Source organism: Anabrus simplex, chromosome 2 (assembly GCF_040414725.1).
Source record: "Anabrus simplex isolate iqAnaSimp1 chromosome 2, ASM4041472v1, whole genome shotgun sequence".
Lineage (NCBI taxonomy): Eukaryota > Metazoa > Arthropoda > Insecta > Orthoptera > Tettigoniidae > Anabrus > Anabrus simplex.
In genome coordinates, this window is record NC_090266.1 from 716,095,924 (window position 1) to 716,384,281 (window position 288,358).

Consider the following 288,358-nt stretch of genomic DNA (forward strand, 5'->3'; position numbering starts at 1 on the left):
ATGCGCTTTGTGTTAGTTTACTGTTAATCGTTAAGCTGTTTACATCGTGGTAAGTCCTCTCGTCCTAAAGCTACTGTGGGCTACTTTTCTAATCTACACAGCTTTGTATTATATTATATAAGTAGAGACTAGCAGGTGTCTAGTAGATTCAGTTTATTTCTTTTAAAGAAGAATCTGTTAGCAGAAGATAGAGTCCATCATGGAACAATCAATTTCTAGCTATATTTGCAAAGAGTGTGTAAAAAACATTTCCCCAGAGGCTATCACAAGAGACGTCATGAGATATCTTGTAGGACAATTTTTCAATGCAAACATTGTCAAAGGGAGTTCAAGAACACTTACAACGCTCATGACACCTCTAGGTGAGGATATGACGTCATAAGAGGGCAATGCTAGCCTCAAGGAGGCAAGGGGAATGCAATAAGTAGAACATTTTAAATTTAATGAAATATTTATTGTGTAATTATTTACAAAATTAAACAAACTACAGGGCAATGAGGAGTGAAGCAGCTTCCTGTTGTGAATGACGAGGAGGAGGGTGCAGTAAGGCGCAGTGAGGAGGGGGAAGAGGAGAGCCCTTTTTCCCCTTAGCCCTTTAGCCCATTAGCCCTTTAGCCCTTTAGCCATTTAGCCCTTTAGCCCATTAGTCCATTAGTCCTCCAGCCTTTTAGCCCATTAGCCCTTTAGCCTTAGGAGGAGGAGAAGGAGGGCGCGATGAGGAGGAGGAGTCCTTTTGCCCTTTTGCCCTTTTGCCCTTTTGCCCTTTTGCCCTTCTGCCCTGGGTTCCATTCCCTATATTGTGTGTAGTACGATCTTTTCGGTTTAGCATTTTGCAATCCTACATTGAATGAACTTTATCATTTCTAACAGGATAACAAAGTTAACAAAGCTTTTAGCTTTGAGCGAACCCCCAGCAGCTCTCTCCCAGGGTTATTCCCGTAAGAGCCTATGTATACGCAAGAGCCTACTGCGTTAGACTGAAGTTAGGAAGGGCATCCGGTTAGAAGTATGAAACCCATGCATTACCCCCGACAAAAGAGTAATTTACGAAAATGTTGAATACTTCCGAGATAGGAAGACTTAGGAGAAAGGAGACGATCTGCTCTACTATGTAGGATTTTCCGAGCTGTCAGTGAAAAAATGTTATGGAACAAGCTTGTAGGAAGCTTTTAAAAGTAAGAAAGGTCATAATATGAAGCTGGAATTCAAGAGGACAAATCAGAGTCAATAAGCCTATTCATTTATAGGAAGAGGAATTAGGGAATGCCCCTATAAGGGTGTGTATGTGCTTATTTACCTTTGTGCCCTAGCTCAGCTCTCCCTGAGTTAGCCTTATAAGTGTCTGTATATGTCTATTGACCCCTGTGTCCTAGCACAGCTCTCCCTGAGTTAGGCTCATAAGGGTCTGTGTATGCCTATGAACCCCTGTGCCCTAGCACAATTCTCTCCCCGAGATAGCACTCCCATTTAGTCACCCTTACGACTAGCAGTATACCGTTGATGCAATTCAACCCGTCCACCCCACCTCATGAAATAAGAATCTAAGCAGAGTGACGTCATCATAGTAGCGAGAGCTGTAGTAACGTCACCGCTAACAAGCTTTGACCTGTAGAACCAGAGTTCTCTCAAGTCAGGCTTCTTGCATCATAATATTTTGTCAGCATTCCTTTACTACACCAGAGCTTAGCTCACAGTCATTCTTTCTTTCTGAGATATACATGTCTCCACATTTACTGTAGTCAGTACACATTCATCGTACACACATTTCAATCAGGGTGAGGATATTTCAATTACAATTAAGCTCTTTAATTTTGAGTTTATGTCAGATCCACGTTCGAATCCTCGGGAGTGGCATTTACTCTTCTCGACCACACCTCGGGCAAAAGTGCCTCCCACGAGAGTTGGCCAAGGAGGTAAGATAGACGACAACTTAGCACACATCATGCCTAGACTCAACTAAAGACCTCGAGTTCGCTAACCCATGGTCTTTCAAGTCAGGTGTCCCTTTTACTAGCCTCTTTCGATAGTATTCCATAAGACGACGACATCCTATTTTCTAGGGTTGTCGGAGGTCGTAGCGCTCAGCCCTATAGGTCATAAGTTGCAAATTGTGAGCGAATGAGGTGGCTCTGTAGTTAAGTCTAAACGAATAGAGTATAGCAGCCATCTCGCATAGCAGGCCTTGCCCCAGTTCTCGAAAGTCAGGCTGATAAAACGAATAGCTCATAAGTTACAAGATGTGAGCCCCTGAGGCAGCTTTGTAGAGTTAAGCCTATAAGAACAATGTATCACCATTAGTTCCTGGTCCATCTCCTTAAAGTTAGTTTCGTGTAACCAATGTATAGCAACCATCTTGCCTCGGGGACCCTAGCACTAGGAAGTTGCAAGCGGCCACCATCTTGCGGATCAGTCCCTAGGCCATCTCCACAAGTCCTATGACTCCCCTGGGCCAGATTTTTCCATAAGAGTCTATATATAGCCGTCATCTAGCGCATTTGCCCGTTTCCCAGGTCCCAGGAATTAGTCCCATAAGAGCCCGTGTATAGCCGCCATCTTGCGCATTAAGCCCTGTGCCAGCTCTCTCCTTTTCCTCCTGCTATTATTATTGTTATTACTGTTGCCGAGCACGGGCCTTCTGAGCTCAAGTTGGCGAGTTCATCCTCGGCTCAGTCCGATGGTATTTGTAGGTGGTCAACTACGTCAGCCTCCCCCCGTCTCTACTTCACGGGACTGACACACGAGAAAAGAAAATCAAGCAAGCTTGTAGTTTTATATGAATATTAATATCGTCTTCATAGGAACGGTACTTGAAGTGTATGTGGAATCCAAACCACATGTGCGTGAGTTTTGTTTCAAAAATCCCACATGTAGGGCTATTGGCCGGGAATCGAACCGTGACCGCCTTGGTGAAAAAATGATTAACAATGCAAGTCAGCTATTAAGCAATGAGGATCAGGTTAATTCTTGGGGCAAAGGCAGCCGGAAATTGATCTAACCACTTTATACGGCTTTGTGCCGAGATTGCGGGTTGTGGGAGCCTTTACCTCCTGCACTTCCCAGTACTTGCTGTTCAGCTTCCTATAGCTGGGCCCACAAGATGTGGAGTCGGACATCTGAGCACGAAAGCAGTAACTACGAAGTACCCTACGTTGTCATAGTTACCTCCATTTGCGGCATATCACCCTTTCATACAGGCTGAATTTTTAATAAAACATGTAAGCCTAATTGAATTCAATGAACTTTGACCCATTCCTAAGCCCGTGCTAATACTTATAGCATTTAAAACAGAACATGTCATTGCCGATAACTATGAGATTTCATAATCACTAACAAAATCATCGGTGTATGGCAATAACGTCAACGAATGCGCATGTTAAATACGGGATAGAACTGTACAACTAGCTACTGAATAACTTACAGAAAATAAACTAACAACGAACGTAAGATCTCCGTAAGATATTATACACGTCTGTGAAACTGTATGGAGCGATAACTGGTGATTCAGAAGTGGTACACGATATATTAGTGCCAAGACAAATTTTCAGCATTTCTCCTTCTGTTCAGATAGTGATGGCATCACTGTTATCGTTGCTATAGCAATAGGCCATTTTCGAGCAGCTTTAGTCAAGTTTTTCTCGCCGGTGGTGCTAAACGTCAGACTCCAACTCCCGCGGGCCTTGGTATAATCCCTCCAAATCCCTTCCTCTTCCCTGGGTGAAAGTCGACCTCGTTTCCATTTGTTTTTGACGTGCTGTTGCTTCACTTCCCCTTCGCGATTCCTGCTACCCTAGATAGGTGTTATGCACGTTGCATACCTAGGTACACAGCGACTCAGCGCACGATCACATTTTTGGCAGGGCTACTGTACGAAGACAGCTTTTGCATTTTTTGAAGTAAACTAGATTGCACTAACTTCAAACTAATTGTATCACTACGTTCTTGTGAAATTGAAACATTCATCCTCCCTCAAGTTTCTGTAAATACACGGTGGGAAACACGGCTAAATCCGCAAAACGACGCATTTTTAAAATGATCGTCAAGGTATTAATTTGTTATACACTGGAACAACTGTTAGTTGTATTTATTTATTACTTCAAAACAGTATTTCCATTTACCTTTTGAATTAATTCACTTAATTGTAATTGTAATAATTGTAATACTTCGGCTATAGCTTCCGCGGCATGGCATGGCTAATTCCTCAGCAGTCCGCGAATTCATTGAAAATAGCGCTGCAAATAATACAACTTGAAAATAGTAAAAGATATTGTAGTATACTCACCTTAAAAAAGCCTGTCTTCCAAACACAATAAACAGCATAAGTACTGAAGTATCTCGATGCTGCCACCCAACGAATGTTAAGTGTTAACGCCGCTGTTAAGTAGATTTAACACACAATTTAACAAAATGACCATCTCATCATGAATTGTTAACACTAACAAATTGTTAATACTTGTGTTAATTTACCTAGGTAACATGACACCAGACCTGTGCTAACCCCCGCCCTTAACAACTGTTAACATTTCAAAATGGCAAGACCGTCTCATCAAGAATTGTTAACACTAACAAATTGTTGCACTTGTGTTAAATTAACATGACACCAGCCATGTGTTAAACCCCTTAATAGATGTTAAAATTTCAAAAAGGCGTAACTTTGAAGCTATACTGCTGTATAAAAGCTATCTATACACCGGAGAAGGATGGCCCATACTAAGAAAAATTGCCTTTGTCACAAGAAAGTTTTCTACATAGATAGGTACCTAATTACCAAAGCCACAATGAACAAGATACTGGAAGAAATTTAAAATAGTTTAAAGTTTCCCACAGACTGCTACTTATTAGTGCCTCCAGTACAGGAATTAATTATAATTCTTAGATATTATGCTTCAGACTCTTTTCATATAATAGTACTCCGTTACGCTTAGGAGTGAAAGACAAGAGTGTTTATAATTCTGCAAAGAGTTTCCGCTGCATTAGCAATGTATTACATTAAAATCCCGCAGTAAAAGAATGCCCCAATTTCATTCAAGATGTATATCAACTATCACATTTTCTCGGTGTTGTAGGAGCCTTAGATTGCACTCATATATTGTATGTTGTGATTTAACCGTCCGTTCTTTTATTTTCCAAGCACACCCGGATACTTTCGAATTAAATCTATAATAACCTTTGTCTCGTATTCATTATAATAACGCTTCTGTTGCCTCTTACTGACTCTTCGAAGTGTCCACTAACCATAACCGATAATAGTGTCAACCATGTTTGATAAAATACAATTCCAATATACCGCTCTGGGCGCCTTATGTAAAGAAACAACGCTCAGGTCACTGACAAACGCGTTCAGAAATCTCACAGAAACGTATTCATTTTTGTCTTTAACAATTGTTTCGTTACAAATGTTGGAAATGTGTTCGTGAAACAGGGGACTTTTAACCGAAGTGTTAAATTAATAACAATTTTTAGTTAACAGTTGTTAAGTAAAAGGTAGCACAGAAATGAAGAAACCGGGCCTTAGTATCAGAGTACACGATGTACAGAGGACGATCAGACCCTCTCTTCACGCTGCGGTAGAACGGCAGAAACGCAATATTTCACTTACTGCGGAAACATTTGGGCCTCCCTTTCTCTACTGCGTGTTAAGCCTCCAAAACTGATATCATGGTACGCACACGTTACAAGGTAATTTTCGCATATAAGACAAAAGGAGATGGGTGACCATCTGATGATAGATCAATTAATCACAAACAGAAGTATTCATTTATCATACAGGTATGTTACTGGTAGTTTTAATAATTGATAAGAAACTATTAACAGTGTTCTTAATATGACTTCGTACCCATGTCGGAAACTATCTTTTCCACTGTTCATTTATATTTCGTACATTTGTTTCAGTTCTACTTTGAAGATTGTCGAAATGTTGCTTTATGATGCCATTGAGAAGAACACGAAGCACGATTCCATGAGATTTTGGATAAAAGCAGCATTTGTTTTTGCTACTTCATGGGGTATTGGAGGAATTTTAGACTGCAAGAGCCGGATACTATTCGATGAATTCTGTAAAAATATGTGGGATGGTAAGCATCTAGTACCCCTCTCCTACACATTACTGTAATTGAAAGTCGCTACATATAAATATATTAATGTGGACGAGATATAGGCTTTTGGGCTTATGCCATGTCAAGAAAATAAGGTGAAATTATTTACGTCTTCAGAAGAAAATCTCGACTGTTCACGAGAAAGGCTTCTCAAACAATGAGGTTTGAATTTTGACGTTATGATGGAAGTAGAAGTGGTACGTTCATTCGGCACCAGATGGCTCCCCGGGCGCGGTACAGCGCTAGCGTTCGAAGCGGAAGCTGACGGAATCACCAGAATCAGTCTGAGAGGTTCACATACATAACAGGTGTACACACATACGAAAGTATGACATTGACACAAGCCTTGAATGAATCATCTGGCTATGTGGAACGTACGAATTTGGAAATCACTGAAACGAAGTAACAATAGTGAAGGGACAGGAAAGGGAACTACCTACGTAAATCCTTAATGGCTGGCAACCAGGTATTGATAATTGATAGCCAGTGTCCCTGTTGAAATTTTTAGGATTTCTACGTGTTTCCACAGCTTCCCGTATAATCCTGCACTTGTACTGTCTAGTGCGGGTAAGAGCTCTAGCATCTTGGAACACGACATCATGACCCGACGATAGAGCATGCTCAGCTATTGCTGATTTGTCTGGCTGATTGAGACGAATATTTCGTTCATGTTCCTTGATACAGTACCTATGGACCGGCATGTTTGGCCAATGTATACCTTACTACAAGTACAGGGAATTTCGTATACACCAGGATGTAAAAGTGGGGAGAATTTGTCCTCGGTTTTACCCAGACTGTGAGAAATTTTAGTGACGGTGCCAAACACGGTTTTCATATTGTGTTTGCGGAGGACCTTGGCAATTCGATCTGTGGTGTTGTGAATGTAAGGCAGATAGGCAGTTCCCTTCATTTCTTCCTTCTGTGAACTTTGCTTGGTCGTTTCTCTGGGATGCAGGGCTCTATAAATCTGCAAATCGCTGTAACTATTACCCTTGAAAGTGACTTTGAGTGTGTCCATCTCCACCTGCATATTTGATGGCTCAAAAATTCGTCCCGCCTCTTGGTGAGTGTCATGACAATGCCTTGCTTTTGTGCTGGATGCTGGTGATAATCTGCATGATGATAGCGATTTTTATGGGTAGGCTTACGATAGACGGTATGTATTAAGAAGCCTTCCGACTTTTCTTACTAGAACATCCATGAAAGAAAGGCATGCGTCCGACTCCATCTCAATAGTGAATTTAATTGAAGGATGTGGGTGATTTAGGTGGTTTAGAAATAGATGAAGTTTCTCAGGACCTTCTTTCCAGGCCACAAATGTATCATCAACGTATCTTCACTAAAAATAGTTTAACGGGCGCCGAAGCAATAATCGCAGTGCCACCTAGATTACATGGACTTTCTATGATGTTCCCCTCAGATCTATTGTAAGTGCGATATGTTCTCCTACGTATGCTCTGGCAAAATACCTAAGCAAATTGCTTCAGCCACACATAGGACGTACTCAATCATACGTTAGGGACTATCGGTATTTTGTCAACAAGTTGTCAACAATAACCCTTCAACCTAGTGCATTTTTGGTGAGTTTCTATGTGGAGTCCTTATTCACTAAAGTGACGATTGACTCGGTATTGTCCCTCATTGAACATCTGTTCCCTGAGGACATTACTGAGCTATTGTACCACTGCTTGACTTCCAGCTACTCCTTGTGGGGAGGGAATTTTTACGAAAAGACGGACGGAGTGGCTATGGAAAGTCCACTTTCGCCGGTATTGGCTAATTCCATTCAGGAGGAGACTATTGCTTCGGCGCCTTTTAAACTATTTTTGGTGAAGGTATGTTGATGATATATTTGTGGCCTGGAAAGAAGGCCCCCAGAAACTTCATCTACTTCTAAACCACCTAAATCACCCACATCCTTCAATTAAATTCATTATAGTGATGAGTCGGACGCATGCCTTTCTTTCTCGGATGATCTAGTAAGAAAGAAACCGGACGGTTCCTTAACACATACCATCTATCGTAAGCCTACCCATAGAAATCACTATCATCATGCAGATTATCACCACCGTCCAGCACAAAAACAAGGCATTCTCATGACACTCACCAAGAGGGCGGGACGAATTTGTGAGCCATCAAATATGCAGGTGGAGATGGACACACTCAAAGTCACGTTCAAGGGTTATAGTTACAGCGATTTACAGATTCATAGAGCCCTGCATACCAGAGAAACGACCAAGCAAAGTTCACAGAAGGAAGAAATGAAGGGAACTGCCTATCTGCCTTACATTCACAACACCGCAGATCGAATTGCCAAGGTCCTCCGCAATCACAATATGAAAACCGTGTTGGCACCGTCACTAAAATTTCTCACAGTCTGGGTATAACCAAGGACAAATTGTCCCCACTTTTACATCCTGGGGTATACGAAATTCCCTGTACTTGCGGTAAGGTATACATTGGCCAAACATGCCGGTCCATTGGTACTGTATCAAGGAACATGAACGAAATATTCGTCTCAACCAGCCAGACAAATCAGCAATAGCTGAGCATGTTCTATCTTCGGGTCATGATGTCGTGTTCCAAGATGCTCGAACTCTTACCCACACTGGACACTACAAGTGCAGGATTATACTGGAAGCTGTGGAAACACGTAGAAATCCTAACAATTTCAACAGGGACACTGGCTATGAATCAACTAATACCTGGTTGCCAGCCATTAAGGATTTACGTAGGTTGTTCCCTTCCCTGTCCCTTCACTATTGTTATTTCGTTTCGGTGTTTTCCGAATTCGTACGTTCCTCATCGCCAGATGTTTCATTCCAGGCTTGTGTCAATGTCATACCTTCCTTCATACGTGCGTACACCCGTTATGTTATGTGACCATCTCAGACGGATTCTGATGGTTCCATCAGCTTCCGCTTCGAACGCTAACGCTGTACCGCGTCCGGGTAGCCATCTGGTGACGAATGAACGCACCATTACCACTTCTATTATAACGTCTAAATTCTAACCTCATAGTTTGAGAAGTTTTTCTTCTGATGACGCAGAGCAAAGTTCTCTGCGAAACGTAAAGAATTTCACCTTATTTACTTGACACGGCATAAACCCAAAAGCCTATATCATGTCTATATGTATGGGCCATGAAAGCATCAATGGCAATGTATTAATGTGCATACATTCTTTTCAGATAATAACCCTGAAAGTGGCATGCCTGGGATTGTATCTTCAGTAGACGTTTCCATACCACAGAATGGATTATTGTATAATTATATCTACACATTCAAGGGGAAAGGCAGTTGGGAATATTGGCCTGAATTGGTACTCGAGGTCAAGCCTGCAGAAAGTGTCAACATATTCCAGAGTTTAATTCCGACGGTGGAATCAGAGAGGTATACAAATATAGACATAAAACGGAGGAAGTTGCATAAATGTTTTGCATGATTTTTTGTTGTATGTGTGAGGTTTAGTAGACATTAGCAATGATTATTGCTAATATAATCAAGTTATCACATTTCGGTATATTAATACGACATGCTGTTATTTCACAGACTTCTGTTGTCGGCGTTTTCTATTTCCTTGCTTGGCACTGCAGTTAAGAACGTAGCTATAACTTTTCTTGAGTCGTTAGTTCGAATAACACTCATTTTTCTCACAATAGGCCTGATGTTTTTAGTTCCTCGAATTCATTTCTCTTCTAACTTAGGTAATATTTTCGGTGTCTCCACGATCCGTATGTCACTTACATGTTCCTGCTTTCTTACCAGTTCAAATCCCACATCTCTCATATTCCCACAGAGTTCATATATTTACCTGAGTGCATGCCATTTGCGCAAAACTGACCGTGGGATACCGTGACATAACCGCAAAAAAGCAGGTTACAGTACCACAAATAAATGTGACAAATTAATCACACAGTGAAAATGACTACATGGCTCTAAGCTCTAACGATGGCATATAAATCTTTCGTAAAAAGGAAGATCGAGTCTATCATAAATTTATCAAGCCGTCTATTAATTCATGAATGTACGAACTCGCCCATATGGTACTGGTGTGGCAGTCCTGCTGAACAGAAGATATTGCCGGTTTAACAGTATACGTAGACGTCCTTCAGCGTGTCATTAATTTAGCAATACTATTACTTAATAACTTTTGTTTCAGGGGTTAATTCTACATTTAAGATAACGTTTTTTAATGCCAATCACTAGCGTAAAGATAGTGCCGTTGCCTGTTGGTCGTAAACTCGGGTTTATGTTCTGGGATTTGCATCCTGGCCTGAGGGTTGTAATGTGGTTCCCTTAGTTCAGTGAGATCCAAACAATACGCCTAGGATTCGCTACTCCGATCTCGTAACACTCCTACATCTGCAACCATCTAGCTAGGCAGCAGTCATCTCAGCAGATCCTAGGCCATGAGTGGAGTGTACGAACCACTCCTGCTTCCCTTTACCTTTACATGAAATACTGTACCATCCTATTCAGCACCTTAATATGAATATCGGATGACTCCAACGATAATTCACCGAAGATCGATGATGTTACAGCGGTTTTAATGCTTACTCTAAGACCTTTGCATGTCTTATTAATGACTTCACTTATCCTTTTCTGAAGAATACTGTTGTTTCGATAATTGACCGGTTCGTCATGACCAACAATTGACTTCACCAATAATATTACTCAAGAAATAAAATGTAATGTCTTCCAAATGTTGTACAAGCAACTGTCACGAATAATGAATGAACTCAGTACTCAGTAAATTATTAGTGAAAAATCATAGTGCTGAATTCCGATTGTCCTTTTCCTGACGTATGCGCAATCCGTACTATTCCGTTTCTATGTTTATAGGTGCCAGTATCTAATGCAACTTCACATAAAACACAACATCCCCATGCTCCTGATTGGTCCATCTGGTACTGGCAAAAGCTTCTACTTTCAGAACACATTGACGAAGAAATTATGCCAGGACACGTTTGCAACATTCTCCTTAATATTCACTTCGCGGACAACAGCAGCAGAAATGCAGGTGAGATGATCTTTACAGATCTATTTCAGTATCCAAGGAGAGGTATTCATTTTGTTATCTACCTTATTACGACTCATCTAGAGATTATGTTCTTCGCTTCCTCGAGATATAACTGCAGTAAAGAGCTGAAACCATCTCTCATTCATAGCGTTAATTTCAGGTTTACCGAGCTCGATAGCTGCAGTCGCTTAAGTGTGGCCAGTGTCCAGTATTCGGAAGATAGTAGGTTCGAACCCCACTGTCGGCAGCCCTGAAAATGGTTTTCCGTGGTTTCCCATTTTCACACCAGGCAAATGCTGGGGCTGTACCTTAATTAAGGCCACGGCCGCTTCCTTCCCACTCCTAGCCCTCTCCTGTCCCATCGTCGCCATAAGACCTAACTGTGTCGGTGCGACGTAAAGCAACTAGCAAAAAAAAAAAAGTTAATTTCAGGAGCTTCGTATGTCGCGGTAATTAGCCACGATTTGAATTGTGTTCGTTAGTCGTGGTATTTGTAACAGTGTTCACTTGGTACTGTATTAGATAAGATTGTAGTAATTAACTTTAAGATTGAAACAAGGTACCGGAATTTGTCTTGAGTTAATTAAAGTTAAAGTACCCGGAAGAATAATATCATTTTGTGGCTTCCCCAGTTACCTCTTGTAACGAGAGATCACATGCTCGGCTATAGAGGTTAGTATGCTAGTACATGTCTTATTTAAACTGACATTTTCTGAAATTATACCAGAGTGAGAGTGTCACAGTCTTCTCACCAAGGCAGCCACGTTTAAATCATGGCCGATGAATGGGGAATTTTTGAAGTCTCTTTCCTGTGGTAAGGATTTCACGTAGCACTGATTTCCTGAGGCTATGATAACAAGTGTTATAGCGCGTAATTGAAGGGTCCGCTTTTTTGCGCTTCGCTTTCCATCGCTTCCGATCTTTGGTGTCAACGGGACTAGTGCTCACCCGCAGTGCGTTACGTCTTCTCTTCTTGGGCCCTCAGGGTTCAAATCTAGTGTCATCTTCGCAGCCGAGGTTCTACTTCTGCACAGCACATGACCATACCATCTCAGGCGAGCCCCCCGCATTTTATTAGCAATTAGATCCACTTCAAATGACGCTCTGATATCCTGGTTGCGCGGCCGACTTAAGTGAGTCCCAGAGGTCATCGAAGCATCCTCATTTCTTAACATGAAGATGGTGTCCGTGTCTTTTTGTGAATGGGTAGCACTCCGCCCCAAATAGTGCTATTGGACGAAAGACCGTTCTATAAATTTTTGATTTTAAGTTCAACGGAATCTTGCGGTTCAAAAGGACACCACTAACTTGCCGTCACTTCATCCATGCTGCTTTTACTTTGTTTCTTGCATCCGACAGTGTATCACAATCTGAAGCAATGAATAATCCCACATATTTAAACTGATTTGTTTTAGGAAAATTAATGCCGTCGGACCCACTTCTTTGCTCTCCACACTCCAAGCACTCCGTATACTTGACGTTAAGTGTCAGTCTATATTTACTCAAGTGACTTTTCCAGTACCGGACTGGCTGTTGTAGTTCTTGTCGAGATTCTCGGGAGAACATTATATCGTCAGCATCAACCAGAGTCCAAGGATGTGGTGTCTGCAACTCTGCAGTGATAGTGTCAAGATGTAACAGGGTATGTGACAGGTTTATGGCTTTGTACAGTTACTCTGATTTATGGTAGCATGTGACGCCCCCTCACAAACCAGAGTAGCTGCGGAAGAAGGTAAGCCAAAAACTCCTACATCTTAAGAATTTTACCAGGAGAAACAAAACACAAGTTGATGCCATCTATAACAACTCAGGGAGATCTACGAATAAATTCATAATATTAACCATGACTCAACCCTGCTATACATATGTATACATGGTAAAAGCAAAGCAAAGTCACCTCCGTATAGGCCATGAAGGCCCTTGGAGGAGTGGAAGGTGAAGGCTTCCACCATTGTTAACCTCGGCACGTGATGAGGTAGTGGTTAGCTCTACGCCCGGCCGCCTTTGCCCCCAGGAATTAACCTGGTACTCATTTTTGGTGTAGGCTGAGTGAACCTCAGGACCATATGCACCTCCGGAAGTGAAAATCTCGTTTCTTAAATGTTACAACTTCCTGACGGGGATTCGCACCCACGTTCTTCCGGGCGAACCGAGCACGCCTTTACCGCCTCGGCCAGGCAGCCCCCTAATATACATAGTGGTAGGAAAACACGTGAACCGAGTATACGGGCGTTAGAGCGTTGGTCCTACTGATGAGTAATTTGAAAAAATTTACGTCGATATCTCTCACCGCTGTCATTTTATCAGCCCCTGAAGTAGCCAATCAGATCGCTTCGCGGGCAATTTCAAATGGTCTTTAAAATGCGGTGTTGCTAAATCTAAACGTGGCTTATGACCGGGTTGAGACGCCGAGGAGCCGAAATTTTGTCCCGCAGGAGACCTTCCCTGACGCAACATGATTTTTGAGATGAAAGTCTCTACCCAGGTTTGATCGCGATTTGAACCTCGGTCTTCCGGGTGGAAAGCCAGCAGCTAAGCCACAATCTCGCTCCTCCGCCCCACAAGAATTTTCATCTTATTGCTATTTATAATTCATTAAAATTTTAATATTTGAACACTAAACCATTACATTTCTTCAATGAGTTAATTATGGTCCACCTCTGTGGTGTAGTGGTTAGTGTGATTAGCTGCCAACCCCGGAGGTCCGGGTTCGATTCCCGGCTCTGCCACGAAAGTTGAATCGGAACGGGGTCCACTCAGCCTCGGGAGGTCAACTGAGTAGAAGTGGGTTCGATTCCCACCTCAGCCATTCTCGAAGTGGTTTTCCGTGGTTTCCCACTTCTCCTCCAGGCAAATGCCGGGATGGTACCTAACTTAAGGCCACGACCGGTTCCTTCCCTCTTCCTTGTCTATCCCTTCCAATCTTCCCATCCCCCGCAAGGCACCTGTTCAGCATAGCAAGTGAGGCCAACTGGGCGACGTACTGGTCATCCTTCCCAGTTTTATCCCCCGACCCACAGTCTGAAGCTCCAGGACACTGCCCTTGGGGCGGTATAGGTGGCATCCCTTGCTGAGTCCGAGGGAAAAACCGACCCTGGAGGGTAAACAGATTACGAAGAAGAAAAGGGGAAACCGCGGGAAACCATCTTCATCGCTGTCGATAGTGGGGTTCGAGCCCTCTGTCTCCCGAATGAAAGTTGATAGCTACGTGGCTCAGACCACGCGGCCAGTTGCTTGGTCCTGAGCAAGACAATCCCTTCGAAAGACACACTATAATTTCTCGCTAAAAGCGAAAAAAGCCCGTGGTGCAAAAGATCGTATGGACCTTGGCCTGCCAAGACTACTGCAGCCGAGCTCGATGGCCTGTAGATACCAGAGTACATGTGGTCAGCGTGACATAACCGACTCCGCTGGCTCTCATGTCAACAGTTCCGCAGTTGGCCCCATGAGGCTGGGTGAACCTCGTTCTAGCACTCAGGTGAGAATCAGGAATCAAACCATGACCGCCTGGTTACAGACAGGCACGCTACCCCTACATCACGGGGCTGATAGGAGAATGCATTGCGTGGTAAATAAGATACTAGATAAATCAAAATTGTGTTGCTAACTAGTTACTTCACTCTTCGTTGACACAAACCAGTTGAATACAATTGTTATGATTGTTCCTGTGAAGAACAATATCAAGAGAGGAAAGACAATAAATGTGGTACTCAGGATCTCAATTAGAAGAGGAGGATATTTTGTTCTTTGGCACACAAATAGAACAAATTAAGAGTAATTATTTTAACCACGTGCGACGCCACAATATCAGTATTCTATTATTTACTTTCTTTCAGGTGTAGACTAAGTTTAGTTTAGACGATATTTTGTTGTGATTTCTCATATAAATTTTCTACTTGCTAGGAACTGATAATTTCAAGATTGAAGAAGCATAAAAGTGGTACGTATGCTCCTTATGAAGGGAAGAAATGTGTCGTATTCATTGACAATTTGAGCATGCCTGTTAGAGACGAATATGGTTCTCAGCCTACACTGGAACATCTTCGGCAATACTTCGATCATAATTACTGGTACGCTTAGCACCTCATAACTTCTTCGTCCAATAAAGCCATGAGGTGACATTTCTAATGAGAAATTTCCTCTTTTGTCAACAGGTTCGATATCAAGGATAACACTAAAGTGTACCTTGATAGGATACAATTTGTGGCAGCTGCCGGGATTACTGCTACAAACGATCACGGAATAAGTCCGCGCCTCCTTCGCCACTTTTCTATTTACTCAATGAATAAGTTTCCTGAAGAATCTATGAGCACTATTTTCTCTACGCTTCTTCGTACGGCCTATAAGGTAAGTCGGAGTATTCCGTACAATACAAACACTTTCCATCTTCAGAGCTGAGCTCGTTTACTCATGCTCCTCGACAGATGCACCTTTGATAAGATCTGAATTTCCAGTCTGGGTCCTGGTTTGCACTCCTGGCAAATGCTGGGGCAGTGTGTCTTACTGTCGTTGATGGGTACCTTTCTTAATATACAATCTGATAATTCCAGTTCCACACTCTACAAAAACACAATTTCACAGGTAATGTCTAACAAAAGAAGTACAATAGGAAGCCACAAAATATAAATCAGCAGCAGCAACTGCACTTACCTATGCATAATCAATTAAATATTTCAATATTTAAATATGTAAACTCCCAACTATTGAATATCCTGAAACATTCTCCTTCGTTTTGAATGGAGACTGCTGGTATAACAAAGTTTGATTGACCGGGTGAGTTGGCCGTGCCGTTAAGAGGCGCGCGGCTGTGAACTTGCATCCGGGAGATAGTGGATTCGAATCCCATTATCAGCAACCCTGAAGATGGTTTTCCGTGGTTTCCCATTTTCACACCAGTCAAATGCTGCGGCCGTACGTTAATCAAGGCCACGACCGCTTCCCTCCAACTCGTAGGCCTTTCCTATCCCATCGTCGCCATAAGACCTATCTGTGTCGGTGCGACGTAAAGTCACTAGAAACAAAAGAAAAAGTTTGATTGAACCAAAGCCATTTTTTTTATATTGGCCTCTGGGAAGACAGATATATTATTAATTGATTGATTTATTGATTTATCCTGGAAGACTAAGGCCTGATGGCGTTCTCTTACGTCGAATCAATTTAATACACTACTGTCCGCCTACTTTGCGTACTTGGATGCCTTCCTCGGTGGCCCGGGTTTGATTCTCGGGTAGACATTAAGAATGGCAGGAGGACTGTTATGTGGCTAAAATAATGAATGCAGCTGACCTCCTGTAGCGGTGTGCCTGGAAAGAACAGCGCCACATCGGGACGAAGGTACGAATTAACTTAATTCACTATTTACAGCAAGTTGTTTACGGGTATATATAGGGTGTATCTAAATTATTCCGAAAAAACAATCAGGGATGCTCTTCGTATTAACTCACATGGAGAACGATGGAGCAATCGGATTGGAGGAGAACATTTTTCTTTTCGAGAAAATGAGGTTACTTTCTTTCTTCCGGGTGCGCGATTCAAATTAACGAACTCCCCGCATTTGCTGTGCCAGAGCGCAAATCGTCGACCGCTGCTGTGCTTCATGGAAGGGTGAGGAAGAAGCGTCTATGATAGACAGAAACAGAACTAATGCTCCGCGCGAATGCACAACTTTCCTTGTTCAACTCACGCAGAATATTGTCCTTGACTCTTACAGGCAAATTCCAAAGTTTGTTCATAAAGCAGCCGTAATAGCTCACATAGTACAAGGACACACGGTAATTAAGGTACATTTGTCAGTTAAGGAATGCACCTGGTCATTTCTCCCCCTCGTCTGTTGGTCTCAGTAACGTTCTTTATTTGTTAACCTGCCTGAAGGTGCATCGCTGCCGCTACACTGCATTCCCTTGCACATAACATTGTAAAGGGGATGAAATATTGAACGAAATAAACATTTTGCTCACTGGTTTCATTACAGTAAATCTTCGATATCCTCCTCCCCCTTCTACTTCGATTTTCACGTAACAAGAAAAGTCCATGGGAGTTAAATTGGCCGATCACGGAAACCATTTGACTGGCTCACCACGGCCTACCGGTCTCTCTGTATAATAATCCCTTAAGTGGTGCATGACAGGGCGAGTGAAATGCGGTGGAGTACCACTACCACATAGCCACATTCGCTGCTGAATACCCAGAGGAACATCTTCCAATAATCCAGGCAGTGGTGCTACCGAGAAACGGTAGCATTCCTAGCCGTTAAAGAAGGATATACGGCCCAATTAAACAGTCACCAACAATGCCGACACAAATATTGACACTAAAAAGGTGCTGAAATGTGCACACTACTGTCACATGAGTCCTCCGTCCTTCACGCATTCGCCTGACAATGGCCATGAAGGTTGAATGATGAGGTTGGCGGTGATTACGTGCCGTACACCACAAATCAGTGCGGCTTCTCTCCCGTTGCCATTTACTGCGCCATAGGCTAGGCACATATCAGCCATTTCTTCGTTGGTGCACCCAAACGGAGCCATTCTCACCAATTTATACCGCAAACGTTGTAGCTAATATGGACAAAATAACTGCATAGGCCTACTGCCTGCTGAGCCTGGGAAGTGACCGCGCTAAACGAACGAGAAACGTGTGCATTCGCACCGATCATTATCTCTGCCTCCGTCTACGATGCACCCCACTTCCCCTCCTTTCTCTTCACTCCCCTTTCTTCCAGTGAAGCATAGCAGCGAGCAGCGATTTGCGCCCTGGTAGAGCAAATACGGTGAGTTCGACAATATGAATCGCGCGCTCGGATGTAAAAATGTAACTTCATTTTCTCCGCCAATCCGATTGCACCATCGTTCTTTGCATAACAGGAAGAACACCCTGATTTCTTGTCGGCATAATTAAGATACACGCTGTATGCATATCTGAATATTTGGTAATTAAGATATGTTAACTGGAGCATTGGTGTATTGTTAAGAGTATATATCATTATTATATTATATAAAGAGACAAGATTCTAATATTGTGTTCTTTCTGCTAAACATTTTAAAATTAATATGTGCACAGTATAAAATACCAGCCCGCCTGGTGTCCATGATCGTTATGTCGTCAAGTCTATACGGTCCGACTCCGTGGTTAGCCACTCCGAGTCCTCTTGGTCGAAAAATGTTCACCATCAAAATGTTGGTCGACAGGCAGGAGAGATGGTGGTATAGGTCCACTATTTCTAATCGCTAGATTGCGTGCAAAAAGCCTGGATTCAATTCCAAACCTTCCGCAGTGTCCATATGTAGTGATAGGGATGTAAAGCTTTGAACAGATGCCTTGATGTTTTTGACAGGAGTAAGCTATGTACCGACACCGGCTTCCACATTCTCCCTACCTCATTATCCTAATCATCCCACATCCAGACGCGCTGGTCGCCCATGGGTGTCACATACTCCAGGCGAGCCAATGATGTCCTCAGGAACTCCCGGCACTAACAGCCATACGATAAGTAAGTAAGTAAGTAAGTAAGTCAAGTGTAAAATACAAAGGTATAAGTAATGTATAACTAATTTATAACAACTCAAAGTACGGCATAATAAAACTAAACAAAACCATTTGATACATCATGATATAGCCTATGATTTAGTTAGATAATACTAATAGGCAGTGCCTATTTTCTGGGAGGAAAGTTGCCAGTATGAAGCCTCCGTGGCTCAGGCGGTAGCGCACCGGCCTCTCACCGCTGGATACCGTGGTTCAAATCCCGCTCACTCCATGTGAGATTTGTGTTGGACAAAGCGCAGACGGGAAAGGTTTTTCTCCGGCTACTCCGGTTTTCCCTGTCATCTTTCATTCCAGCAACACTCTCCACTATCATTTCATTTCATCTGTCAGTCATTAATCATTGCCCCAGTGGAATGCGACAGGCCTCGGCAGCCGGCATAATTCATATCCTCGCCGCAAGTTGAGAGCTTCATTCATCCCATCCCTGACCCGGTCATTGACTGGAAAACAGGTTGTAGGTTTTCATTTTCAAAGTTGCCAGTACTCGCAAAATGTAGGTGCTTTTAAAGCAACTTCCAACTTCTAACATATAGTCCGATATACCCTCGTCGTCACCATCCACTCCCGTAAGAGCCCTTTTTGTGAAAATATCTAACGTTCTGACCACTCATTATTAGGATCTGCTTCCTATTGAGCCTGTGGATCTTTGGTCTTTGTAGTCTTCTTCACCAGCTGTATTTCCGGTGCTAGTTTTGTGTTTTACAGGGTCACAATTACAGTAGACATGACAATTTCTACTTATTTAACCTTCCTTATTTTACTGATCGACCTAAAGTAACTATATAAAGCCACTGGAACTGGTTATCTGACACCGGGAACAATCGGAAGTGAACACAACTTCCTGTTTCTGTCTGGGTTACCAACCTATGAAGACTATGAAACATGAGGGCATGGTACCAACTTGCGAGAATCAAATCTGAAAATTGAATTCGTGAGCACAGTACCATCTGCTGGAATAGTTATGATAAATTTATCTGTAAATAAATGTCAGTTATTTTGTTTTAAATTTGAGAAAAAAGCTGCCGGTACCGTTGCGTACTGGCAGAGAAAAGCACTCTTTATAGGAAGGTACATCTTCTTGTGTCCGCCTCTGTGGTGTAGTGGTTAGCGTGATTAGCTGCCACCCCCGGAGGTCCGGGTTCAATTCCCGGCTCTGCCACGAAATTTAAAAAGTGGTACGAGGGCTGGAACGGGGTCCACTCAGCCTCGGGAGGTCAACTGAGTAGAGGTGGGTTCGATTCCCACCTCAGCCATCCTGGAAGTGGTTTTCCGTGGTTTCCCACTTCTCCTACAGGCGAATGCCGGGATGGTACCTAACTTAAGGCCACGGCCGCTTCCTTCCCTCTTCCTTGCCTATCCCATCCGATCTTCCCATCCCTCCACAAGGCCCCTGTTCAGCATAGCAGGTGAGGCCGCCTGGGCGAGGTACTGGTCATTCTCCCCAGTTGTATCCCCCGACCAAGAGTCTGAAGCTCCAGGGCACTGCCCTTGAGGCGGTAGAGGTAGGATCCCTCGCTGAGTCCGATGAAAAAACCGAACCTGGAGGGTAAACAGATGATGATGATGATGATGACATCTTCTTGTACTATTCAGAGTAATGACTCATTACTGGTTTCAAAATAAGAGGCAATGCTCATACGGTTTCAAGTCAATGCGAATTCATGAATATTTATTTATTTACATCACGGAAAGACGATAGAATTTCCAAGCATTACAGTACATCATACTTATCCATCTATGACTCCTGACTTCCTGAAATATGCTATACGATCTCCAAATGGAAGATTTCGAATATTACATAAATAGAACTTAAGAAAATTATATTCAAAAGCAAACTGTTTCACGTATAGGCTATGATAATTCATTAATCAGTTTGATGTTTAGCTTGACAAATTTGCCGAAGGTCGTAGACACATTTTTGGAAATATTCTGACAATAAATGTATAATTACACCTTCTTGTAGGCCTACTACTCAGAGTAATGACTCATTGCTAGTTTCAAAATAAAAGGCAATGCTCATACCATTTAGGGGCTGCCTGGCCGAAGCGGTAGAGGCGTGCTCGGTTCGCCCGGAAGGACGTGGGATCGAATCCCCGTCAGGAAGTCGTAGAATTAAAGAAACAAGATTTCCACTTCCGGAGGTGCATATGGCTCTGAGGTTCACTCAGCCTACACTAAAAATGAGTACCAGGTTAATTCCTGGGGGCAAAGGTGGCCGGGCGTAGAGCTAACCACTCTACCCCATCAAGTGCCGAGGTTAACAATGGTGGAAGCCTTTACCTTCCACTCCTCCAAGGGCCTTCATGGCCTGTACGGAAGTGACTTTGCTTTGCTTTGCTTTGCTTTGCTCATACCATTTCAAGTCAATAGGAATAGTCAATATCAGTATTTCAAATCAATAGCTGTCACTGTTAGTGACGCAATTTAGGGGCTGTAGATATCCTTTCTACATGCGCACACATATGAATGTTCAAGTAAATAAATGGCAATGATCATGGATGAGAAAGAAAAAGGCAATGAAGCATTCATGTAGCTGTAAGGTTCAAAGTTTCAAAAGCTCATGGGTCACTGAAAGGAAATTTATACGTACACCTGTCTGATAGTTTGCAGTAAATATCCGTACCTTATAATTTGTATAAAAGTAATTTGATTATCAACAGACCATACTGCTGAAGAACTGTTGCAGTCAACTGCAAAGGATGAGATTAAAATGGAGATCGTAAAGCAGAAATTATTGTAACCGTGACTTGTACTTTGAAAATAATAATTTCGTTTGACTATTGCTAGCCTGGTGCATCCATTGTAAGGCAGACACTCCAACGAGAGTGAACGGCATCTGCCGTGTATCAGAAACTAAGTGTTATTGTAGTGGATAATAATGATAATAATAATAATAATAATAATAATAAGAAGAATAATAATAATAGTAATAATGTTGTGGTTTACATCAAACTAACTACTATTCGGAGACACCGAGGTGACGGAATTTCGTCCTGCAGGAGTTCTTTTACCAAAAATCTACCGACACGAAGCTGACGTATTTTAGCACCATCAAATACCACCGGACTGAGCCAGGATCGAACCTGCCAAGTTGGGGTCAGAAGGCCAGCGCTCTACCGTCTGATATTGTAGAGGAAGATAGTCTTGTGTGCGGTGCGTGAGTTGCAGAGATGTTGCGAATAGAACCCGGGGCCCTCTGAACAGAAGGCGACTACGCTGACCTTTCAGCCAACGACCCGGACATTTTGAAAATGATCATGCAACAACACAAAATGTCAATTTTACATATTTTTGACATGGAAAGTCATATTTTCAGCTGTCTAAAACACTCCACAATGTCCCTATTTAATGTATCTGAATTTTTTTTTTACATATTAAAACATTTATACTCAGTAAGACAAAATAGGAATTTCAGTTTGCTTTTGAGGTACTTATTTCTTGATCTTAATTTCAAAGTTCCTGATTTCTTTTATTGTTTCTGTCGGCATAATTTTATCTTTCTGAATTTTATTGAACAGTGCAAGATGAAACGAACGAACGTAAATCAGTTTTAAGTAATGTTAGTCCATTTAGTATCTGCAATATGTCCTATAGCATTAGAACTAAAGATGCATATTCTCTGCAGAGCATTTTTTCTCCCTAACATCAAGCTGTTCAAAGTTTGTCGCGAATTACAGTATGTAACAACATTTATCCAATCTTTCGATTCTGTTATGCGGTGGAAGTAGCTTGCACTCTACTTTTAAACATCGGTAGTCCAATTCTTCTGGGTGCTTTCATAAAATATTTTTCCACTGGTATTTAAATTAGGCCTGCATTCATTTGGATAAAGTGCACACAGATCCTCTGCCATGTTTGCCCTAAATTCTCTACCTGAATCTCTTTGAGGTAGCTCACTAGAAGCTCCCCTTCTGCTTTCGTATTATAATGAGGCTAAAACAAGATATCGCCATATTTCACATCTATGAGCAGCGAATATGCATAGCTTAATTGAGTGCACAAGCTAAGGTACTATAATTGACTACGTATGTTTATTCCTAAGGTAGAAGAAGTGATTTATCCAAAAGGTCATTATCGTTTTATTCATAACCCCGATTACAATTCTCAAATTTAACTTCCACAACAATAAGATATTTCGACTGAGAACACGTATATGTTTTCATTCTCAAGCAACAAAACAATCAGTCACCACTGCTCTGTATTTAGGGCAGTCGCCCAGGTAGCTGTTTACCTAGTATTGTGTTCAATAATTTCAAAGAAATTGATTTTTTTCTAATTTATTCCAGTCTCCAACTCCTGTTCCTATATACGAATATTTGTCCCAACTTGTCCTTTTGAATTCATATTGTTATCTCTCCTATTTTTTAAAACACCACTCAACCTTATTCGTCTATTAATGTCATTCCACGTCATCTCTCCACTGACTGCTCGGAACATATTCACATCCAGCATTCTGCTTTTATTCGGTACTTCTCGGGAAGATTGCACTTTCCCAACGTTGAGTCGTCTGGAGGATCTATCGGCTTGCACTTCAGGAGGAAAATTTCAATTTCATTCATTAAATTCTGTTTATGGAGTATTTATATCTGTAATATATTGATATTTCTGAAGAAGGTAAAGCCGAATATTTACTGAAAGTTTAAACAGTTATTGCTGAAACATGTTTATGTTATGTTCAGTGTTGAGTCGACTAAGAGCCTGGTTGTTAACTATATACTTTTCACATATTATTTAGGGAAGTATTTCACTATATGTGATGAAAACATCTCGGAATTCATTAGCATATTGACGCAATCCATAACCGGCACACGACATTCCACTTTTCCTGTTATTCTTTCCCGGATCGTGACTATTATTTCACTGATCACCCGTAACTGGAGCTGAAGGGCATGATGTTACACTGCATAGGTCAATCCAAGGAAATCTTTACAGTTATCACGTGATGATTTACGTCAGCCTAATTAGCCACTCGGTGATTTGCCCTTATTACCTGTGTCTCTTCTAACATCTCATCTACGTCACCTTTCAAGGAAGTCGACGGAGAGATTCAACTTCCCGAAAGGTCAAAATACACTCAACTGCAAACAGAAAGGCACACTGCGAAGGAGCCATCCTGGGGGCACGCAAGTGGGTACAGGCAGAGGACTTGGTGGTATAAAGAAAACTTAAAATGATTGAACTACTTTTTTTAGTTGCTTTACGTCGCACCGACACAGATAGGTCTTACGGCGACGATGGGATAAGAAAGGCCTAGGAGTGGGAAGAAAGTGGGTTCAAACTCTCGAATACTGGATACTAGCCGCACTTAAGCGACTGCAGTTATCCAGCTCGGTGAACCACATTTGTTATAGGCTAACAAACACTCGCAGGATGCATTTAGCACGCTGATGGACTATGCGTAGCACCGAGACATGTGGCGATACGATCGGGCATGGAGGCGTACAGACATCAGATGTTCTGCTGAGGAAGATTCTGCCTCAGCTGGCGCAAATGACGCTCCAAATCTACCGTAGTTATCACGAGCCGAATTTGCCATCCAGTGTGTTCCCAAACGTTCTGAATGGGCTGGAGATCTTGCTGTCCAAGGGAGCATTTTAACATTATGAAGGCAGGCCAGAGATAACCGTGCTGTGTGAGGCCGCGCATTATCCTGCTGAAAAATGGGTTCGTCGAGCTGCACAAGGAAGTAAACACACACAGTCGCAGAATTACCTGGATGTATCACCCCACCATCGGGGTTTCTTCAATCACCCCACACCATGACACCTCTCGTTGGGTTTCTCTGTCGCTCTACAATGAAGTGTAAATCACTGTGCTGGCCAGGACGTCCCCCAGACTCGAATCCTACCATCGTTTGTATCTAGACAGAACCGCGATTCGTCACTGAACACCCCTTATCACCAACCCGCAAGCTGCCATGCTGCCCGTTCCTGGCAGAAGTTCAAACGTGCTTGACGATGCTCATGTAATAATATCAGGAATCGTAAGGGACGCCGCGCCGCGACGATAGATTCTGCTCTTCTAACCGCCTGAATATGGTACTGGTGGACACAGATATATCCCCAGCTACCGTGACATATTTCTGGATGGTGCGCAATGACACCCGTGGAGTGCTATTAGCCTTTCGCACTAAGAAATAATCCTCCCGACTGGTGGTCTGCCAGAGTCGACCCGAGCCTTCTCGACGCGTATCTATCGACATCCACGTTCCCATTGCGTCTATTACGTTAGTTATTAACTACTGACCTGTCCCCGGATTTGTGAAGTGGTGTCATTGCGCACCACCCAGAAACATGTCGCGGTAGCTGGGGATAAACCTGTGTCCACCAGTGCCATACTCAGAAATAAATTGAAAATTTTTACATCGTCTGCGAATAGCAATGTGTTTGAATACTGTATGCATTTAGGAAGATCATTAATAAGTATTAAAAATGTAATGGTCCAAGATTTGAACCCTGTGGGATACCAGATCCAGTACTGTAACACGCAGAGTCAAATCTTTTATAAGACACAAATTGTTGTCTATCAGAGAGATATGATGCAAATATTTTTAATAAGTTATGAGAGAGTACATAAGAAGCTAATTCATTTAAAAGTACTTCGTGAAAAAATGTATCGAATGCTTTTTCTAAAATCTGTGAAAACCACATCAACTTGGCCTCCTGCATCCATAGTTGCCGATACCTCATGAGCGAACTCCAATAGATTTGTCGTTTTCGATTTGCCTGGTCTGAAGCCATGTTGGGAGTCACTGATGATAACTTCTACGCTTTCGAACACATGCCGATAGAGGGTTTGTTCGTAAACTTTTGCTAACGCGGAAGAAATTGCAACTGGTCTCTATTTATTTATTAACTGACCTATCCCCGGATTTGTGAAGTGGTCTAACTCGCGATATCTTACACTTTGTAGGGAAGGTTCTAGTTTTTAGCGAAATGTTAAAAATAAATGAGGGAGGGTATAATAAAATATCCCCATAGCCTTTAATTATATACGGAGGGATTAGATCTGCGCCAGCGGCTTTTTTATGTTTCATCTTGCGTATTACCTTTTGAATTTCGATAGTACTAATTTCATTAACATTTAGTACATGTATAAACGGGTCTATTTCATTATTCTCATATTTCGGTAAATCATACCGCGCCCGTTTCTCTGAGTATACAGATGAGGAATAGCCTGTAAAACTGTCAGCAACAGATTTGTCGCTCAATAGTTCTCTTCCACTGTATTTCATTACACTGACATAGGGGTTCCATTGTTTTCTTTTAACGAACGCCCAAAAGTTCTTCGTATCTACAGCTGTTTCATGCTCTATCTGCCGATATAGGCTTTATACGCGATGCTTATATCTTTCCTAACACTTCTTCTCAGTTCTTTGTATTTGAAGAAAAACCTGATTTCTCTGCCCTTCGCGCATCTTCCAGTGATGGTATGCTTTCCGCCTAATATTTCTTATTATCTCTTGCGTAAGCCAACAGGGGCATCGTTTCCTTTTCCTGACGGTTGCCGGAACACAGGAATTCATAACAGAACAAAATTTAGAATAAAGTACATCTAATGCCTGGTTAACATCAGTATAATTTTCCAAAGAGCTCCAATCTATGTGTGAGATTCCTCTGTATAACAATTCAAAATCTGCCTTGTTATAATTGTACACAATTTTATTTCCCGCATCATTACATTTTTCTCCCTTTTGTTGGTAACAGAAAATAATGTTTAAGGCGGGGTGATGATTGTCCCCTGGAACGAGAGGATGGAAGTTTTTGTCGACAATAATAGAAGTGATATTTAACAATACTAGGTTTAACATTCTGCCATTGTTATTAACAACGCCGTTAACATGTCTTAACCCCATGAATTGTAAGAAATTATTTAAGTGTGCGGATGTACACGTTATATCGTTTTCTGCAGTAATTTGTGGGAAATTAAAGTCTCCTAATACTAACTGTTGTCTATTTAAAAGAGAACTGGCTTCGATGCCTTTATAAAATGAATTATTTGCAGTCAGTCTAATACTAGGCGGAAGGTATACCACATAAATAAAGATACCGGTACTATCAAGATTTTCCCTCAGAAATTTAACATATACACGCTCAGCTGAAACACCTATATCAACCTGTGTGGCCTTATACTTGTTTCTCACAGCCAGTAAAACTCCTCCACCAAGTTCTTTACCTGTTGATATTTCATTACGATTGTATCGAAATACGTTATATCTCTGATCAAACAACTCATAATTCCTAATAGAAAAATTTAGCCAGATCTTCGTCAAAGCCAACAGATCGAAGTTCTCACCTAATAAGTTTGTATAAAATATATCAATCTTGTTTCTTAGACCTCTACAGTTCTGGTAATACACGTTTAATGACTTACTTGGAGAGAATTATTTAAATAATGCAGGGAGGAATGCCGGTAACTATGAATAGAAGTCCTTGCAAAGTGAAGGTAAAGAAGATCACGCCCGTTGCTCTCTGAACATACCTGACTCGGGAGTGCACTCACTTTATTAATACTACAGACAATACAAAGGACATGAAACATAACAGAAGTCAAAGTTGGCATTTCTAATTCAACTTATTGAAGTCTTCAGTTTCATTAATTACATAGAACTTTGAACCTTCACTCTTTCTTACCCATAGATACATGTAGTTGTGCTTGAATCTACGAGTGAGTGCTAACAGCTTCCTCCTCTCCAGCGCCAAGCTTTCGTTCACATAAATGATGCTTGTCGTGTTGATAAGTTGTGTTCAACTCACATTCAGTGCATTACGTTTTCCTTGTCGGAACGTCGAACAATGCTCATGATGATCGCATAGTGAGGCTGGTCGGGTAGTCGAGGTAACCGGTGACAGGCATCTACCATTTTTCTATCTACGTGGAGGTCCAGAGCTCTCCCTATACCCTTTAAAGTGTCCAGCATTGGCTCTCTCTGGAACACCAAATATTTCAAGTGTGTTCCTGCAAGAATATCGCAGAGACTCTGTTAATCGAGTGCCGAGAACTGAGCCCTGAGATTATTAGAGTTCTCGACCCGGGTTGCTTCCACCTGTTCTCTAATGTTCCTTACAAGGTCGCCTTGCTCAGCAATGGCCTTGGTGTTGCTGTCTGTCTTTTCATGGCAGAGATATATAGACTTTCCTAGTTCAGATTGCTCAGATTTGAGTTCTCATATTTCACTTTGTACTTATAGTAACAACTTCACCACGTCCTCAGTAGAATAACACTGCTTTTGACTCGTACTTGCCCCACAACACTTGCCATTGTTCATTTCACTACATTTACTGTGAGTCCACATTTCACACAGTCCACACTGTACTTTCTTCTTCTTGAAGCTCCTTGTCACACACAGCGCAGGTTGCCATGATCCTGTGTTTCATTCGCTGCGCAAAGAAATTATTTGAAACTGTAACAGTTCTAGTTACACTTATACGTTCACGCTTGCAGTATTTCACATTTACACTGACTGCACAGGTTATGTATCCTTATATCACACTCGATATAACACAATGTTCAGGAGCCGATCATCACTCCAGTTACTCAGCCGCCATCTTAATGTACTATATATCCATACTCTATATCAGGGCCTCTCAGGGTGCATGCGCGTGGTGCATGCACTGTGCCCGGTGCAAAAGACGACTTGGCTTGGTTGATCAGAGTGCAGACCCCCCACTCCTCGATTTGGAGCAATAGCGCTAACTCTCTCTTTCCTCACGCCTGTCTCGCTCGCTCCCCCTGTCTCCCTCTCCCCCACTTGCGCCGTAGCGCTCCAAATCCGGGCTCAGTTGAGCCGAGTATAGCCGAGTAGAGCCGAGCATAGCCGAGTAGCCCAGAGACGAAGCGTTGATCCGAGCCATACCGAGCGGCACCGAGCGGCACCGATGCACAGTGCACGGAGCTCTTGCGCCTCGCTCTGCACGCTTGAGATTTTGGGCGTTTGAGAGGCCCTTCTCTATATATTTGAAGTATTCTTATCTTGCAAACATTCTCAGTAACAGTCCATGTATGTGTGCATGTAGTTGTTGGAGGTTATTAAAGTGGTGGTACTGATGACTCAGAGTCTACTAAATTGAAATAAAATATTTTCTTTACAGCGAAGAGATTTTCCGAGTGAAATTTTTAGCAGCGATATAATCAGCTGCATTGTACAAGCTACAAACAAATTATATACTGCAGTAAATGACTACCTTCTTCCTGTCCCGGGCAAGGAGCATTACTTATTTAACCTGAGAGATTACTCTAACGTAATTCAGGGCTGCTCTTTCCTTAAGAAGGAATCAGCAGAAGATCCAAAAATGCCAATTCGGTAAGTTTACAGGTAACAGTTCATTATACGACAGTTTTCAACGTTCGATGGTCAATAAAACCCAGCAATGTTATGTTGTTTCCTAGGTTGTGGGTTCATGAGATCCTGCGCGAGTTCTACGACCGTCTTGTTGACAAAGACGACAGAGCTTGGCTCTACGAAGAGTTACGCACTGTTGTGAAATCGAACTTTTCTCAGGATTTTGATCAAGTCTTGGATACCTATGCAGATGGATCAGGAAAGGTAACGGTCTCCATTTTTTACTAGACACTGAATATTACTGTAGCCGGATGTTAGTTCAATATGAAAAATCCTCCGATAGAGTTGGTGTTTGGACACTTGTTTGTAAACACACATTTTTCTTTTCATCATTCGACGTAACTGTAACAGTGAGGTACAGACAAACTTTCAGGACGCATTCTTCATATGTAAGGGAAGAAAATATGTTATATGGATATTTGTCCGGAAACGCCTTATTTCCATTTTCTACAGCCTTACATAGTATATTAATCATGGGAAACGTACAGGAACCGGGCGAGTTGGCCGCCCGGTTAGGGCTGCGTAGCCGTGGGCTTGAATTCGGGAGATGGTGGGTTCGAATCACACCGTTGGCAGCCCCGAATATAGTTATCCATAGTTTTCCATTTTCACACCAAGCAAATGCTGGGGCAGTATCTTAATTAAAGCCACGGCCAATACCTTCCCACTTCTAGTCCTTTCCTATCCTTCAGTCGCCGAAAACCTTTGATGTGTTACTGTGACATTAAACCACTATACAAACAAACAAAAAACAAACAAACAAACAAACAAACAAACAAACAAACAAAAAACAAACAAACAACAAAGAAACAACAAAGAAAACAGGAACAAACCGTACCAATACACCACATGGAACCCTTTCTTACATAAAATATTCTAAATGCCCTTCGATTGTACTGGTCACCGTCGCGTTGAATCAGCGCATCTGGGATCACTGTTATCACAGCTACCGGATAATTTATTATTATTATTATTATTATTATTATTATTATTATTATTATTATTAATATTATTATTATTATTATTATTATTATTATTATTATTATTATTATTATTATTATTATTATTACATTGTTTGGTGGATCAGAAGATAAAGAAACGCGAGGGTTAAATAGCTGGACAAGGCAAACACATGACATTAAATTCTGAAAGAACATTTATTGAAAAAATTTCAACATGAAATACAGTTTTGAAAAGGATAACAATGAATAACAGTCAAGCTTCGAAACTTAGCTTAGTATACAACCAGGGAGAAGAGGTTCCCATTTTCCAAACATTTTTGTTTAAAATTTTATTTACGTTGCACCAATACAGTTAGGTCTTATGGCGAGGATGGGACAAGGAAGGGCTAGGAGTGGGAAGGAAACAGCCGTGGCCTTATTTAAGGACAATCCCCAGGATTTGGCTGGTGTGAAAATGAGAAACCGCGGAAAACCATCTTCAGGGCTGCCGACAGTTGGGTTCGAACCCACGTCGTTGAGGTATTTAAGTATCTAGTATATTTGGTATGAAAGAGATCAATGAGGCACTAGCCTTTACCAATGAAGTTCCCCCGCAGAGGAAATATCGAATTTCACTTTGTTCAAGAAGATAAAGGAGCAGGAGCTTCCAGAATAAAGTTACCAAGAGGGAAATAGAACCCTCAGCTACAAAAGTAACATGTCAGAAGGGTTTCGAGCCCTGAACTTTACATACGATATTGCTTAATGGTCGATCAGGTCCATAACACATTTCAGGAAAATCACTTCAAGAGCTTAACGGCTTTCATATTACACATACTGTCCTTATTCATGAGAGGAGCCACACACAAATAACGGGTCGAAAGATCCAGACAACAATGACCGTAGCTCATACTAAACGACCAAGGAAAGGAAAAACAAAAGGTTAATAGAAAGGCCGAGAACAAAAGGAATGGTATGATGAACACCTCAAGCAATCCCGTGAGATGAACTGTCATAAGCCCCAATGGGGCAGAAGGCCCAGTGACACAGATGATAAGCCATACTACGTGTTGACTGAGACAGAAAGAAGTTAAAATTATATCCAAAATACAGGATAGATATTTATAAAACTTAGTCACTAGAAAGCAAAGTGAATAAAGGAAACACGAGTACACACTCGTATGTCCTTAATTTACATAGTACCCATAAGGGAGATTACCCCTTGTCCGTAGACAGCCTAGAAACCTATATAATACAAACTAAGAATCCCACATTAAAATTAAAGGAAGCGTAGCACGTCCTAACAGTTATATGCTAGAGGGGAAAGCTGAAATCTTCCTTTCGCCACACGCAGATAATGTCACATATTGGGAGAAATTCTGCCCACCTTGCTGAAGCTACTCCAGCCTCGTCCGTCGTCTTCCAGGAGGAACAGATCAAGATCAGGATCAAAGTCACAGTATATAAACGGACGAGCTGGGTGGTGACTGGTTGAAAAAGACGTAAACAGGCAGAAGGCTGATTGCTTGATAATGACATCACAAGGCAGTAAGCTGATTGGTTGATAATGACACCACAAGACAGTAGTGACAACTTAGAAACAAAGACACTCGTCCAGTATGGGTCACCTAATACAGAAACAAGTCTCAACTAATTAAACACAACAGTAGTGATATCTTGTAAAGAACCAGGCATTTAAGTGGTGGTAGTTGATTTCAGCTTGTCTTCGTGAGACTTTACCACTCTCAGGCGTTAGAGGGATTGCCTACAACTAGGGAGAGGCTGTACTACCCTTATTATTATTATTATTATTATTATTATTATTATTATTATTATTATTATTATTATTGTTTCCAGCCTAGGTCTTCTCCGATTTTAGTTTCACTTTTATAAGGTGTTTACGTACTGTATTCTTGAATTCCATAAATTATTATTCTTGTTTATTGTTTCGAGCAGGTAACAGAAGCCAATTTAGCTGATCTGATGTTCGGAAACTTCCTGCGTACGAATGTGCTGGAGAAGAAATATGAACCACATCCCAATATAGAAGCACTCTATGAACGTGCATTCACAACATTAACAGAGTACAACAAAGACCGTCAATTTAGATCGAAACTGAACATTGTTCTATTCAGGTAAATCAATTAAACGTTACTCAAATACTTGAAATACTTGAACATGAGTGTATATGACAGTTTCCTCAAGTTCTTATATTTTTGAATATTCAAATTTTCAGCGTCAGAAACAGTTAGAAGGGTGTAGTCCAAGTACTTTCCTTACCCTGTAGCGTCTTTTTTGAATGGCGTAGTTATGCATAAATTATTTACTCACTGAAAAACAAAGAATATGATTATACACTCATGTTCATAAAAACACAACACCTTGAAAGACTAGAGATAGGAAGTTCATGCTCCCAGGACATGTTCATTAGTGTGTTCTGCAGAAACGACTAGCATTTCCCTCACCTAGATTCAGCATGTGTCCTGGGTCCTCCATGGGCACTGATAACTTGTTCCATGCGTAATGACATCTACGCGTATAAGGCGCAAATGGCGTCCTGGGGTGTAGCCACCCATGCTGCATTCACCTCGTTCCACACTTCATCTTTGGTGGTTGGCATTGGTTCACAGTGACGCACCCGTCGTTTCACCATATCCAACACATTTTCGATTGGCGACAAGTCCGGTGATCGGGCAGGCCAGGGCAACAGTCCGACATCCTGTGACAACAAGAAGGCACGTGTTCGTGCAGCAGCATGTGGTCGCGCATTGTCCTGCTGAAATATGGAGTCTGGGGTGTCGTGCAGAAAAGGTATGGCTACGGGTCGCAGGATGTCATCCATGTAGGCCAAACTGGTCACAGTGCCCTGGACACGCACCAGCTGTGATTTGTAGTTGCACCCAATAGCACCCCACACCATAAGGCGTCGAGTTGGCGCTGTATGTCTTGTGCGAATGCAGTCAATGTGATGTCCCTCTCCCTGTCTGCAGCGAACCAAAATGCAGCCATCATTTTCAAACAAACAGAACCTGGATTCGTCCGAAAACACTATCTGCTGCCATTCCTGTACCCAGTGACGTCGTTCCATACACCATTGCAGTCTAGCGTGTTTATGCACATTAGTCAAAGATAGGCAGAGAAGTGGACGACTCGCCGGTAACCCAGACCGTAATAAACGGCGACGGACTGTCACTCCTGATAGTGTACGATGTGTTACACTGTTCTGCTGTTGCGCCAGAGCCTAGGAGGACGCAGATCTGTCCTGCAATGCCATTCGGATGAGGTGTCGATCTTCTCGCGGGGTGGTCTGGATGGTGCGACTAGACCCATCTCGTCGTGTTCTACGGCCTTCTGTGAACCATTCTGTACACACCCGTTGCACTGCCGACACACTTCGTCCCACACGAGCAACAATTTCCCGGATTGATACATCACGTTCTCTCACGCCAATAATGCGCCCTCTTTGAAACTCACTCATTTGACGGTACAGTTGTCGCTACGTCTGAGAGGCATCCTGCACGTCTGTTCTAGTCACACTGATCCATTACCTTCGGTTTATAGCGACAACGATAGACGCAGGCACATTTTACCAGTCGGTGGTGGTGCGCCGAGATATCGATGTGGACCTTGAACCTGAGCTCCGACGTGGTTCAAATGCTACTCATTTCTTCAACAGAAGCTAATGGACATGTCCTGTGAATATGAACTTCCTATCTCTATTGTTTCAAAGTGTTCTGGTTTTTATGAATATGAGTATATATGACAGTTTCCTCAAGTTCTTATATTTTTGAATATTCAAATTTTCAGCGTCAGAAACAGTTAGAAGGGTGTAGTCCAAGTACTTTCAGACTATTTAGAAGTTAGAATGTAACATGTTAAAATTGAACTCCAAGCTTGAATACAGTCAGGAGTGAGACTATGTACCTTACTATTAATATCTAGAAAGTGCGGGTAATATCTGAAGAGTATCATTGCAAGGCGTATTATGTCCACTCAACAAAATTATACAAAAAGGAGCAAAAACTAATATTATAGCCAAATCAGGCAAGTTATCGCGAAGCGGTAAAAGTTTAGTTGTTCTCCATTCTGCATGTGCCCAGAAATCTTGGAAAAATATAATTTCAGAATTGATCTTCACGTCAAACGGTAAAACACTTTGGGCATAATACGATTGGATCCGCACAGCATGGTAATAGAATGTGTTTTCGATTTCATTGAATTAGTCAAATTATGCTACTTTATTGTAACTGATGGAAAGAACTATTTTCCTTACAAGAAATATTTGATATTATAGATAAACATGCGTGTAAAATTATAGTTTTTTGTGATTAGTGCTCTCCTATATTGAGATCATGTTCCATCATCAAACTGAAACTGAGCTCAGTCTGTCCAGTGTCGCCGTAAGCGAATGGCACTTCATTTGCAGGATTTCCAACATAACAATGCAACAGAGTTCCACTGAATCCATCGTAACAAAATATGTTCATGGACATAACACGGTTTACTCCAATATTTTCGGTGGACAAAGTAGGATTTGAAATGACAGTCACTTCTCAAGCCTCATTTACACCAGGAAATTGCACGTTTTGGCACAGTTTCATCTCGCAGCATGATAGAACTCATGAAAATTTACATGTGTTAGGGATTCTATTGGTAGCTGGCACAAATACAGACGGGTTCTCTCATTTTTCCGCAGTAATACCGGTCTATAATATTCCAACAAAAGTGCCAAATTAGAAAACAAATTATTACTAATATGGCTTGATACCGACCTTAAACCCACAACAATAGAGAGACTAGAAACAGAAAGACCAACCAGAACATTCCTCCCGCCTATTTATTGAAGTTGTTTAATTACTTACAGTTCTAAAGAAGGAAATAAACCACTAATACTTCAAACATAGTAAAGAACAAGATAAATAATCTTAAATAAATAACCAAGGTCAAGATTATATAGATCAGTACTCATTGTTTGGTAACAAACACAATTTATGTACTGGCCCTTCGAAAAGCCTTTTGCAGTTTCAAGGGTTGCCACTCGAAAAAACTTGTCACTGCCAGGGTGCACATCAGTAACTAATCCCTTCCGTCAAAGTAGTAGTGGAAGGTTTGATTAGAACTAGTGACCCAGTCGCCAAGAGCACTGAAGAATACATTGACGGTTTGACTTAGTCTGAAACTACCTGTTTGTAACATATCTACCATACCCTTCGAACCATGAGTGGATCTTCTATAATATCTGCTCTACGATTCAAGTCATTTAAGTAAGAATCTGCAAAGGCAATGTCTGTTGTTTTAGGAAATAGCATGACTTCATCTTCTATCAGTTATTTTAAACAACTTCTTGATGTGCATTGCCTTATTAAATAAGTGTTCCCAAGGCAGTTGTGACGAAGTCCATTGTCCCTTACTAACTGGTAACTATAATCAACTGACCAAACCAAACCAAACCAAACCCCATGGCCTTCCAAGCGACCGCCGCTCATCCCGAAGGCCTGCAGATTACGAGCTGTCGTGTGGTTAGCACGACGAATCCTCTCGGCCGTTATTCTTCGCTTTCGAGACCGATAATCAACTGACACTTGCTTAAATTGATTGCGGGTGAATAGCATGCTCACCATTGCACACAACTTCTATGCTTTTGGTTCGGATTTCACGTAAATTTGGAGAGGACAAGTTACCAGCCTGGATGGTTACCAGGATACTTTCGTAGACTTCATAATATCACCTGGTGCCAAGCAAGAAACATATCAATTCGATTCATATTTTTCTATTTACGCAGAATGTACACACTAGATTTAGGAAAAAATCTACTTCTTTCTAGTTATGTTGAGTGACTCTGATGGGTAAATGATAACTACACTATAAACCCCGAATCGGATCAGGATTATAATGATGGTTACAATATGAATATTGTAGAATGTATTTATACCCAATTTAATAGTGAAAAGTTTTGCAATATAATATTAATTCTAATATTGATATTCCTTTTGTCCCATACTATGTTTATAGTGTTAGAAATGTTTCATCTCACAGATATGCGCTGGATCACTTAAATCGCATTTGCCGAGTGATTTCATTTCCTGCTGGTAGTGTCCTATTAATTGGAGTATACGGATCGGGACGACGGTCCCTCGTCAAGCTGGCTAGTTGTTTAACGAACACCAACTTATTTGAACCAGATGTCAACGATTCCTACGGTAAGTCAGAATTTCTTAGATTCCCTTTATCATGATTATAAATATGAGTATTAATGACTGAAACATTATCACATTAGAGGACAGAATATTATATTGTAGTGAAGCATCGGGAATGAAAATCTAATAGTCATATATGTTAATGGTAATTTTCTGAGTCATTCTTGCTGAAACTAAACTGGTCCATCATATCATTAGGATGAACATATACACCCAGATATCTCTATTATATAAAGCCAGAAGTCTAACTGATTGACTCGCTGGCATTAATGTTTATCCACTTCCAGGTGAGCTAGAAACCTGAAATTCGGCAAACTGGTGGCTATTGAACTCTAACCTAGTTATTAGCCTGTAACAAACGAAATATTTATAAAAAGTTCAAATTTTAAATTCTTAGTGGGGGTGGTGGTGATTACTTTTTTAAAGAAGAAGTACAACCATACCGCTTTTCACGAGAGTTTAATCCTGATGTAAACGAACAGGCGGAGCACCTTGCCTTTACACGTGGACATAGACGTAGTTGATTGGAGAAGCAATTGTCGCACTCACTCGACTGTATGCGAGCTTGAGGAAATGTAGTACGTAGCATTCATTTTCTTTTCTTTTAGCTTATTACATTTAGAGAGTTTAGAAGAGTACGTAATCAAATTAAAATGGGGTTGTCATGTATACCGGTTATGTATGCTTTTTTAATATAAAATAATGATTAAATAACGAGAAATAAAGGCACAAGGCGTGGTGTAATGCAGCAAGGCTTCTCGTAGTGGGGGAAAGTCCCAAGCTGTAAGCGTGGAGATAAGGTGCTGCATCTTTCAGCAGCAGTCAGCGAGTATTCATAGTGAGAGAAATGGAGCAAGAGGTAGGACTATCGCGTGTAGCGAAGCATAAAAGAGGAAAATCGCTCAGAAGTGACCATAGGCAGTGCATTATGAATGTGTTCAATAAAGTACGTGAGCAGAATCCAGGTTTAGTCGTTAATTCAGAAGTTCAGATCTTCGCACTGTTGTCGTATGCGATGCGCATCCCTGTACGTCCGAACACGAGACGTTGATGGGGTGGAGGTCGGTACTACACGCTCAACGAATCACAACTCTTTCTTTGGCGGAGGCTTACATAAGGATTAAACTCTCGTGAAAAGACTTATAGACAAGAAGCATCCTCTCTATGCCGGTAACACTAACTAGAACGGAAATATTGAAGGGATCCGGCACTTGGAAAATGAAGGTATCGGCCGAAGAAAGACAAGGGCCTCGAAGAGGGTGAAAATAAAAGACTCCCTAGGCCTTGAAGAATTTAACGACGGCGCAGGCCTCGTTTCGAGCTATTTTGTGGCTAAATGGTCATTCGTATCAAAAAACGGATAACACACTCGGCACCTAGCATGAAGAGATCTACAACTTTGGTCGTATGACTTTTAGTCGTATCTGGATTCCTTATACCTTAGGTAGAGCTGCATTTTCCGATTTTGTATCAATTTTGTAGATTTTCCATAGTTAATATTACTGTTTGGCACACTGAAATGACTGATAGAATCATGAAAATCGACAGGCTCGTTGGAATGTCAGTGGGCATATGCAAGCCAAATTGCATGATTCTAGCTGCCGTGTAAGTATGAAACAACGAAAGGGATGTGTGCAAATTGTACTAAAATTTGGGCCTAATCTAAGTTTCTAAACCAATATAAGGTGTACCTGATGGAGAAACGACAAAAATCTAAGAACCAAAATTGTAGATAGTTTCATCCTCAACACGCCGTCTAAGTTTCAAGACTGCAGCTATCCATTAGGCGAGGAAAGTAATTTCTCAACTTGTTGAAAACGTACGAAATTTGCCCAAGATTGAAATGTTTAACTCTATTTATGCTATAAGTGTCCGACTCGTTGGCTAAACGGTCAGCGTACTGGCCTTCGGTTCAGAGGGTCCCGGGTTCGATTCCCGGCCGGGTCGGGGATTTTCACCTTAATTGGTTAATTCCAATGGCACGGGGGCTGGGTGTACGTGTTGTCTTCATCATCATTTCATCCTCATCACGACGCGCAGGTCACCTACGGGTGTCAAATAGAAAGACCTGCTCTTGGCGAGCCGAACCCGTCCTGGGATATCCCGGCACTAAAAGCCATACGACATTTCATTTTTTATGCTATAAGTCGCCAGTATACGAGAAAAAGTCATAGGGCCAAACGTATACGCCGCGATAAGGGCCGTCTGTTGGCGAAATCTGCTTGTCGATACGATGTACCGTTTGGCCAAAGTAATTTTCCAAATGACCACTTCTAACGAAAAGCAACTGGGGGTTTGGGGACAGAGACCCCAACGAGCAAATGAGAGTTATATATTGTATAAAGTGATTCATAAAAAAATTCCTAGTCCCCTTCGTTAGTGCTCGGTTTGAAGCTGCCAAGTATTACCATGATGATAAATGGGGTTAAAAGTCAGGTTGTAAGTTTCACAAATGGTATAAGTCCGAAGACAAACACAGTATCACATGATCAGTATGGTATACCGGTATTGAATAAATTCCGTAGACTCATATGTCATATTTGTAATGTCTGACCAGAAAAGAAAATATGTCTATAGATAACTTAACATTATAGGAAAGGGCATATTATTGTGCAAGTTGATGTGTGTCTTTTAGCTTCTCAGTATACTGGCAATCAGGACAACATCTCCTCGCTTGTTCATAAAACTACTACATTGTGCAATCTGCACGATTGATTAATAATTTCCTTTCTCGACGCACTCTTGGATCAACATGGTCACGTAATAATTTTAATGATGAAAGTGTTCCTAGACTTCAGTAATTGCTCTTCCTGAAAACGACTGTGGGTTCAACATACAGTTCATGAGCCACTTCTGTGTACTGGATAAAGTAACAAAGGTAACATGGATTTCATCAATGACTGGGAGTAGATTTCGTTCATAGCCAAATACTCCCATTGACAGAGTGCACCATCCCTGAAGGAATCTGCTGTCTGTGGGGAACATGAAGGCGAACAGTGCCTTATGAAACACTCACTTCAGCCACACCTTCTCACGGTTGTTCCCGTCGTGTACCTCTGTTGGCTAACCAAGAAACTCGATGTAATCTGTTCCAATCGGGCTGTAGTTTTCTTCCTGATGTGGATCGGCGAGCGATACTATTGGAACTGAATGATACCACACTGATGTGTTGCTGCACATCTACAATATGCCACCACTTCTGGAATAATTGGATGAGGAAGTGCTTCCACCCAGCAGAATGTAGACTTATCACCGAAGATGACTTGTCTCCTGTTAAAATCTTCAATGGACACAGTAGAAGCATAGCGATTATTCACTTGGTTCTCAATTGAGGCTCGTTCAGAGCAGGCTAGTGCAAAGACAATCCTTCTTTTTTCAGTCTCCAGAGAAAACATCAGATGATCCGAGGAAACAGGTGAAATTGCGAAGCTGCCACTTGAACAAATGTTGGACATTCCGTTTGCTCCAAATAACGGATTGTCCTTCTTCCAGGTTGAGACCCATTTCAGGCTAGTGCCTGCTATCTGTCAATTAATCGTGTTTTCCGAAGTTATTTATTATATCGCTGTGCTTGTCCTGTACAGCTAGAGAACGTTTGACACAATATCTCTCCAGAACAATATGCACGATTCTTTCTTTGAATCTAAATACTCCTTGCAGAAGAGGATCTGAATGTCACTGGCATTTATATGAAAAGAACGAAGTCAGATCCATAGATAATATTTCCTATCAGTAAACTGAACTGCTCGAGCAATAGACTGTGCCGTTTGTGCTGAACTGCAACGTTTACACTATACTGTTAGGAATCTTACTAGGGCCATCCAGAAATTAAGTTCCCTATTTTTTTTAAAGACAGCATAGTTACATGAAAATTTTTTTGGCAACCGATACAGCAATTTTGGATCTATTTTTCGACATAATCGCTACCAGAATTGAGACACTTGCCATATTTTTTTTTTACTATTTGTTTTACGTCGAACCGTCACAGATAGGTCTTATGGCGATGATGGGATAGGAAAGGCGTTGGAGTAGGAAGAAAACGGCCGTGGCCTTAATTAAGGTACAGCCCCAGCATTTGCCTGGTGTGAAAATGGGAAACCATGGAAAACTATCTATAGGGATGCCGACAGTGGAGCTCGAACCCACTACCTCCCGGATTGAAGCTCACAGCTGCGCGCCCCTAACCGTACGGCCAACTAGCCCGGTACTTGTCATATCGTGGGATCAAATTTTGTATGCCTTTGTTGTAGAAGTCTGCTGCCTGGTAATGGAACCAGAGTGTGGTACTCGTCTTCAGCTCTTCATTCTTACGAAAATGCAGACAGGAGGAGAGAAATTTCTTGAGGTGCAAGAAAAGATGAAAATCACTGGGAGCAAGATCAGGACTGTACGGTGGATATTCAAACACCTCCCAGCCGAACTCCTGCAGAACAGTTGCTGAGCACCGAGCCGCATATGGGCGAGGATTGCCATGGATCAGCGTAACACCTGCACTGAGCATTCTACGCCTTTTGTTTTCAATGTTCCATCGTAATTTCCGTAAAAACATTATCACAGTCCGAATCTCGCAGGCAGTGGGAGAAAGAATACGAGCCCCCATTCCGTGTCATTGCTGTTGCGCTACTGACACGAGGCGGGACTTGTCCGGTCGGTATATGATTGCTACGTCATACATATGTCTTGCATGCTCATATTTCCATATTAAATAGGTTTACTTTAAAATAAAATAAATACGGAACTTAATTTATGGATGGCCTACGTATACTTTTCGGTGGCCAGATGTCGCCTGACTTCCTATTGTATACCTTACATGCATTTAATACTTGTATCTGTTCATTATAGCATATGGAAATTTGCTCATGTCTCTATGTTAATATAACGTCCTCGTTGTATGCGGACGTCAACATAGATGTATTTATGACTGTATCCCATGGAATTGGCCTAAGTGGCCTTAGTTAAAATGTCTGAAATGCACATCGAACACCAGTGTTGTTTTTTCAGGTTAGATTTAAGTGTTCCTTATGGTATAGCGATTCAGATTTACATGCACTGTGTACAACTTATTAGAACAGCAAATGTTACGATGCACCTTCGAAATGAATTCCTCAACCAATGCTGCCGTTTCTATTCTATTCTAGACGTGTCAAACTGGAAGCAGGATATAAGATCAGTTCTGAAAGAGAGTGGAGGTCATGGGAAGAATACGATCTTCTTCTTTACTGAAAGGAAGATCAAGGATGAAGTTTTCCTCGAAGACATTGACTTTTTGTTAAACTGTGGAGAAGTTCCAAATATTTTTCAGCCAAGTGATATGCAGGAGATATTGGATGTAAGTCATTCCATGAGTACGGATATCTTCTGTTTTTGTGTGTTCGTGTGTTTGTATGTATGCATGTATGCATGTATGTACGTATGTAATTATCTGTAATGTTTAATAGCTTTGTTTACATCAGATGCATATCAGAAGTCGTCCAAAAAGAAAAAAGGGAAAGTCATCACCGTACAAGGCATGAAGGCCCTTGGAGAGATGGAAGGAAATGACTTCCAGTATCCGCAATGTCGGCACCTGTTGGGGTAGAGTGGTTACGCCCGGCCACCTTTGCCCCAGGAATTAAACTGACACTCCTTGGTATAGGCTGAGTGAAACTCTGGGCCATGTGCACCTCTGGAAGCGGAAATCTCATTTTTAACTGTTTGACTTCCAGACGGAGAATCGAACCCACGTCCTTTCAGGCGAACCGAGCGCCACGATCAGGCAGATCCTATCAGAAGTTGTCCAGTGTTAATATATCTGTAAAATATTAGAGCACTATGCAATAATGGGATAGAGATATGAGTATTCAGTAGATACTGAATGCATATAATGACGAATATTACCATTTCGTGTTGTATACTGGCACAGTTCTCTGTATTATGTTTGAAATGCTATTCTCCAAATCCAGTTTTAGCTCTGGGTATATCGAATATTCTTGGAAATATTCTCTGCGTAATATTTAAAATGCTACACTCCAAATCCGTTTTTAAAAGTTGTGCTTATTTCCGCGCATGTTCAGCATTAATATCCTGACTTCTTCAAGGTGGGTATGTATTCAGATATTCACTTCCATTGATGTTTCCACAAAGACGCACATAAAATGCTGTCAGTTGTGTACACTATTTTATTAAAAAGTTATTTCACATTATACACACACAAACTAATGAACTGCCATCATGAAACAAAACACTACGACGACGAATAAGGATAAGGAGAGACTGCAACAGTTGTATGTCAACTGCCAACTCTACAAAACCAATTCACATACTTGACTTCAAACACTCAGCTACCACGACTTCCACAAATGTCTAAACAACTCAACTCTACCGTCAAGACTGCCTCTTTATATACGTTGCCTGGCCAGGCTTCTGGAAGAATATGACATAACATATTTTCCCGTAAATTCGAGGGTCTCTAATAACCTAGTTACAACGTAAAGAACTCTCTATAACTATCTAGTGCCAAAGATACGTTATTCTGGATATTACAGTGTGTTGCACAATGTTACATTGGATTATACATCATGTATACAGGTAATAATAAATTATATACTATTAATTACGTGTTCTTACATTAAATAAACTCATATTAACATATATACAGCAGATGTTTCATGACATAACCTCACAAATAATACGATCATGATTATACCAAATATTGTTCGTACACAACTACGTTAATAATAATAATAATACTAATACTAAATGGATGTAAACACTTCCTAGCCATACCTCACAAGTAATAATAATAATAATAATAGTAATAATCAATATTTGAATTATTTACCAATGGTTAAAGAATATTGTTTCCAAGTTATATCAGTCTATTGCACTTGCGTCATCTTTTGTGATGTTTACTCAAATTGAAATAAATATAAGGTAATCGATATCCCCGAGCATCCCCGGGCTAAACACCTATGTGAGCGCTGCAAACTCTCCACAGTGTCTGTATCAAGATGTGATAGCTACAATTTGTCTCCGCCGGCTGAGGTATTACATTAAAATATTCCTCCCCCTGATAGCCATCGCTGATGCTTGTGACACCATGCATACTTAGCATACATGAAGTCCGTCCGATAATATGTCGAATGTGGCGTCGGTGTTATATTGTGTATTTGTAATTACTGTAATTTGGGTAGGCTTGGGAAGGAAGAGTCGGCATATCATGCCAGTATTCACTTGAAGTTGAAGTGGTATCATGAAGATGGAAACACTCCACTTCAAAACCACGTACCAATTTCGAACTCGAGCTAGTGTAACTGATGTGTACGTGTGTCATAAAATATTTAGCTGTTACGGACTATAATAACAGGAGGTACTGACCTTAAAATTTTAAATGAGAATGAATAAATCTGAACTGATAGTATGGCTCTTTTATGAAGCCAATGGATGTTTTCGGAAGGATACTCCATAATGTGACATAGTTCAATCGTTAGCTATAATCTTTCGCTTACCACACTGGCGGATTAATGGTAGGAATCGTGCAAGTTGACTTTCAAAGAGTGGTCCCATCATAAACAGTGCATACTTTACGGTGTACATTTAAGGGAGAGAAGAGGGTCGTATTTTTCTTGGAAATACTTTTGGCTTAAATGCCTTCGATGCAATACTCCAGTTGACATGTGGTTAAAAACACTGAAAGATGGCAAAACGAATCAGGTTTGTATTAATGTCCTTCCCTTCCCTCTGGAACTGTTCGCCACAGGGGCTAAAACATTACTGCGAGCAGTTTTTAGGTACTTTAACATGTAATGAGGCTTGTTTAGAAGCCGTAATTTTCAGTGTTTCTTAACTCGAGTTGTGTTAATGTGTTAATTTTTATTTGTTTACAGTTAACAAGGCTTGATGCGCAAGGAGGCCGTAAAATATTGGATATAAGTACTGCGGCTGTATACGCATATTTCATAAACCGCTGCAAAGAAAAGCTGCATATAGCCCTTTCCTTCAATTGTGTTGGATCTTCATTACGTAAATATACACAACTGTACCCCTCATTTATAAACTGCTGTACCATAGATTGGTTCCAGGTAAGTGGAATTCTTTACCTTAAATTACTACTTGATGAATAACGTAAGTGAATTTGTATTTTTTTGTTACGGGGCTACCCGTGCTAGGAGATGGGAATAAATGGCACGACCAGTACACTGGACAAAGCATACACAAAATGTTAAATTTAGCAAAATATACACAGGCGGAAAAATATCCAAACACCAAGAAGGCGATTACACCGGTTATTAATGGACCAGCATGCCACATTTGCGATGGCTTTTCTCGCGCGGATATTAACCTGTAGTCTTGTACCTTTAACCATTTATATATGTTACCTTGATAAATATATTACCAAAATTAACGTATGCTACATTCCTTATTTCATGGTGCTTGGATATGTTTTCCGCTGGTGTACTTGCTGGAAATCTTTGCTTTTCATTTCCTTACCTTACTGAATGAAAAACTTTTCGACTGATAACAAGAACAACAATAAGTTTAACCACAAAGTTTTAACAAGGAACAATGAAAGACAAGCTCTGGAGCTTAAGTTTTTCATTTGTAGAGGGAAGCTCACATTTACATTTCATAAGACTTCAAGACTTCATCCGACCAACAGGTGAACTTTCCCAAAAAAGTTGGTATGAAATTACAATTTTGAAAGAGACTCGATCCACGGATCATACTACCAAGAAGCCAGAGCTTTCAAAATTCATTTCAGAAGAAGGGAATCAAACCCTCAACTTGAGGACAGTTATATATCAGATGGGCCTCAAATTCTAAACAACAATTTACAATTTACAACGGCCTAATGTGCCACGAATTCACATTAGATTCAGGAATTCACGTTAATTAATTCACGTTATAACACCTCTTGTTAGATTTAGCAGAACACCACTTTCTGCATTTACAAGCTTAAATAGATTTCATACACGCTACCCTGATTTCATAGGGGAGCCACGCCGAATAAGTGATCGAAAGATTCAGAACACAGGAGTCGGAGCTCATACTATACAACTTAGTAAAGGAAACAAACAAACGGATAATGGAAAGGCGGGGAACAAAATGAAAGGGAGGCTGAACCCACTCAAGCACTCCCAGTACATGACTTTTCATAAAACGTAATAGTGCTTAAGGGCCCGGCGTAGCTATGCTACATAGTGACTAATATAGGAAACGTTTAAATCAGAAACACAAGATAGAAAACTTTTAGAGTTAACAAATAATTCTTGACGATCACCACCTAGTTAGTATCCTCTTTCCACTAGGAAAAGTTCTGGAGAAACTAGTACACAAACAAATGACAGACTATCTTTTATATCATAATTTACTTGGCAGATATTAATCAGTGTGTAGATCAAATTACAGTACCACCACAGCATTAGTAAATGTAACAAATAAAATTCAGCTAGCAATGGGTAACAGAGAAATGGCTATTATAATTCTTCTCAACCTTACAATGTCATTTAACTGCGTAGACAAAGACATTCTATTAGCGAAATTAGGAATGGTGAAATTTTCTATTAAGGTATTATGCTGCGTACGCTCCTACCTCTGTGGAGGTAAACAATGTGTGTCAGTGAGAGATAATATGTCTAGATAGCGAAATACTGAGATGGGGGTAGCACAGGGTAGGATTTTATCACTCCCTTTGTTCTCCCTATATATAAATGACCTATCAGAACAACTAACGCACTGTGAATATCACTTATACGCAGACGACATCCAATTGTATTTTCATACCAAGCCGAGTGACACTGAACAAGTGATCATGAAATTAAATAAATACCTATTTAACATTAACGAATGGACCCCTGGGCACTGCCTGAAGGTCAACACATTAAAATCGGAAGCCATCATAATAGGATCTAACAAAGCGCATGTCAAATTAGAAAGCATCAATATACCGGTTATCCAGATCAATTAAACACCAATAACACTGAAAGCCTCCGTTAAGAACCTTGGAATAATGTTTGATAAGTATTTAGGTTGGTCAGAGCACGTAACAAAAAATTGTTAACGTGTATTCGGTTCATTACACTCACTATACAAAATGAGGGACTTCTTACCTGTCAATACCATGAAATTGCTCGTTCAAGAACTAATACTTTCAATATTAGTTGTACACTTGGTTCTAAACTTCAACGGGCGCATAATGCCTGCATTCAATTCATTCTAAACGTTCCACTCCATTCCTCCATCACCTGTCCTGGTAAAGATTATGTGGTAGGCGTAAGTACCACGCTGTTTCTCCTCTGTACAAAATACTGCAAACAGATAAACCAGATTACCTCAGATTACATTTCAACTACCTTTTCCCCTCTGGTAGAGCACACGCAAGGTCATCAATGCTATCCTAGCTGTCCATCCCCACTCATCACAGCAGTACGTATAACAAGTCATTTGTACCAGCGACCATACATTGTTGGAATTTCATTCCGACTGAAATTAGAGACATAAGTAACCTAAAGCTATTCAGAAGCAAGGGCTGAAATTTGTACCTACATTGAGGTTAATGACATTGAGAAGCATCATCATAAGTTAGATTATTAAATAAATATTATGTAAATGTAAGGTTAGTAACATCATTGCTTAAATTTTACAAGATTTAGTTTCAATCATAGTAAATACTGTACCGTACATTCATTTTAGATTTTATGATAATTTAAATTTCAGTTAAATTACATGTTAAGGTAACTTTAAATTATATTAAATTCACTTTAAATTTTAAGTAGATCAGGTGTACAATTATGCAGGTATGTAATTACTAATTATATGGTTTGGCATAATAGCAGGCTTCATAGCTTGAGCCCGCCATGTACAGAAAGTCGTAAATAAATAAATAAATAAATAAATAAATAAATAAATAAATAGATAAATAAATAAATAAATAAATAAATAAATAAATAAATAAATACATAAATAAATAAATAAATAAATAAATAAATATTAACTTAGTCACCAGAAAACAAAGTGAATAAAGGGAACGATGATACACACTCGTGCGTACTTCCATTACATAGTCCCATTGAGGGATTTACATATGTCCGTAGACTGCCCAGAAAACTTACATTCTATGTCCTAACAGAAAGAAGAAAAATCTACATTAAAATTTAAGGAAAAGGCAGTGTGACCTAACAGTAACTTGCTAAGGGGAACGCTGGAATCTTCCCTTTGTCACACGTAGGTAAAGATCACATCGCTAGGTGATAGTTCTGCCTTAACTTACACTGCCACTGCTACGCCGTAGATAGCCCCTCGACCGCGCCCCCTGACACTTACGTTTCAAACTCACAGCTATATATAAGGACGAGTTGGGTGAAGAATTAGAAAATGGCATCATAAGCAAGAGAGCTGTTTGGTTGATAATGGCATCAAAAGCAAAGAGCTTATCGGTTTATCATTACGTATTAGGCAGTAGTGACAAATTCCAAAAAGAAGACAATCGCCCAATACAGAAAGAATACTCAACTTAGAAAACACAACAGTAGTGACATCTCGTGAAGATACATAAAACTTAGTTGATTTGGTTGAGTTCAAGCAGTCTTCGTTACACTACTCTGCTGACACTCGAAGAAGCGGGAATTCATACTTAGGGAGAGGCGTACTTTTGTCACATTTTTGCTAGTAATAAAACATCGCACAAACACATCTAAGCTTTCCGGCGATACATATTGTAATTATGGTAATGATTATTATTATTATTATTATTATTATTATTATTATTATTATTATTATTATTATTATTATTATTATTATTATTTCTTCGAATGGGCCAACTAAGGACCACGATGTTCAACTTTCCTGCGTGGGAGGTACTCGATATTTGCCCAATACTCGCGCATACTCTGGCTATGCTTCGCACTTCTTTCCTTTGTCCAAAGGGCGCCTCTTCTTTTTCACACGATGGTCTGTCCTGAAACCTCTTTTGTTTGATTATTCTTCTGCGAGGTGCTCAGTTTCTGATGTCGTTTTCAGTTACTCATTCCTGCATGTCTTTCTTCACTTCTGTTAGCCATGGTGTCCCTAACTTTCTGTTTGTCCAGTAGTTGAGGAGCCGGTAGGTCATCCTGGTTGGGTTCATCCTCATGACATTTCCGTAGAAGGTCAGACGCCTCTTCCTGGCTACGTCTGTGATTTTTTCAGTATAACTTTATAGTTCCTGGTTTGGTTGCCTTCTGTACTCTCCATCTACTTTGATCGGTCCTAGTATCTCTCTCCATATCTTCCTCTCCTGGACCTCCAGATTGTCCAACAATCCTTTCCTGTTCAGCATCAAGAATTCTGTGGCGTACAGGGCTTCTGGGTGGATATCTGTCGGGTAGTGCCTCAAGCTGGTGTTACCAGAGAAACATTTCTTGTCATAAATGTTCTTGTTCAGTCGATATGCTAAACTCTAGTTTGTTAATCCGGGTTGTTAGTGTACCCCTTCTGACATATTTGGTTCCAGCCATTCTCCCATGTACTTAAATCTGTTGACTTTCTCAATCTGGCCCTGTTCCAACTGTAGTTTGCTAGGAGTATCACTGATATTGGTGAAGTATTTTGCCTTTTCTAGAGATACCTGTAATCCCACTTTGGCAGCCTGGTGTTTAAGTGCATTGAGTTGTTTCACTGCTACTTCTACAGACTTCGCCAGAAGTGCCAGGTCATCTGCGAATGCCAAACTCTCAACTAGTAGCCCCTTCCGTTTGTGTCCCAGACAAATACCACTTAGTATCTTTTGTTCTTCCAGTTCTTTCCGCCACTCTCTGATTGTCTTGTCCAATGAACAGTTGAAGAGAAGGGGGGAAGTCCGTCTCCCTGTCTAATTCCTGTTTTTATTTCAAAACTTTCCGAAAGTGTTCCTCTGAACTTTACTCGTGATCACGTATTACTCAGGGTCTTTTGGATAAGGCTGTGGGTCTTCTGGTCCAGGCCCATTTCCTGCAGAATTCTCATGAGGTAGTTCTGTCTACTGAGTCGTTTGCTTTCGTAAAGTCAACAAAGGCGACTACATATTCTTGCCTGCTAGTTTAACTTGCATTAGTACCGACTTTAAGTTGAGGATCTGTTCAGCAAAAGAACGACTTTTTCTGAAACCACCTTAGTATTACCCCAATTGTGGATCCAATTGAGGTTCGGCTCTGTTCAATAAGGCTTTAGATAATATCTTGTAGGTAACTGGTATCAATGATATCCCTCTATAGTTGGTCATGTCAGTCAAGTCACCCTTCTTCTTTAAGGGGTGGAGCAGAGAAGATCTCCAGTCATCTGGTAGCCTCTCAGTTTCCCAGATGTTCCGTAGGATCTATGTCAACTTGCTAATTGCTTTGTCCCATGCCTGCTTCCATAGTTCGACAACTATTGCGTCTTCTCCCGGTGCTTTGTTAGTTTTCAAAGATTGGATGATGTTTGTTACTTCTTCTTCTGCTGGAGGAAGAGAGTTTGGTTGTCTCGGTCTGTCTTGATATACAAAGGAAGTCCTAGGGGACTCGCAGTTGAGGAGATTCTCAAAGTATTTGGCCAATAGATGACAGTGTCTTTGTCGTTATAGGCTAAGTTCCCACCTAGTCCCCTAAAGTGTAGGCTGGGTGGGGTATAGTGCCTGAGGTTTCGTTTGAAGGTCTTGTAGAAGTTTTCTGGACGTGTTTTACTTAAAGCCTTCATCCAATTGCGTTAATTGGTCCTAGGTGCATTGACGCTTAACCTCCTGATGATTCTGGCAGTTAGTCGACGCTGCTCTATGAAATTATCCCTATTTGCTTGGGACTTTTGTGAGTTCCATCGTAGCCTAGCTACCTGTCTCTGTGCGATCGCTTGGTTGCAGATACTGGTCCACCAGGTGTGTTTCTTCTGTTTTATTAACGGGGCGACCTGTGCGGCAACTTTGAGTAAGTTGTCCCGTGGTTGGTCCCAGTTGTAACTCTCGCATTCTAGCACTTGAATATTATCTGTAATAATGTTGCTTGATTTCAGTTTCTCCAGGTCAAACTTAGTGAGTTTGGGTGTTCGTGCTCTTCTTGTGTTTCTGTGTAAGAACCGAAATTTTATTTTGGAGAGGTAGTGGTCTGAGTCCAGATTAGACCCTCTTAGTACCCTGACGTTTTGTATTTCTCTGCAGGACTTCCTTGAAATGGCCATATGGTCTATCTGAAATTCTCCAAGGAGTTTGTTTGGTGAAATCCATGTCTTCTGCTTTCTTGGTAGGCGTTTGAAAGCCATTGATTTCATTATTAGATTAAAGGCTTTACAGAGTCCAACAAGTCGTTCTCCATTTCTGTTGGTCCGCGTGTGAGCTCGGTATTCCCCCACTATGTGTTTCTACTCCCGCTCCTTTCCTAGCTGAGCGTTAACATCACCCAAGAAGATGATTGCATGGCGTTCTGGAATATTGTTAGACGTATCTTCGAGTTCTCCCCAAAACTTGTCCGTGCCTTCAGGATTTCACTTGTTGTCCTGGTTAATGAGTGCATGTACATTCACAACTGTGTAGACCTTATTGGTGCACCGAAATGTTAGTAGAGCGAATGGAAGTCGATAACTGAATCCATTATTTTGTGGCTGACAAAGGATCCAGTCCCCAAATGAGGGATGTTCTTTACCTTTTGACGCCCCACTTTTCCCTTGAAGATCTGGTATCCCTGAGATTCGAATGCATATTCATCGGAATACCTGGTTTCTTGTACTGCCATGATCAGAATCTGGTGTTGTGTTAAAGTGCCTGTTAGATGTTTCAGTTTACCTATCTTGATTAGGGAGTTGACATTCAACGTGGCAAAGTAGTTGGATTGTCTATGCCGTATCTTGTTGCAAGAGGTTTCAGGATGCTCAGACTCATCCTTGTAGCATGTCGGTGTGGGCTCCCCAGAATCCGAAAGCCCACGAACGTCACTAAAAGTGACGGTGGATTGAGTACCACCTGGGGTAATCATTTCCGTATGTTTGTCCTCCATGCTTTAGTTGAAAACTGTGCTGGGTGGATTAGGGTTAATACATCCTAATCATGTTACTACCGAGGTTGTGAGCTCGAGTAGATTTAATTTCAGGGTATACTGCGTTAGATTAGTTGCCTGCTCAGCTGTGGAGAACAATCTTCCCCGTGGTGGTTCTTCCGCCTTCATTGCCTTTGAGATGGCAATAAACCTCTTCCTCCACCTTGGATGCCATTGGCCAGTTGTACTCTTATTAATCCCCAAGTACAGGGTTGCCTCTTCCACCATCACCATCGTACAGAAGTCTATCTTCTCTGCTGTTCATGTCGTTTGGTTCTTCACACGTCACCCTGTGTTAAGGCCACCCATATTTTTGACCCCTGGAGGGAGGGTGTCCCAGTATTGTAAAGTTCTCAGGATTTGGGCTGCCTGGGGACGCCCCCTATTATTATTATTATTATTATTGATGTTTTTGTTGTTTGAACTCTTGATCCATAGTTCTCCATCTCACCCAGCCCTGTTCTAATATGTTATTTACTCTTCGCATAACAATTGCAACCTAGGTTTGCCATTATATATATGTCATATATTAGATCTTACCCTTCTCCCGCACACTGTCCTACCGAACTAAACGAACAAATTCTAGATCTCTCGAGGTGGTTTTCCATCATCGTGTTATTCCTCCTGGCGCGCGCGCGCGTGTGTGTGTAGTGTTTCGCCCTCAGCGGGCCATTGGGTTCATCCGTTGGATTGGCACGCCTTTCCGAGACGCTGCCTAGCAGTGGCAGACCGTCTCTACACAGTCCCATCTAGTTAGCAAGTAAGGGCTGCTAACCTGCTAGAGGAAAAATTCTTCTATATTATCTTCTAGTGCCTCGTTTCCCAGTGAGCTTTCAAGCCGGATATCAGACCTACCCGTAAATATGACAACAGGAATAACTATATCACGTGTAATGACGTATAGTGAGCCATCAAGTGACGAATGAGTGTACCATTTCTTCAATTGAGCAATAGTCACTTTAATTCAAATATTGGACTTTATTAGAATAGTTTAAATTTATTTCTGATGGAATGAAGCGAGGTCTCCGTATTATCTCGATTACAAGGTGTAAACTCAACCATCTACCGTTTCTTGTGCTCGGTTGTTTTAAATAGGCCATACTTTGTTTTCACATCAAATTTGGTGCTTAATTTAATGCATGTATATAATTCGAAATGTGCCTATTTTTTATTCACTCCACCTCTGACATTCTTTGCGCATTTCAAGCTCTTTGAAGACCAATTCGTGGAAAGATGTTATCGGCTGTCAGTTCGTATACTTATAACTAGAAATCTACTGAAGGTATTTCAATAAAACTTTATGTTTAGAATATATCAAGTCACTGATACTTTTATAGATATATGTGATTTCAAAATCTCTCAGTGTACTAGAAGTTCGCTGGGAGTATGAAATAAGTATCTAAGTACTTCCAGTGATATTGGTTTTTAAAATAAATTTTATACAACAAAATTGTTTAAATTTAATTCTAAGTGACTTTTGTTCAGTACTAGTATTATTATTTAGTATTAGGTACACTTATTGCCACTACATCTACTTCATGATTAGGGGTGTGAATAGGATTGGAGATCAATCTCCTATCCTTTATTCCCTTAATAGCTGATACAAAAATCTAATATAAACAGAAGGCTCCCTAAAATACATCATAGTACAAGCCCTAGCTTCCGCTGCACTACTTTTCTCTATTATTTTAATATTCACATTTTCTCACAACCCTTTTATTATAAGTTCTGAAATCTTTTCAACCCGAATATTCTCAGCATTGTTACTCAAAATGGGGGCCACCCCTTCCATTTTTGGTTTCCAGCAACAATAGAGGTTTAAGATGAAGGAACTGTTTTATCTTAAATCACCTGACCAAAAATTGCCCCTTAATACTTTTGGCCTACATTATTGAAATAAACATTTTCATTAGAACAATTGTCCTCACTTCGGTATTAATTGGGTCTTTAGGGGGCCTTAACCAAAGCTCTTTACGAAAATTAATAGCTTATTCCTCTATTAATCATATTGGTTGAATAATTGCAACTATAGTGGTAGGAGAAAATTTATGGGAATTATATTTCACTGTTTATTCATTCCTCAGTTTACCCATCATCTTAGTATTCAGTATACATCATGTCTATCACATTAACCAAAACTTTCACTGGCAACCCCGGCAAAAGCACTTCGCCGCATCCCGCCGCACGCATGGATGATCAAAATTGATCTGAAATCTGGATTCTATCAACTCCCCCTTCAGCCTCGACATCGTCACCTATATGGAGTCTACTATCGCGGAAAGAAATATGGATTTACACGGCTCCCAATGGGCCGTACTTTGGCCCCAGCCATTATGCAAAGGTGGGCTCTCGCAGTGACGGACATCCTCTGTGAACAGTTCAACATCCAAGCTATATGTTATCTGGATGACTGGCTGCTATACGGTACCGAACTACCCGTAGAAATATCCTGTTGTACCTCGACCTGGTCATGGGAATTACAATCAACACTTCCAAGTCCCAACTTACCCCAGTGCACCAACTAGTGTATCTCGGCGTAGTGATTAATACGGAACACCAGACTCTTCAACTTACTACCGAAGTGCAGCAACGAATAGTGCGATATGTACAGTTGTTACCGCACCTACAAACAAGTGATTTAGTGCGAGTGACAGGCTATATCGCCTGGGCAGCTTATGTGATGAATTTACCCCTTTTTCCTTTAAGGCATACCCTAACCAGGGAGTGGTACTGGCCACGACGTGTGTATACTCCAATAGTGCTCCAACAGAAACGTAATATAGGAACTATGTCCTACGTTTTAACAGTTTTTGTAGACGCTACACCGAATAGCGTCGCATACGTGTGCCCCGATTTGAACATAGGGTGGGCGCAAGCCTTCCAAACTTGACCGCTATTCATGCGGCCGAAACGGCAGCAGCGTTGAAAGCAGCAACCACGGTGCTTAGAGAAGTGGAAGACAGGAACTTGCTTTGTGACGAAATTCAGGTGTTCACTGACTCGAATGTAACTTTGTATTCTCTTCGGACTGGCCGAGGGCCAGTCCTGTATGTATATACTGCCATTTTGCCTATGTATACTCTGTTAATAAATAAAGCAGCACGGAGAGGCATTCGCCTCTCGTGGCTGCGGGTTGACACCCGGCAGAATCCGGCTGACACGCCCTCCAGACTTGTGCTTAACTCATTATACGCGCCGGCCTGATTGACTATAAAAGGCCAGCCCACTCTGGAGGGCCGTCAGTTGGATTTGAACGGTGTCAACCTGTTGCCTCTACCTTCCCTGGCTCGTGACTGTCCCAGTGCCCCCCATCCAGCCGCCTTTTATAGCCATTTGGTGGCGCGCGTGTAGACGGAGGAAGCACTGGGCGAAGCCCGCAAGCCAGCGAAGGTATAAAGGCGACGAGGCAAGTGAAGCTTAACCTCGCCAGTGCTTTATTAGGAATAATATCATTACATTGGGTACATGAGTTAAGAACGAGGCCGAAAGGCGTAGATTAACATTATAAAAGAAATAACAGTAGAAAATATAAAGAACAATATAAAACAAGCAAAGGTTACAGACGATAATGTGTCTTGTTGTGCACCTGTGGAGTGATGTCGGGGTGCTGACTGAAGAACCTGGGTGGTGCTGGCTTGTTCTTCTCGGGAAGGCGGTCGATCGTTATTGGCGGGAGACCAGTTAACGATGTCCGACTCGTTGGCTGAACGGTCAGCGTACTGGCCTTCGGTTCAGAGGGTCCCGGGTTCGATTCCCGGCCGGGTCGGGGATTTTAACCTTAATTGGTTAATTCCAATGGCACGGGGCTGGGTGTATGTGTTGTCTTCATCATCATTTCATCCTCATCACGACGCGCAGGTCGTCTATGGGAGTCAAATAGAAAGACCTGCTCCTGGCGAGCTGAACCCGTCCTGGGATATCCCGGCACTGAAAGCCATACGACATTTCAGTTAACGATCGGCGGAGAGGTCCTGCCGGCGACGGGGACGGGCTCCTGTTGTCGCTGCGGATGCTTCTCTTCCTCCTTCGCCGAGTTATGTAGTTGCTGTGGTGGCCTTCGCCCCCCAAGCGCCGCGGCCCCGTCCTGTTGCGCGTCCGCGGCTGACCGGTGTTGAGCGAGGCACTTGCTGAAAGGTGAATCCCTCGGGAACCCAAGCTAGGGTTCCTGAGGTGGCCTGGACGAGTTGGATGGCCTGTGACCACCCTTTACTCACAGCGACATACAATAGATTTGCACGTGTCGCAAAGTACGATCGCTGGGCGTTGTCCAGAGTCTCCCAGGCTGATAGGCCCCAAAGAACGGAGTCTATGTCGTGGCGATCTCGTCCTGTTGGCAGTAGAAGAAGTTGTTGCTGCAGGAAACGGGCGAGTTGGAGGACTCGTGCCGGATCGGGGTCTGTCCACCCGGCAGTTAGTTCGGCTGGACGTAGCTGACGCCATACAGATGCTTGACCAGGTTGCTGAGGATTCTGTGGTTGTTGCTGCTGGTCCAAGTGTTGCGGTTCCATCACCGTGATCTCGTGAGTAGGGTCCTGGTCCTCGTAGGTCTCCAATTGTTGTAGCCTATCGTTGAACGCAGCTTGCTGGGTCGATAAGTCTTTAACAAGTGTGTGGATCTCTTGTAGTGATGGTGTAATATGGTGTCCATCGGCTTAGATCGTGTATGATGCGGGCCGATTCGTCTGGTTTACTGACCAGGAAGAGCGGATGTGCGTTGGTGATGTCTGCCGGTACTAGAATATTGTGTGCACATAAATCACTTATCACGGTATCCATCAGCGTTGAGGCCTTAGTCGGGATGAAAACGTTGGGCACGTCTGGTTCTGCCATCGATCAGCAAAGTGAAACCTCGCTGGACGGTCTTTAAGGCTGAGTTAATTTTGTCGAGTGAACACAGGTGATCCGTCAGGGATCTTTAACTGCCAAGAGTTCGGACATGAAATCCTTCAGAAATCGACTACCTAGGATCGGCTTATGCCCGTGGAATTGGAATCATGAATCGTACACTCTGTCTCTGATCCACCGAAGCGATACCTACTTATTTAATTTGAACAATCATTATCAATGAGGTTTAGCGCATATTTGTTAATCTTTAGTTCACACACTGATGAGCAATTAAATTACAATAAAATTAGCCTGCTAGTAGCATGTAGCACCCTCTTTCGCACAGATGGCGGCGGCGATGCGGTGAGACATGGACTCCACAAGATACCAGAAGCTCTGGGAAGCCAAATTGATCCGTGACATTTGTACAACCTCCCATATTTCAAGGAGATTGTACGGAAAAAGGACCAAGGCGCACACATCCCTCTCGACAGCATCAATAGGATAGAGGTCAGGTGAACTTGAGGGTGAGGCTCGGTCCGTGGACTCTTCATCAAACCATTTGGCCACAATTCGGGAGCGATGCGTAGACGCATTGTCTTACTGTAGTACAGGTCTCCCACAGGGTGCAGAAGTTGAACAAATGGGTGGACATTAATCTGATGGCAGGTTCCTATTTCGTTCGCCTATGATGCACGTTGTTGGATGTACCAGGCGTTCCATTTCATCCCATATGAACGAACCCCATACTATTACATTCACCTAGCCTACTACAACACCATTTTGTCAAGACGCAGCTAATTCAATTGCTCACCAATGTATATTTCTCTGTAGGCCTTCTCCATTTCATCAATATCTGAGCCCTATTAATGAGTAATATGATTTGTTACAAAATGAATGACCTTCTGGACTGTACGCCGACGGTCTTTAGGGAAGAACCGGATGTCATGTTGTTAACGCGATGGATAATACCGTCGTGTCAGCTGTTATGTGTGGGATCTGATTGTTAGTTAGGTATCGTCATAAAAGTTAGTATATCCTCTTTCAGATTCTAACGTTGGTCCTAATTTTTTACGAGGGGTCTCTCGGACAACTTTCTTTACAAAATGCTAAATCAGAGAAGTACTGAAGGGTTACATACTCAAAAATGCAACTTACTAATATCTTTAATTTCTTTCAGCCATTCGAAGCAATGGAAGCCAATGAAAAAGTTTTCAAGATGGAGGTAAGTAGCGTGATAAATTAAGTTTTTGAAGTATGAGTCTTATGTGTTTAAATGAGTTCATATTATTGCTCTCACAATAACGTAATACGGAATTAAAGCTAAGAATATGAATTAGAGTTTGCCAAGTGGCAGATGGCATGAAGGTTATAATCTAGCCTGTAGGGTCATTACTGGCTAGACATTCAGTTGCAGTGTTGGATGTTTGGGACGGTCTCAGATAAATGCGTACCGTTTTGGACGATTTACATAACACTTTTGGGATTGAGAATCTTGAACGTATCCCCACTGTCGGCAGCCCTGAGGATGGTTTTCCGTGCTTTTCCATTTTACACCAAACAAATCCTGGGGCTGTGCTTTAATTAAGTCCGTGGCCACTTCCATCCCACTCCTAGGCCTTTCCTATCCCATCGTCACCATAAGATCTATCAGTGTCGGTGCGACGTAAAGCAAATTTTAAAAATAAATGCTGGACATATGGGATGATCTTACCTACCTGCGCCCCATTTCCACACTACGCTGGGGATGGTTACAGAAGAAAAAATTTCCTCATTTCATTCAGACTTGGGACTGCCCTGATATGATTAAAATGCAATTTCTTAAATTCAAAATATAATCAAGAGAGCTACCGTCACCTTGTTATGTATTTTTCAGAGTTAAGACGAATTTGGACCATAATGGAACGAAACAAATTTTATATATTTCATTAGGGCTACATCCCCAGTCTTATATGATTCAAATTCATTTGACAACCTTCCCTCTCTTTCTTCCGTGCCTTTACGAGGGGCGTTAAATAATTTTCTTTTAACTGAATTTACTTTTGGTTTTATTCATTCATGAACTGAAAGACATTCAGATGAATGCACATTTGGGCGTGGGACGTAGAACTGCTCATAAAGATGACTGTGGAATGACTATAATCTATTATTTGTTCTACAATGAGCGGTAGATTCAGCAGCCCAAATGCTAGGAAGAAATATTAAATGCGGATCAATGTAATCTGCGTGTATGTAGTCAGTACATTACGGATCATTAGATAGATGGTGCTATTGCTATCAATGCTGAGGAAGCCTCACCAATTTCATCGAGAAGTAAGACCAGCAGACCGAAAAAGTAATGAAGCCACTTTCGCACTTGCATCTCGGAGTCTAAATATTCCTTACTTGTGGAAACTTTTGCATTTTTCTATCCCAGTTTTGAGAGAGATGATATCTACAGCAATGGAATGAAATGAAATGTCGTATGGCTTTTAGTGCCGGGATACCCCAGGACGGGTTCGGCTCGCCAGGTGCAGGTCTTTCTATTTGACTCCCGTAGGCGACCTGCGCGTCGTGATGGTGAAATGATGATGAAGACAACACATACACCCAGACCCCGTGCCATTGGAATTAATCAATTAAGGTTAAAATCCCCGACCCGGCCGGGAATCGAACCCGGGACCCTCTGAACCGAAGGCCAGTACGCTGACCGTTCAGCCAACGAGTCGGACTACAGCAATGATTGGTGCATTCGAGAGAGAGATATACAACCACCGCGTGCGTTTACCTTTTCAAACAATGCGTAAGATCTTGTCAAACTAAAAAAAGATCCCAGCAACACAAAACACGGTCTTAAGTTAATTGAAAGACATGGGGGCGTAAGAAAACGTTCCATTTCCAAAAACTGACTCATGTGATCACAGAACATCTGAATTCGGGGAACACGTACACAGAATTAGGGATTTGACTTCGTTAAGGAATATATCACTCATTTTCAAATACTATTTAATTTTGCCATTCAAATAACTAATACACCGCTTCATTTCTAATTTTGAGAATTGTAGATAGAGATTTCCTGCGTATTCAGTACGCAGATTTTCTTACTAATGACATGTAGTAATTCGTTGGTTACCTCATTTGATGTGTCTTACCTGCTGCTTGCTATTTTGTTCGGTCGAGAATGCACATTTCCTTCAGCTTTCCTTATTAGCAACAGTTTTTACAGCCTCTGAAGAAATTTCCTCTGTTGTCATGAAATCATGATTATGCTTTCCTCACACACTTTTAATTTTCGAAAATTTTGATTCACTATACAGCACTAAACTGTATTTTCTCTCTGTGCATAGAAACTTCTCCTTTACATTTTTTATTTAACATCGCATACTCAGTTTCAAATTGTCAGCCGGAATACAAACACTTCTTTTTACAATTGGCTTTACGTCGCACCGACCCAGATAAGTCTTATAGCGACGAAGGGATAGGAAAGGCATAGGAGTGGGAAGGAAGCGGCCGTGGCCTTAATTAAGGTACAGCCCCAGCATTTGCCTGGTGTGAAAATGGGAAACCACGGAAAACCATCTTCAGGGCTGCCGATAGTGGGGTTCGAACCCACTACCTCCCGAATGTGAATGCAAACACTATTCGTTACCAAATGGACGGTGTGGCCGAACAACGGGACAGGTGCCACTAAGCACTTTCTACAAGAGAGGTGAAAGGAAGCTGAAAACACTTCAGCTCATGCTGCTTCCACCGAGGACTGACTGTGCACGTGTCCCGTTGTTCCATTCTACTTCGTGCGGTAAAACAAGTTTTGAGAAGCACGATCTAACATGCCAGATTGTGAAACCTTTCATTTATTTCAATGAGTTGAATTAAGTTTGAGAAAGCACAAATAAACGTGTTAGACCCGGGAGGAAGGAAAACCCACACTGGTTAGCGCGGACTGAACGAAACGACAGTGTTATTGGCACGTGCCCCGTTGTTCCACTAGACACGAAATACGGCTCGTTCAACTAAATCGAGCCTGCCTCGCTTTCTAGTGGATTTCTCCTTAAACAGAATACGAATCACGATAGAAGAGTCCTCAATCTCAACGTTCAACTGAAATTTCTACTTTGCTCAAATTGGAGCTTGTCCCGTTATTCGGCCGCGCCGTTCAAATATTTCTATGAAGTTAGAAATCTATCGAACATCTCCTTCAGTAAATTATATCGGTCCCTATTTACTCTTCTTACAAGAAAGTATTTGCCCCACCGAGCTCGATAGCTGCAGTCGCTTAAGTGCGGCCAGTATCCAGTAATCGGGAGATAGTGGGTTCGAACCCCAATGTCGGCAGCCCTGAAGATGGTTTTCCGTGGTTTCCCATTTTCACACCAGGCAAATGCTGGGGCTGTACCCTAATTAAGGCCATGGCCGCTTCCTTCCCATTCCTAGGCCTTTCCTATTCCATCGTCGCCATAAGACATGTCTGTGTCGGTGCGACGTAAAGCAAATAGCAAAAAAAAAGTATTTGCCCCAATTTGTCCTTTTGATTTCCAATTTTACCTTCATATTATGATCCTTCCTACTTAAAGAAACTCCACTCAAGCTAATTCGTCTACTAATGACGTCCATGGCATTTCTACACTTAAGGCTAGATACATACCTCTTAGTCATGCAGGTCTTCTTCTGATGATGATGATGCTTGTTGTTTAAAGGGGCCTGACATCGAAGGTCATCGGCCCTCCGCTCTTCTTCTTACTCCCAAGTCTTCACAGCCCAAAGTTCGCAACATTTCGCAACACTACTCTTTTGTCCGAAATCAACCAGAACAAATCACGCTGCTTTCCTTTGTATTTTTCCAGTTCCAGAATCAAGTGTCCTGATAAGAGTCCCATATATTGGATCATACACCAATTAGGGTCTTACGAGCGATTTATACGCCATCTCTTTTACATACTTTCTACAACTGATAAATATCCTCATAACCATATGATGAGTTCTGTAACCTTTATTTTCATCCTCGCTAATGTGATTACGCCAATGAAGATTTTTTCTTATGTTAACACCTAGGTACATACACTGAGTGCCCAAAAGTCACGGGAAGACACTGAATGGGATGCCAATAACGAGTTGCTCCTCCGCGAGCCCTCAGAACGACAGCAATACCGCGAGGCATCTACTCTACAAGGTGTTGGAATCGTTCTGGAGGGATCTGGGCCCACGCATCTTGCACTGCTACGCACAATTGGTCTTGTGTATTTGGTTGGGGGTTCATGGGGCGTACACCAACATCGACAGCATCCCACAAACGCTCGATTGGATTAAGAGCGGGGGATCTGGAGGGCCAATCCATGGTCCTAACATCACTGGAGTGCTCCTCCAACCACCTCCGTACAGGCCATGAAGACGCCTGGAAGGGTGGAAGGTAAATGCTTCCACCATCCTTAACCTCGGCACTTGGTGGGGTAGAGTGGTTAGCTCTACGCCCGGCCGCCTTTTCCCCAGGAATTAACCTGGTACTCATTTTTGGTGTAGGCTGAGTGAACCTCAAGGCCATGTGCACCTACGGAAGTGGAAATCTCATTTCTTAAATTTTACGACTGCCTGGCGGGGAATTGAACCCACGTCCTTCCGAGTGAACCGAGCACGCCTTTACCACCTCGGCCAGGCAGTCCCAAAGGGGAATAGCGCCAACGGCACGTGGTGTTCACAAGCGGTCGTCCATCAAGGTACTGACCACGCCCAATGTTGCTTAACTGCGGTGATCGGACGAGAACATGTGTATTCAACATGGTATGGCCGTTGGCCTTCAACCAGATGTTTGAAATATTATATTGTTGGCTCGCGTTTTCGTGACTGTTTAAGGCTCTAATTACGATAGTTTCATCTGTGGCTTGTATGCTACGTACCATCCCGACATTGGCAGTGAATTATGAAGAATGAATTTTAGAATGGTTAAGCGGAGGAACTGTACCCACATCTCCTTTCAGCTGAGTTATCTGAGGATGAATGCACCCTGCTTCATTCCCAGGCGTTAGCCCTTAATACTTTAATTCGCACCGATTGGCCAAATAAATGGAAAGCTCCATGAAAGTAGTAGGAGTAGCGAACTTAGTCGTCAAAGGAAAAGAAGCCTGATGGACTAACCTCAGGAAATCAACGCTTATAAAGTAATATGAATATTCTAATGCAAGTACATGGAGGTTGGTATTGTCAATGTCACCAATTCAAAAGCAACCTGAAATAAAATATACTGTTTGTTAGATCTCTAGCTTTAAATTTGAACATTTAGAATTTGAAAGCAAGAAAGAGAGTAGAATATTGCTAATAATGCCCACACTCCGTGAACAAGGAGAACATGATATATTGATGTGCAATAAAAGAATTGTCACTTAAAACTGAAGTCCAAAAAAGCAGTGTAGTGTCCTTGGTCTGACGCTCACCATGTATTTTCAACGGTGCAGGCACAGACGTTTGGCATTCAAGAATGCTTAAATGCAAGAGTCTTCATTATATGTTCGAGAAGCTCTTCATGCGGAAAAATACCGATACTCTAGTGTCTCCTTAAAATCTATTACATCTGGAAGTAGGACATTGAACAATTTTTTTTTCGCTAGTTGCTTTACGTCGCACCTACACAGATAGGTCTTATGGCGACGATGGGACAGGAAATGGCTAGGTGTGGGAAGGAATCGGCCATGGCCTTAATTAAGGTACAGCCCCAGCATTTGCCTGGTGTGAAAATGGGAAACGACGGAAAACCATTTTCGAGGCTGCCGATAGTGGGGTTCGAACCTACTATCTCCCGAATACTGGATACTGGCCACACTTATTATTATTATTATTATTATTATTATTATTATTATTATTAGACCTATTATTATTATTGTTGTTATTATTATTATTATTATTATTATTATTATTATTATTATTATTATTATTATTATTATTATTATTATTATTATGAATGTTATATGCAAACAGAAATGTGCTCAAAATGTGCTTGTCTTTTAAGAAAGGCATTGTACAATGAAGCCCAAGTCTTATAAATATTCCGAGTGAGTGGCCGCATGGTTTGGGGCACGTAGCTGACAGCTTGCGTTCGAGAGATAGTGGGTTCGAAAGCAAATTAAAAAATCACTCAAGATTCAGTGCATGATTTTTCAGATCCTGGTTCTGCTTTGTCTCCAACAAAGTGAAACCTAACATAACATATTAGTTGAAGTATTTAACGTGTCTCGAATGACATATTTAGAAATGTGTGTTTATTACAGGCATAATATTAGTGTTAACATATTTTGTACATTGTAAAAATATCAAATCATTTTGCAGGTGTGGCCAGAAGAGGCTTTCCGCAAGGTAGCTGGAAGGTACATGGAAGCTATCAAGCTAACTTCTGAAACAAAGAAAGCGATTGTAGAAGCTTTCAAATATGTCCATTTATCAGCAAGGTTTGTGAATATTACATATATATTTCTTGTATAATGGTCAAAAAATGATTTGAATATTGTGATTTCACATGGTATATGTCACAGTACTACAAACATGTTACCGAGCTCGGTAGCTGCAGTCGCTTAATTGCGGCCAGTATCCAGTATTCGGGAGATAGTGGGTTCGAGCCCCACTGTCGGCAGCCCTGAAGATGGTTTTCCGTGGTTTCCCATTTTCACACCAGGCAAATGCTGGGGCTGCACCTAATTAAGGCCACGTCCGCTTCCTTCCCACTCCTAGCTCCTTCCTGTCCCATCGTCGCCATAAGACGTGTCTGTGCCGGTGCGACGTAAAGCAACTTAGAAAAAAACATGTTTACAGTATGCGTTGTAGGCCAATTTATGAGGCACACTGTGATGCTAAACCCAGATCAGGTTCGATATTTGTCCTATAGGAGGCTTTTAACGTGTCGATCAGTATAATATCATTTGTGAGGTCGGTGGTGTGCTGACAGCACGTGTCGGACTGAGGTAAACGCGGCAAGAGTACCCTTTCCAGTTCCTGATCGCATTCGAATTGTGACATTGCTGCAAAAAGTATGGCGACAAGTGGATGTTGCCACTCGTGCTGGAGCGAGTCGGAGAAACGTCTCTAAAGTTTGGAAATTGTTCGAGCTGCTATCCACGAATGGGATAATCTGCCCAAAAATTAGTTGGATTCTCTGGTACTGAGTATGTTTCATCGTGTTCAAGCATGCCTCAGAGCGCGAAGTGGCTACACACTACTGATCTGCCTCACAATGAACGACAATTCTGTGTTCAAAATCCCAAACTTTGTGTTCTGTTTCTGTTATGCTGACTGAACGTTGTTTTCTTTTTATATACTCTTTGTAATGTATAATGTACGTACATACTGTCCCCGTCAACATAAGAGCAAAATTGTGCGAAGAAGAGTCCAGTGTACGAAACTCAGATTTAATAGTTCAGGTGTAGTGCTTCAGCAGGTAAGAAAGTGATGAGTGTAGCCTTGAGAGACTGGTAAGCAGGCGGGTGTGCATTGATCCACGCGTGGCGACGATTGTGCCTATCATATTTGGCTTACAGTGACAGGAGAGCGTAATACGTGACCGAAAGAGAGGGGCGACTCAAGGTTAACCAAGATTCCACAAGTGTTATCTCGAAAATTCTATTGAACGAGTGACGAACTAACAATCGCCAAGATAGGAATTGTGACATACAATAATTGATTTTCAGTGTACCACACCTCCCGGGACACGAAGTAATACAGGCGGAGTGAAATCAGTTCTATATTCTCTCCTTATTTGTAAACCAGCAGAGACGAGTTAAGTATTTCCTACGCTGCTCGATAAAACATTTAATAATCCAGTTGGTGCACATTTTAATGTGTTATGTCAGTTACAGCTTGTGAAGAGGATATTTACTAGAGCACGAGGACAACATTGAACGGAACTACAGGACACCATTATGCCAGCTTCTCGTGGAAGTAATTCGACGATGCAGAGGCCTCTAACGTGGGAATTATCCTCTGCAATGAACTACTAAATAAAAACGCTGCCATGACTCTAAAAACACATCATTCTGAGAAGGAGATGACGAGAGCTGGGGATCGACGTTCATTTACTATATTTAAGTTCACATTTGTAAATTTTACCTTTTTTCATGGAATATAGTACAATCTCTCTTCTAGTGGCAATATTTTCTATTATTTAAAGGTATATATAGTATTCTTTCAACTTCAGACTTTACTTAGGTGATGGTAGATTTGTGTATCACTGTGGTAGTATTGAATTTAATAGTGTGATAGTTGGGTTAAAAATTGCTACTAAAAATAAATAATTTCTTCGATAATAATTAATTAATTTAATCACATTATGTCGGGAGTGATAAGGGAATTTTCATAGACGAATGTATGGAGCAGAGCTTAGTCTTCTCACTGGATTCATACGAGGTAATGTTACAATTTTCATCAACCTATAGATTCATGATGTTACTGGGCTAATTTTAGGAGCATACGAACCAATTTTGTTAACCTTAATTTCAGCAAATGGGTTAAATAATGCCGATAAAGAATGCTGGGTGTTTAAATAAGATGATACATGTGATGATTTTGTTATAGGTGCGAGTTAGTGCTCATATTATGATGATGTAGACGGTATGGGATGATAGCCCATTATTCAAGTATTTAGAGTAGTGAATGTGAATATATACATTTATAGAATGATATTAATTGAGCACGTGTTGCGATGTGAATGTAACTAGTTATGTGATATATAATAATAATTCTAGAGTACACTCAACATGAATCTGGATAACCTTAAACGATGTGTAAGCCTAGAATTAACTCTTTCGTGAGATTCTGTGTGAAAGTTATCAGTTGATGTTCTTCAATATCATTTTGCATTAAAGATAGAGGATGTTGTCATTACTTGTTAGCGCTATGAAATGATTCTCACATTAATCGATCACAAGCCTAATAATGAGGGGATGTGAATTTCTAAGAGGTAAGAGGACTAAATAAAAACCTGCATGAAAATAAACGAAGCTAATGAGCACATAAAACAAATTATGATGATCGTGTGTCTTATGTGTGTGCTTGTGCGGGAAATGTGTGCTTATTGCTGCTGTATATTTCAATGCCGTTTTGCACCATGTGTAATGGTGTTGCTGTTTATTCTTATCTTCTCGCGTTCTGTCACCTTCAACTATCATTCTTGAATTAAAGGTTTTGATAATGTGGAAAGGAATCCAACGCAGACCACATGCCACAATAATGATAAGAAAGAAGCCACAAGATGCAAGCAAGCAGACTGTCACGGGAGATCACATATTTACTGGGATAAGTGTAATGTAGACCTCTGTCTGACCAGTAAGAGGAACTGCCTGTTTATTTATTCCACAGAAAGTTGTGTAAAAAAGCTGAACAATCGCTGATTTCATTCATTTTCTGAACATTTCATGCGGAACTGTGTACTAACTAATTATTTTTCTGTAAATAATATTGATTGTTCAATATCACATATTTCTGAAGGATCACAATTTTGCTATACCTTGGTATGAATGTACATTGTAATGTACATACTGAATTTTGTGCAAATAACTTTTGAAAGTTGCTTATATTCACACTGAAGTGTTATTTATGATCCATGGAATTAGTTTCATGGAGAAAAATATTTTAATTCTAACGAAACAAAATTCAGGTCTGAAGGGGCTAGGGAGATTACTTCTAGTTAATTTATTGCACTGGACAAGAAATTAATTATTTAATTTACCTTTAATTTCAGTTTATCCCTAACGCCGTGTATAAATCGAGTGTACCAGTGAAAGAGGACGTAGACAACGAGTGAACTTTTCATTGACAATGAAATGTAATTTTGTGAGTGGTTGAGTTTCAAAAGGGACTTTGATTGCCACGATCTGTGATCAGCAAGGAGTTTGTTGTATCTGTGATGTTTTCTTTATTATTTTATCCTTGTTAATAAATGTAAAGCCCATTTTTATTGTGTCATTTACCAAATGCCATCCATCCCCTTTAATCTCCCTAATAATAATATAATAGCCACACACACGAGCGGTCCACACAAAGATCCTCGTGTCTACCGGCTGAGCTCGGGTAAAAAATGGGGCAATACACATAGCAAAATGAAAAGGGCACTAATGTAGAATATGCAAAATTCTTTTTTGAACAATATATTCTGAATCGTATGCTGAAAGTCGGAATTGATTGATTGAAACTATATATTCAAACCTCCGAAGTGGCACCGTAAGGGAAATGGAAAGCCATCTCCGTACAAGCCATGGTGACAAAGGCTTCCACTGTTCGTAAAAATATCCTCAGTGCTAATATCTCTTTATTTTATGCCTGGCTACTATTGCCTTCAGGAAATAACCTGGTAGACATTTCTGTCGTAAGCGCCGTGGACTTAAGAGCCACGTGCCAGGAACTGTAGGATAAGTTTCGCGTAACTATAAAATAATTTTTAGTACATTCAAGTGTTATTTATGATCCATGGAATTAGTTTTATGGAGAAAAATATTTTCTTCTAACGAAACAAAATTCAGGTCTGAAGGGGCTAGGGAGATTACTTCTAGTTAATTTATTGCACTGGACAAGACATTAATTATTTAATTTACCTTTAATTTCATTTTATCCCTAACGCCGTGTATAAATCGAGTGTACCAGAGAAAGAGGACGTAGACAACGATTGAATTTTTCATTGACAATGAAATGTAATTTTGTGAGTGTTTGATAGTTACTTTGAGAGTAGCAATGTTTACAACACAAATTGCTCGCATTTATTCAGCAGTTAGATTTACTTACAAAATCCCATTGACGAGATGTTGACGATGATTAGAATTGCCTGGAAGTCACTATTGCTCATATGCCACTCGAAATATTAATAAGCTATGTATACAGGATGAACCAAAATTCGCGCACTCGGTCGTCGCAGTGCGACTCCTCACATGCCAGCAATAAAAAAAAGGCTCCCACAAAAGTTCGTCCTGCGAGTATATCCGGCAGAAAAGGGACGTTGAAGAGTAGCAATCTGGCAACACTGTAACCACATGTAGGGTAACTACCTGTGTCAGCACATATTAGTCGTGCTGTACAGTTGGTGCAGTGGATAGAGTTTTAGGTTAGCATACAGGAGCTCGAGAGGTCGACCCTGGGTTGAGGCGTATAACAGCGAATAAATTCACGCCCACGACGTGGAAAGGGCGTCTTTCAAAGCTGACCAATGAAAACGATTGTTCGTCCATTTCTAGGATCGTCGTATGTAAGTGCAAATGGTTTCTGGAGGACCCGCTGCAATCGCTGTTGACGATTGCGCGAATTTCGGTTCACCCTGTATATTATTAGGACCTTAATTAAATATTATGATTTCATTATCGTTGGCTTAAATACAAGGAAACTTCTAAATTACAAAATTACAAAAATTAGACGTGTGATAGAAAAATTCTACCTTCACTTTTGGAATCATCAGATGAAATGTTTTAAGATGCAGCAGAAATGTAACATTTAACAGAATCACAGAAGTCCAATGTTGTTAAGTAAGCTAAATTTATTTGACCTTAATTAAATGTGATGATTTAATTATCGTTTATCTTCATTAAAGGAAACTTATATAATGGGGATCTTGAATTGAGGCGCTTTTGTATTTCACTTCAAAAGAAGCCATGTCGTTTCCAGTTCAAGTGTATGAATAGGTTTTACGACCACGTGTAGTTCAATACCATTATCTTAGAGCGGCTGTTGAATCTACGTATCACCGGGCGAGTTGGCCGTGCGCGTAGAGGCGCGCGGCTGTGAGCTTGCATCCGGGAGATAGTAGGTTCGAATCCCACTATCGGCAGCCCTGAAAATGGTTTTCCGTGGTTTCCCATTTTCACACCAGGCAAATGCTGGGGCTGTACCTTAATTAAGGCCACGGCCGCTTCCTTCCAACTCCTAGGCCTTTCCTATCCCATCGTCGCCATAAGACCTATCTGTGTCGGTGCGACGTAAAGCCCCTAGCAAAAAAAAAATCTGCGTATCTCATCACAATTGAAAATATGTATAATCTAAGAAGACTATCATACAACAATTTAACGCATTGGATGTTTGATACTTACTGTAATCTGGGTGTATCGTATAATTAACTCTATGGTTTTTGTGTTTGCAGTGTCATATCTGGAGAATTTCTTGCTAAAACAGGAAGGCATACTCACGTAACACCAGTCATATTCATCGAGTTCCTGAAGCTTTTCATCAAACTTTTTACAGAAATGCAGGCCGAGCTGAATGAAGGTGTAGCCAGATACCACGGAGGACTGGACAAACTGGAGTTTGCAGGGAGAGAGGTAAAATAAGTCTGTTTTTTCTAATTATTCAATTAACTACTGGGAAAGTAGGCATACTTTCATACATCTCACAATAATGTTGCAGATTTGTGTTTTTTTCAATCTGCTTTACGTCGCACTGACACAGACAGGTCTTATAGCGACGATGGGATAGGAAAGGGCTAGGAGTGAGAAGGAAGGACCGTGGCCTTGATTAAGGTACAGCCCCAGCATTTGCCTGGCGTGAAAATGGGAAACCACGGAAGACCATCTTCAGGCCTGCCGACAGTAGGCCTCGAACCCACCATCTCCTGAATGCATGCTGTTAGCTACGCGATCCAAATCGCACAGTCACTTGCTCGGTACAATTTATATCTAGACCTCACATGTTATTATATATTTTATATAAGTACTTTAAAATTCTTTGAAATTTGCTTTTTTTAAAGGAAAACAACTATCTCATGAACTACCATTCACAGAGACTCGTAATTGGATTCTTGAAGCAAAATACATATCTTGAATATATATCCATGTTTGTTTGAATTCCGCAAGTTTCAATTCATTTAATTACCTCTGCATTCATGGAATCGAACGAATATTTCCGATTTGAATTTTCTTCTAAATGGGCGAATGAATAGTAATTTCTACGGGATTCGTTTGAATTATTATTATTTCCGGTTTGTGAAGTTGTGTAATGGGTTTCCGTTGATTTATAGTTTCAAATTTCTTAATGATCAGATGATTGGGAATGAAGACCGAGCGAGTTGTACCCTAATTAAGGCCACGGTCGCTTCCTTTGTGTCCAAGCTCCGTTCTATTGTCCGGCTCCATGGCTAAATGGATAGCGTGCTGGCCTTTGGTCGCAGGGGTCCCGGGTTCGATTCCCGGCAGGGTTGGGAATTTTAACCATCATTGGTTAATTTGGCTGGCATGGGGGCAGGGTGTATCTGTTGTCTTCATCATCATTTCATCCTCATCACGACGCGCACGTCGCCTACGTATGTCAAATCGAAAGACCTGCACCTGACGAGCCGAACTTGTCCTCGGACACTCCCGGCACTAAAAGCTATACGCCATTTCTTTCTTTTCCGTCCTATTCCACCGTCACCATAAGACCAGTCCGTGTCGATGCGACGTACGGAAAACCAATAGCAAAAGAGACAGAATGGAATGAAGAAACAACTGAAGTTATCTTTAGGAAGGTAAATGTTATCTATGTGAACTCAGTGTGGGAAAGTGTGTCACGTATACTGATAGAGAAATATTAAGCTTCGTTTGGAAGGTGGACGAATGTGTGTCACATATACTGATACAGAAATATCAACCTTCGTTTGGAAGGTGGACGAATGTGTGTCACATATACTGATAGAGAAATATCAACCTTCGTTTGGAAGGTGGACGAATGTGTGTCACATATACTGATACAGAAATATCAACCTTCGTTTGGAAGGTGGACGAATGTGTGTCACATATACTGATACAGAAATATCAACCTTCGTTTGGAAGGTGGACGAATGTGTGTCACATATACTGATAGAGAAATATCAACCTTCGTTTGGAAGGTGGACGAATGTGTGTCACATATACTGATAGATAAATATTAAGCTTCGTTTGGAAGGTAGAGGAATGTTCTTGTTCTTTTATTGTAACTGAACGTACTTTAAGAATTATTTGTACAGGATGCACGCCGTGGTCTATCTATGCACGTTATACATTTCTTTTGGGTTTCTACCGCGCGAAAGAAGACAAAGTGCTGGAAATCTAGATGTTTTGCGAAGACTTTGCTCTGCTTTCTCAGAATTGGACCTTGACTGACTCCTCTAATAATTGTTACAATCGGTAGCTTATTTCCAATAAAGGTTTTGATATATTTTAATAATTGATGTAATGGCTGTCCTCATAAATGCTATGATAACTGTTCAAATAACTGTTAAAATATAGTTTTAATAACTGTTCTAAACATTGATGTAATAACTGTCATATAACAGAACAACTGTTATTGTGCGACCAAAAGCTCCCACAGCTCACCGCAGTATGTATTTTCTCTCAATCGCGTCTTAAGATATCCGTTTCGGAATTAATTGAAAACTTATTTTTAAAATGTTATGACCGAGTGAGTTGGCTGCGTGGTACTCGCCGCGTAGCTGTTCGCTAGTATTCGGGGGATAGTAAGTTGGAAGCCCATCATTGGCAGACCTGTAGACGGTTAACCGTGGTTTCCCATTTTCACACCAGGCAAATGCTGGGGCTGTACCTTAATTAAGGCCACAGCCGCTTCCTTCCCACTCCTAGCCCTTCCCTGTCCCATCGTCGCCATAAGACCTACCTGTGTCGGTGCGACGTAAAGCAACTAGCAAAAAAAGAATTATTTGCTTTACGTCCCACTAACTACTTTTACGGTTTTCGGAGTGACTGGTTGTTCCTGTTCGTCCCAACACCCTCCTCTTCATACTCAGGCAACACATCACCAACCACCACAGAAACACGCAGCAGTGATTACATCCCTCCACATACGGTTGGCGCCAGGAAGGGCATCCGCTCATAAAACAGGGCCAAATCCACATGTGTGACAGTTCTCACCCACAACCCCACAAGGTGTGGGAAAAGTGATAGAAGAAGAAGATACCACGCAAATGCTCGACTATATGCTCATGAAGGCCACGGCTGCGCCCTTCCCAGTCCTAGACCTTTCCCATCCCGTCCCATCAAGCAACATGAGACAAGATGACGTTGCCAAATTTCTTCATATGAATGAAAGTGTTATCTCCAGGTTTTTGAGAAAATTCCAAGACACCCATTCTGTAGCAGATCAACATCGTGCGGAGGGTCCACGCAAAACAACAACTACTCAAGACCGGTATACGCATATTTGCACTTAGACACGCACAGACACTACTTTGTGCCACGAGCTTCGAGAAGCCGCAGAAGTTACTGTAGGTACCCAAACTGTGCACAGTGGACTCCATTATAGGAGACTGTAATCCCGAAGACCTCTCAGAACTCCTCCACTTTGACAACATCACAGGGTAACTTGCGTTCGATGGTCTAGAACACATCAGACTTACAGACGAGATCAGTGGCTTAGATCGTTGCTCTCTGATGAAATGCGAATTAGTTTACACCTTGATGACAATTCTCTACGGGTATGGAAGGCAAGAGAGGAACGTTACAGTGAATCATTCTCAGTAGATCGTCACCAACAGCTTAAAAATTCAGCACCATTCTGGGGAGGTATAATGTTCGGCCGCCCGACACCACTGGTTCACATTCAAGGAACATGTCGGTCGTAGTGTATGAAAACAACATTCTCCGGCTTGTTGTAAGTGGCTTTGCAGATAGTGTAGGAGATGGGTTTACTATACATGACGATAACGCTTGTCCACATCGTGCAGCAGCTGTGAATGGATACTTGGATGGGTGTGGGATCGGCTGAATGGAATGGCCAGAGTCTTCCCCGGAGATGATCTGCTTAGGGGATACGTGGACTTCCTTCAAAGAGCAATTTCCAAACGTCAACGTCCACCATTAACGATTCAGGTCCTAAAAGATGCTGGCTGCCATCGATGAGTGGGACCGTTTGCCTCAAGAATTACTCAATGATTTGGTACTGAGCATACCCCATCGCATTCAAGAGTGTATCCAGGTTCGTGGAGAACCAGAACGCAACCGACTCATGCGACTGCATTGGAAACTCTCTTTGGTTTGTGATGTCCTACCTGAGAAGGTTCCTTAATCTGTTTGGTTTAGTCACATACTGAGTGTTTCTTTTCTCGTACTGGGTCCAGAGCTATTGAGAAGTGTACGTTTTCATTGTATTTACATTAACTAATCTGATATCGGTTCCACCTAAACACAAACAGAACCTGGTATATGCTTAACTTTTTATAATGAGTATACATGCTGCACGCTGGACTCCAAACCGTGCTAGCAGATTCTAATTTGGATCTAACAAGTGTGTTGTAAAGAGCGAGCATCGACAAAGTCTTGGTAAAGGGTTTTATATTCCGCACGACGGAATCAAGAACTTTGTACGAGTCAGCTGTATTCTTTAACACGTGGGGTTGGTGGTAAAAGTGAGTACGCTGTCGAATAAAACCCCTCGAGGTCGTTCACTTGTTCAACGCGCTGCAGTTCGAATCATAATTTGTAAGTGAAATATACAGTATTTTTGTTTTTTGGTGAACAACACTGTGTTACACTTTGGTACAATAGTAATAATAATGGTTTTACATACCACCAACAACTTTTTAGGTTTCCGGAGACGCCTAGGCGCCAAATATTTTGTCCCGGAGGAATTTTTTGAGTGCCATTGATCCTAGCGACGCGAGGCAGTAGAATTTGAGCACCTTAGTACAGCACTGGACTGACGGTGAGTCGCGAACTTGTGCTCATAAGGTCAGTGCCCTATCATCGGAGTCACTCAGCCTGTAGGTAACTATGTACGATACAAAGAAATAGACTATGCAAGCATAGAGTCAGAATTGTCAGGTGTATTGGCCTTCGTTTCAGAGGAGCGTTAGATTGTCAGCCGGGTCGCTTATTTTAACTTTGTCTGGTTTAATTCCTTTAGCTCGGGGGCTGGGTGTTTGTGTTCGCTTTACACACCTTCATTTACATACAACGCAACACACAACAAACAACCATAAGAACACGCAATAGCGAATGTGGGCTTAGCGTCAGGGAAGGCAATTGAAAAAGGTTTTGAGTAAGATGCTTCCATACTCCTCCAGGTGGAGGCAGTAAACGACGGCGAGGTCGTTTCAACTACTAGCGCTGACAGTTGACGTTACTCCAACTGCTCTGACTTACAGAGACAAGTGGGGCACTCCAAGGATTGATTTGGCTTACACACCTCCAGAATCTTGCGTCTTATGGTTTGATTAGATATCGTGACTTTTTGCTACTGCAGTATAAAATAATAATAATAATAATAATAATAATAATAATAATAATAATAATAATAATAATAATCATAATTGATTTTACGTCCCACTAACTACTTTTACGGTTTTCGGAGACGCCGAGGTGCCGGAATGTTGTCCCGCAAGAGTTCTTTAACGTGCCAGTAAATCTGTCGACAAGAGGCTGACGTATTTAAGCACCTTCAGATACCACCGGAGTGAGCCAGAATCGAACCTGCCAAGGTGGGCTGAGAAGGGCAGCGCTCCACCACCCGAGCTGCACAGCCCGGCAGTAGTATGGTAACTAAACTAATCCCATGACACTACAGCCCTGAAGGGCCGTGTCCTACCAAGCGACCGCTGCTCAGCCCGAAGGCTTGCAGAATGCAAGGTGTCGTGTGGTCACCACGACGAATCATCTCGGCCGTTATTCTTGGTTTTCTAGACCGGGAATGTGATGACAAAATGCGTAATTATATAAATGGCACCATTTGTAAACCGACGTGTAGACTCGTTCGAACTCGTTTATCCTATAAGGGATGGGTTTCTTTCAACATCTGGAAGTCAAGACTCGTTCAAAGTTCCCTGCTGGAGAATTCTGATTAATGTGTATTTTAATAAGCCAAACTCGAAAAGATGCTCCGTTTCGCCGAACAAAAGAGTCTACCGAACTCTGATTACAATGAGCAGAGCATGTTCGGGCAGAATAGAGCAGCTTGGAAACTCGAAAGTTCAAGTGACTCACTTAATAAGACATGTTGCCACATGCACTGGCTCTTGGCGCAACGTTTCTTGCACAGCCTTCTCCTCTTGGACCATTATTGCACGTAACTAGAGCCCGTATGTCTACCCTATTACAATTGGTAAAATAGGCAGGCACAACATGCTAAATAGGCACTCTAAATTTTGTGAAAAAGCAATTTAAAAACATCGCTTTTTTTTTTATACTATGACATAAACTAGATGCTGCATGACCGAGGCGGTAAAGGTGTGCTCGGTTCGTCCGGAAGGACGTGGATTCGAATCCCCATCAGGAAATCGAAAAATTTAAGAAACGAGATTTCCAGTTTCGGAAGTGCATATGGCTCTGAGGTTCACCCAGCCTACACCAAAAATGAGTACCACGTTAATTCCTCGGGGCAAACACGGTTGGGCGTAGAACTAACCACTCTACCCTATTAAGTGTCGAGGTTACGGATAGCGGAAGCCTTCACCTTCCACCCCTCTAAGGGCCTTCATGGCCTGTACGAAGATTAATCACGACCCCATATTGCAACAACAGTTATTGATTGCCCCATTTTTATTTTGGCAAATTTACATACAATTCTATCCAATGTTTTAGCTCTTAAAATTGTTATGTATAATAAGAGACGCCGAGGTGTAGGAATTTTGACTCACAGGAGTTATCTAACGTACTGGAACACACAGAGACACATATTCATTGTAACTGAACACCCTGAAATGCCAAAAACTAATGACTGTGCTCTTGAGATCGGCTCGCTATATTTTCCCGAGTTATAGAAAAGAATAACACCATAAGCCGAAAATGCAAAGTTTACACACCCATAATTAAAACTGAATAAGTCAGCATAAAGGCTTTCGGTTCAAAGGGCCTCGAGTTCGATTCCAGACCGGAACGGGGATTTTAGTAAAGTTGGTTAATTCCTCTAACTTGGAGACTGGATACTTGTGTTAGTCTTTATGTACATTTTCATTTACTTACAGCGCATCACACTATCAACCACCACAGAAATACGCAATAATGAATACATCCCTTACAATAAGGGCATCCGGCCGTTAAAACTGGGCTTAATCCACACATCGTGCTGACTCCAAGAAGTAGAAAAAAGGGTCAGGAAGAAAAGACAATGAAACCAGAATAAGAAATAATTTCTACTGATCATGACGGAACTGTTGGAGAGACGTAGTCAACTTACAATGTGTCTTCGAATACAACTAAGCATACGGTACGCTCAAACTACTACTAAGCATACGGTACGTCCAAACTACTACTAAGCACACGGTACGTCCAAACTACTACTAAGCACACGGTACGCTCAAACTACTGCTACAAAACATACGGTACGCTCAAACTACTACTACTAAGCATACGGTACTACTAAGCATACGGTACGTCCAAACTACTACTAAGCACACGGTACGCTCAAACTACTACTTAGCACACGATACGCTCAAACTCACACTTGCTAAGAACACACAGAATTTTTCGGGCATCCAAATTCTTGCGAAGACCATTCTAACATTGCTAAGCTGTCCAAATGCAGTTACATTTGCGTAACAGCAAATACTTGTTGGAATTTTGAAAATAAAACACATGTTTCTGTAGTTCGAATTACGTAATTATAGAACTAATTTCCCATGGCTGTAATCATGATATCAAGAGACTCAAAAATCACTTGCTTACCTCCTCGCTGCATTTACTTTTTAGAATGTATACTTTACTCTAACCCCAAAACCTGTACGATCTTAAATTAAATACTGATTAGTCTGCACGTGTTAGAGTTAACATTTCCTGATTATTCTCTAAGCTAATCACCCAATGTTTATGCAACACGCACTTATATTTAATTCTCTTCTTGCTTCAGATCACGGAGTTACAGAACAAGCTGTTAGAGTTGAAACCACAGATAGAAAGTGCTGCGCGTGATTCTTCAGAGGTGATGAAACTCATTGAAAAAGAAACCATGGAAGTTGCGAAAGCATCAGAACTTGTAAAGGCTGATGAAGTAGTTGCTAATAAGCAATTTGCTGCATCCCAACAGCTCAAGAAGGAATGTGAAGCTGAACTAGCTCAAGCCATACCTATCCTTGAAGGTAAGTTTATGGCAAGTGGAAAACTATACTCCAGCGTGTGCCCATGATGTAAAGATAGAGTGACTTAACGGGTACGATGTAAGAATAACAGCAGAATATCAAAGATCTATCCCCAGTAATGAAAGAGATCTAAGAATTTTCTATCAATAATGATTTCTTCCATTGGAGAAGGGAACAGAGACCAGTCAGTGTACAGTGTTAAATGTATAGCCCACTTTCACTGGAACAGAAATCAAGATTGCGTAGATATTATCTTCCCCAATCACCATAGGCCAGTAGGTGAAAAGTTCCTCTAATCTCGAGCCTAACCATAAATGTATAGCCCTTCATCATGGTCTGAAAGCAGTGGCGGATCCAGGATGTTTTTAGGTGGTGGGAGGGAAGAATAGAATGATTTCATACAGTTGGTTAATGGGGTAGGTACAACTTAGTACTAAAATTCTGGTAATATTTAACATTTTTCACTCTGTTAGCATAATTTTCACATTCATGAAAATTAGTATGTGACTTTCTTCTACCCTGCTCAAAAAGTAACTTTGGTCACGTCTTCGGAAGTTCCTCACTATATCGTACGAAAGCATAGTGGGATGGAAAATGGACTGTTACGGCAATAATATTTTCTGTTTACATAACAGGGGGTTCAACCGTCATCAGGATGTTTGGAAAGTGTCAATGTCAGTTGAAAGGTATGAGTGTCTCAGTTCAAAGTTTGTGCGAAGGTTCAACTGTATTGAGTCTAGTGTTTACAAATCGTGGCTGATTGTGCGGATCGAGGTAGGCAACGAAGGGATCAGTTCTCGTCGAATGAAGCCACTCGACCACTTACAACGCTTCAAAAAGTCTACTCGCAGAGGTACGTTGCTAGAATGCTAGAGGTTGCTCAGAATGGGATTTGGTATCTGCAGAAAGGGTTCTAGGAGACTGAAAGTGCTACCAGATGCCACGGCACGGCCACCAGAAAGGAAAGCAACCCAAGTGAAGGATAATTATGTGCATCTACAATCTCTCCAAAACCTACAAGTTACAGCACGAGTACTACAGGTGGATATACAGCAGGCTTCTGAAGGACGATTTAGTGACCAAATAATCAGAAACAGGCTTTAAGTTGTAGCTAATTTAAGATCCCGACGATCCGCTCAAGTGCCTGCATTGGATGGAAGACATCGTTGCACGGGAGTGCAGTTTGCTAGAGATCGTCTCCACTGGCAGCTAAGGCACTGACGACCTGTGCTGTTCTTGGATGAAGTCCGTTTCATGTTATTTAGTTCATATGGTCATCTGCGAGTCTAGAGAAGGCGTGGAGAGCGATTTCACCCGACAACTCTACTATTTACCGTTGCTTGTGGTGGTGGATCTATTATGGTGTGGGCAGGCGTAAGTCTTGACAGGGAAATCAGTCTCTTGATCATTCACAATGGGTACTTAACTGCTCGATGGTACATTAACGAGATCCTAGCGCCAAACGTGATTCTTCTTGTGAGGTAACTAGGAGAAAATGCAGCATCCATGTATGATAATGATAGAAAGCATGTTGCCAACATCGTTCGGAGATTCCTGCGAGAGTATCACGTGCAGCGATTTGAGTGGCCATTCGGAAGTCCCGACTTGAATAAGACCAAACAGGTCTGGGACTAAATGGAGCAATGCATCCGAGCGAAAAATCCATCACCCCAAAAACCACAAGCCCTTGACGCACCCCTTTGGAAGAATAGGGACGTCTGACTAAACTGAACGTGGGGTGCCTCTTCAGAAGCATGAGATGGCGTTGTAAAGTGGTTACCCATGCGAGGAGTGGCAATATTCTTTATTAAGACGCTTAATAACCACGTATCCATTTTGATATATGACCAGCGACCACTTTGTTTATGACACATTGTGCAATGGAGTCGTGCATTGAGCGTCCACGGAATACTATTCACGTATTTCTTAATTGTTGCGAAGAAGAAGGTTAGTTTTCATTGCGTGACTATTTTCATTCCAATGTATGCGTAGGCTATTATAGAGATATAAACGTATGCAAAAGTGACCAAATTTCTTTTTGAGCTGTATATATTAAACAATAGCATAGTAATATTCTAAAATTTTTAAGGGTTTTTTCTTGAATTCAAAATGCTGCTGTTCATGGCGCAGGAATGCACAATTTCCTTTGTAACTTTGCTATATGTTAAACTGTTTGTGCACTCTTTATTTAATTAGTTGATAGATTTTGTCGTTGTGTGCTTTTTTCAAGTACAATGCTTAGTAAATATTTCTAAAAACAGTATTAAAACAATGCATTGATTTTTCAGAATCTTTAGAACAGTGATTTGTATCTGAATAACTTTCCAGCCCAAGGAAGTGATTTTACATTACACTGTAGAAAAAATATGCACAAGCACACTCATTTTTTATAAGTTTATGACAGATAGCTCCCGAGTTAGCAGGGAGACGGTTCTTAAAATGGCAACTTGCTTGAAATAATCAACAAACATTTATTCACAACATACTGACACATACTACACAGGGACATTTTAAATTGTGCACGAACACACGTAAAAATTAATAAGTTTATAGTTGATAGTTTCCAATATATCAGGAAAACGGTCCTTAAAAATGTAATTAGCGTGAAATAAGCTATAAATATTTATTCAAATGCTGACACATACTACCACTGACATGTTAAGTACCAGGTGTATGGATAAGTTTTTGCCAGTTTTGTGGTAAATAAAACACGTAATTTTCAAGAGAAATTCATTTTTTGTCTATTGAAAATATTGGCCATGGGCTTCTACACACTTCGCCCATCTTTCAGGTAGTTATGAATACCATGCCAGAAAAACTGCTTATCTTTTGCAGAAAACCATTCCTCGAGCCATTTTCCAACTTCCTCAAAATTGCTGAAGTGCTGCTCTGCGAGTGCGTACCCCATTGATGCGAAGAGATGATAGTCAGATGGCGCCACGTCGGGGCAGTACGGCGCGTGCGAATAGATGTCCCATCCAAGCGATTTTCAGGTGTCTTTCACTGGTTTTGGTGTGTTTGACGACGCATTGTCGTGTAACAAAATCATTCTGCCATGTCTTATGGCCCATTACGGTCGTATTTCGATCAATGCGTGATTTAAATTAATCATTTGTTGGCGATAGCGTTGTGCATTAACGGTTTCGTCGGACTTCAAGAGTTCATAATACACAATACCGCTCTGGTCCCACCAGACACAAAGCATGGTTTTCTTGCCGAAGCGATTTGGCCTTGGTGTTGAAGGACCGGCCTCGCCGGGTGAACAGCCACAATTTTCTCCGCTTCGTGTTTTCAAAATAAATCCATTTCCGTCACCCGCTGCAATTCGGTACAGAAATGATTTTCTTTCGTAGCGTTGAAAAATGTTCTATTTGCCGTTCGTTCAAATCGTGTGGGACCCATTTACCTAGTTTACTGCTCTTTCCCATTGCTCATAAACGTCTGCTGATTGTTTTTTGTGCCAGTTGTACTTTTGTGGTCTACCAGAGCGCGCGCTGTCTTTCACATTGAAATCGCCACGTTTAAATTGTCGAAACAATGTCTTACATGTTCTAATCGATGGAGCGTGTTTGCCACATGTTTCTACCAGCAAATGATGACTTTCCACAGACTTTTACTTTTGATTAAATAAGAAAAGCAATGCGTGCCGCAAATGTTCCTTTTCAGGCACAAACGTCGACATGATCACTGAACGATACAACACAGACGCTAGTGTTTGGCGGAATCAACTTGAGTGTGTTGGTTGGTTAATATCAGACGAACAAACTGACATATGTGCCAAATTCATACGCTTTGTACTGTTAGCTGGCGCCATCTCTTAGTGAAAACGGAAAAGACTTATGCATACACCTGGTAGAGGTTGCAGAATCTTGTCTTTTAAATCATAACTCAAAACCTATTGTAAGTATCATTTTTTAAATATTCCTAATTTCTTTTAGCAAAATACAAAAATTGATTTTGAAAGTTTTAAGTTCTACCTATCCCCTTAAGCAGCGTAAATTGTTTTATTCGAAATGGCACAAGCCAGAGATGACTAATCCACATTTTTAATTCACTAAACAATACGTGGTGATATTCGACCGAAAGTAGCTGGGTTTGAACGAATTATTTTAACGCGTAGTAATACTCACAGTCTGCAAGTTAGACGCAATCTGAACCAGAGGAATAATGACGATGACAGTAAATAGAGAAAAGCTTTAGAACCGAGTGTTTTGGAATACCTCTAGCTTGTGATCCTTTATTTAGATAAACCAAAAGAATCCTGTAAAAATCTTAACTGCAAAGATTAAATAACCTCAGAACTTATTTTACGTGTATGTTAACTGCAAGCGTCGCTAATGCTTGCAAGCAAACTTGTTGATGACTTCTTTGAAGTCAATATTTGATGTCAATATTTTGATGGATATGGAGAAGCAGTAAACCCTTCAGCCGTTCTTTGCGGACTCGTTTCTCGTCCACATTGCCATATTAATATTTAACTTTCACTTATACTAAGATACTAACGGAATATAATGTTGTTCTTTGTTTCAACCTCGTTCACAATAAGTAAGTTTTTTGAACGGAGAAATCTTTTCTCCTTTAGCAGGTTAGCAAACTTGATTTGCTAACACGGCGGGGCCACACAGTTTGGTCTGTCACTGCTAAGCAGAGTCCTGGAGGGGCGTGCCATTCCAGCTGATGAGTCCAAATGGCACGTCTGGACGAAACTCTGCATTATGCACACGGCCTAACCAGCCAAAAGCTGGTTCTATTCCTGTGATTATAAGATCTGCGGCCGTGAAAGCCTTTTTTTGAAGTTTAATATACATACTCGTAAATACAAAACTTACCGCTGTGCTCAAAAACAACCACAGCCAGAAGTTAGGATGAGGACAACCAACCACCATCGTCTATTCAGAAAACTCATCTAAACCTTGAAGGCTATCGTCCATAATTTTACTAAGTTAATTTTGTTTGCGTTTTTATGCTAGTAATATTTTACAGGTTGTTTGTTAATAAGTGATGATGTCTGATAATACTTCTACAGTATTTAGACCTACCAAACTTGCACATCAGCTCAATCCTTTGCTTGAATGTAAACACATATTTGTACATTAATATCAAAGTGTTCCTGGGACAGATAACAAAACAGAAATACGGTTTCTGCCGAGGGTACACAATGAAACGACAATACAGGAGTACATTATTTGTACCACAATCGTTCAAACCATCGCTTTCGAAACTTGCGATTAGTGATCACTATTTATGCAGATGTAAGTCCGAACATATCTGTTCGGAATGCTGTTGACAATTTCGTTACTTTCCTCCGAAGAAAACAGTCACAATCATATAATCAGAAACTTCACTCTCTTTTCAATTTTCCCTTCCATTAATCTGTAACTGTGCAATGAAATGGCTTATGTTTGGTAATAATCCTATAATAAAGTCAAAGCTGTTCTCAGGAGATCTCAGATTGACGTATGTATTTCAGATGCAATTGCTGCATTGAACACATTGAAACCTGCAGATATTACTTTAGTTAAATCCATGAAGAATCCTCCTTACGCAGTGAAGTTAGTTATGGCAGCTGTGTGTGTACTGAAGGCCGTGAAACCAGCGAAGTCCACGGATCCTGCTACTGGAAGAAAGGTAAGATTCCTTCATCTCTGCTATACATTGAGTATGAAAAATATGAAGCACTGTCTCTCGAAACCATGTCTCTTAGAATACTTGTGATTTTTCTTTACAATTCGAGTTTCTATGATTGTATATAATGTAGTACTAAGTTCGTGAAGAGCCAGTCCGAATGACTCAGACGGTTGAGGCGCTGGCCTCCTGAACCCAACTTGGCACGTTCTATACTGGCTCAGTCCGGTGGTATTTGAAAGTGCTCAAATACGTCAGTCTCGTGTCGGTAGATTCACTGGCACATAGAAGAACTCCTGCGAGGCTAAATTCCGGGACCTCGGCATCTCCGAAAAACCGTAAAAGCAGTTCCTTTTTTAACTATTGGCTTTACGTCGCACCGACACAAATAAGCCTTACGGCGACAGGAAAGGGCTAGGACTGGGAAGGAAGCGGCCGTGGCCTTAATTAAGGTACAGCTCCAGCATTTGCCTGGTCTGAAAATGGGAAACCACGGAAAAACATCTTCAGGGCTGCCGACAGTGCGAAACGAATCCACTATCTTCCGAATACTGGATACTGGCCGCACTTAAGCGACTGCAGCTATCAAGCTCGGTGTAAAGTAGTTAGTGGGACGTAAAAACAAATAGCATTATTATTATTATTATTATTATTATTATTATTATTATTATTATTATTATTATTATTATTATTATTATATAATTTTCTCATTTCGTATTGAAAATCTACAGCCTGTTTCCAGTCATTCGACTGGGTCAGGAATGGAATGAATGAAGTCCCCATCTAGCGACGAGGTTAGGAATTGTACCGGCTGCCGCAGACTGTCGCACTCCTCTGGGCAATGATTAATGAATGACAGATGAAATGAAATGATGTTGGAGAGGGTTGCTGGAATGAAATATGACAGGGAAAACCGGAGTACCCGGAGAAAACCTGTCCCGCCTCCGCTTTGTCCAGCACAAATCTCACATGGAGTGACCGGGATTTGAACAACGGAACCCAGCGGTGAGAGGCCGGCGCCGGCGTGCTGAGCCACGGAGGCTCACTCATTTCGTATTAATGATTAATAATCAAGTATATTCATTCTTCTTCAATTGTTCATGAAGCATCACATATGTGCATGTATCGATATTGACAACCTTTCCTATGCTTGAAATGGTAGGTATTCTCTAGACTAGCAGCTTGGTTGACTTATTTGAGATTAATTCAGTTGTCGAATGCATGCATCGGCTGTTGCAGCTCGTGTCAGCTCACTTCCAACGCGTTGACTCGTATCAGGCGAGTTGGCGGATTATCGGATCGTCCGTGTACTCGTATCAGGCGAGTTGGCGGATTATCGGACCGTCCGTGTACTCGTATCAGGCGAGTTGGCGGATTATCGGATCGTCCGTGTTACTTCAACCCGTCACGCGGAGAGCGGATTGCAGAGTTCGAATAGAACGGTGAGCTGGCGCACTGGCTTGGACTGACCTCAAGTCTGAACCAAGTACACAGTTCAAAAAAATTAGGAGAACATGTTTTGTAACGTCTGGTATGTGAACGTTAATTTGGTAGAAGAGGTTCCAATGGTCATACAGCATACCTTGAGACCTTAGCTACTCAGTGTACAGTGAATCACCTTAATATTCGGACACCGTATGGCATGCGACAATCTGAACATTATATTTGTATTTTCTTGAGCACACAGAAAGGAAAGTTTGACAATTCAAAACACCAATGTTTCCAATATGATTACATAATAATACAAGTGTATCAGAACAAAAATGACTCGTAAATAAAAAATCAGTCGTCACCTTATCACATAACAAAACCACTTTAATATTCGGACACAAGGATCATAATGACCGAAACTGTAGCGTAACATGGAACTCAAACCAATCTAGTACTTGGTGGCATTGCCACGTTACTTTATGACGGCTTTCAGTCGTCGTGGCATAGAATAAACTAACTTTTCCGTGTTCTTAGGGCTAATATTAGCCCATTCTCGTATCAGTCTTCGTTGCAGTTCCTTCCTTGACGTTATTTTGGACTTCCTCGCTCTCTTGTCAAGTTCACTCCATAAATTCTCAATGGGATTAAGATCCGGGCTCCGGGGTGGAGTTTCAAGCACCTTTGAGCAATTGAACAATAGCCAGATTCGGACATTCCACGCTTTATGCTTAGGATCATTATCTTGATAGAAATGAAATGTGTCCCTGATCCCAAGCTTTGTAGAACTTTGGTGTAAATTCTGCTTCAGGATGGCTGGATACTGTTTATGGTCCATTGTATGTTCAATAAACGATATTTCACCCACTTCAGCAGACGAAAAGCACGCCCATACCATTGCATTCCCGCCTCCATGTTTGGCAGTTGGTTGCGAATGTTTCGGTTTTAATTCGTCGTTTGGTTTGCGCCAAACCATTCTCCTCCCATCCGATCCATAAATATTAAATTTGCTCTCATCACAAAATAACACATTTTTCCACCATTCTGTGTCCTTGTGTACATCTTGCAAGGCAAACTTCAATCTTCTCCTTCGGTTCACTTCACTGATAAATGGCTTTTTCCTCGACACCCTCCCGTTAAATCCGGCCTTTCGAAGAGTCCTGCGTACAGTTTCAGGGTGCACTGATTTACCAGCTTCCTCTTCTAACTCCCGTGCAAGTTGTGGCGCACTCAGTTTAGGATCGTTTCCTACTTTTCTTAAGAGAAGTCTTTCTTCACGATCAGTTAGCTTTTTCGGTTGACCCGTTTGCGGTATAGACTCAATCCTGTCCTCTTCTTTAAATCGCCGTACAATGTCATTGACAGTACTCTTACTCATACACAACATTCGCGCAATATCTCTGCAACTGCGTCCCTTTGCATTGTGGAAAATAACCAGTTGGCGCTGTTCAAACGTTGTGTTTCTGTCTTTGCGCCCCATTGTACGTACAGACTAATCCCTGTCGTTCTGTGCAGCGCTGCTCACTGCAGTGGAGTTCAGGGATACGTATCCCACTCCTTACGTTTCTCCCTTGCCGCAATTGGGTCAGGTAGTCACGTGCAAATGGAGTGACGATGACGTGTCCGAATATTAAAACGATGTGTAGAATCTCATTATTTCCTTTTCTATCACTATCAGAACACTTCACCAATTCGCCTGACATTTAATCTTGTTGTGATACATGCGCTAGATACTCACGAATTGTTGGACGTATGTTTGTTGTATACACATTTGTTTGCGAACAAATTATGTCAGGAAACATTCCATTATCTGTGTTGTCCGAATATTAAAGTGACCCACTGTATGTCAAATTGAAGTTATACTCCATCTCTCAGGTGACCCCTCAAAACAAAGTGAATAGCAGTGCGCCCGTGTGTCGTTGTGAGATACAGAGACTTCTGCGGTCATGTGAGCACGTTGTACGTCAACCAGTACATTACATGAGAAACCGTAACGAGGTTCAAGTCGCAAGGGCCATCACTTTGATCCAGGAAGGATGGACTTTTCGTCGTGTTGCTGTGGATCTCAATGTCTCTCCGTCAGTTATTGAACGCTTGTGGAATCGCTACAATGAGACAGGCCGATTCACAAGGAGGACTGGATAAGGTCGTGGGCGCATGACAACCCCACAGGATGGCCGATATCTGACCATCAGTGCGTTGCGGCATCGTTCAGCAACTGTCAGAGAACTGCAATAAGACCTCAGGAGGGTCACTGGAATCACGGTGTCTGACCAGACAGTAAGGAACAGGTTCCTTACGACCCAGACGTCCTGTTCGAGTGCCCCGTTTAACGCAGCAACATCGCGCAGCTCGCCTTCTGTTTGCACGTACCCACGTCAACTGGCAACTTCGCCAATGGAGACCTGTGTTGTTCACAGTCGAGTCCAGATTTCCGCTGATCCAGCGTGATGCACGTCAACGTGTATGGAGACGCCGTGGTAAGCAGTACATGCCAAATGTTGTCCAGGAAGGCGTCCGATTCGGACAAGGTTCTGTGATGCTGTGGGGTGGCATCAATAGTGATGGCAGTACGGATATTTTCGTCGTCCGTGGTAATCTTACCGCTGCGGGGTACATCGAGCAGATACTGCTACAGCATGTGTTGGTTGCTGCATACGGTGTTGGCCCTGAATTCGTACTCATGCACGACACGACAGTGCCAGGGCTCATGTAGCGCGCATCACCAGAGCTGTCTTGCAAGAACTGGACATTCAAGAGATGGAGTGGTCAGCAGTGAGTCCCGAACTTAATCCCATCGACCATTTGTGGGATAGGCTTGACAGAAGTGTTCGTGGGCGTTCTGTTCCACCACAGACTCTCTAAGACCTCGAACAGGCTCTCACTGAATAATGGGACCTGATACCGCAACGTGACCTCCGTCGTCTTATACGGAGCATGCCACGTAGGTGCCAAGCTGTGATAAATGCTCGTGGAGGACATACACCATACTGAAGCTCTCCAGTTGTGATAAAAATCCACCCTGGGGGACTGTTATAATTTTGTTTTCGCCCCTATTTGGATATTTCCGTTGGCAGCCCTGAAGATGGTCTTCCGTGGTTTTCCATTTTCACACCAGGCAAATGCTGGGGCTGTACCTTAATTAAGGCCACGGTCGCTTCCTTCCAACTCCTAGCTCTTCCCTGTCCCATCGTCGCCATAAGACCTATCCGTGTCGGTGCGACGTAAAGCAACTAGCCAAAAAACAACAACAACACAAACTATGAATCGCATGTGCATCGCTGTGCGACATCTGGCGTACACTCTACGTACTAGTACTGTTGTTGTATACACAGCAAAGCCAAACTATAGAATTCATGCTGGGAACAAGATTCGCATCAAGAAATGTTATACAATGTTATATAATATGTGTATGACACAGTTGTTGGCTTAGGATAATAAAGGTTTAGAAAATTCATATCGATCGATTATATTATCGATTCGATTCAGATTTCATTTCCATTTAGTTGGCAGTATTACCGGAACCGGGAGTGCTCCCTCCTTACTCCTCCAACCCGTACAAAGAAATATCGCTAAAAGATGCGCGGACTATACCTGGGTGTGAGGTATTGTTTTGTAGAGCATGGCATACGTTCAAAAATATGTTCCCCTAATTTTCTTTGAACTGTGTGCATTTATATGACAAGGGTACTAATACCTGATGCAATACTCATTTTAATGTCAAACGTACAATCATGTTAATGACGTAAGTGATATACCGTAGTGGATTTGCGTATTAGATGTCGATATGGAGAAAGCATTTATTCTGGAATACTTGATAAATGGCTAATTATCACTTTTCACATAAAATATTTTTCTTATAGAATAATACAACAAAAATTGGGTGCATTGGGAATTTTCTGTTACTTATTGGAGCCATCTTTACTCTGCAAACAGAGGCGCGCGGCTGTGAGCTTGCATCCGGGAGTTAGTAGGTTCGAATGCCACTATCGGCAGCCCTGAAAATGGTTTTCCGTGGTTTTCCATTTTCACACCAGGCAAATGCTGGGGCTGTAACTTAATTAAGGCCACGGCCGCTTCCTTCCAACTCCTAGGCCTTTCCTATCCCATCGTCGCATAAGACCTATCTGTGTCGGTGCGACGTAAAGCCCCTAGCAAAACAAACCTCTGAAAACAATAATTGCATAAATGTTTATCGTGCAAGAACACGGGGACACGCCAAAAATTTACAGCTAAAATAAGCACAGAAATGCAGTACAACCTGTTCAATAGCCTTACAAAATAAACTTTGTGACTAGTAAGTAATTTACATTTACATTGTACTACTTGTTTCGCTGATAATTGGTCATAACGTGTTGAAATTCCTTTCGGTAGAAGCACTCGTTGCATAGATTGTCCAAATTTGACGATTTCGATATGTCCGCTTGACTACTGAAGTCGACAGGTAGGCCTACTGGCAGCGGGTCTACAGCACGGTCCAACAAACATGTGGGCGCTGATATGCATATCAGCTAGCCCGGTTGGGCGAGGTAAAACTCAACTAAAGTGTGTCCAATAAGAGAAGGATTCTGACAGATGCGACCGTGACGAGAACTACTACGAAAACTATGGCGAACTGCGTTGCCAGAAATTTGTCGTTGAAACTCCAAGTGGCATTTCCGAGTCAGTTTTCGTAATGAAACTCTTTTCTATGCTTCCCTAAACTACGAAATATACATATTCGATCAACAGACAACATGCATTCTTAAATACTATTACCCGTGCTATAATGATATTGCCATAAAATACAAACATAGGAGGGCGCGTAATATTAATTGAAATAACTCCATCTGTCATAACGCATAAAGAAAACAGGCACTCAACAAAGTCGTTATAACGAAGTAATAACATTCCTGCAATACATAGACTACATGCATTGAAATGACAAGCTACAGTATGGGTTGACGATTGTAAATAATCACAGATATTAGCGTAGGTAATTCTAAGCAACTGAATCACGTAGAAATGCGCGTGTAAATAACAGCTGACTGAGCGATCGCTCAGCTTGAGCCGCGATGTGTTGTGCGTGGCACTTTCAGTGTATGATAACGAGTTAACTCTCGAGATGAGAGCTGGCAAGAGCTGCGAGCGTGCGATACACGCCTCTGTTGAAAGAACAATAGGACCGAGTTTCACATCATCCAGTTTCCACATTTGTTTTCTTTCGCATGAATGCTTCATATATTTAGCTATGAGCTTAGTCAGTGGCGGCTGGCCCGTTGTGTCCGTTCTGTGTTGTAAACCATCCCCCCTCCAAAAAGTAAAAATATTTAGAAACATACCGGTATGTGGTTTTCAAGAGGCTCTCCACTGAGTTTTCCACACTGAACAAACCCGCTAACAACCCCAACACATATACACATTCTTCATACAAAACTAATTAAACACACAATAACACCTTCAATCACAAAACATTCACGAACTCAGGAACACTTGGTGTGAGCGCGCAGAAACAGAACTTCGCAACGTTATAAAATTCGTTGAAATAAAATCAGCAACATCGTAATGCAAAAGTACATGTTGTGTTGTTATAGTGAAGTGTATGTCCGCCTCCGTAGTGTAACGGTTAGTGTTATTAGCTGCCGTCCTCGGGGGCCCGGGTTCGATTCCCGGTACTACCAGAAATTTAAGAATAGCAGAATGGCAGGAGGTCTGGTATGTGGTTGATATGCAGCTTCCCTCTATTCGGGGTGTGCCTGAAAAGAGCTGCACCACCTCAGGACGAGGACACGAGTTTACTTAGGGAAATTTATAAACTAGACATTTTGTAAGTAAAGGACATCACAATATCATGTCCTTATTTAGACAACATAAAAAGTACATTTTTATAGTTCATCGATTTACAAATTGAGTAGGCAAGTTGGGAGTATTAAAAGACCTGCAGCTGATGGCTTCCTCTACAGTATTTAGTTTCCTGTTTGCTTTGAGCGATCCACTCTTAAATACTACCGCTGAGTCACCTGCCACGTTCTCATTTCGGTCGAAATGCTGGTGTGATCAGTGCTGCCTCTATGTGGTCGAACGAAGACTCGCTGTGAAGTGATTTCTTGGCTGTTTTTTCCACAGCCTATCGAAGAAGTTAGGCACGCATGCGTAAAAGGCGGAGTTCCTGGTTTGTGGCAAAAGGCTTAGAAATTCTCGCTGAGCCACGCTGAGCTGTGATCTGCACAGCCAGCACCCGGCATGGAGCGCACGACTAACGTGGTTGTGAGGGGAGTTGAATGATTTGTTATTCTTTGGCTGGCGTCTTTTTCATTGCACTGAATTTGATTGTAGATAATATTATTAAAGTAATTTATTTTTCAAATAGACAATGTGCTGCAGCACTTCAGCACATAAGGTACGGCCGCCCCTGAACTTAGTACAATTTATGTTTTCTGAATGTTGTGATCGAGAAATATGGCGATGTCTTAGATTATCACTGTTTAAAAGAAACATCCGTGGCGCAACAGCCTATTAGGACATTGGCCTGGTAAGACAACTGCTGTCCATCTAGATGCTCTGCAGATACTAGAGTGACACGAAGTCAGCGTAACATCTTTAGCCGTATTTCTTGACTTCCACTTGTCCACAGGTGTTATTTATTGTCTGTTGCTTACTTGTGATGGTATATGGCACTGCACGTAACCAGCATTCGCACGTCATAATAAATAAGAGCACGATTATGTCTTCCTACAGCACTGCTCTGGCAATCATCTATGTTCTTAATACTAATACATTCACTGTATTTCTAATAATGAAGATTCATACATTCGTTAATTTTCAGAAACTTGACTACTGGAAACCTAGTAAGAAGATTTTGAGTGATATGTACTTCCTGCAGACACTGAGAGATTTTGATAAAGATAACATATCCGCCGAAATAATGCAGAAAATTCGAACAGAATACCTTCCAAATAAGGACTTCAACCCAGCTACTGTTGCAAAGGCATCCAGTGCAGCCGAAGGTCTATGTAAATGGGTGTTGGCAATGGACTTGTATGACAGAGTAGCCAAGGTATGCATTTGACAGTACTTGATGAGTGAGACACAATCATGGTATTATTTACATGTAGTTTTTCACAATTTTCTTTACGCCACAGCGACACGGATAGGTCCTATGGCGACGATAGGACAGGAAAAGCTAGGAGTGGGAAGGAAGCGACCGTGGCCTTAATTAAGGTACAGTCCTAGCATTTACCTGGTGTGAAAATGGGAAAACCACCTTCAGAACTGCCGATAGTGAATTTCGAACCCACTACCTCCCGAATGCAAGCTGATAGTTACGTAACCGAAACCTCGCAGCCACTTGCTCGGTTACATGTAGTTTAATAGCATTCAGTCTATAAACTCTGTGAACGAACTAAGTGCGTCAATGATCGTATATCCGTCTCTACTGACCTCTTCTCTTTCCGTGCCTCTCCCTCTGCTTCTTATTCACTTTTTGACCAATTATAGCAATTTTCTGAGTAACCCACCCTCGATATACTCACATTCACACGTACAGCTTCACACGACCCGTTCATTTCATTTGTCTCTCCATTAGGAATTTCATCAAGTCATTATTCCAACTTATGCACCAGCTATCGCACTGCCCACATTCAGGAAAGTTGCCTTTAACTTTTCGGTAATCTGTCCAGTGTCCACCCCACAACAGTCACTCTGGATTTAAATATAAGAAGGTTTGCTCTTGCTTCTGCTTCGTATAGGGGTCTTCGAACCTTGTGCTCGACAGAACATTATATTTAGTGTGTCTGGTAACTCATGGGATCGAAGAGTACGTATTTGTTGATAAGGTAACTCATGTGAAATACTTGATAGTTTTCAATTGTTTTATTTATGTTTTAGAGAATGGATTGTTCTCCTTAATTGGATATTTGATATAAAAATAAGTCTTTCGAACGTACTGACAGTCAGTTTTAAATAATATAATATAATATAATATAATATAATATAATATAATATAATATAATATAATATAATATAATATAATATAATATAATATAATATAATATAATATAATATAATATAATATATGAAAACCTACAACCTGTTTTCCAGTCTTTGACCGGGTCAGGGATGTAATGAATGAAGCATATATAGGCTGTTAGTACGATGGGGTCGCCACGCCCAAAGTGATATATTAATGACTGATAGATGCTATGAAATGAGAATGGAGAGTGTTGCTGGAATGAAAGATGACAGGGAAAACCGGAGTACCCGGAGAAAAACCTGTCCCGCCTCCGCTTTGTCCAGCACAAATCTCACATGGAGTGACCGGGATTTGAACCACGGTATCCAGCGGTGAGAGGCCGACGCGCTGCCGTCTGAGCCACGGAGGCTCATAATATAATATAATATAATATAATATAATATAATATAATATAATATAATATAATATAATATAATTGCATATTGATAATGGAATGTTAAGTAATGTACAACGATATTACAAGAATATAGTTCAAGTATGACTGTTCATGGATCTTAAAACTTCTACCGAAATATATGTGTACAAATTAGGACTATAATGATCGTAAAGATATTTTCTCACTATATGAAATGGATGAAAATTCGTAGGAAGTGTAATATATTTATAAAGTCTGCCTGTTCAGTATTTATCTTTGACATTTAAGATCGCAACTTTATGGCTACGTTGTTTTAATATAAATATACCTCAACGTACGTGTACGGCAATGCCTATTTCTAGTCGCTTTATCGAACACAGATGAAGCCTTTATTAATTTTCACAAGCACATCAGGCCAACGCAAGTCATTATGATCTAGTGCGCAGCTGGAAATTACAGAAAAGCTCCCTTTGTACGGTACCATTATCTCTCTCTATTGCGTGAAGGTTGTTTTGTAGCTCTTCTGTTCCCATCGACCAACACACCAGTCATATTTAACAATATAATGCCATGCTGCATGGGATAACCAAAAGTACCTTATTAAGGTACAACATTTCACTTCTGTCGTTGCCCTCTAGATCACTAGATCTTTCATCCGTTGAAAATATCTGATGATGATGATGATGATGATGATGATGATGACGATGATGATGATGATTGTTGTTTAAAGGGGCCTAACATCGAGGTCATCGGCCCCTAATGGTACGAAATAAGACGAAATGGAATGACATATTAAAAGTCTAAAAATCTCCACTGACCAGAATTCAAAAGCGTGAGAACGAAGAATGAATGGATGAACATGAATTTAAAACAATCAGTGGATTCGACCCGCAATGTCTCACATTCACATAAACTGACGTGCCGGGCTGAGTGGCTCAGACGGTTAAGGCGCTGGCCTTCTAACCCCAACTTGGCAGGCTCGATCCTGGCTCAGTCCGGTGGTATTTGAAGGTGCTCAAATACGACAGCCCCGTGTCGGTAGATTTACTGGCACGTAAAAGAACTCCTGCGGGACTAAATCCCGGCACCTCGGCGTCTCCGAAGACCTTAAAAAGTAGTTAGTGGGACGTTAAACAAATAACATTATTATTTTAAACTGACGTGACAAAGGAGTATTACTGACCAAGGGAGTACTGCTATAGCATAACACAATCGATTATGCGTGCAGTCAAAAGGGGGTCCTAAATCGAAGTTATCGGACCCTCATAACGGTACTGATCGCTAGCAAATTAGAACCATGGTATTTGTTCTGTTGCGGTACTAATCAAAAGTAGCAGAGACTTGCGGTATTCCACACATTAGTGTACTACTCAGAGCTTATGAAATTCGACATATAATACAGACCTATGTTTTTCTCACTTTGCGGCGCCATTTACAGGCAACGCAAACCTATGGTGTTCATCACATAAGAGTACTAACCACAGGGACCTCTCCCTATCCCGTGGTGTTCCTCATATAGTGGGTACTAATCATAGGCAAGGCAGAACCATGGTAGCTATCATCCCATGGTCCTGCTCATATGGTGGTACTAATCACAGGTACTGCAAAAGCCGCTTGGCTGTGCTCCTGTGTGCTACTAATCACAAACCAATTTCGTACGTAATGTAATGGTACTACGCACAAGTAAAAGCGACCCTTGGTGTTCTCCGCGTGGTGGTACGAATCACAAGTAGTTTCATGGTTCTAATACAATCAACCCTTGGTCGCCCCTTTTAGTCGCCTCTCACGACAGGCAGGGGATACCGTGGGTGTATTATTCGTCTGCCTCCCCCACCCACAGGGGGTGTGTGTTTGGTCCGCGAGAGGTATTTTATTTCCCTCAAGTCCGCCGGCAAGCCGGTGAGGACCCCCCTATCCGCCACCTGGGACGCGCCACGTGGGAGTATCACCTCTCCCCCTGCTACGCCTGCGTAGCAGGTTCGTGATTGAAAATATCTAGAATACGACCAAATGACGGTCATTCCAAACGTTTGGCAACAAATTCTTACCATCTTAGGATAATGGCGTGTGTATGGTTGTCATTTGAACAATATTTGATTCTCTACCCCAGTGAGGGTGACAAATTGTATAAGGCAAGATTTAACTCACCATTAAGAGATCTTGCCTGCATGTCCTATATCAGGGCCTCTCAGGGTGCATGCACCAGCGCATTGCGCTGTGCACGGGTGCAAAAGACAACTTCGCTTGGCTGACCAGAGTGCAGACACTCACTCCTTGATTTGGAGCCATAACGCTGTCTCTCTCTTTCCCCACGCCTGTCTCGCTCGCTCCACTGTCTCCCTCTTCTCACTTGCTCCGTAGCGCTCCATATCCAAGCCGAATTGAGCCGAGCTTAGTCGAATAGCCCAGAGACGAAGCTTTGGTCCGAGACGAGCCGAGTGGGACCGATGCACTGTACACAGGACCTCTGCGCCTCAGTTTGCACGCGTGAGATTTTGGGCGTTTGAGAGGCCCTGTCCTATATGATGGTGTAACGCTAATCATATCTTCATTACCTAGACAATATCATTAAACACCATATTCTAATTGTGTGGAAACTTACAGTATTATCTCTAATGTTTCAGGAAGTAGCTCCAAAGAAGGCGAAATTAGAAATTGCCAATCAGCAATATAATGCCACTCTGGAATTGCTGAAGACGAAGCAAGCTGAAGTGGACAGATTGGAGGCTAAACTCGGCAAATTGCGGGCTGAGTTACATATGACACACACTAAGAAGGGCCAACTGGAAGACACTGTTGTTGAGTATACCAACAGGATAACGCGAGCAAACAAGCTAATTGGTAAGTATTGGTATCTTTACATGTTATTACTGTATATTATTTTCTTCTCATAACTCGTAATTCTTAAGAGACTCCCAAACATCGAACGTACGAACCAAGTGTATGGACCAGTGCAGCGTATTGCCGTATTGGATCTGTTTATAACAATAATTAAGATAATAAAGTGTTTAACGTCTGATATGACAGTCTGTCTTCAGACTGACCTTGTTGTAAGGGAGTTACATCTAGGTGGACTTAAGATATGTTGTTCATATGTTAGAAGTAACGGACATGAAAGTTGCATAAATGATTGCTGGCACAAAACATGGGAACAATTACAGGAGGGTGTTCAGAATTAGGAGATAATACACTGACTTAGCAAATGTCATGGGATAGTCACCTAATAGCGTATGGGGCCTCCTCTGGCCCTGCAAACTGCAGTGAGACGCCGTGGAAGTGAGTCGACAAGTCCCTGGTAGTCCTCTGGACGCAGCTGACACCAAATCGTTTGCAGAGCGGCCACCAATGCTGGTCTGTTCGTGGGTGCAGGGTCCATGGCACGGAGCCTGCGTTCCACGACATCCCAGATATACTCGATAGGGTTCATATCGGGGCTCCTGGGTGGCCATGGCAGTCGTTGGACCTCCGCTGCATGTTCTTGGAACCATTCCTGGGCGACGTGGGAGTGATGTGGCGGCGCGGTATCATCTTGAAACACCGCAGAACCGTCTGGGCGCTGGAAGGCCAAAAATGGGTGGAGATGATCTCCGAGCAGCTCAACCTACCGCGTACCATTCAAAGTCTCTTCCAGAACAACTAGGGGGCCCATTCCATACCAGGAAAATGCACCCCAAACCACAACAGAGACACCAGCGACCTGGACCACACCTTCGAGGCAGGCGGGATCCATCGCTTCATGTGGTCTGCGCCATACACGGTGCCTCCCATCGGCATGGTGCAGTTGAAATCGTGATTCGTCCGACCATATCACGTTACGCCATTGTTCCAGTGTCCATCCCTGGTGACTGGTGACAAATGCGCGTCGTTGTGCCCGATGACGTTGGGTTAACAGTGGCATCCGTGTGCGGCGCCGGCTCCCATACCCCATAGAACCCATGTTCCTACGGATTGTCCACTGGGAGACGTGTCTAGCACGGCCTGTGTTGAATTGAGCCGTGATTTGTTGCACGGTTGCCCGTCTGTCACTATTGACAATCCGTCTCAGATGTCGCCGGTCACGTTCATCGAGGGTGGCTGGACGGCCGGTCGTTCGTCTGTTGTGGACGGTGACACCCGCATTCAAACATTCACGATACACCCTGAACACGGTTAATCGTGTGAAGCCGAATTCCCGCACCACTTCCGAAATCGCACTTCCCATCCGTCGGGCAACGACCACCATATCCAGTTCGAACGGTGTCAGCTCACGACGACGTTCGATGTTACACCTGTCACATGCACAGCTACTGCTCACAAGGTCTCCTACACAACTGCCGCGGGCACAGGGGGCGTGTGGTGCGCAGACGACACACCTGCGCATCAGTGCTCCGTTATCCCATGACATTTGCTCAGTCAGTGTATATTTAGGTGTAATTTACAATGAATTTGATTACGCATAGAACATACTCTAATACCACCCAGAACTAATATGATAATTTTACATATAAGTACGCATGTCCCTTAGCCTACATACTTATTGGAATAATCGTTGTGAAGTAAATCTATTGGAAATTTCCTATAGTTTTTGATGGACGTCTGGAATATCACGGAAATAATTGTACTTGGTGCAATAATAATAATAATAATAATAATAATAATAATAATAATAATAATAATAATAATAATAATAATAATAATAATAATAATAATAATAATAATAATAGTTGAATTGTAACACCTTCACAAGACGCTACCAGCTAGTGTGCCGTTGAGACATCACTGCAATCCTCCTCTGTAGTACAATGCAGTGACTGTACACTAGGGGAGATATGTACCTCCACTTGTTAAATTATGGTTGCCTCCTGGGAATTTAAATTTTGGAATTATTATTATTTATTATCTTACAAGTTGCTTTACTTCGCACCGACACAGATAAGTCTTTAGGTGACGATGGGAAATGAAAGGAATAGGAATTGTAAGGTAGCGGCCGTGACCTTACAGCCCCAGCATTTGCCTGATGTGAAAATGGTAAACCGCAGAAAACCATCCTCAGGGCCGCCGACAGTTGGGTTCGAACCCACTATCTCCCGATTACTGGATACTGACCACACTTAAGCGACTGTAGCCATCAAGCTCGGCATTATTATTATTATTATTATTATTATTATTATTATTATTATTATTATTATTATTATTTATTATTATTATTATTTTCATGAATCTATGTAAACCTGTACGTACCCTGGCTTAGATTAAGAGTCATGCAAACACGCAAGGTGTTGAGCGGGTTGGGTGCGTGTAACGTGTGGTGTAACTAAAAGCTTCTTCTTTCTTTCTTTCTTTCTTTCTTTCTTTCTTTCTTTCTTTCTTTCTTTCTTTCTTTCTTTCTATGTTTCTTAATCTGTTTACCCTCCGGGTTCGTTTCCTTCCTCGGACTCAGCGAGGGATCCAACCTCTACCGCCTCAAGGGCAGTGTCGTAGAACGCCAGATTTTGGGTCGGGAGATACAACTGGGAAGGAGGACCAGTAACTGTCCCGTGCGGCCTCACCTGCTGTGCTGAACAGGGCCCTCGTGGAGGGATGAGAAGATTGGAAGGAACAGGCAATGAAGAGGGGGAAATACGGCTGTGGCCTTAAGTTAGGTACCATCCCGGCATCTTCCTGCAGGAGAAGTGGGAAACAGAGGAAAACCACTTCGAGGATGGCTGAGGTGGGAATCGAACCCACCTATACTCAGTTCACCTCGCGAGGCTGCGTGGAACTCGTTCCAGGTCTCGTACCACTTTTCAAATTTCGTGGCAGAGTCGGGAATCGAACCCGGGCCTCCTGGGGTGGCAGCTAACCATAATAACCTCTACACCACAGAGGCGAAAGCTGAAAGCTATCATTTGGAAGAATGGAGGTTGGAACCTTACCGTCAGCAGCACTGATGGCTACCTCCCATCTTCGCACCAGAGAAGTGCACGTGGTGTATCTTAATTAGTCATGGTCGCAATCTTCCCATTTCTTCTGACAGTGTCGCCGAAAACCTATCTGTACCTCTAGCAAACTTGCTTTCATTGATTACTTTTCATTGTGAAGTTGATATAAATCTTTCAATATTTTCAGATGGTCTTGGAGGAGAGAAAGATCACTGGTCTGGCGAAGCAAAGCGGCTAACAGAAGAGCTTCAACTGTTACCAGGAGATATTTTCATCTCCTGTGGAATTATGATCTACCTCGCACCATATTCTGCAACATTCAGGTTTGAATGTGAGCCATAAACGTATTCATATACCATTCATAGTCCTTTTATTGGCCTTAACATTGTTTATGTTCTCTTCGCAGGCTTGCATGCATTGGTGACTGGCATAAATATGTGCTATCTCTAGGAATACCATGTTCAAACGAGTATTCATTGAGGAAGGTTTTGGGCTGTGAATTGGATATCCAGAAATGGATTGCATCTGAGCTACCAAGAGATGATTTCTCGGTGGACAACGCGATTATCATGGATAAATCAAAAAGGTACGATCGATCTCTTTTTCTTTACCTCAGTCTCGAATCTGATATCTGATAGTGCTGCCACCGTGGTCTAGGGGTTAGCTTATTAGTTCCCTACCGAGCGAGCTGGCCGTGAGGTTAGGGTCGCGCACATGTGAGCTTGCATTCTGGTTCGAATCCCACTGTCTGCAGCCTTGAAGCTGGTTTTCTGTCGTTTCCCATTTTCACTCCAGGAAAATGCTGGAGCTGTACCTTAATTAAGATCACGGCCGCCTCCTTCCTACTCCTAGCCCTTTCCTATCCCATCGTTGTAATAAGACCTGTCTGTGTCGGTGCGACGTAAAGCAAATTGTAAAAATACAGGGTGTATCCGTGACAAACTTTGAGGGATGATGGAGGACAGCAAATCTATCAATTTGAAGTAACGAACCATATTCCGGAAACGATCGAGTCAAAAGTTAAGCAAAATTCTACTCATTTAGTCCGTTTACCTGCACACGTTTCACAAGCTGCTCCATTTACAACAAATGTTCGAAATGGCTTCCACCTGCGTTAATGCAGTCATGGCATCGTCACACAAAGTTCTGTCGTACCCGTTCGTATATCCCCGGTGCGTCGCAGACAGCGATAATTCTTGCCAAGAGATCGTGTTCAGTCTCATACACAAGGCTTTTGACATGGCCCCGCAAGAAGAAATCAAGTGGAGTGAGATCAGTGAACTAATGAGCCACATAACAGGACCTCCTCTGCCTATTCACTTTGCAGGGAATCTGATCCAGGTGTTCACGAACTCTCAGTTCAATTACTTTCCTCTCTTCTCCGACGCATTCTGCTTTGTTATTAAAATGTTCTGTGCTTCTTAGGTCCCAAATCGTGCCCCTCTTCTTTTATTCATCGAATAGCTGTATAACGTACTATTTACTCCAATCCATTCCGAGTATGAGCACAAAATCGAAAATACGAAGAACGCGCGCTTCTGGTGACTGTGTATTCCAGATGACATTTGTGGAGCTGAGAAGCAACACTGTGATGCAACGCGACCAATGCAGTGTGTGTGGTCCCCTTAATGCGACGGCAAAATCAGGTGAATGTCGGATAGTACCTTACATGCAGACTACGACTATTTGCTTCCCAATATTTTTAGGTTAATTGTAAATATAAAGCGTTAACAGTTACACAGGAGCAATGAGACACTGTTACATTTACAGATGTGCGGAATTATTTATTTAACTAGCGGTCTGAGAACAGATCAGTCATCTGACACTGAGATTGTGCTTCACCCCCAACAACTGAGAAAGGGAGAGCAAAAATATTAAATTCAAAATCAAAATTGTTGCTATCCTTAAATCGCAGCTCAGATGTTATTCTTGGACCACGAAGCACTTCGGTGTAGGCCTACCTTTGTAATTTATATACCATTAGCTGCTATACCCGTCGTGGGAGGGGCGGTCACTTAACATGCACTTGATCACACTTTTATTAAATTGAAAAGCACAACATTTACAAGAATATAAACTTATTCGCTACAAAGTTTTGTCAGGAAACAATGTCTCTTCGGGCACTCCAGGGCATGGTAATGACCACACAATATTTCACACCATCGGTACACACAATCTTGGTTCGGTTCGTGTAAACACATGCCTTATGATGGAAGCCATGGTCCGCTGCACGAGTCACTGTATGTCTGAGATCGATGCAACTTTAACACCAATTGTCTGTTGTCATTGCATCCGTTACATAAAAGTCATGGCAAAGTCTTCTGTTGATTAATTTCTAAATTGTTTTCTTTTTACCATTTTGACAGGGTGATGATTGCTTTTAGAATTTAATCTCGGTGTGGCGACGTAATTACCAAATCATCCGCATATAAGTAGATTCTAGCATGATTCTCAGCGACTGCTTCTGTTACATCACGTGATACTAGCCTAAACTGAAAAGACGTGGGCTCAAAGGATCCCTTTGAGGGACTGCTACAGTCTGAAGTACCGATATTGCTTTTGATTTTGCTAAATCGTCGCATATTCTCACATAGTTTTCTGATAATATACTTTTTATCAGTTTTTTCCGGTTATTTCTTCCAGGTTCTGAAGGATCAGGCTCCTGTTTGCGGAGTCAAAGTCATTGCGAATGTCAACAAACACTGCATATAGCTTTCCTTTTTGTGGCTTGATCGCTTTTTGTATATCTTCAATTAATCAATAAATTGCCTGCGTTGTTGATCTGCCTCTTCTAAATCCGAATTGTTCTTGTAGAAATTGCAGCAATTGTACATTTATCGCCCAGTTCCAAATCGAGGTAAAATAGGTAACCAATAACAGGCAATTGCTGTGTCACAGTCAATGGTGCATTGTTACGATTATACCTTTAAATGTGAGAAAAAGTTCTCACGTATGGAATGCCACAGGTGGTGTATATGGCAAAGAAGGAATTAACTGAGGTGTTCGCAGTGGACGTGCCGAACTTCTGTCCCCGCATTTTCGGAAATTTGAACAGGTAAAGTGACTAAATTATAAACGAAATAAGTGAGTAAACAGACGAAATAGGAAACTGCGCGGAAGGATATATGGTATGAACAAAAGTGGAAGTGTTCTTATCAGGGTACCGTACCAGCAATAACTTTTCCACCTATAGCCACGAGGTATCAATGAGGTTAATGTAAATGCGACAATCCAAAAACTGCACACTTGAGCAAAGAACCCAAGTAAAACTCTCACAACTAAAGAGACACCCTGAGAAGCTAACCTCGGGTTGGAACGGCCCCATGCCAAAATACAATAGGACATTATGCGAAGCACATGCAACAGAAAAAAGTCTCAGAACATTTGTGTGGTAGAGTTCGATGAAGTTCATGTAGGCAGTAAGTTATTACTGTAGTGCAAAATTGTAAATATTAAAAATATCGTTCAGTATCCATGTTTATACAGCATCGGGTAAAGTGTGAGAGTGTTATCTCGAAAGTGTTAAACCATATCATGAAGTTAGAAGCAATAGACCCAACCAAGCAGTTTGTACCAGACAACAGCCATTTTGAACATCAAAGAAGTTCAAATCAAACAGATACTCTGACTATCAACATCAATATAACAAACGTAAAGGGCAACTCCCTGCGCTGCGGAAAATGCAGCGGAGGCGTTGAAAACGAAGGTAGCGTCGTCCGTTCTGGTGGGAACTGCAAAAAAATGTTTCCTTAAGGATTGATTACATTTTTGTTGACCATTTATTGAGCACTTTACACAGAACATAGATTACAACAAAAATAGTCCATTTGTATGATTTGTATCTACCTTCCCAGTCCTAACACTTTCTCATCCTTGCGTCGCCGAAAACATTTGATGTGTTCGTGCGATATTAGAACCACTAGCAAACAAAAGCTAGTCATCGGTTCTTGGATTTTAATTTTCACACGAATGCCACTAATATTTCCCTTATTTTTAACTGTATCGGAAAACAACATTCATAAAATTTCGAAATAAATATTGTCATGGATAATTTTCCTGTATAACAACCTTAAGAGAGATAGATTGTGTTATATTTTCTCGGCCCTCTCTGAAGCCCACCTCCTAATATTACCATTATTTTTTACTGCATCTGAGATATATATAACAAAAAGTATGAAAATATAATTCTAAATAAGTTACAGTTCATAATGAGCTATTTTCCTGTAAAACCAACCGTAAGAGAGACTCACCGAATTTTTTATTTAGGCACCTCTGAAACCCCTTTCCACTGAATTATTTTGAACAGCATATAGCTAAAATTCTTCTTGCCCTTATCCTAAATTTAAATGCCAAGTTTCATGAAAATTCGCCCATCCGTTTCCTCGTGATGCTGCAACAAAAAGACAGGCAAACAGACAAAAATTAAACTGAATCTGACATAGGCCATTATTTGTCTTGCTGTGTGTAAAAACCCAGTATCAGGTTGATATTCAAAATGTACAGGCATAAGCACGATTTACAGTATATAATATAGTAATTTTGACTTTGTCCCTTGGAATAGGGAAGAGTAGACGGTCGTGTTCATTGTTATATCACTCTCATACGAATGTGATAGAGAGGTAAAGAAGTTATTGAGTCCTGTACGATGGATAAATAGAGATAGATACCATCATCTCTACGTGACTGCTTAGAGCCACTCAGAGCGCTATAGTTCTATTTTTTGCCTTTGAGTGGCCTTGATTTAAGGTAAAAAACTAAATAGTCACTCTTTTCTTCTTTACGTCGCACCGACACAGACAGGTCCTATGGCTATGAGAAGGGCTAGGAGAAGGAAGTGACCGTGACCGTGACCGTGACCGTGACCGTGACCGTGACCGTGACCGTGACCGTGACCGTGACCGTGACCGTGACCGTGACCGTGATTAAGGTACAACCCTAGTATTTGCCTGGTGTGAAACCATCTTCAGGGATGCCGACAGTAGGGTTCGAACCACTTTTCTCCTTAATGCAAGCTGACAGCTACATGACCCAAACATTGTAGCCACTCGCTCGGTCTAAATAGTCTCCAAGTTTATGTATTTTCGATTATGAGTTGTATGCTGAGTGCCATATTGGAACTCGCAAGCTGGCGAAGTGGAAGTCCCCGTCAAATATCTTCTAGAATGACAAAGAGGAGGATTATAATACAACAATGGGGGGCATGACACCTGACTGACTTCTTAACTAGCTTCACGGTGCAAATTCCAGTCAATGCATGTGAATTTTTTCAGGAACATACTCATGTTCCAATGGTTCGGATTCCATTCCCAACGTAAATCCAGTGGATTAAAACATAAAACTAAAGTCACCTAAAACCCGCAAACTTCTCACATTTTCGGTAGCCCTGATAAGCCTACGTGTGCCCTATTCCAGTCCTTGGGCGCTAATTTAGTTATAACAGACCCGGAAATCCATCTCGGGTCGATCGTGTAGGAAGCTAGCAAACCGTGGTGGCGGTTCTTTAACTAGTAATTACTATGATAATTTACTTTGAATATTAATTGTTGCTGCCCTTTTCTGGTTAAGAAGCATGAACTGTCAAAACCGTAGATACATTTTACTTTCTATTTCAGGTGGCCCCTATTGTTGGACCCACAAAGTCAGGCCAATAAATGGATCAGGAACATCGAGCCAGATCTTATCGTCCTTAAACTTTCTGATTCTGATTTCTTGAATAGTTTGCAAGGATTTGCTTCAAATGGGTATCCTGTTCTCATAGAAAACATCGGAGAAGAATTTAACAAGGAGCTTGAATTATTTCTTGCTATGATAGAAGGTCCAGACGGTAAGATTTCATAAAATTTCATTAACTCCTTTGAATACAAATTATACCGGTTTTAATGTAGTAAAAAGTACGTTATTGACGTGATTCGGGTACCCTATTTGAGTGCAGACAATATTTTAGTAAAATTGCGATCTAAAAATCAATCACTTCTATAATCCACAGCTCACAGTTGCAAAGCAGTTGCAATGACTTTGGAGAATTACTGGATAGGACAATATAAACAGAAGACCTTTCAAATGCCAAAGATAAAGCCACCAAAGGCAGGTCGCTTGAGACAAATTGTCTCTGAATTCGGGGAAGATATATTTTCTACAGATGAGAAATAATGTTTTGTAAAGTGTGTGAACAGAAAGTGGCAGCAGAAATCACTCTTCAACAACACATCTGTCGCGACAAACACGTACGCTGTATTCAGAATATCAACAGGAGGAAAGGTACTCAACACTTAAACAAAACGCAACAATAAGCCGTGCTACAACCCCAGCCTTTCATAATGAACTGGGTCTGTTGATGGAAATATTCCTCCTTATAATCTATTTCCAAATTAGGGAAGTCCTACTACAGTACACAGGCCACTCCATTCCGGACGAATCTGCACTAAGAAAAATCGACATACCCCTCTGCTATGAAAACACACTTCAATAATACGGGAAAGAACCTGCGGACACAAAGGATTTTCGTCTCAATCGACGAAAGTAATGATGTTGAGGGTCGTTACGTAACTAATGTAAATTGTGGGAACCTTGAAAAAAGATAATACCGGAGAAATATTTTTCCTGACTAATGAAGTCCTAGAATCTATCATTCTACAATATCTCGACTGTTTAACAGGTCCATGGTTCTGCTGTGGCCTGCTTCAGTGGTCTGGCATGACGGTGTGAGGCACAATAACACTGTTTTTCGTGATCGATACCGCACCTTACATACCTAAAGCTGCTAAAGGTATCAAAGATTTTTTTCAAGAATGGTGCATATAACTTGTCTCACTCATGCTTTATACAGAGTAGCAGAATTAGTAACGGCGAGTTTATTTGACGTTGAGAGACGGGTAAGAAAAAGTAATTGTTAAATCCCCGTTGCGCAGGACTCTCTCCAAATCATTAGTTCCCGATTTCCCACTATTTCCGCAGCCTGTTGTCACTCGTTGGGGTACTCCGATTAATGCGTATGAGTACTAAAGTGACAACTTTTAAACAATGAAACTAGTCATAAATTATCTAGATTCCCAAGACGCCAGAGCTATCCAAAATGCTCAAGAGCTGTTTTCAGTTGACGATATGGAAGGTAAGTTGACATATATTAAGGCAAATGTTAGCTCCCTGCCGTCAGCTATCACACGACTTCAGGAGAGAGGTGTGACAAGCGGCAGCTTTGGCGAGAGCAATCGATGAACCTTTGAAAAAATGTGCTGGGTGACGCTGGCGAATCTGTACTTCGAAAAGTGAAACCTCTTCTTGTCAAAAACACAGGATACAAAGTTTTGTGCTCAATCGTCCGGGTATTGGCTGAGGAAAATTTTAGTGTAGTGGTTATAGAAAAAGAGCTGTCACGAAGCGATTTCAAGCATTTCAAATACGCCCTCCCCCATCTGTGGATGTCCAAAGGAACCTTTTAATATACAAGAACGTATTGGCCGATCATCGACGTTCTTTTTCCTTCGAGAATCTGCGTTAATTGTAATGAAACTGAAATACTTATTAATAATAATTATCCGGAAATCCGCGCAAATGGGCACATGAGATCACAAGACGATCTCTCAAATTCAAGTAATAATAGTGGTAGAGCAAATTAAAATCTCATCTCAGGTCGCATTCATGAACTGCAAATCTGGTATTCTGTTAGGCCTTACCTAATATCCTCTGAAAACAATCTAATTTAGGAATAGTATGTCACAAGGATTTCTCCACAAAAAATGGACAAGCAATCAAACAAACTTGGAAAAATAAATATATTCAAATAAACATTACAAAACAACATCCCATAAAGAATACTCAACGTAATCCGATCAGAACGGTATTGACAGCAATTTTTACACTTCGCTCCTCTGTAATTCCGTCGTAAATACGAGGGTTGAGGCATGTCATGGCAACTACAGTTTTCCTCACATTTACACGGTGCTATTACACAATAGTTATATGTCCTTAAAGCAGGGCCTCTCAGGGTGCATGCGCGTGGTGCATGCACTGTGCACGGTGCAAAAGACGACTTGGCTTGGTTGATCAGAGTGCAGACCCCCACTCCTCGATTTGGAGCAATAGCGCTAACTCTCTCTTTCCTGACGCCTGTCTCGCTCGCTCCCCCTGTCTCCCTCTCCCCCGCTTGCGCCGTAGCGCTCCAAATCCGGGCTGAGTTGAGCCGAGTATAGCCGAGTAGAGCCGAGCATAGCCGAGTAGCCCAGAGACGAAGCGTTGATCCGAGCCATACCGAGCGGCACCGAGCGGCACCGATGCACAGTGCACGGAGCTCTTGCGCATCGCTCTGCACGCGTGAGATTTTGGGCGTTTGAGAGGCCCTGCCTTAAAGGAATGACACTCACAGTACATCGGCACATCTCGAGACGGCGGTGCGTTGGACACGTACCACGCACAGGGAGATGGGACAGCAATAGTGAGTCAAGCTGCGTACGGAATGGATGCGAAGAACCAAGAACAGCTGCGTACATCAAACTGGCCGTTCACCAAGGTCGCAATGCCAAAAGAGTGTTATATAAAATGTTTGTGGAAGCTGGGAGAAATAATGTCCCTGAACCACTGTGAGATGGATTGTAACATTTCAGCACTGACGTGAAACAAACAGCGACGTGCAACGGTCCAGAAGACCTGTGAGTGTCCGGATTGATATGTCGCGTACAATAATTACCCAGTGTATTGACGTGGACAGAAGACGGACACTATCTGAGCTAGGAACTGAAACAAGCATTGAAATACGAATCATCTACAGATATTTATGGGAAAATCTTCATCTGCGTAAAATTGCATCACGGTGGATGCCACGCGTACTTACTGACGTGCACAAGTGGACAAGGTATGCCATATGCTCTGAGCACTTGGTACGATACTGGCAGGAAGGCGAGCAAATGCTGGAGTGAATAATGGCCGTAGATGAATTTTGGGCCAAAGAGTATGAACCAGATCCCAAACGTCAGTCTGAAGAATGGCGACATGCAGGTTCACCACCAAGAAGTTCGTACAAAAGTCTACTTCGTGAAGCAGATGACCGTTGTTGCTTACGGCGTCAGAGGCGTGGTGGGGTGTCACTTCATTCCACATTGCACATCAGTGAGTGCAACGTACTAGAGAAACTTTCTGCAGACACAGTTGCGTCGTGTCATTAGGTTCAAACGCCTGGATCTTCTCAAAATGTCATTCTTCTCCATGACGACGCCAGACCGCTTGCAGCAGAGCATATGCGGATCCGAATTCAGCGCCGGATTTGGAAAGTACTGGAACGCCCGCCGAACTCACCGGGTCTGCCTCCGTGCTATTCTGACCTCATCCCAAAAGTGAAAGAGCAATTGCGTGGGAGACAGTCTGGGACACAAGAGGACATTGCCAACGCTGTGAAACATGAGAATGCAAAATTCACACATGGCGAGGCGACTAGTATCCGACGTCTTCCGCATCGTTGGCAACGCGTTGTGGACAAGGTAGGGGACTACTTCGAGGTTTTACCGTAAAGTTTACTGTACTATCTGAGAATAAATATTATATAGCACAAGGATTTCAAGGCTGACAGATTCCTTGCTTTATATCCTACACCTGGTAAACCTACTCGTCATTAGTCATACATTCCACAGCACCTTACGATCCCTACTTCGATCTGTATGTTTCCATTTGTCCGATAACTCCCGGAATCGTGCGATAAACAATAGTTTCCATAACTTATGACCCAACTCTCTTACCTTGATGTCATTTAATTCGACATTTTAACATTTTAACAGGTCCATATTTGCTCTCCCACATTTCTTTCTACTTAACATAATTTTTACCATCCCTGAAACCTCTGTAGCATGCAACCAACATTACTGGCACGCCATGCACAACTACGGGACCTAACTTCATGAAGTGGACGGCGATTCGGGGACACTTGTATATAAGAAAGTATATAGAATGATTATTTATAGATAAACTGAAAAGGATTATGTCAGAAATGAATGTGATATCGCCAATATTATTGTCACAGTCGATAAGTTGATGGCCACCTGTTCCTAACGTAGTGGATTCAATCCTGGCTGAGGCCTGTGGTTCTTGAGGGGGTTCAACTCTATGTCCTTTGTTTTTGAAACATTAAAGTCCTCCTGAGAGATACCTCATGGCTTGACAAGGCCGTTAGCAGTTGGAATGGACGTCAAATAATTCCCGTTATTATTAAATGCCATATTTAATTACAGAATGTTCTGTGCGTTTTGACAGTGAATGATTATTTCATATGCAGCCGTACACATGGAAAGTAGATACGAATTGCTCAGTACGATTTGATTGATTTCCTCAGTAAAAAGTTCGAACAAAGTTAAGAATGCTGTGTCCCTGGTGAGTTTCGTATATGGTTGAGAAAAAAAGGCACGCATTTTCGGTAGAAGATTCTATTATTTCATAAAAGAAAAGGGGCTACATAGACGGTCAAATTATTAATAAAGAGATGGGACTGTTTATGAATAAACTGTCTGAGGATGTTTTAGGAATATTCTTACCAAGAAGATTGTACTCTGCTTGGGGTGAGATTTCAAAATTACTTTACTCTGAGCCACTCACACTCAAACCGACAATGAATGTGTACCGCACCATTGTCTACGAGACATCCAAGGCTAGGACATAGCTGCTCATTTGACGACCGAATTCCACGGTTTAACCGCCAGATGTCAGGTTACTGTTCTTTTCTCAGCGGATTTTAACATTGTGATGTGCGGAGTAATTGTGATGCTGTGTTGAATTTGTACAATTTATTGTAAGTACCTATTGTTTCTATCTGTGAGTGTCTGTGAGGATGATGAGAATATGGTGGATTATTATGTACCTCTATGCACTTCGAACATTACTAAAAAAGGAAGAAAATGAGACGTTCCATAGTTTCCCTTCGATTTATGGTTTAGAAGAGAATTGGAGGCAAGTTATTTCGAGGCATTGTACGGTCTCTTTGAGTACCTAACATTTATTCCCGTGTTTGTAGCTTGCCATTTACATAATACTTCACTCAAACGAATTCTTCTCAACAAAGTTGCTTTCGTTGTTAGCATGTATCCTGTTCACAAGCAGAAAAGTGTCGAAGACAAGAATGATCCAGCTCCCAGAAATGAAATCCCAGATAACGATGAGCATGCCATATCATCAGCAAATAATAGTTCGAAGTCCACCACAAAGGAAAAAGGAGTACAAGTCTCGTTTCTATGTCAAGGAAAGACTACTAGTAGCTCTGTAATCTAAATACACATTGACAAGAAAATCAAATACCAGGTTACGAAAAACAATCTTTAAATTGAGAAGTAGAATACGGGTAACGAAATCAGAAAATGTTATAAGGCATCTGAACTTCAGCGAAAAGTAAACCAAATTGAAAAGGGTGGTTAAAATGATCATTTAGAAGCTCTATTCCTGTTAGAACAAATACGAGAAAAAAGTGAAGTATGGTGAAACAACGCTATACGTTTGCGTCTTTTGGCTTAAGAAAACACCTACCAGCTACAGATTGCTGAGATCCTTCACTGTCTAGCACTGCCACATCATAAAACGCTGAAATTACATCGGATTTCTCACGTAAACAGATTTCTAGCAACGACATAAAACATTTATACGGTAAGCAGAAAGGGAGCACTGTGAAATTCGTTCGAGGTTTAATCCGAAAAGTCACCTTCCCTTAAACCCTCGAAGAAATGAACGCACAGAGAGCGAAACAATTATTTTCGATTAGGGTTACGGCTGCTTTGAAGACGTTATTTATTCTTGCCCCACAGGAAGTTTCAGGCACGGAAGGTCTTCAGAAACTACTGAGTTTCTTGCGTGATACGAAAATGGCACGACATACACGATGTATACAACATCAGTCTTATATGTCTAAAAATACGGACAAAAGTCTGTTCACTGAATTAGATGACGAAAGACTGGAACGGTTAACAGAAACTTTTCTAGCATAGATGAAAATAATTCATAAAACAAAGTAAAAAGTAAATACAATCAGACAGGAGGCATACGAAGCTCTGGTTATTACAACAGAGTCGACTGTGAAGTGTATACAGTATTTGTTTTGAGATGGTTTTCACTACATATTAAATAGGAACTTGAGTTGCGATGATACTGAACTTCTTTTTAGCCACTTGGGAATGACAGGTGGCTTCAGTGATATGATGGACGTGTCACCGACTATGCATGCAATTGAAACTACTTTAAAAGCAGGCGTGAGAAATCTTCGGACTCTACGAAGCTGGAAAGGCAGACATTCCATTGGTTGAATTCCTTCTGGCAATATTTACTATAAAAGGGTGTCGGACAAATAACCTGCACTCCACTTCCCAATGAAGTTTTATTACTGTTAGATGAGCCCCTGGAAGGTAAGCCTCTTAATATTAAACATATCTTGTCAATATCCTTATTAATTGTTAATTGATTTATCGAAATATACCCAGAATGTTACTTTTTTTATATTTCCAGATCTACCCGTTACCATGGAACTTGTCTCTCTGGCAATAATAGCTGTCTATTTGGTAAGAGTGTCTGAGGAGCATACACACTGTGAAATGTCGTATGGCTTTTATTGCCGGAATATCCCAGGAAGGGTTCGGCTCGCCAGATGCAGGTCTTTCTATTTGACTCCCGTAGGCGACCTGCGCGTCGTGATGAGGATGAAATGATGATGAAGACAACACATACACCCAGTCCCCGTGCCATTGGAATTAACCAATTAAGGTTAAAATCCCCGACCCGGCCGGGAATCGAACCCGGGACCCTGTGAACCGAAGGCCAGTACGTTGACCGTTCAGCCAACGAGTCGGACATACACACTGTGAAATGTGCCTACAAGGACCATCATTAGCCACCAGTGATAGTCGTCTAGCACCCCTAACTAGAATGAATGATCGGAGTGCCCGGCGGTATCCATAAAGAAAGCTTGTATATTTCCAAAGAAACGTTTTTATAGTTCACGTGCTCTGCTTTCTGTTACTTGGGAAGGCAAATCTCGTGAAGAAGTTAGTTGTCTATGTTCTACCCAAGTTCCTCCAACGCTTTCACTGTGTTGGTGGTTGTGATCAGGAAAGATTAGGTAATATAATGCTAATAATGTTTCTAAAACAGATTCTAGACAATCACCCCCAAGGAAATTTTTTATCATGGTGATGCCTTCAAAAATTTTAGAATAAAATCCCTGAACCACAAAGGGAGAAATTTGTGATAACTTCCTGCATTTCAGGTAATCTAATCTTATTTGCCGGTACTTCATAGACAATATTAAGACATTTTTTGATCATTAATGCTGCTGATATATTTGTCTTCATTTATCACCAAATTTTAATGAATTACTATTTCGTTTTAGCATTGTGTAAAAAAATACATTGTAGAAAGTCGCATACAAATGTTCTTGGTCTGTCTTTTTACCTGATACCTATTTGGAGTCTTCTTAAATTACTAGGTTTAATTATTTTTACAGACTTAGTATTCGAACGTGTTGCAATGAGTGGGCGATACAGCTCCGTAAAAACTAGCGGCGGTAGTCGGAAGAATTTCGTGGCCGAGTCTAGTGTGCTGTATTTCTCGGCCTTTAATATCTCGTAGGCAACGACCGCACCCAGGTCGAGAAATTACTCCAGAATATGAAAATAAGGTGCTAGAGGTAGGCAACAAAAAATGTTATTGTCAAAACAATCCGAATCTTTGTGAATTTTTGGAACATGATTGTCTGGGATATTTTACCAGGTACAAAATAATACCTGAGCTTTACTCTCATTTGACTCCTATTTGTTTCGGTCTTTATACTAAATTCCTTGAGTGAAACATCATTAGTATGGGGAAAGTATTTGGATTAAATGGAAATCTAAAATTGCGGAAAAGTTGGTCAAAACTTACGGAAAAGTGTAGAATACTTTGATGGATAAATGAATTTTCTCAATCTTTTCTTTCAGTTCTACCAAATGAAACGATCAATGATATTTATGAGAGAAGATGATCATCGGAAAATTATTGTAAGATTAGTGATTGAGAATGTACATAGTCTATATTACACAGGCCGTGCTTATAGGGTTGCGGAGCTGTGAGCTTGTATTCGGGAGATGGTGGGTTCGAATCCCATCGTCGGCATTCCTGAATATCGTTTCCCGTGGTTTCCCATTTTCACACTAAGAAATGCTGGGGCTGTACCTTAAGTAAGGCCACAGTCGCTTCCTTCCCGATCCTAGTCCTTTCGCATCCTTGCGTCGCCGAAGACCTTTAGTGCGTTAGTGAGACGTTAAACCACTAGCAAAAAAAATCATAGTGAAATAAAATAGCTATGAATAAAATGCAATATATTATATATATTTCTATCTTGGACGAGAAATTAAATGTTTCGTCGCCATAAGACCTATCTGTGTCGGTGCGACGTAAAACCCCTAGCAAAAAGAAAAAAAGAAATTAAATGTTGGAATTCCCACACTTTTATTTTAGCTACACAATCTAATATCTAGATAGTTTCTCTAATTATTTCATTGTTTGCAGGACCTGTTTGCCACCCAAGTCCTGTGGGTAAAGTCGGAAGGACGGGTCCTAACTCAGAAGGTTTTCGCCTTTATATGACATCCCAACTTCGCAATCCTCACTTCAAGACCGATGTATTTAATATTGTAACAGTGGTGGACTTCTCTGTAACTCCTGAAGGACTTGAAGAACATCTCCTCAGTCTATTTGTGGCGAAGGAGAGGTACGTTTACAGAAATTTAATAATTTGGCGGTTTATAACATTTGAAATCTAAAATATTTTACAGGCACTTTCTCATTTCTATTGTTTTTCATTTAGGCCTGATCTGGAAAGTAAATATGACAGATACATCATTAGAAGTGCTCTGAACCGAGACTCCATTCAAAGGTCTGAAGATGACATCTTGATCATACTATCTAAAACGCCCGGTAATATCTTACAGAAAGAAGAGGCCATAAACCAAGTAGCTAAGGCTAAGGTACGTCACGAGGAAGAAAAGGAATGTACTTCAAATATTGTAACATTAATGTAAGTCTTTGAGACACTCTAAGGTTCAAACATAGGCCCTAAGCCTCCTGATTCACATAACGAGCATGAACACTTAAGAAAGACTAACGCGTATAACCATAATTCGATAAACTTCCTTTACTTTCCTTCGTACGCTGGATACTTGATGTTGATGCGTGCTCTATACTACTCCAACATAACATATTGTTGAGAACTTAGTTGAAAGAATGTGCTCTTCATTCACTATGCTTTCACTATACTAATCCAATATGTCATACTTCTGTACAGTTGGTGTTCAGAACGTATCCATCCACTTTTCGTCCACTGTAATACTCCAGCATAGCTCATTGATGGAATTTTTTGTTGAAAATGTGTTCGTTATCCATCGAACAGTTCCAACATGGATCACTGCTCTACATTTGGTGTAAGAATCATTTCTTCATCCATCAGACACTTAACCTACAGCTTAGAGCACTTCTGAACTCTCATTGTTGGAGACGTGTTATTAACCCACTACAGTAAATCATAATTTTCTTTTTTGATAAAATTGAATAAAATTGATCCTATCAAATATCCTCAAGACTATCCAGTTTTTCGGAAAATGTTCAAGACCTAGTCTCAGTCATTTTCCTAGTAACCAAGTATCTTCTGTCTAGTCTCCTATAGGGCCGATGACCTTAGATGTTAGGCCCCTTTAAACAACAAACATCATCATAAGGCTTTTCGCAGATGATGTCATTCTGTAGAGAGTAATAATAAGTAAGTTACAAGATTGTGAGCAACTGAAAAATTACCTCGATAATATTGTAACATGGACAGCAGGCAATGGTATGATGATAATCAGGGTTAAAATTCAGGTTGTTAATTTCATAAATAGGAAATGTCCTCTCCGTTTTAATTACTGTGTTGATGGGGTGAGCTGTCAGCGGAGGGATGGCGTAGAATGACATTAGTAGACGAATAAGATTGATTAGTGTCTTTAAAAGTAGGAAGGGTCACAATATGAAGAGATAAAGTTGGAATACAAGAGAACAAGTTGGGAAAAATATTCCCTTAAGGGAAGGGGAGTTAGGAATTGGAATGACTTACCAAGGGAGATGTTCAATAAATTTCGAGTTTCTTTAAAATCATTTAAGGAACGGCTACGAAAACAACAGTTAGGAATCTGCCACCTAGGCGACTGCCCTAAATGCAGATCAGCAGTCTGCCCACGAAAATGACTCATTTTTTGGAATATGAAATGAAATATTTGCGTTATATTATAAATGAAATGTCGTATGGCTTTTAGTGCCGGGATATCCTAGGACGGGTTCGGCTCGCCAGGGGCAGGTCTTTCTATTTGACACCCGTAGGCGACCTGCGAGTCGTGATGCGGATGAAATGATGATGAAGACAACACATACAACCAGCCTCCGTGCTGTAGGAATGAACCAATTAAGTTTAAAATCCCCGACCCAGCCGGGAATCGAACAGGTGGCCCTCTGAACCGAAGGCCAGTACGCTGACCGTTCAGCCAACGAGTCGGACAGCGTTATATTATAATTGGGATAAAATACAAATTTAAGTAGATTCATGGATTAGTAGTAATGGTGATGATCATTCCCTCTTAACACTGATTATATTCAGTGAAAAAAGTGGAAGAGGAGAATGAAGTATGGGCAAAAGAAAAGGAAGAGCCGCGAAGGACGTGAAAATAATTAAGACTTGAGGCCTCGCAACCTAAAACCGTTGGAGTTGGAAGAGTTGGAAGAGAACAAGGGAGATCGAAGAGCCTGATACAAGTGGAAATAGTGTCCCATGGCTTCAAGTTTACCGCTTTTAGTCACCTCTTAACACAGGTAGAGAATACCGGGAATGTATACTACCACCCTTTCCCACACGGAGAAAATACTGTAGATTGACTTTAAGTCACAGAATTGTTTTAAATACCAATTTTTGTTTTCATTGGTAACCTCTTCAGGATAAAACTTCAGTCTGTAGAAGATGCCTGTCAGATATTTCAAAAGTTCGCCTCTTTTATGGGCAATATAATTTCCAAACATTTGTTCAAATAGTCTCAAATTTAAAGTATATGATTATTTTCATAATAACAAATGTCCAGTGGTGATTATCATGACAATTAACATTCCTACAAAATACCAATCTGTACTCACACTATACAATTAGTGGGCACAGTTAAAATTATATTGCACATAATGGGCATTCAAAACATATGTGGTTCGAGTAAGAAAGATATTTTGGTTGTAGGCATAATAACAGTGGAGGCAATGTAATAAGGACCTGTATTTTTATGGACCTAATTCCAAATGGACTGTACGAAGTGTGGACATTTTGTCCGCGGACCTCTAATCCTAAGAACCTGTACATATAATACCATATTGTTAAAATAATATCCTTCCAAGTTCTGAGTCGTTCTTAAGTTATGTCTTTAAGTATTAAGCATCGTTTTAATGTAAATGATAATGCATTATTGACAAAGTATAAGAAATTAATTTAGTATTACTAATTTCGTATTTGGGTAAACAACTGTATACCACTACTCATTCAATAATAATATAGATGAAAATTCATACAGTACGTAATTCAAATCAATTCCTAGTAAGTGTGGCTGTAATGAAATTACTATTCCATTTTCAGGAGCTGTCAAAATTTGTTCAAGAAGATCAGAAAGGAATCGAACGAATTCTAGAAGAAATTAATGAAATTCGGAGCAGATATCGCTTTACTGCTCGTTATTCTGCAGTCCTTTTCTGTTGTGTCTTAGACCTCGTCAATATTAATATAATGTACCAGTTTTCGTTGCAGTGGTTCATCAATTTGTATACATCAAATATCCACCTTAGGTAAATACAATGTAGATATATTTAATGAAATCGAAATTTTGAAAATAAACTTCATCTTAAGCATGTTTCTCTTTCCAGCCAAACAACGGACGAATATGAAAAACGCTTGAAGATTTTCCGTGATAACTTCACATTACGTATCTACAGCAATACATCTCGATCGCTTTACGACAAGGACAAAGCCCTTTTCGCATTTACCTTGTGCACGAGCACTATGCTGTAAGTATATTCCCAATATTTTACTTACTTACTTTTACATAACTGGCTTAATAATAATAGCAATAACAATAATAATTTGGGTTTTCGTCGAGTCAAAGGAAACAAAGAGAAATTCTTCACATTTCGCGGAGATTTTTCTCCGCATCTTTAGAAGAGAAGACACGCCTGTTCATGGGGAAGACTTCTCTAACTGTGACGGTTTGAACTTGAAATTATTGGACCGTTGGTCTACTGTAGGAAGTACTCTCGTTCGCCGCCATGTGATTGAGTATGCGCAGCCTTCTGAGTGGAGAGTAGCGACGCCATCTTAGCTCAAGTAAGATGTTTCCTGTTCAAAATGTCCAATACGACTGCGTGTTACAAAATAGACAAGAAGGTAATCAGATTAATCAAAGACAATTGGTAAGGACTATGGTATAAGTAATAAATAAAATAAAATGAAGTGCAACCAAAGAGCGGCAAGGACAAGATGTGACGTACCCACACTTGCCAACAGATATGCGACAATATGTGACGTGCCGGGTCACCTTAATTTTAATATAAATAAATACTTGCTCACATACTTCTCCATAAGCAATATATCATGGGCACCAGCCTTCAAATTATGGCTTGAAGACGATAGTTTAAAATTATTAATAATAATAATAGGTAATGAGATTCAAAATACTCCCAGAGGTGGGGTGACGGAACACCAACCATTAAGTACACACTAGCTTGGAAATTAAGGATCGTTAAAAATAATGTCTGCAATAACAAATGAACTATTTATTAGGATGAAAAACGTGACAGCGTATTTACGAATTCTGAACTTACGGAAACAAAAGAAATATTGAATGAAATAAAATTTAATAAACTGAACTGTTGCGCGGAGTCTTGCAGTAATTTATGCCATTAGCTCACCATTTGTAGACTCTGTTATCTGGTCACGATCTATGTAGCAGCTGATGTTTGATGGACCTCTCGTGCTGGCGTCGTCATTTCTCGTTGTAGGTACCAGTCCTATTTCTGATTCGTGCATGGCTCACTAATTGAACAATGACTTTCCTGACTTTAGCACTTACTACAGTATTCCTTACATAAAGTTGTAATGAGTCCTAATTTCCATAGCAAAACCAACATGGGTTACATTCATAGAGAGAATGCACTTGTATTCTTCCGAATTACAGAATTGTAGCGTAACTAAATACATAACAAAATTTCTCCTGTCCTACACCAGTCTAAACCGGTCTCTCGTTGACTTTAACTCTCGTCATTGAGATAATCAAGCCTCAATGTGAGTAATTTTGAGTAGTGCTCTACTCAGATGCGAAGTGAACTAAGTTAAGATCTTCAGCAGTTAATACCTTCTCCGATGTCAAAGCGTACAGCCCTCCTCCGATGTAATGATAGAATACATTAGAATTGCCCCTCTCCAGTTCTTGTCGTGAATTTAACCTCCTAAGTCCGTATGTAGCATATGCTCTACATGTGGTTTTCTTTACTTATGATAATACAAAACAATTTAAAGCAAAATAATAATGGTAGGAAAGTTAACTCTGAGTCCTGATGTAGCATATGTGCTACACATCATAAAACAATTTAGTGAAACATATTACATTCTTTGGTGAATTTTTTAAATTTATTTGAGAAAACTATAATGAACAGTGTTTTGAGTAATTCAGGTGAACTCATAATAGATCCCAGGGAATCACTGGAGAGGTGGAGGGAATATTTTGAACATCTTCTCAATGTAAAAGGAAATCATCATGGTGGTGTTGCAAACAGCCAAGCTCATGGGGAGGAGGAAAATGATGTTGGTGAAATTATGCTTGAGGAAGTGGAAAGGATAGTAAATAAACTCCATTGTCATAAGGCAGCAGGAATAGATGAAATTAGACATGAAATGGTGAAGTATAGTGGGAAGGCAGGGATGAAATGGCTTCATAGAGTAGTAAAATTAGCGTGGAGTGTTGGTAAGGTACCTTCAGATCGGACAAAAGCAGTAATTGCACCTATCTATAAGCAAGGGAACAGGAAGGATTGCAACAACTATCGAGGTATCTCATTGATTAGTATACCAGGCAAAGTATTCACTGACATCCTGGAAGGGAGGGTGCGATCAGTCGTTGAGAGGAAGTTGGATGAAAACCAGTGTGGTTTCAGACCACAGAGAGGCTGTCAGGATCAGATTTTCAGTATGCGCCAGGTAATTGAAAAATGCTACGAGAGGAATAGGCAGTTGTGTTTATGTTTCGTAGATCTAGAGAAAGCATATGACAGGGTACCGAGGGAAAAGATGTTCGCCATACTGGGGGACTATGGAATTAAAGGTAGATTATTAAAATCAATCAAAGGCATTTATGTTGACAATTGGGTTTCAGTGAGAATTGATGGTAGAATGAGTTCTTGGTTCAGGGTACTTACAGGAGTTAGACAAGGCTTTAATCTTTCACCTTTGCTGTTTGTAGTTTACATGGATCATCTGCTGAAAGGTATAAAATGGCAGGGAGGGATTCAGTTAGGTGGAAATGTAGTAAGCAGTTTGGCCTATGCTGACGACTTGGTCTTAATGGCAGACTGTGCCGAAAGCCTTTAGTCTAATATCTTGGAACTTGAAAATAGGTGCAATGAGTATGGTATGAAAATTAGCCTCTCGAAGACTAAATTGATGTCAGTAGGTAAGAAATTCAACAGAATTGAATGTCAGATTGGTGATACAAAGCTAGAACAGGTCGATAATTTCAAGTATTTAGGTTGTGTGTTCTCCCAGGATGGTAATATAGTATGTGAGATTGAATCAAGGTGTAGTAAAGCTAACGCAGTGAGCTCGCAGTTGCGATCAGCAGTATTCTGTAAGAAGGAAGTCAGCTCCCAGACGAAACTATCTTTACATCGGTCTGTTTTCAGACCAACTTTGCTTTACAGGAGCGAAAGCTGGGTGGACTCAGGATATCTTATTCATAAGTTAGAAGTAACAGACATGAAAGTAGGAAGAATGATTGCTGGTACAAACAGGTGGGAACAATGGCAGGAGGGTACTCGGAATGAGGAGATAAAGGCTAATTTAGGAATGAAATCGATGGATGAAGCTGTACGCATAAACCGGCTTCGGTGGTTGGGTCATGTGAGGCGAATGGAGGAGGATAGGTTACCTAGGAGAATAATGGACTCTGTTATGGAGGGTAAGAGAAGTAGAGGGGGACCAAGACGACGATGGTTAGACTCGGTTTCTAACGATTTAAAGATAAGAGGTATAGAACTAAATGAGGCCACAACACTAGTTGCAAATCGAGGATTGTGGCGACGTTTAGTAAATTCTCAGAGGCTTGCAGACTGAACGCTGAAAGGTATAACAGTCTATAATGATAATGTATGTATGTATGTATGTATGTATGTATGTATGTAACTATAATCCAAGAATGCAAAAACACCACAACACATGGTCCAGTAAGATTTGATGTACTATCCTTTCTCTTATCTACCGTTGTATATCCATCCTCTTGTTCTATAACGTCGATTCACATAGGTTGAAATTTCCAGTGCAATCAAAGCGTCATGCAGCGAACTTCGAAAACTAGGCGTTAACAAGGCTTTATCTGTCTCTTCAGATTATGGATGGGGTAAGAACTCTTGCAAGCTTGATGACGTACATTTCCTCGTAATGGGCTAAAATTAGCATGGTGAGTCTGGTCACCTGACATTGGCTACTGGAAATTTACTGCAAGCTATTAATACGAGTGATGTATTAATGCATTACTCAATATGTCGTTCGTTCAGAATACAATATAGCCGAGATACAAGGAAATGAGATGATGATGTAAAATGGATGACTAAAAACCCTATATACAAATATAATAATTAAAAATGACATACCACTAATTAAATATATTCATCTTTTCAATTAATTACACAGTTCGATAATTTTGTACATGCTGTGATGTTCCAAACATCACAAAGATTATGGAATAGAGACGAATAAAAGTGACGAAGGTGGGGGGGATTTGGAGGAATAACATACTACAATGAATTTGCTGAAACGAGAATTTTAAAAATAAGTAAGAATTAGCCGAGTAACCGGTGCGAGCCTCCGTGGCTCAGGCGGCAGCGCACCGGCCTCTCACCGCTGGGTTCCGTATTTCAAATCCCAGTCACTCCATATGAGATTTGTGCTGGACAAAGCGGAGGCGGGACAGTAATTTCTCCGGGCACTCCGGTTTTCCCTGTCATATTTCATTCTAGCAACACTCTCCAATATCAATTCATATCACCTGTCTTTCTTTAATCATTGCCCCAGAGGACTGCGATAGGCTTCGGCAGCCGGCACAATTCCTGTCCTCGCCGCTAGATTGGGGCTTCATTCATTCCATTCCTGACTCGGGCGAAAGATTTTAAACAGGCTATGGATTTTCAGTCGAGTAACCGGTGTACTCAGATTATGAAGGAATGCTACATCCCAGAGTGAACCATCTAGTGATGAGGAGAGCGTGAATTTGAAAGAACCAAAAAAAGAGAAACGAAAATGACCGTGAAGGAGAGGGAAGAGGACTATATTACCTACGTAAATCCTTAATTGCTGGCAATCAAGTATTGCTGAAGGGCTAGTCAGTGTCCCTTTTGAAATTATATGGACTTTTACGTATTTCCACCACTTCCCGTGTTATGTGTAGCTAAGAGCTCTATCATATTGGAACCCAGCATCATGACCCGACGATGGAACATGCTCACCTATTGCTGACATTTCTGGCTGGTTGAGACGGATATTTCTTCGGTATTCCTTGATACGAGTACGATTGAACTCGCATGTTTGGCTAATGTATATCTTGCTGAAAGTATAGGGTATTTCGTACACATCAACAGTGAGGACACTTTCACCTTGCCTTTACCTAAATTGTGACCAAATTATGTGACGGTACCAAACACGGTTTTATATTGTGCTTGCTTAATCTGTCTGTGGTAATGTGGATAAAGGGGAGGTAGGTAGTTTTCTTCACTTCTACTTCTGCGAGGTTTGCGTAATCCTTCATGGATGCAGGGCTCTATAAATCTGTACATCGTTTTAACCATGATCCTTGAACGTGACTTTGATTGCGTCTGTCTCTTCCTGAATACTTGATGGCTCATAAATTCGTTTCGCCCTCGTGGTAACTGTCGAGAGAATACCCTGCTTTGTCCTGGATGGTGATGAGAATCTGCATGAAGACTGAGATTTGTGTGGGTGTACTCAAGGTAGCCATCCGGTTTCTTTCTCACTATAACATCCAAGAAAGGAAGGCATCCGTCTGAATCTATCTCCATAGTGAATATAATTGAAGGATGCTGCTGATTTAGGTGGTCTAGAAAGTGGAAACGTGTCTTAGACCAGACCGCAAATGTACACTGCTGTGCAAAACTTAAGGATGAAAGTAACTTTCGTATGTTGTGTCACTGCCAACTAGCATAGCTCGATGAAACTTGAACCATTCATAGAAAGAAGTACTTTGGTATGGTACGGTAGGCAGCTGAAAGGAATATGCGATGAGACGAACGGAAATGACACTTGTATATAGAGACAATAAATTACTCATAAGTTACTGCGAATCATGATGGTCCCCTGGACATCACAAAAGAATGGAAATGGTTCTTAAAATGGTGTGTGATCACCACGCACAGCGATGCATGCTCTGCAACGTGTTCTCGTGCTGGCAACAAGATTGGTAAGGAATTCTTGTGATAGGGCTTTCCATTTCTCCACCAGCGCGGTTGACAACTGCTATATGGTCGTTGGTGCATGTAGACGTGTTGCAATACGTCTGCCCAACATGTCCCACACGTGCTTGATGGGATTTATGTCGGGGGAACGAAAAGGCCAGTCCAATCTCCAAATATCCTCTAGTTCCAAGAGCTCCTCCACCTGCGCTGTTCCATGCGATCGTGCATTGTCATCCATAAAAATTAAGTCAGGGCCGAATGCACCCCTGAAAAGACGCACATGGGGAAGTAGTATAATAACGTTGACCGGTGAGTGTACCCCGTTCAAAGATCTGGAGGTCGATATGCCCATGCAACATTTATGTCACACAATAACATTTGGGCCACAAAAATGATCATGTTCAACAATGTTCCTGGGACATTACGTGTTCCCACCTCTCACCAGATGAGGGTATGTCTAGAATCACTACTCAGACTGAATCTGCTCTCATCTGAGAAGAGCACGCGACCCCCACTCCTCGTCGGTCCAGACCTGATGTCTTGGCACCATCGCAAACGGTGCAAACGGTGCCGCCGATGTGCGGGTGTCAATGGAACACAATATAATGGTCGTCGGACAAACAGACCACCCCAATGCAGTCGCCGTGCCACTGTAGAGTGTGAGATTGGGTGCCTTTCATTCTTGTTAAATGTGGTTGCAATTGCACCCGCTGTTTGACGTGAGTCTCTTCTTGCAGCGATCATGTGCTGCTGCAGTTGACCGTGGTAAACCCCCTGCTCTCCTTCGGGCAGCAGTGTCTGTGGTTCAGAATGCTCCTCATGCACGTGAAACAATGCTGTGAGCAAAACCAAACTTCTGGGCTATACTCGTCACACTTCGTCCTTCTTCCAGTTTCCCGATGATTCTTCCCTGTGTGAGGTCATCTAAATGTTCTCTTCGAGGCATGTTGTAATGAATAACACCACAACAATGCACCGTAACAGCTCGCTGATCGACTCACACTGTCTTGTCCCGTTACTTCAACTGCCTCGTTTTGTGGAGCCAGACCCATTTGGCGTTATAGTCACGCTGACCTCACGCCAGGTTTCTATGCATGTGTGGGAGTCATCCGGCAACATGTTACCGCACTTTCATTCATTTACACCTAGTAGCGTATAAGTTATGTTACTTTATCTAGCTCGTCCTTAATTTCTGCACAGCAGCGCATTATCAACATACCTCCACCAAATCATGGGTTTAACGGGCGCCGAAGAAATAGGTTCCTTCTCAAAATGCTCCATAAAAATTAGCTGCTATAGGCGAAAGTGAACTTCCCGTAGTCGCGCCATCTGTATTCGTAAAATTACCCGTCCTACAAGAAATAGCCGGAAGTCGTGCAGTGATGAAATGGCTTAGTAATGTCCTCAGAGAATAGTTGCTCAATGAGAGACATTACAGAGTTAATAGGAACTTTTGTGAACAAGGACTCCACATCAAAACTCAACAGAAGTGCATTTGATCTGAATGGTTATGGTTAACAATTTATTAACGAAATATATGAAGTTCCTATGCCTTAGCTGGCGAGATGTAGTGTTTGCATTGCACTATGTCTTCTGGTATGGGCTATATCAAATTTATTACTTTCATTGACCTGTCTCAGTCTCATCCTTGGCTTTGACAATATGAAAGTGACTGAGGTACGAGTGATGCTAGTAATACAATTGCTTATGCAGCCAGTCCCTGTTATGAATGGTGTGAAAATATCGCTCATAGGGTCGGTTGATGCATGCATTTCAGTGGGTTTGGCAGACTGATATGTAATAGCAACGGCTAGCTCGGTGAGGAAAGCAACGGGAAACTACCTCACTCCTCATTTCCGCCTAGGCTATTTATGACAGCTGTTGGCGGAGCTGCAGAGGATCAAACCAGCCTTTGGGCTGAATACCAAACATGCACATGAAGTTCGTAACGTATGATTCTGTACGTCCTATATAGGGCTGAAGCAATTTGCATCGATATTTTTTCAGATCAGATATAGGAAAACCTATCGCTCTAACTATTGGTCTGAGGCGAATGACCTATTTATGGATTTTTTGTAGTCCATATAATATTGACGGCACTGCGACCCCCCCCCCCGGTGTCAGATATATTAACCTACTCTTTTGGAACTGCCTTAAGTGCTTAACAGTGGCGTTGGACACAAGAGTCGTATTGTCACGTGAACTCAGTCTCTAAACAGGCTCTGACAAACACAGCCGAGATCTTGTTCTTATACTCGTCACTGTCCGACTCGTTGGCTGACTGGTCAGCGTACGGGCCTTCGGTTCAGAGGGTCCCAGGTTTGATTCCCAGCTGGGTCGGGGATTTTAACCTTCATTGGTTAATTCCAATGGCCCGGGGGCTGGGTGTTTGTGCTGTCCCCAACATCCCTGCAACTCACACACCACACATAACACTATCCTCCACCACATTAACACGCAGTTACCTGCACACGGCAGATGCCGCCCACTCTCATCGGAGGGTCTGCCTTACAAGGGCTGCACTCGGCTAGAAATAGCCACACGAAATTATTATATTATTATTATTACTCGTCAATGTCCATTACCACAGTCGCATTCCCTTTATCAGCTGAGAGAATGACCACTAGACACCGCAGCTTTGTCCAACTGCACTACGCAGCCGACCAAGTGCTTGAAGACAGAGGAAATAATATGTTCATGGATTTAAGGAAATAGTAAAAAGAGTGAATGTTTTTCCCACGCCTACCTATAAATGTTTGATAATGTAAATTTGTATGAAAGGTGGAGGTATAAACATCCGATAAAAGGAGAAATCGGTACTTGTCGACTGACAGCAAAACATATCTGTAATCTGTCGGAACTCATGACTTAAATTTCTATTCTTTTTCAGGGGAGTTTTGGTACTTAAAACCACAATCATCATTGTCATTATCATTCCTCGCTTTGTGGATGCAGTAATTTTGGATTTGTCCATTTTGACAGGTTAGGGCGAGCTACTTTTCACTCATCTCCAGTCCCATTTATATTGCGATAGTCATGAAGTTCTTGAAGTTCGTATGGCATTCATATCGCAAACAGTAATATTCTTGTGGATGTTACGAGAAGTATTACTCATAAACATCAAGTTTCTTCTCTCGTAATAGTACATTCTGGTTCAATGAAGAAAGCAACGACAAGCCTACTTACGCCTCACTTTGCCTAGTATGCCTCGGTTCAGCACTTCGATTTTGAGGATTTCGCCATAACCACAGAATGCTGTTTGATAACCCCAGGTCACGATTTAAGGAAATAGAGTATGATGAGTATTTTTATTCTACGAGTTTTATTTATCATGCTTTCTTCGATAAAATGCTGGGATGGTACCCAGTGGCGAAGTTAGTAGATAGCGAATGGATAGGCAGAATGTCTTACCTTAAATCTTTTTATAGAGTAGTTCCAAACAGCGAGTTTCCTTGGTGGAAACGTTGTCTATCACACTGTCTTTGAACAGCTGGTCGCTCGTAAGTTATTTTACAAGTTTTCTCAGCAGCAATGATGCTAAGGTAACTGATCATCTCATTGGTCACTGTTACTCAAGTACGTTTTCGCCCTTTTCAAGTACTCATACATCCTTCTGCATAAACTGTGGTAACGGGAAAGGTCACGACCAAACGAATCAATTTGGAATCTCCCACATAAACTGGTTTATTCAAAACATGAAAGATTAATTCTAATAAATCTGTTTCTGTCTTATCTACTGAAAGATTATAAAATCCTCATGAATATTTCTATAGGGCTCTGTTTTGAGAAAACTCTGAAAATTATGCTTATCTGAGATTTATCTGAAACATCTAACGTTTCGTCTGTCTGAATACCAATGAGTCAGAAGAAATTAATTCTTCAGTAATATTCTTTTGAATTACTTCAGTTATAAAGTGAATATATTAATTTTACATATCACTTGAAGTTCCTTTGAAATCTGAAGTAGGGCCGATGACCTTCGATGTTAGGCCCCTTTAAACAACAAGCAAGCAAATCTGAAGTAGACTGAAGATGAACTCTAATGTAGTGCCCCTGTTTAGAAAGATGATCCAAACCTTCTAGAAAATACCTCTACTTTAATGAGTTTTCCCCTTCAAAATTACCTCGAAACGCAGCTCCTACTTCCGTAGAAAGCACACAACAGTTAGCCTCTCAGCAACCAACCTATTCTGTTTCACAGTCCTGCTTTTTAAATACCATGAATTCTTGCATTTTCATATAGAACATAGAACGGATCCCCTCTTCGTGCTGAATGTGTTTGAATTCAGATATTACACAACGTAAACACCAGTCCTTTTCCCCGTCCAACAAAGCACACGTACGACAAAAAGTGTGTTGGTATCGGAACAACCAGTCAGCCATGAATATCGTATATATCAAGAGAACTGGAATTTTCTTGTCACCTTGCCGTGAAAATATTTAATATATAAATTAGACATATACACTTCGTTCTTTGTATCACACTTTTCTATGGAAGTCCAAGACGAAAACGGCTCACTTTTAAGAAAATATAAATGACTGCACAGGTTCCTAAAAGAAATTGTATCGTTCATTTCGCACGATGTGACACACTGTAACTTGTTCGAAAAAACTACCGAACTTAACAGTTTTCACTCACAGACCGCCTAACGTTCGAAATAACTTGAGTCATTCCTTTAGCACTGGTCTGCAACATGAGAAGGAATGCACACTCTCACTCCCCAGCCCGCGATGTGCTGATTATGAGGTCTCCCGAGCTTGCTTCCCTATTCTTTATTCAAATAGTTATTTCATTCTCCCCGTTAGGGGAGCGAGCCACCAGTCCAACAAAGGGACTCTGGCCGATTACATGATCAGATATTTGTTTTGGAATGTTTTATATGAATGTGTGCTAATAGGACACGTTTTACGAAAGTCTAAAAAAATCTTGTGTAGAACACGTCATAAGAAATGAAAGTCTTTGTCTTGAAGTACGAAGCACTCAAAACTTAACATAAGAACAGTGAACAATGTTTTTCTTGAAGTGAAAGAATGTGGAATGAAAGCATAAACAATATCAAAATTGAAATATACAATCAATGACATAATATCATTATCCATTTCTTGTCCAAGTGACAAAGCCAAGTCATCATAAGTTCTGAGAGAAGGTCACACATACACTGAACACAAATGTAGTCAGAGATGGCAGTGGTATCGCCATTAATTCTACTAAATGTGTAAGGTGGCACTGGAAAAATAACCGGTATAAGAACCTCAGTCAGAATTGTGCGATCTGAAGTGGTCCATAATTTTATGTGCGTTTAGCTTTATCTGTGGGCTGAGGTCGAGGGGGGGGGAAGAGGTGTTTGATGAAAGGTGTTGGTTGGTTTGTAATAATGGCGGTGGCGAGAGGGGAAAGGCTAATTGCTTCTAAAGTTTCAGATGAGCTGCGGGAGACAGCATTCTGTAAATAGCGAAGACGAATAGAGTGTAGATGGGAAAGGATTGTTGGGAATGTATAAAGGTTATGTATTACTTCGAGTCTAGTTTCTGGCCTGAGGCGATAAGCTAGTCGGATGGCGTGACGGTCAAGTTTTAACATGTCTAGGTATTGGAGAAGGGAGGCGGAGATCCAGGATAAGGCGGCGTACGTGTCCGATAACAGGTCGAACAAATTGCTTCCCTATCAGTCGACAACTACATGAAGCGGCGTTGCCCGCTGCCATCTAATGTCTGTTTAAAGAAGCATGTAAGCAAATGCCCATAGTATTGGTATTTTGTTAGTTTGTGTATTATTTTATGTATTACTTAATCTTTCCCCTCAAGGGACCGTAGGTAGAGTACGCACTACCTCAAATGCCTCCAGATAACTTTGCCACTGATGGTACCTAATTTAAGTCTTGGGACACATAACTCAGTTCTAGACCTAAGTAACTACAATTACTTTCTCTACCACTCATACCTAATTACAGGGACAATTAGGTGGATTGTACACGGTAAACCCTTCCCCCCACTACCCAATCATATATGCTATGCGAATGCCGGGACAGTTCCTAGTATAGGCCACAGCCGCCAACCCCCTCACCTTCTCCGTATATCTCCTTCACCGTAACAAATCTCCCGGCCTGAGAGACGGCGTCACCGTCTAGGAGGCCCGCCTCCCCCTCCAGGGGAGAAATGAAAACATTTTAGTAGTAGTAGGCCTATATATGTCATGCATCTACCCAAATATCAAGAAGAAAATTTGTAAGGATTCTTAATTTCTGAAATCATCGGTCGAGTAGTATAACAACTTGAACTTGAAATACGAAATCATTAAGAAATGAATTTAGTTGGAATGTTTCGCTATTTAACGGTGTCAGAGAATTTAATGAGAGGCTGCCTGGCCGAGGCGGTAAAGGCGTGCTCGGTTCGCCCGGGAAGACGTGGGTTCGAATCCATCAGGAAGTCGTAAAATTTAAGAAACGAGATTACCACTTCCGGAGGTGCATATGGCCCTGAGATTCACTCAGCCTACACCAAAAATGAGTACCAGGTTTAACTCCTGGGGGAAAAGGCGGCCGGGCGTAGAGCTAACCACTCTACCCCATCACGTGCAGCGGTTAACAATGGTGGAAGCCTTTACCTTCCACTCCTCCAAGGGCCTTCATGGCCTGTATGGAGGTGACTTTGTCTTTGTTAGAGAATTTAATGGCGGATCACTTTCTTTTACTCTACCAGAGGTTAATTTTAATGTCACATTAATGCTTACCATCTATACAAAATGAAATTATTTACCTTGTTCTACTTTATGGTAAAGCAAATTCTAGTAATTGATTGGTAGAAATTATTACTCATTCCTCAATTGAAGAATTCAATCGTCGCCATAAGACCTATCTGTGTCGGTGCGACGTAAAGCCCCTAGCAAAAAGAAAAAAAAGAATTCAAAAAGTAATATTTCTGAGTATTGTTTCCAAAATAAAACCAAGCTCAAAGGTCTTTCCCTAATTTGAGCGTGTGACACTGCTTAGGTCAATACAATACAATTCTACAATACAATTAATATCTCCATTAATCTCTCTATTCAGTATTCATGCGTAGAATACTAATGCAAGTCCATTATTGTAAGTGAATGTGGATCATCTAACTAAGCTATGGCCTCTCAGTAAATGTTATAAAATGTTCACATATGATTTTAGTATTTACGTTAACGTGAAATTTCAGGATTACACTCAGTGAAAATTAACATCTTATATGAACCGTACCCCCTTTATTTCAGACTTTACGAGGAGATTACTGATGAAGAGTTGCGCTTCTTTTTAAATCCTGAGACTGGTACTGACAAGTCTATTGACAACCCAGCTGAAAATTGGTTGAGTAAGGAGACATGGGATCAGTTGGTTCAACTAAATGAAATTAAGGGATATGAAGGTAATAAAAAGTGTCTTTCTTAAGCTCCCAGGACGTGCAATTAGTATGAATACAAATAGTGCACTATATTTTTCAGCAGAACGAAATACGTCAAGTTAAAAGGTATGTTTATATTTTTCTTTCTTTTACATAAAGCATGAAATTAATTTAGAATTATTATATAGCACGCAACTCCCTAGGTTCTGTTTTGTTTTTTGTTGAGGAATTCCCAACAATAAGAACAACAACAGCATGCCAGAAAACAACAAATAACAGATAATTATCGCATTGTTGAAGCTGTACACCATCTGCATTATTTAACAAAATAATTTAAACTAGAAGTAGACAGTAGTTTACCAAACAAGGTCATGAAAATGTCATTAGTTCTTATGTTGTGAGATAAACCTTAGCAGGTAGGCTATATTACCTCAAAATATGAATATTCGGGCACAAAACTACTCGGCACACTGTGTACACAAAATACTGTAGCTCTTTTGTCTAAGGATTGCATCCTTTCTCTCCTTTATAAAATTATAACAACAATAATAATATAATTCAGACAATAAATACACTGACTGACAGAGCAAATGCAACACCAAGAAGGAGTGGTCAGAACTTTATGCCAATTGCAGGGTAGACTGACGTCACTGAGGTATGCTCATGATGTGAAATGCGCCGCTGTGCTGCGCACGTAGCGAACGATAAATGGGACACGGCGTTGGCGAATGGCCCACTTCGTACCGTGATTTCTCAGCCGACAGTCATTGTAGAACGTGTTGTCGTGTGCCACAGGACACGTGTATAGCTACGAATGCCAGGCCGCCGTCAACGGAGGCATTTCCAGCAGACAGACGACTTTACGAGGGGTATGGTGATCGGGCTGAGAAGGGCAGGTTGGTCGCTTCGTCAAATCGCAGCCGATACCCATAGGGATGTGTCCACGGTGCAGCGCCTGTGGCGAAGATGGTTGGCGCAGGGACATGTGGCACGTGCGAGGGGTCCAGGCGCAGCCCGAGTGACGTCAGCACGCGAGGATCGGCGCATCCGCCGCCAAGCGGTGGCAGCCCCGCACGCCACGTCAACCGCCGTTCTTCAGCATGTGCAAGACACCCTGGCTGTTCCAATATCGACCAGAACAATTTCCCGTCGATTGATTGAAGGAGGCCTGCACTCCCGGCGTCCGCTCAGAAGACTACCATTGACTCCACAGCATAGACGTGCACGCCTGGCATGGTGCCGGGCTAGAGCGACTTGGATGAGGGAATGGCGGAACGTCGTGTTCTCCGATGAGTCACGCTTCTGTTCTGTCAGTGAAAGTCACCGCAGACGAGTGTGGCGTCGGCGTGGAGAAAGGTCAAATCCGGCAGTAACTGTGGAGCGCCCTACCGCTAGACAACGCGGCATCATGGTTTGGGGCGCTATTGCGTATGATTCCACGTCACCTCTAGTGCGTATTCAAGGCACGTTAAATGCCCACCGCTACGTGCAGCATGTGCTGCGGCCGGTGGCACTCCCGTACCTTCAGGGGCTGCCCAATGCTCTGTTTCAGCAGGATAATGCCCGCCCACACACTGCTCGCATCTCCCAACAGGCTCTACGAGGTGTACAGATGCTTCCGTGGCCAGCGTACTCTCCGGATCTCTCACCAATCGAACACGTGTGGGATCTCATTGGACGCCGTTTGCAAACTCTGCCCCAGCCTCGTACGGACGACCAACTGTGGCAAATGGTTGACAGAGAATGGAGAACCATCCCTCAGGACACCATCCGCACTCTTATTGACTCTGTACCTCGACGTGTTTCTGCGTGCATCGCCGCTCGCGGTGGTCCTACATCCTACTGAGTCGATGCCGTGCGCATTGTGTAACCTGCATATCCGTTTGAAATAAACATCAATTATTCTTCCGTGCCGTCTCTGTTTTTTCCCCAACTTTCATCCCTTTCGAACCACTCCTTCTTGGTGTTGCATTTGCTCTGTCAGTCAGTGTATATTCTAAGATAGAGAAGATCATGGAGACAATGCGCAAACGCAGGGCTCGCTTCTAACGGTCACCTATGACGAATGGACGACTCTGGATGGACAAAACGCATTTTTAACAATTTTGACTCAATGGCGTGCGCCGAACACATTCGTTACTCCAGCGGCAAAAATTAGTTTTATTTGTTATTTTTTTACGTCGCACCGACACAGATAGGTCTTATGGCGACGATGGGATAGGAGAGGCATAGGAATGGGAAGGAAGCGGCCGTGGCCTTAATTAAGGTACAGCCTGGTGTGAAAATGGGAAACCACGGAAAACCATCTTCAGGGCTGCCGACAGTGGGGTTCGAACCCACTATCTCCCGCATGCAGGCTCACAGCTGCACGCTGCTAACCGCACGGCCAACTCGCACGTTAAAATTATTTTTAAATATAAGGAATCGTAGCCACACTACACTCTCTAAGGTCAATATTACCATTTTATAAGGCTGCATTTTTTCGCAGAAAGGTCTACCTCAGAAAGATTTTTCAGGTATATTTTCAACCACAAACTCGCACATATTTCCAAATTGATATTCACGGCAGTGACGACACCATCATAACTTAATCTATAGAAGATTTTAAACAATGTACTTACTGTTTCACCCGGTGACACTTCATGAGAGTACAGTACAGTCATGGTTTTCACAAAAATACACTGGGGCTACTTATTTTAACTTAAAAAGCCTAACATAAACTGAATCAGCAAAATTTATCTGGTATTTTACCGTCGCCGAAGTGTTATAGTTTCACTCGCTTACTGAGTGTACGTGCATCAACGACAAACGAGGGAAAATAATCGTCGCGTCGTATAACACACGTTATATTCATGAAGAATGGCACACAGAACTCACGAAAACTTCACCTATAATCCAAGAGGAACACTACAAAAATTCACTATATACCACCATCACAGACAACCAACTACAAAATTCTTTTACTTCGCGCTTAGTTCTTTGTTCATGCTGGGCAATCTGAATATTTTTCTGCGGCTTTCGGAAAACATACTCTACACGCGTCATGAATGAATTGCTCGAAATAACTTTATACATGCCGAAATCCACGAATAAAATATATTCTTCTATATTACAATTGATTTCATAAACTGGCCCTATTTTTATTAGCAAGACGATGCGGAAGTTAATCTTGTAGTTTCTAGTGTGTTGCGCTGAAGCGAGTGTCAAGTATCAAAACTAAAATACCTTTCCCAAGTTAGTTAGCCTGTCGCCGTAAATTGCTGTCGGGGGAGGAGCCACAGCCCCGCTCCGTTCCCGGAACAAGGAATCTTCAAGTGTATGCATCATCCAAGCGACTTAAATTTCGCTCGGGTATTGTTGGGAGATTAGAAGAACGCACATGCCCGGTGAGGCACGGGGCGGAGGGGTTTTCACCAGCAGAGCCAGTGACGCAATGGTTACCATAGCAACTCCGCTACTACACAGGAGACTTTATTCTATCTTCTACTGGCAGCTCTTCGCTCTTGTCAGTTGTAATCCAGCAAACTGCTAAGTATGACTCAATGTTTTCGTGTAGCAGATAAGAGCCGAACTGTCTGGGCAGAACAGGAAGTTCGTGCTTGCAGGCCACATGCCTCATTCTTGCATTCTTCTCATCTCTACACAGTAGCTCTCTTTCGCGCCGGCAAGGAAACCCAGCTCGCTGGAGAAGCTGAGCTGCGCTAGTGCGAGCGGATTGTCGAGACAGCTGTACTTAGCTTGGCTTAGATGATCGCAGTTTTTTAACTTTATAAAAAGCGTTCCAAAGAATAATAAGAAAACGTAAATACAAAGTTATTTACCCCAGTAGTTCTAGGGTACGTGGGGTTCAGTACACGCCACTGATATACAGTATTTATAACACTAGGCTGATTTTTAACTGCAGTTGTGAGAGAACGGCTGAATCGATTGATAACGTAAATAATTCTGAGTAAAGCTCTTGACCTGTAGATTTGAGAGTGTCTTTAAAAGCACAAACATTTCTTGCCATATATTTTTAAATTATTGAAGAAATTTGCAGCATTCTGATTGAGACAAAGGGAAAAGGGAGACGACTGTATGATAACGATATGAACAGTCACGTAAAACAGCGAACTCGCTTGCTTTGAATGCGGCCGAGTGACTAACTGATTGACTGAACTAACTGCTTTTACACCGATTACTTTTGAAACATGTCTTTGAATTATTCATCTATAGCAGATTTTAAACAATGTACTTACAGTTTCACCCGGTGACACTTCATGAGAGTACATTACAGTCATGGTTTTCACAAAAATACACTGGGACTACTTGTTTTAACTTAAAAAGTCTAACCTAAACTGAATCAGCAAAATTTAACTGGTATTTTACCGTAGCCGAAGTTTTATAGTTTCACTCGCTTACTGAGTGTACGTGCATCAACGACAAACGATGGAAAATGACTGAGACCAACTTAGTTAACATCGAAACATGTCATTTTGTTTCCTTACAGGAGAGGCGTGCCTAAGGTAATGGTTAAATGTAGTCTTCTAAAAAATATTTTATAAATTATTATTTAAAATATACACGTTCAGAGTGAATAGCACACACGTTTCAACTTGAATCATTTAACTATATAGCTAAATAAAAAAACTCACAGTACCTCAGCTCAGCTAAACTCCGTCATAGATCACTCTCTCACTGAGTGCCTTAGTTCGTTTCCAAATCAATAAGTAAAGAAACTATTAGAATAATATATGGAGCTTGGGAGTATTTATAGAAATGGAAATAAGACGTGCCGTCGCTAGTAAATGAAGTTTCAAACATTTCAGTTTAACATTCTGGTTGTCATGGTTTTGCTTCATTTATTGATACGAGATATCGAGGTGAGCAACCTCATGGACTAAAACTGCTTGTAGGATTTCTCTCATGATCTGTGTAGTTGTGGTGTCTGAACTGGTGTGTGTAAATGTATTTTAATTAGGGCTAGGATTCGGAAGGAAACGGCTGTATCCTGTACGTTAGATATTGCCCTACGCATCTCCTGGAGTAGCAAGTCAAGGAAAAGGTAAATCACTCCTAGGATGGCAATAACATTAAGAAGAATATAACATATGCGCCAGTAGAGAAAACTTCCGGTAAAGATGGGATGGTCAAGCAAAGTCATCTCCGTACAGGCCATGAAGGTCCTTGGAGGGGTAGAAGGTAAAGGCATTCACTACCGTAACCTCAGCCCTTGATGGGGAAGAGTGGTTAGCTTTACGCCCGGCCACCTTTGCCCCCTGGAATTCACCTGTACTCATTTTGGTGTAGGCTGAATGAACCTCAGGGCCATGTACACCTCCGGAAGTGGAAATCTCATTTCTTAAATTCTACAACTTCCTGACGGGGATTCGAACCCACGTCCTTCTGGGCGAACCGAGCACGCCTTTACCGCCTCGGCCAGGCAGATTGGATGGTGCTATTCCCAAAGATGTGACCATCTCCTTCCCAACCCTAATTTGTCAAAAGTCATGAATAACGCAGTTTACTTTCCACTCAGTGAGTACATGAACTTGTGTACCACACCATGTCCAAGTTATTAAAAGAAAAAAAACAGGAAAATATTGTGTCGAAAACTCGAAACAGATCTTGAATCTTCCTGTTATATAAATCCGGTTAATAATTTATATTCCCTGTTCGTATCGTTTTACACGTTTTCATGTTATTGACTATCATGTCTGATTTTGTTTTCAGGATTTCTGCCATCGTTTGTAGAAGATATAGAGTCTTGGAAAAAATTCTGGTATCATCCCTACACAAATTCATCTCAAATCCCAGATCCTTGGTTGAAGGAACTGTCTGAATTCCAGAAGCTTCTTCTCATCCGCGTCCTCCGACCTGATAAGGTTAGTATTCGTTCAGACTAAACCAGAATATCTAACGGAGGGAACAGAGTTTAATGCTTTTATAAAATCTAAAGCGAAAATATTATACAGTATTTGATTGAATATCTTGGAATAATGATGCCTCGAGTCTGAAGAGAAATAGCAACATGCATTCGAAATTACTCAGCTGTAGGAAATATATCAATGCACTCTTCAGGAGTTGTCTTAATTTCCCATTTACTCGTACCTGCATAAACTTGAGCTTCTGAATTATGACTGCTAAAAAAACAAGTTATTAGTCATCGGATACTTTAATTTCACTGAAAAGTTTCAAATGTCTAAAATTCCATTGCGTAAATTTTAATGTAAGTAGATGCTTGATGATTACAGTAACAATGATTCTGGACGAGTTTGACAAAGATAGGCTCCGGTCTTAACGCTCTGACTAAAACCTACTTGTTAATGGTTGAAAGTTGCACTAACACATCGCAGGTTTTTGGCGGAGAAAGGATGGGAAAGGGATAGGATTGGGAAGGTCGCGGCCATGCCCTTATCCGACAAGAAATGTTCGCAAAGTGCCTGGCAGATATTGGTATAAATTAATCTACATAATATACTAAAAGTGAATGTATTAAGACCCGAGTTTGTTTACGAACGAACGAATAATTTTCATACTTGCGTCCTAATAATGGTTTTAGGGAAGATGTATGCAACTGTTTGTGTACGACCATGAGTTATTCAATGTGTATGTATTGAACCCTTTAAGTCCCTTCGAAGGATACCTACATTCCTTACCTATCAGCAATCGGCATGAGATCTTTCTCTTGGATCGTCTATAGGTTCTTCGTCACTTGCTTAGGTAAGAGGCGGGTTTCAGTAATTTAAACTATTGTCTTCAATGAGAGGACTCATGATAAAAGAAATGGATGTGTCATTTACCACTGAGACGAAATCTGACCACATGTGACCTTTCACAATCTCTTAACAATGAACTAAATCCTGTTCGTTTTAAACACAAAAATATAATAATAACAACGATGATGAGAGACGCTGGCTTTGGAGACCTTAACGCAATTGCCTGAGGAGCATCCTTACTAGAAACCACCGTCTTAATTTAAGAATGAAATAAAAGTCTGTAGATCCCTAAGATCGGTTTCCATGTGAGACTGCATGTACCACCATAGTTAGCGTAGACTTACCTGCAGTTTAGAATTGTATAGACCTAATTATTGTGTATTACTTCCTGTTTTCAGTAATTAACAGCAATTTTCATTCTGTTTGTTGTAGAAAAACATTCGCACAATTAAGTAGTATTGTAGTGTAGTAGTAGCTTATATTAATTACCTTGTTGTTGTATGATCTTTGTGAACTATCTTAGACAATATTTCTTTCCTTTCATTTTTATAGGCAATATTTCTTTCCTTTCATTTTTATTGGTACTGAATAAGTTATTTTATTTTTCCTTTTCTTCCCATTATTCCGTAAATAATGGCTACGCAGTGCAAATGAGTATGAGGAAGGAGTTGGAGAGTTTGAGGGAGATAATTAGGATTCTCTCAGAAGACAGGAAAAAGTAGGCCTCCCATAAATAATGCACGGGATACGGTAGGTGTAAAGGAGAGAAGGGAAGGAAATGGGGGAATTGTAGAAGACAGGTGGTCTAATGTTTTATGCGGAAGGAGATTGCAGGCTAAGGGCTTTGTTCAGGATCAGAATTCAGGACAGGTGTCTATGAGAAATCGGTACGAGTCACTGCAGGTAGGACCACCGAGGGAAGATGAGGAACAGGGAACTGTTGCTGACATGTGTGGAAGTAGGAGCAAGGGAAAAGGTAGGAAAAACGAAATGCAGTGTAGTGGAAAGGAAAAGACAGGTGGACCAGGGTCATGGGAGGGAGAAAAGGGAGGAGGAAGTAGCTTCTGCAGCAGTGAGAGAAGATAGGGATGACCAGGAGGGGAGGAGTTCAAATGAGGTGGGTAGGGTTGAGGCTCTGGTCATGGGGGATTCCATCGTTAGATATGTGGGGAAAGTGTGTGGAGGAAAGGGAACCAGGGTAGAGTGTTATCGGGGAATCAGGTTCAGGCAGATGTTGAGGGAAGTAGAAGAGAAGGGAGAGGGAAAGGGGAAGGTGATAGTGTTTCACGTTGGTACTAACAACGTAAGGCAAGGAGGTATAAGTACTAACATAGTTGGGGATGTGTGGGATCTGGTAAATGCAGCACGGATGCAGTTTAAGGAAGCGGAGACTGTTATCACTGGAATACTGTGTAGGAGGGATACTGACTGGAAGGTGCTAGGGGATTTAAATGAAACTATGGTGTGGGTATCTGGGAAACTGGGAGTGAGATTTCTAGATCCTAATGGGTGGGTAGGAGACAGGGATCCGCGCTCAGATAACCTTCCCTTTAACCGCAGTGGTACATATAAGTTAGGAAACTTGTTTAGAAGGGTTATAGACAGGTGCATTTAGGGAAGCGGGGTAGCCTAGGAAGCGGTGTTAAGCGAACAGCGAACTAGAAATCAAGTAGGGATGACACGAAATTTTAGTGCTCAATTGTAGAAACATTCTAAACAAAGGAATCAAATTAAGTAATTTAATAGATATATATTCTTACCAGATATTGTAATAGGAATTGAATCATGGCTGAGAAATGATATAATGGATGCAGAAATATTCTCACGAAACCGGAGTGTGTATCGTAGAGATATGATAGGAATGGTAAGAGGGGGAGTATTCATTCTGGTGAAATAAGAATTCGTAAGCTACGAAAACGTTAAGGGTGAGAAACATGAAATTCTGGATGTAAGGCTCATTTCTAAAGATAATAGGCAACTTGATCTCTTTGGAGTGTACAGACCGGGAAAGGGTAGCACTGACGCTGATTCAGAATTATTTGATACGATAATCAGCTATGTGGGAAGCGACAAGGAAAGGAACGTGATTGTAGCGGGTGACCTCAATTTACCAAATGTCAATTGGGAAGGTAATGCGGACGGCAGGAAGCATGGCCAACAAATGACAAATAAGTTAATATGGGAAGGGCATCTGATTCAGAAAGTGATGGAACCAACTTGAGGGAAGAATATTCTGGATGCGGTGCTGGTAAAACCAGATGAGCTCTATAGAGAAACCGTACTAATAGATAGCATTATTAATCACGAAGCTGTTTTTGTGGTACTTAAAAGTGAATGTGAAAGGAAGGAAGTTATTAAAATTAGGACTATTAGGCAGTACCATATGGTTGTAAAACAGGCATGAGGGAGTTTTTAAAAAGTAACTATGATCAGTGGAAAACGGTAAATGAAAATGTAAACAGACTCGGGGTTGGATTTAAAACAATTCTCGAGGAATGTGAAAATAGGTTTGTACCTTTAAAGGTGGTAAGGAATGGTAAAGAACCATTATATTATAACAGAGAAGTAAAGATACTAAGAAGCAGGTGCAGGTTGGAAAGAAATAGAATTGGCTGTGGAAGTAAGGATAAATTTAAGGAATTCACTAGGAAATTGAATCTAGCAAAGACGTCAGCTAAGGACAACATGATGGCAAGCATTATTGGCGTTCATACAAATTGTAGTGAAAGATGGAAAGGTATGTATATGAACTTTAAGGCAGAAACAGGTTCCAAGAAGGATATCCAGGAATCATTAATGAACAAGGGGAGTGTGTATGCAGAGATCTTCGAAAGGCAGAAGTGCTCAGTCAGCAGTATGTAAAGATTGTTGGTTACAAGAATAATGTCCAGATAGAGGAGGTGACTAATACTAAAGTAGTATTAAAATTTACCTATGACATTTACAATAAGATACAAAAGTTGAAAACAGGAAAAGCAACTGGAATTGATAAGGTTTCGAGGGATATACTAAAGTCAATGGGTTGGGATATAGTACCATATCTGAAATACTTATTTGATTAATTTTTGGTTGAAGGAGCTATACCAAATGAATGGAGGGTTGCTATAGTAGCCCCTGTGTATAAAGGAAATGGTGATAGACATAAAGCTGAAAATTACAGGCCAGTCAGTTTGACATGCATTGCACGTAAGCTTTGGGAAAGCATTCTTTCTGATTATATTAGACATGTTTGCGAAAATAATAACTGGTTTGACAGAAGGCAGTTTGGGTTTAGGAAAGTTATTCCACTGAAGCTCAGCTTGTAGGATTTCAACAAGATATAGCAGATTTCATGAATTCAGGAGGCCAAATGGACTGTATTGCGATTGACCTATCTAAGGCATTTGATAGGGTAATCATGGAAGACTACTGGCATAATGAGTGCTATTGGACTAGAAGAAAGAGTGACTGAATGGGTGGCTATATTTCTAGAAAATAGAACTCAGAGAATTAGAGTAGGCGAAGCTTTATCTGACCCTGTAATTATTCAGAGGGGAATTCCTCAAGGCAGTATTATCGGACCTTCGTGTTTTCTTATATATATATATATCAATGATATGTGTAAAGAGTTTGAATCGGAGATAAGGCTTTTGCAGATGATGTTATTTTGTACAGAGTAATAAATGTTACAAGTTTGTGAGCGGCTGCAGGGTGACCTCGATAGTGTTGTGAGATGGACGGTGGGCAATGGTATGATGATAAACGGGGTTAAAAGTCAGGTTGTGAGATTCAGAAATAGGAAAAGTCCTCTCAGATTTTATTACTGTGTTGATGGAGTGAAAGTTCCTTTTGGGGATCACTGTAAGTAAATAGGTGTTAATATATAAATATGATATGATTGTTAATAAACGTTACAGATCTCTGCACATGGTTATGTGGGTATTTAGGGGTTGTGGTAAGGATGTAAAGGAGAGGGCACAAAGGTCTCTGGTAAGACCCCAACTAGAGTATGGTTTCAGTGCATGGGACCCTCACCAGGATTACTTCATTCAAGAACTGGAAAAAATCCAAAGAAAAGCAGCTCGATTTGTTCTGGGTGATATCCTACAAAAGAGTAGCGTTACAAAAATGTTGCAAAGTTTGGACTGGGAAGACTTGGGAGAAAGGAGACGAGCTGCTTGATTAAGTGGTTTGTTCCGAGCTGTCAGTGGAGAAATTGCGTGGGAGGACATCAGTAGACGAATAAGTCTGAGTGGTGTCTTTAAAAGTAGGAAATGATCACAATATGATGATAAAGTTGGAATTCAAGAGGACAAATTGGGGCAAATATTCGTTTATAGGAAGGGGAGTTAGGGATTGGAATAACTTACCAAGAGAAATGTTCAATAATTTTCCAATTTCTTTGCGATCATTTAAGAAAAGGCTAGGAAAACAACAGATAGGGAATCTGCCACCTGGGCGACTGCCTTAGATGCAGATCAGGATTGATTGATTGATTGATTGATTGATTGATTGATTGATTGATTGATTGATTGATTGATTGATTGATTGATTGATTGATTGATTGATTGATTGATTGATTGATTGATTGATTGATTGATTGATTGATTGATTGATTGATTGATTGATTGATTGATTGATTGATTGATTGATTGATTGATTGATTGATTGATACAGGGTAGGGTTTTCCTATCACAAGCGTCATATTCGCTATACCAACTACCTCAACTTCAGTTGTCTTGTATTCTTTCTTTCTTTCTCAATCTGTTTACCGTTCAGTGTTCGTTTTCCCCTCGGACTCAGCGAGGGATCCCACTTATACCGCATAAAGGGCAGTGTTCTGTAGCATGAGACATAGGGTCGGGTTATACAGCTGGGGAGGAGAACCAGTACCTCGGCCAGGCAGTCACACCTACCATGCTTAACAGGGGCCTTGTGGGGGGTTGAGAATATCGGGAGGGATAGACAACGAAGAGTGAAGGTAGCAGCCATGGCCTGAAGTTAGGTACCATCCTGGCATTTGGCTTGAGAAGTGGGAAACCACGGAAAACTACATCGAGGATGGCTGAGGTGGGAATCGAACCTCCCTCTACTCACTTGAACTCCCGAGGCTGAGTGGACACCGTTCCAGCCCCCGTACCATTTTTTTAAATTTCGTGGTATAACCGGGAATCGAATCCGGGCCTCCGGGTGTGGCAGCTAATCACACTAAATCTACAACACAGAGGCGACGTCTTCTATTCACTCGGATATATTTATTAATTCAGTATAACACCTAGGAGAATGGCAAGTGAAATGCAATCAACTGGAAGTTGACACATCAGAGTTATATACCGTTTATCTACCGATAGTACACTAGTGTCCAGATGTTAAGCATAACCACTAAACGAGGCCATACCGCCTGATAGGAATGTCAGACGGATTGCTGAACAAACGGAAGCTGAATCACACACCAAGTTGTACCGTACCCAGGGGTGGAAAAACCCTCTAGGACGATGCCTCCATTTCCTGATTAAACATCCGTATAACTCAGGTTGGGTAGAGATGTGGATAAGTTGTCGCGGGTAAGTCTAAATGTCGAAATTTATAACTTATCTCTAAGTATTATGACAGGAATAATGGAGGTTAATCTCGAATGAGAAACACTGATATGGGGTAAGACAAGTTTATTACATAAAGTAACTCGAATCATACTACAACACCAAATTAATAAAAATCAGATTAATAAAACGGCTAAAATCTGGCATTGAAATGAAGCTTAAATCAGCAAATTTGAATGAACAAACATTAATATCGCAGCACACATCAAAATAAGAAAATGAACATTCCAATTACAAATTTTAATATTGACCAGTATCGAAATGATTCCACATTATAGTCCAACGTTCCTGTTCACATGGAGTATCACCATTATGAGAATCACAGTTATACGGATTGATATTCGGGAAAGTTGCCGCGATAAGCGAATTTAAACGTGAGGTAAAAATTGAACGAAGTTGGACATGACGATATGAACCACGAAAAATACTAGTGGTGTTTATATACGCTATATTTACAATAATCAAAACCAACTAAAATAACCTAAGTATTTACATTGGATCAGGTGGGAGGAAAACTTACACACTACACTAACTCGACGTGAAATGCGGTTCACCAAAAGATCTAGTAAGAACTAGATTAACCATAACCTTCCACTCAGCACTCGGGCTGTCCCCCATTAATCAACAGGACAACAAACCAATAACACAATGAAATCACATAAATACACAATCCTGTAAGAGAAAATCAACAATATAGTTCAATAAACAGATTGAAAGCAACGGGCAGCCATCGCGTCCATCTTGCTGCATTGGCGCGCAGGGTAGTGCCCTTCGTCAGTTACATATTTCCAACTTGGCAATGAGCTGAAAAGAATGTTTAAACTCAAGACTACTCTTGGAAATTGGTCACTGTTTTGACAAGATTATATCACGGAAATTGTACGTCACTTCACAACTACAGTATAACCTTAGCTGATAAACTGACCTGCCTAGCGAGCTAATACTTCAACAACTGCTCGGAGATTCACATACAAAAACGTACATATTGACAGCATGCTACTATATCTCAACACACATGTTATATTCACTGGCCTGACATTTACTTCACGGCAATTCTAATTCTCAATAATATTCCAGAATACAATCACAGGCCTATTCTCACTTCACACAATTCTGTTAACATTTCCAGGCATGCACTCTGCCCGCATCATCAACTTCATATATTTCTTTCAGCATGCACTAAATTCTCATGTATCTCCTGTAATTTCATCAGCCTTTCATTTCAAATCAGGCCTCGATTCCTTTTCCAATCATTGTTCAAAACAGTTTCCAACCCACATTAAAAAAACCTATTGTAATCAAGGATGCACGTACAGCTCCACACGTCACACAGTATCTGTAATGCATGCAGCAAGCGCCTATCTGTCACTAATCTCTCAAAATAAATAAATAAAATTTAGTCTCGACGCTGCGAGTGTGTTACTCGGAATGTTAATGATTTTAGCAATCTAATTATTTTATCTCTATCAAACAAAAACACAGGAATAACCTTAAGCTAGATAACATGCATAATTCACACCAATAAAATCAAAATAAATCCTAACATTTCCCTCAATATCCCATCTTGCTAATTATAAAGTAAAATAAATAAAGAGAAACCATGCAATCCCAACCTGTCCATATTTACAACATCATAAATATAAAATGAACACATGCCATCAGGCGAAAATTACACTAAAATCCCTAATCTAAGCCTCACTAGTATTAATCGTAATTCATAAAACATGTCATTTAAACCAAAAACATGCGTCTTATCTTGGCAACTCCCAGGACATCTGTAATGGGTTACATCCCCCTACCATGAGGATCTACTCCACGGACGACAAAGTTTCAATACATTGATCCACTCTTCTTTCTTCTATAGGCGATGCCATCTTCTTGAAGTTAGTTCCTGTATAAGAACAATACACAAGATTCTGGTCAGTCTTTCTTCACCGCTCTCCGTGCACGTTGCACCGAACAAACCTTCTGCCAGCTGTAATTACAGGCCAACATGAATAAATGACACCAACCACACGTTCACATATATAGTAAATAGTAAGGGTTTAAAGACAGTCACTAGGAGCGGCTCGCGGATCGATACGAATAGTCTCTCGCGAAACGCGACCGGCCCGAAAATAATCCACGGACGAGCGTCTATCACTCTGTTACCAGTCTGTGGCTGATATTACCGTCTGTTCCTTTAATACAAGAACTTACCACATCGTGCACTTGGCGAATTATAACTGCACCCAGTTTTCGTAACACTGTCCACAAGAAAGAAATTCACGGTCTTGGTCGGTACGACATTACAACGTTAGACTCCTGCCTAAGTGGCAACATTTACGCGTCCCACGCACACTGTAGTAGGACACTGATGCTCACTTCATGACAACACACACAGTAAGGAGAACGCTCCCAACAGGTGGGGCGCTTAAGTAACTAAGCGGACACCGTTATGGCTAGGGGATTCCCTGAATATTCAAACACTCAGCCAATCAGAGATCTTGTTACACACAATGTCTTTGTAATTTACTAAAATTAATAACAGATGCACTCATGATAACCAGATTACGGCTCAGAAAATTGATATACTTTATTCCTTAATATTTCTCGCTCTTAGACTTGTGGAACACCCTCAAATAACAGAACTGACCTCTCTTTCTCGTTGAACACATTACACATAAAACAATGTTGGTCATCCTTAAATTTTAATTCTGCGCGGTCCAGAATTCATAATAGCCACACCCTCGCTTTCTAATTGTCTGAACACACCTCGTGGCCCAACGATTCCTCCACGTGCTGGGTTGTGCTGACTTGGTAAAACTGAGCGTTTCCCACGGTCGCAACCAAACTTCTCGAAGTATCCAGCGACATTCTGTCTCCTGGACTTCCGGTCTCTACTGTTCTGCTCTTCTGATGCCTGACTTGAGTCCACGTTTATAATATTGCCAAAAATGTGATTTAATATTTCATTTGAGCCGTCAGGGTACGGCGCAATATGTTACACAACTTGTTAAAAAACAGTGTCAGAAAGGTTCTGATAGCTAAGGTACATCTTTGACAACAACTAACAAACATTGGCAGTGTCTTCCACAACAAAATATGCTGTTAATAGGGTTTATGTTTACCCCTAACCACCACACATCCTTTGCAGCATCGTGGCATGCTCTCTATCAGATGGTCCAAGAGCTCTCGTGGCAGTCGATCCCATTCCTCCGAAAGGGCAATGAGAAGGTCTTGGAGGGTCATTGGTGGAGCCTGACGGGATGCAATTCTCCTCCCCAATGCATCCCAGGCATGTTCTATAGGACAGAGGTCTGCAGACCTCGCTGGCAAGTCCATGCGATGAATGTCTTGCCCAGCCAGAAATTCATCCACCAGATCAGCACGGTGCGGTCGGACATTATCGTCCATTAAGAGAATGTCTGGGCCAACCGCACCTCTGAAGAGTCGAACATGTGGTCTCAGGACCTCATCCCTGTATTTCCGAGCGTTAACAGTGTTCCTAGGACCACCCATGAAGATGTGCAATTCCGTACGACCATTCGACATGATGCCGCCCCAAAACATGACGCCACCACCTCCATACTGGTTCCGTTCCACGATGTTCCTGTGGTTGTGTTGGCTACCCTGTTCTCTCCAGATTAATGTGCGACGGGAATCGTTCTGCAAACTGAAGCAGGATTCATCTGTGAAGAGCACATGCCTCCATTCATTCATGGTCCAGTTTCGATGATGACGGTTCCACAGTAAACGGACCCGTCTCTGTGCTGGAATGAGCGGGACGCACACCGCTGGACGTCGGACAAACAGCCCTTCTGTTCTGAGCCTCCGGTACACAGTTCGCCGGGAAACGGCAACCCCTGAGACAGCTGCAAGCTCCGCCGACAATTGTCTTGCAGATGCACTCCGATTTCGTCGGGCGGTTAAGGCCAGGTATCGGTCTTGCTGTGGGGTGGTTACCCTTGGTCGACCTGCTACTGGCTTACGACTAACATCTCATGTGTCTCGAAATCATCTCCAAAGCCTGGAAATGACACTTTGTGGCACATTCAAGGATACGGTGACTTCGGTCTGTGTCTGGCCTGCTTCCAGGCGGCCGAGTATTCTACCCTGAAAAACGGGGTCCAGTAGCGTCGTTGTGCCATTATGTTGTCACGTTCACCACGAGGCTACACTCCACACCACACTCTATATACTGCCTGCTCTATGCCGCGAGAATTGCGTTTACAGCGATATTGCAGATGGCAGAACTTACCGCACCCAAAGCACATGTTGGTTAAATGGGAGTTCGTCTGTATCACCAATATAAAATTAAAAATAATCTTTAACGTGTTGCTAATTGGGAAGATAATGCACATAGAGAAACTAACATTTCACATTTGAGCTTGGCTTCGATATGTAAACGTGAAATATATAACATTTTACTATTTACAGTATATATATTAGGATCATCCCACTGCTGCATGATACATACAAATTGCATAATTTTCTCGACACGAGTAACAGAGCACCTTTACTGACCTTTTCTTACTGTTATATACCAGCAGTGGATGCTCAAAGTTTTCCTCACTAATTCGCTGATCTATTGTTCATGACCAAATTTCAGGATATGTTCCATAGCACATATTGCAGTGCGTGCGTTCTTCATGTCATTATATCCACCACCCAAACTCACTGCACTAAATAGAGCTTCTATTGCATCTCCAGAAAATCATCTAGTGAGAACATAAAAAACCCATTTTGTAATAAAAAAAGACACATATTCACTATAGATTTCACAGTTGGCGAGACAGCATCGGCCGTCTCTTTAGTCAGACACTTCAGTTTTGCACGTTTTGATTCCAGCTGAATTATTTTAACGTACGCGATGAAATCAGCATGCAGCTATTGTAGTATTTTACCTACTGGTGAATAGAAATGCACACAATCTGGATTGTTTTGCCGAATGTGCTGAGTTCGGTCAATGAGGTCGTGGAATGTGAAAAAAATGTAAACTGATTCCATGAAGCGCACCGTCGATTCCCCGCCTGAAAAGTCTAAATTTGTTTATAAATTGGCATGGTTTTCTTTTATCAAGCGAACAGCAGCAGTAATCGCTGGGGAAACAGAACATTCATCTTTTCAAAATTCCCCTGTTCGATGTGTTTTTTTCGTAATTCCGAACATGCTTGAATGTCAAGTCCCTCTGAAGGCGACAACCTTCTTTCACAGATTTGGAGGTGATGACGTCATTGCTGTCATTTCTCTGTTTGGTAACTGGGATCTCACCTTTTTTATCAAATGGTAGTAATGAAAAAAGTTTATGACTGGGATCGCATGGATTAGTCACACAGGTTCTCACTTTTCCCTCTCCAAAATGTTTAAACATTGGGATACTATTCTCCACGCCACACAGGGCCGTGTGATTTGTTCTGACCGCACTGTTTTTGTCTTGCGAAAATTATGGCTTTGATCTAAAAGATAAACGGCCCTTTGTTCACAGTACGGTGTGATTTGTTCTGACTGCGCTGTTTTGTCTTTCGAAAATTATGGATTTGATCTAAAATATAAACGGCCTTTTGTTCATTATATTTAGCTGCTTCCTTTACATTATTCAGATGATCAGTTTCTGGATTGGCTACGAATTTCCTCCGTAGTCTTTTAAGTTCATTATGGTTAGTTACCAGCTTTCATCGCAGTCTCAAAATTCTCGATCGGAGCCACTAATGTATGATTTTCTGATGACTGCTGTCATTCTTACTCGTTGGAATACTGACTTGGATTGACACGTTATTGTTCACTTGAATTTCGTACTCCCCATCCAATATATTTGCTGTGGTTGAAGAGCTTGTTTCTTCATAGATTAATTCCGAGGAAATATCTTGTCACTGTCTGGTCTTTCGTGGAGCTATTTTTCTGGTTTGAGTTATTGGGATAATTCGAAAACAGACTACAAAGTAGGCACACTCTCTGTCTTCAATATATATTTTAGTTTTATCTCCGTGTCTAAAATTCAGAATACAAATACGAGAATAATCGGATGGAATCCATTGACTACCCTTGGTTGATATAGCGTTAAGTCAATTTCCCCTAAGTTATTTAGTTGGGGGGGATTTCATGAAACCTCACACCTGAAGAATGTGGATTCTTTAATTTGGTATAACAGGGAGGAACACAACAATTTATCATTGTACAACTAATGACACACACATAAATACCCGACGCAACTGCACGGGAACACAACAACGTGGGTACGGAGCTAAACTGGGTGTGTTAGCTGGCGCCCATTGCGGAAACTCGTGACACTAAGAGCTCACGCTGGGCATCATGTTAACCGCATAGCATAGAACAGGCAGTGCATAGGATTGAGACGGCGGTGCTCCGCACACTATAGCAGGGCAAACACGACTGAGGGTATATGGGGTGCAGGCGCTGGCTGTGTTTACCTTGCGTTTACGCCGCGAGTCAAAGCAGGGAACACTCTTTTCTTATACAGAGCGGACACGTAAGGTTGGTAGGTGCACATGTCGTGCGATTTGCGGTCTATTTCCTGTTGCCCTGCTCACTCGTAACTTACGCTTAACTTTTGGACACTAGTGTAGATTGTAGTTCTGGCCTTCAGATTTTTTTTTTACAATTTCCTTTACTTCACACCTACACAGTAGGTCCTATGCCGACGACGGTTATATGAAAGGGCTAGGAGTGGGAAGGAAGCGACCGTTGCCTTGATTACCGTACGGTGCAACCCCAGCATTTGCCTCGTGTAAAATGGGAAACAACCGAAAACAATCTTCAGGGCTGCCGAGAATGAGACTTGACTTGCAAGTTGGTAGGTACGTGTCTAAAACCGCACATCTACTTGCTCGGTCAGGTCAATTCCAATGAGATTTTATTGAAATGGGAAGTAAAGATTTTGTGTTTCAAGTTTCATGAAAAATATAGGTATTAGACATGACAGCTCAGTGAAATGATCCCAGCCTTCTCACCTGGTTGACTGCGGTTCGAATACTAGTAAGATCTGCAAATTGAAATTCACATTCATCCCTGCTTATCTCTTTTATCATTTAAATACATTAATGCCGCCTCTGTGGTGTAGTGGATAGCGTGATTAGCTGCCATCCCCATTCCCGGCTCTGCCACGAGATTTGAAAAAGTGGTACGAGGGCTGGAACGGGGTTCACTCAGCCTCGGGAAGTCAAGTGAGTAGAGGAGGGTTCGATTCCCACCTCAGCCATCCTCGAAGAGGTTTTCCATGGTTTCCCTCTTCTCCTCATGGAAAAATGCCGGGGTGGTGCCTAACTTAAGGCCACGGCCGCTTCTATCCCTTCCTTGTCTATCCCTTCCAACACCCCCCCAAACCACAAGGCCCCTGTTCAGCATAGCAGGTGAGGCCGCCTGGGCGAGTTACTGGTCCTCCACAGAAGTTGTATCCCTTGACGCAAAGTCTCACGCCCCAGGACTCTGCCCTTGAGGCGGTAGAGGTGGGATCCCTCGCTGAGTCCGAGGGGAAACTAACCATTGGGCGTAAACAGACTAAGAAAGAAAGAAAGAAAGAAAGAAAGAAAGAAAGAAAGAAAGCAATAGGCCTACATTAAAAGCGTACAAACCAACGTAAAGGTTTCCTTTGAGTAGGAATGTTTACTTGGTGTGCTAATTTTGTTAATCCATAATGTACTCCATTTCGAAAGCATCTTTCAGATTATCCCCACTAAACTAGCATTTAAAGTAATTTTGTTTTCTCAACCGGTACTTTATTCTCTTGCAGGTTTCATCAGCCGTTCATGATCTCGTTGTGACAGTGATGGGAAAAGAATTTGTTACGCCTCCAGCGTTCGATCTTGCAGAGGCGTTTGATGAATCAAACTATTTGCGACCTATCATCGTTCTCTTATCTTCTGGATCCGAGCCCATCATTGCAATAACAAATTTTGCAAACGAGGTCGGTTTTTCAGATGGCTTCCAGATAATATCCCTTGGTCAAGCCCAGGTGAGGAATAAGTCTTGAAATTCTTCCTCAAATATTGTATCATTAATAAGAATGTTATAAGTTCGACTCCTTCGCTGAATGGTCAGCGTATTGGCCTTTGGATCACAGGACCCCGGATTCAATGCCGGGCCTGGTCAAGGATTTTATCTAACTAGGGTTAATTCAACTGGCTCTGGTACTGAGCGTTTATGTTCATCTTAACTATTTCAGTCTATTTGTCCATTGTGGTGGACGATTTAATTATGGTACAATAGCTTTCTAAAAATTTGGAGAGGTAAAGGTAATAGTGTTCACTGTGGTAGACATGACATTCTATGACAGATACTGTCTGCATCTACGGACTAAATTTATAACTGCTGCTAATACTATTAAATTTCATCTGTCAGGTGTATTCAAAATTGCACACGGATGTTCAGATAACTCATAATGTATCTTGGTATTTTATTTTCTCTTTGAGAGCGTCTCCATTAGTAGTCATAAAATATTGGCAATCATAGTTTGGCATAACTGTTTTTCACGTAGCACTCGCTCAACCAATCGTCGACCAGAGTGGACATGATGATCAGTATTGAATGTTTTTATTGTTAGATCATGTGCTATACAAAACCTGTGAAAAATGTTTGCTGTGCATTATTATCAGTTTTTAGCTCTTTTTTTATATAATGCACACAGAATAGACGTAAAAATTGCCAGGAGTAGTAGTTCAAAGTATAGTGCCAGAGATATTTTAAACCCCTTGGAAAATGGTGATCTATCCGAAACTGAAGAGCTTGGAGGAAATGAAAAATTCCATGCAGAAACAGAGACTGATGAATTCACTTCACTAGTTGATTACTTGCAGCTAGAATATGCAGACACATATCAAAGTGAATCTCCTAATGATTCTCATGCTAATGGCCACATTTCTGAAAGGTGATGGAGACAATGGGCATTTACCGACATGTATGACAGCTGCTGAATTTTTAAAGAAATATTTTATTGATCAGCAACTGAGGCAAAAGAAGAATATTCCCCTAAGTTTCTATCAGCCTCCGGTTACTCAGCGCTACTCCTTACTTTGACAAGTATTTCAATCTGAATTTACGTGAAGAAATAGTTGAAAATGCGAACTTGTATAGAATGCAGAACAATACAGCTAAATTTGCACCTACAACAGTACAAGAAGTAAACACTTTCATCATAATTCATGTGCCTATGGGAAACTTGAACTATCCACGAGTTCGTTCGTGTTGGGAACCAAAATTGTGTGTGCTCCTGATATACGAGAACATGACATTGAGCAGATTCTTTCAAACTACGACAAAATTTAGACTTTGTATATAACAGGAACAAAGATCACGACAGATCAAATATATATGCAAAGATTTAAAACTCGAAGCTGGACACGGAACAGACAAACAAATGATACCTTACAAGGTTATTGTGGAGTCCGAACCTAGAAAAACACGTAGCACCTTCAAAATACAGAATCTTTTCTCCAGTGATATAGCAAGCTCACGGCTTCGTATTAGCCAACGGCATATGAAAATCAAATGGAAATGTTACAAAGTGATGTGCCGGAAATCTCATTGAAGAGTTAATGAAATGTAACGGAAAAAATATTAAAACTATGATATTATGAAGTTTCTAATCCTGTTTTCGTCAACAAATTGAAAGAGCCTTCTCAAAGCTTCCATCTGATACTATAGAAGAACCAGGGCGAAAGAGAAGAAAACCTCCTTATATCCGTATTCGTCGACATTTACACTCTTTGCTGGCTGGAGACGAGGGAGTACACGTTAATCGAACTGAACACGCGAGAGATGTCGTGAATGAAACATGATCTATCTCAAGTTGTTGATTCTCAATTTTTACAACAATGCATTCTACATTTGATTCAATTTGTTCTTCTTATAATTTAAAATGAAACACTTACGCTTGTAAAAAAATATTAAAAGCGGTTCTTCACAAAGGTAAGTGATACCAAATGGAAGAAGTTATTGAACGAATTTCTTGCCAAACTTTTTTTTGTTAAGAAAATATTTTCAATTGTATATGGTCCAGTTCACATTCTTAACTATTTAACGGATTTTTACAAGACACAGCTCCTTCTCAGAGAACGTTTACTTGATCATCAACATATCGAACAGATTTCCTATCCATTTATACTGCACCCATAACCGTAATGCTCAATGGTGCAATACAGGGAAGTAATAAATGAAACTATTTGCATAAATACTATGCGATGATATATTTTACCACTGATTCTAATTCTTATTTATTAGACTATACAAATGTCATCCACAGTATGTTAGGATGATATGTAGACGACTACCTTCAACGCGACTTTCCCATTGCCTTTCTGTAGCTGCAGACTCAATATTATCTCCAACATAAAATACTATCCACGCCATCTTGCTTACTTGTACTTAAAATTCAAATATTCCATACCATCAGTAAGTAGGCTGCAAGACACAATCAAACGATGTTTTCCAACTTACGATAAAGATGCTCGAAATTGCCCAAAACAATCATGTACTTGAAGGAGTTGTTTCATTAATTATACACATTTCTTGATCATAGCTACCCAAGCAGCCCGCTCGGCGCAACTGTGCGCAAGACAACGCACCGGCGCCCAAGAGTTGCAAGAATCAGTCCATCATTCGGTCTTCCCTTTGCTTACCTCACATTTACTCAATGCTTGTGATAAGGTGCAAGATTGATGCTTGATGGTAGCAATTCAACTATGGCAAGTCTTGAAAAGAAAGGGAGAAGCGGAGAGTCATCGATCTTCAGACAGCAGTGGGAGGTGTCTTACTTACTCAATGCGCATAGCGGAAACGATACGTATCCTATGTAGCCTTGATATTTTGAATTTAGAGAAACATTCCGTAGAACGCCAAGTAATAGAAAACACAGTGGAGTCATTCGAAGTTTAAAAGAAGAATTTTCCACACCATTTATTGCTTTCGTGGAGCTCAAGAACCCTCCTGATTTATTTGTCGAAACTTTTTCTGTATAAATAAGGACGTTCTACATACCGTGTAGCTGGAACTCGTAGATCTACAGCAGGGCCTCTCAGGGTGCATGTGCTTGGTGCATGCACTGTGCACGTTGCAAAAGACGACTTCCCTTGGTTGACCAGAGTGCAGAACCCCCACTCCTCGATTTGGAGCAATAGCGCTTACTCTCTCTTTCCTCACGCCCGTCTCGCTCGCTCCCCCTGTCTCCCTCTACAACACTTGCTCCGTACCGCTCTAAATCCGAGCTGATTTGAGCCGAGTAGAGCCGAGCTTAACCGAGCTTGGCCGAGCTTAGCCGAGCTTAGCCGAGCTTAGCCGAGTAGCTATAGACGAAGCGTTGGTCCGAGCTGAAGCGAGCGGGACCGATGCACAGTGCACGGAGCTCTTGCGCCTCGATTTGCACGCGTGAGATTTTGGACGTTTGAGAGGCCGTGATCTGCAGTGCAATATCAGGCTGAAAGATCGGTTCAACAAATATCCCATTTTGCTGGAGTTTTACTGCAAATTCCCACCGCAAGTTTGTCCGAGACTCCATAAGGAGGTGGTGAAAGTGCCTTCCGTCTCCAGTTCTACTTGCATCTATGAAGGTTTTCTTTTGGATTTAAAGCTCATCAGGCCAGATTCTTTGTCAGTCGCTAACCTCCACCATTGTGTGCGATTGGCGGTTACATAGACTCTTATTTTCCAATATAAAAATAATTATTAATAGAAAACGTCGAAAGTAAATTACAGTTCACAACACCTAGTATAAACATACAAATAAGGACAAAGCTGGGCACCCACTAAATATACTACTGTTCCAACAACAACAAAAAACAGTTGTTTTCTATACCTAATATGTAAACACTTTATGCATCACTTAATCGTCTGTGTTTAGTACAGAAGTCGATAAACAATGAAAAGAAATGTGCAAGTATGAGCCTTCCGCAAAATGCATTCAACTGCCGTTCTGCGAGTAGTTCTCACCGTGGCTCTACTTGTGGCGCCAGGTGACCGCTCGGAGCGCTGGCAGGGCTTCTTGGAACAGGCCTCTTCTGGACTACCGATGCATTTCTTCATACAAAAGTGACTGTATGTATCAGCTACACCTTCCTTCACATAATTTTCGTGACAATAAGCCATCGATATTTTATCAAAATTACAATATCGTCAACTTTTTCACACACCTGTTCGGCTCCATGGCTAAATGGTAAGCAACCGGGCGAGTTGGCCGTGTGGTTAGAGGCACGCGGCTGTGAGCTTGCATCTGGGAGATAGTGGGTTCGAATCCCACTGTCGGCAGCCCTGAAGATGGCTTTTCGTGGTTTTCCATTTTCATACCAAGAAAATGCTGGGGCTGTACCTTAATTAAGGCCAAGGCCACTTCCTTCAAACTCCTAGGCCTTTCCTATCCCATTGTCGCCATAAGAACTACCTGTGTCGGTGCGACGTAAAGCCACTCGCAAAAAAAATGATAAGCATGCTGGCCTTTGGTTCAAGGAGCCTCAGAATCGATTCCTGACCGGGTACGGATTTTTACTTTCATTGGTTAATTCCTCTGGCTCGGGGGTTTGGTGACAGTGCCGTTTTCAATATTAGAATTCATCTTAAGTAGGATTCCATCGTCACAGACACGCAGGTCGCCCATAGGGAATCACTTCGAATAACCTGCACCAGGTCTCTAAGGAGGCCACATGCCATTATTATTGTTATTCCTACACTTACTTTATTTTGTATGACTCCTCTTGAGGTTTCTGAATGAGTAGAGTAGTGGTTATATCGTTGTTGCGCCTAAAGAAACCGCTATGTGATAACATTTTTGGAGAAATCCTGACCCGCAGCACGTATTTCATGAAAGGTGAGAATTCCTCGACAACTGTCGCACAATACTGAACCTTACCGGCCAAAGTTCTAAGTTAAAATATTTCACACAGCGATGCAGGCTCAACGACGTTGTATTATTTAAGGTCCCATAGTGCACAGCCCGTCATAAAGTTCGTTCATTATCCCCAAAAATGTCCGGCTTCGTGACTAACTGGTTAGCATGCTGGCCTTTGGCGTAAGGTTTCACGGCTTTCATTCCCGGATGGGTCGGGGATTTTTAACCTTCATTGACTAATTCCTATGTGTGCAGTCTTCAACATTAGATTTCATTCTCGTAGGGCCCCATCCCCACAGACGTGCCTGTCACCCAGCGGCGTCGGCTCGAAAGACCTACACCAGGCCTCTCTGGAAGCCAAACGCCTTTTATCCACAAAATAGCTCAGATACCGTGTCTGCCACAGATAGTTCGCCAGCGCAGTTCTCCTTTTTTTGGTATTTGTTTTACATCACACCGACACAGGTAGGTTTTACGGCAACTATGAGATAGGAGAGGGCTAGGAAAGGGAAGGGAGTGACCGTGACCTTAATTAAGGTACAGCCCCAGCATTTGCCTGGCGTGAAAATGGGAACCCGCGGTAAACTGTTTTCTTCCCATTTCTAGACCTTTCCTGTCCCATCGTCGCCATAAGACCTATCTGTGTCGGTGCGACCTAAAGCAAAGAAAAACCTGATTGTTACTTCAACATTTTCTTTGACTGAGTCTGGCTATGAATGTTGGTTGTTAGATCTGTAACAAAATGTGCATACCCCTAACCCTTTTTCCACCCGGTACTTTCACATAAATAAATCACCTTCCCCCTCATGTAGGCCTACAGCAGACGATTATAAAATTGATTGTGAAGTTCACACCAGAATCCTGTAACCATTTCATGGTATAATCACCTCCATTTTTGCTTTAATTAAGGTGGCGGCAGTTCGAATCCCAGTTAACGTATGTGAAATTCTTGAAATGAGAAACCACATCTCAAATTCCGCATAAGACCGGAGGTTTCGTTTGTATGAGAATAATACGCATCTACAGTCATGTATTATTTCTACTACTACTGAACATGTTCTCGGACACTCCCGGCACTAAAAGCCATACGCCATTTCATACTACTACTAATAATAATCATTGTAAGTATAATACTTTTCATTTCTTACATATTTCATGAGATGCTTTCATCCTTCTACAACAGTAATAAGTGGAGTTTAGATTTTTAAATATGAACTAAAATCTACACATTTAACAAACTTCAATAAAATTACTGATCTCCCACAACTTGGTGACGATTGTTCCCTAAAACTCTCTCAGTTTCCCTTTTTGTTCGTATGTTTCATTTACCTTTCACATCTTTCTGCTTTCACTTTCTTTTCAGGGACCTATTGCCGAGGAGACCTTAATACAAGCAGGAAAGTTAGGGAAGTGGGTGTGTTTGGAGAACTGTCATTTAGCCCCTTCGTGGATTCCAAACCTGGAGAAAATCTTTGACCGCATCACTAACGAACCAGATGTCAATCACGGTTTCCGACTTTGGCTTACAACTTACCCTAGCGACAAAGTAAGTAAATAACTATCCTTGGTAAACTTATAAAGCTATTAAGTGACCTGAAGCAGTTAATGTCTATCTGTAACTTTGATCAGCGAGTAGTATGTTAATAGACTTAATAACGGAAATGATTCCATTTCCTACTAGTTTTTCATCACATACTTCGAAGAAAAAACTAGTCATATGCTTCCTATCTTTCTCGACGTAATCAGCAACGACAACAGTAACAATGATGTCTGACAAAGAAATGGACCTCTTCCATATAGAAATGAATCGTATGAAAGCCAATTTACTTCAATATGCTGATACTCGTTCATTCTCGCGAACTTAAAATACCTTCGATTTTATTGGTATTTTACAGGCAATGGAAAGTTTCTCAACTTGTCTGTCTTTTATACTAGGACTAACTATTGAATTGTAGCGTCATAGCTTTCACTTGGATTTCTCTATCTTATGCCACATATAGTTTTCATTAACACACCCTTTTGTTCCTTCGGAGTAACTCTGAATGGATTTGACATAGTTTATGATTTACGAAACATTGAATGTAATATGATAAAGATCATAGCATGAAACTTTATCACTGTGTTCTGAAGGCGAAGCCTCAAAACACGTCAACATTTAACCGTGTGATACTCAGTTTCCTGAGTCACTATTCAAGCCTAGTAGAACAGATTTGTCAAAACGTCCCTACGTTATGAGCTGGACATTCACGACGAATTCTGCTAACCCGGGTGAAAGTAGAAAGAAAACCGTCTGTCACAATTGCTGAGGTTCTGAAACTAGTAATTTGTTGCCTGGAACGAGGTTTTAGTATGGTTTCTCGTTCTATCTGGCTTAATTAGTAAACGTTCTAATAGAAGCTTATAATTCAGGACGGGAATTAACGGATATAATACTCTGTTTCCTTAAGTTTCAATAAAGACTTGTCCGCGTCTCAAGAGTCTTTTTTAAGACACACCCTGTGTATTAAATTTTATTCATTTTCTTATCAACGCCTTCTGTTAAAAGAATACGGGTCCAGTAATGCAACATATTTGCGTGTTTCGCCATATCTGTGAAGGATACTGTTTTCCTGATCTCTTCGAGAAGAATTTCTGTTTTACTAAGTATCAAAATCAAAAATACACGTGTCTCAATTTTTTCAGGAAAAAGAATCATTTCCAAGAAACTACTGAAGAAAGAGATTTCAAGTTTTCGGGTTTTATTTCTCTTAGTAGGAAGATATTTGGGAACTAGAATTATTTCAATACGAATAGTACCAGAAAATCATTAGTCATTATGCTCCAAACGCCAGTATGTTCCTAGTGATCTTTCTATCGTCAAACTGTGGCAATTTTATAATGAGAGTATTAATAACGATTTGAAAACTTGATAAGATTACTATCGGTCAACATTTTTTTAGAATCTAATATCAGTTTTGGTTCACCATCAGTCGACGAAGCTTCCAGATTTTCAGGAAAAGCTGGGTGTTCAAAAATGTGATGCTGATAAAAAGACGTAAAATTATAATTAGGAGTCCATCAATGGCGTGAAAACTCCGTTTTATATTACTTCAAAGGGTACCATGGAACACAATAGCATATTCTTTTAAAGGTCAGAATAATATTGGCTAAAACACCAGATCAAATTGCGTACTATGATAGGCAATTCTATCTTTATAATTTTACCCTATGCCACGGTTCTTCCTAGTTTTCTCAAAATAAACGAGGTAAACTTTTTCTATATCATCGACTAAAGAATAAATATTTTCAGTAAAATGCGCTTGTTTGCCGACGGCTGGGCTGGCCAGGATGACATTTCGGCAGTCCTGAGAATGGCTGCTGCATGCCTTTTACAACACACCCCAGATATGATTAAAATGACTAGCTTAATTTTCCTGTCCCAGGACATTGCCACATGCCACCATACCGAGTGTTTGGTCACGTAGAAAAGATAATAGAAAATGTTACTGATGACCCTATGTAATCTGTCAGCATATTTGAATAATGTAGGCATATTACTAAAGCAAACGATGTTGTAATATATCATGAAAAACTGCTTTAAGAGTCGTAATAAAACCGCCGTATACTTGGCACTTCAAATTTGCAGAAGCAAAGCGTTTCTGTTGTACAAAATTCAAATGCAAAGTCCAAGTCCTCACTGGAGAAGAATATATATACTGCATCGACTAATGCAAAACGTGCCTGTAAACCATCCGAGAGCATTGCTGACATCAGATCTAATCCCGTTCCTTTAGAATATCAACCGAAAGCCATCAAAATAAAAAATGACGATGACCCTTTTTGTGACATGTAGGTCATCGGCCCCATAAAGCAAAAGGATATGGAAAAACTGCAGGTGAAACATTATGGCAACAACTCGTGGGACCCGAATATTATCTCACTATGCGAGGACGCTTTGGGAATGGGGGACACACACTAGCAGACAATGACGAGGACGACGATCCCCTAGTTATTGTTGCTAGTTTTAATGTTCAACTTTTCAGTGATATTGTGACTATGTTTTCATATTTTTCAAGTAAATTGTGCAATTTGATTCATTTAATTCATTTTATTCAGCTTTTATCACGCAATCTAGTGATTATGAACTGTATACCACAACCTTTCCTACCCTGCTGGCCAACATTCTGATGGTGAAAAATTGTTTCCACAACGAAATTCGAACCGGTTAAACACGGTGTCAGACAATACGAAGTTGGTGTCTTAACTGTCACCGCCATCAGATGAGCTAAGTCAGAGGTGAACAATGTTAACAATGATATATATTATTTCGGTATGCAGAGGTCATTGTGATCGTATTGCTGTTTCAAAACTGATCAACTAACACATCCTGTAACAAAAGTAATCATGTACATACTGTATTTCATTTGCAGATTTAACCCATTTAATTAAGTTGATGATGTTTGTTGTTTAAAGGGGCCTAACAACTAGGTCATCAGCCTAATTAAGTTGACAGTGATTCAGAAGTTATCTGGGACGGCAAGAAATTGAACCACACTAAACGTTTAGGTATCCTCTGGAACATTTTTCTTCCTGTCTTGTAAAATGATTCAAATATTAGATGATCAGTTTTCAAACTGGAATAATGATAAATCACAGATTAATGAGGAAAAGGTACACTTACATTGAATAGTCTCTCATATACACGAATCTATATTTTGGATACCCTATCCAGTTGTTTTCAGTGCAATATTTTATTTAGGAGCTCTACTTGTGTTATGTGCCAGCCCTGTAGTGGCCCTTTCGGTACTTTCTGGAAGGGACTAGTGAGTCAGACGACCGAGAAGCTCCCAGCCGAACTGGATGGCGGAGCTGGACTTTCCATGTATTGTTCTTTTTGACTGCTTTTTCCGTGGGTTTCCGCGAGGTGCAACGAGAATGTTCCGTCTCTAGCCACATTGCGAATATTCGGTTCTCATCACCCGGGCTATAAAACGGAGGCTAGCCGCGAACAGTGGGTCAGTGTTGGAGTCAGAGATGGGCTCGGTGTGTTGCGCTTTGGTGACTGGGCTGAGGGTGACAGCTCGGTTGGCTGTCCCTAGTATCCCACCGGAGTCAGAGCATCGTCCCGCACGGAACGAAGTACTGTGACTACTGACTGGAGTGCTGTATTTTTACCGACGTGGAGTGAGCGACTGGAGCAGATGTCCTGAGTGTAACTGGAACAGAGTTAATGGTCGTTGTGAGGAGTATTGTCCTGCAGGTTAGAACTGTTGCTGAAGTTGTCAGAGTTTAGTAGCTCACTGTTTTGGACTGTCTCTGGAGTCAATCCAAGGAACGCTTATTGTGTGTTGTGTGGCGGTAGCCCTGTATTCAAATCTAGCTGTCTGTACACAGGTCCTGCGTGGGTTACCGGATATGGAGACGTGAAAGTAAGGCGATCCTGTCCATGTGATTACAGCTCTCTCAGGTAATACCAACGAGCCGGACAGACTGCTGTGCGAAAAGAATAGAGACTTAGTAAGTGTGGTCATTCATGGTTGAATAGAACTGTGTGTCGTCTTCATCATCATTTCATCCTCATCACGACACGCAGGTCACCTACGGACGTCAAATCAAAAGACCTGCATCTGGCGAGCCGAACTTGTCCTCGGACACTCCCGGCACTAAAAGCCATACGCCATTTCATTTTCAGAATTGTGTGTGTGTGTGTGTGTGTGTGTGTGTGTGTGTGTGTGTGTGTGTGTGTGTGTGTGTGTGTGTGTGTGTGTGTGTGTGTGTGTGTGTGTGTGCATTTACTGGATCATCCATAAATACATTAGAGCGATAAAACAGATGGTGTTTTATTCGTAACAGTATGTATACAATTTAAAAGCTCTAGCTTAACAAATGAGCTCATAATACTCTTTTGAAAATGACAGTATGTGAAGAGTAATGTTTTGTGAAGAAGAAAGCCATACCTTTCAGTTTGACTCAGTTAACGTAATTTTAGTCTGTCGCCGGGCTGAGTGACTCAGACGGTTGAGGCGCTGGCCTTCTGACCCCAACTTGGCAGGTTGGTGGTCCGGTGGTACTTGAAGGTGCTCAAATACGTCATCCTCGTGTCGGTAGATATACGTAAAAGAACTCCTGCGGGACAAAATTCCGGCAGTTCGGCGTCTTCGAAAACCGCAAAAGTAGTTAGTGAGACTTAAAACAAATAACATTATTATTATTTTAGTCTGTCGAAAACACTACTTATAACACATATAACACTATAACATACCTGTAAAATAACACACCCTAATAAGCAAAGAATTGCATGTTCCGTTCTACAAGAACATCCTCATATTCTATCAATTCACTTCAAATCATCAAAGTCATTGTCGTGCTTTCGCTCACTAATCGACAAAAAGACATTATAAAATGACGAAGCAGCGCTTCCCCTCCCTTCTCTTTGCTAGTTGCTTTACGTCGCACCGACACAGATTGGTCTTATGGCGACGATGGGACAGGAAAGGGCTAGGAGTGGGAAGGAAGCGGCCGTGGCCTGAATTAAGGTACAGCCCCAGCATTTGCCTGGTGTGAAAATGGGAAACCACGGAAAACCATTTTCAGGGCTGCCGACAGTGGGGTTCGATCCTACTATCTCCCGAATTCTGGATACTGGCCGCACTTAAGCGACTGCAGCTATCGAGTTCGGTCCTCCCTTCTCTACTGAACAGAGTTATTACATACAACCTTACCTTCAGCCTTCTACATAGCCAAACAGACCAACCTAAAGATCACACACATGCAATAAAAAAATCCTCTTCGCACTTTTAATTAATTTTTGGGACAACATTTCACACTTTTTACAGTAGCGCTTTATGAATCCTAAAGAGGCGAATCTGATGCTAAGAGTCTGGAATATGGGTTAGGATATTCTTATATGTATTAAATTTTCTGAATATATGCAGGGCTCTCACTACCCGAGGCGTTTTAGTAGGCTGTCGTTTATCGCTAAAAATAATGCCTTACAAGATGCTCATTAATTCCATTCCGCACTATTGAAAATGAAAATTCACAGCCTGTTTCCAGTTATTTGACCGGGTCAGGAATGGAATGAATGAAGTCCCCATCTAGCGGCGAGGATGGAAATTGTGTCGGCTGCCGAAGCCTGTCGCACTCCTCTAGGGCATTGATTAATGAAATGAAATGATATTGGAGAGTGTTACTGGAATGAAAGATGACAGGGAAAACCGGAGTACCCGGAGTAAAGCCTGTCCCGCCTCCGCTTTTCCAGCACAAATCTCACATGGAGTGACCGGGATTTGAACCACGGAACCCATCGGTGAGAGGCCGTTCCGCACTTTTATTTCATCAAAATTATTTTCTTGCATTTACTCCGTAATCCACGAATATATATATATATATATATATATATATATATATATATATATATATATATATATATATAAAATTGGATGTTGGTATGTTTGAAGCTAATAGACTCAAAAACTACTAGAACGATTTCGCTGAAATTTTCACAGTTTGTTCTTGTTACATCTGAGAGGGATTATGAAGTGGTTTGAACGAAATCTGATTGGTAGTGCGGATCCAAGGGGTAAAAAATAAAATAGGGGAAGGTAAGCAAACCGTAAGACTTGCCCGATTAGCGGGTTGCCTCCCAACAGTATGTGAAGATTATGATGTGTTCCTTAAAAATTATTTCTGCTTTTATCAAATAGTGTGGGGCATGACACCCCTCCCAGCACAAGGCGAGAGGATGAACTGTAAAAGTAATCAAAAACGACCGATATTAGTGTCGTATCCATAGTTTTCATGATCACTGAGATGAACTATGACACTCAAAATGCTGTTTAAGTTAAGTTCATCCCGAATAGCACCCCTAGGGGTGGGGTTGAAAGGGGGGTGAAATATTAATGTAGAATCCATAGTTTTCGGGGTCGCTGAGATGAATAACCTGAGCGCAAAAATGGCCCCCAAATCAGTTATGAAACTCCATTCTAAGAGTAATCACCTAGGTAGGGCCTATGTCCCTAGAGGCCATGACGAGTGCACATCTTGCACCCCTTGAAGAACGTTTTGTTGTGTACGGGTCGATGTGTGTGAGCAATTGAATGTAGTATTAGCACCGTAAGTAGAATTAAGTGTTTGATAAGTTTAACTGCAGTTTATAATTGTAGCATAACTATTCTTATTAGACAATATCTTGCTTGCCTTTTCTGTCTCCAAGTAGTTGCAATAAAAATGTATATACTGACTGGAGGGTAATTGGGAATTAAAACGAGACTATGGAATGAGTATGTGGGAAAGTGGGTGTGAGATTTGTTGATACTAGGGCCGATTGCATAAACCCTTCGATCTTAGAAACGAAATTCATGGGGCAACGTCTGTCGGGTTTTGCTAGTACGGTACGTTATAAAGGAACGAAGTACCACATCGCGTCCCCTCTCCTTTGTACAGAGTCAGTGCCACAGCATTCCCCTTACTCCCCTGCTTCCCCTTCTCAATCCAATGTACATGTTATTCTATTCCCTACAGCTTACCTCTCATCCCTCTACAGTATATAGGGCCTAGTAAACATGACCAGAGCAGGGAAACTACCTTCAGTTCATACGTAGTCGCTGGAGGTAACGGACGAACAGCAGCTTCGGTTAAGTGCAGAAAAGCTTGGAAAGTTCTAAAGTGACAGTTAAAGACTACTATAACAATAATTTGTCTCACTTGTTCATAATATCACCAATTCACAATTCGCTGACAAGTTTACGCAACGTAAACAGTATTGTACATATATACGCCAGTTTTTTAAAGTGATCAATCAATCAATACTGATCTGATTTAGGACAGTCGCCCAAGTGGCAGATTCCCTCCCTCTCGTGCTCCTAGCCTTTCCTTAAATTATTTTAAATACAGTAAACTGGAAATTTATTGAACATCTCCCTTGGTAAGTTATTCCAATCCCTAACTCCCCTTCCTATAAATGAATATTTGCCCCAATTTTTCCTCTTTAATTCCAACATTATTTTCATATTGTGATCTTTTTTTACTTTTAAAGACACCGCACAAACGTATTCGTATACTAATGTCATTCCACGCCATCTCTCCACTGACAGCTTGGAACATACCACTTAGTCGAGCAGCTCGTCTCCTTTCTCCCAAGTCTTCCCAGCCCAAACTTTGCAACATTTTTGTAATGCTACGCTTTTGTCGGAAATCGCCCAGAACGAATCGAGCTGCTTTTCTTTGGATTTTTTCCAGTTCCTGAATCAAGTAATCCTGGTAAGGGTCCCATACACTGGAACCATACTCAGGTTGAGGTCTCACCACAGACAAATATGCTCTCTCCTTTACATCCTTACTACAACCCCTAAATACTCTCATAACCATGTGCAGAGATCTGTACCCTTTATTTACAATCATATTTATGTGATTACCCCAATGAAGATCTTTCCTTATATTTATACCTAGGTATTTACAATGATCCCCAAAGGGAACTTTCACCCCATCAACGCAATAATTAAAACTGAGAGGACTTTTCCTATTTGTGAAACTCACAATCTGACTTTTATCCCCGTTTATCATCATACCATTGCCTACTGTCCATCTCACAACATTATCGAGGTCATTTTGCAGTTACTCACAATCTTGTAACTTAATTATTTCTCTATACAGAATAAGATCATCTGCAAAAAGCCTTATTTGTGATTCGACTTCTTTACTCTTATCATTTATATATATATATATATAAGAAAATATATAAAGGTCCAATAATACTGCCTTGAGGAATTCCCCTCTTAATTATTACAGGGTCAGATAAAGCTTCGCCTACTCTAATTCTCTGAGAACTATTTACCAGAAATATAGCAACCCATTCAGGCACTCTTTTGTCTAATCCAATTGCACTCATTTTTTCCAGTATCCTCCCATGATCTACCCTATGAAATGCCTTAGATAGGTCAATCGCAATACAGTCCATTTGACCTCCTGAATACAAGATATCTGCTATATCTTGCTGGAATCCTACAAGTTGAGTTTCAGTGGAATAACCTTTCCTAAATCCGAACTGCCTTCTATCGAATCAGTTATTAATTTCGCAAACATGTCTGATATAATCAGAAAGAATGATTTCCGAAAGCTTACATGCAACGCTTGTCAAACTGACTGGCCTGTAATTTTCAGCTTTATGTCTATCACCCTTTCTTGTAGAACGAAACATGTCATTCCTTGTAGAATGAATGTGTGTTATTTCACATGTATGTTATGGTTTTATATATGTTACAATTAGTGTTTTCGACAGCTTTAAAGTTTCGTTGGCGAGTTTTGTTTTTTTTTTTTTTTTTTTTTTTTTACAATTTACTTTACGTCGCACCGGCACAGATAGATCTTATGGCGAAGATAGGTTAGGAATGGGGTAGGAGTGGGAGGAAAACGGCCGTGGTCTTAATTAAGGTACAGCCCCAGCATTTGCCGGATATGAAAATGGAAAACCAAGGAAAACCATCTTCAAGCTTGCTGTCGGAGGGGTTCGAATTTCGAACCCACTATCTCTCGAATGCAAGCTCACAGCTGCGCGACCTCATGCACACGGCCAACTCGCTCTGTACATTGACGGGTAACATCCAACCTTAAGGTGATATGAAGATACATGATTCTTGAAGTTAACTTCTTCCTTTCTCACGGATGATCTAATTTACACTAATATGAGAGCAGTAGACTATAGCAATGCAATGGAATAGAAATGCACCACAATACGTTCTCAGAAAAATTGATATAGGTATTATCGTGCTATCCGCATATGTCTAGGGGCAATGAATTCTACTCCTTCGAACGAATTCCTAGCGGAATCCAAGGAGATGCCTCTTACGATAAGAAGGCAATATCTGGTGAATACCTTGTTCATTCACCGGTCAACACTGGGGTCCAATAAACTGATAAGCAAATTACGACTACTACAAATGGCAATCGACTGAAATAACATCGGTCAGAAACACCGGATTAAATTATTATATTAAAGCTTGAAGAAGTGCCAACACTTGATTCCCCTCATACTTCAGTTTGGAAGCCTCCCTGTAATTCAACAAACGTACGAACTTCTTCTATTTACACCTTCCATATTCTTCTTACCATGCTTCATTACTAACAGTGTTTCCATCAAGGAAAGTTTATCAGCTTTTCTCAATACCACCTGGCCCAATTTTGTTCATATTTATACTGACGGATCCAAGACCACAACAGGCGTGGGTTATGCATTCTTCTGTGTTGCGTCTCAGGTGTCAATGAAGTACTCCTTACCTCAAGAGACGTCTATTGTTACTGCAGAAATTTTAGCTATCCACTCAGCCATTAGCTATGGAATTCGTCACTTCCGCAAAATTCCAATGCTTTCTGACTCACAATGTGCCCTTCAAAAGCTCCAAAATTCTCGTTGAGACCTGTATACACATCAGTATATATTAGACATTTTGAACTTAATCTATACCGCACAGGAAGCAGCTCAGGAAGTGCATCTTCTACGGACTAAAGGCCACACTAGTACAATGATGAACGAGATAGTAGACCAGCTAGCGAAAGAAGCCACAACTTGTGAACTCCGCCTTTACAAACAGTTTCCATGTTCTGATTTCCTGCCCATAATCAAACAACAGGTCTACCGGAAAATGTCACAGCTTACAAGAGGAAAGCACTATGCTAAAATTCAGTCCACCATACCAACGCAAATATGGTTCAAGAAATTGAAACCAACTCGCAGACACCTTCCATTTTAATTAGAATGCGTCTGGGGCATGGATGTTATCCAAGTCATCCTCACAGGATCAAGGTCTTCGACAACCCTCACTGCCCAGAAGACCCTGGAGAAGTAGCAGACTTGAACCACATACTGTCCTGTAAGAAGTACTCCCAACAACAGAACCACCTGTACTCTTCTTTGGTGAAGTTGAATACCCCACTGCCAACTTCAGTTGCCATCCTATTATCCAGTGTTGCCAACCCATAAATCTTTTCTCCGCAAAATTTTAGTTGAATATCCGCTAAATTTCGAACTGAAGCAAAAAAGCATATACCAGCTGTTTTAATTAAAGAGATTAACTCAACACTCACCAGTTTCAGAACAGGAGTTCATCTTCTTCTCCTCCCCGCACTATATGCTCTGAAGCAGATGTACTGGGTTGAGGTCCTGTGGTTTCATATGAAGCTACATGGTACCATTCTTTTTCAAAGTACATGCTGGCACTTCACAGCAGCAAAGCACATACGGAGATTTTCAAATCAATTTCGAAAGTTATTTTCACTTTCATTACTGTTTTCTTTGTTTTTGATGAATGCGGAAAGAATTAATGTAAAACAATTTAGCATTTTTATTGCACTGTCAATAGATGCACCGTCGGTATTTGGGATCAGTGGGAAGCTCAACCAACTAGTCTTTTAAAGTTTAATTATTTAACCACTCTTTACGAAATATCTGACTACTTCTTAACCTACTCTTTAGACATATTGACATGCCAAAAAGAACCTGATGTCTAAAGAAACACGTCATCAAACACGACACTACCCGGCTCATCAAGAGTACCTGACTGAGGCTGTGGGCCAGAGCTGGTCTAGAAAACGAGTCGTAGTATGCAGCATAAGTTTAATACAATGGGAATAAGTAGACTATTATGCCGTACTAAATTCTGTTTTATTTTTTCTCCTGTTGATGAAAGGTGGCATTGTTACCGCTTAAAGTCTCTAAAAGAAGTTTGAAAATCCGTCAAAAAATCCGCTGTCCGCTAAATGGAAAATGTATCCGCTGTTCTATTTTAAAATCCACCAAATTTGGCTGAAAATCCGCTGAAATGGCAACACTGCTATTATCAAACCTTACTCTACAAGTATGCGCTATAATTTGAGAATATTTGAAAGACTGTAATATTAACTTATAAGATATGACTTTCTTTTCAACCACGAAATGTATGTACCATAAATGTCTGCTCACTGTGTAAATGCTGGCCGCATGGTCTTCCGAGGCCTAATGCCAATATATCTTTTTTTAAAGAGAGCAGTATTTCTACCACTGTCGTTTGTAACTGTTCAGCCTGACTGACTGATGAGCGATTCGCACCCACACATTACTTCCGTTCAAAGTTAATTTTGTACTAGAGTCATTAACTTGGTCATTTCTCTTTATTATATTTCTCTGCTTCTACAGCTGATATTCTGCTGTGTATGATTGATTCCTCTTAACAGTAGCTAAATTGCTTCCATTACATGTATAATTTTGATTTGAACAGCTGTGGTACTTTCTTTCAGTTTCCTCCCGCACTTCTGGACAAAGGTTTGAAGCTAACCAACGAACGATCTACTGGACTAAAGCAACGTCTATACCGTCCATTCATTTCTGATCCAGTGAAAGACCCTCGCTTCCATGATAGCTGTCCCTTCAAGGCAGCAGAATTCTACCGGCTTATGTACGCAGTATGCTTTTTTAATGCAGTCGTTCAGGAAAGGACAAACTTTGGACCTATAGGTTGGAACGTACCTTACGAGTTCGGTGAATCAGATTTGCACATTTCTCTGAAACAACTACAGGTAATTTCAGTCAATATAATTGAGTACCAGTACTCGTAATTCATATTTCTAATATAAAAGGTTAACATCAGTAATTCATATTGTATCATTATCTGAAAAGGTTCATACGGTATGTACTTTATTCTGTATAAGACTCTTAAGTATCGTTGAGCGAGATGCTTTTAACGACAGATAATAATTAATAACATTAACTAATATTGTAAAGCCACATTAATTTTCACTTTAATAGCTTATCAAATATTGTAACTGTAATAAAAATATATGCACAATGTATACGATGCGTAAATATTGTACTCTTCCTCCTATAGTAATATGTTTATGATCTTTAGATCATGGCTATATTCTATATTATAAAGTTTCATAATCTTTCCTGGTCTACCATGAATAATAAAAATAATAACAAGAATAATAATACGTTATACATTATGGTAATTAGTACCATCCCGTACCTATTTTACTAGAGCTATGTATAGAATTCAAGTTTGTCTAGATTTAATAGACCTCATTTACTGTGTTCATTCCCAAATTGACCCTTCAGTCCACTCTGTCTTAACAACAGTTGAATCAATCTGAATGCTAAATACAGTGAGTTTTGTCCTGAAAGCTAAGTTCCTTCTTCAAAAACTGGCACATTCCAATGGACAGCTCTTTACATAGGCCTACGTTGTGCTTTGCCTTGTTTCTATATTTCTTCCTGTACAGTCAATTATAGGCCAAGTACTTGAAGTGGTCCATACGTTCCAAAGTGATGTCTCATATCTACTCTAGCTATCAAATTACCTTCTTATATTATTCTATTCCCTATACGTGTAACCGTTATCATTTATTTATGCTTTCATTTCATTTTCCCTAAGTTGTTCATGTTAGGCTTCATGTTTTCCACAAAATCCACTATAGGATCCTGGTGCAATCGGTGAAGAGAAATATTCTCCTGTTTCTAGATTATCTGAATTCTACCTCCCTAATTTATGTATTCCAGTAAATGAGCTTTATATACAATGAGAATTAACAATAACGGACAACGACCATGTCTTATCTTAATTACTTGCAACCAACCTTAAACATCGGATTTTCTATATAAATATGTCATTCTCTGGAAAATCTCAATTTGATACTGTAATCCATTATGATGGCTATCACCTTTTCCCTATGCATTCCATAATATATTCACCATACCTGCAAAACAATATACATAATTGTCTAGCCCTCTCGTATTTCTCAGTTACTATATGAGCTCTGAAGATCCTGTCCATGCAACTCCATTGTGATCTAAAATCACTCTGACTGTTATTATTCCAATTATTCCATGCAATACTTGTTTTCTGATAACTATTCCTTTGAATGCGAAACAATAAAAATCATTTGGTAATTAATGCGTATATTAGATTTAATTATCAACTAGTATTATCTCAGTAGCTTAGCTGCTGGCTGTCCGACTCGTTGGCTGAATGGTCAGCGTACTGGCGTTGTTCAGAGGGTCCTGGGCTCGATTCCCTGCCTGGTCGGAGATTTTAACCTTCATTGGTTAATTCCAGTGGCTCGGGGGTTGGGTGTTTGTGCTGTCCCCAACATCCCTGCAACTCACACACCATACATAACACTATCCTCCACCACAATAACACGCAGTTACCTACACATGGCAGATGCCGCCCACCCTCATCGGAGGGTCTGCCTTACAAGGGCTGCACTCGGCTAGAAATAGCCACACGAAATTAATTAATTAATTAATTAATTAAGCTGCTGGCTTCCCACGCGAAAATCTGAGGTTCGAATCCCGGTCGATTTTTTAACACTTGATATCAGGAAGGGCATCCGGCCTTAAAACCACCCCATACAAAACCAAAACCAAAATCTGAGTGACTCCCGAGATCTCAGATATACGTGAGGTAAGCTGAGGATATCAGCCGATATTAATACTGTCCTTATTCAGTCAAAGTAAATGTTATTCAGGCACTGAACTTAATGAACAGATTTCCAAAATGCAAGTTACCTCCATTCATCCTACGCCTGAATGAGACCTGTGATCTCACCTGACTTTTTAAAAAGTCTTGCTCATTTCCATTTTCCCTTCAATATTTATTTTTCTGTGATTCTAAATCACTCCTCTGCAGTCCAGCTCCATGGCTAAGTGGTTAGCGTGCTGGCCTTTGGTCACAGGGGTCCCGGATTCGATTCTCGGCAGGGTCGGGAATTTTAACCATTATTGGTTAATTTCGCTGGCACGGGGCTGGGTGTATATGTTGTCTTCATCATCATTTCATCCTCATCACGATGCGCAGGTCGCCTACGGGAGTCAAATCAAAAGACCTGCACCTGGCGAGCCGAACATGTCCTTGGACACTCCCGGCACTAAAAGCCATACGCCATTTCATTTTTTTTTACTCCTCTGCAGTTTGAGCAAATATTTCCTAATTGTTTCCTAGATCCTTCCTAGATTAATTTTCTGGTTACTCTTAACTGTTTACTCAGTTTGTCTCTTTATCCCTGTTATTGCCCATCCAAGGCGTTACTTGTCTGAAAATATCTAAACCGTTCCAATCTCACGTTCTGAAGCTTCATTTCATCTATTCTTTGGAATGTTTCGAATATCTTTCCCTGAAGTATATATTTAATTTTTCTGAGTCTCTAGTTAATGTTATTCTGCATTTGTGAAATGATTTATTTAATTTTGACTGATATAGATGTATCTCACCGAGGAAGGTAGTTTGTTTTCGTACGACGCCCTGCGTTATCATATTGGAGAATGTAACTACGGGGGACGAGTGATGGACCCTTGGGATCGCCGAGTTCTTACAACGATCTTGTCCGAGTACGTTAACAGGAGAGTAGTCCAAGATTCTAACTATCACCTACATCCTGGTGACGAATATGGTCTCCCAATGTCAATGACGTACAGTGAATGTCTACAGTTAATTGAGGTAAGAATTCTACAATGCCTTAATTTTTAAACGGAAACATATTAGAGATATATTTTCAACAGGTTTTTGTCCGACTCCGTGGCTAAATGGTTAGCGTGCTGGCCTTTGGTCACAGGGGTCCCGGGTTCGATTCCCGACAGGGTCGGGAATTTTAACCATCATTGGTTAATTTCCCTGGCACGGGGGCTGGGTGTATGTGTTGTCTATATCATCATTTCATTCGCATCACGACGTGCAGATCGCTTACGGGCGTCAAATCAAAAGACCTGCACCTGGCGAGCCGAACCCGTCCTGGGATCTCCCAGCACTAAAAGCCATACGCCATTTCATTTCAACAGATTCATCACTCTGAATTAAATCTACAGCATTTCTAAATGCCTGTGAATTTTACTAATTCATTCTAAGGCGCTACATAATGTATATTGAATTACCAATTCTTTATATAATTCCTTTTTAAGCAGGCTTTGTGCGCGCACTTAATCCGAACTGGTTGAGTTGGTATTGTAGCAGCTTGGAAAAACCAGAAGTACATTTGGTTTTATTCATCAGTTTTACTACTTTCTTGTATATTGTATTCTGTATGCAGTTTAAGTGGATGTAATCATATCATATCATGCACGTAAGTCCGTCATCCTTGTGAGTAGCTACGTACTGTTCTCCATGACAGAGCGTATGTTCTCGGGAACCTTTTTCGATAGACAAATGTCATAATTTAAAAAAGATAAACTAAAAAATCTACCGCCTATGAAGAGGAAAACATTTGACTGAGCAAGTAATTTTACTGCTAAGGGGAAGACCTCGTTTAATCACTAGTTCTGGATGCGACAGACAGATTGGGTAAAATTTATTGACGATCATCCTAAGAATGGTTCTCAGTCCTGTCAGATGTGAAGTCACCTCTATCCACCGCTGTAGTCGAGGGTACACGCGGATGTACGTCGTATGTCCACCGCTTAACTCCGCCCATTAGAGCAGGGCCTCTCAGAGTGCATGTGCCTGGTGCATGCACTGTGCACGGTGCAAAAGACGACTTCGCGTGGTTGACTAGAGTGCAGACCCCTACTTCTCGATTTGGAGCAATAGCGCTGTCTCTCTCTTTCCCCACGCCTGTCTCGCTCGCTCCGCCTGTCTCCCGCTTCCTCACTTCTCCGTAGCGCTTCAAATCCGAGCCGAGTTGAGCCGAACTTAGCCGAGTAGCCCAGAGGCGAAGCGTTGGTCCGAGCCGAGCCGAATGGGAACGATGCACTGTGCACAGGAACTCTGCGCCCCAATTTGCACGCGTGAGATTTTAAGCGTTTGAGAGGCCCTGCATTAGAGTATGCCTTCTGATTTCCTGCGTATGCCTTCTGCCTTTGCTTCTTTCCTTATAAATTTCGCCATTTCCTCAGTGAGCTTCCACTCTCTGAATACACGTGTAATACCGAATATCGATGGTTCATCTTGATGAATAACATCGTTAGACATCACTAATTTAAGGTCATCACTATTCGTCTCTTTCGTCTCCAGCCTTATGTTCCCGTTATTCAAATGCCTCTCCAGTTGACCGATTTAAACCTGAGAAATATACGAAGATGTCGCTGCAAACAACCGTACTGCAATACACACCAGTTCAGGAGTTCGTTCCAGTGAAAAGTGTGATCGCAAAACAAACGACGCGCCGAGGTTTTCTTTTTAATAAGTAGCTGGAAGTAGGTCCAGTAGAAAACTACTGTGTAACTAGTGAATTAAAATATGGATTTCTTCTCTGTCATCATAAAATGTCTTCTACATGCCTGATTTATGCTCACTTGAGGGACGTTTTCTGTAACTAGCTGTAAACTACTAATTTTAAACACCAGGGTGGTCTGGTATAAGGGATTTGTCATACCCTGACTTAGATTATTCCCTGTGAGATTGTTGGGACTACAGCGCTGCCTCTATCCCAACCTGTACTCCAATTAATCACACATACGTACACCGGTACGAACATGAAAAGAACAGCAAAGCTTACATCACACATGGGACTGGTGTCCAGCATGCCTCAATATCGTAAATAAAGGAATAACGGCAAAGAAAGGAAGGTAATGCTCGCTTTACAAAGAGCTAATGTGTTGGATGTTCATGGCAGACTCCTTGTTGGGAGAGTTCACCAGAATGTTACGGAAACAGTTTGGTGGGAGATCGCAGAAGAACACATGGCGACTATTTAACGCGATTCTAACATGTAACGGTAAGATGAAGGCTAAGAAATAACTGGGATCACAGGTGTTCGCAAAAGGCAAGAAAATATATTAGTACTGAACAGTTGATCATGATGTACTGTATATTAGTTCGTTTGGGTAGTGATAGCCATAAGGCAAGTTACAGTGTTTAACATCGTTCATTTATACAATTTTCCAGTGAGTGAGACAAGTTAGGATATGTGTGGAATATATTTGAATCAGGAGTTGTCACGTTAACTGGATATAATGAAACTCTCTGGATGTTCAATACATTTCATTGAAAATGTAAAGCAGCAAAGAGCTTGTTCATAGAAAGTAGTTTTATCATTTGCTGTAATAAAAATGAATATCACATTTTACGACACGTTTTAGAGCAGTTCTGCTGTCTACTGAAGGATCCAAACTGTTTAACTTCACACTAACATATCAGCGACTTCGAGATAGGGAAAGAGTAGAAAGCGGGGAGGAAACGGATGTGGCCTTAATGAAGGCACAGCCTTGAAGTGTGCCTGATGTGAAAATAAGAAACCACGGAAAGCTATCTTCAGGGCTCTAGCGATGGAAGGCAAACTCGGCCTCTCCCGAATGCAAGCTTACAGGTAAACGACCCGTACTGCGAATCCAATTTGCTCCGTGATGCAGTCCTTACAGAAGTCGAACATTACTCATATAATGCTAATATGCGAGTTCTTACCTAAACTGCAACGCTAAACAGCAACATATAAATTATATTTGTATTAATTTATTACGGGCGATGACGCCGTCCAATAAAGGTCTGAGCCCAGTGTAGAGTCAAGAACTACTTATTATATTTGTCCTACATCATGTGGCCAAGGAATTATGGCTGTGAGAATAACAAACAAATCTCTAACATCGCTATTAACAGGGATGGAATTAAACCACCTAAGCTTTATATATGCATTGAAAAATGTACAGTAGGGATAATTTGGTATAATATAGTTTGATATGAAGTAAGATAAATTGTTACTGGTGACTTTTAAAGTGAAAGGTATTTCATACCTATGATTTAATTTAATAGGCTCCCTTTGTTTACTCGATATTCTCCAACAGTTTCTCTAATCATGAGGTATGAGTTGTTTTCCACTCATAAACCTTCCTGCACATTTCTTCTCTCTTCAAATACTTTTTCTAAAACATAAAATATATTAAATAATTTTCTTTCTCAGAAACTACCAGATGAACCTCCAACGGATGTGTACGGTCTTCATTTTAACGCCAGTCTGAAGAGAGACTTGCATCAATCAAATGAATTCTTGTACTCGGCGTTAATGATCCGTGGAGAGATTCTTCGCAATGAAAACGTTATTTCACTGCATACGGTATTAGAAACAGCTGAAGATATTTTACGCAAGGTAATTATATTATATTATAAGTAGTATAATAGGGTGGTTCTGCGGCCTCCTACTCCTCCTCCCGCGGCAAATTTGAATTTTGGCGGGAAATTTGAATTCTGGCTGGAAATTTGCATTTTTGGCGGGAAATTTGAATTTTGGCGCGAGATTTGAATTTGTAAACAAAGCCACGTGCTTTTTGACAGCTGTCATCGACAACAACGCATCGCTAACCTCACTGCTGCCATCTTGACGGGCCTAAACCTCAGTGGTACCAACTTAACCTAACTAGCGTGAGGTAAACAAAGCCACGTGTTTTTTGACAGCCACGTGCTTTTTGACAGACAACAACGTCAAGATAGCAGCACTGAGGATGACAGGTGACGAATTTGCAGCTACTGCGATAAAGAGGGCAGCACAGTGCTCTGTAGTTTAAAGATGGCGGATGACAGCTGTCAAAAAAGCACGTGGCTGTCAAAAAGCACGTGGCTTTGTTTACCACACGCTAGTGAGGTTAAGTTGGTACCACTAAGGTTTAGGCCCGTCAAGATGGCAGTACTGAGGTTAGCGATGCGTTGTTGTCTATCAAAAAGCACGTGGCTGTCAAAAAACACGTGGCTTTGTTTACCTCGCGCTAGTTAGGTTAAGTTGGCACTACTGAGGTTTAGGCCCGTCAAGATGGCAGCAGTGAGGTTAGCGATGCGTTGTTGTCGATGACAGCTGTCAAAAAGCACGTGGCTTTGTTTACAAATTCAAATCTCGCGCCAAAATTCAAATCTCCCGCCAAAATTCAAATTTCCCGCCAGAATTCAAATTTCCCGCGGGAGGAGGAGGAGGCCGCCGAATCCCCCTATTATACTACTATTATATTATATTATATTATATTATATTATATTATATTATATTATATTATATTATATTATATTATATTATATTATATTATATTATGCTTTTGGTGGTGAGACCTAGTGTTTATTCTGCACTATGTGTTCTGGTATGGGCTAGAGCAATTTTGTTACTGTCATTGATCTGTTTCAGTCTTATATTTGGCTTTGACAATATGAAAGTTATAATGATGATGATGATGTTTGTTGTTTAAAGGGGCCTAACATCTAAGGTCATCGGCCCCGACTGAAGTATGAGCGATGTTAGTAATGCCATTCCTTTTGCAGTCAGTTTCTGCAAGGAATGGTTTGAAAATGTTGCTCATAGGATCGGTTGGTGCATGTATTTCAGTCGGCTTGGCAGACTGGTATGTAACAGAAACTTCTGGCTCAGTGAGGGAAACAATGGGAAACTACCTTACTCCTCAGTTCCCTACTACGCTTTTTCAGTGATGCCTAGGCCATCTATGACAGATAATGGTGGATCTGTTGAGGATTCAACCGGTCTTTGAGCTGAGGACTGAACATACACATTATTATTATTATTATTATTATTATTATTATTATTATTATTATTATTATTATTATTATTATTATTATTATTATTATTATTATTATTACACCGAATTTTTCTGCTGTAACCAAATTTCTAGAGTCATGCATAGCAATAGTTGTTGCTTTTAAAATACAGTATATGATCCGAATCCACCAAGTTAAAACTATGTATCAGTTCACTGACAAGTGACCCTCGCTCACAATACACCATTTTCCATACTACAGGCAAGTTGTAGTCCAATCACTATTAACAATAAGTTGTCCAGAACAATCATTACACCTGCCCCCTTCTCTTGCTAGCTCTCTCTGTCACTTACATATCTAACCGCAGCAAGTAGATGCTTTAACCCCCCCCCGCCAGCTTTCCTCCATAACTCATGTCTCCGACATTCGTCAAATATTTGGACACAGTCTTTCGGAAATAGTGCTTTCGCTGGAATGAAATTTCATTATTCAAGACCATAAGAACAAAATAATTAGGCGAACATCTTTTGACAACTCGAATGTCCTCACTAAGCGGACACAATAAATTGTTATCGGTCGACAAGTTGTAGAGAAAGGAACTTTTGTTTCGTGTTGACTCTGAAGTCGCACTTCGTAGCATTGTTGTCCTTCCAGACACACAACAATGCACCTATTGTATCATAATAATCGTATTAATCTTCCTGGTCTTTTTCCAAATTTACGCCAACTGGAGTGGGTACTTCATGTTGATTTGGCCCAGTTTTATGGCCAGGTGTCCTTCCTGACAACAACTCTATGGTATATCGAGGGTTATATTCACTATTGCATGTTTTTGTGGTGACTGTTAATGTGACGTGTTGTATGCAGATGGGTCTGTATTAAGAAGAACACAAACACCCAGCTTCCGAGACAAAAGAATATACCATAGGTGCACAGTAAAATTCCCCGGCCTAGCCAGAAATCGAACCGGGGCCCTCTGAATCGAAGGCCAGCACACTGAGCATTCAACCAAAGATCGAGGCTCATAAAAATTATAAAATACGTAAAATTTTGATATAAGAGGAGAAAGGCTCACAGCGAAATAATATTACCAGGATAATATAATATGATATAATAGTGTCCGAGAAATGTTTAATCATCTATATACGCTATAAGAGGTCTTGCAGGTACAGATACTAAGAAAACGGATACCATAATAAAACAGAATGGCTCACTGTATTACACCCTTGCATAAATAATTGATGAATGTATACTTATAGTTAGTGTTGTGAACTGGAAATCTCTAACATTGTCTTCTATCATCATAACTATGTGTGTTTTGCTTCAAAAACAACGATCTTAAATCTTTAAGTCTAAATTTCTTTCTGTGAATTTTCAGATGCCTAAAAGACTTGATGTGGAGGAAGCAATCACGAAATATCCCCTTCGTAAAGAAGATCCCATGAATACTGTGCTAATTAAAGAAATGGAGCGCTACAACATGTTGATTGATGTTTTGTGTTCAACATTGGAGCATTTAAAGGACGCCATTCAAGGAGTAGTTCTTATGTCTGAGGATCTGCAGAAAATGGCTGAGTCCATCTTTGTTGGAGAAGTTCCTGAAGTCTGGAAGACTTATTCCTACCCAAGTATCAAGCCTCTAGGCAGCTACGTCGATGATTTTGAACATCGAGTTGACTCTATAGAGGTAACTATTCTCCTTCCTTCTTGTTGCTAGAGGCGTGTGACTGCCGAGTGGCACAGTCGCTGGTTTCTCATCAATGCGATCATGGGTCGAAGCCTGGCCAATGTATATTATATTTTTGACGTGAGAAATCACATCCATGTGGTTGGGATTTCACATAAAACTGAAGGTCCCGCGCCTATGATCACGACATCAACTATCCCGTAAAACTAAAAGCTTATTCACTTTTTATTATTACCTTCTTTCTTTACCAACGATTCAACATCACGGTAACATAGGTAGATGGAAAAGGTCACAGTATTGGCCTAACGGTAACGTCCCGATATTTACCTGGTGTGAAAATGGGAAGCCACAAAAAGAAAATACCTTGCTGTTTTACGTGACTGCTTGTATCGTCCTCATAGCTACGGGACCTTGAGTTTTACGTGGAATTCGAATCATTGGGACACGACTTACCATTTCAAGACTGCACTCAAGTGGACTATTTCCAGTGCTGGGTGTTCTTGCTTTTTTACGTTGACCATCAAAATATGTTACCTGCGATGTAGCCTACTAGGGAGTATGTGCAGATTTTATCATGAACGCCTGATTAATGACAGTAAATGTTTCTGGAAATTTGCCAAAAATTGGCTGTTTCTGCGATAAATCATTTTTCGAAGATGTTAGCTCCAGAATAACTCGATCAGTAGCTTAATGTAACTGGCATTTTAGATTGAAAGAAAAGTGCAACTCATTTAAGGAACTTGTTGAAAATGTATAAAGTCTGTTTGGATGCCAGTTTCAAACATGGATAAAAGCAAAGTCACCTCCATACAGGCCATGAAGACCCTTGGAGGAGTGGAAGGTAAAGGCTTCCACCATTGTTAACCTCGGCACGTGGTAGGGTAGAGTGGTTAGCTCTACGCCCGGCCGCCTTTGCCCCCAGGAATTAACCTGGTACTCATTTTTGGTGTAGGCTGAGTGAACCTCAGGGCCATATGCACCTCCGGAAGTGGAAATCTCGTTTCTTAAATTTTACGAATTCCTGACGGGGATTCGAACCCACGTCCTTCCGGGCGAAACGAGCACGCCTTTACCGCCTCGGCCAGGCAGCCCCTTCAAACATGGATAGAGAAAATTTATTTTTCAAGATATATTCTTGTTCTGTCAAATATGAGAAGAAGTATGAAGGAAGGAAATGTTGTCGTGGAGTATGTCAATGTTTGGTGACTGAAAATAAAATTGAGATTAGCTGCTCTGTTTCTTATTGTTTTTTAATCCTATGTTTAAGTAAAACTAAACTGAGTAGAAACATATGACTAATCTAAAAATAGTAAACATTCTACAGTTACTACCTCATACACAATACTTCTGCTAATTGAATCTTGCGTATGGCAATTCATTGTGCTAAACTAGCATATTTTATTGCTTGATAGATTGTATTCGTTCATTGCCCTTTTCTTCAATATTCGTTCACAAAATATTATTAAATGTCGCATTAAAGACTCTTTTCTACGCTATTTTGATAATAATATATGTCTACTATAAATAATGAACAAGAATGTGCGGGTAAAATATACAGAACCTCTAAATTATGATAAATACATGTATGTACTTTCTTTAAGAGTAAATGTTCGCTCAAATTCTTAGATACTGCTTCTTGTTTTTTTTAGGAGTGGTACAACATAGGTGTTCTTCCAAGTTACTGGCTGCCCGGTATTTTCTCTCCCCACGCCTTCCTCGTTGGTGTGCTGCAGGCCTACGCACGCACAAATACCATTCCGATCGACACTCTAACATTTGACTGCCCAGTACTTTGCAAAGACGACGGGGAGCCCCCAACACGTGGAGTCCACGTCTGCGGATTATTCATAGAAGGTGCAGCATGGAACAGTGAAGAGTAAGAGAAAACCGCTATTTCTGGTATCCTTATAAGATAAATCATGTGTCCAATGTTGTCTGAAAATTAAAAATGAAAACGGTCACTGGTATGTTATTACGCAATTGTGTCGATGGTAATGAAGAGATTCTGCACCCTTCAGAGACCCCAGGCTTCGAATCCTGGAACTGATAGTGCCAATCCTATGATAAAATTTCTCAGATTCTTCACTTCTACTCGGGGCATATTACCTTATTTCATGTCCCTGGGTCCAAGTCCAAACAAATACAGTAATACACTCCACCAAAAATGTCATAGTAACACAGGTTTTCAGACGCATCCTTCACCAGTCTGGTGTTCAAGTAGAGGTATATCGGTATGCTACTGTGACAGTGTTGCGCTGCGACTCGCAGTTTGCTGCTACCGGTCCACTGCTGTGACAGCACTGATCTCTATACATGGATCGCCGATTGCAGCTCTCCGCTGCAGGAGAAAGTACGCCAAGTTGAGCGCGCGGTCCGCCATGTTGGTGTACCCATGCTAGAGCTTTCCTTATGGGGAAGCAATGATAATATAATCAATTTTAAATCGCAATTAATGGCGAAGTGGAATAATTAAAAATATAGGGACATGTTCACTAAAAGCATAAGGACAATGGGAACACGACACCTCATTCCGAGGTCAGTAAATCTCCGGGATAGCAATAAAAATGAGTGTATAATAACGGCCGACAAATAAAACCGTAGGTGCTGAATACATGCAATTAGCGGTCGGTAATACAATACGAGTGAAAAAAACAGTTTCTGGAAACGTTGCTGTAAATTTTATACATGTATGCCACGGAATTATGCATTGTTAAGGGTAGGTATGACTGAATTTTTCATATTTTGAGCCAAAATCTCGGTTTTTCTTTTTGTTCATACAAAAATAGCCCCATTCTTCCTCTCTCAGAAAATGTTTTTATTTTAGTCATTCCGGCTTGTTTAAAGCTTGTAGAAGCCATATAATATGAGCCCGCAGGACATTTAAAAGCCCAGAACCACACCCACTTCTCCTGTAACGGCATAATGATAGTTTACTGTGTGTTTTTCGCTGGATATTGAAGTATTTCGCGGCGTATTTGCCGTAGAAGTACACTTCGGCATGCTGACAGTCACTTGTTTGCTACGTGATCAATACAATTACGTCAGGTTAGGAAATATTGTAATTTGAACTGACGGAGAGAATGTTGTACCTCTTCCAAATAGTACTCAGTTTATATCTGCCACACAGTTACACTTTGATAGTTTAAATATATTATGTATTTGTATTATTTACATTTAGGAATTCGTATTTGTGTTAATCGTAGTAGTACAAGCATGGCTCCCTTGTTTGTTTATATTTTACTAACATGCAGAAGTAACATGTGGTTTCAATTCAGCGAGTGAAATATCTAAACTAGTGATTTTCCATTGATGTATTTCATCTTAATTCCTTTATAAATGTGTGGGGTATTGCAATAACACAGCACAGAACACCCGGGGAACTGCAATCAGGAGGCCTGGCGTCACTGAACTAAGTATAAACAAAGCAAGCGCGCTCCTCGTGGTCTACTGCACCGTGCGCTCACTGCCATCTTACTACGCCAGTCATCTTCTATTCGGCTTACTGCTACCCAAGCTACCAGCCATCCATGTACAGCGAAACCTCGGAATGCGATTAACTTGATCTACGATTGTTTTGCAAGACGAGCAATTATTTTAAATAAATTGTAACTTGATAAGCGAGTGAGGTTCCGCAATACAAGCATCACGTGTGCCTAGGTTCTCTCCTCCCCTGTGCCGTTTGTTGAGTGGATGAACGAGGTCTTTGGTCCTGTGGTGAATAAATACCTTTCAGAAAATAATCTGCTCTTTATAGACAGTGCTCCTGCTTATCCTCCAGGCCGTTTTCTAGTGATGCGTGTACATACATACATACAGACAGACAGACAGACAGACAGACAGACAGACAGACAGACAGACAGACAGACAGACAGACAGACATTAAGGAAAAGTAAAAAATGCATTTCCTTGTTACCTTGGACGTGACTGATACAGAAATACCACTTTTTCAAATTCTGAGCAATGTACAGACAAAACTCTTATTTTATATATATAGATGATATTAGCAAAGAAGTGGAATCAGTGATAAGGCTTTTTGCAGATGATCTTATTCTGTATATAGAGTAGTAAATAAGTTACAAGATTGTGAACAACTGCAAAATGACCTCGATATTATCGCGACATGGACAACAGGCAATGGTATGATGATAAACGAAGTTAAGAGTTAGGTTGTGAGTTTTACAAATAGGAAAAGTCCTCTCTGTTTTAATTACTGCGTTGATGGGGTGAAAGTTCCTTTTGGGGATCATTGTAATTATCTAGATATTAATAGAAGGAAAGTTCTTATTTGGGGTAATCACATAAATGGGATTGTAAATAAAGGGTACATATCTCTGCACATGGTTATGAGGGTGTTTAGGGGTTGTAGTAAGGATGTAAAGGAGAGGGCATATGAGTCTCTGGTAGGACCCCAACTAGAGTATGGTTCCAGTGTATGGGACCCTCGCCAGGATTACTTGATTCATGAACTGGAAAAGATACAAAGAAAAGCAGCTCGATTTTTTCTGGGTGATTTCCGACAAAAGAGTAGCGTTACAAAAATGTTGCAAAGTTTGGGCTGGGAAGACTTGGGAGAAAGAGGACGAGGTGCTCGACTGTCTTATATTCCGAGCGGTCAGCGGAGAGATGGCGTGGATTGACATTAGTAGTCGAATAAGTTTGAGTGGTGTCTTTAAAAGTAGGAATGATCACAATATGAAGATAAAGTTGGAACTGAAGAGGACGAATTAGGGCAAATGTTCGTTTATAGGAAGGCCAAGGGAGATGTTCAATAAATTTCCGATTTCTATGAAACCATTTAGGAAAAGGCTAGGAAACAACAGGGAATCTGCCACCTGGGCGTCTGCCTTAAATGCAGATCAGGATTGATTGATTGATTGATTGATTGATTGATTGATTGATTGATTGATTGATCGATTGATTGATTGATTGATTGATTGATTGATTGATTGATTGATTGATTGATTGATTGATTGATTGATTGATTGATTGATTGATTGATTGATTGATTGATTGATTGATTGATTGATTGATTGATTGATTGATTGATTGATTGATTGATTGATTGATTGATTGATTGATTGATTGATTGATACTGGTGACATGGCACAATCTTGTCATGAGGAGAACACATCGACTGCCACCGAGGATGAGGCTGGGGGCAAGACGACACCGACCCCCGACACGGTACTGTCCGGTCAAGAGGAGGAGAGCACGTCCAGCGACGTCCAGGAAGAGAGAGGATATAATCTACGACCAAGGCAAAGTCGACGAGTGTGATAGACTTTTAAAATTGTTTCAAGTTATAGGGGGGGGGGGGATATTGATGCAAGTGTGTAATGGACTAGTATAATTTGGAAACAATTCTCTAAACCTATGGGCAAATAGTGAAAATATCGAGCTTGATTAGTAGGTAATATAATAATAATCATTTCGTGTGGCTGTTTCTAACAGAGTGCAGCCCTTGTAAGGCAGACCCTCCGATGAGGGTGGGCGGCATCTGCCGTGTGTAGGTAACTGCGTGTTATTGTGGTGGAGGATAGTGTTATGTGTGGTGTGTGAGTTGCGGGGATGTTGGAGACAGCACAAACACCCAGACCCCGGGCCAATGGAAGTAACCAATGAAGGCTAAAATCCCCGACCCGGCCGGGAATCGAACCCGGGACCCTCTGAACCGAAGGGCAGTACGCTGGCCATGCAGCCAACGAGTCGGACAATTAGTAGGTGTTATTATTATTATTAATATTATTCTTATTGTTATTATTATTATTTTCTACGAAGTTAAGTACGGACTTTATTTGACATAAATCGTGGTCGTATCATTTATTCTTTGTGTGTTGTTCGATCTGTCTTGTGTAAGAGAACATTTGAGGTTATATCACGATACTTCTGCTGTGTGTTTATTAATACGACTTTATTTGATGTAAAAACACGTAATTAATAGTATATAATTTATTATTACTTGTAAATAAGATATATAAATCCGATGTAATGTTGTGCAACTCAGGGTAATTGTCTAGAGCAACGCACCTTTGTCACTCGAGCTTTTACAGAATGATCTATCGATTTGTACATAGTTTATTGAAGACTCGAGAAGATAAGAGAAAACATGTTGTGTCATACTTCTCTAGAAGCCTGGCCAGGCAAGGCATATTAAAAGGGCAGAGTTGAGATGAGTTGAGTTGTTAGTGAGAGATGTTGGTCGAGTTAAGTAGGCCTATGTGAACTCATGTCACGGTTTTGTTGTGTTTGTAGTGCTCTGTACTTGGTTGACATGCTAATGTCACAGTCTTCTTCTCCTACTTCTTCGATTCTGTTCAAGATGGTGGTTCATTAATGTGTATATAATTTTGTAAATTAAACAGTGTACACAATTGACAGCATCTCGTGTGTGCGTCTTTGTGAATACGATAAAGTTTACCAGAACCAGGACGAATAGAAATGAATAGTATGACGACTCCTTCTGAATCATATGTTAACAGACACGGTGTATATGTTCTCCGCCACCTGCAGCGCTGCCATCTATAACAGTCCAAGTACGCGCGCTTTTTGTCAGCTTAATGTGGAAGTGTGTAAACAGGTTGTGTCTTTTTCGTTAGTTTTATACGTTCTTCAGTTTTATACGTGTAAAATACCTGCATCTGGCGAGCCAACTTGTCCTCAGACACTCCCGGCACTAAAAGCCATACGCCATTTCATTTAATACAGAGGAGGCAAAAGGCAGTCCGTTTTCAGTCCTAGCAAGTCTACCAGAATATAGTAACTCGCCCAACTACCCCATTTACCCATCGAATTAATCATTTATGTTTTCTCATGTAGAGGAAGTTGTGAGAAATTTTAGTGTACAAGAAGCATTATGGGGAGAAATAATTCAAAAATGCCTGGATAGTTTACCTCCAATTACTGTTTCTCATGGACTTGGGTGCTGTACTGAATATTGCTCAGGACTTGGTACCAAAATTAATTTTCCATTACTATACGATGCCGATTTTATTCCGAATAAAAGAAGTAAAGAAAGAAATGCAAGCTCGTACGACCGCAAAACATACCCGGAAAATGTCAAAGGTGTCCAGTTAACTGACTGATGGGGTGAAGTGCTGGCAAGATTCATTAAGCTAAGCATGTTAATATATTTTTAAGTACGGCAGTTATATAGGAATTAAGTTTGTATGCCATACCGGTACCGGTACGTAACAATCATGTGGGTGCCTGCAGAGTTATAATATGTTTGTATTACGTAGCATGTACACTAACATTTGAACATGGCTTTTTAAGGTTATAGTTGATAACAGCAACTGAGTTTGATTTCCGGGTCAGTTAATGAAAGATCACTTGGCTCTATAGACACATACACGTTTGAGATATTCGTTAAGATACTGACGAAACAATTTCAGAAGTAATATCATTAAATCATTACTAAATGCAAAATATTTCCTACGAATTTTCCACTTATTACTTTAAAACAAGGAACACTGTATCTTAATTTGAACGAAACACAGATCGCACATAAACACTGTCATCGGTCAGTAAACAGAATGCACAGTCCTGAAACATCACAATAATAAACACACGGTTTTAAATCATTTATTTAAACGATAAATTCCGAATTAAGTCGCATGAGATCTCATTTAGAATCACATGTTCGGAGACAGCTGATCACCTTCTATCTACACCAGTACTGCGTAGTGTAGGAACATATCAACCAGCAGAAGTCGTCACACTATGCATTTCTATTCGTCCTGCCAGAACTGTACCGTGGTTCGATTTCTTTTCTGACCTGTACGTGCGTCTGAAAACACACACAATTTCTGCACACTAGGTGACACGTGGTTTCGGAGATAATTCATTAATAGTGAAACTACTTCACTTCGACTCTTCTTAGCTGTGATTTCATCATATAAATATATAAGGGCCTTGTTATCTGAAAATCTATGCAAGTCAGAAACATATACCCATGGCTGTCTATAATGGTACAATTCTGTAACAGGTAGGCCCTAGGTGTGGCACTGGTATGTTTTGCATGAAATCAAATGCAAACATTTCTGACATTCCTTTCTCCTCCCCCAAAACAAGCTCTTGACACTTCTTCATGCATTTGCTCGTAATTTATGGAGTTTTAGTTCATTCTCTTTGTATTCACAGCTACATTTGTTTGGCCAATTTTGCATTTAATATTCTGACATGACTGTACTACATACACTGCTGTTTGTAGAAAGTGAAACACCAAGACCGAGAGCTGTGATCACAATGCAATTTATTCCACATATTGGGGACATGACAAGACACAAATGATTACAATTACAGGACTGTACATGCACGGTGACCGTGGAAATTCAGTACGGCGTAGCGCCACCAGGCGCTGCAATCAGAGCCGCTAGACGTCGTGGCATGGAATCAAAGAGATTATGCTGCTGGGGAATACTCTGCCACGCGGTTTGTAGGCGCGTCCATAAATCCTCAACAGTGGTTGAAGGAGGACCTGAACGAACAAGGTGCCGACCGACCATATCTCAGACATGTTCAATGGCTAACATATCCGGCGAACGGGCAGGCCAGGGAAGCAATGGTATCCGTCGTTCTTCGAAGAAGGCTTGCACATTCTTCATCACATGCGGCCGGGCATTGTCCTGCTGGAATATGGCGTCTGGAACGGCCTGCAGGAGGGGTAGTCTCGGGCTCTAAAGCCTCCCTGATATTGCGGTAGCTGTCCAGATAGCCCTCAAGACGTAGGAGGCGAGGTCGCATGTCATAGGCAATTGCGCCCCAAACCATCACACTTGGCGTTTGTACGCTATGCCCTCAACAATACAGTCTGCCCGATGGCGTTAACCACGGTGGCGTCTAACGCATATGCGGCCATCACTGTAGGACAAGTTGAAGCGGGACTCGTCCGGAAACACTACATTTGGCCACTCAGCACGCCAGTGTCGGTGTTCACGTGCCCATTGCAGTCTACGGCGTTGGTGGTTGCTGGTCAATGGAAGCCGGCGCAATGGCATGCGGCCCTTAGAAGACGGCGTCGAACCGTCGATGCAGACATCCCCACACCCGTTGCAGTGCACCAACGTCGAGCCAACACCGTGGACGAAGTTGTTCTGTCCGTTAGGCCAAGCGTACAAGATGGCGGTCATCTCGCGCTGTGGTCACATTGTGTCGTCCAGTACCCTGTCGGCGTGGTGTACGGCCCTCTTCTCTCCACTGGTTCCAAATACGCCTCACTGTTGAAGCAGCGTACCCTGTACGAGCCGCAATGTCACGGAACGACAGACCCATCTCCCAGAGCCCTATAATTCTGCCCCGTTCGAACGCACTCACACGCTGATATTCCCTCCTGTAATGTCGGCGAGGCATAGTGGCACTTAGGTACACGTTTCCACTTCGTATGTCGGCTCCGCACTGATTGAGCGTTGCATAACCCTGCCCTGGCCGGTCACACACAGAAGGGCACTACTGGGCATACGTGCAGGCCATCTCTCTGCAATTTAAAACACTTATTATGGTTCCGCTGTTCTACGCGTCCTCTGATTTTGGCGTGTTTCATACCATTGCTTCTGAGTGTTTCACTTTCTATAAACAGCAGTGTATGTCCACTCAAGGCCTCCCAAACCCATAATTGAAATGGTCCTTGTATTAATCATAAAATTAATGATATTTCACCTTCGGTTTGAAACCTGATTCTCCAGTTGAGCTTCCCATAATATTTTTAAGCAATAAGTACTGATCCGGTTCATATTTCTGAAGGAAAATTTCCCAAAGTTTGTGAATAGAGTGATCACAGGATAAGTGCCTGTTCTTCCAACCAGTTCGACCATAATGTGCCACTCCGTAGGGAAAGGAACGCACAAACTCTTGAATTAGCAGATGGGTATCTTCTGGGACTATTCGATTATTAATATGCTTCCACGGCCAAACTGAGGGGAAGATACTCCTTTCTGAGCAAGGCGGCATAACCTCTCAACACGTCCTTTTGTTACACCATGTAGAGCGATGAAAGATTTCCTGCAAACAATTTCAACTTGACAGCCAACTATAATCTGATACAGTGAAAAATATGTACTTGAATCATGTTCATAGATATGTGATTGCTTGCATATTTTCATAAACAGATAGTAGTAACAAAAATAAATTTCCTTTATATGTTGTGAAAGTAATTATCATCCCTTGGGCAATGACGTATACTGTTATCTGGTGGTCGTCACGCTTGTGATGAATACGGTAGAATCAGGCAATATGGAAATGTATCCAGAGCATTCTTGCTTAGGATGCCATTAAATTCTGATATCAACAGTGCCTTTGTGTCACTAGAAAATCTGTCAAAGCATTTTCGTTTACACCTGTAAATCAGTTAAATTATTTTCATTATTAATGGAGCATATCACAGGATAGCAAAGAAATACATGTTTAGGTAATGGAAAAGAGTAGGCATTTCTTACCGACAACTAGAGCCACTCTGTCGAGCATCAATCTTCTGTCCTTTCCAGTTTACAAGTTCCTTACCACTAACTTTACTATCCCTTATTATATTTCTCCTCCATTTACCTACGTTTCTTTCCTTTCTCACATATTCATTACACTGAGATTCACTTTCATCACTACTGCTCGCCATTTTGCCGCTAATATCTAACCATGTGAGCTTGCAGAGCAAGAGAGCAATCTCTTGGCACTGAAGAGAAAGTCACACATATCCGTACCAAAACAGGACATGTCAACTTGACAAGTCCCCCTCTTCAATTTAACCTCTTATTTTCAGGGTCAACCATATTGCTGACAAGTCTTGTTTTGCCATAAAATGATGCGGGACTAAGGATTTATACATACCGTAATCTCCTTTTTGATCTTAGTGTTTCAATTGCGGACCTCCACTTCAGAGTTGGGTGGAATGTACGTAGGTATATCATATTTTATTTTCTGAAACAAATTTTGATTCCTACCGCTTCAATGGAACCGACATCAATATCAATTTACTTGTCGTAAGATTGCAATTAAAAGCTATTAACACTCCTCCCGTACGCACTACGTGCAAGTTCTTGCCGAAAATATTTACAGCGATTATTTAAAAAATCTCTATCATACATGGAATAATTTAGTCAAATTTCTGATAATTATATGACTATGTATTCAAAAACAAGGGCACTAGTGTAGAAGTTCTTTAGTTTGATATTAAGACCCCCTCCCATTCTGATAGTATACTGAAGTTTTATTCTCAGAAGACATCTAATTTACGTAAGAGAATTCACACCATCCGGTATTTTTAATGTGTAATCTTAGTTCCATGCTCCTTTTTCTCTTAGACGAATAACACCAGTCAACCTACAGATAAGCGTACTTTTTCTCGACATTAACTTTTCTTGCACGAGCAAATATAATTGTTCATTTTCTGAACAGACTTTGTTTGCTATACAATGTGTATAAGAACTATACCTACAAAACTAATCAGGGATGCTCTTGGTGTTATATTAAGATCGATGGTGCAATCGGATTGGCATGGCGGAGAAAATGTTTCTTTTCGGGAATACGAGGTTAATTTAATACTTACGAGCACGCGATTCTAATTGACGAGCTTGCAGTATTTACTATGCTAGAGAGCTATCTGCTGCCTGTTGCTGTGCGTCAGAGGATGGAGGGGCAGGGAGGGGAAGTAGGAAGAGGGAATGCCGAGTGCGAATGCCAGTTTCTCGTTCGTTTCGCATAGACGCTTCCCAGCCCCAGAAGGCAGTGTACAGTTTGTTCTGCACAAAAAAAATACTATGAGAACCCCGCAGAAAGAAAACGTGTACTTGTACCAAGAATACAGGCAGCTTTCTAGGTCGTTCGCGATACACCACACATCCTGAAAAGAGTCAAAGGTCACTACTACACCGTTGTGAATTGTATTTGAAGTATGAGGGGGGGCATACTGACCACCTACTGCAATCAAACGATGCGATTATTGTTTACTTCGTTCCGTATTTCATTCTATTTACAATGTTGTGAGTGAAGGAATACGCAATCGTAGGGTGGTAACGCTGTATCTTCGAGCATGTTAAATAACCAAGAACGTTACTGCGACCAACAGACGAGAGTAGAAACGATCTGATGCATTCCTTGAATGACTAGTGTGTCTTAATTACAGTGTGTTCTCGTACTGTACTGCGTGTGCAGGTACGGCTATTAAAACGAACTGTGGATATTGCCTGTAAAAGACAAGGACAATCCTGTGCGAGTCGAACGAGGAAACTTGGACATACGCGCAGAGCATTATCTCTGTCTCCATCATACACCCCACTTCCCCTCCCTCACAAATCTCTTCCCTGAAGCACGGCGACGGCTTGTTCTCTGCCATAGAAAATACGGCGAGTTCGTAAATTTTAATCATACGCCCGGATGTAACAAAGTAAGTTCTTATTCTCGAAAATAAACATTTTCTCCGCCAATCCGATTGCACCATCGTTCTTAGTAGGAAGATCATCCCTGATGTTTTTGTCAGTATTGTTTTGATGCATCCTGTATATTGGTGAGGGAGTACAAAAATCGACGCCAGTGTGATTAGATTCCTTATCACTGTGTCTGATTAATATAACGATGATTCCTCTGCCTGACTGCTCTGGCTTTTTCTTCAAACGATTACAAACATCATGCCTTTCCTCTTTTCATTGTGTCATAAGTGTTTGGCTTATCGCGATTCCCTTCAGTTTCCAATGTATTTCATTATCCATATTGTTCTTGTCATCTAGTTGCATTTTCAACTCACTTATCTCCTTTTCTATGGAAGCATTCTCGCTCTTGAGATTCTCTATGGATAGTAAACTTGCCTAAATAGTTTCAACTTGCTTCTTCAGAATATTAGAATTTTCATCTAAGTTTCCATATGTTTATTGAAGTGATTTTCCCAGTTCTTCTTCCGTTCGGCGATTCGATTCCCCTAACCTATAACTTTTACTTCATGGCTCATGGAACGAAGGCAAAAACTATCCGTACACGCATCTATTTATTTTTGACGTAGGTCAATCAATAAATTTGAGCGAAATTGGTGACCTCATAGCGGTGACCTTCCCTTGTGGGAAGAATTGAAATTTGTAACCAACCACGTGACAGACACCACTAGAACCTTTAACGAAGTAAATCAATTAATATGCAAATAAATGGTCTTATGCAACTTATTCTACACAGAACTCTAGCAAAAGTGTAACTGGCGAATAGGGTGGGAAGAAAAGTAAAACATATTAAATTAGAAAATTATCGGGTTGTAATTCAATAGTGTAATTTGAAAGTATGCATTGCAAGGTTTTCATTTCAACTGTGAATTCTTAAGTTCAGTGAGTATGAGTTTCTTGTAAATATTTTATCATGCTTAAATAGAAGTGTTCAGATTATTCTTCTCTTTATTTCTGTTTTTTTTTTGTTTTTTGTTTTTTTTTTTTTGCTTTACATTACACGGACACAGACAGGTCTTACGGTGACGGTGCGAAGGAAGTGATGGAGCCTGGTGCCCGGTGTGAAAATGAGAGACCAAGGAAAATATCTTCAGGGCTACCGACAGTAGGGTTCGAACCACCAAGTAAACAGCTACACGTCTCCAACCGGAAAATAGACACTAATTCTGGAAAATGAGATGCAAATTTGGATAAAATAGTTTTTAACTAAGACAAAAACAGATTCTAATTTCTCAAGTGCCTAGTAATTCCAAACAGCATCAAATTATACCTGCAGTTACATTTGTTTGAGCACTGAGTTCTTGTCTGCTTCAGAAATGTGCGCGTATCGGATCATTACGTACCAAACTAATGAGCTGTGATTGCACACTCATTGCAAAATCAGGTACATGGTTGTAATGACCTTTACTCGGCTCCTAAAATGTAGCCTCTACCGGTTCTATTCTTTCTAAAATATTCCGTATAATCATCACTACAATGATGTCAATAAATAACGGAAGCTTAACCGCAAGAATTAAGACTGTTTCCAGGGCAAGTAAAGGTGGAATGGAAAACTATCGGTGAACCTAATAGATACCGTATATGATTGCACTGCATGAATCCACCATTACACTGATAAATCACATGTAGATACTTTCCAGGAATTTAACTGATATATGAAATGTTCTTATGAAATATATTGTGGACTGAAATAATTAGAGAAAATAGGATGGACATCTTGTACTCAGACATCTTAGAATTAGCTTACAGGAGATTTTGTTAATTTTAAGGAGAGTAGGCGTAGTAAGGAAACTAAAAAGCCCTAATTCAATGATAGCTATTTTGCAATTCTGTTGATGATGATGCTTGTTGTTTAAAAGGGCCTAACGTCTAAGGTCATCGGTCCCTATATTTTGCAAATATGTTTGTCTTAAATATGCCTAAGAACGCTAATGAAGAATATATGTTTCGCATTTATCAGTGTATAAAGGGAGGCTATTTTCCAACCATTATTGATATATTTGGCACTATTATGTACACTAATGTAATACAGACGTAAAATTTGTAGTCTAGCTGTAATAATTCAAAAGCTGTTTACTTCCTCGCTAAGTCCACTACTTTAATTTGTTAATTTATATCCGTATTACTTTCTGTTTCAGAGGCGTCTTGGTGGAACAACCAGTGAGAATTCGACAGTCGAGTATGCCGATTATATGGATAAAACCAATACGACAGTCCATATACAACAAACGAAATCGCTATGATTGTCCTCTATACGTTACATCTGAACGTCGTGGAGTTGTTTGCACGAGAGGAATTTCCAGCAATTTCGTAATGACTGTTCCACTGAAAACCAATAGAGAAGTTTCGCATTGGATTAAGCGTGGAGTGGCAATGATATGTCAGTCAGATGAGTAACGATATACCAGGAGCGAGACCTGATCCATGAGGCCAACTACATTTCCGTATCTGATAAAGATTTGTACAAAAGGGTTAGAAAATAATTTTTTGAAACAAAGTCGATAGCTAAGTGATGTATGCAGAATCGAAACCAGAACCCAGCGACATCTTATAATATGTAAAAAGACATTTACTCTAATTTTTACGAGATAAATCAGAAGCCATAAATTACTATCTTTACCTCTTTGTGAGTTTAGTAAATTTGTTTCACTCAGCAATGTTTGTTCCTTATAAATTCAGTCAGGAATGAGACCTAGTTTACTAAAGAAGAGCAATTTTCTCATTCTCAAATGATATAATTCCTGAAAATTCCACTGTAATACTAATGTCGGTATTCTGTTTACTCTTTACACTATTATACGATATTTGGGAACGAGCACGTAATACAAAATCCTTGAAACTTTCGATGGAACCATCATCCTCAAATTTCCATGTGTTCAACAGAAAAAAATAATTACTATCAATAGTTTAATATCGTGAAATCTTCATACATAGCTCCTCTGTTCTAACTATTCTTAATTATGAAGGTTCCAGTTAACCTCCAGTGATCTCTTGGCAGAATCACAGCCCACAACACAGTGTTCAGAGGTTGGAAAGTTTTGAAATCTGTCCTCATAATGCGATCTTCTCACTGATTAATGGAAGAAGATTTATCCAGTGGCCGGCAGACATAAGAAAGGCATCAAGAATGGATTTTAGGACCAATACTCACGTACAGAGAGAAATAGAATGCACCGCGATCTTGGGGGGAAGCAGAGAAAGATATTTCCAAGGCAAACGTGAAAACTATGTACATTATTCGGACATAGTTTAAGTAGGCCTACTGTGATGGTACAGGCACGACTTTGTAAAACGCAATAATTTTATGTACAGTAAGGTAGTATAATAGCAGCAGTACGGTGGCTTGCCACTGTATGTTATGAGTTACTCCAGACTGATGGTCAAGTGACCTGTTTTGACAAACACACCTGGATGAAGGCCATATTAGTAGAATTGTTCAGAACAACACAAACTGGTTATTGCTAGACTGATAACAGGCGTGGCCTATTCTAGCTGGAAAAGTTATCTACAAACGAGTGGGTGGGTATGCTTCTTATTTTGGGTGAAGCACATCGTAATGCAGAAACATCGACCGATTGTACACCCTAAAGATGAACGTTCGTTGCTGTGTAACAGCGAGTACGCGATACTGGCAATGTTCTACCGTAACATCGAGACTGCGGTCGTCAAAATTTGTGGCAAGAGTCTTCAGTAGAAACCGACATTATGGACATAACTCAACGGCACCCAGAGAAAAAAAAGGGCAAAATGTTTTGCGCGAAATTTATGTGTCCCAGTGGGCTGTACAAGAGATCCTGCGTAAAGAGCGCCTGCGACCACATCATGTGCAACAGGCACAGTGCCTGGAAGACGAGGATTTTGCACAAAGGTGAGAATTCTGTACGTGGCTTCTAAACGAAATGGCACAGCAGCCACTGTACCACTTCTGACTGCTAGCCGCAAACGAAGCCAGTTTCGCGAGGAATGGGGTGTTAATCCTCCATAGTACGGTAGCTATACATGGGCTGTCCTTACCCCTCAAGCGATTTGCTAGGAACATATTAAGCGTTTTATATATATATATATATATATATATGTAATGGCGTACGCCCTCCGGAGAGGCCTAGTACAGGTATTTTACGTTGAAGTCCAATAGGCGACCTGCGCGTCTGTGAGGATGAGTTCCTATGTAAGATGAATTCTAATGTTTAAGACAGCATAAACGCCCAGCCCCCGAAACAATGGAATAACCATTCGAGGTTAAAATCATTGTTCCGGCTGAGAATCGAACCTGATAACACTTGAACCAAAGGCCAGCATGCTAACCAATTAGCCATGGAGCATTTAAAGCAGTGATTTACAGTGAATGTGTGGGCTGTTTTCGTTGGTGATTGCCTAATTGGACCCCACCTATTACCCATGTGCCTGACAAGTGCAAATCACCCAATATTACTCAGAGATGAAACATCGGTGTACCTTGAAAATGTACTGTTCCAAATTCGCATTAAAAAGTACTTCCTTCACGATGTTGCACCATCTCATGCCAGCCGCGGTGTACGTGAAAACCTCGACCGTAGATTTCCATGGCGTTGGATAGGACTCATTCGACCAATTAGGTCGTCAGTTCGGTCTCCTAATTGAGATCCCCTGGATTTCTACTTTGGGGCTATATCAGGAGTCTGGGGCATGCAAGGGAAATCGACACGGAAGATTAGCTCTGCCAACGTATTTTTGCTGCAGCAGAATCCATACGGGTGGACTATTTCCACCATCGTGTGTCATGGTGTCTGTATGAAGGTAAACGACCACAGCATTTAACTAATTGGACCCCACATATTACCCACGCGTCTGACAGATGATGTTTACAAACATTCGCTGTATGTCATGAACACAGACACCAGTGCCATGGTTGTTTGTCTGACGGTCACCCGTGTGCAGTGAGTACAAATGTGTTTGCAATTACCTCGTGTGTGGCGTAAAACAAAACGGAAAACATTGACTTTTGTCTTTATGGACAAAAATAGGACGTTTAGAGCTGTACGATATTGCTGCGAATACATTTCCTATTTTTCCCTCACGTTTTCGGTATAACTTTTCCTTACACGTTGTATTAGAAACCCTGCTTGCTTGAATGGGAATTACTGCAATGAGGAAAAAATACTATACTTCTGTAAGATCTCGTATATAAACCAATTTTAGTTGGCAGTTGTTAAGAATTTGGCTAACTTAATGGCGCCTTACAAGATGCCCTAGGTCGAAACATCGATGTATGTATTGTACCCTTGGAACAACTGTATGGTGACGGTAAGTTCTTTTCTTCCGGCGTAGCTAATTATTTACTTATGGGTCGCACTCAGTCCACTGCCACATCTTTACTGAGTCTTAGGGGATCCTAACTATTCCCAAACTACTTTAAATATAGACTGAAATCTACTTCCCATTAAATTAAGTGAGAAACAAAAACCAAATGAAAAAGTGTAATTAAGAATTTAAATAATGATTCATTCAAAGTAAGAAATTAAAATATTACACGTTATAAATTCTTGAACTGGGGAGTCATCCATTGAATCTCCCTCATTTATTCTGATTTCTTTACATAAATGGAAATATTGATTCCACATGAATCATTAAAGACCATTTTCCTTACACATGAAGTAAACAAATCAACAGATTTTCGTAAGGTAGGAAGATAACTACACTTTTTACATGAATTTATATGAGGGATTGCAACTAACACCTTCCAGAAAACAAAAATCAACTAAAGAGGTTATATTTTAGTAGCTGGCTTCTCAAGTGAGAAGATCTCTTCGTCTATGATTAATGAAATAGTTCATTTATTAATTTCCAATTAATTATTGATTAATTAAAACCTTCATTCAGTAATGTTCTTTATCAGGATATTAAAACCTTAAACTTTAAAGTTTTACCTGTTCAGTTATGGATAATTTTTCCAATTGTCACCATCCTGAACATCTTTATTAAAAATCTATTAGAACAATGTTTGTTGCGTATAGGCTGTTAAATATGGTTAGCTGTCGTAGCTAGTTGTCAACTCTATCTGGCTTACTGAAATAACAATCAAAACTGACTAAACTCCATGTATAGACCCTTAAACTTCTAATAAAAACACTTCAATGCTGCACAACAACATAACACATACGTACAGATCAAAAACAGCACGAAATATGTCAAATCAATCTCAAATTTATTACAAATTACAACAAACTAGAACCCTCTATTAAAGTTAAAATACAATTTTAGGAAAGGTTTACTACATAAACATGAGGTCATTCAAAACCGAGGTGTTTGAATTATTTATCATTCCATGCTAAAGATCTGTACAGCATTTCAGGAATTAAAACTATGCATATACGTATTTTTTTGCTAGTTGCTTTACGTCGCGCCGACACAGATAGGTCTTATGGCGACGATGGGACAAGGAAGGGCTAGGAGTGGGAAGGAAGCGGCCGTGGCCTTAATTAAGGCACAGCCCCAGCATTCGCCTGGTATGAAAATGGGAAACCACGGAAAACCATTTTCAGGGCTGCCGATAGTGGGGTTCGAACCTACTATCTCCGGAATACTGGATACTGGCCGCACTTAAGCGACTGCAGCCATCCAGCTCGGTCATATACGTATTAACACAGCCATTACCTATACCCCGTTAACACCTGTTTTATAAAACAAAAACACAGTATAATGTTAATCACGTCTCAGGATGCTATCATACAAGACAAGTAGTTCATTTTTGTAACACGTAAAGATTCATCAACATTCGGTTTGCAGTGAATACTACCCTGTGTTTTCAAGTTACATGACAGGATACGGGATACAGTCTTAACAACGTCTTTACGACGGTTTAAAGGAAACGCATCAGAATATTTCTTGCCTAATTATCTTGCAGATGGAGTTACCTACTGGTTTTTCATAATATTTTTGTGTTGCCAAGTAATTTTGACTAAAATTTCGAGTTTCAACACAACAACACCACTGAAGTAAACCAATAGCTACTCTTATAGAAGAATAACCTAAAGGTTATAATCTAAAAATTACAATTCAATATTTACAATATTTCTTTTCTGGTTTAAATAAGGAGTTTCAATAAAGATTGCCATCCTTTCCAGCGTTCAGGCTAGAGTCCATATTACTTCACTGCTCAGACCGTGCAGATCATGAGGTTTCATGTGGTCAGCACGACGGATCGTCTCGGCCGTAATTCTTGGCTTTCTAGACCACGGCCACCACCTACAATTTAGAAGGTTCCTCAATTGTAATCACGTAGGCTCAGTGGACCTCGAAATAGCCCTCAAATCCAGGTAAACATCCCTCATCTGGCCGGGAATCGAAACCGTGGCTTTCGGGTAAGAGGCAAGGACGCTACCCCTACACCGTGGGGCCGTAAACTATGTCTGCCAGCGAATGTAATTTTAAGATTTAATGCGTTACGTCCTTAACTTCTCCATCTGCTCTCTCTTTCTTTCTACAGTGGATTAGATGGAAAGACTACACTAGAACCACACGTAGTCAAGAAACGGATATTAAATTATTAATACTTGACATGAAACAACCTAAAATAGTACCGTACTTCAGATAATTCTGTGAGCTATCATAAAGCATGTAATGAATGCCTTGCATTCAGAGATAATACGATCCTGGTGATACACTTTCTCAAGACATTGGTAGGTGTATATTGTTGAGTTATCAACGCAAGATTCTCTTTCAAGTGTAATACAGTGACAATGTACAAGGGGAAATCTAACTCCAATTATTGAATAAATCTGCAGGACTTTTAAATCGAGAAGCCTATATTATTAAATATAAACATTTTCAACCAGTGAAAAGGAAAAGTTGTTTTCTTCATGGATCTTTAAGCTATGAGGTGTTCATTGCAGGTGTATAACGAGGAGGAGCAAATGTGGAAAAGGTATGTTCATTAAGAAATCCTTTACAAGTATTATTCGCCATGATAAATACAAAACCTAACGAGTATTGTGAGCATATTTCACCATTGCGGGTATTAAACGATGATTGGATCGACAAATTTCATTAGACGCTGATGGATGATATAGAAAGAAATAACAGCGGCTATAGTGCAATATTATCGGGTGATTTTAATCGAAGGATTGAAATTAGAACAGAAGGGTATGAGATCATGCTTAGAGGTGGGAAAAATATAGAAACTAACATTAATTGGTCATTTCCAGTTGTCTGTTGTTGAAAGTTAAGCAATGCTGCTGAGGACGACATGACGTAGGTGCAGCAATGTAGAAAGCAAAAAAACACGATGATTATCACTGACTACACTTATATATACATACTTAACACAAATACAGTATGATAACACGTCGAAATATATATCTAAACAATAATTTTCAATTGATCCACGAAGCAGTATCACTATTGTACGATCCATATCTGATAGCTCTCTATATCGGCAACTGATTGTCTGGAAATATAACTCGCTCACTGAACTGATCGTGTACAAAATACACAGTAGTTCACGAATGATCCGCCGCGCGATGTCAGTATAACAGCATTAACACACTTACCTTCTCCTCTCATACAGAAACCACGACTGACCTGTGACAGCAGTAACAACAACACAACTCCACAACTCTCAACATTCTTCATATACACACTGGCTATGCTTCTAAATAATTCTGCTTTATTACAACATAGTATTACTTCAAGATACCTGAAAGATTCAATAATTTCTAGAAGTCCTTGGTAAGTTCCTGTACTAGAATCACCCTAATGATATCTACAAACACCTATAATGTCTTGGTACTTGAAGATTCCAGAGCTCGCTTGGTCGCTTTCACTAACATACACACTGGGCGAGTTGGCCGTGTGGTTAGGGGCGCGTGTCTGTGAGCTTGCATCCGGGAGATAGTGGGTTCGAATCCCACTGTCGGCAGCCCTGAAGATGGTTTTTCGTGGTTTCCCATTTTCACACCAGGCAAATGCTGGGACTGTACCTTAATTAAGGCCACGGCCGCTTCCTTCCAACTCCAAGGCCTTTCCTATACCATCGTCGCCATAAGACCTGTCTGTGTCGGTGCGACGTAAAGCCACTGGCCGGCACTAACATACACTTACAGTTGGGTCCTCCTCAATAACTTGCAAGACACTTGTGATTATTTATAATGCATAGGCACGATGTAACCTTAACCAGAAGTCTCCTTAATTTAATCTGCATATAACCAGAAGTTTTCTGATGATTTACAATTGATAAATGTAACCTAACCTAAAATGCATGAGACATATACACATGAATAAACATAAATAAATAAACTAACCTATAATACATCAATATAGTAAAAAAGGAAAATTGTGGGAAGACGCTGGAAATAACCTGACAATATCAGGTTAGACGCCACGAAACTATTACATGGAAATTACGGTAAATGGGGGTATAAAGAATGTTCTGGAGGTCAAACAGTAGAAATCTCGGGAAATACTGAACGTGTGGAAATCATTCAATGTAAAAGGATACCTTTCTGATAACGTCTCGGGTATTAAAATTTACTGAGATTAGAATTAGGAAGAGAAGTAAATGGAGAAAGAGATAAATTGACCGAAATTGAGAAGTTCTGGGACGAAGTGGTCTGTTATTCTATTGGCCCACTTTAACTTTGATTGCCATACCACTCTTCATATGTTAACCATCTTTCCGTTCAATAGGTAAACTCTAGAGAGAAATATATAATTTTCCTTGTTCAACTGTTAACGCTCATTGAAGAATGTGCGCGAAACTTAGGCTCCTTTTTTCTGGTGCTGTAAAATGTTAATTCACGCTGTTATTGAATGTCATAATATGAATTGAAATGTAATGTTCAGATAATACTCTTTCCATCGAGAATAATTCTAAGAAAGCCATAACAAACGACGCATTGAACACATTTGAATTTACCAAAGGAATTAAGTGAGAATATAATTTTTCCGGTGAAATGTATGAAAAATAATAGTGGAGTACAGGTTGCTAAGAAGGCCCCCATGATTATTCGTGGGTGCTGCACTTCTGGTATGTGCCATAACAAGTTTTCAAGAGAAAGAGAATGATAGATTTTCGACACCGGTATTCTATGAGTTTCAAAACATGAGTATGGAAGACTCACTCCTCGCATAGTTCATCATTTTGAAATATAGCTACAAATTAAAAATAGTAACATTTGATCATGAAGTTAGTCAAATGAATACTTGGTCTTGAAGACAGAAGGAGTAGCTTTTGGCGTCTAGATAGTTTACCGTAATATTGCTCCAAATAACACCTAAAATATCGAGTATAAATCGAAGAATAACATAACACACGACACATTGAAAGAGAAGCAACACATTTCAGTAAACCAAAGGAATTAAGTGAGAATTTGGGGACTCTTGCGGTCAATAGCCTCCAACCTGTGTTTAACGTCCACATACATAACGACAACTCCTCCTTCCTCGATATCAAAGAATATTAATCCTATCACTGTTGCTTCATTTTAAGTTATACTTTGAATAAAATGGAGCATTTTCAACACGGAACAGAAATCATATACTCCTTTGATGATGCGCGTGGCGAAATTAAAAACATCACTGTGATGAGCTTTTTAACATTTTTGCAGGATTTAACAATGTTGGTGTCACTTGTCTCTTGCCCCGAATAGGATTTAGTTTTGGTCAATGAGACAGAATTTTGCCTTAATACACACTAGGACCAAGAGACAGAAGACAGCTGGGATATAATTGTATTCTTTACTAGTGATGGTACAGCGCAGATCTCAACCTACACCTTTTGGAGTTATTTATGCCAGAGAAATCATCCTAAATAGGGAAGAATTATTGCTAAGCTATTTTCTGACGATTTCTGAAGAAGAATTGCATTTAAGTTTCAAAACAATGTCATATTGTCCGACGTAGTACAAGTCTGATGGGCTGAAATTGTTCTCCACTTCATGCTGTTCGTACGTTGTAGCTCACGATCTTTCGTGTTTGGAGGAGAAACGTTTCAAAGCAGGGTTTTGAGAATATAACACGAAACATGAAACATTCAATTCTGTGACTCCATTAAAAGCCAGGGATGTCAGGATCATTGCAGATATCTGTGGGAAAAATGCACGATAATTCATAACAATGGTGTTTGCAGGGAGTGGTGAGGAAGCACCGAACGCTCAGGATGAGACGGAACAAAGTGGAATGTAATTTGATGGACTCGCAAAATCAGCAACAGGAGTTGAAGGTGTATGAAATTATAAAAGACGAAGATCAAGGGAAATTAAACAAACTGAACTCATCCAGTGAATGGCGTGCTGAAAACAGTGACAAGTATTGTAAGTATGGTAGTACAGGTTACAGTTTATTGGTTTCATTCTATTCTCTTGATTTTTATAATTGTTTCAGTATAACTTGAACAATTTTTCAAGGGATCGAATTAAATTCGCATATTGAAGAACATTAACCTCCTTTTTCTCAAAACAAATATGAAATTAGGTCTTGAATTATGAAATACACTACCAAGTGAGTGATGAAATGAGAAGTACTATCACCGCAAGATTTGGGTAAGACGCAGATTAGACGACAGTAGTAATCTCGCATTCACAGTACTGAGTCCTCATGAATACAGATGAACGTATTGGCTACTCTACCAACATATTCATTATTTTATAATTGTTAGGCTCTTCAGTCTGCCAAAACTAACTATTAGTAAATAAATGTACAAACTACCTGAAAGAAAAAGCATATTGTAACAGTATTACACCAGAAAAAGAAACAAACTAGAATGAAATTTTTCGTTCCTGAAATAGCATCATCAGATTCTATCAAATCACACTCAGATATTTAGAAATAAATATTTATGTTCAGCCAGGAAGATAACCTGGGGTAGTTTCTGCGAACACCTTGAGACTCTGGCCAAAAAACGGGGGTGATATGCGATTATAAGAACTCAGCAAGAGAGTCCTCTTAGCCTCTGTCACCTCAATTCTCCAACTTCCTACCTACACGTGGTGCCCCTGTTAAGCCGAGCAACTCAGTGGAAGGTTGGGTAACCAACCCCAGCGGGAAACTGAGTCGGTGAGCAGACAGTTTTTGGATGTCAGTGGAAGGCAACGGAAAACCATCACTGAAATCCAACAAGTTCATTGCAATGGACCTCTGTGTAGAAGACTCCGGAGGTAAAACTTGCCCGCAATCGGATCTCCGGGAGGGGAATACATAGAAAAGTAAACAGATTTTGAGGATAGCTACATGGAATGTACTAACTTCATTACAGCAAGGAAAAGTGGAAAATGCTAAACAGGAAATGGCTAAAAACAAACTTGACACACTAGGTATGAGTGAAGTGAGATGGGGAGGTAGTGGAGTACTGGAGAGCGGAGGATATACACTATATTACTCAGGTGCTGAGCATAGTGGACAACATGGAGTAGGAATACTAATCAAGAAGATATAAAGCCTAAAATGTTGAAGAGAGAATATATAAATGAGAGAATAATTATACTAAGATTGAAAGGCGATCAGAAATATTTAGTAATAATTCAAGTTTATATGTCAACCAGCCAACACCCAGAAGAGGAGATAGCGGATTGTTACGAGTAAATAGAATTAATTAGTGGAAGAGAAATGAAGAATGCATATGTGGTGATAATGGGAGATTGGAATGCCGTTGTTGGAGAAGGACGTGAAAACAAAATTGTTGGGAAATATTTGCTCGGAATTAGAAATGACAGAGGTCAGATGTTAGTTGAGTTCTGTAAAAGAAACAACATTGTTACTGGAAATACATTGTTTGAAAACAGTAAAAGGCGGAGGTATATTTGGACATCTAGTATTAATAATGAAAGGCACCAATTAGACTATATAATGATACAACAAAGATATAGGAGTGGCTTAAAAATGCAAAATGTTATCCAGGAGCTGACATATGTTCTGATCACGACCTAGTTGTTGCAGAACTGTGCATATAAAAGAGTAAGGACAAGTAAGAACAATGAAGTGATATGCCTTGAAAATTCGAAACAAACAAAAATGTTGTAGATTTGGAAGAGAGGCTTGTTGAAAAATTACAAACTGAGAATGAGGTTAAATGTATTAATGAAAAATGGGCGAGATTTAGAAACAACCTTAGAGACGGAAAAGGAAGTTCAGAGAACAAAACGAAGGAGAAAGATAAGAAAGGAATGTGTAACTGAAGAAAAGTTGTGCAAAATGGGAGAAAGGAGAAAATAGGAAAAGGGAGAAAGATGTATGGAAAAATGAAATAAAGAATTAAGAAGGGAGACTGAACATGCTAAGGAAAAGTAGTTCAGAGAAACATGCAGCAAAATAGAACGGTTGAAAAGTGAAGGTAAATATGACCTTATGTACAAAGAAGCTATGGAGGTAATATTCAAGGACAAAAGAAATGGGAGTGGAATGACTGAGATTAAAACATTGGATGGACAGTTAGTAAGTGAGCCTGAAAGAGTTAAGGAACGGTGGAAAGAGTTCATGGAACGGTTATATGATTAGAACAGGAGACCCGATGAGAGTAGTATAAATTTGGAGAAGGAAAATGAAATAATTGAAGATCAGATTGGGTTCAGGATATTAGAAAAGGAACTATTAGGGAAATGAAGAATGATAAGGCAGTTGGTGTAGATGAAATACCAGTTGAAGTACTCAAAGTACTGCAAGGGAGAGGAAATGATATACTTGTAAAACTTTGTTATGAAATGTACTTAAAAGGGAAATGGCCAAAAGATTTTCTGTAAAATATAATAATACCAATAGAAAAAAAGGGAAAATAGTAAGAAATATGAAGAACACAGGACACTAAGTTTAATTTCTAATGCAGCTAAAATATTATTAAGAGCAAGAAACAGAAGGATTTACAGACGAATGGAGAATTATATTGGCGAAGCACAATATAGATTTAGGTATGGAGTAGGCACAAGGGATGTCATTGGTTTACTGAAAGTCATAGGGGAAAGGTACATAGAGAAGAATAGAAAAGTATACACAGTCTTTGTAGACTTAGGGAGGGCATTTAACAAAGTGAGGTGGGATAAGCTCTTGGAGATACTTAAAAAACATGGAGTGGAATGGAGAGAGAAAACTGATCAAGGAATTATATTACAACCAAGCAGAAAGAGTGAGAATAAGAGAAGAATTAATAGAAGAAATCAGCCTGGGAATGGTGTTAGACAGGGTTGCTGCTTATCACCAACTTTGTTTAATATTTACTTGGAGGAAATTATTTTTGGATATTTGGAGGTCAATGTTGGAGGTAAGATAATTGAATGCATAAGATTTGCTGATGATATGGCAGTAATAGCTGAAAATTTGAAGGACCTCCGCAAAATGCTGAGAGAATAAAACAAAAAGTGTGGAGAGTGTGGATTGAGCATGAACAAAAAAAACAAATTCATGATACTTGGAGGTAAAGGTGAAAAGGCGGCAATCAAGGTAGGGGGAGAAATTATTGAACAGGTTAATAAGTTTAAGTATCTTGGAAGAATTGTGACTGAAGTCCTTCACTCTATAACAGACATAAAAGCTCGAATTGCCTTAGCCAAGGAAAGTTTCAACAAGAAGAAAAAACTGTTTAGTGGCCGCTAAAGAAATATATGAGGAAGAGACTTGCAACATATTACGTATGGAATATAGCTCTATATTGCAATGAAATATGGACATTAAGGAAGGAAGAACAGAGAAGAAGAGAGTTATTTGAGATGTGGATTTGGAGATGAATTGAAGGAGTAAGCTGGGAAGATAAAATATCAAATGAGGAAGTTTTGAAGAGAGTGGGAGAAGTGAGGAGCATGCTGACTGTAATCCAGAAAAGTAAGAAAAATTGAATAGGGCATAATATAAGACATAATACCTTACTACGTGTAGCAAAGGAAGGGATGATAAAAGGAAAACGAGGAAGAGAAATGAGACGATAGCAGTTATTAGACAGCATTAGAAAAGGAAAGGAAGATTATGCAGAAGTGAAGAAAAGGGCACAAGATCGAGAGATATGCAGGTTACAGCCATGATTTTACCTGCCGGATGGCATAACAACCTATGATGATGGTGATGTGTTTAAATACATAGGAACATGAAATCTGGAGCTTATCTTAATGATGTCCCCCTTTCTCTCCACTCCAGCATTTACTGCGAAGTTTCTGAAAAGCTGTTACTCTGGCAATGGCTTGGGTCCAAATGGCTGCAGTCCGTTGACCTACTTACGCCACCTCACGCCCTTCCTCTTGGGTAGGAGAATGACAAGCTGTGTTTTACTTTTAGGTGTTTTTACTTATAGCGCTTCTCTGAGTATTATCGTTGTTATTATTGTTTTCTAGTATTACAATACGTTTTGTAAACTATGCAAGGGTTCTTAATGACCATCTAATGGGCTGCTTATTAAACCGGTAATTTTAGTTGTTTCATTTTCGCTTACTGCAATGGTCTTGGAACAGTACATTTCAGTTCATTCAGTTTAATCTACCATTATTACTGTTATCGTAATTTGAATTGATTTAAAAAAGTAAGGGTTAGGCCTAGTCTAACGAACGTTTTAACGGGTTGCTTATTTTTCCTTTAATTTTCCGTCTTGTTGTTTACCTTTAAGTTAATGGCTTTCGTGGAACTATATTCGGAGTTTTATTATTATTATACGCACTTAGTCATCAAGCCCTCTTCTCTGAAAGCAAGATCTAGGGTAATGCTCGTATTCGTGACTGAATGTTCCTTTCAACCTGACCTGCCTCACTACCATGAGCCAGATAACTGTCCTTACCTGCGCCGACTCAACTCAATTCTCTCCCACTCTGGTATCCAACCACACTGGGTGTTAATGTGTGCACTTGCTGAGCTCAATGCCCTACCTTTCTAACTTAATTTTACCTTACTTACCAGGAACTCAGAATACCGAACAACAACACAGAACAAAACATAACAAACACCTTACACATACTGCAATAATACTCTATGGGCCTTTACTATTCTCTGTTACAGTACCAATAACAAAATAAAATATCATTGTATTACCCGAATTATAGCACAACTCAATATCATCAACCATACAAACACCCTACCCTCACACTATCTTACTCAGCTGTCCTTCTCATCACCTCAATATCCACTCCCTTTAATTTCTTTCTACATAATTTCATCACTGCACTTAAATACAAACTTTAACTGCCTACCCTTTTCCACTCTTTCACAACCAATCCAATAATTTTCTGTTCATTGCCAGGCTGCTTTAAGAATTCCAGCTGTCTCTCACTCAATAATTTCCCTCACACTCCTTCCGTCAATTCACCACAGAGTATACATGGCATGGTGTCCTTTTTTTTCCGAATCCAACATTTATTCTTAAATAAACCCAACATCCACAATAATAAACCTCTCTACACAAATCTATCTACATTACTAATACGTACAATCGCACCTTGGCTTACCTTATTAAGTATGTTTATAGTCGCTCTCCTCCTACATTCCTCCATCTGACGTAGCATTTGAATATCTTTACCTTCTTTATAATAATCCTCCAAAACCCTCTTCCACTTTTATACCAATCCTCGCACCATAGGTACCCTAGTCCCAACCTTTCCATATTAATTTTAACCTTTACAGACCAGCTCTTCCCATACATACTTCTAATCTTTTGCTGATATGCAGCTTGTAGCAGTAGGCCCCCTTCTCCTTTCTTTAATCTCATCCAGTAACTCAGTGCACTCTTCAAAATTTCAACTTTCATATACTCCCCACGCATTGCTGTTGCCCCAGCATTTTATGTGCACTCCGGTAGCCGCGTTAACGTTTTGCTAAATCTTCTAGTTAGCTGATTTAGATTAACTCCCGCTTTTTCCACTCCCCACACTTCAGGTTCATAAAGTACTCTGTTCAAAACCACAGTTTTATACACCATCCCTTGTATATTGTAATTTCTTCCTGGGAAGTTTTTGTCCAAGATCTTAATAACTGAAAGAGCTGCTAACCCCTTCCTTTGAATCTCTTAATCTGATCTTCCCATCCCCATTTTTTGTTTTTTATGCCTCCTCTATTATCTCTCCCTGAGCTCCCATTTCCTCCATTTGTTTCTCGTTCTGCCTTTTCGGCCTACCATCACCTTCGTTTTATTACAATTTATTTTCTGCGACCAATTTCTAGCATACCCTGAGACCGCATTTAAACTTAATTGCAAAACCCCTTCTGTTAGACTCATCAATAACACATCATCAGCATAAATCAATCCTGGGATCCCTTGATTGCCTAAAATCGGGCAAGACCGTTTATTCCCCCATGGTCTTGCAAAGAATCATTTATAAATATAAAAAGTAAAGTAGGTGATACTTTACAACTCTGTTTCAAACCAATATTACATTCAATCAAGTCACTTACCACACCTTCTTCCAATCAAATACAGCAATAAATTTTATCATATACTAGCTGTTACCCGTGGAATTCTTAATTTGATACAAATAATCGTTCCTCGGTACTGCACTAAGACATTATGTGAAAATTCCTGAAGTATTAAAACTACTGAAAAACTGAGTTTTATTTACCCCAGAAGCTCTTTGTAAATCACGTGTAAGGTATTGCCTTTTACAGCTAAGATGATCAGGCTCCTGGCAGAGATAACTCTAAACATGCGACGTAGGACTGTACATGTGAGAAACAGTCCTCTCTCAAGTCGAAAATGAAAAATACGAGTTTATTTTTTAAGAAGATTCCAAATAGCCATTTCCATATCTGTAACATTGAAATAAAAATGTCCTCAAAAAGGTAATTAACCTCCTTTTTGACTTCTTACCCGCTCCCCCTTCCTCCCTCCATTATGTGACTTTTCCGAAAACAAAAAATACAAGTACTTCTATTTTTAAAGGAGATACGAGAGTTCACGTCTCTAACATGTCATGTTTTTTAGAAATATTGTAGATACACTCATTTTAAAAATTCACTCCTCCTTTTCACCCCCTTAGCAACGGAATATCCAAAAATTCTCCCTTAGTGAGCACCTATACTCTAATATAAATGAATCCCCAAATTTACTTTATGTTCAGTAGTTTTGGGCAGGGGCGAAGCGTCAGGGGAGACAGGGTAGACAGCGTGTACCCTTAAAATTTTGTGAACGAGAGACTGTCTAGTAAATTCAATTCTTTTTATAGAACATTAATTATTTCCAAATACAAGATATTATTGTATTCCCCGCTTTACTTATTTTCGACTCACTTCGGCAATGCATGGGCTCGCGTCAGTTACATGAAGCACGTAGACAAAAGTAGACGCTGTCCGTTCTGTATATTTTCCGTTTGATTTTCAAAGCTTTCAGATAGAGCAACACTAACGCTATCTGTAGGTGCTGACTGTGGAACTATTACTTTCCTATAGCGAGATTGCTCCGCCCAGTAGACAGACTTACCAGCGTCTCTTTTTGCTCTCATTGGCTAGTATTTGGACCTCAGTTGTAAAGGTGCTCTGATTGGCTACCATCTCAGCCATGCTTTAAATGTAATTAATAAAACACTGATGTAATAATATTCAAATACGAAACATAGCAAACTTACACCTAATAAATGAATGATAGCACCAAAATCCTTCAAGTACATGCATTTTCTTCCCCGCCAATATTTGTTACGGTACGGCATTATAACGGAAACGAACAGTTACGGTTTCAAAGTTACGAATGTGGTGTGAGACGTGAGAGCAAGGTGGCTAATAGGGTATGCGTGTGCTAGTGTCTTATAATAAAGTGATAGGCCTAAGTATTAATTTTCCATTATACAGTAAAGGAATAGTGAATAGTTACTGGTGATAAAATATAAAGTGCAATTCCTGTTTTCTCGTGTGGCAGTTTGTGTTTATTGATGATAGGCCTATCATGGCTTCTAAATTTAACAGTCCTGACTTCGATTCCGTTGTGTACTTACTTAATCCTCCTTGTCCTTAAGGTAAGGTAAGGGTGTATTCTGCCCGAAGGCGAGTCCGAACCTCCGCAGAGGTGTGCCTGAGCCGGAGTTTACGTACGGTAGGGTGGCCTGTTCCTTTCCGCTCCTCCATTCCCTTACCTCCACCAACAGTGCGTGGCAACCCATCCAAATCTTGACCACGCCCAATGTTGCTTAACTTCGGAGATGTCACGGGACCCGGTGTTTCAACACGGCTACGGCCGTTGGCCCTTGTCCTTAGAACAAAAGATAACGATAAAAACTTTACAGAAACGGCCTGACCTAACATTATCACAACAGGACGGAAAATTTGTTCGAAAATTTCAGAAAAGCTGGTATGATAAATATCAATGGTTGTGTGAAAATGGTAAAGATCGTGAACAAAAGTTGTTGTGTTTTTATTGCTTGGTGTTTGGCGTTGACGGGGAAGATTCTTGGCTCAGAATGGATGTAAACTCCATAAACAATTTCGAGAAAAAAGCTAGAAAGCTTGCGGCATCTGAGAATCATATAAAGTGCGCCGAGAAATTTCACATGTTGGAGCGGTGCCGTATCGATCATGCCGTTACAGAGGGGCAGAGACTACAGGCCATTAAACAAAATGAAATTGTATTTAAAAAATAGGAAAATTGTCAGCAGATTAGTAGACGTTGTTTGCCACTTAAGTATTCAGGAATTGCCGTTCAGGGGTCATCGAGAAAGTCAATGTTCTTCTTTATGTTCGTTTAATTACTTGGCTACTCTTGACTTACTGGCTTCGGAGGAGTCTTTCATTAAAGACCATTTACTGTAGAATCAGAAAATGTCTTCAAAGGTACTTCTAGTGACATACAAAATGATTTGATTAAAGCTGTTACTGTTGCCGTTCAGGAAGGTATTCGAAGAGAGATAGAATTAGCTGAATTCGTTTCTGTCCAAGCTGACGAAACTACAGATGTCTCCGTTAAATCACAATTAAGTATTATTGTGAGGTATTGTGTTAATGGTAAAGTCGAAGAGCGGTTTTTAGGCTTTTATGACGTGTTTGCTGATAAGTCTGCTAGTGGTTTAGCTGATGTCATAATCACAGTTCTGAAAGAATGGAACGTTGATAATACCAGACTCGTACCGGTATGTCAGATGTATGACGGAGCTACAGTAATGTCTGGTCATAAAGGAGGTGTCCAGGCAATTGTCAGACAGTCTTATCCTCATGCCATCTTCGTACATTGTTACGCCCATCAACTCAAATTGGTTCTTCTTCATGTTGCGAAAACTATAAAAGAGATGAAATCGTTCACATGCAATTTATCTGCCTTCCACACATTCTTCTCTCGTTTTTCACGTCATGCAGAATTGCTGAGAGAGCAAGGTTTTCAGCTTCCTCATCCTTCTCCTACCCGATGAAATTATCATTCTCTGGCTGTTATGACCGTGAAAAAATATTATTCTGAGTTGAAGTAGTGTGATAGGCACGGAAACTTTGCAAGGAATTAGTTAATGACCTTGTTTGGTGATTTTTTCTGGATGAGAGGTACTGAAGGTCATCTCTCAATTAAATCGGTATTTTGCTCCGTAGAACACTATGAATAACTGACGCAGAAATAAAAGGAGTGCACGTAGGGATATACAGTCGTTCGTTATAGGATTTTCCTTAGTTTCAGAGTCATTAATATAATATTGATAATATGATAAAATAGCTTTAAAAGTATCTGTCTACCCCCTTTTTTATCTCACGTTTCGCCACTGGTTTTGGACATGTTATTTTTATATGTAGATGGCCTCTATCGCACGGATCATCTTTCCTGAAACCCCTACCTTTCCTAATTTTGCAACCAACGCGCTTCTGCTCACAGCATCAAAATATTTTTTCAAAATTAATGGCCGCTATGTACACTTTACGTCCTTCCTTATTCAGATATTTCTCCAAAAATCATCTTAACTGTCATTATATTATCTGATGCCCTCCTGTCCTTTATAAAACCACTCTGGAAAATCGACAATATCGACAACTCTTCAAACCAGTTCCTCAACCTATTCGCTAGTATACCCGTATAAATCTTGCTCAACGAGTCCAGTAAAGATATTCCTCCGTAATTCTTTTGGAAACCTGCCACTCTCGAATATCTTATTAAATACCTTTAATATACCCTCCCTCTTCTGACTATATTTCACTATTTCCTTCCAAATTAAATTATTAATTCCATTTCTTCCTCCTGCTGGCCTGTTCTTCAATTTCCTATTATTTCCATTACCTCCTCTTCTGATAACTCTCTATCCAACTCATAAATCCGTACAACTCAACCGACCAATCCACATTATCCTCACTTAAGGCTACCTCCCATCCTGACTTAATAATTTGTAGGTCATTTTCTATAAGATCTTTTAACTCTAATTTTACTTCATCTGATAACTTGTATGTAATATAGTTCCTACCCTTCTCTATACCCCTCCTTTTACCTCCTTCCTCTCTCTCTTGCTCTCTCTCTTCTTCCCAGCTTTACATATACTAGAGCATCAATCAATCAATCAATCAATCAATCAATCAATCAATCAATCAATCAATCACTACTGATTTGCATTTAGGGCAGTCGCCCAGGTGGCAGATTCCCTATCTGTTGTTTTCCTAGCCTTTTCTTAAATGATCGCAAAGAAAGTGGAAAATTATTGAACATTTCCCTTGGTAAGTTATTCCAATCCCTAAATCCCCTTCCTGTAAACGAATATTTGCCCCAATTTGTCCTCTTGAATTCCAACTATATCTTCATATTGTGATCTTTCCTACTTTTAAAGACACCACTCAAACTTATTCGTCTACTGATGTCCTCCCACGCTACCGCTCCTCTGACAGCTCGTAACATACCATTTAATCGAGCAGCTCGTTTCCTTTCTCCCAAATCTTCCCAACCCAAACTTTGCAACATTTTTGTAACGCTACTCTTTTGTCGGAAAGCACCCAGAACAAATCGAGCTGCTTTTCTTTGGATTTTTTCCAGTTTTGAATCAAGTAATTCTGGTGAGGGTCCCATACACTGGACCCATACTCTAGTTGGGGTCTTACCAGAGACTTATATGGCCTCTCCTTTACATCCTTACTACAACCCCCAAATACCCTCATAACCATGTGCAGAGATCTGTACCCTTTATTAACAATCATATTTATGTGATTACCCCAATGAAGGTCTTTTTTTATATTAACACCTAGGTACTTACAATGTTCCCCAAAAGGAACTTTCACCCAATCAACGCAGTAATTGAAATGGAATTCAATACAGTCCCCTATTTCAAATATCTTCATTCTGTCCAACATGTCATCCGAACTAACTACCATGTCTATAATACCAACCCCCCTCCCCCCCCCAGCGATGTAATGTAGGTCAGTTCCCTTCCCTATCACCATATCGCCATCCATTCTGAATATACAGGTTACCTTCCACGCGTAATTCTAGCAATTTAAACCTATAATTATTTCTCACTTTATGTGCACTACGCCTCACTCCCCTTACTATATATTGGGCTTAGGCCGCCTATTCTAGCATTCCAGTTACTTAAAAAGTATCAAATCTTCTCCATATTTCCCACCAGTCACACATATTTGCAATGAAAGTTCCTAAAAAATTCCATTAGCGTTTCAGTGCATTATACCTTTAGCGTGCTGGTCGGTTAAGTGTTTGTTCTCAATGCTATTTAAGAATATATTCGCTATTATTCCATGGTTAATTCTTCTTTCAGTCCTGCTAAGTTGTGAGGTTGGGCGATTACAATCGTTGCATGTTGTGTGCGATGTTTGATTTCGTTTTCTGTATATATTGTAAGATAGTTTATCTTTATTTCTTATGATCGTGATGTCCAAAAAGTTGATCCACCCATTAGTTTCTGGTTCCATTGTGATCTTGACTGCATTGTGTAAAGAGTTTGGTGTGTCTAGTAAATGTCCTGCATTTGTGACGTCATTATCATACACGCATAACACGTCATCCAAGTACCTGTTCCAGTGCGTTCATTCTTTGGCGTGTTGGTCGGTTAAGAGTGTTCTCAATACTATTTAAGAATATCTTTGCTATTATTCCCGAATCCATGACTAATTTCCTGAATCCATGACTAATTCCCTGAATCCATGGCTAATCCTTCTTTCTGCGAGTATATATTGTTGTTAAACATGAAAGTGTTTTGGTGTAAGGCCCTTTTTAAACAATTGATTATTTCTTTTGTTTCTCGTTTTGAATTGCTGTCTTTTAGATGTTTTCCTACAATATTGTACCAGGAAAAAATGTTTATCTTCGAGGCGCTTGACACAAATCTGATGAGCATGGACTGTATCTTAGGGTGTGGCTTAAAAACATTGGAGTTGGTACAGAGGGGGGTATAGTTCATCGAACTTAGAGATTTTTGGATAATCTGAGTTTATTGACCATTAAAAACAAGTTAATATCAACTTCATACAGTAGAATTGAAGTGTCGTGGCCGGTTGTTAACTCCGGGTCCTGGGATGGCGCTGGATACGGCCTGGGTAGGAACCACAACCGCCTGGATGTGAAGTTCTGGAATTTCTCGAAGTTCTAGAATTCCTTGAAGTTCTGGAATTTCTCGAAGTTCTGGACGCACACGTTCCGGGGTTCGCTTTTTAAGACGTGATTCACGTGCAAGTCCCTGTACGGCACTCCATTTATTTGTGGCACTGTTAAATAGATATGACCTTTCAATGATTGCATCCACTCGTACAATGAAATGTGACAAGTGTTACTAAATCCTTGATTCAGACACTTCATTGAATCGAAAATGTTCCTAAACAGTCACTTGAAAAACAGGATGATTGCATTAAATATTTGCCCTTGTACTGGTGGATTTAATGTGTAAAACGTTAAGTTCGTGACGTGAGCTTACAAACACAGGCAAGGTAAAATAGAATGTTCTATAGGATTGCCGTTTATAGTCACCACGGTTGTTAATGCACAGTTTATGAAGGTTCGGAACACATTGGCACATTTGCAATAAGCTTAGTAAATGAAATAGCACTCGGAAAATGTCTTATACCGTCGATAACCAAAGTAAATAATCATTAAAGAAAAATGGTACTTGGAAAAAGTCTAACTCCATAAATTGTGAGTTCACTTATAACGCTGGAAAGTTCTATGTTCCCTCGGAACATGGCATGTGTATTCTAAGTTGTCACAGTCTATTATGTTGACACGAGCCTAAGCACAAGTCCTGATGCAGTACTCGGAAAGTATTTCATATTTTCACAATCGAACGCAATGTTTAAAAATACCTTAAGTTCCACACATTGTCATAAGACATAAGTTCAATGTGGTACTTGGAAGAAAAATCATACCATTCACACGAAAGTTTACGTTGACACAGCTTGTCATAGAACACAAATCCAACTTACATACTCGGAGAATTTCTATGTTCCTGAAATTGATCCACGAAAGCACAAGTTCGAAATATAAGTTCAACGTGGTACTTGCAGAAGTCACGACACTCACGAGAATTCTAAGTTCCTTCAATAGTCACCGGATAACAAAGTCCCAACGCGACACTTGAAGAAAATAACAAAGTTCCAATGTGGCACTTGAAGAAAATAACAAAGTTCCAACGCGATTCTTTAAGAAAATAACAAAGTCCCAACGCGGCACTTGAAGAAAATAACAAAGTCCCAACGCGGCACTTTAAGAGAATAACCAAGTTCCAACACTCGGATTTCAAAGACCTTTCCAACTATAGGTTCGGTCTGCACTCACGGCGCTCCTCCCGTCACCCGTGCTGCAGAGACGATGGAGTGACAGATACTGAATTTGTAGTCCGGGTCGTCCTCCTTTTATACCCGATTGTGGGGAAGTATCTAGAACATGGGTATTATCTACCCTTATAACTCTTAAAGTATACGATGGATTGCCCTGATATGTTGACAGGTTGCATCCATTATAATGGTCTTTACGATGGCAGTGTCAAAATAGCAATATTTTAACGCAAAATAGACTTTTGCAGGTAGGCTGGAACACGACCATATATGGTCATGTAGAGGACACCCGGGGCGGCTACGTCACTCGCTGTGTACGTCATTGAGTTCGGCGGGCTGCATATCTTCCGCCTCGCGCGAAGTTCAATAAACATACTTCGAACTTCGCTTCCGTAGCGGCGTTCCCGGTACATGTCCCCCCCTCTCGGGGCAAAGAAAATCGATCAGGATTTTCTTTATGCTTCTCTTTCGAAGTATGATTTTAAGCTGGGAGCGTTGTATATGCCTTCAGTGATTCCGTCTACTTTATCCACTCTGTACGCGCCATTGGCGAAGTTTTCTCCAATTTTATAAGGTCCTGTAAACAATGGGCAAAACTTTGCACAGACTCTTCTTTCAGGATGCGATACGGCTGGTTTGCGGATGAGTACTAGGTCGCCGACCTGCAATGGTTGTCTAAAAGCACGACGTTGTTGTCTTCTCTCCCTGAGCTGTGCTTCATGTCTTAGCTTGCCTAAGGCATTTCCTATCCTTGTTTGTTGGTTAACGTCCACCTCAGGAGGAGCGTGTAACCATTGGTCCCATGGTCGGTCGGGTGTTATGCGTCTGTGAATTCTCAGTGGAATGTCCTGAGTTGATTCATGGGTCTTAGAGTTTATGATTTCCTGCATGATTGGAAGTACCTCAATCCATTTCCAATGTTGGGATCCACAGTAGATCCTGCAGAACTTTGCGATTTCTCGCATTACCCTCTCGGCAGGGTTGGCCTCGGGGTGTCGTATCGAATTCATGATATGTCGTATTTGCATGTTTTGCAATGCTATTCGAAACTCGTCGGATATAAACTGAGTCCCGTGATCGGTCAAGAGGAACTCAGGCTTCACGATCTCTGGTATAATGCTTCTCTTGAGACGCCGCGGGATATTGGCGGCGGTGGATCTTTGTATAGGCAAAAGCATCGTGTATTTTGAGAACACATCGACCTCTACGACGATGTGCCTATTGCCTCGAGTTGCCTTAGGCAAGGGACCGTAGATATCTAAGGCCAACACCTTTCGCGGTTGCTCTGGGATGATCGGTCTAGGAATTTCTCGCAGTAGCCGGTTGTTAGGCTTAATCCTCTGACATAGGTCGCAAGTTCTGATAACCTTGCGGATATACCTTTTCATATATTCCCAAGTGAATTTCTCCTGGATAACGCTGGTGACTTTATCTGTACCGGCATGTCCTGTAATACAATGGCAGTGCCAAATTATTGCGGAGCGTAATTTAGGTGAGGCATATATCCTACCTTTAGTTTTTGCCCGATCTACATATTTGCATATGAGTCCACCGTAGTAGCAAAATGACTTAGCTAGTTGACGGATGCGAGGGTACTCGTTATCCTCAGCAGGAATAGATCCTTAAAAGTATCTGATGAGCTCATGGGTTTTCCTATCCCTTCCTTGCATTTGGGCAAGATAGCGAAGTTTCCTTAGAAATTCCTCATCATCATCATTCAGTACTTCAATGGGCTGGACCGTTATTCCTTCCATGGGATTGCGACTTAAGGAGACCGCGAGTGTGTTCTTTCTTCCAGGCCGGTGTACAACAGTAATATTAAACTGCTGGATGAACAGCCCCCACCTGGTCACCCTCTCACTGGTAAGGTCTGATGACATTATAAATGTGAGGGCCTTATGGTCGGCATGAATTGTGACCGGGCATTCGAAAACAATCTTTCGCCAGTACTGCAATGAATAAACAATTGCTAAGGCCTCCAATTCTGTCACGGTGTATGCCTTCTCATGAGGTGTGTGTTTTTTACTCATGAAAGAAATGAAGAATCTGGAGTTGGGATCGGCTGGGTCAACTTGATACAGCACCGCCCCAATTCCAATCGTACTAGCATCACATTCGATATTGAAGGACCATACAAAGTTCGGGTACGACAATTTAACACAATTGCTAAGCATTTCCTTGGTGGCTAGGAATGATTGTTCACAGTCCTCTCTCCACTTCCATCGATTATTCTTTCGCAACAACAGTTGCAACGCAGCTACCGTTTCTGTATACTTCGGGCAGTGCTGGGAAAAGAACTGACATAGGCCCAAAAATTGTTGGACCTGCTTAACCCGAATTGGTTTTGGAAAGTTTAAAATACATTCAATTTTTGCTGGGTTGGGCTTGATGCCATCTCCACTAATTTCGTGGCCAAGGAACAGAACTTCTGTTTTAAAAAACTGACTCTTCTTCACGTTTATTTTGAAATTCTTAGCTTCTAGTTCTTGAAATACTTTATGGACATTTTCTCGATGTTGCTTTAGTGTTTCGGAGTAAATCAGGATATCATCAACATAAATGGTGGTAATAGACTTCACCTCATCAGATAGTTGGTTTTCCAACGCCCTTATTAATACGGCTCCTGAATTTCGAATTCCAAATGGAAGTGGCTTAAAAGCGTACGTGATATTGTCAAAAATGAAACCTGTAAACACTTTACTCTCATCGTCCAAAACGATGTGAAAGTAAGAGGTAGTCATATCCAATAGAGTGAAGTATTTCCTTCCATAAAATTTTCGGATAAAGTCTCTAAGTAAAGGTGGGTGGTCGTACTCCATGACCAATCTCTCATTTAAGGTCGTAGCGTCCAAACATACCCCCAAACTACCGTTGGGTTTTCGGACTATATAGGCTTCTGATAAGCTCACCTGTTATCAGACTGTACCTCATATATAGGCTTCTGATAAGCTCACCAGCATACACCCAGCGTCAGTGGGTAGGGTCTGACACATCCCACTCTGACGAGTCTAGTGTCAGACCTAAGACGAAACGCTGGTTAATAGAGCAAACGCCTGAAAAGCCTTACATCTGATATGTTTTTGGCATGCTCTATTGGTGAAAAATATCTAATTCCCTCTTTGGGAATTTAGAATTTTCCATTCCGAATTGCTAGGCGGGCAATAATTCCATTGTGGAGATTTATCTCCCGTATGCAGTTATCAGACTGTGCCTCATATATAGGCTTCTGATATGCTCACCTGCATACACTCAGCGTCAGTGGATAGGGTCTGACACATCCCACTCTGACGAGTCTACTGTCAGACCTAAGACGAAACGCTGGTTAATAGAGCAAACGCCTGAAAAGCCTTACATCTGATATGTTCTTGACATGCTCTATTGGTGAAAAATATCTAATTCCCTCCTTGGGAATTTAGAATTTTCCATTCGGAATTGCTAGGCGGGCAATAATTCCATTGTGGAAATTTATCTCCCGTATGCAGTTATCACACTGTGCCTCATATGTAGGCTTCTGATAAGCTCACCTGCATACACCCAGCGTCAGTGGGTAGGGTCTGACACATCCCACTCTGACGAGCCTAGTGTCAGACCTAAGACGAAACGGTGGTTAATAGAGCAAACGTCTGAAAAGCCTTACATCTGATATGTTTTTGAAATGCTCTATTGGTGAAAATATCTAATTCCCTCCTTGGAAATTTAGAATTTTCCATTAAAGAGTCTAAATCCATAAATTGTGAGTTCACTTATAACGCTGGAAAGTTCTATGTTCCCTCGGAACATGGCATGTGTATTCTAAGTTGTCACAGTCTATTATGTTGACACAAGCCTAAGCACAAGCCTTGATGCAGTACTCGGAAAGTATTTCTTATTTTCACAATCGAACGCAATGTTTAAAAATACCTTAAGTTCCACAGTTTGTCATAAGACATAAGTTCAATGTGGTACTTGGAAGAAAAATCACACCGTTCACACGAAAGTTTACGTTGACACAGCTTGTCATAGAACACAAGTCCAACTTACACACTCGGAGAATTTCTATGTTCCTGAAATTGATCCACGAAAGCACAAGTTCGAAACATAAGTTCAACGTGGTACTTGCAGAAGTCACGACACTCACGAGAATTCTAAGTTCCTTCAATAGTCACCGGATAACAAAGTCCCAACGCGACACTTGAAGAAAATAACAAAGTTCCAACACGGCACTTGAAGACAATAACAAAGTTGCAATGTGGCACTTGAAGAAAATAACAAAGTTCCAACGCGATACTTTAAGAAAATAACAAAGTCCCAACGCGGCACTTGAAGAAAATAACAAAGTCCCAACGCGGCACTTTAAGAGAATAACCAAGTTCCAACACTCGGATTTCAAAGACCTTTCCAACTATAGGTTCGGTCTGCACTCACGGCGCTCCTCCCGTCACCCGTGCTGCAGAGACGGTGGAGTGACAGATACTGAATTTGTAGTCCGGGTCGTCCTCCTTTTATACCCGATTGTGGGCAAGTATCTAGAACATGGGTATTATCTACCCTTATAACTCTTAAAGTATACGATGGATTGCCCTGAAATGTTGACAGGTTGCATCCATTATAATGGTTTTTACGATGGCAGTGTCAAAATAGCAATATTTTAACGCAAAATAGACTTTTGCAGGTAGGCTGGAACACGACCATATATGGTCATGTAGAGGACACCCGAGGCGGCTACGTCAATCGCTGCGTACGTCATTGAGTTCGGCGGGCTGCATATCTTCCGCCTCGTGCGAAGTTCAATAAACATACTTCGAACTTCGCTTCCGTAGCGGCGTTCCCGGTACATTATTAACCAACTTTTCTATTAGAACGTTGGCGTACATGTTAGTTATCCTTAGCGTGCTTTCTGTTATCTTTCGCTAGTTATAATGTATTTTAAGTCAATCTATCGTTTTTCATTTTTATCTTTTCCTTAAAATTGACGAAATATGCTTGTATGATAATGATGTTACATGTGCAGATAATTTAGTAAACACACTTTACTCTTTACACAATGCAATCAAGTTCGCAATGGAACCAGAAACAATAGGAGGATCAAATTTCTGGACATCACGATCAGTAGAAATAAAGACAAACCATCTAACAAGATATAGAGGAAAACACATAAAACATCACACACACAATAGACAATGATTCTAATCGCCCAACACGACACAAGTTAACAGGACTCAGCACAATGGTAAACAAATCAATGACTGTACTAGTGATCAAACCCGATTTTAACAACGAAATACAAATAATAAAACAAATCGCGGTAGAAAACAACCATCTTCCCAACACAGTAGACCGGCTGTTAAAAAGACAACGGAAAGAAATTAACAAACCCCTACCCTAAAACGATAAGTATGTGGTTCATAATTTCGTGAATAGAAATACGTACAAAATAGCTAACGTGTTCAAAACGTAATTTCCACAACAGGCACAAAGAAGACAAAAACTCAGTTAGATATAACAGACACTCAGCATAGGGCGTACGTGGCATTACAGTTTGGTTCTTGGCATATGAGTTCATAAATACCTGATTCAGAAAAATAGTATTTTTTAATCAGATTCCATTTGACAATATGTTTCTGTAATATGTTGTTTGTTCAGAACGCTATTTTAAACCCTTCGTTTCTGAACACGTTAGCTATTTTGTACGTATTTCTATTCACGAAATTAAGGATCACATATTTATCGTTAAAGAAATTATTTTTATTGATAATGAATAACCTACTATAACGTATGTACTGGCCAAGAAGCTTCTCAATTTCAGAGAATTTACTACAGATACGAATCGCCTAACCCACATTCCGGACTTTTAAGACAGAGTAACCTCCAGTGGGATTCTTTAAGCACTAATGCAAAAAGTGTGGAATTTTGTTGGGACACGTTTGGGACAACTCTCACCTATTCACATATATTAACACAGACCTAAACATTTTACACATCGATAATAAAAACAAATCCTTGAATGTTAAAGAAGGTATCGAAATTTACATCGTAAATCACGAAACGGAAAAATAATGGGAAACTAACTAACCTAAATATTTCTCGAAAAAAATTCATATTACGATAACAATGATAATTAGGGCCCGGGTGTTTATGACCTAAATATGTTACGAATGTGCAACCATTTATGACCTAAAAAGTATTAAAATCTGACAAATATGACTTAAAAATATATCGGTCACAATTTTGTAATCTTTACAATCTTGCCACTGTTTAAATTAAAATTGTATTGTAAATATACTTTTAAAATCTAGCACATTAAATAATAATAATAATAATAGTAATAATAATAATAATATTTTATTTTTATATTTCGAATTTATTTAAATACTCGATCCAGAGGTAACTTTCGACTCTGCATAGAATGAAATAAATGTCACATTTTGATGGGCTATCAGAAAGAATTATAACAGCAAATGACATACATTTTGAAATTTTCCAATGGGATCTTCTATTTTCACGCAAAATTGACTTGCAACAGGAAAAAAACTGCTCAACATCGCAGGATGTTATTGGGGCATATTTTAAATAAGTCAAATCATTAGAGTTCATTTGAAGCTGACCTTCATGGAATGTTGCCGGCTTGCCCCTCAGAATGTCCCTAATCTTGGAGAGATTAGAGTACCCTTCATTCCGACCCAGCACACACAGTAGTTTCACGTTTACACATTCGTCAACTTCACCTCGTACTGCCTTTAACTCGAGTTTCAACATTTTTCATCACTTGAAGGGCAACACAGTGTTGAACACCAGTTTCTTCTAATTGAATGCCTGCTGATATTATGCTGAAATTTGACTTGATATAAGCTAGATCGCCGGTCAGTGTGATACTTGAAAACCGCGTCTTGGCAGTTTTGATGGAGGAAGCTTCGCCTTCATTCAATGCATTAACATCATCTTTGATAGCATTGTAATTGGTACAGTAGTACTCTGCGGCGTTAAGCCACATTCCCCAACGTGTGAGGATGGGTTGAGGAGGCAATAGCATAGAAGGAACACTTTGCTTGAATCTCTGTACTCGTAGTGGAGATTTGATGATTTATTTCATCACTGAAATGAACTTATCCACATCAGGATAATTTCCACGAATTTCTTCTGCAACTCTATTTAGTGCATGTGCAATGCATGCTACATGTATCACTTTAGGGTAGTGAAGCTACAAAACTTTGCTAGCTTTCACCATATAGGAAGCTGCATCAGTGACTAGTAGTGGAAGATTTTCTCTCTTCACTCCTTCAGGCCACAATAGAGTCATTGCATTATCGAAGGTTACAGCAATTGTTAAGTGGTTAGTTTTGTCCAGTGCTTCGCAGGAATTGTGAAATTTATATCCTGCTCAGTCTCCCCTTAGAGCACCAACCACAACAGCAACTTTTGACACGTATCTCCTTTCAGCGTCGGTGGTTTCACCCATAGAAACCCAGATCTCGTTATCACCGACGTAGGATCGTACCATATTTAAAACATCTTCGTAACAGGTAGTCACGTAGTTCTTGCGAAGTGTTGTTGCATTCGGATTGTGCTGATTAGTATATTTCTTCAAAAAATTGCTTAAGTGCAGATTATTAACTTTCTCAAGCGGTATATCAGCAGACATGATCATCGTACATGAATAATTGTTAAAATTTGAAGTTTAGCTGTTCATAGAAGGTGACTTAATTCTTGAATCAGGATCTGTTGACGGTTCTGTGATGCAACACTTCGAGCCAAACTGGTTTCATGTTTTACTGTACTGCAGTGTCGTTCAACATTAAACCGCAATTTAACTTCTACTTTGATTTTGCACAGAATACGGAACAGAATAGTGCCATCTGTACTGAAAGAATTGTCTCCAAACACTCGCAAAAACACTCGCAATTTTTCACTTATCGAACCGTTACTTTTTGGCATATTGAACTGATAGTATTCGCTATCAATCACACATACAGCGAAATCTGTCCAGTAACTGAGCCCACTCTACCTTTATATCACCCCTTCTCCTTTGGCATCCCCGTAAAGACAATTCTACCAGCTAGAATTATTTACAGAAGCGGTTGACCTCGGCACAAAACCTGACAATAGCCATGTTCAACTACCCTTTGGCTTCCTTTGCATCTGTCGCTTTCTACGCATCTGTCTCTTTCTATGCAGCTTACCTCCTAATTCACATAAGTATATATTACTAAGAAAGATAGTTGTAAAAAATTTCATACAACAATGAGGAGATATAAAAAATCCGTTTTTGAGACGACTGCAAGGAGATATGCGAAAATGGAAGAGGACAGATAAACACATGACAAAAAGATGAAAATTCGCATGGAATATTACCGTTATATGAAAAATGATCGGAAAATGACAACTTTAAAGGAGCCAAAATGTGACATTATATGACCCGTGAAAATTGCATAATTTTAGTCACCGTAGATAAAATCATCCTTAACTTCTATTTTCCATGGAAATTATTTAAATTAAAAAGTATAACATGACATAAACATCCGGCCCTAATGATAATGGTGCATTAATCGCAATGAACTCAAATATACTGTTCCAAAAGAATTGAAGTAAGCGGGAACGAAATAACGAAAATTACCAGTATAAAAAGCAGCCCATTATATGATCATTAATAACCCTTGCATAGTTTATAAAGTAACTTTAATAGAGGATAATAATAATAATAATAATAATAATAATAATAATAATAATAATAATAATTGTACCAGGGGGTACACCTCTACGCCGCGCATTCAAAATTACCGCCTAAAAGAGCTCCCCTATCAATCAAAAGTGAAACCAATAATACAACAAGTTAGAACTTTAACCAGAAGATGTCACGACCGAAATATTATTTTGTTATTGTGCAGTTGCCTAACCTGAGTGAATTTATCCTTGTTTTGTTTGCCATTCATCAAGAATTTGGACATTTTTTCCACAGATGACACCACTGAAAACTGTGATCATGCACCCTGGTGCGAAGTGAAAGAACTTATAGTTTAAAGAAGTTTTGTATTTCTAGGTTTTTGTAACTGATTGATGTTCATTTTTTGGGTTGGCAATTCTTACTTTCTTTCCGCCAGTTTTGAACCTAGCCAATCCTTAATTTTTGTAATTAATTTCCAACCAATCCCGTATTTCTTCTTCGCTTTGTACCTGCCAATAAAAATTATGAGGGCGTGTCCCGATTCATCTTGAATGACCTCGAACCTTTCCTGAGGGTTTATAAACTGCGGTTTTTCACGTTTCTTGGCCAATTGATCGTCATCTTACTGAGTGTGTGTGTCAAAGCAGGAGGCGGGCGGCCTCTTTCATCGGTCAGCAGAACATCTACAAGGTAATGGCCACGTAACTTATTTCTTTCTTTCTTGCTACCTCTGCAGTTTAACTCGAGGGAAAGGTCCGACTCTTTAGTATGTAACAACTTTTATAAAATGTAACTTCTTCCGGCTAATGTAAAAACTTCGTAGAATCATTAACTGTAAATCGGGGATATAGAGTGAATTACCCTCTTGAGCTCCCCTTCATCTTGGTTTGAGGTGACTACGTTTTTATAGCTGTTTTTCATTCCGTTATGTGGTAAAGTAATTTCTATACGAGTCACCTCAGTAGTTTGGGAATAGCCTCTGTTTCATCGGCCTAGAGCCCCTTAGGTTGTTTTAGTTTTCATATCTAGGAGTGCAAGTACACGCCTCCATTCATTTTGTGTTTGGGCCATTAATTTAACCTGTTATTCTTATTCCACGAAGGCCCCGTAGGTTGGGTAAGCTCTTTTTCTAGTTTGTAACTGTAACGAGTGCCTCTGGAAGGCTAGATATTTTATTTTGGGTGCAAGTGCTCTATGAATTAAGGGATTTCTGCCCTTAACGAAATAGTTCTTCTTCCATTTGTAAAATTGTAAAACTAGGGGCTTAAAGCCCAAAAGTGTTAAGGTTCTGAATCTTGAATTTTCCCAATCTTGTTTAATGATTACTACTTGTACCTGTAATATTGTCATGAAAAAATTGTTATGTTTGAAGTTCTGAAAATATAACCTTCAGTTTCAGTTTTTAATTAATTTTGATATTGTAGTTATACCATTCAAGCCCGCACCTTCTTCCATAAACTCTTTCTGCTCCACGGTTATCCCCCTAATAATAATAATAATAATAATAATAATAATAATAATAATAATAATAATAATAATAATAATAATAATGGTAATGGTAATGCTGAGGGAAGTGGTAAAATATAAAACCACCTAAAAGTAAAACGCAGCGTGTCATTGATGTAGCCAAGAGGAGGGGCGTGACGTAGCGGTAGTAGGTCAATGGACTGCTGCCATATGGACCCACCCAATGACAGAGTAACGGTTTTTCAAAAACGTCGCAGTAAATGCTGGAGTAGAGACAAAGGAGGACATCATTAAGACACTCTAAGTTTCATATTTCAAGTTCCTAAGTATTTAAACACAAATACACACAAAATATTTATTTTTAAATAAGCTCACCGGACAAAAAATTAGTCACCCTAGTGCGCACGCACAAGTGGATCGTTAAGACTGTACAGGTGGCTCAGTGAACGAGTCCCGTGCTCAATCGCACGCGCGAGTCCTCTACATGAGCGTAAGGCAGTAGCGATCAGTGAGACATTGATGTTTCAAGCGGACAGTGTACGTCAACATGGATAGATATAAGGATGTGACAGAGTGCCAAAAAGGGACAATCGTGTTCGGCCGAAGTTGCTGGAGTTGTTGGTGTTTTGCAGCCATTCTAATGTGTCTACATGCAGTGGTGTACTTCACCTGGCCACGAAACACGACGTCAGAATTGTGGTCGGAGAAAGATTAGGACTGAGAGGTAGCGGAGACGCGTTTCACGGCATGTGGATAAAAGTCGCTTCCAAACCCAACAAGAATTGCTGCAGTGAGTGAATGAAGGTCCAGCCCAACCCGTTAGCAAGAGAAAACTACGACGGGTTCTGCATGCAATGAACATTTGGTGTCGGCCACCTGGCAAGAGATCATTGCTCACACAGGCCCAAAACGCTTCGCCTCTTCAATGGGCTAAACATCATCGAACGTGGACAGTAGCTGACTGCCGGAACGTAATCACACTTTTTGCCTGTATTCCAATGACGCAGGTCGTCGAGTGTACCGAAAGCTATATGAAGCATTTCATCCTGGATATGTGCAAGGTCAGGTTACAAAAGTAACTTTGAACGGAAGTAATACTTGGGTGTGAATCGCTCATCAGTCAGTCAGGCTGAACAGTTACAAAGTTACAAACAACCCTGAGAGATATTATAAGTCCGGAGACGGAGTTACTCGGTATTAAATGATGTTTATAATGATTTCTCCGGGAGTGACTAATTTTTTCTCCGGTGAGCTTATTTGGATGTGATTTGATAGAATCTGATGATGTTCCTTCATGAACGAAACGTTCATTCTATTTTAATTGAGCTGCTTCTTTTTCAGGTGTAATACTGTTACCATATATTTTCTATTTCAGGTATTTTATAAATTCATTTACTCAAACTTAGTTTCGGCAGACTCTTTGCATTTTAACAGTTATTAATTAACTGAGTCGAAACTGAAAAGAGATGTTTTCAGATATTGCAACAGGTTCAGTCTTGAATGATATATTGCTGTATTCTCTCTCACTTTCCGTTACCAAGTATAACAGTACGCACTGTTTCCATGCTGTGTCCTCAGAATCGGACAAAATACTTTAATTTAAAAATAGTGAACAGTTAAGTCTTAATTTTTCGATGTTAGTAAAGAAAGAATACACAGTAATAGCAGAGAAAATAATAAAATTAATATTCTTTACAATTTTCAACCACTACTTGTGCGATTTTGACTTATTCTATACTAACGCACATTAGTATCAAGAAACACGAGGAACTTGTTTCATGTGAACATGATACCTTACGAGTATGTTTGTTTGTAATTTTGGAAGAGATATTTAGCTTTCCCAGTAACACCTCAAGTCATTACTTTAAGCCAATGAATCCTCTATGGAAAAAATTTCCTAGTCATGAATATATTTAAGCTCTCTTTTTAAAAATAAATCCTCCCTCATATACTTTTACTAACAATATCTCAAAGTAGTGGATTTTTCGCCGCACACCCGTTCAGAACCATTGAAAAACAATATGTGATGGCAACCTTTTTGGTACCGGTACTCGTGCACAATTTTGTATCTGTTATTGGGTATGCAATACTTAATGTAGTTTACAAGTTTCTTATAGTTTACCCGTTTACAAAATACAACAGGAGATGGTAGTGTTGACTCTTGTTTTAAATGGCAAACCAGACACAACATACGTGGCTCAAGGCATCATATTAGGACTCCTATTCTGTTGATGTATAGTGTTCAGAACTTGTTTGCTGAAAAGTTCGTCTTCAATACCTGACTTCATTTGGTTGGATTTTATTACTTTTTTTTTCTTTTGTAAATATTTCACGTTAAACCTTTATATGCAAGACATGCAATATGAATGGTGACGTAGTTTTCATATTTTACCGCGACTGCTTTCTTATGTACATAGGTAGCAACATTCCTTTTCTGAAATGGGATGGCACTTCCCCGAACTTATACAACTCATATCATAAAAGTAATAGCACTGCCATGCTGGCTTTTTCTAAATTAGAAACTCTGAAGAAATAGCATCAATTCTAGGTGCAATGCTCCGACCTGAATCCCTGTGTTCTGCCGAATTCTGACATCAGTGCCTCATCAATGATGCCTAGCCTGTCTGTGGTGGCTGTTGGCTGAGCTGTTGAGGATCAAACCAGTCTTCGGGATGAATACCCAGCATAACATTACATGTTGTTTATGTTTATCATACTTTCTTTGGTACAATGGCGTTACTATAGCAACTGTCCATTCATTTGTTGTAGCTACTTCATGCAAACCGTAGCCAAATAAGTATTTCAGTTATGGCATTCTATCCGAACCCACTGCTGTGAGAATATGGCCAGAAATCTTATCAAACCCAATTGCTTTTCTAGATTTCAATGTTTGTATCTCTTTGTAAATGCCTTTATTATTAGAGGTAAAATATCAGTTATTCGTTGTTGACATTATCCTTATATCCAACTATATTCATATACCGCTGACTCAAAATTTAAGCCATCTGTAAGTCTTCACGTATGTATTCCACTTGCTCTTCTATGATCCCTGGAATGTCCTTCCTGGAACCTGTTTCTGCCTTGAAGTTCTTACGCAAATATTTCCATTTCCCCAAAATTCCTATGAATGCATATTATGTTTGGAATCGTGTTATCCTTACCTGATATTTTTTTGCTAAATTCAGGTTCCCTGTAAGTTCCTTCAATCGCTCCTTACTTCCACAAATTTTCCAAACTCCATTTCTTTCTTAACATCTTTATTTCTCAGTTGACCGACCTCATGGTAAACAGTTAGCATGCTGGCTGATTCAAGTAGCTCTGGGTTCGATTAGCGGTCAGGCGGGTATTTTAACCTTAATTGATAAATTCCCCTGGCTCGAGGATGACTGTTTGTGTCATCTTCATTCATTATAATTTATCTTAGGTAAGGCCTGATTCTCACTGACACGCAGAATTTCTACAGGCCGCCAACTCGAAAAGGACCTGCACCAGGCCCCTACGGAGGCCATACACCATTATTATTATTATTATTATTTCTCTATTGTAACACAATGGGCCTTTACGATTCCTTACCACCTTTAAAGTTGCATACCTATGTTCACACTCCTCATCGCTTGTATTAAACTTGCCCCGCAGGCTGTTAAATTCTTTACCATCATCCACTGAATAAAATTAAGTTTCAAAAACTGCCCAGTGCCTCTCTTGCAACTTCCAAAAGGCTGCTCCCCTTCTTCCGATGAACCATTCGCTAATCTGGTCTCTCTAGAGATACCCATCAGATATGGTTGCATCTACGGTTCAGCTATCTGCTTCCTTGGGATGCGCACAGGGCAGGAACATAAATATATTCCCAGAATATAACGCATACTCTACATGCAAACATAATCACTATAAACATGCAACTGGATTTGAACTAGCGATCAAAACACATTGGGCTGAACCATAAACAAACACACTGGACTGAACCCACAATTGCATGAAACATAGAAAAGAACACAAATAGCATGACAGGAGGATGTGAAACAGAAGACATACACCAGAGCACAAACGAGCGCCTGTCAATCGAGAAGCGGATGTGGTCGAATTCCCGTTCCAATAGAATGCCTTCCAGGATCCTGGACCTGCAAATCCTTAAAATACGAGCTTCGATCACTTTATTAACTTCATTTATTCTCTTCTGTACAGTAAGGGTAACATATCATAATGGCCGCGAACACATTACGCATTAAATTACTTGGAAGATCCTGCTTTGTGGCTTTGACTTGCCCTTGTTAAACTCGGACCATAACTCTCCACTGGCACTGTGGGAGGTCTGTCCATCAGCCGACTACCTGGCTTAAACATGTATTCGTTCTATGGCACGTTCCATAGTACAATTCACTTTCCCTTTCAACACAGCAGTGTGCCGCTAATTTCTCACTCAGCTGATTACAACTCGGAAATATCATTCCGATCCACAAACACTATACGTCCAAGATTATTCATCGAAATCCTCAGTATATTAGTTGTTTGCTACATTTCCGCATACGCAGAGTCACTTTACTTCTTCAATATGCCTTCCTACTTCTGTCGTATATGTCCCACGGGTTACCAAGCTCTGAGTCCCAAATGCCACTGAAAGTCGCTGTGACTATTGAAACAAACCGAGTGCACAATACCCTCAAGAAAAGAAGAACTACAACCACATACGTCATAGCAATCAAAACCCAACCGGGCTAATTGTCTAAATAAAGAACCTTCCTTAAGCCATGGGTTGGATGATCGGACCAGACGATAACACGCTACACACATACAATGCTCAAACTACGATATTAACTGAGTTCCTTCTATCACCTCAAACATTCCTCTTTCGAATCTTAGCTAGGCCGTCATGGTCCTAAAAGCACAGATGAAAACTACCGTCACGCCAATGTACATTAGATACTGAACCGTATCCTCTGTCATAAAAGTGGGCTAGCTACAGCGGAAAGAACGCGTGGAGTGGTTCGATATGATTGGGCGAAAATAAAACAAGCTATAAAAGAAATCATACTAAATTAGTATCTGGACAGGGTCTACGATCATTATTCTAGTGAAAAAGAACCCAAAAAAGGCAAAATAGATGTATTCAATAAAACATAGATATCATTCATACTAAATGTCACAAAAGGAAATTAAACGAACCAACGACCTCTCTGGGTCAAAGAAAACCTGTGCCGAACACATGATTTGAAAAATACGACAAATTAATCAAATTTAAATAAATCGGGTTACGACCCGATGACCAAACATTTATGATCACGGGAGAAATGTACTTGGATACGCGTTACATTTGAGTGGTTTGTCGCCGCCGCTAAACTTTCTAATTTCATGTCTAACATTCGCAATACTAAAATTGTCCAAGAAAATGCCGTGTTATCAGAAAATACACTATTAGGCAAATCCACATTAACTTGATATAAATACGGTCCGATGCAAATATATTCGGACACTGGGATAAATAAATCTCTTGTTCAAGCCATCCTACTCTCCCTCCCAAAAGAAAAACACAGGCTCTAAATATGGCCCGAGCCATATGTAAATGAGAGTGTTTAAGAAACCTTACAACCCAGCTATTAGCTTACGAGCTAAAATAGTCGCACATATAAACAACTTTGGTTAAGCAAAAAAAACAATAATACACTGGTCACAACACCATCAGAAAAACATATGTACACACACACCTGTAAAAAAAAGGACACATGGGAAAATGCATATCAAGGGATATCTATCGGGTTCAGCTCCGATATGTGGGCGTAGACCAATTGCGCCTGGCCCAGCACAATACTTCCGACTTGCACCTTCACTGAAAGGAATGCACACAGCTGTGACACACAAACCAAAACACGACGGGCTAGCAAGGGGCTGCAGGTTTCTTAGAATTGTTCTAACATGCTGGACTCAGCGGCTCGCAGTCAGCTAATGCCTTCATTCACCCACTGCTGGCGGATCCCAGCAAGGTTCCTCTCCTCACAACAAGAAGCTCGTCTCTTACTTTCAATTATTAGCCCACATCACCTGCCGGCGTATTCACATACGATAATGCCTCGATCCCAGCAAATACATAGGGCTACTGCCTATCACATACACATATCTGGCCTCAATAGCCACACGAGCTCTTTACGCAACGTAACATGGGTTCGACCCCCACTTAATTCAACACAGATGGCGCTCCGGCCTCTTGACTTCAATCCCTAGGTAAACTCTCCTAGTTTTGTCCCTTCGTTATGCATATATCAGCATCCTCTAGCTTCACAACTCGCGTCACATAAGTCCGACCCGTACAAATTCCAAATCTGCTTTCCCTGCATATCTAAAGACCTTAATTCAATTGACGGTGTCCACAGCTCTGTCGCACGTCATAAATGGTACCTGAAATGCATGCTACGTGCAGAGATGACAATAAATAAAGGATAAAGAAAAATCCTTGTCTAATCCTGATAACATAACCCTCGCTCCCATGCGACATTTAAGGCTTAAGGCCTAAAGATTCTGTGAGGACGCTATCCAGTAAATCTCACATAAAAGAGTAGAACACACAGACAGAAACACGTAACCAGAAAATCAAATCATACAACACTAACTATAACCTAATTATTCCCTTTAATTCCCAACTATCTATATAACACACTCACGTCCCAAGCTAATACATGCTATAGCTTATGAACACATTTATTTTACTGAAGTTAAATCAAGACATACGCCTTTCTGGCTGACTTTAAATATGCACAAATATTTACATAGAAATCTAATTTGCCTGTAGTATATCTATCTGATAACTACAACATGCTAATAGACATTAGAAAGCTTAGCTTTGACGACAGGAACCAGCAACGGCGGTCAAATGACCGCTGGTGTCATTCGAATATTTTAGACAGAGGTAACTGTCCAGATCATACTATACTATACTATGTAAAACACCATAATTAAAACAAACAGAGCTTCTAACATGGCGCGGCTTCCCCTTTCCAAGTTCTTTTTAACAACCTTCCTTCGTCCGTCCTGCCAAAGAGCTTCGCCCCGTAAATACTAGGCTTTCGGTCCACCGGCCAAAACAGATTCACTCTAGGCTATAGGTTTGAACGTAATACACATGGAACAGGCATAATTATACAATGTTATTATTCACAGGCATATGACAATTCAAGTCTCGTTTTCTCATACGAACAGACTGTGGAATATGGCTCCGTGACGGATATCTTCTGACAGATTCCAATGAAATTTTATACCATGTTGGGTCAAGTTGTCTCCATTCCGCTTGCTGTTTGCCAGCTCCGGAAGCTCGGTTCTCCCCACTCCAGCACGTGGTTGGTTGACAATGTTAACCAGCCGACAGAACCTCCGCGCCTACACGTCCTACAGTTTCGTACAGACTCGAAGAATGTCCGTCTATCCGTGGCTTGGTATCGACTTCACTCTAACTAGGCGCAGTATAGCTTCCTTATAGCCATTATCGTCCTACATGCAATAATCCGTTTTCTTAAATGAACCTCGAGTGTTACTCATAATATTATGGGGCATATGGCGATATGTTACAATACCACGCGCTAAACGTAAATTGATGGCAATTTTTACACAATGAAAAGTAACAGTTTACCCAATAAGGCACTCCCAAAGAAAACGAACAACATGCAAATTAAATAGGTACGCGGTCTCACTCAAAGCCTACCTAGAACATTTACATTAACCTAGCTATACAAATATTTGTTTCTGATGCGAACATTTTTCTTTACACTATTAAAGAATCTCATAACAGGTACTTAAACAATTCCCATCTCTGGTTGTTCCGGACCCATTCTGGAAACTGCGGCCTGCTTAGCTCTCTATCTCACAACTGATGATGACTGAAGATAACACGTCTTCCATGCTGACGATGAATTCCATACTATTGATGACTTCACCCTTCAGTCGACGCTGGTACAGTGACTTCGCTATAACAAGAAGTATGCACTCATCAAGGATTGTTTCCTGTGACTGAGATTTCCGATTCTCCCGTACTCAAAATACTGCTTTGGTGAATCTCGACAAAAAAACATACAATTCTCCCCTTTCTGACTGCGTAGGTACGGCTATTAATGCACATAATGTTACTGGACCCTCGAAAGATAATACATGACTGTAGTGGTAAATTATGTTTGGACATTATATATTATTATAATTTAATCCCAGGATGATACAAGTTATGCAATAACCGAAAAATTGTTTCTCGATAGCCTGCTGGAATGTATGTGTGAACATTCCCCGTGGATAGATCACAAATTAATTTGGATCCAAGAGACAGAGTCATCTTGCTAAACTGTAGTGAGCTGGCTTCTGAATTCATAAGATTGGCTAGTTTTACATAATCTTTCTGAAGCATAGCGATGTTTTACAATGGAATGCTCGCCGGAAACCTGATGTTTGAAGTTCGAGAAAAATTGTCTGCTGAAATATTTTCACCTCCTCGAATGTACCGTATGGTAGTGGTGAACTGACCTATGTGGTCTAGGTGAAACCGTTGTCTCTATCTGGGCGTAGTATGAAAGTGAAAGTTAAAAGTTTGTGATCCGTGAAGATAGTGAATTGACTGGCGTCTAGCATGTACCGAAAGTATTTCATAGCAGAATAGTTTGCAAACAGCTCACGGTCGTACGTACTGTAGTTACGCTGTGTGTCTATCAGACATCTTGAGAAAATGCAAAACGATCTGGTATATACCATTCCTAATTTGCTGGAGCGTGGAACCTAATGCAGAATCTGATGCATCAACCATCAGGAAGAGAAGTAGTTCAGCTGATGGATAGGTGAACTGGCAAGTCTTAGAAGGCGCTTCCTTTAATGCCTTCAATACCAGTTTTGCCGAACGTTCCAATCAATACATCAATTATATTTCCTTTTAGTATGTTCGCATAGGTCAAAATGGGACTGTTGAGTATTTTATGTGCGTGGAATAGAGTAGAATACTCCCATACCCTAGCTCCGGATCGCCAGGAGCACGAGCAGCTTACGTAAAAACCATACGTCACAAAGAAGAGAGAGAGCGGAAATACTTTGTAGGGAAGGGAGGGGGCACTGACGTTCAAATGTGATTACGAAGCCATCCTCCACTACTTAGCGAAATGCTATAATCGCGAAGAAAACACCTGACCTCTTCAAGACAAAAGTTCCGGACTGATTTATACTACGCTCGATATAAACAGTCATTTCTTATGTTTATTAATTCAAGGAAAACTGACACATTATAATTCTTTATTGCCCTCTACAAAAGTACAGAGTTTAAAAGTACAAGCTACGATTTACGATTCGTTGGATAGATATGACAGTATTTCCATTTAAAGAGAAGTAAAATTCCTGTTATTCATCAAGGAGAAATATAATTACATAATGCAACAAGTTTACTGCTTGATTTTGTGCAGTGTTATAGTGTTGTGTGACCTTCTCTATTCACTGAATTTCTGAAAACAGTATCTAAAATTTAACAGGCGTCCGACGATAATAGCTAGCCTCTAAATGGCGAGAGGGAGTTTCATCACGAATGAGTACATAGCTATTCACTATCCAGTATTAAAATACAACGACAATGTAAATAGATAGATAGAGAGTATGCCTTCAAGTAAATAACCTAACTGATGTTATTCTCGGTAAGAATGATTGGATTGTCGGTGAGTTTATCAGATAATTTAAACCCAAACAATAAAAAGGCACAGTAAATCCATCCTAACTCCGTATTATATTAGAAATGTTTCTAAAGCACCTCTTAAAATTTAATAGTGAAAATTGTTATTCATTACCTAGGCCTACATTAGAGAAATATTTGAGGTTGTAGGCCTAACTCTTTATTGTAACCGGTCAAAATACATAAGCCGAATGAACTTATTTCTTACAACGTAAATTGAATATAACTTGGACTTCTGCCCTCTTTCTTTCATTATTTTCTACCTCCATTTCAAACTCGGGTATCGCCGCAGTGATCGGCAGTGACTGGGAGAACTTCGGCCAACCTTCACGGCCTGTAACGTAGCTACATCGTCACTGTGGTCGAATAACATACGCTCATCGCCTGCCTGCCGCCCACTTACAGTGCTGAGCGCCCGCGGGACAGAATGGCCAGCGTGAGCACTTCAGGTGTAGGACAACATGTACCTTACCCCTATTAATTCATGTTAGTGCAAGTCTTTATTTGTGTCACGAGCCTGAAGAGTGTTATTCTTATATTACAATAGACATTATGAATTAAATGAATGACGGTATGAATGAATTGCCCGACTGGATTGTATCTCATGAGTGGATGAAGATTTCTCTTAATCAAGGATAGCCACCAACTGGGGAGAGAGCAATTTTTAATGAATGAATGAATGAATGAATGAATGAATGAATGAATGATTGAATAATTGAATGCCCTCAGCCTTCATCTACAGAACTCTAGCAGATAAGATGAGAATATTCCATACGGAACAATGCCTGAATGAATGATTTTAAACGGTGAATGAATGAATGAGATATTAAGTGATTTGAATGCTCTCAGCCTGCATCTACGGAAATCCACCCGGTAAAGGGGGAACGTCCGATGTGAATAAATGCATGACTGAATGAATGAATAAACGATTAATGAATGCAGGAATTCAGAAATGAATGAACTGAATTCATGCACGCATGAAGAAAAGATCTCTCTCCCAGCGACGGATAACCACAAAGTGGGGAGACAGCTTTTTATTATTGTATGAGTGAATGAATTAATGAATTAAATAATGAATGGATGAATAAATGAAAGAATACTGTCAGTCTACAAGTACTGAGGAAGGGACATTTCATCTATTATAACGTAAGCAAGTTCACATACAATTGACATATGAATACCTTAATGAAAACAGCAATGTCAATAACAATACAATCATAAAACTAAAATTAACTTTGTGCTTGGTTTCTTTGTTTCTCTATTACCACATACGCTTTAGTATCTCGAAATATGTTGCTTCCCTAGCCAATGCGATCCATTACATGTATAGCAATTGCATAATTGTACACAATTTTTCTCTCTTTCTATTTTTGCTTTACAATCACTACCCAGGTATTTGATCCTAAGTGATTCTATTTCCTTACATACTCTCAACAAGCGTGCCTCCTCCATTAATTCTCCACATAACAAACAGGAATTTTCTTCATTTTTCTTTCTTAGATCCCTTATAATTATTGATACCAAATAGCCAGGACAATATACCTCTTATTTCTCCATTCGTCTTCATTTCTTTCGTTCTTTCTTTCTTTCCTTATGGATGATTTTTGTTCTTTTCACAGAATTCCCGTAATGTTCTTTGGTTCTTCATTGTGACATAACCATCTGTTTCTCGATGTCTTTCACTCTAATAGTTACTTTCTAACTCAATTTCCTTTTCTTCCTTCTGGATCTTTTTCTCCCAAGTGTCTCCCATTCCTATTCTATCTAGCATCCTATTCACCTTGGTTACCCAATACCCATCGTGTAGATCTGATGTTGGTATGTCAAATTTAGTATTTCCTCCCATTTCCTCTCTTCAATCTTAACCAATATTTTGTTACTCTTCTAGCAATATCTGCTTATATAATCGTAATCGTAATCGTAATCGTAATCTTTATTTTTCTACCAGATCTACAGCAATGAAGCCTTATTTATCCTTTACGGAAGAAAAATAATAATGCCTAGCCTAGTCTGCTTAAGTTTCTGTACACATATCATAAAGCTCGTATAGTAAAAATAACTAACACCAAAAAAAAAGTTACTGGAAATGATAATAATCAATTGTCAATAAGTCACTGTTGTCTTTTCATATATAAACCAAACCTCAAAAAATCTCAATATTGCTGTTAAGAACAGGGATAAAACGAAAACTGATAGTATTGAAAATAATAATAATCAAATGTCAATGCATCACTGATGTCTTTTCAGATATCAACGATCTCAATATTGCTATTAATAAAAAGGGGTAAAACGAAAACTAATATAACTACTGCCATAAGGTAATTTCATCTATTTGACAATATGGCAATACTAGTAATGGGAAACTAAAACTGGCAACATATAACTGGGCAGAGTACAATGCTGTGTCGGGCTGAATCAGCACTTAGGCCACAGAGTATATCGCTTCCGGCCGGGATCTCATTCAGCGCATTCTCTCTTGAACACTGACCTTTCTTATATTCTACTTATGTTGCACACCTGACTACGTGTTACCTCCACTGTAATGCCTGAGTGCCATTTACTACACCTTAAGATTCTCTACTGGTAATCACACTTCAGCATCTAGTATTTCACTATATTAGTTACCTTTAAAGCCCAAGCAATTCGTCAACTAAGATGAAACCATATTAACTCACATATCACTAGGCTACTAGAGCCCCAGCTCATATTCCAACCATCTCCATATATTCACTTTCTCCTTAGCACCTGTCCTAGTTACACACACTCTCTTCCTCATTCACTACACACTTCACCATCTGGTATCATGCCTCTTCAGACCCACTTGTCATTTAACCGCTCTTGTCATGGCTATGTATAACATGCACACACTCCACTATTCTCCAGTACGCAGCAATTTACTTCCAACTACAGATTACCTTTTTTACTTCTTGTCACTATGCCTTCGTCTTCTCTGTTCTTTTTGCCCCATATCTCTCTTAGGCTCAAACTTCTCCCTTTCACTAGGGCACCTCTTGCTTCTTCTTCTTCCTGACTCCCAGTCGTATTTTCGCTTCGTTTGCGTGCTCTTGTTACATCCTGCGTTTCTACTCCCACAATCGCTCCATGTTTTCTTCTTTCTTCTTTCCCACTGGCCTCCGTTCTGGACTCCTTCAATATTGCCCTGGTCTCCCTTATTTCCCTCCTCATCTCTGCTAATACCTCCCTGTTCGCTACTTCGAATGCTTCAGCTATCGCATCCATCCCTTTCTTTCTTTCTTGCTGCGAGCTTGGATCCGGTGCTTTATTGTCCTTGGTTCTTTCTTTACCTCCATGTCCGTCTTCGCCCACTTTACTGTCTCTGGCCTGTCTTACTTCCACACTTTTCCCCACTACCATTTCGTCATTGCTGTCATTTTCCATCTCTCGTAATTTCTTCGCAGTCCACACTCTGGTCCATATACCGTTAGTCACAACTAATTTTTGACTCTTAATATAGGCTCTCAACCCTTGTAATTTAGCCCTGGCCAAATGTTTCTTCAGTGTGTTAATGTTCTTTACCCCTTCTCTGCCAATGTCTTCTTTAATCCAAATTTTTGTGCTACGTATGTTGTCTGCACCTTTTAACACTGCTTCCGCCATCAAGGTGGAAAACAGCTTCAGTTTTATCGGTCTGTCACCCCTTTTTTTGCCTATCCTTTCCACATCATCAATGTCAACTTCGCTAAAGTTAATTCTCATCATTTTCTGGATAATCTCCACTACTTTGTAGGTTGTCAATACTTTATCTTCTGCTTTATCTTCCGGTACTCCATATATAAATAGGTGTTTCTTCCTCCGTTCTCGGTTACAGTCTTCAATTTCCGATCGCAGCTTCACCACCTCTCCTTCCATCTCCCTTATTCTTGTCTTGAGTGTTATAATCTCTCTCTCGTTGGATTCCACTTTGCTCATTATCTCGTCTGTTTTTCCCTGTATCCACCGTCGTATATGCTCAAATTCCTTCATTTGCTCCTTCATCATATTCTTAATCTGCTCAAACGGGCATACTTCTTCCACCACTTCTTTCACCACTTTTTTATGACCTCCACGTCTTCCCAGTTCATGTTGCCACTAGACGTCGGGCCGGGGTTTACCTCTACACCTCCTATAGCTAGTAGTACCAATATCACCGCTGCCGCTAATATCATCTCGTCCATCATTCTTGCTTCCATTATACCTCCTTTATTTCTAGCTATCTCCATTCCCCCTTTCCTCTGCCATCTCCCAATAGCTGCACGATATTGATCCACTCCAATCATCTTCCTCTTCCCACTCGAATTACTTTACCACACACCGTTCACATTCCACGCTGACTCTCCTGGCACCTCCACGCAATACGTCCGTCACCGAACGCTGACTAGGTTAGACTGATCTGCTTATATACTTACACCTTCACATAGAATTCTAACTCCACTGCCAGCTGTACATTCTGGTAGCCACATTATTATTTTGCAAAACTTAATATCTATTACCTCTAGTTCCTTACTAAGGGAACTCGGGGTAATTAGAACATGGGTTAATAAAAATATTATCATATAAATACCAAAGTGTGACAAATGTTATTTCTGCATTCCCACAAATTTTAGAAAGTTACTCAATTTTTGCAAGAGGTTTTCTTATTACCCTATCAAATTTGTATTTTAATTCCTACATACAGTATTTATATGATAATGTTCTAATTACCCCGGGTTCCCCTGCCTTTCTCAATACCCCTTATTTCAGCTCCGTACAATGCTTTGGCTCTTACAACTGCATCTAGAACATTTTTCTGTAGTTTAAATTCATTGTTTGGCATCTTCCTCTTCAACCATCTCGTGCTATGTAAATCTGCCAGTCCTTTCATTTTTGCTCGCCTTACTTGTTCTTTCCACTTACCATTAGCCGTCAGTATATTTCATAAATATTCTATCTTATTGACTACCTCTAACTCTACACATTCTAACCACCACCTTTCTTTTCACCTTAGTGTATTTCCCTTTACACATACTGTACGCGATAGACACGTGGGAAAATAAATCAAAATAGGTGGGTACATACCTTTCGTTCCTGTCCTTTCTCCTTTCTTCGGAGAGCGCGTCTCTGGTTCGGTATTAAAACTAATTATGACCAAAGAGGATCTTAAAGATCTAACAGGACAGGAAGCGTCGTTGTGTAAGTAAATGAGAAACGAGATTAAATGAACAAATATAATGAATGAAAAGCATAAACGAAAAATTAAAAAAAGAAATCACAGGTAACACCAAGATGTAAATTACATAATTACAACATTTAAGTCGTTGGCAATGAAGTGGCATTGCTTTAGCTTATAGTAGATCTTGCGATAAAATTGAACAGGTTTTTTACCAGTACGAAAATGCTTGGGCACAACGTTTATACCTTATGATGTTAGGAACAGAAATACTTCGCAGCTTTGTAAATTAAATCTAACATCATTTCCTTCACATACGGGATATAACTGCACATAAACATAAATAAAACTGCAGGACCATTGGTTGCTCCAAAAAATCACATAAGTTAACTGTGGTACAGAAATCACAGACAAGGATGGGACTTGAACCCTCAACCTCTAAGTAGCGTACGTACTACTGCACATTCTAACAAAACACACGATAACTCAACAAATAAGAACAACACAAACATATCGTACAGTAAGACAACAAATTCTGCAGAATATGAAAGTAATTACAAGCCAAGGTAAATAAAAGCAGTTCACTCATATTGTAGACTACATAAGGGATGGAATTCTCCCTTTCACTCTGCTGTGCTGTCGCAATCACCTACTCGTGGTAAGGGGTGGAGGCAAGGTCGTTACACTTCCATCAAGACAAAAAAATATCAACATACCCTTCTTAGCTCGGCCACACCGACACACAACGGGCGACTGTCTCGGGGTAAGGGGACTTAAACATTCCGCTTCTATAAGAGCGGGCATTCTTTCTCGGCTCTCTGGGCCTCTTCATAATACACATGGTGATAATTCTATTCTGATTCACATCAAGTCAAACGTGCCTGACCTCATATCAGGTCACTTTCATCCACTGGAAACTCTTCCGTATACCATATCTCTATCAAAATCTACGGAGTGTCATCCGTACATAATATCTCTTTGTCCCGGAGTCCCCGGTTCTAGTCGAGTGCACAGTTGTGGGAAAGCCCCGTCTGCAAAATTCGATAACCCTGATGGTTTCAACCTTGATGTGCTCCTCTGCTTCGCCCCTTCCTGTGAAATTCATGCACGCAGATAGACATGCAAATCCTGACTTTAACTAGCCCAGTACATCAAAATAGGTTCCCACTCAACACTATGAGGCAGCAGATCTCTATGTTTTAAAAACCCTGGCTTTACAACTAGTATCACCCACAAAGAAGGAAAGTAAAATATTTACATGACAACAAACCTAGATTGGACCCATCTCCCTCGTTGCCCATAGTAAACAAAGCTAAACACTGGCTACACATGCATTAGTCCTGATATTTACATTTGGTTGCCAAAAGGGCTTAAGTAAGATTCAAATTAAATTGAAAGAAAATATCTGCGAAAATTGCTGTCCCTAACTCATGCCAAAATAAACCTGTTCAACTTATCTTATTACTATCAAACTCATGACTCCTTCATGGCGAACTCGGTAGCTGTATCTAGCCCATCATTAGACTATCGTCATCCTGGGTTGACAGTCCTGGTCGCGACTCCTGGAATGGCTTCATCGCGATGCGGTCTTCTTGAAATTGAATGTTGGAAGGTCTCATGCTATTGGCAGCTCTTGTCGTAGTTTCCATGGGACTAACTGCAATCAAACACCCATTCAGATATCTGCGATGCACTTTGCACTCTCCTACTCCTTCTCATTTACTTTATGGCAAGAATTTGCGATGAATCAAGCCAAAAGTAAAATTGACTGCCTAAAGCTCAACCGCACGCGAATTCATATTATAAATGTAACCTTATGTTTTAGGCAAAGATTATGGTCTAGCTAGCCGAAACGCACATGGTTAATGCCTCGTGCTCAACCGCACAAGAATTTTTGTTAAAGTCTGACTTTACGTTCAGTCAAAGATTATGGCCTAGCTAGCCGACATGTACATAATTAATGCCCTGTGCTCAACCGCACACTAAACTTTCGTTAGAAGTCTCTAAATCTTCACATTCTAGTTCATTATCTAGCTACACTCCTATTCTCGAATTGCACATAGTTCGCCTATACAGCCTCTATGACGAAGTCTTTTTTCAATGGAAAGTTCACGGCGCGGTCATCAGCGACCGCACTGAAGAATATTTTAGAATGGTATGCCGTGCCTCTTCACATGTCACACTATTTATAAGGAACGGTAGGTGACACCAAGCCCGGGGGGCTTTACCAAGGTACAGACTTCAGATCAATGTGAAGTGAGTCGCTAGTTTCCCACGGTTTCCACGCGAATGTTGTATTACTAGAAACACTGCTTATTAGCATCTCAAGACACATCATGTCATTCAGTAAAATATGAGGAATGTAACTGTGTTTTAATTTCTCTAATATCCTTCCAGGAGAGTGGATATGGCCTGATTTCCAAAAATGTCAAGCCTGATTCTTGCTACTTTAATTTTTTTAAGGTGTTAAATGTAATTCCCCAGACAAAATCCGAGTATCTCATTTCTTTCTCCGCTATACATTCTCGCTCACTCCCTGTGCCACGCCTTGTCGCTGCAGGCTTCATCCACCCAAATATACTCAGCTTGGCTTAGCGCCAATTGTGACTTCGATTCACTGACCCTATATTACAGTCGCGTTAAATATCAGTTTCTCTTACAATGAATGATACGGTTCATAGCCGTCCCACAATGTTAAAAATACGAAGTAATTTTTTTTCAAATCAACAGGATATTTAACGCTTATAGTTAAAAATTTGCATATTACTCTGCATTATTGCTAGATCCTTTAACTTTATTCAACAGTTCCTCGTGCTCTCTCCTTTGGTGATAGTAAACATTTAGTAAGGCAACGAATTTCCTCTAATTCCCATCGCATAGGTGGCAATCATTCTCTGCTCCTACGTTATCTTCTTTGCTCTCGGCAAAACCACTTCAGACGTGACTACGTTGACAGCGTCCTCATCGTTACCGTAGCGTATGTCCTCAATACCTCTGTCATGGTTATCGACAGGCTCTTCAGCTCCTTCTGCATCATCTTATTCCTCTTCTTCATCTTCTTCATCTTCCTCTTCTCCTTCTTCTTCATCCATATCCTCGTTCGCCTCTTCACCGTCTGCTTGAAATTGTCCTTACGTTCGCCGCGTTGTACGTCTTTTCTATTGTACCGTCCAGGCTTCGTACGTTATACGCATTGTTATCGTAACTCTGGACTATACGATTGGGTCCGATGTAGAGCTCGGTAATTTTATGATGTAATCTTGCTGGAGGGTTCGGCAGGGCTGGTCGTTTGACAAAAACGAGTGCGTTCACCCTTAAGGGCCGATGAAATCGCCTCTTTCTTGTTCTTCTCAACCGCCGTTCCGCCTGTGCTTTAAGGTGCTCTGCAACTGTTCGTACACACATCTCTGGTGACGGTCTCGGGTCGCTAAGACATGATATGAAGTCGTGGACGGGCGTCTAGGATATCCATTATGATGCATAACTGATGGAATTTGCCCTGTTGACTCATGCCGCGTGGAGTTAGTACATTCAGTGATAATGGGTTTCACAGTCAACCATTTATAATGTTCCCTAGGGCAATAAACATGGCAGTATTTCGCTATTTCTCTTATTATTCTCTCACAGGTATTCGACTCTGAATGTCGTATACTGGAAAGTATATGATTTATTCCCAAACGTTCAAGTTCGCTTTTAAAAATCGCGGGGTAAACTGAGTTCCGTGATCACTCAAGAGGCTTTCAGGTTTCCTCATCCTTGGAATTATCTTGCTTTTCATCTGGGTAATCACTGCCCTAGTGTTAGCTTTTTAGACGGCGCCCAGCGGCACAAAATTGCTGAATACGTCCATACAGACTTGAATGTGCTTGAAACCTCTGGTTGCAGCAGGAAGAAGACCATAGAAATCTATTGCGAACAGTTTTCTGGGATCAGTAGGGAGCAGTGGTATCGAAACTTGCTTAAGGATGTATCGGTTCGGCTTTATACCTTGACAGATATCGCAAGCTTTTAGTACCATTTGAACCATGGTTCTTAATTTACGCCATACGATTGTTTCCTGTAAGGTTGAGGCAACTTTATCACTTCCTGCGTGTCCGGTGTTATGATAAGCGATCCAAATCAGGTCTATCTGAAGATTAGGTGGCACCACAATCCGAAATGTTGTCTGCTCCTCGCCCACAAATTTGTGCAGGATGTCATTAAAAATGATATGAGGCGGCCTTCTCCTCTGCCTCTATAAACTGTGATGTGCCAGGTTGTAATTCTTTTCCGAGGTACTCTATCATAAGTCCGGTATCAGGATAATTTAGCTGTTCTTCGCGATGATTTCAAAGTTTTTCAAAATGTCTTGGACTTCCTCTCCTAGTGTGGCCAAATTAATCAAAATTTCCTCGGGATTCGTATTGCGGCTCAGCACATCCGCAAGAACAATCATTTTCCCTGGGCAGTGCTCCATAGATAAATCAAACTCTTGGACGTAGAGTGCCCAGCGATTCACGCATCCACTTGCCATGTTTCTTTTGAGTATGAAAGTAAGGGCCTTGTGGTCGGTCCGTATCACAATTGGAAACGCGTATACATATTTTCTCCAGTGATTTAACGTAGTTAAAATCGATAACATCTCTAGTTCTGTTGTAGTGTATTTCACTTGATGAGACTGATTTTTCCGGCTCAAGAAAGCTAAATAAGTGATATTTTCTTTCTCCGGCGTCTCCTGGTACAACATTTCTCCTATTCCTATCTCTGAGGCGTCAGTCTGAATTATGCGTTTCCGGTCGAAATTTGGATATCTCAATTTAACAGAGTCGGCTAACAGCTTCTTCGTTCTCTGAAATGCTTGTTCAAGTTTTTGCTCCCATTTCCAGCGATTGTTTACTCTGAGTAGCTCCTAAAGAGGTGAGACGGTTTTGGTGTATCCGGGACAGTGGTCCGCAAAAAATTGACAAAAGTCAAGAAGTTTCCGTATGTGCTTTACACGAAAATTTTGGACTGCGGCTATTTTCATTGGGTTGGGTTTTATCCCAATGCCATCCATAACATGACCCAAAAACAGTACACTCCGTTGGCAAAAATGTGACTTCTCTAAGTTCACCTTGAAGTTACTCTTATTTACATCTTCTAGCAGTAGGTTCACTCTTCTCAGGTATTCATCTAGAGTCTTTGTGTTAATTAATGTTGTTACCGTGGTTTTATGGATTGCAGAAAGAGGTAAAAGAAGGTGCTGGCTGGAATAGGCCTATCTACGATATCAAAATGTAAATGAAAACTTTAACACAGGTTATATTTATTTTCAAAAAACAAACTTAGCAACTTTTCACTTGGTGAAATAATAAAGTGACAGGTACAAATAGCAATCTTGAAACAAGAATTGGAAGAGCCAAGATTAGAGAATTTAACAGGTTTGGGCTTCAGGCCCCTAATTTCCACTTTACAATATCGCCAATTATTGTTTACACAGACAAGGAGAAATCTCCCAAAACAAGAGCATTTTGCTCCAACAAATTCACCGCCTTCCAGAGACACCCCTAAATATTACAGTTGAATTTAGAAATCACATGAAAGAGCTTACATGCTCTCCCACTTTAACTAATTTCTTACAGCCCGCTTAAGACAACATTACAAAAACCTTACAATCTCTGGCCACTCTAAGCACAAATTACAATTTAAAATTTTTACACAGGGGTATCAATTACCCAAACTACTGGGCCTTCGTGGAAAAGAGAACAGGTTAAATTATTGGCCAGAACACAAAATGAATGGAGGCGTACACTTGCACTCCTAGAAAATTAAAAATACTAATTTGGCACTCGGCCCAATGAACCAGAAGCTAATCCTAAGCTTCTGAGGTGACTAGAATGGACAATAATCTAACACTTTACAGAAAAGAGAAAGGTTACTAAATCATAGTCACCTCAAATTAAATTGAAGGGGAACTCAAGAGGGTAACGCACTCTCTATCCCGTACTTACAGTTTAAAGACTATATGAAATTTTACATCAGCCGAAAGAACGTTTACATTTCAGAAAACAGGAGGTTACATAATTAGAAATTTGAACCTTTCCCTCGTGTAAGTCTGCGGAGGTAGCTACAGAAATATAAGACTGGTGGTCATTACCTTGGCTGATGGATTACCTGGCGAAGAATGAGGCGCCTAGCCTACTGCCTTAACACACTCACTCTCAGACATACGGCGATCCAAAGACAAGGTAGCCAGAAAAGTCGCAGCTTATATACGCGAGGGGACGGTTGTAGAGGGTTCTGGACTAGTCCGGACAACCCCTCTCAATTTTATTGGCAGAATCAAAAGTTACACCCAAAAACCAACAAGAAGCCTGTGATAGGCTGAAAAATAATTACAGAAATTTCCCTATTGGCCAGATTAAAAAACTGGCGAAATGAGAAAGAAGTGTTGCAAACCTTGAAGTAACAAAATAAACGAGTTAATTTAGTTGATAAAACATAATATTGTAAACTTCCTTAAATCACTAATTCTTCAGTCTTACACCAGAGTGCATGCCCTTGGTTTTTTGTAATGACATCTATGGAGGAAAGTTTAAACTTCTTGAAGTAAGCAAACACGAAGCAAATAAATCCAGTCAGATTAGGAAACTTAGAAATGACATACTTCTCAATTATTCAGTAGTGACATCTTCTGTTTAATATCCCTTCTTCATGCAGTAGCAATTTCACTATTTGTTTAGTAGATAGAGTTCTTAAGGCGCTTCTTTTGAATGTGCGGAGTTGAAGTGTACCTCCAGGTACAAATATATCATCAATATACATGATAGTAAAGTATTTAACCTCCTAGCTTAGGTTATTCTCTAGGGCACGTATGAGAGCCAAACTCGACGTCTTCAATCCGAACGGGAGAGGTTTGAAAATATATGTCTGATTATCAAACATGAAGCGTGTTAATATGCTAGTTTCGGTGTCCAAAACGATGTGGTGGAACGACGAAGTCAAGTCCACAATGCTGAAGTAAGCTGTCACCAAACTTCTTTAAAATATCCTTAATAGGGGGAGCCTGCTCATATTCCGGTACTAATCTACTGTCAAGGGCCGTCGCATCCAGGCAGACTCTTATCGAAACATTGGCATTCGGCACCGCACATAGGAGGTTTAAAAACGGGGTAGCTGATTTCGAAATAATGCCGTTTCCTTCCATTTTTCTATGGTCTCTCTGACCTGTAGGAAAAGTTTCTCCGGGATAGGATAAGGTCTTTGTTTGTACGGCTCCCAGCAGTTTACATTAAGCCTCTACTGAAAATTAGGGATCTTGCCAGGCTGCGATCCAAAGACCGTCTCGTGACGCTCTAATAATTTCCGTAGCTTCTTTTTATCTTTGTCTCCAAATTCGGCCTCAGCCACCTTTTCTGGCATTAAAATTCCGAGTATTTCTTTCTCCTTTTCTTCTTCCAATATTGACAACATGATCTCAAATTCCTCGAAAATTTCTCCGTGGTTTCTAGCCAATCCAATGAAGTCACTTCCTACTCCTTTTCTCCTTCGTCTGCTTGGTTTAACCAAATTCTTTCTTCGGGATCGTAGCCGGCATTGACATTTAATTTAATCTCTTCTCGTACATCGGTATAATGCAATTTAATCGTGTTGGTCCCCATATCAAATTTTGCCTGATGCTCACGGAGAAAATCTGCTCCTAAAATTAAGTTATATTCTATTTTTGGAAGTACCACGCACGGATGAGATACAGTAGAATTTCCAATTTCAATATCTAGGAGTACTTGCTAGACGGTTGTCTTATCTGGGACGATCCCTCTAACCGTAAGTTTCGAAATAGGTATAGACGGAACTCGAACCTTGGCCTTTAGCTCCAAAAATAGTGCTTGTGACACCACACTAACAGTCGCTCCGGTATCAATGAGCGTACGCGCCATTAAATTATTTACACGTACGTAAATTACTGACAATTCCTTTACCATCCTTCCATTAATTTTAATAGGGTCTTCAATCAAGTCTTCTGGCCTAATAACCCAGCTGTCTACTGTCCCCACCGTCCATCCCTCTTCTATGACGTCAGTTTCCAGATTCACTGTATATCCTTTAGTCGTCATCATTGTTTATTTTACCGCCGCGCCATTCGCTTGATACTCAGGCGCTTGAGGGTTTAAATTGCGTCCCCGACTCTGGTTGACGTACTGCTGAAATTCCAGACTTTTGGCTCCCTCACATCTCTGTTCTGCCTGCAGCTGAATCGCCTCTTTCCATTGCTGTTGCTCCCTACGTTTCCGCCCCAACTCAGTAAGATACTGGCGAGATTCTCTGTTCCTCTCTCCCTCTGGTGGACGATAATCATTTCCATGTCGCCTAGAGGAGCTCCCCTGTCTTCGCGTCTCGTTCCGAGCCTCGTATCTGTGTCGATACGGCTTACCAGATAGTCCTTGGTTATAACCCGAAGGACGTCCACTTCTTCTCCCTCCCTCGCTTCCGTATTAGCGTCGGTTATTCCAATATTGCGGTCTCCACTTCGATCCTCTCTGGTAGTAGTTACGGGTCACCTCCTCATTCCTCACTGACGTTTGCGTCCCTGAATCTTGGATAGCTCCGTTTCCTCTACTTACGGGTGATTCATCCTCTGATATTACTTCCACTGTATGAATTGTTTCCTCATGATTGTGGACCGTAGTCTGGTCTAACTGTCACTGTGTTGCCTCCACTTCAACGGCTGTGTCCACATTAGCAGCTATAAGGGTTCGCTGTACTTTGACGGGCAATTCCTTTAAGATCATCGCGATTACTTCGTTCTCTGGCGGCGGGTGAACCAATTCCCTTAATTTGATTAATTGCATGGTAAACTACTTTGAGAAACGAGTTGGTAACGTTGCTGCATATCGGCGAGAGTATAATTCCAATCTCAAACAGTGTTGAATCGACAGGTCCCAGTATGTCTTAAGAAATGCCTGTTTAAACACATCGTAAGTTTGTAAAGTGTATTTAAATGCTGTCATCCATTGGGATACAGTGCCTTCCAGAAATGTTTCTACCATTCGGAGACGTTTCTCTTTAGGGATGTAACAATCATCCATGTACTACTCAAAATCTCTCCCAGAAATGACCTGGCGTGATTTCCCCATTCGCTGAAAATTTATTGGGCTTATCCTTCGCAGATCTAGTCAGATTAGACACCGAGATGGAGTTTACGTACTCCTGATCTCTGGCTGTTAGAGAGCTCCCCCAATAATACTGCCTCACTCAACCGGCTGTCATCCAACCTTTCTTTCTCAGATGTCTCTTCTGCTTCATTCAGTTGTACACTTAGCTTGCGTTTCTTGCCTTCTTCGCCTCCGTGTAAGCCTATGTGATCCAATTGATCTGTTATCTGCCCCACCTGTAGTTCTAATCCTGTCAGTCTGGCCTTCATTTTCGCTTCCGTCTGCCCTACTTGGACTTCCAGACCTGCAAACTTCGCCTTTGTTTTTTCTTCGATCCGCTCCATTTTGTCTGCCATTTTGTCAGTAAAGTTTCCTACTTGAGATTCCACCTTCTTTTCCAATAACGCTAAATTCGACCTATTTTTCTACTTCTTCGACCACTCCTATAAAGTCATTAGTAAACGCTTCCACCTTTCATTCAGTTTTGATTTCATTATCATTCGTCCTTTTCTCCAAGGCTTCTACTGATCCCTTAAGAGCGACAATTTGGTCCTGAGTTTCAGTCTGTACGGTGGCCAATTGCTTTTTTAAATCATGCTCGCTCGTAATACAACATACACGCACGTTTTGTATTTTCTCGTCCAACTCTACAAGTCTTTTCTGTGTCACATGGTTGTCGATCACCAACTGATCCAGCTTAGGGTTCGTGTGCTCTTCTAAGCCTGTTAACTGTTTTTTCGTACGGGCTTCTAAACCTATCAATTGTGTTTTCGTGAGGGTCTCTAGCCCTACCAATTGTTCTTTTGTGCGGGTCTCTAGCGCTATCAATTGTTCCTTTGTTTCTGACAATTGTTCCTCATTGTCTACCGCGGTCTTCGCCTTCATTTCTACCAATTCTCCTTTCATTTCTGCTAACTGGTTTTCATTGTCTCACGTGACCTTTGCCTTCATATTCGCCAGTTCTCCTTTCATTTCTGCTAACTGGTTTTTATTGCCTTTCGCGGTCTGCACCTTCATTTATGCCAACACGTCCTTCATGCGCTCCCACAACTCTTCTAACGTTAACGCCATAATCTTCTGCTATCAAGATACCAGTCCTCCTGGAGGAACCCGGGTATGCACTAAAGCAATTCACGACACCGTCCCCAAAGAAATACTTATTATTAGCCCGGCAGCTTATACTAAACCTACGATATCCCCAACAAAATTAAGCTCGGTCTGCAAATCAGCCGTTTTAAAGCTGCACTGAAATTTTTCACTTATGCTCTCGTCATATACGGAATGTTAACAACCATGAAAAAGAATTCGTCAATTTAGAAACAATTTAGCATTACTTAACCCCTAGATTTAAGTTAATAAACTTGCCAGGTTTCTGCCTAACAGTGGGCTCGAACTTTGATGTAAAATCCACAGCTTGTGCCGAATATTGCTCTCACTACCTACGCTTCGGGTTGTCGTGCTCCGTGCAACTCTCATACAACCACGAACCGCTAATATTGATTGCAATAGTCGATATTTCCTTTCGTCTGAGACTGAGGTTGTCTCAATTTCAGCGATATCTATCCTATAACAAGGGAATTATTTGATCTTCGGCTCTGTCCGCAATTATGGTTTCAGATGGAAACCACAATCATTTTATTGTCCCCGGCATCGATGGGATACGCTTATTAATTGACATTTCCTGATAATGGAAAAGAAACTGAACAGATCAATTAACAAACTACTGGTTCGTCTGTTCCGGTCCTCATTTATATAAGAAAAACTCACTCAACTATAAAAGAAAAGGAAAACACGCCCCACGTGTCGGGAGTATGTGTATTTTGCGGATTCTGGCTCACTTAAACATTTTTTAACTTTTACATAATTTTGCGTATTTTTCTCAGAATCTCATATATTTTCCCCCAAAATCACCCATTTTAAGGAAAAATATCGAAAATTCATATTTCTATAAAATAAGAAAATAAAAACATTTTAGTAGAAATAATTAACAATTCCCTATTTTAGTAAAACAATCACAAAAAGTAATATTTCTATAAAATTAAAGAAAATTAAAAATCAGCTTTTCCTAAAGGTAGTTGAAACATTGGTATTTGATAGCATAATGCAGTGCTTTTCTCCCATATCTGAGGTAGTTGAAAACTTCGTATTTAATAATATAGTGCAGTGCTTTTCTTACCTACCTAAGGTAGCTGAAACCTGGTAGCCGAAAGCAAAGCAATGTGCTTTTCGAACCTATCTGAAAGCATAGCGCGGTGCTTTTCTTACCTATATTAAAGCAAGGTGCAAATATTACCTATATGAACTTTATATTAATAAGCGGGTTATATTAAAGACATATTAAAACTTATTATTATTATTATTATTATTATTATTATTATTATTATTATTATTATTATTATTATTATTATTATTATTATTATTATTACGAATATTATTGTATCTAAAAATATTTAAGAAATGAAAACTGCACCAGGCGGTACCGTCCTTTGAGCTGGTATGAGTACAAGACAAGATAAGTAAATACATAAAGATGAAATTAAGCACTGGGCACATACCCCACACCAAAATAATTTCCCAGAAAAGACAACTTACCTTTAGATTTAAAAAAAGGTTCCCGTGGATACTAGAATAAAACTGGCACAGTATTAACTGGTACAACGAATTGAAAGAAAGACCAACCAGATATGGAGTATAAAAGAATTTAATTTAAAAATATAGATGAGTGTTTGACAACAGGGAGAAAAATAATGTAATTAAATTAGGTTCAATGAGCTGCAATGTATCGAAGAAAATTAATTAATTAATTAAAACTTAGATAACTAGGAAATTAAAGGAAGAAAATAACGGTAAACTCACAAATTCAACGACGGCCGCCAATTAAATAAACTAAAAGAAAACAATCTGTTTTTTAAAGTAGGCCTACGACAGGTGTTAAGTTACCTATCGGCAATCTCAATGAATTTCCACCAAAATTTGGAATTACTTTTAATGTGTCAGAAAACACTTGACCAAATTCAATTTTATTGCCATGAGCTTTCACAAGCGTCAAGATTTAAAAGGTCTCAGTTATGAACCAGAAATAGCCCCGAAAAACCCCAACAGAAAATCGGACGAAAATAAACAGAGATTCCCCTAAAGGGTAATTAAAACATCAAACAAGAAACCAAGTACACCCCAAAAATAGCGCAGAATGCCGAAGTCATGCTCCAAAGGAAAAGTCCACCCTCAACATTAAGTCCAACCATCATTAACAATCATTAAAAATTAGTAAATGTCACCATGGTGACGGTACAGGCAAAAATTACGAGGCGCCAATCCCAAGGATCCCACAATAACAGAACACGATAAAAAACAAGAGAGACTCAAGGATACTGAATTAACAGAAATAAGATACAATAGAGAGAAGGCATGACACCCAAAATAAATAGAATCAACAAGGGACAGAAAACAAGAAATAGACGCTTGTGGGAACTCTTTCAGGCATTACACGAATGAATTATACATTTCTTTAGGGCGAAACAAAACCACCCCATAACTCCCGAGAACATTGCTATAAATATAAAATAACAATAGCCAAAATTTTTGGGAGCAAGCTTTTAGAAAATTACAAATGAGAAACCCATGTTTCAGTAGGAGGATTACCAATAATGAAAAAGTTCCTTTTCTTTTTTTTTTTAATGATTACATTAATTTAAAAAACAGGCGATTCCAAAGCGCCGCTTAAAGTTCGGGAAACATCCGGAGAGGAAGATTTATATGAAGTCACAGACCCATTGATGATGAAGACTAGATGCATGAACATCTAACTTACAGTTCCAATGTAGCTTCCATGTTTCGAGAGACGCATAGTTTACATACTCACAATTCTTTCGCCGTAGTCGTACTTAATCCACTAGTAGGAAGGTATAACCAATTCTAAATATAAATGAAGTTCTTGAGGATGAACAACATCCTCGCACATCAACGGTTTTATCCGAAATCCATGGTCACACAGATTGCTCGCGTAGAGCCACAATGAAGTTTGCTTCTGATCGCCATGATAGCTTACAACAGACAACGGGCCGCTACCAGCCAGAGAGAGAAGTTCATTACGTAACAATCCTCGTTAGCTCTGATTGGCCAGCGACATAGGCACGGCTAAAAGTCGGGCTCGCTTGCGCAGAAGGCAGACACTAATTTAGCGCTGTTTGGCACAGACTACGCGAAACACAAACAGACACTTCTTGAATAAAATGGAACAGAGAGTATTAGGCAAGTCAAAATAATATGTTAGGAGTATGGCCTCCAGTAACTTAGAAGTAGTCGTAGAAAGCAAGTTTGAAAGATGAGCTCAATGTGACACAATTTCTACAGCGATAGCCACTCCAAAACATAAATGGGGATGGCTAAAAACCAAAACAAACAGTAATTAACTCAAGAAATTCTTTCAACTTTTTCTTCATTTATTATAAACAAATTTCAGTTACGATACTACGTTTTATATCATAGGTTAAATACTTTTCACTCCACATAATTATAAGCAAGTGTGTTATCAGGAATATTGGCATTATATATCGCACAGAACTTTATAGTAGTTTTCTGAGCCATTATCACATTTCTTTGCCTAATCATATTGATAATATAAATGGGGTAATAATTAATGAACTCCGGAGAATTAACAGAAGGAAACGACTTTAAAGCAGTTACGCGCTAAAATTCTAAACATTCGTTATAGGAGTTGAGATAAGTAATAGGAGGACTTGTATTCCACATTTCTTCTTAAGATATCTCGTTTCTTCCATTTTTCACGCAAATATTTTGAAGTTGAACATGGTCAAACTTAGGAGAATCTAGATATTGAATACATTTTCTGTTAGTTTGAAACACAACAAAAATAAAGTACGGCATATCAAACTGCACTGAATTGTAGTAGTTTGTGATATCTATTTCGAAATTCCTTTTTCCACTAAGGCCAGAAATTTATATAGTTCGTAGATCATAGAATGATATACAAAGGGCACTAGGAAAGTTTTTCAATGTGAGTGAACGCTATAGACTTTTTCAAAATAATTTCCACCACACTCAATACACTTCTCCATACGTCGAAACGAGTCACTGAACCAACTCTGCCACATTTCTTCGGTTACATTTTCACACTCTTGATCCCATGCTGCCAGAAGCTCCTCGCCGGATGCGAAACGCTGCCTTGTTAGCTTCATCTTCACTTCTGGGAAGAGTGCGAAGTCACATGGGGCAAGATCAAGACTGTATGGAGGGTGATCAAGCCCAGTCCACCCTGATCTGGCAAGAAAATCCATTGTTACATTAGCACGATGTGCTGGAACATTGTCGTGATACAAGAGCCAACTGTTGAGTCGTGGTCTTGGACTGAGAGCATGGGTGACCTGAGGCAGACAAGTCTCACTGTACCACTTCGCAGTAACTGTCCTCTGTGTCTCTAACACAACCCGAGTCAGGATGCCCCGTTTAGTGAATAATACTGCAATCATCTTATTCTTCACTGACCTTGACTTTCGCACACTCACAGGTGTACCCTCGTCTTCAACAGTCACACCTTGTTCTGGTATTTTGTTGGGACATCGTAATAATAAAGCCAAGTTTCGTCACCTGTAACGATCCTATTGACGTTACGCGAAGTCCCATTTTAAACTGTTTTAGCATTTTTCGGCACCATTTCACTCGATATGCCCTTTGTTCCTCTGAAAGTGAATGGGGCACCCAAAGGGAACAAACCTTTCTAAGATGCAGATGGTCGTGTAGAATTGAATGAATAGCTGGCGAAGGGATGTGGAGGGTCTCTTCTACCTGCCAATATGTCAAACGCCTCTCTTGCTGCAACATTTTCCTCATAGCTTCAATGCTTTCTTCACTCACTGATTCAGACGTTCGCCCAGAACGAGGATCGTCTTCAACCCCAAAATTTCCCCTCTGGAACTCTTTGTACCAGCGGAAAATTGCTGTCCGATGAGGACAGTCTTTCCCCAGCACAGGAGTCATTTACTCTAGGCACTGGTCAACAGTTAATCCACGAGCAAAATTGTAGCGGTTAATTGTACGATATTCATTTTTAGACCTAACTGACATCTTAACTTGCTTTCAGTCTCACTGCTTGGTAACAACTGGTGTAAAGGTCTCGCCGTGCTGTCTTCTAGACCGGTTTTCAGCCCTCTTTTCATCCTTCAGCATAACAGGGGTATCCAGCCAACTGTTTTTGCGTATTGCAAAACTTTCCTAATGCCCTTTGTAGATATTTTCGGTTCACTTAGGATTAGCAATTTTTCTTGGTCATAAGCTGGTTCGTATTTAATAATTGGTATTCTTATTTCCATAGAATTTACAGTGACATTTCCTCCGTCAGGCCGAGTTCCCGCGACATTCTCTCCTGCTGCATTTTTAGTGAATCATCTACACTGACTGACAGAGCAAATGCAACACCAAGAAGGAGTGGTCAGAACTTTATGCCAATTGCAGGGTAGACTGACGTCACTGAGGTATGCTCATGATGTGAAATGCGCCGCTGTGCTGCGCACGTAGCGAACGATAAATGGGACACGGCGTTGGCGAATGGCCCACTTCGTACCGTGATTTCTCAGCCGACAGTCATTGTAGAACGTGTTGTCGTGTGCCACAGGACATGTGTATAGCTAAGAATGCCAGGCCGCCGTCAACGGAGGCATTTCCAGCAGACAGACGACTTTACGAGGGGTATGGTGATCGGGCTGAGAAGGGCAGGTTGGTCGCTTCGTCAAATCGCAGCCGATACCAATAGGGATGTGTCCACGGTGCAGCGCCTGTGGCGAAGATGGTTGGCGCAGGGACATGTGGCACGTGCGAGGGGTCCAAGCGCAGCCCGAGAGACGTCAGCACGCGAGGATCGGCGCATCCGCCGCCAAGCGGTGGCAGCCCCGCACGCCACCGCCACGTCAACCGCCATTCTTCAGCATGTGCAAGACACCCTGGCTGTTCCAATATCGACCAGAACAATTTCCCGTCGATTGGTTGAAGGAGGCCTGCACTCCCGGCGTCCGCTCAGAAGACTACCATTGACTCCACAGCATAGACCTGCACGCCTGGCATGGTGCCGGGCTAGAGCGACTTGGATGAGGGAATGGCGGAACGTCGTGTTCTCCGATGAGTCACGCTTCTGTTCTGTCAGTGATAGTCACCGCAGACGAGTGTGGCGTCGGCGTGGAGAAAGGTCAAATCCGGCAGTAACTGTGGAGCGCCCTACCGCTAGACAACGCGGCATCATGGTTTGGGGCGCTATTGCGTATGATTCCACGTCACCTCTAGTGCGTATTCAAGGCACGTTAAATGCCCACCGCTACGTGCAGCATGTGCTGCGGCCGGTGGCACTCCCGTACCTTCAGGGGCTGCCCAATGCTCTGTTTCAGCAGGATAATGCCCGCCCACACACTGCTCGCATCTCCCAACAGGCTCTACGAGGTGTACAGATGCTTCCGTGGCCAGCGTACTCTCCGGATCTCTCACCAATCGAACACGTGTGGGATCTCATTGGACGCCGTTTGCAAACTCTGCCCCAGCCTCGTACGGACGACCAACTGTGGCAAATGGTTGACAGAGAATTTAGAACCATCCCTCAGGACACCATCCGCACTCTTATTGACTCTGTTCCTCGACGTGCTTCTGCGTGCATCGCCGCTCGCGGTGGTCCTACATCCTACTGAGTCGATGCCGTGCGCATTGTGTAACCTGCATATCGGTTTGAAATAAACATCAATTATTCGTCCGTGCCGTCTCTGTTTTTCCCCAACTTTCATCCCTTTCGAACCACTCCTTCTTGGTGTTGCATTTGCTCTGTCAGTCAGTGTATATAAAGCATCTTTCGCATTTTCACTCCAAGTAAAAGTGACAGTTAAATCCGCTTCCCAAATTATTTCTTTATTATCTTTAAAAATCCACCTACGGGTCTTAATGGACATAAGACCTCATTTGAATTTTCTGAAGTTTACTATTATTAATGAAATTGCCTTCGTACATTATATTATCATTTTGAGTGGAAGTTATGCGATAAGAACTGTAGAAGAAATATTTGGATGATCAATTTGACAGATAGTTTATCCTCGCGTTTTATAGTTACTGTTTGCCATAACTGAGTGCGAAATTTATCAATTAGTTCCACATTTGATTTTCAATCATAATTAGTATAATCAGATGCATCGGCATGAGTTGCATTGAAAATAAGGTACAAATAGGCTTTGTTATAAATCCAAACATCTCCAAATTTAATATCTATTTCTACGTCCTTGTTAGGCAAATTTAATTTTTTTTTCATTGATAGGAAATCATTGTCACTGGCAACTTTCTACTTTATCCATTTATTACAAAGAAAATATTAATAAAAGAAATAGTTATTTCATTACCAAAATTACTGTTATATTTTCACCATTAAAATCGATTAATTCATCATGTTAATTGGTTATAGTTATTTTTAAGTTTTGAATTCTATCGAAAACTGAACAAAATACAGGATATTTTTGTTCATAAATTATTGGTGGACCAAATATTAAATCAGGCTTAAAAGAAGCAATAATATTTGTTTCACTGTGAAAATGTTCCTTCTTAAACATACCATCAGCATAGCCAAAGTGGATTTTAGTCATTTCGAAAGGAATTATTTTGGTAAGTTGAGAGCAAGTGTTTTGGTTTTTGGTGCACAATTTGAACACTAAACCCAAAACTGAACCAATACTTTTTCTTTATCAAAATGTATTTTATAATCACTAATTATTTCCAATCTGTTTAGAATTTTATTTTGTTCAATAATCTTAGGTTTTTCACTTTGAATAGTTTTTTGTATATTTTCCACATTATAATGACCTGGTGGAAGAAGCATTTCAGTTATCGTATTCACTTTTAGACCACACTGGCATCTTAACATGCTTTCAGACTCACTGCTTGGTAACAACTGGTGTAAAGGTCTCACCTTGCTGTTTTCTAGACCGGTTTTCAGCCCTCTTTTCATCCCTCACCATAACAGGGGGGTGAAAGGATAGTTAAATTTATTATTTTTGTTGTATTATTTGGAATTAAGACATTGGAATAAAAATCCTATAAATCCAACTTCTTTTAAACTCTTCTCGCAATGGAACATTTAATCTTTTTTCTAAGACTGATGATGCACCACTTAATTCAAAAATGATATTCATTTATAAATAAATAAATGGATAAAAAGAGTAAATAAAAAAGTAGATTGGATCCAACAGTAATACTTCCTGAGAAAAAATAAAACACAGACTTGGAGAACTTTTGCCAAATTCTATTCGTTGCGGAATGATTGGTCATAGTGGCTGCGACAAAAATCATTAATGATTGATAATTATATATTAAAACCTGGGGGGTAAACTGGACTAAAATAAATAAACTTTATATTTATTCTAAAAGTTTAGATCAACCAAAGTATCAACAGTTTATGAAAGAATGTAAAAAATTAGGAAAAATTAGGAAAATAAATTGTTCAATTTATTAGTGATGATGAAAGCACAATTCCTTTAGATGAATGTGAAGAAAATTCAGTTGTTATTCTTGATGATTTTATATTGGAAAACCAAGATATTGTTCGTGAATATTTTACTCGGTGAAGACATAAAGGCACGGATTCTTTTTATTTAGCTCAAACATATTCTAAAATACCAAAACAGTTGGTTAGAGGTAATTTGAACTTTCTAAACATATACAGACAAGATGATACCAATTCAAATGATATTCATAAACAATTTGTGGGTGGGGATATGACGTTTGAATATTTTAAGGCTATTTGCAGCAAATGTTGGAATGAAGAATTTGGTTTTTATTGCCTTTGATATGAATCTCAAAACTAACGATTGCATATACAGAAATAAAATTGAAACATTTCTACAAAAAAACGTCAACATAAACGTTAATATAAACGTTAACATAAACTTAAACGTTAACATAAACATAAACGTTAACATAGTTTTTTGTTAATAAATAATGTTTTCTCATTATGATGCTGAGGCTGTTAAGAAAGCGAAACAATATAGGAAGAAATTTTTAGAAATGAAAGAAGAATGTCGAAAATGGAAGAAGCAACCTATAACCGAATAAGAGAAATATAAAGAAGAAGATCAACCTGTTATTGATGCTATTAATGCTTTAGGAATTAAGTTGGATAATATTGGTGAAAATTTTATTAAAGATATAGAAGAAAGTAGAGAGGTTGAGAAACAATTAGTTCCTTATAGAAATGAGATTAAAAACGACTTTAGTTCTGGTTCTGAAGATTACGTTGTTATAGATTAATTGGATGTTAGTGATGAGAAAAATGAAGCTTTAAAATTAGCAAGAAAGGTCAGAAAAAGTTGAAAATCAGAATTTCAAAAAGAAATAAATGATGATTTTACGACAGACTTAGGACCAATAATTTCAAAATATTTACTTTGATGAGTGATCCTAGGTTGGTTTAAGATATGATGAGGATTTCCATAATAATTTTATAGGTGATTGAAAAGTTGAATTTCATAATGATGCTATTAAAATTAAAGGTAATCATTTTAAAGCTACAAAAGACTTAATGTTATTTTTAACATCAAATGATATACCAAGTGATGAAGATTATTCTGATGAAGACAGAACTACTTATGAAACAATTTTAAAAATGACAAACTCAATGCATCAAAATAAATATCCGAATAATACAAAACCTAAAAGTAATGTGGGTAAAAAGTATAATTACTTGATATGTGATATATGGAGGTGAGATAAACACAAATATCTGCATCTGTATCCACTCCACCAAAATCTGGATTCAGTTTTTATTAAAAAAATATTCAGAAGCACCAAATGAATATATTTGAATGAATGATGTTAGAGATTTGTTGCTAGTGGCTTTACGTCGCACAGATACAGATAGGTTTTATGGCGACAATGGGATAGAAAAGGCCTAGGAGTTGGAAGGAAGGGGACCGTGGCCTTAATTAAGATACAGCCCCAGTATTTCTCTGGTGTAAAAGTGGGAAACCAAGGAAAGCCATCTTCGGGGCTGCCGGCAGTGGAATTCCAACCCACTATCTCTCGGATGCAAGTTCACAGCCACGCGCCCCTAACCACGCGGCCCATTCGTCCGGTCTTAAAGATTTAATAGATAGATTAATGGTCATTTACGGTGAAACAAATGCTGGAAATAAGTCGTATCATAACGAAAAACGTTGGAATAACAAAGATGCCTGCGAGTAAACTTAATGATTTTGTTATTAATAATCCTAAAGGAATTCCATACCTAATCATATTTTTAAATAACATTCCTCATACTTTCTGGAAATCAGTAAAACGTGGGATAGGTTTAGTTAATTAGGCTTTAAATAATTCACCTATACCTGAAATGCATTTGCCAGGATATTCGTACTGCGGTCCATTTACTAAACTTGATGAAAGGTTAGCTGGATATGATAAAGGAATGAATCAATTAGATGAAGCTTGTAAACAACATGATATTGCTTATAGAGATTACAAAGATTTAGATCATAGACATGAAGCTGATAATAAATTACAACAAGCTGAAAAAGAAACAATATTTGGTAAAGAGGCAGACTTTAAAGAAAGATTACCCGCTGCAGCTGTTAATGGAATTATGTTTGGAAAAAGAAAATTAGGAATGGGTATTGAAACAAATGAAAATGGTAGGCGTCTTCAAATATTAATATTTTCGTGTAATAAATGAAAGAATTCAGTATTGTTTATAACACTTCTCCAAAGGGGAATCCAAAACCTTAAGCTGTTAACATGAAACTCTTAAACGAAGATTTAAAAAAGAATAACATTTTAGATACACATTTAACAGATACACAAAAGAATGAGAAATCAACAAAAATTTAAAAAGGTGGATGTTTGTTTTTAACATTATCTCTTCCAATTTAAAAACAAATATATGATTATCTAAAAAAGAAAAATGGAGGTTCTGGATTAACAAAACATGAACGAGGATTTTCCCAATATTATTTGCTGCATTAGGTGCTCTTGAAGCATTAGCTGGAAGAGCAGCAGGAATTGTAACTTCTGTTCATAATAAACAAAAAAATGATGCTGAACAGGCTGAACAAAAATACCTAATTTGGAAATGGAAAAGAAAGATAGTGGAGTTAGAAGAAAAACTTGTAAAAAATTGAAAAGATAATCAAAATATATAGCAAACCACTGAGTAATTTCGATTTAGAAAAATTAGTTAAAGATTTAAAAATAAAATATTTCAGAAACGTGCTATGATTGATGAATTGCCATCTAAACCAAAAATATTTCAATCAGGAATTGTTAATTTAGATACTTCTGATCATGTTGGTACTCACTGGATTTGTTTTTTAAAATAAATAATGAAAATTTTGTTTTTTATTCATTTGGAGGTAATATACCTATACAATTAGTTCATTATCTAGGTTCAAATAATTTGTTTTATAATACACAAAGGATTAAAAATTTAGATGAATATATATCGCGTCATTTGTGTATTTTTGTTTTAAAAACTGTGTTCAGAAAATTATAACTTTAATGATATTTTAAACGAATTAAATGGATATATTCGGAAATAAAATTAAATATGATGATAATATTATAACACGAGATACAGCTGATAAATTAAGCCTTTGTTATCAAAAGAAAAGTTTGATATAGAATCCAAAAAGTATTATAATTAATAAATAATACTATTAATTATGTTCATAAAAAGACAGATATACATAACAAAATTAAAGATTAGTTATCTAAATTCAGTAGAGAATTCTTAGGAGTAACAAATTTAATAAGGAATTTTTATAAAAAGAAAGATGTAGATGACAAAATTAAAGATTTGTTAACTATGAAGAAATTTGATGAAGAATGAAAAGAGTATCAGATTCAATGAAAACTATAGATGGTAATGTTTACAAAAAGACAGATGTAGGTAATAAAATTAAAGATTTGTTACCTAAAGGCAAATTTGATTATGAATTCAAAACTAAAGTATGGTATACTGGTGACTATTATGGATTCAAAATATATAGTAAGAAATATTGGTGGTGGTGTTATGGATAATGATTTGGTTAATTTGAAACATTTTAATAAATCATTAGAAAAAGTCACCGGTTCAAAAGATATATCTAAAGATGAGTTGGAAAATATTATACAAAAGAAGAAATTGAAACTATATTTAATGATTACTCTACAAAATCAGAAATTGCCCCATAACAAATGAGATTCATAATCTAACACAAAAGTTAAATAAAATAAACATGAAAGTGTTTGATAAAATTGAGATAGAAAAGAATTTTGAAACTGAATTAGATACGGAAATTATTCATATGTTTTCGTATTAAGTACATATAAGAAACATATATGTTCTAGTTTATAATATTATACATTCTGTGCCAGATAAATGTACAGGAGGAAAAATTATATACACAGCACCAGATATACATTCTGGAAGCCATATTAATAAATTCTGCCCTGTATATCTCTTAGATAATCCAATGTAAAAAGTATCACTTATTTAAATTTAAGCAAGCCAATTAATGCTAATCCTTACAACAAAATAGTGCTTAAAATTGGTGATAGTCATAAAATATTAGGGCCTACCTGCTAAATTGAAAATAATTATGTTTTGCGAAATAATGGTTGATTTTATAGAGAAAGAACCTGATCCTGATGAAGGTGTTCTTTAAATAATTATATTTTTCTCTTACAAGGCAAACAATTAGAAAAATGTTGATGAGGAAGGTATAAACAAATGCAACACGTATTTATTTTTACATTTTTCTTAATAAATGCATAATCATATTTGTTGTTTTAAATGCATAAAAAATACTGCAACAGTTTATCCTAATAGAATTACGACTAAAAATGGACGAACTAGAATTAAAGGTTTATGTTCAGAAATAAAAGTAAGAAAAGCAAATTTGTAAAATAGTTAGAAAATTTAAATATTAGAGAAGAAATAATTAACGAAAGTCATAAACCCGTGAGAAAAAATTTCCAAGGTAAAACGTTACAACTTATGATATTGATGATCTTTGGCAAGCTGATATAGCAGAAATGGATTCTGGAAATTAAAATATATATCTAAAATTAGTAAAGGATATAAATATGTATTAACAGTTATAGATGTTTTCCAAAATATTTTTGGGCTGTTCCTCTTGAAGATAAAACTGGTAAAATATTGTTGAAGCTTTTAAAACTATTTTAAAGACAGACTTTCAAAAATCTGCAAACTGATACAGGGTTAAGAAATTTTAATAAAGAATTTTCTGAATTAAAGAAAAAATTTAATCTTAATCTTTATTCAACTTATTCAGAATTAAAATCTTCTGTTTTAGAAAGATTTAATTGAACATTAAAGGATAATATGTGAAAACAATTTGATATTCAAGGTAATTATAAATGGGTTGATATCTTATCTAAATTAGTAGATAGTAATAATAACACAAACATAGTACAATAAAAATGAAACAAAAGAAGTAAATCAAAATAATAAGAAGCACATTTTAGAAAGTAGTTTAAATAAAAATATAACTTTGAAACATAAGCCAAACAATAAAATTGGTGATAAAGTTCAAATAAATAAAATGAAAAAATATTTGAAAACTTAATACAGCAAATTGGTCTACAGAATGATTTGAAATAAAATACGTTTTATTAACTAATCCAATCACATAAAAGTTAACAGATATAAATAATGAAGACAGTGAAGGAAAATGTTATGAATTAGATTTACAGAAAACAAATTAAAGGAAGAAAGATAATAAAGTTTATGTTAAATGGTTCAGGTTTGATAATACACATAATAGTTGGGTTGATGAAAGTAAATAATTATTTGAATAATTTTCAGGCGCTGGCATCACAGCTCCTGAAATTCTATAATGAATAAACTACTTTTTAATGCTCTATTTTAATATTCTTTATTTCTCTTATAATAATATCCTCGTTTAAACTTGTTTCAAAGCGATTTCTGTGAGAAATTATGGTAACTTTTCTCTTATTAAATTATATAGATTTATCGACTTTTGATTTATGATTCTTAAAATTATTTCCATTTCTGGATAATCTTCTTGTAATTCATTCAATCTAGAATTTAGAAAATTATTTTGAGTTCTTATAACATAATATGGATATTCCCACATATGATTTTTCTTTATTAAAATAAGTTAATTATGTTTACCTTGATTATTGGTTGGAGGAGTAGCATGATTTTCAATTATTTCATTTTTGTCTAGAATTATATCCCGTTGTGAGATAATACGATGGAGAGCAACATCGCTGAATCTGTCTAAACTCTGACTTGTGATATCCTTACTTTCTAGTTGATCTAAGTATTTCACTCGTTTAGTCTTCATTTCTATTTCCTTTTTAAGTTTATATTCACCAATTCTTCTAATTGGTGGTAATACTTTTTAATTAGGTATCCAGTCTGTAAATTTTTCAGCAATTGGCATTTAAGATCTAAATAAGAGTTTATAAAGAGCTTATTCATTAATAAAAACAGTGTTTGGCTTACTGTGACAACCATAAGTCGTTTGACTTGCGTTTAATTCGCTATATATTGCTATGTCATTTTGGTCTATATTATCATCAAAGGTTTGTCTTGGGTTTTATATTCTCAAATTCTAGCTATATCTGTGCCATGAAACCATGGATTATTTTCTTCATGAATAATCATATAAACTTGTTTTCCGTTATAGGAAATCTTGTTATTAAATAGATCCACAACTCCTTCCATTCATTAGAAACGAACTTCTTAAAATCCTGATATTACGTACATTATAACACTTAAAAAGATCGTAAAATAAATTTCCAAAGAGTGGCGTCCCACTCGCTATATTTCCACAATGAATAAATCATAAAATATCATTAGTAATCAATATATTTTTGACTACAAAAGGAACCCAAATATCTTTAAACAAGGTACCTAAATTTATTTGTTAGTTATTCTGACTAATAAATTAAATGGTATTCAATAAATTTGTATTCACAACTTAAACTTAGTTGTTTTGGATATCGATAACTGCTTCCATTTATTAGGAACGAACTTTTTTATAATCCTGCAATTTAGGGGACTCCGATCTGAGTCCCCTAAATATTTTTAACATTTAATATTTGTTAAATATATTTTCTATATAAATCGATATTGTAGTTAATTTGAACAATGTCGTGTCACAGTTCGAGCATCATTAATTACAGTAGTTTAATATTCGTCTGTATAATTATATACAGGGTTATTCACCTAACATTTTACACGGAAATAACATCTAAACCATTAAAGATATCAGTATTCTGTTTTAATATTCGTAAATGGTAGGCAGGGCCTTGTAAAATAGCGTGCTATTTAGTCTCGTAGGGGTGATTAACAACCGAGATATTGAAACTAACTCTATATTTTTAAATGGAACGGTACAAATTCATACAGCTGATTTAAAAGTTCATCGGCGCACAAGTTCAAATATGCAAGCATTTTCAAAATCGGACAATTACTTTTTGAGATATAAGCAAGTAAAGCATGCGCTGTTTTGTATGCCGCATCAGACGGCTTGAAATATAGCAACGACATATTGAAACGCAAGCAGTTTCCTGCGAGTGAGTTCAGCCACAGAATGGATACCAGTCATGTAAGCACCTCGTACACATGTGATGGGTTTGCAGAGTGTGTATGACAGGACAGAAAGGGTTGATGTGTTTAAAAGAAATAAAATAAGTACTTTGCCTTGAAAGGAACATAACGAAAGCTGTAATTGTCACTGTAATTGTCATGAGTTGAGAAATAAGCATAACACAAAACACCGGAAGAGCTCCTTCTAGAAAAGCAAATGTTCAGAGTTGATCGTGGCGAGATGGCAGCAACACTATTATTTATGTTTTATTTTACACGCATTAATCCCCGCAGAGCTCCAGCACGACTTAGTAGCGTGCATTCAGGAGAGCGTAGGTTCGTGTCCTGCCTCGCCCAATCTGAAGGTGATTTTCATGGTGTCCCATGTTCAACACCAGGCAAATACCGGATAGGTACATTTGTGATAGGCCACGGCCGACTTCCTTTCAAAATCCTTCCCATTCCCATCCGTGAGGTAAAAGGCTAAACTGAGCGCAACCTATTACATGCCAAAATAAAACAATACAACTTTAATCTCCCCTCCCCGTTGTGTGTTCGCCAGTCATACAATAACGTTGCACGCCCAGGGTATGTTACGGTACATCACATTATGTTTACAGTACATGCCTGGTATCCGTTCTGTGGCTTTAATCAAGGCCAGGAAGCAGCTTGCGCCTCAATATGTTGCCCGACTTCACGCCGTCTGATGCGGCATGCAAAACCGCGAATGCTGTTCTTATTCATATCTCAAAAAGTAATTGTCCGATTTTGAAAATACTTACGTATTTGAACTTGTACGCAGCTGAACTTTTAGGCTAGCTGTATGAATTTGTGCCGTTCCATTTAAAAATATGGAGTTAATATCTATATCTCGGTTATTAGTCACCCCATGAGACAAAGCAGCACGTTATTTTACAAGACCCTGGGTACCGTTTACTAATATGAAAAAATGCCGATATCTTTAATGGTTTAGAAGTTATTTCTGTGTAACATGTTAGGTGAATAACTCTGTATATTATTATCTATATGATGATATTTATCATTTATCAGTTTTATAGTACTCCGACACATTGGGCAAGAATCATGGGCTTTTTTAGCCATTCGCCAACGCATTATATATGAAAAACCGGATCTCATTTTTTACAAACATATGACTCTGTTCGATTAAACGTATACAAAACTCTAGTTCTGAAGTAGCTACTGAGGATAAAATTTTATAAAGTGTTTTTATCTCTTGTATAAACTCGTGGGATAATGTTTGACTTGCCAAAATCGACTTCCAATTAACTTTATCCTTAAATTCACGAATGAAAATTTTTGATAATTTTTGATATATAGAAATATATTTTCAATTAACTTAATCAGTCTAACTCAAACTACCGAAGGAAGCGGTTGTGCTGAGTGGAGTGTGCAGAACATTGGTTGGTGTGAAGCAGTACCGACCAGCGGTAGGAAGGTGGCTACGAAGAATGAAATGGAAAAAACTGAGAAGAGTGCATAAGAGTGACTTATGGAAGATAGGACAGATGGTGTTGGTGGCTGTGGTGGTTACGACGCTGTTAGTTATTGGGGGCGTGGAACTTAATCCCGGCCCGAATGCTAACGGCAATACGAGTTGGGACGACATAGAGGTTATCAAAGGAATAGTCAGAGAAGAGGTGAACAATATATGTACAACAGAACAACTAAAGCAGATGTTCAGAACCAGTCAAGTAAATTCGAAGAGCTGGAGAGATGGATAAAGGACAAAACTGAAGAGGTAGCTGTAAAGACGGGAAATAATGAAGAAGAAATCAGGAAACTGAAGGAAAAAGTCAAAAACCTGGAAGAAGAAGTAACGAAATTGAAAAAAGTAGAGGCGAATAGAGGACAGGAACGCGTGAAGAAATGTATTTTATGTCCGGAGTGAAGGAAGAGGTAAAAGAAGCTAAAGTTGAACTCATATACAAGGTGGTCAAGGAGAGACATGGGAAGTGAAGGCAGTAAGTGCTTAAATACTTTAAGAGCCCACTTATTTAGAGCAAGAAGCCAAGGGCTCATGGCACATATCAGGGGACAGCAGTTGATAGTGTCAAACGGAAAGTGGGTAAGGCGATGGACGGTGGAGAAGCCGCAGATGATTGACGAAAACCTAAAACGAAAAGAAAACAGGCCAGCAGACAGGAAGACAGAAGAGGAAACAGCGAAGCACGTAAGGAACGCACGTCAGGGGTCAGTGTACCGAGCAGTCTAGTAAGCAGTGCGGAAGCCGAAATGGGGAGTCAGCAAGTGCCGGCAGAAGTTGACTCACAAGATCCAGGCAGTTTAAATGTAAGTAGGCAAGTGTCCAACAAAGAACAAGGAGCACGCGAGGAATCAAAAGGTCGAGATGCCCTGAATAGAGGGAAAAGTTTAAGCCTAAAAGATTTAAGAGGTAAGAAAAGTAGAGCTACGGAAGACAAGGATGACAGGCTGTGCTCCAAAGGGCAAAAGAAGGATGGAATGGATGAGGAAAGGGCCATAATAACAAGAAGCAAAAATAAGGGAGATAACTGGGAGGGACGGGAAAGGAAGTCATAGCTAGACTGGAAGATAGGATTTATAAATATTGAAGGGCTACTAAATAAATTAGGTAATGAGGCAGTTATTAAAACGATAGAAAGCTTTGACATTGTGGCGCTACTAGAGACCTGGCTTGAATTTGGGAAAGAGATAAAATAGAAAGGTTACGAGTTAAAGTATAAATTTAGGACAAAAAGTGCGGAAAAGGGAGAGTTCCGGGAGGAATAGCGCTATTGATAAAAGAAGAGATGAGTGAGCTAGTAGAAGTGATTGACAACCAGATGGAAGAAGTAATTTGGGCCAGGTTTAGTAGGGGGAGGGAAAGGAAGTTATGTTTGGCCTTTGCTTATTGCCACCCACAGAACTTTGCCTACGCGAACGAAAATTTCTATGAGGAATTAGTTATAGAAGTGAGTACCAAAAAAGGGAAATTTGATGAAGATGGATTGTTGTTATTCGGGGACTGGAATGCCAGAATAGGAGAATTATGCCCTGTTTACAGTAAAGAAGACGAGATGACGATGAGGGTAATAAGGCGAACTGCAGATAAAGAAAGGAATGGGTATGGATCAAAATTGTTGGAGCTATGTGCTACAGGCCAATTTTATATTTTGAATGGATGGTGGGAAGGAGATAGGGGGGTAAGCTAACTTTCATTACGGAACAGGGGGGAGTGTGATTGATTTAATATTTTGTACAGAGGACATGCTAGAGCATATAAAAAAGATGCAGATTGGAGACTGGGCTCAGTCCCATCATGCACCAGTATGGGTAATGTTAGAAAGAAGCGAGGGGAAAATAGCGAGTGGGGAGGTGATAAAGGGATGCATGGGGAAGGGCACTAGTTGCACTAAGTACAGGTGGACGGAAAAGACAACACAGGAGCTAAATGCCCTTTTAGATAAGGAGCTGGATATAATTAGGTATGGATGTGAAGAGGCCTTGAAAGAAGGTAAGACTGATAAAGCACTTGAGTTAATCGAATACCCAATTAAAAGGGTGGCAAAGGCTAATAGAGTCCCTAATAGGTCGAAGAATAATGAAGAGTGCTGGTACAACAATGAATGTAAAGAAAAAAGAAATTAGTGATAGTGGCGCTAAAATAGTTTAGGAAGAAGGGAAGGTGCCAAGAAAGAATAGCGTTCTGTAATCTAATAAAAGAATACAAATTTAAAATCGCAGAGAGAAAGAGAATATGGATGAAAGAGCAAACAGAGCTAATAAACAAGGAGTGCAATATGAAACAAGTGGATAGAGTATGGGGCAGAATTGATAAAATTAACAAGGGAGGGAAAAGGGTTAGCAAACCGAATATAGCGGACGATCAATGGTTTGATTATTTTCGGGAGCTGTTAGGAGGTGAAGACAATTGGAAAAAGGTAGAAATTGAAATGACAGGAGGGAAAAATTTAGAGGTTCGTATCCAGGAACTGCATAAAGAAATCTCGAGGGATGAAGTGATGAGAGTGCTGAGCATACTTAGGAGTAAATCAGCGGGAGGTTGTAATGGTATAAGTAACGTTTTTTGGAAGGAATAAATAAACACGATCAGATAGCAGAAAGTATAGTTAAACTTTTCAAAAACATTTTCGAAGGAGGGAACAACCCAAAAGAATGGGAAGTTGGTGTAGTATGTCCTATTTATAAAAAGATTTTTTTGCTAGGGGCTTTACGTCGCACCGACACAGATAGGTCTTATGGCGACGATGGGATAGGAAAGGCCTAGGAGTTGGAAGGAAGCGGCCGTGGCCTTAATTAAGGTACAGCCCCAGCATTTGCCTGGTGTGAAAATGGGAAACCACGGAAAACCATCTTCAGGGCTGCCGATAGTGGGATTCGAACCTACTATCTCCCGGATGCAAGCTCACAGCCGCGCGCCTCCACGCGCACGGCCAACTCGCCCGGTTTTATAAAAAGAAAGGACACAGAAATCTACCAAAGAACTATAGAGGAATAACACTGCTAGACTCGCTGAGTAAGGTTTACACAGGGGTTCTGGAGAAAGGCTAAGTGATTGGGCTGAGAGACAGTCGATATTGTCAATCTATCAAAGGGGGTTCAGGAGACGATGCAGAACAACAGATAGCATAATGACCGTCAAGATGATCATAGAAAAATATCTGGATAGGAAAGGGGGCAAAGTGTACCTAGCTGCAATAGACTTTGATAAAGCATTTGATACGCTTAGTAGAAAAGCTTTACTAGAAAAATTAGGGAAGGTGGTGGTATCTAGGAAAATGATCAAAGCGACTGAAGCTATATATAGGAAGGTATATTGTAGTGTTACATTGGAGGATAATCGGTTGAGCAGCCAAATAGTGTGTAAGGTAGGTCTGAAACAGGGCTGTAAATTATCGCCCATATTATTTCTCCTGTTCATTAATGACATCCTACAGGGCCACGATAGAGATAGCTGGGCGGTGCCATCGGTAAATGGGTTAGAGGTACCAGGCTTAATATTTGCCGATGATGTGGTCCTACTAGCCCTGACAGTGGGGGGTTTGCAGAAAAGCCTCAAAATGGTTGAGGGGTTTGCAAGGAAATGGTCCCTGAGAATCAATGGAAGTAAGTCGAAGGTGACAGTAGTAAGTAAAAGTAAGAGAAGGAAGAATGAAAGGATATGGGTGGTACAGGGTGTAAAGATTGAAGAGGTAAGCAAACTAGAATATCTGGGGGTAATTATAAACAGGAGAGGAGACTGGAATGACCAAGTCAGGACAGCGAAATGGAAGTGAGTCGCAGCACTTTCGGTGGTCAACATCCTAGAATCAAAATTCCCTGGTATAAATTACAGCCTGCAGAGACTGGTTTTCAAAACGCTGGTGCTAGGCAGAGTACTGCACGGGGCGGAACTATGGGGTTTAGAGGACAAAAGAGACATGTTGAAACAGATTATATCCAGATTCAGTAAAATAATAATGTAATTACCACAATGCACGGCTAATGCCGGGGCGTTACTAATGTGTGGGGAGTGTATTGAAGCTGATTGTGTCAAAAGAGTGCTAAAATATTGGATGGGAATTAAAATAGGAGAAGGGGGTGTTGTTTTACTAGCAGCGTACCTCCAACAGTTGGAACATATGTAGAAGGGGTGTTGGCTAACGAAAGTTAAAGAGTATTTGAATAGGATTGGTAGGGGGTATATCTGGAAGACAGTGTGGCACGGGAAAGAGAGATGTAGACTGAGAGAGATAGTAGGGAGAATTAAAGATATTCAATTAACATTACCTTTAAATTCACGAATGAAATTTTCTGATAATTTATGAACTACAGATACACAGTTCCAATTAATTTTATCATTAAATTCTCTTATAAAATCTTCCAAAAAATTTTGTTAATCAGAAATATCACGCCAATTAAAATTATCTATAAATTCACGCATAAAATTTTCTGATAATTTTTGATATGCAGAAATATCACGCCAATTAAGTTTATCTTCAAATTCACGTACAAAACCTTCGGATAATTTTTGATATACAGAAATATAACTGCAACTAATCTTGTCTTTGAGCTCACGCATTAAATCTTTGGATAATTTCTGATATTCTGAAATGTGACGCCAATCACGTTTATCTTGAAATTCTCTCATAAAATCTTATGACATTTTATTTTTGCCAGAAATATATTTGTGATTGCGTCTTTTTGTTTCATTTCTAACAACGTCTCGAAGCTGCAGGTCATCGTATAAATTTATCAGATTTCTTAATTGTATTTTCTAACTAATTTTGATATCGACTCTTCCATTTAATAGGGATGAACTTTCAAAAACCCTGCAAAGTTTTCATTTCCTTTATCAATATACTTTTCAATTGATGTTGATAAAAAATTTCATATGTAAATTGAAGCTGGATTGGAGCAAAAGACAGTCTCAGAATTACAAAATATTTGCAAACAAAAGAAATGCGAAGGTTATTCTAAGTTGAGAAAAGATGAATTCATTAAACTAATATTACAAAAATCTAATCAAACAAACGACACATTAAGTGATAAAAAGATAATTAAGATGTTTCGGAAGTCAGTACCAAGTTAAAAATGGCTATAATATAAAAAACCGATCTCGTTAAGGCAACAGAAGAAAAAAAGAGAGAACCTCCAGGAATACAAGAAGAACAAGAAGAACATCAGGAAGATCCAGAATTATGTGATATCTGAGGAAACAATACCAAATTATTCATAGATGTTATACCTGCGTACCGGATATAAAGAATAGTGAGCATAACACGAAATCGTAGAGACTAAATCGTTTTCGTAAAATAGTATTAAATTTAATCGAAGTTGCTAGTAATAGAAATAGTATTGAAGGAGAGTTTTCTACTTTTATGAATAATTATGAAGGAAAATCAGTACCTCATGAATTTTTGATTAAAAAGATCGCTGATTATTAAAAATAACTAATAATATATACATTACGAAAACTAAAAGATATGTTAAAAGATGGAATGATTTTTAAGGCAAAATTGAAATGGAAATACGATTTCATGAAAACATTTTTAGGTAGATGAGACGGATGTAAAAATTGCAGGGTTTTAAAAAGTTCATTATTAATCAATGGAAAACGGTTTTGAGTATGGTCGAATCTGTGGAACCTCTAGAATATTAGATAATCGATGTTATAACAGTTATTCACCAAAGGTAAATCCTCATTACAAATATAACTATAGACTGAAACGTTGTCATAAATACTTGTTAAAGTTAATAGATAATCCCTATGACAGAATTAAAATTGAAGAAGTATTAGAAATTGTCAATGATATTTATACAAAGGAAGATTCACCCTGTAAGTTTCTTATTGCAAAGATAGCTGATTTATTAGATATTAAGCATAATATTAATGTGATTAACTTTCAAAGAAGTACTAATATATGGAATGATTTTTTAAAGCTGGAACCTGTAGAGTTAATTAAAAAGAAAAACTGTCTAAAGAATATATTTTGAATCAGTTAAAGATGATGTAAGATAGTCCTAAAATGGGACTGTTGAATTTTATAGAAATATAGTGTGATTGAAACATAGGAGTGGTACATCCATTTTCTGTGATTTTTTAAATTTTTAATGGAAAAATTTGTGGGGTGTTAAAAGTTTGTTTCTAATGAATGGAAGCTGAACTTCAAGAAAAATACTCTCATCTTAGGAAAGTTGATATGATTTTTAAAAATTAGAAACTAATAAAATTGATAAATAACTACATGAAAATAATTAAAAGGATATCTTAAATTTACGAAAGCTGATTTGATCGAATACATTTTAGATAAAATCAAAAAACTTAATTTTTGAAAATTAATAATGAACAGTATAGTTCAAAAGCTAAAAAAGAACAAGAGAGATTTATTAAAAATTTGAGGACTATGATTTCAGTAATAGAAATACAAAAAATGAATAGAAAAGCATCAGCATTCGAATCAAGAATAAAAACATTTGAAATTAATAATGTCGTAAATATTGTAGAACCAGGATCATTTTAAAATCAAATTTAATATATTGTTATTAATAAAATAAAAGTCTGTTAATACCAGAAAGATCCGTAAAAGTTAATATTAGATTTTATTGTAGTTTATAACACATGAAGAAATACAAGGTTTTAGCAAGAATGATTGCTGGTACAAGGAATTTGCAAGAAAGGTTGCTGGTAAAAACAGGTGGGACGAATGGCAGGAGGGTAATCGGAATGAGGAGATATGGGCTAATTTAGGAGTGAACTCGATGGATGAAGCTGTAGGCATAAACCAGCTTCGGTGGTGGGGTCATGTGAGGCGAATGGAGGAGGATAGGTTACCTAGGAGAATAACGCACTCTGCTATGCAGGGTAAGAGGAGTAGAGGGAGACCAAGACGACGATGGTTAGACTCGGTTTCTAACGATTTAAAGATGAGAGGTACAGAACTAAATGAGGACACAACACTAGTTGCAAATCGAGGATTGTGGCGACGTTTAGTAAATTCTCAGAGGCTTGCAGACTGAACGCTGAAAGGCATAAAAGTCAGTAATGATAATGTATGTATGTAATGTTAGTTTAAAACAGGAAACGAAGTTATATTACGGTCAAGTGATTTAGAAGAATACTGTCAATGATCTGCAGATAAATTATTAATAAAATTGCAGGAATTTCAAGGAAGACAATCTGGATGGGGTTTATATACCATAAATCATTTATAATTATGTATTAATAAATATATCCCAATTTATGGTTCTTCATATATTGATTTACCTAAATAAATTAAGGATAAGAAAGCTATAATTAATGTTAAAAATAATGATTAAACATTGGTTCTATTAGCAATAAAATTATATTTATATCTACCAGTGCGTAATGCAAATAAGGCAAGTAATTATATAAATAAATTTCCAGAATTAGATAAAATTTGTAAAAAATTAAAAATTGGGTTTCCTGTAGGAATAACAAATATAAGCAAATTTGAGAAGGGACAAATATATCAGTCAATGTATATACTTATGATGAAAATTAATATTATATTGTATATCCACTTTATCATACAAAAATATTCAAGGAAAACATGTTAATTTGCTTTTAAATAAAAATGAAAACAACTCATATTATTGTTGGATCAAAGATTTATCTAGATGAGTTTCAAATCATATAAATAAACATAAATCTAAGTTTATAACTGTGAAAGATGTTTAAGATTTTATTATTCGCAAAAAATAGATGAACATGAAAACGATTTCAAAGAACAAAATGAAGCAAAAAATAGGTATGCCCAAGAAAGGTGAAGGAATAATATTTAAAAATTTTAATCATTCACTTAGAGTATCATTTGTAATTAGTGCTGATTCTGAGTGTTTATTAAAAAATATTAGTACTTGTCAACCAAACTCTGAAAAATCGTATGCTAATAAATATAAAAAACATAACCCATTTTTGTTATTATATAAAAATATGCTAACTGTGATTATTACCTTCCAATTTAATATGTTGCTAACGATGCACCAAATTTTTTTATAGAAATGCTTCTAAAAGAATCACAAGAATTTATAAATTATATAAAGAAAATAAACCAATAGTAATGACACAAGGACATGAAATAAATTATAAAAATTCAAAAACTTGTTTTATCTGTGATGAAAAATTCCAGGTTAGGGAAAAGAAGGTAAGAGACAATGATCATTTAACAGGATAATTTTGAGGCGCGGCCCATTAAAGTTTTAATATTAATTATAAAAATCCAAATTTTCTACCTGTTTATTGACATAATTTAGCCAATTATAATGCTCATTTATTCATAAAAGAATTAGGAACTGATAAAAATGAATTGATGCAATACCAAACAATGAAGAAAAATATACATCATTTAGTAAAAATTAGAACATAGATTAACATTACTATTCTAAGATACATTTAAATTTATGTCTTTTAGTTCAGATAAATTATCATCTAATCTAACGAAGAAACAATTTAGAGAAACAGGAAAATACTTTAAAGGTGAACAATTAGATTTAATGATTAAAAAGGTGTTTATCCTTATGATTATATGAATTGTGAAGAAAAATTGAAAAAACAAAATTACCTAACAAAGAATTATTTTATTCGAAACTTTATAAATCGCATATAACTAAAGAATATCCTCATGCAAAACTAGTTTGGAAGAAATTTAATATTAGAAACATGGAGGAATATACGAGATTTTATAATAAATCTGATGTATTAATATTAGCAGATATATTTGAAAATTTTATAGATACTTGTATTAAAGCATATAAATTAGATACTGCTTGGTATTTTGCTGCTCCTCGTTTAGCTTGGGATGGTATGTTAAAAATTACTAAAGTCGAACTAGTTTTTTAAACGAGTATTATATGGTATTAATGGTTGAAAAAAGAAATAGAATTAGAGGCGGTATATCGCAAAGAATAAAAAGATATGCAAAAGCTAATAATAAATATTTTGAAAATTATAATCCTAAAGAAGAATCAAATTGCTTATCCTATTTAGACGCTAATAATTTATATGGTTGTGCTGTATTCCAATAATTACCCTATAGCTGTTTTGAGTGGAGAGAATCGCTTCGTTTTAATAGTAAAAACATATGAAAAACCTGATAATTATAGATATGGTATTATATTTGAAGTTGATTTAGAAAATCCAGAAAAATTACATGAATTACATAAAGATTTAACTTTAGGACCAGAAGTAGGAAACAAACTATTAACAACTTTAAATAATAAAGAAAAATACGTTTTGCATTACAGAAATTTAAAACAGCATCTAAATCTCGGATTAAAATTAACAAAAATTCTTAGAGTTTTAGAATTTAAACTATCAAATTGGTTACAAAAATACGTAGACTTGAACGAAGGCAACTAATGATTTTGAAAAAGATTTCTATAAATTAATGAATAATTCCGTCTTTGGTAAAACAATTGAAAACATTAGAAATAGACAAAATATTAAAATAATAACATGCAGAAAAATATACAAAATAAGTTCAAAACAAATTGTAATCACACAACAATATTTTCTGAAAATTTAGTTGCTGTTCATAAGAAAAAATAAAAATTAAATTTGATAAACCATTTTATATTGGAATGAGTATTTTTTATATTTCAAAGATAAAAAGTATCATTTTCATTATAATCTTATGAAAACCAAATATGGAAAAAAATATTGATCTGTTTTATATGGATACCGATTCATTTATATATATATAAGAACTGATGATTTTATAGCGATATGAAAACAATGTTAAATGAAATTGATACAAGCGGATATGGAAGAGATAATAAATTTGGAATACCACAAGTAAATAAAAAAATGGGGAAAATTTAAAGATGAAAATTGTGGGGAAATAATGGCAGAACAAGTTAGTTTGAAATCAAAAATGTACGCTTATGGAGTAGAAGACAAAGAATATAAAAAATCCAAAGGAGCTAAAAATCAGTAGTTAAAATTGAAATTACTTTTGATAATTGTAATAAATGTTTAAGTGAAAAAAATAAAACTATATAGAACAATGAATTTAATTAGATCTTATAAACAGGAATTATAGTCTGTTAAATGTAATAAAATAGTTTTAAGTCCCAATGAAGATAAACGATACATATGTGAAAATGGAATTGATACATTACCTCGTGGTCATTATAAAATAAAAGATATTGAATAGAATTGTATGTATATAAATGAGCCATATATGTACGAAAAGTGCCTTGCTTTGCTTTCGGCTACCATGTTTCGGCTACACAGATAGGTAAGGAAAGTACTGCACTATGACATCAAATACCAAGTTTTCAACTACCTTAGATTGGGTACGAAAAGCACAGCACTATGCTATCAAATAGCAAGGTTTCAACTACCTCTGAGAAAAACTGATTTTTATTTTATTTTTTAATATTATAGATATATTAACTTTTGTAATTTTTAATGAAATATGTAATTTTTAATTATTATTACAAAAATATTTGATGATTTATTTATTTTTAATTTTATAGAAACACTAACTTTAGATATTTTTCCTTAAAATGGTTGATTTTTTGGGAAAAGATATGAAATTGTGAGAAAAATTACGCAAAATTATGAAAAAGTTAAGAAGTGTGTAAGTGAGCCAGAACCCGCAAAATACACCTACTGTCAAGATGTCAAGTTATGTCCTCCATTTGACATAAATTGCGACAATATTCAAATAGCCACACGTTGGGCGCCAAGTTAAAATACCCGATACGCACGTGAAAAAATAAAATCAAAATGGGTGGGTACAGACATGGGCAACTTATAACTTATCTCTCGTTCCTGTCTTTTCTTCACCTAGCTAGGTCTTCGGAGAGCATGTGCCTGGTTCGGTATAAAGTTAATAAAAATTAAAGACGATCATAAAGATCTAACAGGACAGAAACGTCGTTGTGTGAATAAATAAATAGATTTAATGAATGATAATAATAAACGAAAAATATAATAAAGAAGTCACAAGGAACACCGAGATGTACACTACATAATTACAACATTAAAGTCCTTGTCCATGAAGTGGCAACAAAACAATAAACTTTACGGATTCCACGTTGCCGTTGCTTTAGCTTATAGTAGATCTTGCGATAAGATTGAACAGGTTATTTACCGGTAGGAAAATGCTTGGGCACAACGTTTATATCTTATGATGTTAGGAACAGAAATACTTCGCAGCTATGTAAATTAGATCTAACATTAATTCCATCACATACGGGATATAACGGCACATAAACATAAATATAACTGCAGGACGATTGGTTGCCCCCAAAATCACAGAAGTTTAGGACGGGATTCGAACCCTCAACCCCTAAGTAGCGTACGGACTACTGTACATTCTAACAAAAGACATGATAACTCAACAAATAAGAACAATACAAAAATATCATACAGGAAGACAACAAATTCTGCAGAATCTGAAAGTAATTACAAACCAATGTAAATAAAAATACTTAACTCATGTTGTAGCCTACATAAGGGATGGAATTCTCCCTTTTACTCTGCTGTGCTGTCGCAATCACCTACGCGTGGTAAGGGGTGTAGGTAAGGTCGTTACACTTCAATCCAGACAAAAAATATCAACAGGCCCTTCTTAGTTCGGCCTCACCGACACACAACGGGAGACTGTCTCGTGGTAAGGGGACTTAAACATTCCGCTTCTATAAGAGCGGGAATTCTTTCTCGGCTCTCTGGGCCTCTTCATAATACACATGGTGATAATTCTATTCTGAATCACATCAAGGCAAACGTGCCTGACCTCTTATCAGGTCACTTTCATCCACTGGAAACTCTTCCGAATACCATATCTCTATCAAAATCTACGGAGTATCATCAGTACATAATATCTCTTTGTCCCGGAGTCCCCGGTTCTAGTCGAGTGCACAGTTGTGGGAAAGTCCCGTCTGCAAAATTCGATAACCCTGATTGTTTCAACGTTGAAGTGCTCCTCTGCTTCGCCCCTTCCTGTGAAATTCATGCACGCAGATAGACATGCAAATCCTGACTTTAACTAGCCCAGTTCATCAAAATGGGTTCCCACTCAACACTATAAGGCAGCAGCTCGTTATGTTTTAAAGACCCTGGCTTTACAACTAATATCACCCACAAGGAAGAAAAGTAAAGTACACTGACTGACAGTGACAATGCAACACCAAGGAGGAGTGGTTCGAAAGGGATCGAAAGTTGGGGAAAAAACAGAGACGGCACGGATGAATAATTGATGTTTATTTCAAACCGATATGCAGGTTACACAATGCGCACGGCATCGACTCAGTAGGATGTAGGACCACCGCGAGCGGCGATGCACGCAGAAACACGTCGAGGTACAGAGTCAATAAGAGTGCGGATGGTGTCCTGAGGGATGGTTCTCCATTCTCTGTCAACCATTTGCCACAGTTGGTCGTCCGTACGAGGCTGGGGCAGAGTTTGCAAAGGGCGCCCAATGAGATCCCACACGTGTTCGATTGGTGAGAGATCCGGAGAGTACGCTGGCCACGGAAGCATCTGTACACCTCGTAGAGTCTGTTGGGAGATGCGAGCAGTGTGTGGGCGGGCATTATCCTGCTGAAACAGAGCATTGGGCAGCCCCTGAAGGTACGGGAGTGCCACCGGCCGCAGCACATGCTGCACGTAGCGGTGAGCATTTAACGTGCCTTGAATACGCACTAGAGGTGACGTGGAATCATACGCAATAGCGCCCCAAACCATGATGCCGCGTTGTCTAGCGGTAGGGCGCTCCACAGTTACTGCCGGATTTGACCTTTCTCCACGCCGACGCCACACTCGTCTGCGGTGACTATCACTGACAGAACAGAAGCGTGACTCATCGGAGAAAACGACGTTCCGCCATTCCCTCATCCAAGTCGCTTTAGCCCGGCACCATGCCAGGCGTGCACGTCTATGCTGTGGAGTCAATGGTAGTCTTCTGAGCGGACGCCGGGAGTGCAGGCCTCCTTCAACCAATCGACGGGAAATTGTTCTGGTCGATATTGGAACAGCCTGGGTGTCTTGCACATGCTGAAGAATGGCGGTTGACGTGGCGTGCGGGGCTGCCACCGCTTGGCGGCGGATGCGCCGATCCTCGCGTGCTGACGTCACTCGGGCTGCGCCTGGACCCCTCGCACGTGCCACATGTCCCTGCGCCAACCATCTTCGCCACAGGCGCTGCACCGTGGACACATCCCTATGGGTATCGGCTGCGATTTGACGAAGCGACCAACCTGCCCTTCTCAGCCCGATCACCATACCCCTCGTAAAGTCGTCTGTCTGCTGGAAATGCCTCCGTTGACGGCGGCCTGGCATTCTTAGCTATACACGTGTCCTGTGGCACACGACAACACGTTCTACAATGACTGTCGGCTGAGAAATCACGGTACGAAGTGGGCCATTCGCCAACGCCGTGTCCCATTTATCGTTCGCTACGTGCGCAGCACAGCGGCGCATTTCACATCATGAGCATACCTCAGTGACGTCAGTCTACCCTGCAATTGGCATAAAGTTCTGACCACTCCTTCTTGGTGTTGCATTTGCTCTGTCAGTCAGTGTATTTTCTTCTTGATAATCTCAGTCTTCTTGATAATTTCAGTAGTTAGCTGTAGATGTAGTAATTTGCTAGTAGTTAGAGAATTATTTTCTATGTATTTTGTTCTGATAATGTGTGACACTTTGATATTATCGATGGATAGTGGATGGGATTTCCACATGGATGATATTCTCTCCATTTATGAATGTTCGTAAGCTCAGAAGGCGTTTTATTTTGTTCAATTATTGATCAGATGCTTAAAGTTCAGTATTAATTCTCACGAAAAGAGATGTGAGACGACTTGAACAGATATATCCGACGTCTCGGATTAACTTAGAGAAAACAAAGGCAAATTCAACTTTTCATTTTATAACAACAAAATTGTCGATATAACGAATGTAAATTTTATTTTGCTATAACTGTTAACTTATTGAACCTTGGATATTTCTTTATTATACTCATTCTTACAATTACTGCATTTTTCAGATCGTTCGATGAAAGCTTGGCCCAGACCTCATTTCTTGAATAACAATTTTTGATTCAACTTTAAATTAATAATTTAATGACTTTAAAGACGATAAAGAAAATTAACAATGTAAAATATTCTGTTAGAATATTAGGGAAAACAACTGCCGTGTACCATCCCATTTGTTTGCATTTGAGTTTGTTACATCAAGTGCCATATTAAATTACATAAAGTAGTGATCAGAATCATAATCACAGACTTCAGGATGGCTAATATTTCATTTAAATCAATAAAAGTGTCATATTTGTTCTATACTTTGAACATGCTTATTCGATGAACCCTATGTTAATCCTGCCACATTCATTTATTTTTATAAGCCTACAGCCATCGAACTGAGCACCCCTGGGGTGTCTCGTGTTCGCTGACTGACAACGTCGGGGACAAAACATCGAAGGTTTCCGGCGACGCAGGGTGGGAAAGGTTAGGATTAGGAAGGTAGCAGCCATGGCCTGAATTAAGGTACAGTCCCAGCATTTCCTGGTGTGAAAATGGGGAAACTACGGAAGAACCATCTTAACGGCTGCCGACGGTGGGATTCGAACCCACCATCCCCCGAATGCAAGCGCATAGCCACGCGATATTAACAGCACGACAACTCGCTCAGTCATTTTTAAAAAGTATTTTTCTATCAGCTGATGATTGTTTTTAATCGTCATATTTTGTATAGGCTACCCGAGATGTACAGTAGCCCGCTGGGTTTCTGATTCAACATACTGTTATTGCGTCTGTCCACATATGATTGAAGTCTTGTTCAACGATGTGACATATCAACTGAGGGAATACTAAGTCGTTCTTCCCAATATAAAACAGGTAATTTTGAGTGGTCACGAGCATGACTCATAGTCATAGGGAAGGCTAGAGTCGAGTTTAATTGTCAAATGTCTACTAAGTTATAATACTAAGATTCATTAAACTAATAAATAGTATAACCTAATAGCCTACCTACTTACTAGCTACTTCAGAATTATGTTGTGACTACCTTTTTAACACTGCAAATAAATCCATCTATTATTTAAACCTCCCTGTAAGAAGAGGACAGTGAATGCAAACGGGTATTATTTTCAAATGAGCTGAGCTCAGGAGTCCATTATAGCATACGATTCTTTCGATGTGCCATGATTCACTGTCTCGCTGCAGCGGAAGCTCGGCTCTCCGTGTGTCCAGTGAGCCGATAAGGAGCCGTGTGTATCATGTGTCTCACTGAGCCGCGCTCGTTCACGATTCTTTCGATGTGCCATGATTCACTGTCTCGCTGTAGCGGAAGCTCGGCTCCCCGTCAACGTCCAGTGAGTGCGCCACTCAGCACTGTCCACTGGGAGTAAGCTGAATCGTGTGCCGTGAGCTCGCCGTTCATGTGAATCGATTCACTCGGACACTTGAATGAATCGATACACTGCTTCGAATCATGCATTCAGTAGCCAACACTAGTCCCATCGTCGCCATAAGACCTATCTGTGTCGGTGCGACGTAAAGCAACTGGCAGAAAAAACTTTTTCTGTTATATAAAATGAATGTATCTTTGAATTAATGGCACTTGATACCTAAAATCATTTAAAGTTAAAATTAAAATAAAACATGAATTCAAAAATTTAAAATACACTAATATAAATCCACATTTTAAGGTAAATATGTACTTCTAAAAATCAGCATGACACACTAACTGATGGTATTTTTTGCAGTACAGACTCTTGACTGTCGTCATAGATAAAATTATGTTATCTGGAATTATAATATGTCATAAAATTCAAAATATAAGCTATAGGTTCAGCATCATTAAGAGGGGCATGTTTTAGTCCAGTTAGCTCGAGGAAAGAGTGAGGTGGTTGGTACGGTAAATTACTATCACAGTTAACTTCACTGAATATTGGCAATGTGTGATATTGTTAATACCAATATTACCGTGGAAATCTTCGTTACTTTGCGAATTATCTCTAACCTCGGCAATTGGCCATTTTGCACTTACAAAATCGTTTTCGGAATCACTGTTACTGACTATAACCTCACTAAAGGCGTTTTCAACACTGTTATAAAGTCCAATTCACTCTGTGACTTGACATAATCATCGTTATTCCCTAAACTACGTATGTAATCAATTAGACCGTCATTGTTTGTAAATACGTCATCCCGTAAGTCCGCCATCACTGTTGACATCTGCACAAGATGTGCGGACACGGCCTTCACATTATTATTATTATTATTATTATTATTATTATTATTATTATTATTATTATTATTATTATTTTATGTGTCTTCTAGTGGTAAATTTGGAGACTACACACCTTCCTTGATAAGAATATACTGATATGTTCTACCATCTAACGGAAAAGGAAGAACTAGGTACGACGGTTTCGAAACGAGTCTGCATGAGGGATGAAATATAATTCCTGGCACGTTCGGCGAGTTCACAGGGGAATGAAAAATCATCCCTCGGCGCTCAAAGAGTTAATATTCTCATTCTTTACAAATTTTGTTTATTCTGTTCCATATTATTTTTAATTTCAGTTTCTTTACAATATCTATTCAGTAACTGTACTTCTTTGCCTGTATATGTTATCCTATTCTTACTTAATATATCATTGCTCTCCTTACAGAATTTTACCATTTATTCCTGTGATCCCTCATTTCTGTACATTTTAAGGCCCTTATCACTTCAGAGTTTTTTTCTACATTCGTCGTTATACCATGAATTTCGATTCTTTTCCCGTCTCTCTCTTACAACCATTTTGCTACCAGCTATTGCTATTGATCGTTCCTCTACTTTTATTGCTTCAACAGTGTTATTATGTTTTAACATGATTTCAATACCTACCCTGGCACTTTCGGCGAGTTCACAGAGGAATGAAAAATCATCCCTGATCTGATGTGGAAATTACCTATATACGGAATTATTTGCCGAAATATTTAAACTGGAGGTACGTAAATCCCCTGAAAAGCAATAGCCCAAGAGCTATGATGGTCCTAATGTGATAACTGGGAAACACACAGGTGTACTGGCAAGAATGAAGGCCGTGTACAAAAATGCGCACCTTGTTCATTGTTACGCTCATCAATTGAACTTGATTATAGAGCGCTGTGCAACCCGAAACAAGAAAATGAAATCTTTTTAAAATAGTAATTTAGAAATTTTTTCCACGTTTTTTTCAAATCTTCCAAACAGACAGCCGTACTAGATGAGATCGTTTAGAAATTTATCCCGATAAATTCCGCTACTATATGGAATTTTTGTTTACAAAAATGAACTGAGCAAACATTTCGGATGACTGTAAGGGTCGTTCTGGTTGTCTCAGAGAAATCTCGTCGCATATGAACTGAAGGCATGTGGAATAGATTAAGTCTGAAAGCTCGTTCTGTATAGTTTTAGGCAGACCCAGAAAAACACGACTGTTAGTTTTTTCAATATGCTCATTTAAAGTAGAGGCTTAAGTCGACCATTAAATTACCCAACCTACGAAAAATTCCAGAATTCTAGGATTAATCGGTTTCATTGTGTCCTCGCAGTAAGAGCTCAAATATTCCACAACACATTATGCAATCAGTTTAATGAATACGGTATGCACCGGTTTTTCGATACATCCTCATTGAGCTGTTTCATTTTCGACCTATACGCACTATCTACCTGATGTCTACCTTACCAAGCTTTACAGACTCCACACTATAGTTTATATGCTTTTCATTAGATTTATGTTGTTTTTATAATCATTCAAGTGTTTTAGTTACGCGACGCCAGTTAATTCCCTCGCGAGATCACCAGAGTTAATTACCACACATAACGAGTCTGCATGCCTGCGCAATGTGCGATTGAATTTTATGGTATATCCAGTTTTACTTTTGCAAGGATTCTAAATCTATGTAATATTCAAATTAGGTTTCGGATGTCCTAGCCTTTTCAGTTCTAATCTACTGTCAAAAGAAAGACCTCCGCTTTTTAAAATAGCGTCCACAGAATTCATTTTCAAAAGCAGGAAAATTAACCACCCTATGTTGTAAGCATAGTTAGAATAAGTATGAAAATTTAAAAAAGAAAAGACATTTAAGACTTAAGCACTGTGAGCACAACTCCCAGTTTCAACTATAGAGCACGGCATTATTATTATTATTATTATTATTATTATTATTATTATTATTATTATTATTATTATTATTATTATTATTATTATTATTATTATTATCACAAGCGAATGGACCACTAAGGATCACTTCATTTCTTTCTCTTCGTGCGGAATTTAATGGATTAAGGAAACGAAGAAGGGTACAGACAGGTGGTCTCTTTTCTCCAGAAGTAATCAAATATCTGTTTGGTAAGTCTGTTTGCGTCCATTCCGTACAGATGTCCGAGAAACGCCAGTCTCCTTTTCTTCATGGTCTCTGTGATTCTTTTCACCTTCTAGTAAACTTCTTTGTTGCTCCGAAGTTTCCATCCGCTTTCAGTTTGGACAGCTCCCATAATTTTTCTTAGGATTCTCCTTTCCAGGACCTCTAGCTTCTCCAGCATGTAGTTCATGGACAGGCATTCACTGGCATACAGGCATTCTGTTTTGATCACGGTGTTGTAATGTTAAAATTTGGAACTCCAGGATAAGCACTTCTTATTGTAGATGCTTTTTGTCAAGCCGTATCCTCTCCCCATTTTTGATATTATTATTATTATTATTATTATTATTATTATTATTATTATTATTATTATTATTATTATTATTATTATTATTATTATTATTATTATTATTATTATTATTATTATTATTAAAGACAGGTAAAGAAATCCCGAGGATGTCACTTTTACCACAAGCGGTTTCAAATCACAATCGCACCGATAAATTAACACACACTACTTTCAAAGCTTAATAGCGTATAGAAAATCACCACGCAACACGAACATAAAGAAAGATTACAACATAATAGTATTACTACGGATTAGTACCACCACACTCATTGAAGTCTTACGCGCGAAAACGGACTCGCTCACTGCTGCCAACCCGCACGAGACGTGGGATGCAAGCCAGAGGCCGTTGTTTCTTCACCTTTGCAATTTGAATCAATATTCCTGGTCTCAAATGTTACGTATCATTATCATTCATGATTAGTTTTCGTCTTCAAATACAATTAATAATAGGGAAAACAAGGTCATGAATTATTATTTAATGTTATTGTAATATACAGCCATGGAGATATGGCTTCCGCGTGCTCGTAGAGGATTTTTCGAAAATATATTTACTTCTACGGACTCTGCCAAGCTGAACGACTCTTCCCGCACCCTTCATCCCTCAGAAACCGTCCACCAGCGTGCTTCCCCCTTACATCTCTTTCCCATCACCGTCACTACATCCTCGGACGGAAGCTTGAGAGTCCGTAACTACGTATCTTCAACCTGAAAACATTTTACCAGTGAACTGCACGGCAAAAATCACTCACCTAAGTTTGATATTGCCTAAAAGTCTTCCTCATTGACAAAATTTTACAGTTTTACTATGAAATATAATTGTCTTAGCGTTATTCGAGTCCATTTTCTGACTTAAAATAACGAGAGAAAATAAAAATCCCCATCATTCTGTAGGGAGGACACCGTCCGGGAGTTCATCAAGAACTGATTCCACTAGTTGTACCCGTTTCGCTACGGCATCCTTTACACATATAGGTATTCCCACAGTATAACGATCCTTACATGCCCTCTTCTGGTTTGTTTTACTCCAGATGTTATAACACGGTATCTTTAGTTCACGTCCTGTTGCGAGTCATGTCTATGTAATCCCCACAATCTCATTCTCAGACATTAATTCCCTCAACTCTTAATTTCCCAGTTTATTCAATACACCCTCTATATTTACACAGCTTATGATCCATACTAGTTATTTACTTGTCTGTGTATCCGCTATACTCGCGATCTTGCTACGTGTGACTTATGTTCTTTATAACTGTGTGATACTTGCACTTGGGGAGCTTATTATGTCGTCCTCTCTATCACTGTCTCTACCTTCACTCCTCTGCTTTTTAGCCCACAATCTTTTCAAGCTTAATTTACCTCACGTATGATTGATTCTTTCCTTGCTGTGTTGTCATCCGTTAGACAGGCTTCCTGCTCTCCTGCTTCCACAGTTCTGCACTGCTGACGGAGCAAGGCAGGTTGTTGAGCGTCGATAGAAGTTTATTAGTCCCTAAAATCGACATAATTCTACTACTGTGTTGGGGCGATGAAAGTCGATAATAGTCTTTACTCTGTCAGCTAGAGGTGAAATGCCAGCCAGCATCTGAGATCTGATAACCTTGAGCTGAAAACTCTATCTCACCAAAAATATACTTTGACAAGTTAATATTGACGTTTTGGTGGCTCAGACATTCCAGCAATTTCTGGAGGTGACCGGAGGCTAAAAGAATACCATCCATATAAGAGTACAGGAAGGGCAGATCACTGAGAATCTTGTGCATGTAACTCTGGGAGGTCTGTGCTGCGTTGCGTAGTCCGAATGGCATTTTCACAAATTTAAAAAGACCGAATGGGGTGATGACTGCTGTCTTCGGATATGTTCAGGTGCAACAGGAATATAGTGATAGGCACGGATGAGAACCATTTTTCAGAATACTGTCTTCCCACTGAGTTGGCAATTAAAATTTTGTGGGTAAGGAATGGGATAAAAATCCGGCACTGTAATAGCATTAAAACCCCCATCGATAGTCATCGCAAGGTCACCGCAATCCACCTTTCTTCGGAACTAACTGAAGAGGGCTAGATCAGAAACTTTTGGAAGGTCTGTACATTCCTACGCTAAACATTTCTTGACACTCAACTTTTTCTTGTGGCAGTTTATGAGGTGACATAATCCTCAAGCTCACGTGGTCCTGTTGTCTTTATGGTGTGATGCTCACTAACTGTAGGTTGCTTTAAATTGGACTTTATAGTGAGTAGATTTGGGCATCTTCTTAAGGCGACCTCTAATTAGTTGTATGGGTTTATGGTGAGTGCTGAAAGATGATCCTGCGTGGTGATGACACCACTGTTGGAGATAAGAGTTTCTCTGTCCAGCAGTCGTTTGCATTGAACGTCTAACAGGTGCCAGAAATAGTCTACGAAATCAGTGCCAATAATGGCATGATTAATACCTTCTAGGAAAAATGACCAAGTAAATCCCTTTCTGAGACCTAAATCCAATTTGAATGAGAGTATTCTTAGTTCTTGGATGTCTCAGGTTACTTCTGAAAACTGATTTTCTAGCTGCGAAATTCTGTCAACTTGAAGTTGGGGTGAAGGCACAGGTGCTTCAGCAGTGCAAATGAACTGAATGGGTAATCTCTACGCTTTTATCAGCCATAGAGGCCATTGTGTCGAGTATTATGTCTTGACCGGCTGCCAAAATTCAACGTGCATTTGTCGAGAGACGCTTTGGAAATAGGGTTCGTAAGAAATATTCCATACTTGACATCCTGCCAGACAGCTCATTTCTCGTAGTAAGGCCGTGGGTTTCTGGTCTCCTAACTCCAGATCATTGAGCTATTCCTTTGGTCTGCGGCTCTCAGACTCCTCAGATTTGGTTGTTGGACGAATCTTGAAATCTGTATCAGGAGTGGCGGACAATGCTCTAGAGATGAGTTAAAAATTAACTCTGCTACTTCGCTATCAAGTGTTCCTAGAATATAACGATATTTAGTTACCTCATTGGTTAAGTTGGGTGCAATAAATTAAGATTCGACCTGTACGAAGCATATT

At 40.0% G+C, this 288,358-nt stretch overlaps 1 pseudogene; it reads right to left on the reverse strand.

Annotated features, from left to right (window-relative positions):
• Window positions 1-61,605: 61,605 nt before the first annotated feature.
• Window positions 61,606-61,724, reverse strand: LOC136864995 (5S ribosomal RNA; annotated as a pseudogene).
• Between the last annotated feature and the right edge of the window lie 226,634 nt (window positions 61,725-288,358).